General features: G+C 38.0%; 7 protein-coding genes, 1 long non-coding RNA gene and 2 pseudogenes across 14 annotated transcripts; 5 read left to right on the top strand and 5 right to left on the bottom strand.

The window, feature by feature from the left end:
* The first annotated feature begins 9,669 nt into the window (after positions 1 to 9,669).
* LOC113118127 (macrophage mannose receptor 1-like) lies at positions 9,670 to 28,014 on the top strand (annotated as a pseudogene).
* A 10,545-nt stretch (positions 28,015 to 38,559) lies between these two features.
* Positions 38,560 to 49,626, top strand: LOC113118118 (macrophage mannose receptor 1). Its single transcript, XM_026287045.1, has 31 exons — positions 38,560 to 38,970; positions 39,125 to 39,508; positions 40,318 to 40,494; positions 40,665 to 40,817; positions 40,902 to 41,015; positions 41,265 to 41,402; positions 41,763 to 41,942; positions 42,053 to 42,210; positions 42,302 to 42,418; positions 42,511 to 42,626; positions 42,859 to 43,007; positions 43,113 to 43,312; positions 43,428 to 43,549; positions 43,908 to 43,980; positions 44,078 to 44,231; positions 44,348 to 44,383; positions 44,503 to 44,669; positions 44,819 to 44,880; positions 44,971 to 45,071; positions 45,240 to 45,382; positions 45,519 to 45,621; positions 45,838 to 45,977; positions 46,095 to 46,136; positions 46,227 to 46,326; positions 46,437 to 46,666; positions 47,042 to 47,207; positions 47,674 to 47,829; positions 47,917 to 48,030; positions 48,188 to 48,376; positions 48,836 to 48,868; positions 49,026 to 49,626. The coding sequence occupies exons 1-31, from the start codon at positions 38,865 to 38,867 to the stop codon at positions 49,238 to 49,240; spliced, it is 4,338 nt and encodes a 1,445-aa protein (XP_026142830.1). The 5' UTR covers positions 38,560 to 38,864; the 3' UTR covers positions 49,241 to 49,626.
* A 2,997-nt stretch (positions 49,627 to 52,623) lies between these two features.
* On the bottom strand, positions 52,624 to 83,188 carry LOC113118097 (voltage-dependent L-type calcium channel subunit beta-3-like). Of its 4 annotated transcripts, none has more exons than XM_026287006.1 (14): positions 82,754 to 83,188; positions 65,303 to 65,380; positions 63,736 to 63,858; positions 63,472 to 63,611; positions 63,266 to 63,327; positions 63,061 to 63,083; positions 62,869 to 62,949; positions 62,471 to 62,529; positions 62,236 to 62,345; positions 61,599 to 61,607; positions 60,576 to 60,727; positions 59,174 to 59,269; positions 57,837 to 58,010; positions 52,624 to 54,077 (listed from the first exon to the last, which is right to left on the bottom strand). In XM_026287006.1, the coding sequence occupies exons 1-14, from the start codon at positions 82,799 to 82,801 to the stop codon at positions 53,385 to 53,387; spliced, it is 1,848 nt and encodes a 615-aa protein (XP_026142791.1). In that variant the 5' UTR covers positions 82,802 to 83,188; the 3' UTR covers positions 52,624 to 53,384. The 4 variants fall into 4 exon arrangements, with proteins under 4 accessions (XP_026142791.1, XP_026142810.1, XP_026142801.1 ...); XM_026287025.1 differs by lacking the exon at positions 82,754 to 83,188 and adding an exon at positions 74,081 to 74,429; XM_026287016.1 differs by lacking the exon at positions 61,599 to 61,607.
* Positions 83,189 to 85,310: 2,122 nt separating this feature from the next.
* LOC113040674 (transmembrane protein 236-like) lies at positions 85,311 to 89,077 on the bottom strand (annotated as a pseudogene).
* Positions 88,896 to 98,523, bottom strand: LOC113118089 (signal transducing adapter molecule 1-like). Its single transcript, XM_026286993.1, has 14 exons — positions 98,161 to 98,523; positions 95,743 to 95,827; positions 95,586 to 95,661; positions 95,412 to 95,507; positions 95,178 to 95,324; positions 94,366 to 94,456; positions 94,071 to 94,269; positions 93,669 to 93,763; positions 93,100 to 93,188; positions 92,781 to 92,868; positions 92,643 to 92,697; positions 92,290 to 92,443; positions 91,881 to 92,002; positions 88,896 to 90,546 (listed from the first exon to the last, which is right to left on the bottom strand). Exons 1-14 carry the CDS (start codon positions 98,198 to 98,200, stop codon positions 90,339 to 90,341), a joined length of 1,545 nt encoding a protein of 514 aa, XP_026142778.1. The 5' UTR covers positions 98,201 to 98,523; the 3' UTR covers positions 88,896 to 90,338.
* A 632-nt stretch (positions 98,524 to 99,155) lies between these two features.
* On the bottom strand, positions 99,156 to 128,401 carry LOC113118082 (collectin-12-like). Its single transcript, XM_026286984.1, has 10 exons — positions 127,919 to 128,401; positions 125,366 to 125,416; positions 108,893 to 109,015; positions 106,565 to 106,651; positions 105,051 to 106,094; positions 103,996 to 104,487; positions 102,734 to 102,870; positions 102,476 to 102,585; positions 99,898 to 100,040; positions 99,156 to 99,795 (listed from the first exon to the last, which is right to left on the bottom strand). Exons 1-10 carry the CDS (start codon positions 127,923 to 127,925, stop codon positions 99,776 to 99,778), a joined length of 2,214 nt encoding a protein of 737 aa, XP_026142769.1. The 5' UTR covers positions 127,926 to 128,401; the 3' UTR covers positions 99,156 to 99,775.
* A 2,522-nt stretch (positions 128,402 to 130,923) lies between these two features.
* On the top strand, positions 130,924 to 136,393 carry LOC113118073 (clusterin-like protein 1). Of its 2 annotated transcripts, none has more exons than XM_026286962.1 (9): positions 130,924 to 131,002; positions 132,117 to 132,245; positions 132,353 to 132,501; positions 132,646 to 132,816; positions 132,928 to 133,363; positions 134,153 to 134,275; positions 134,687 to 134,901; positions 135,068 to 135,246; positions 135,358 to 136,393. In XM_026286962.1, exons 2-9 carry the CDS (start codon positions 132,146 to 132,148, stop codon positions 135,371 to 135,373), a joined length of 1,389 nt encoding a protein of 462 aa, XP_026142747.1. In that variant the 5' UTR covers positions 130,924 to 131,002; positions 132,117 to 132,145; the 3' UTR covers positions 135,374 to 136,393. The 2 variants fall into 2 exon arrangements, with proteins under 2 accessions (XP_026142747.1, XP_026142756.1); XM_026286971.1 differs by having other exon boundaries at positions 130,942 to 130,988.
* On the bottom strand, positions 136,295 to 163,257 carry LOC113118069 (tyrosine-protein kinase yes-like). Its single transcript, XM_026286948.1, has 12 exons — positions 162,690 to 163,257; positions 151,011 to 151,301; positions 148,915 to 149,014; positions 148,412 to 148,510; positions 146,041 to 146,144; positions 145,788 to 145,937; positions 143,865 to 144,020; positions 142,649 to 142,828; positions 142,347 to 142,423; positions 141,307 to 141,460; positions 140,312 to 140,443; positions 136,295 to 138,742 (listed from the first exon to the last, which is right to left on the bottom strand). Exons 2-12 carry the CDS (start codon positions 151,291 to 151,293, stop codon positions 138,534 to 138,536), a joined length of 1,644 nt encoding a protein of 547 aa, XP_026142733.1. The 5' UTR covers positions 151,294 to 151,301; positions 162,690 to 163,257; the 3' UTR covers positions 136,295 to 138,533.
* A 3,382-nt stretch (positions 163,258 to 166,639) lies between these two features.
* LOC113118057 (glucagon family neuropeptides-like) lies at positions 166,640 to 172,391 on the top strand. 2 transcript variants are annotated; one of them, XM_026286928.1, is made up of 5 exons: positions 166,640 to 167,038; positions 167,455 to 167,559; positions 168,493 to 168,627; positions 169,052 to 169,156; positions 169,674 to 172,391. In XM_026286928.1, exons 2-5 carry the CDS (start codon positions 167,456 to 167,458, stop codon positions 169,855 to 169,857), a joined length of 528 nt encoding a protein of 175 aa, XP_026142713.1. In that variant the 5' UTR covers positions 166,640 to 167,038; position 167,455; the 3' UTR covers positions 169,858 to 172,391. The 2 variants fall into 2 exon arrangements, with proteins under 2 accessions (XP_026142713.1, XP_026142721.1); XM_026286936.1 differs by lacking the exon at positions 169,052 to 169,156 and having other exon boundaries at positions 166,667 to 167,038.
* An 83,826-nt stretch (positions 172,392 to 256,217) lies between these two features.
* On the top strand, positions 256,218 to 258,634 carry LOC113110848 (uncharacterized). Of its 2 annotated transcripts, XR_003293204.1 has the most exons (4): positions 256,218 to 256,255; positions 256,719 to 256,871; positions 257,593 to 257,706; positions 258,093 to 258,634. It is a non-coding gene; the product is annotated as an uncharacterized LOC113110848 (long non-coding RNA). The 2 variants fall into 2 exon arrangements; XR_003293203.1 differs by lacking the exon at positions 256,218 to 256,255 and having other exon boundaries at positions 256,571 to 256,871.
* The last annotated feature ends 21,154 nt before the right edge of the window (positions 258,635 to 279,788 follow it).

The raw sequence follows: 279,788 nt of genomic DNA, 5'->3' as shown, positions 1-279,788 counted from the left end.
CGATTCACTCATTTTCTCGATGCATCATCAGTTATAAACCCTGTCGATTCATATTAATCAATCTCGAAACATGATTTTGAATCGTGACTTGCCGTTGCTCAGACAGTAATTGAGTTAAAACGCTTTGAATTGAATGAATTGCGATTGCTATAGCTATAGTCCAGTAAAAAAAAAAAAAAAAAAAAAAAACCTGGATAGCAATATTACAGTCAATACTAAAGGAATTTCAGCAGCTGTTGAAAATGGGTCCTTATTGTTTCTTTTGTGTACTCACCTGGGGAGAACAATCTTAATTTATGCTATACTTATATGCTGAATTATATATAAACTTTCAGAAAGTACGATAAATCTTGCAAAGGAAACATGTTTCATTTGTTAATCTGGTAATAAAAACAGCCTCTCCAAGACTTGCATAACTTTGAAATACTTTTCGTTCTCCATTCTACTGTGGTTTATTGCGCACAAGAACCACAGGATCTGGGTGAACGCTTTCTAGTCTTCACTGAAAAAAGAAAAGAAAATAATGTATAATCGTGCTAAAAGTTTAAAGGGCTTTAAGTTATGCAAGATTAAGTAGCACAAAATAAACTAGATACAAGTAAAAAAGCTCAGAACAGGTCTATCAGAATAGGTGCAAAAATGCACCCTGGTTTGGGTTTCTTGTAAAGCACAACCATGCTTTCAACAGACACACTACAGAGGTATTGAGCAAGCAGCAGATACCTGGATCTTACCTCAGTAATGTGTCTGGAGGGAAAACTATAGTTTCAAGAAAACAATAAATTAACAGGAATATGTAAACATAACTATTTAGCAAAACTTTGACTATGCTCCTTGGCATGTTAAAGGGCATAGTTATGCTACTCCAGCTGATAGCTTTCTTTTGGTGTATACAAATCACAAAGGGTAAAAGAGGAAACCCACGACCACTAGTGTAGACCACTAAAATTGTTAGAACAGCACTAACCTCATCACTGCTAAAATCAACACAGCTGTTTTGGCAAATGTTAATGTTATTTTCTATAAGGGAATGTACTGTAAAGGCAGTTTATAAACTATGAAAGGTAGATAATGCATTATGTAAGATGATGTCCAGCTGTGAAAAAAAAAAAATATATATATATATAATATATATATATATATATATATATATATATATATATATATTATTATATATATATATATATATATATATATATATATATGTATTATGTCATTGTACTATTATAAATTAAATTGTATGACTATATCAATGGAGAGAAAATATGGAATCATTAAACTTGTAAGACAAAATGAACTAGTGAAGACAAAAACGGTGATATAAAATGCATAAAAACTGTACACATAATATACTCCCTTAATCATGCAGAACTTAGATTCTGGAATCCAATTCAGTTGCTTTTCAGAATTTTTATTTATCTTTTAAGTGTTGTAATTTTCATAAAAAATTGAGCAACCCTGAAGTTACACTATCTGTAAACACTATCCAGTCAACATTGTGCAATACACTTAACCACTACGCACAAGACCATCAATGTTAGTCAGGCAGGTTCCCCACTTCTCTTACTTACTGTCCTCTAAGTGTCCCTCCCCGTTCTGCAAACTCAGCACAGAGTGCATAAAAACAGATATGTTTGGAATCACTGTGGTGGAAAGTTAGAGACAGAAATGAATGATTATGAAACACCAGACAAAAAAGGAAGTGAAATTTGCTTTCCTCCATCAATCTTCCTTATACTTCATGAGTCAATTCCACAAATCCAAACACATGGAACCACAAAGGCTGACTATCAGTTTGATCAGTGAGGTGACTAGAAAAACTGCAAAGATGGCAAAAAAAGACAGAACAGTTATTTAGAAAACCATTTCAAGGGCATACAATTTTACACACTTGCATAAACAAAATATTTAACATTTGTATAAATAAAAACCTACATATTCTAAAACACAAAAATGACTGACAATCAGCTATTTATATGTTTACATAACTCCTTACAGTTCATATTTTCTGTATTTTCTGTTACAATGAAGATTGTAAGATTGTTGCTGGGATTTGGGATGTGCTCAGCTTCTCAAATAAGGAAAAAAAGTCTGGTAGGCTACAACTCAAAATCATCTGCCCCTCAAGAATGTATTTACAAAACTTGTATCGAGGAACTTTTGTGTAAATGTAAAATTATGGCAATGACCATGATGATAGTCATTATAATCTTCATTATATATTCATTCATTATCAAAGCACATTTGGACTGAGATTATTTAGGAAATAACACTTGCAATCACTCTTGCAATCCATGAGGCCCCAGATAATCACAACCACATTCATAGTAGTATAGGCTGAACAATAACAAGATTGTGAGTGCAATTTAGTTTTTTAAACATTTGAGCAATTTACGTAGGCTATCAGATAAAAACCAACCATACAGATATACATTTCGAGAATCCGCGTCATAATGGAGTGAGAGAAAACGAAATAGCTTTTGAATCTCGTTCATTGTTGCAAACAAAATGCACTTTTGAATGTGAGGTTGCAGTCTAAATTAAACCTATGGAATATTAAATAAATAAATAATCACTTGTACTTCAAAATTCTGATAAGAAACACCACGAACAAATACACATAGCGACAAGTGTCATGCGATCACGACCAAATGACTCTTATGAGTCGGTTCATTTAATGAATCTTTCAAAAAGATGCACGAAACACGTAGCGGTTTTGAATCAAAACAGTTGGTCCTTTCATTCAGCCTGTTAGTCATACTTTCAAATGCCAGTAAATCTTCAGGAAGCGTACTGTAACTGGTATTACACATTTCTTGCGGTTATTGACAGTAATCATATTTGGTTGGCAATGAGACGAGTTTACACAGGCTTTATTCACTGATGAGTACATCATGAGTACACAGAATTATAATGTCCTCTGCCAAAACAGAGACGAAGAACCCATGTAGACAAGAGACATGAGAAAAAAAAAATCAAAATGTTAAAAGTGTGTTTGTGCCATATTCCTTTAAATACAGTCATGCCCACAAATATTGGCACCCTTGGCAAATATGATCAAATAAGGCTGTGAAAATTAATCTGCATTGTTAATCCTTTTGATGTTTTATTTGAAAAATTCACAAAAATGTATCCTTTCATTGGATAATAAGAATTCAAAATGGGGGGGAATATCATTATGAAATAAATGTTTTTCTCTAATACACATTGGCCACAATTAAGGACACCCTTTTATTGAATTATTTTTTAAACCTCCATTTGCCAGTTTAACAGCACAAAACTGTCTCCTATAATGCCTGATGAGGTTAGAGAACACCTGACAAGAGATCAGAGACCATTCCTTCATCCAGAATCACTCCAGACCCCTTCAGATTCCCAGCTTCTCCTCTTCAGTTCACTCCTCTCGTTTTCTGTGGGGTTCAGGTCAGAGGACTGGAATGGCTATAGCAGAAGCTTGGTTTTGAGCTCAGTGACCCATTTCGGTGTTGTTTTAGAGGTTTGTGTTTGGATTATTGTACGGTTGAATGATCCAAACATGGTCCATTATAAGATTTCTAACAGAGTCAGTCACTTTTTGATTTTTTATCTGTTGGTATTTAATAGAATCCATGATGCCATGTGTCTAAACAAGATGTCCAGGACCCCCAGCAGAAATATAGGCCCACAACATCAAAAATACAGCTGTCACAAACACAACCTCTGTGGCTCCCTCCGATCACCACCAGAGGGAACCGTCACCCGAGTATTAACCTCCTTCAGAACTCCATTTCCCATAACACCCCGTACCTGGGGCTGATTACCTGCACAGGTGTCGCTCATCTCCATCCCCTATTTAATGAACTCACCCTGTTCTCTCAAACGCGAAGTCTTGTTTTGCCCATGCAGACATTACCGAGCGTTTTCCCACTGTTTGATCTCCCGTGTATGACCTGGACTGCTTATTGAACTCTGATTCTCTGCCGCCTGCCTTACCGACCTCTGCCTTGTTCTCTCGTCTCTGCCTGCCAGCCGCCAGCCCTGATTCTACGCTCTGTCAAGGTTTATGATTCTGATTTGTCTACGTGGTATCTAACGCCCCTGATTGACCTGTTTCTCTTTACTCTGTTGATTATTGAAATAAAGCTGCTTATGGATCATACCGCCCCTGACTCAGCATTACAGAAGACTTCGCCAGATATTGATCCAGCGGCTTTTTCCCAGATCACGGCAGAAGTATCCGCTCAAGCCGCGGCGCTGACAGCCCATCAGCAGCAGCTGAATCGACTCACCTCTCTCACCGAAGAAATGATCCGAACCCTCCAATCACTCCGCCTGCAAACCCCGGAGGGAAATATTCCAGCAGCACCTCAGCCGCAGCAAATGGCCGCCGCCGTGGCCACACCTCCCACTTCAGTAAGCCCGCGCTTGGCGTTCCCAGAAAAGTTCGATGGATCACCTGCCAGATGCAAGGGGTTCCTATTACAATGTTCGATGTTTGTTAACCAGCAGCCCTCGTTATATCCCACAGAGGACAGCCGAATTTCGTTTGTGTGCTCTTTGCTCACGGGGAGAGCACTAGAGTGGGCCACAGCCATCTGGAACGGTGATCGATCAGTTTTCACCACCTTTTCAGCATTTCTGCTCCGATTAAGAGAGGTTTTCGAACATCCCGCGGGAGGAAAGGAGGTTGGCGAACAGCTTATCGCACTCCGTCAAGAAGGAAGATCGGCCGCAGATTATGCCCTCTCATTCCGCACCCTAGCTGCACAAACTGGCTGGCCAGACGACCCTTTACGCCTGCGCTTCAGGAGGGGACTGGATGCTGAGCTGCAGACCGAACTAGCCTGCCGAGATGAGGGCAAAACCCTCGAACAACTCATCGATCTGTCCATCAAGGTAGACAATCTGATTCGGGCACGTCGGCCCCGATACCGAACTTCATCACTCACCCCAGTCAACAGCTCAAGCCCGGATCCAGAACCCATGCAAATCGGAGTTACCCGATTAAGCGAGGAGGAAAAGTCACGCAGGCGACAGCACAACCTGTGTTTATACTGTGGCTTGGCTGGACATCTACGGGCTTCATGCCCCACTCGACCGCCGCGACATTCAGCTGCGGTGAGTTATCCTTCTAGATCTTCTTCTATGTTAGAAGTACCAGTCATGTTATATGTTAAGGGAATTAGCATCGAGGTGAGGGCATTGATTGATTCCGGAGCTACGGGAAATTTTATTGATACCACTTTCATGGAGACTCATAACATCCCTTGTATTCCATGTACCTCTCACTTGGCAGTGGCAGCCCTAGATGGGCGACCGCTGGGCTCCGGTCGCATCCAAACCATCACTGAGGAGTTAGAACTCACCGTCGGGGCCCTCCATTCTGAAAAGATCCACCTCTACAGCTTCCAATCTCCTCATAACCCCATCATCTTGGGACTGCCCTGGCTGGAAAAACACAATCCAATCATCTCCTGGTCCAAGAAACAGATATTACAATGGTCAGATTACTGCAAACAACATTGTCTCCATTCCTGCACCCGACCCACGATCACTCATACTTCCTCATCGGCCTCTCAACTGCCTCAAGAGTATGACGATCTCCAGGAGGCTTTCAGTAAAACCAAGGCTGCGCAACTACCTCCTCATCGACCAGGCGATTGCGCCATTGAGCTGATGCCAGGCGCTCAACCACCCAAGGGCCGAGTGTTTCCGTTATCTCAACCCGAAACCACAGCCATGAAGGAGTATATCGAGGAGGAATTAGCCAAGGGATTCATTCGACCTTCAACTTCACCAGCTTCTGCAGGATTCTTCTACTCCGCCCTTGTATAGATTACCGCGGCCTCAACGACGTTACGGTGAAGTACCGATATCCCTTGCCACTCGTCCCAGGGGCTCTAGAGCAACTACGCCGAGCAAAGTACTTCACGAAGTTGGACCTCCGAAGCGCCTACAACCTGATCCGAATTCGAGAAGGGGATGAGTGGAAGACGGCCTTTTCAACCACCACTGGGCACTATGAATACCAGGTCATGCCGTTCGGCCTTTCCAACAGTCCTTCCGTGTTCCAAGCCTTTGTGAACGACGTATTCAGGGATATGTTGAATCGTTGGTTCATAGTCTACATAGACGATATCCTCATTTACTCCGAAACGTATACAGAACATGTGAAACAGGTCAAAGCCGTCCTCCAAAGCCTAATCCAGCACCAACTGTATGCTAAACTAGAGAAATGTGAATTCCACAAGCAGACCATCTCCTTCCTGGGTTATGTAATCAGCGCTGGAGGAGTAGCCATGGAGGAGGGGAAGGTTCGCGCTGTAGTCAACTGGCCCCTACCCCAGACTCTCAAAGAACTACAACGCTTCCTGGGTTTCGCTAACTTCTATAGAAGGTTCATCCGCGACTTCAGCTCCATCGCAGCACCAATGACTTCTATGGTTAAGAAGGGCTCTCAGCGTCTCCACTGGTCCTCCGCCGCCCTCAACGCCTTCCAGGCCCTCAAGGATAGATTCACCACAGCGCCCATCGTACATCATCCTGATCCAGAGCAGGAATTCATTGTGGAAGTAGACGCATGACTCCCTTCCAGTGCATCCTAGGATTTCAACCTCCTCTTTTCCCATGGTCTGGCGAACCATCCGAATTACCTGCAGTTGATGCTTGGCTGAGACGCTGTGAGGAGACCTGGGACAGCGCTCATGTTCACCTTCTCCGAGCAGTTCGTCGGACCAGAAATCAGGCCAATCGACACCGCAGAGCTCATCCGGATTACCAGCCCGGACAATGGGTCTGGCTGTCCACACGGGATCTTCGCCTCAGACTACCATCCAAGAAACTTAGTCCCAGGTACGTGGGCCCTTTCAAAATCCTCCGTCAAATCACCCCAGTATCATTTAGACTATCTCTCCCATCTCATTATCGTATCTCACCCACTTTTCATGTTTCCTTGCTCAAGCCCACTGGTGGACCGAGAGGAGCGGAGAACCTAGAGGAGGCTGGTGACCAGAGAGCGCCTCCCCTCATCATCGATGGCCAGGAGGCCTATCAGGTACACAAAATCCTGAATTCACGTCGCCGGGGCCGAGTCCTACAGTATCTGGTCGATCTGGTCATACTGGACCCCACTCTCATCACGGACTTCCATCGAGATCACCCAGACAGACCCGCTCCTAGACCCCGAGGAAGACCCCGGCGACGATCACCTCATCGCGTCAGGAGCCGCTCGCAGGGGGAGGGCTCTGTCACAAACACAACCTCTATGGCTCCCTCCGATCACCACCAGAGGGAACCGTCACCCGAGTATTAACCTCCTTCTGAACTCCATTTCCCATAACACCCTGTACCTGGGGCTGATTACCTGCACAGGTGTCGCTCATCTCCATCCCCTATTTAATGAACTCGCCCTGTTCTCTCAAACGCGAAGTCTTGTTTTGCCCATGCAGACATTACCGAGCATTTTCCCACTGTTTGATCTCCCGTGTATGACCTGGACTGCTTATTGGACTCTGATTCTCTGCCGCCTGCCTTACCGACCTCTGCCTTGTTCTCTCGTCTCTGCCTGCCAGCCGCCAGCCCTGATTCTACGCTCTGTCAAGGTTTATGATTCTGATTTGTCTACGTGGTATCTAACGCCCCTGATTGACCTGTTTCTGTTTACTCTGTTGATTATTGAAATAAAGCTGCTTATGGATCATAACGCCCCTGACTCAGCATTACAACAGCCATATATTTAATTGTACACATGGGGTACTTTTTATCCCAGTTTTCACCAAACGCATCTTGAGTGTTTGCTGCTAAAAAGCTCATTTTTAGTTTCATCTGATCATAGAAGCCAGTCCCATTTGAAGTTCCAGTCGTGTCTGATAACTGAATATGCTTTAGTTTGTTTTTGGATGAGCTAGGATATTTTTCTTGAAACCCTCCCAAACAATATGTGTTGATGTAGGTTCTGTTTTTGTAATTTTTGTAAAGGTTTTCTGAACCACAAACTCAACTATTTTCTGCAATTCTCCAGCTGTGATCCTTGGAGAGTCTTTAGCCACTCAAACTGACCTCCTCACCATGCATTAGGACGATATAGACACACGACCTCTTCCAGGCAGTTTTCTAACATTTTCTGTTGATTGGAAATTCTTAATTATTGCCCTGATGGTGGAAATTGGAATGTTTACTGCTCTAGCTCTTTTCTTAAAGCCACTTCACCAATTTGTGAAGCTCAATCATCTTTTGCTGCACATCAGAAATATATTCTTTGGTTTTTCTGATTGTGATGGATGATTTAGGGCATTTGGGCTTTGTTTTCCCTCCACTTTATATTTCTGTGAAACAGGAAGCAATGGCTGGATAATTTCATGTTTATAATCATGCTGGAGTGCTCAATTGTGAATATGTATGGGGATATTCTTCAGAGATATTTTACTCATAAGAATTTCTAGGGGTGCCAATAATTGTATCCAACGAGTATTTGAGAAAAACATTCATTTCATAATGATATTTCCCCTCCGTTTTAAATTCTTATTATCCAATGAAAGGATACATTCTTGTGAATTTTTTTAAATAAAAAATCAAAAGGATTAACAATGCAGATGAATTTTCACAGCCTTTTTTGATCATATTTGCCAAGGGTGCCAATATTTGTGGGCATGACTGTATACCATGTGATTTGATATTTTACAATAACATGCAAAAAAGTCTTTAATACATTTTATTTATAGCTTGAGTGTCCATATTTTCTCTCAATGTTTTCTTCTGTAAATTAATATATTTGTGTCTGAGATCTTTCTGTGTATGTAGCAGATCTGTGGATGTTGAGGGAATTGTTTTTTTTTTCTGCCAATTTATAAAGCATGGGATTTGAAAGGCACCAGAAGAGTGTTTTGTTCTCTGATGGGCCAGCAGTTAATCAGTGATTTGTATCTGACAACTGGTTCTCACGTGGCAGAAAGATAGATAGTGACTTCATAACAATGGGTAAATGTTTGCAGAATGAACTAAAATACATCATTGATTGGAGGCAAATATGTGAAAAATGATTTGTAATTATTTATAATTGAATTATAGCATATCATTATTTCATTATAGCATTTAATTAAGCATATTTATATAATTATATATTTTTTAATAGAACTATTATTTATAAACTAACAGGTGGGTGTCACAGTGTGTGTAAGAGTATCCAACAGTATTAGGGCTGGCTTGACTTTAACATATTTTCTAGCGTGGTAAATTGCTGTCACCACAAGTTTTCTTACAGGATGTCCAGGAACATGAGTACAAGGCATAACAGGAAATTGCTCTGAGACCATAAATTTTAACTAATTCATTCTATTGTTGTGCATGCTGACAGGACAGAACCATTGCTGGGAAGAGGCAATGTCTCAGTGATTTAAGAGGTGACAGTGACTATAGGTTCGACTTCTTCCAGATGGTCTGGCATGAGCAATCATCATGTAGTACCAAAATGATCTGTGTTACTCAAATACTCAAACCAAAAAAACAGGTACTCACACCAAAATTTACAAAACTAGCTGACTAAGACCATATTTTCAGTAATTGAGAAGACACCTCATTTCTTTCCGAAGAAGCCATGTGATGTTAGTCTTTCAACAGTTTCGAAGAAAAAGACATGTGACAGGATGTGCTTCTGATTGGAACAATCAAACCAGTTTAAAGGGCAGGTCTGCATAAGCAAAAGTGAGATTGCAGAATCTCAGCCAACGACAGAGGATGCCCCTGGAATGAACCTAGGAACAGCACAAAATATATTTTGGATCAAGATGAAAATAATAGTAACAGTAGTTATATTACTCATATTACATCTATCAAACTGCTTTGCACAGTCAGGTATGTCTTTTTCTTTAATCAAACTGAATAATGAATGAGAATAATATTCATACTTTTTGTATTATTTATTGTGAAAAAATAATTATATATAGTACTTGTGTATATGTGTGTAAATAACTGAATGCTGCATAATCTCATCAATTTTTTGTGCAGGAGGAAGCTTTCTAATATATAATGTGGATTATAACAAATGCATGTCCAGCTCCCTGGAACGGCTTTCCACCTGTGACCCACACAGTAACCCACAACAGTTTCGCTGGGTTTCAAAAAATCGCATTTTGAACACATTCACAAAGAAATGCCTTGGAGTAGGAAGTAAAACAGTGGGCAAAAAACTGCAGTGGCTGATTTGTGAAGATGACAATGATCTGCAGAAGTGGGAATGCCACAGTGATACATTACTTGGCCTGAAGAACGAGTCTCTGTTTCTGGCTGTTAATGATAACGGTGTGCCAGTGATCTCAAAAGACACTGGAACGAAGAGCAGATGGACAATTCAAGGAACACTAAACAATATTTGCTCTAAGCCTTATGAAGGTATGTGTCTATTGAACTTACAGTGAAAGTGACGATGAATTTTTTTTCTCTCTTCATGCAAATCTCTGTTATTCAGTTAGGAATTAAAAAATAACACTTATTTTAAACAATTATAAATTCAAAACTGTGTGTGAAGTCTCAAGTTGCATAAAATGACTTAGCTTGTTTGTCTAAAGTTTTCCAGTAGTTCAGAGGCTATTACGTAAACAGCTTAGGCTAGTCTTCCAAGTTAGTCATCTGTTTTTTTCTTTTCTTTTCTTAAGACTAGTCATATCTTTTTTTTTTCAAGTCAGTTGCATAAAATAATAGATTTGAATCTGCATAGTAAGACCAATTTTTCCTCAGTTTGGTAAGTCTGAATAGTGGTAATGTTTACGTGTAACTGGACCCTGGATGCAATCACAAAAAAAAAAAAAAAAAGGTTTAAAAAAAACAAAATCAAAACATTGCAAAGCACCATTGAAACCTGTGTACAGTAGCTGCAGGGGTACTGCTACACATCTCTTTATAATAGTTATAATAATCAATGGCTGCATCCATTTTTGGATATTTTCCTAATATTTCCAAATCCCTTTCTCATAATGGGACCCTCTTGTTGTTATATACCACCCTTGATACCAATCCAACTGATTTATTATATCACTTTTTGAGTAGAAAGTGATTTCCAACATTAATCAGCTTAATTCCATTTAATTCCATGGTATTTAGTATTTAACTGAATGATTAAATTAATATTTTATAATTTTATTGCAAATGTAATTGTGCATTTCATTTTATTCGAAATGTAATGCTTTTGTGCATAATCGCAAGCACTGTAAATGATGGTTCAAATAACTGATCTACAAACTCTACATTTTAATTTACAGAATTTTATACCATTGATGGAAATGCATTTGGGCGCCCATGTCAGTTTCCTTTTCTCTATGAGAAAAAATGGTATGCAGATTGTACCAAAATTGATGAACACAATCAACGTCTATGGTGTTCTGTTGAGACAGACTACAGTGTTAATCAGCTGTGGGGCTACTGCCCAACGCGTGACAGTAGGTTCATTTCTCATTTACTTTATATTTCAAATGTTGCCTGCATGATAAATATTAAATATTTAAGACTGCAATTGTTACTTGTCCATCACTGAAGGCTAAACTAATAACATATATTCCAACAATGAAAAATTGGCATGCACATACTGATGATAAGTGGTGATTTGCAGATGCATTCTGGGTCAAACATCCTCTGACAAACGTCTATTACCAAGTGAATAGTGGGTCAGCCCTGACATGGTACCAGGCTAGAAAGAGCTGCCAGCAGCAAGGAGCAGAGCTGCTGAGTGTCTCTGAACCTCACGAACACACCTTTGTAGCAGGTACAGTCCCATCAAAAAAATTCTCTGAATGAAACTGTTCATCATTACATGCACTAATGTAACATTGATAACATTATTATCTAGGAATTGTTCAGAGTACTTCAAATGCACTATGGACGGGACTGAATAAATTAGATGTCACCAGTGGATGGCAATGGAGCAATGCCCAGCCATTACGTTATCTGAAATGGCTCAGTGGTAAGAACATCTTTCAGTCAAAGGATTCAGTCTCATTGAATTAGTGTAGCTTAACTGGAAGAGCACAATACAACAACACTAGTTTGATTCCCAGGGAAAAAACAAACAGACAAAAATAAATATGTACTTCGTTTAAATGTAAATGCAGCATGACATGGGAGACCTTCATTTTTCCTTGATTCACCATATCCAAAATAATTTGACTAAATGACTAATACTTGACTGAAATGATAATTTCTGTTTATTGAAGGATACCCAACCACACAACCAGGCTACAGTTGTGGAGTCCTGAAAAATGCTTTTGGTTCTGAATGGTCAAATGAACCTTGTTCTGAAAAACATGGATATGTCTGCCAAAGAGGCCATTCTGTTCCTATTGTTCCACCAGGTAGGCTTCCCAGTCACTCTTTCTTTCATATAACAACGGTTCTCAAACTGTGGGACTAGAGTTAGTAAGTCAAGCAGTGTCCAAAAATAAAAATAAAAACATATAGCATTATTTGAGTCAGATCATTTAACTCATTCACTCTTGAATCAGTATGAGTTGTTCTCATACATTTGACTCCCTTATTGAACTGCATGTCAGTGCATTATTAACCTACTTCAATATGGGTTGTAATGATGTGTTTTTAATGGGTCTTGAGTTTGATTACACCTCTTGAAGTGGGTACTAACATTAAAACGTTTAGGAACCTCTACCATACTGTATATGATGTTGGCAATTTGTTATCTTTGTAATTTTGGACAGTGGTGGACACTGGCTTTTGCCATAGCCCCTGGATTCCATATTCAAGCAACTGTTATCTCCTTCATCGCACCAAGAAAACATGGCTGGAGGCACGAGACTCCTGTCTGCGGGAAGGAGGAGACCTGCTGAGTATTCTCAGCAGAGAAGAGCAAAGCTTTGTCATCACACAGCTCGGATACTGTACGTTTTGATGATCAGAATATTTTTTTTTACAGTGCTGTAGCAAGAAAAGGTATGGACGTCACCCCTATATGAGGTTGCTAGTTGATCATCTACATCTTTATTTTCAGCGAAAACAGACAAGCTTTGGATTGGTTTCAATGACCGTAAAACGCAGATGCTGTTTGAGTGGAGTGACCAATCTAGCGTTCCCTTTGCCTCATGGGAGGTGAGTGAGCCGAGCCACAGTGCTGTCCGTGCAGAGGACTGCGTGTTAATGAGAGGAGAGGTAAGAACTTTATATGTATATTTTGCATGTTATTTGAGAAGGAATCTTAATTCTAGTTGTCTTTCTCATTAATGACTGTTTCACATTTAGGAAGGAAAGTGGGCTGATGATATTTGTGAAAATAAGTATGGATTCATCTGTAAGAAGAAGTCCAGCTCCAGAGCCTCAAATAATGATACAGTTGTCACAAGCCCCGGATGCAAAACAGTACGTAATTGTGTGATTAGAAAAGGACCTAATGTCTCGGTCATCAAGTGGTGAAATAGGTTTACTGACAGCTCTCTTATTTTTTGAAAAGGGTTGGACCAGGTATGGGTACTATTGCTACATGGCCGGACCTGAGTCCAAGACCTTTGAAGAAGCAAAACAGATGTGTGAAAAAGCTGATTCTCAAATGGTTGATATTTCATCCAGGTCTGATCGCTTCTGTAGTTACATGTTTTCTGTCTTTTCTACCTCCTTACTACATTGGCTAAAATCTTAAAGCAATAAAAATTACAACTTTTTTAAATGTTTCCAGTGTCATTTTCTGCCTTACAAAAGGCTTAATCTCTTTGTTTATCCTCATTAGAATAGAAAATGCATTCCTCGTTAGTGTAGTTGGAGCACGACCAGAGAAGTATTTCTGGATTGGGTTGTCTAATCAGAAGGATCCGCACACTTTTGAATGGACCAACACTAAGAAAGTCTCATTTACTCATTTCAACGCTGGGATGCCAGGTACTGTACTCAATGTCAATGAAATAATTTTGTTTCTGAATTCTCATACTTGCAGTCCTATATTTTAGAAAGTCTTTTTTCTTTCAAAAAAATAAAAATCAGGAAGAAAACAAGGCTGTGTTGCCATGACGACTGGAATTGTTGCTGGGCTTTGGGATGTGATCAGCTGCTCAAATAAGGAAAAATACATCTGCAAGCAGAAAGCTGATGGACTAGTAACAACTCCAGCCCCACCAACCACACCTGCTATAAGCTGTCCCGAAGAATGGACGCCACTTGTGTCTAGAGATTTTTGTGTCAAGGTAAAATGGGCTTTTAAGACTATTTTCATGTTAAGTTTTGGGTCAATTTAAAACAAAATAAAAGAGATTGTAGAATATTTCCAAACATATTACTGATTATCTTGTCTTTCTGGTAGCATTTTAATGTACCTATGAGCGAAATGAAGACTTGGGATGAAGCTCTTGACTTCTGCCAAGAGCTTGGTGGTGATCTCCTGAGCATCCAGCATGAGGCTGATATTCCTTGGAAACAAGGAGGGTAATATCTCTCATTCCTTTTGCATAATGACAGCTGATGAATGTCCAGCTAATGGACAAACATGTTTCACTTGTATGACAATACCACATGATCAATAACATGTTTCAGTAACATGACTCTTCAGGCATTGACGATCATAATCCACAATAATTACCCACAATTAAGCCACAAACATTTTCCAAATATTTGCATATAGATGTCAATGAATGTCATATTTGGCTGAGTCTCATTGTTGTTGTGTTTTTGTATTCATTGCCATTATTTTGATAAACTGGGAAAAATACAGTGGTTGAGCAAAAAAGTCACATGACTGAAAAAGATGAATGCATAAATTACAACTAAGTGGTTTTGCTTGTAGAGTGTATCCAGCATGGATTGGTTACAGAATGTACGATCCCTCTGTGGGTTTTGTGTGGAGTGATGGTTCTTCGGTGAGTTCACAAAGAATTTGTTAAAAAAAACAATAAATACTAAATAGAATTCACAGGGGATGTCATTTAGGTTTTTCAAAATCTGCTCTGTTTTAGTCATCCTTTCAAAGCTGGGCTAGTGATGAACCAAACAATCTGAACAACATTGAAAACTGTGTTGAAATGAGAATTTCACTCTGGGACAGTGATGGAGCGTGGAATGTGTGATGACGACTGAATTGGCTGGTATGTCAGCTCCAAAAGGAATACATCTGGCAAAAGTCTCTCCAGCCCCACCAACCACACCTGCTATAAGCTGTCCCGAAGAATGGACGCCACTTGTGTCTAGAGATTTTTGTGTCAAGGTAAGATGGGCTTTTAAGACTATTTTCATGTTAAGTTTTGGGTCAATTTAAAACAAAATAAAAGAGATTGTAGAATATTTCCAAACATATTACTGATTATCTTGTCTTTCTGGTAGCATTTTAATGTACCTATGAGCGAAATGAAGACTTGGGATGAAGCTCTTGACTTCTGCCAAGAGCTTGGTGGTGATCTCCTGAGCATCCAGCATGAGGCTGATATTCCTTGGAAACAAGGAGGGTAATATCTCTCATTCCTTTTGCATAATGACAGCTGATGAATGTCCAGCTAATGGACAAACATGTTTCACTTGTATGACAAAACCACATGATCAATAACATGTTTCAGTAACATGACTCTTCAGGCATTGACCATCATAATCCACAATAATTACCCACAATTAAGCCACAAACATTTTCCAAATATTTGCATATAGATGTCAATGAATGTCATATTTGGCTGAGTCTCATTGTTGTTGTGTTTTTGTATTCCTTGCTATTATTTTGATTAACTGGAAAAATACAGTGTTTGAGCAAAAAAGTCACATGACTGAAAAAGATGAATGCATAAATCAGAACTATGTGGTTTTGCTTGTAGAGTGTATCCAGCATGGATTGGTTACAGAATGTACGATCCCTCTGTGGGTTTTGTGTGGAGTGATGGTTCTTCGGTGAGTTCACAAAGAATTTGTTAAAAAAAACAATAAATACTAAATAGAATTCACAGGGGATGCATTTAGGTTTTTCAAAATCTGCTCTGTTTTAGTCATCCTTTCAAAGCTGGGCTAGTGATGAACCAAACAATCTGAACAACATTGAAAACTGTGTTGAAATGAGAATTTCAATCTGGGACAGTGATGGAGCGTGGAATGATGTGAACTGTCAAGACAGAAAGGACTGGTACTGTCAAATCCGAAAAGGTACATATCAGTCTGGCAAAAGTCTAATTCTACCATCACTGGATCAAAAAGACAGTACTAATTTTTTTCAATTTTAATTGAATACATGACAGCTAATTGCTTCGCTTTGTTTTTAAGGAAAGATACCAAAGGAAGTAAATATTACAGGTCAAGGTAAGTCAGTTGCACAAACAATTTTTGTGTGTGTTGTGTGTATGTGTGTTTTTATCTTGTCACACTGATGGAGTAAAAGAAGAACTTGAATTAAAAACGTTTATTTATTTTTATTTAAGTTTATAATGAAACAGAGGATGGTTGGATACTATTCCGAGGTAGCCAGTACTATGTGTCCCAGTACACATCACTTTCTATGCACGATGCTCGGACATTCTGTAGGAAATCACACGCCGATCTTGTGGTTATCAATGATGAGGCTGAGCGGGTGTTCATTTGGGCATCAGGTAAGAGGGGCTGAGTTACACTTTCTAGCAGTATATTGTGGTCCATATATCACACAAAATGCATCTTTGTATCATTTGTTATTCTGAATAGGTTTTATACCACATTTAATTTACTGACTCAGTGTAGTGCTTAATTTCTGTGTGTTGCAGGCTAAGAATTCGCACAGTGAATTTATCATTGGTTTGACAGTTGATCCTGGATGGAACTTACCAGTAAGTTTAAAGAATGCAACCAGCATTCTATATTCCCTTACAAAAGGACAAATAAACAAATACATTTTTTTTTATTATATATCTATAAAGGTGGATGGATGGGTCCCCTGTAGTATTTCAAGCTTGGGAAGAAAATCAGCCTGCTTTTAAAAACAGTGAGGAAAGATGTGTGAAGATGACCACATCTCAAGGTTACATCATATCTTCTGATCTGTTAATATGGTGGATACTGTATAATTAGTGGAATGTGTTACTGACCACTGAAAAAATTTGGTGCAGAAAATGTTTCTAATGTGTGATCAAATCAGTGTTGATACATTTGATTAATTACATTAAACAAAAGCATTTTGATCGTTACAGGACTCTGGGAAACTATTAACTGTGGAGATGAATATATTTTTTTGTAAGCGAAGTGGGTCACCTACAGTAAACACCACAGTGGCCCCTACACAACAGCCTAAAGGAGGCTGTGCTCCTGAGTGGAAACACTTCAAAGGAAAAGTAATTATAAATTATATTCTAAATTATGAAGAAAAAAAAAAAATATATATATATATATATATATTCTAATTATAATAATGTGATAAATATCATAAAAATATACCTTCAAGTTTTACATGTTGATATTTTTAGAGTTTATATAGTTTTTGTCATTCTGGCATTAATTCTATAAACTCAATGAAATAAACTTGTTTTCACAGCCAAAATCAGAATCTCACTGAATAAAGCTGTGCTTAATAAAATTTATTAAATGTGTTTTTGCAATGCTGTAACTGATTTTACAATGAAACATTTGTGAAATTGTGTCATGAAGAATCATCATTTATATAACACATTTTAGTGCTACAACGTGAAGGAAGAATTGAAAACATGGACAGAAGCGAGAGGATACTGCAGAGAGCTTGGTGGAGATCTGGCATCTATTCTGAATAAACAACAACAAGGTAAAAGCTTTGTGATAGTTCAGTTAATGAATTAGACAAGAGGTTTCTTGCTCAGAACTCAAATAAATTAAAATGTGACATTAATCTAGAACTCCTGTATCTTGATTAGAAAGATTTTTAATATGTTATTATTATTATTATTATCTTTTTAGCTACATTTGCACATTGACATGATCATTATCAGACACTCTATGTTTTATTTATTACATTATATGTGCTGCAGCCTTTTTAAGCACAATAATTAGAGAGAAAACCACAGACTTATGGATTGGATTCAGCAATTTGGCAAATGGGATGTTCAAGTGGACAGATGGGAGTAATGTTCAATTCACCGAGTGGGCCAAAGGAGAACCTCAAACCTATGTATGGACATTTATAAGTGTTTAAAACATTTAAAAACATTTGTAGCTTAATAAATTTCACATTTAACCTGAAGATGTTTTGGTATGACTATGGACTGTTTATATTATTTTCACTCACAGTGGCATTCATACTATTGGACCAAAATATCACCATTCAGATGAACAGGTATTCCCTAATAAACTGAGATTATAAATAAATAGTATTGTTTTTAGTGATAAAAGTAATGGCTTTAATAGATGTTCATTTTTCAAACAGGAATGTGTTTTTATGGGCAAGGGTTCAAGCTCTGAATTTGGCAAGTGGGTGGCAACTGACTGTAATTCTACTCACGGTTTTATCTGCAGTCGTGATGTTGGTGAGTTTAGCTGAACCAAGTGACGGACTTGCAGAGAAATTGTAGATGTTTTGCAGACTTTTACCACTCTTCAAATTTTGCTTCCACTGTGTCATTTTTCACATGTTCAGATCCTGGTATTGCCCCAGTGCCGACTGGAATTCCTAAAACCTTTGTCAAGCTTGGAAATTCATCTTTCAAAGTGATTCAAGAGAACCTAACGTGGAGTGAAGCAAACCGTCGCTGTGAGGCAGAGGGGGCTCATCTGGCCAGCATTCGTGATTTGATAACACAAGCTTACCTCGAGTTGCAGGTCTATAGGGCCAAACAGCCCATGTGGATCGGTCTCAGCAGTGTACAGGTAATGCACCCGAGTGAGAAAGGGAAGGTCATGGCATTGCAATTAATAGGAATATTCAGTCACCCTTATGTGTTTCTTTGTTCTGTGGAACACAAAGTGAGATGTTTGGGAGAATGTACAGGCTGCTCATTGCCATACAGAGAAAGTCAATGATTACAAGGGCTGTCAAAATCCAAAAAAACGTCACAGGTTACGAATGTAACCATGGTTCCCTGAGAGGGAACGAGACCCTGCGTCCTCTGAAGGGACACTATGGAGAACACCTCGTCGTGACCCGTGTCTGAAGCATACTTTGAAAAACGCCAACGTGTTGGCTGGCGATAGCCTCTGACGTTTCTTATCTTCTTTGTGAAGCTTGCGTCCGAAGCATGGCAGGGAGCTAGAGGACGCAGTGTCTCGATCCCTCTCAGGGAACCATGGTTACATTCGTAACCTGAGACGTTCCCTGTCAAGGGAACTTCGAACTGCGTCCTCTGAAGGGACACTATGGGGAACAGTATACCCACCAGGCCCGGCTCCACCGGGGGGCAGGGTGGGCCTGGCCAACCCAATCAGAGGCTTGGCCCACCCTGGCCCCACACCACATAACAGCCAATCACAAAATTAGTGCGATATTCAATTCAGCTCCAGATACGTTTTTTTCTCATTTCTGCCCAATCCCCTCTTTTTTTCCCTCCGAGACAGACAGACTTAGCTCAAGCTCATTCACTTCGCAACCTTTGAGGTAAACGGACGTGCTGAATTATAAAGCAATAAATGACAGTAACAGCCAATTAATTGTATTATAACTGTTAGTGACCTCAATTAGCCAATATAGTACCCTAATAAGTGGCCTGAATATTCTGTAGATCGCGATGTAAATTACGCGGGGGACGCGTCCCCCCCACTTATAATATCATGGAAATTTGCCCCCTGCACTTTTTCAGTCAAATGTGTTCGCATAGATGTTTTAAAGAGCTGGTGTAAATAAATATAGATTTAAACTCAAAGAGACAGGATAGTCTGCGCATGACCTGATATTTTATTCGGACCCAGAAGCGCTAAACTCTCCTGCAGTGTGTGTTTCATTCGTACTCGAAGCCGGAGCGCGCTCTCGCGCAGAAAAGTCATATCAGGAAACTCCAGCTATCGCTATATGAAAACAGTTGTTTTGACAGAAGAACTGAAACTTTTGGAAACACGAAGACATTAATATACGATGGGGACAATATATGGTTTTTCAAGTAATCTCCAGCAGGTGATACATACAGTATATCAACAGAACAGTGCTAACTGACATAGATTTATTAGCCTACAGTATAGAGACTATTCTGCCTTATTATGTGATAAATAAGTGTTTGTAGTATATTTAAAAAAATCTTTATTTTTTGTTATTGTCAAGCAGTTATAGATTTCTAAGCAAATTAAAAGCTAGAAATTAGAGAATATTTAAAGTTGCCTATAGTATCCACTACCAGTCAAGTCTCTTCTGTTCACCAAGCCTGGATTTATTTGATCCAAAGTACAGAAAAACAGTAAACTGAAATATTTTTACTAGACTATTTAAAATAACTGTTTCCTATTTGAATATATTTCAAAATGTCATTTATTGAGATTTTAAAGCTTGCTAAATAAAAGTATTCATATCTATAATTTCTTTTCCAAAAAATCTATATTTTTGAATGATATACTCTAAAAATTCCAAATAGAAAATAGTTATTTTAAATAGTAAAAACTTGTAAAACTTTTACTGTACGTGGGATCAAATAAATGCAGGCTTGGTGACAGTGAGTAAGATTGCATAGCTGTGGGACTTTTTGCCAAGTTGTTTTAATACACGTTGGAAAAAGATAAATACCTGGCTGACATTACATCAGGTATCCCACAAAATGCAAAGTAAACTTCCAAAACCATCCAGAATGAAGTGATTGAAATTTTGGCATCCATGGTTCTGAACTACTAAATAGTTCCAAAATATGTACAAAACATAAAAAATGAAGAAAACAAACACAACAATAACAAACAACCCTAACAATTGCCTTAAATATATGAAATTAAAACTATATAAATAGACATGTGAGATCAAAGCATTTAAAAGAACCCCCCTAACCCCCCCCCCCCCAATCCGACCGGCCCACTTGGAATATCATTTGGCCCACCTTTCATCTCATATCTGGAGCCGGGCCTGATACCCACGCCGCCATGCTGAGAGGAGTGCAGGCCAGAATCATGGCAAACACTAAGTACCAACTCTACCATTTCACCGGGAGTCGCCCCTGGGACGGTTTGACGGCTGTCCGTGACATTATCCCTTATGGCCAAAGGCCTAAGCTACATACCCAACTTACCTGTGGGGCCTCGGCCCGGGGTAGAGCTGAAGGCTTGGAATCACGAAAGATTCCTTTAATGGGATATGGCTAGCACTGTCTATTACCAAGTCTTGCCTGTCACAAAGGAGGGGCTCTCGTGGCACTCTGATAGACCAGCTCGTAAATGGAATTGCCCGGGAGCAGAGCAATTGGAGGACGGAACGTACAGATGAAGCCTCAGCCACACCTGTACCATGGCGTCCAGCCCCAATAGAGCTGGATGAGTCAGAGGAAGCAAGAGGGGATAGTGCGATGCTCTCTCGAGCAGCAAAAACGATCCACCCAAATCTGGCCAACCTTTCCAACTCTGCTTCAACACCTTGGTGCGAAGGCGCCATTCCGAGCCTCAGCCCCTGCTTCAGCAGGATGTCTGCTCTCACAGTGCATCTCAAAACAGTATGTAGTACTGGAGCGCTCTGAAGAAAAAAATGAGAATTCAGTCTCCCATGAGAGGAGGAGTCTGAGCTCCGAGCTCCGAGCAGCATGCTCATAGGCGACCCTTTCAGAAAAGGGGAGCGCTGCTAACTACCATGAGAATAGCCCACACAGCCCCCCATGTTGAGGGGCAGTGCTTGAGGTGTATAACAAAGACACACTGGTTGAATGAAGCCCAAGGAACCTCGGGGCTAATCATCTTAAGAAAGGGAACGAAGCGGGGCGCGTAACCCTTATTGTACAGGATTTCAGAAAGTGCACAAAGCGTTAACGTGCACACTGACCACCATGTGGTTTTGAGAAAGTACACAGACTTAGCGTGTGTACTGAAAGGTTACCTGACAACCACAGTATGTGGGAGCTCACCTTTAGAGAGACCTTTGAAGCCTACTATCTGATAACCACAATATGTGGGAGTTCACCTACAGAGAGGCCTACAGAGGCCTACTACCTGTTACCAGATAACCACCTCAGTGGAAACTGAAAGTAATATGGAAGTCGACTCCAGGGATGCCTGGTGAGGCCTACTACCTGACAACCTCAAACTGTGGGAGCTCACCATCAGAGAAGCCTGGTGAAGCCTACTACCTGATAACAACAATATGTGGGAGTCCACACAGCCCCTCATGTTGAGGGAAGCGATGCTTGAGGTGTATAACAAATACACACTGGTTGAATGAAGCCCATGGACCCCAGGGCTAATCATTTTCAGAAAGGGAACGAAGCGGAGCGTGTAACCCCTACCATACAGGATTTGAGACAGTGCGCAAAGTGTTCACATGCACACTGACCACCATGTGGTTTTGAGAAAGTACACAAGCTTAATGTGTGTACAGAAAGGTTCCCAAGCATTGCAGAGGCACTGGATCGCACGGGAGAGGCGAGCTCCACCCTCAATCGAGGGGAGCATCACCTGAGGCAGTACATACAGAAGGACTCCGTAACTACCTCCCCGGATGCGCCAAGCGGCCAGGCGGCCCCTCAGGGTGACCTGGCTGGACATCCATGAAATTCCCTGCAGTGCTGTGCCAATTCTGATGATCAGCCAGGCTCTGTAAAGGAAACTCACAGAGTTTGTTAGTAGACATATAACCACCAGCAACATAACACCCATAAGCAGGTAAAGCAAGGGTTATGTATTCATCCACCTTCCTGTACTGGAGAACCCGCTTGCGGGGCGCCCCCTTCTGGTCCGGACGGTCAGTAAGGCGGTTACTATGAACATAGAACCAACCAAAACATCATAGGTCCAGGAAAAGAGACTGTTATGTGAAAAACTTTCCACCTAACCTCGATCAGGTGGAGAGCTGGTGGCTACAGGGGAATTAGGCAGGGGAGGATAAAAACAGAAGTTAAAACAGAGGTAAAAAACATCCGGAGCTACTAGGTATTGCTCTGAACTGGGCGAGGACGCTGTCTCGTCTGAATCACATCCCTCAGACCCTGCTTACCTCTCCGTGACCCGCGGTTCCTCTTGCCCCTGCCCTTAGGCGGGGGAGGAGCGCGAGCCGCAACACTAGCCTTCTGCGCCCGTCTACGATCATCAGATTGAGATGGGCCAGGACCCCTTTGTAGTTCAGGCTCGGACCTGGACCTTCGTGGAATTAAGGATTTAAGGGCCATCTCGACGGAGGTACCGAAAAGCTCAGAAGGCGAGACCGGAGCATCGAAAAGAAACCCCCTTTCTTCCCTCCCGATGTCTGCCAGGTTCACCCACTGATGTCTCTCCATTACCACCATGGCCGCCATAGACCTGCCCATGGCGGAAGTGGAGCCTGCTTGCTTGGAAGCCCAGAGAGAGAGGTCTGTGGTGCGGCGCAGCTCGGCTACCTGGTCAGGTGAAAGGCCTTCGCCTGTATCCAGGTCCTTCAGCAGGTCAGCCTGGTAAGTCTGAAGCACTGCCATTGTGTGCAACGAATCCACAGCCTGATCTGCTGCCACATATGATTTGCCATATAAGCAGGATTTATCCTGGAGGGGCTTAGATGGCAAAGAGGGAGATTTAAGAGAGGACGTTTCACCCACAGAGAGATAGCTAGCCAGCGTCTCTTCTACAGGGGGCATCCTCTCATAGCCGGGCATGCCCTCGATATTAGCATAACTCGTATGCTGAAACCACTGGATGTGAGAGGAAAACGGCCTCTTCCATTCCTTTTCAACTTCTGCATGCAAGTCAGGCAAGAATGTGATCCCCATGAGCTCATTCTCGTCCATGCCTCGGCAACGGCGGGTCCTGAGTAGCGAGATCCAGATGGCTGTCCCTCTTTCCTCTTTTATAGAAAAATGCTTGCAGGCCCCCTCAAGGACATCGCGCGCGTGCTCTTCGCCCAAACAAGAGACGCAAAGAGTGTGTGTGTCATCAGGTGTCAAATAACGCTGACACAGATGCACACACTGTCTAAACGCCTTGCTAGTGGATGCCATGATAACAATAATAGATTGCTCTTACCGTTTTGGTCGTTTCTCAGATGCACGCTTCAAACAAAACAGTCAATGAAGACGAAAAAGATAAGTGACGGGTCCTACTGGCACGTATTTATGGCGCCGGTAGCGATGTCAGAGGCTGTCACCGGCCAACACGTTGGGCTTTTTCAAAGTATGCTTCAGACACGGGTCACGACGAGGTGTTACCCATAGTGTCCCTTCAGAGGACGCAGTTCGAAGTTCCCTTGACAGGGAACTACAAATCTTAAAAATGCTGAAGAGATGCTCAAGAAAGTCATTTTATATAGAGCATTAAGTGGAAAACAAATGTAATGAAGATTTTTTCTAAATTAGTCTTTTGAAAATGAACTCTATAAATCTTTTTCTTTGTGTCTGATATATTGATGACTCCATATAATCTACAAATTGTATATTTGCATTCACCAGACAAAAGGATATTTTCTATGGGCAAATAACTGGCCAATGAATATGGAGAAATGGGCATCTTCTGAACCACGGCCCAACCGTCCTTGTGCATACATGGACACAGACGGAGAATGGAAAACAACTCTCTGCAATCAAACCTACTACAGTGTCTGTGAGCAAACAACAGGTGAGATTACTCTACCTTATCATTTGTGTGTGTGTGTGTCTCAAATTACAGCAAATAATTATGGATACCTTATAAAATTGTTCAGATTTTTAAAATGCATTAGAAATATTACTTTCATTTTAACTCCTGTATACAAATCTTTCCGTATATGACACCCACCAGAAAGTCACAACAGTATTTAAGTAGCCTATTTTCAAATAGCAATTCAATTTGTTTTAATATTGCCAGTAAATTTTTTTCCCCTCCACCAAATAAAATAGTTCCAAAAAAAGTCATAGTCGTACCGTCGGTCATGCATCTCAGTGTTATGAACAAATCAGTTAAGTGAATGATTCTGTTACTCACCCTTGAAGCCAATCAATTGTATTGTGTCTGAATGAATATGTTTTTTTTTTTTTTTTTTTTATTGAAATGCCTCGGTACTCAGTTCTTGATATTCATATTCCACACTGAATGGATAATAGTTTTTGGTACTCATCTTGGTAAACACTATTTCCATGTGACATTCTCCAACAGATATTCCCCCGACTGTTCCACCACAGCATCCTGGGCATTGCCCCCAAGAAGATGATGACAGTCCAGTAAGGTGGATACCTTACAAAGACAGTTGCTATGCTTTTATGATGGAACTGAAATCGTGGAGCAGAGCATCTAGACTCTGTATGACATGGGGTATGGATTTAAAATTGATTTAAAATACTGTTTACTTAATTAGGTGCAGAGAACAAAAGATTAACAAAGTTTGCATCTTGGTTCCAGGAGCATCTCTTGTCAGCATCAGGGATGAAGAGGAACAGAAGTTTATAGAGAACAACGTCATGCTCATGGAAAGTTTCAAAAGCTTTTGGATTGGACTTTTCCAGACCCAGAAAGGTAATGTGCTAAATATACATTCACATACAGGAAATCTCTTCTATTCAACACTTTACCAGTGTCCACGAGTTTTTACATTATTAGTGGTTGAACTCATGGGCCTAAAGGAGTTGGGTACATACTGTATGATCTCACCCTGGGTTATCTAACTACACAGGACACTGGTTATGGTCAGACAATACTGTGGTGGATTACACTAACTGGGCAACTGGGAATGATTATGATGACGACTATGGAGATCATAACTGGAATCTTGACTGCGCATTACTCTCTTCCAAAACAAAAAAATGGAGACAACAACATTGTGATTACTCTTCCTTATCATTTATCTGCAAAACTGCCAAAGGTACATATTTTTTTTGTCAGAGAAACACAGGTTTATGTCTTATTAACTAATATGCTGGTTTCAAACACCTAATTCAAACCTGTCTTGTGAATTCAGTCCTCCAAATTAAAATGACTGTTGAGTTAATTATTTGTGCAGCGACTGTTACTGTAGGTGACACAATAAAACCTTTGTTTCAGTATTTTACTATTTAAATCTACCTAAAAAATACAAGGATGTTGTGGAAGATTGTCATTTTTCCTTTGACTTGAGACATTTTATAAAATTTTGTCGTATTTTATAAAAAAAATTATTTCTTCAGGTCCACATATTGTTAGAATTTACCCTATATTTAGAAATGGATTTTAGAGAAGAAAAAAATATATATAAAGAGAGATAGGTAGAAATATTTATATACAAATGTTGCATTCTGTTTTAAAAAATTCTGTTTTTATTCCTGATTTTTTCTGCTGCAGTTATAAGTACAACGACTAAATCCACAGAAGAAGGTAATATTGTCATATTCTTAACGCCTTTACTTTTTTTTGTCAAGACATTCAAAAATCAAATTTTATGTCAAGAAAACAGCAACCTCGGTTCCTCAAAGTAGACTTATTCATGTTAAGTAATAAAAATGCAGTTTGATATAATGTGTATACCACAGTTTAACACTAATTTATCTTCTGTTATTATTTTTACCTTTTATTTCCTCACAGGTCCTGAGCCTCACAAGGTCAATAAGGGTTTGACTGTGTTCTTCACCATTGCAGTGGTCAGCATATTGGGAGCTCTAGCTTTCATGTACTACAGAAGTTCAAAAAGACAGTCATTGCCTACATTTGAAAATCCCATGTATAATAACAGAGATGCTGCTTATTCAGATAGTAAAGATGATAAAACATTGATTGCCAACATTGAGATTGCTGAATAGAACCCTGTTTTATAATGTCCCATTACTTGTAGGCTATGCAAGAGATGGTTAGCCAATTGTTATCATGAAATAGAAAAAAAATAAAATAAACAATGACAGGGCTCATCAGATTTGTTTTGCGATAATGGCTGTACATTATTCTGTTTACTACGTGGCTACTCACTAAAAAACGATTCATTTGATTAGAAAATTATTTTTTGTAAGAAGAAAATGTAAATGCCAAATATTTCAAAGAATCATCTGGAATCAGTGGTTTAATATGGCATTGCCACTATTTTTGTAAGGATTTTTCAGGCTGTCTTTGAGTTTTTAAAAAGTCTTTGAATAAGCTGAATAAGAATTGGCTCTAAAAAAAAATAACACTTCGACATATCTGTGTTTGATCAAACAACTAGTTACAGGCCAACTGTGCAGTGCAGTTTAAGCATGGAAAAATTGTGTCATTTTTTTGGAGTGCTGTGCCAAAAAACAGGATAAGATGACGTGTTTAATTTAGCTGACATTGCAGCATTTGGAGTATGGGGACAGTGTTGGAAAGCAATTTAGAGTTTCCATTTTTAGTTTCAGAAATTGTTATGCCCTCTTTGAATTCAGTGGCAGTTTCAACCATTAGGAAACACTTTACAGTATGGTTCGTATTGGTCAACAATTGTGCATTAACTAACATTAACTAACAGTAAGCGATGCATTTCTTTGAGTATTTATTAATATTCATTAATGTTAGGTAATAAAAATACAATAGTTAATTGTTAGTTCGTGTTAGCTCACTTTTACATGATTAAAATTAAAAGTTGAAATTAACATAAATTAATAATTAATAATTAGTTAATGTTGACTGATATGAACAAATTGAACTTTAAATTGTAAAGTGTTACTATAGTAAACAATGAGGTGAATGCACAATGAGAACCACATCTGGGAAATCAATGCATGAATACATCAAAAGTGTGCATTATTTGTTTCGGAGAGCATTTCAAAGACAATAAACAGCCAGACCAACTGAATACAGAGGGGCATCTATATTACAATGCAGCAGTATCTGTACTCAGTTTTATCAATCCAGTATCTACAAAGGTATTTATGAGGTATATACAAATGCATAGAAACAATTTCCAAGCTATAGTGTTGTCACAAACTAATGCATAGAGTATTCAGAAACATAAAGGTGTCAAGTGTAAATAAACATCATGGTTCCAGATGCATTAAGACTATGAACAGATTTGAGTGCTTATAATTTTATTGTCATCTTCCTCTTTTCATTTTTAACAAGACTGTAAATTTTGGAAACAAAACATTTACCATGCTATTGTAATAAAATAGGTATTTTCTAAATCATTTTACTTTTTTCTCTCTGGACATTTGTGTGTGACTTTTTACTTTATAAAAAAAAATCAATTCGATATACATACTGTAAATATTTTAAATACAATATAAAATATATTGTAAATACTTTGAGTGTTGCGGACACCACTGCCCAAAATATTTAAAACTAAAACTGTCATTAAATCCACATGTTCTGGTTATCACATTATGGTTCAAACTTATAAAATTGAAGAAACAAAAAAAATTGTAATTCACTCACATATGTCAACACCAAATTAATATTTGATTACTATAGCAACACTTTAAGTCAGTCTAGTACATCATGTCTGACAGAAACAGCCATAATCACTTGACTATCAAAATTAATACTGCTGTAACAGATATATCGTAAAGATACAAATACAGCAATGAAACAAAATTTAAAGTACAAAAGTCAAGGGTCAGGAGCCCAACTAAAGCAAACACTGATCTCCACAATGGTGGCGTCAAATGAAACAGTAACATTATCATCTAAATCTCTGTAATTCTCAATAAGATCTTTTGATATCTAGGCTGCGTTCAGCCCCGACAAAACATTGCACAACGTTTTTTAAACAGAAACGGTGATGCGTTGACCACACTGCTCTGATGACGGAGCCTGATGAAGTCGGTATAAATATGTGTTTAATGCTACAAAATATGCCCTTAATTACCATTGTTTATTTCTATACCAAATGTCATACACTTGCAATGAAGCTAAACATATAAACAACTACATCATTATGTTGATATCCTATATTTTTACAATAAAACTTATGACAAACATGTCTTCTAATATCCTCAGTTGTTGCGTATACCGAGTTGCAATGGACACATTTGTACATTATTTTCCTTGAAGCCATTGTGTGAGTTCACTTTAATACCACGTGCTTTATATACATGTTGATGCTGATTGGACTGAAGTTCTGACACACCCACCAAATGAGAGAAAACACATCTCAAACCCTGTTGCACACCGGTGCACGCCGTTTCCAGGAAACATGACGTTCAACCCGGAAACCATAGCAAAACGTTGCGCACCATTTTGAACTTGAACATGCCCCTGATCTCTGATCTGATAGAAATAAAGTCAGTCTGGTTAGTAATGAGTGAAGTTGGTAAAGCTATTTGTTGAAGCTGTGACTGAAGTCAGTTGTAGTTCTTGTGTTTGTCTTGTTTCTCTTTTCTTCAGTGATTCTGCTCGTTAACAGCAGCTGTTGATCGTCGCTGAATTCACTCATTAGTTTTCATTCTCTCTGTCAGGTGGACTTTATTAGTAAACTCATGTAGGGAATAGTGAATGAGGGTGTAGGGTGTGATTTGAAACAGAGCTGCTGAGTGTCGAATTTGAACATTGCTAATTTACGATATATAGCAGCAGGCTACCTTCTCGAAAATGATGAATATTACCCAGAATGCACTGTTTTAATGAAAAACAGTATGTTACTGTTGAAATTTGGCCGTTTTTTTACAGCGATTTTTGACAGTGTAGGCTGAACAATAACAAGATTGTGAGTGCAATTTAGTTTTTTAAACATTTGAGCAATTTACGTAGGCTATCAGATAAAATCCAACCATACAGATGCACATTTCGAGAATCTGCGTCATCATGGAGTGAGAGAAAACAAAATAGCTTTTGAAACTCGCTAATTTTTGCAGACAAAATGCACTTTTGAATGTGAGGTTGCAGTCTAAATTAAACCTATGGAATATTAAATAAATAAATAAGCACTTGTACTCTAAAATTCTGATAAGAAACACCACAAACAAATACACATAGCGACAAGTGTCATGCGATCACAATCAAATGACTCTTATGAGTCGGTTCATTTAATGAATCGTTCAAAAAGATGCACGAAACAAGTAGCTGTTTTGAATCAAAACAGTTGGTCCTTTTATTCAGCCCGTTAGCCATACTTTCAAATGCCAGTAAGTCTTCAGGAAGCGTACTGTAACTGGTATTACACATTTCTTGCGGTTATTGACAGTAATCATATTTGGTTGGCAATGAGACGAGTTTACACAGGCTTTATTCACTGATGAGTGATCATCATCACATCATGAGTACACAGAATTATAATGTCCTCTGCCAAAACAGAGACGAAGAACCCATGTAGACAAGAGACATGAGAAAAAAAAATCAAAATGTTGAAAGTGTGTTTGGGTCTGTTCTGAAGGAACTGAGCCAGTAGAGGGCGATACTGATTGTTATATATGTCACTCCGCTTCCTTTAAATGTGTCACCCCACTTCCTTTTTGAGCACATGGGCATGATGGAAGCCATTTGAATGGTAGTTGAGGCCTAAGAGCAGTGATGGCCTTTACTGGGTTTTTGATACGTGGACTGTGTGCGTGCATCTAGTGTAAGTTGATAGTTTATATATATATTGTTATTTATGTATGATGATTATGTGTATAGATTGTTTGGTGGGTACATTTTTTTTATCTTAACCATGAATAATATTGTTTGTTGTATGTATATGAATGTTGATGTAGTACATTGTTTGCAATTGGTCACTTGAGGATTTAGATCTGTTGTTTAACTATTTTAAACCTGGTGAATCCTGCTTGTTATATGCATCAATGTGTTAATGTTTGTCATACTTGTAACGGATGGCAGTGTTGTTATTCTTTTATAGTAAACACACACCTTGATCCATATGTTGAGCCATCAAATAAAAGCAACTTTAAAGGAGTTTTGTGCATTTTCATCGATGCCCCACAGTGATTATTATTTTACCAGTTCTTAACAAACTTCAAAACAATTGGTCCTTCGAGCCGGAACTGGATAATTGCTGTGGATCAAGACGTCACATGCACAAAGGGGTGGTGATCACTGACCAAGTGAGGTTCGTCCAAAGCGGCTAATTCGCCCACCAGCATGGATGAGTCAATATGAGGTGGAACTACCATCAGCAGCAAATCGGCAACTTGTTCCTGATGAGAGAATTTATCAAAGATCAATGCAGAGAGCCAGAGAGAAGGGATCTTCCTCTCATTTCTCAACATTAACTAACTGGAACATAGAATCAGAATCAGAATCAGAATGAGCTTTATTGCCACGTATGTTTACACATACAAGGAATTTGTTTTCGTGACAGAAGCTCCGCAGTACAACAGAATGACAGCGACAGAACATAAAACGCATAATAAAAGAATAAAAAATACAAATAAGTAGATAGTGAATGACAATATACAAATGACAATTGTAGGCAGGTATATTACAAAATGAAGTTATGTATGTACATCTATATTGTGTGCAAATTGGATGTATTGCCAAACCGAAGAGAAAAACTTGTTACCAGATCTAAGCGAGATCAAGAGGCCATGGATCACTTGCAAACTGGAACAGCCAGAGTAGAAGTGGATGGAGTTCTGAGATATGCTACTCCTTTACTACGTGTAAAGAACATGCCCAATCTGTTAGCACCTCCTGAAGCAGTTCTGGCTAACGTTCGTAATACTGAGAAGCGTAATACTGAGAAGCTTATGATGCAGAGATTGCCAAACTTGAGCATGCAGGATATGCCATTAAAGTTACCAGAGAAAAGGAATGCCCCAAAGAATCCTGGTTTATCCCTCATCATATGGTAACACATAATGGAAAAAACAGAATTGTGTTTAATTGTTCATTTTCATATCAGGGACACAATTTGAATGAGCTACCCTTACCAGGACCAAACCGAAGTTCATCCCTTTTGGGTATTCTGCTGCATTTTAGAGAGCACTCTTTCGCTATAAGTAGCGATATAAAGGGGATGTTTCACTAGGTGAGGCTGTTATCAGAAGATAAGCCAATCTTGAGATTCTTGTGGCGTGATCTTCTGAGGGAAACCCAACCCAGTGTATTTGAGTGGCAAGTACTTCCCTTTGGCACAACTTGTTCACCATGTTGTGCTACTTATGCACTGCAGCAGCATGTCATTGAACAAGGGCAGTCGGAAGATGTATGCAAAGCTGTCCAGCCGCACTTCTATGTTGACAATTGGTTACAGAGCTTTCCTTCAATTGAGATAGCCCGAGCTCTTGTGGACAAAATGAAGAAGCTACTTGCTGAAGGAGGATTTGAGCTAAGACAGTGGGCTAGTAATGCTGCAGTTATCATTCATCATCTGCCGAAGGAAGTATTATCTCAGAGTGGTGAACACTGGCTTAATCAGAGTGATATGGATCCTCAAGAACCAGCTTTAGGGCTTCGGTGGCTGTGTCAATCAGACACTTTGATATACAAGTCTTACACATTAAAATCATCCCCCATAACTATGATAAATATTTACACAATGATCGCCAGATTATATGACCCTCTTGGATACATCACTCCTTTTTCTACAAGGGCAAAAATAATTGTGCAGCAGTTGTGGAACAAAAAACGAGAATGGGATGACCCTCTACTCCATGGTGACCTCTTAGAGGCTTGGAAGATATGGGAAAGGGAGCTCCAACACTTGAATGAGATCAGACTTCCCCGGTGTTACGTGAGTGCTGAAATGGACAAAACTGATTGTGTGCAAGAAATTCACATATTTTGTGACGCTTCAGAATGTGCCTATGGATGTGTGGTATATTTGCGAACAGAAGATCCATTAAAACGGGCAGAGGTAGCATTCTTAACCGCACGCTCACGAGCTGCACCAAAAAAGCAGCTATCAATGCCAAGATTGGAATTATGTGCAGCACTGACAGGAGCCCAACTTGCCCACCTGTTAAAAAGAGAGCTTACTATCAACATATCTGGAATTCATTTGTGGACCGACTCTACAACTGTGTTGACTTCGATTCAGTCTGATTCATGTCATTTCAAGGTATTTGTTGGAACCGGAATTGCAGAAATTCAAGAACTGACTGACTCCCGAGATTGGCATTATGTAGATTCATTAAATAATCCAGCAGATGATGTTACAAGAGGATGGACCCTACGGGATCTTAGGGAAGACAGTAGGTGGTTCAAAGGTCCCCCTTTCTTACATTTGTTGCCAGAATACTGGCCAAGAAATCCTTCAGCTTTGAAAAATGATGACACCGAAGAACTGCGCAAACCGATCACTTGTCTGAATCTAAATGCAATCTCATGCTATTCAATTCCAGAGCCTTCACAAGCTGACAGCTTCAAGGATCTAGTTTATGCTACCGCAAAATCTCTTCATGGGGCGGCCTCCATAGAGAATCAAAGTCCTTCTGCTGAGGAGTATTAGCAGGCGGAATTAATGATTTTAAGATCTGCACAAGGAAACAGTTTCCCTGAAGAGATTCAAAGTCTTAGTAATTGAAAATCTCTTTCATCAAGTCATTTGGTAACATTAGCCCCAGAATTTGATACAGTAATGCAAGTAATTTGAGTTGGAGGCCAACTGCGCAATTGCAATCAGTTGGAAATAGAGACAGTTCATCCAATAGTTCTGGATTCAAAACATCCAGTTACCAAGCTGCTTATTCAACAATATGACAGTAACTTAAAACATCCTGGTGCAGAACGTTTGTTTGCGGAGTTGAGGAGGAAATACTGGATTCTCAGAGGAAGAGAGGCTGTGGGAAAAGAACAACGTAACTTTGCAGAGTGTCAAAAATGGAGAGCTCAACCAATACCTCCACGAATGGCAGATTTACCTCCAGCACGTTTACGTTTACATCAACCACCCTTCTTCTCTACTCGGATGGATTGTTTTGGGCCACTTATTGTCAAATTGGGCAGAGGAAACGAGAAAAGATGGGGAATATTGTTTAAGTGTCTAACCATAAGAGCTGTACATATTGAAGTTCTAACCATCCTCGATGTTGATTCTTTTCTGATGTCTTTAAGACGTTTTATCTCCCGAAGGGGAAAGCCTGCTGAATTGTTCTCTGATTAAGGAACAAAGGAGGAGAACGAGAACTTAAAGATGCATTCAATCCACCTCCACCTCATGCACCACACTTTGGAGGCTCTTGGGAGAGGGAGATTCGGTCCATTAAAACTGTTCTAAATGTTCCTGTAACGCACGCAGTTTTGACCACTGTCCTTGTTGAGATTGAGGGGATTTTAAATTCTAAACCATTGGGTTATGTATCCACTGACGTGGCCGATCCGGATCCTGTCACCCCAAACCTTCTTCTGATGGGGCGGCGTGACCCTTCACTTCCGCAGGTCATGTATCATGAGTGTGAGTTACTCAGCCGACGAAGATGGAGGTCCTGTCAAATCCTTGCTGATAGGTTTTGGTCACAGTTCATAAGAAATTATCTACCCAGTTTGCAAACCAGGGTAAAATGGCAAACTGACACTGATGCACTCCAGTTAAAGGCCGTTGTCCTAGTGGTGGACCACCAGTTGCCTAGAGCACTTTGGCCTGTAGGTCATGTTATAAAGTTGATTCATGGTAAAGATGGAAGAATACGTACGGCAGAAGTGAGAGTGAAAAACAGGACATATCTTCGACCAGTTAGTCGGCTGATACGCCTCCCTGCTGTCCCTAACAGTAATGGTTAGTTTAACGTTATTGCAAATTTGTGGGACAAATTTGGGGGCGGCTGTTCTGAAGGAACTGAGCCAGTAGAGGGCGATACTGATTATATATGTTATATATGTCACTCCGCTTCTTTTAAATATGTCACCCCACTTCCTCTTTGAGCACATGGGCATGATGGAAGCCATTTGAATGGTAGTTGAGGCCTAAGAGCAGTGATGACCTTTACTGGGTTTTTGATACGTGGACTGTGTGAGTGCATCAAGTGTAAGTTGATATATATATATATATATATATATATATATATATATATATATATATATATATATATATATATATATATATATATATATAAACTATTTTAATATTTTTATTTATGTATGATGATTATGTGTATAGATTGTTTGGTGGGTACAATTTTTTTTTTTTTTTTTTTTTTTTTTATCTTAACCATGAATAATATTGTTTGTTGTATGTATATGAATGTTGATGTAGAACATTGTTTGCAGTTGGTCACTTGAGGATTTAGATCTGTTGTTTAACTCTTTTAAACCTGGTGAATCCTGCTTTTTATATGCATCAATGTGTTAATGTTTGTCATACTTGTAACTGATGGCAGTGTTGTTATTCTTTTATAGTAACCACACACCTTGATCCACATGTTGAGCCATCAAATAAAAGCAACTAAAAAGAGTTTTGTGCATTCTCATCGATGCCTCACAGTAATTTTTTTTACCAGTTCTTAACAAACTTCAAAACAGTGCCATATTCCTTTGAATATACCATGTGATTTGATATTTTACAATAACATGCAAAAAAGTCTTTAATACATTTTACTTCTAGCTTGATTGTCCATATTTCTCTCAATGTTTTCTTCTGTAAATGAATATCTTTGTGTCTGAGATCTTTGTGTATGTAATAATAATAATAATAATAATATATTTTATTTGTAAAGCACTTTTCATAGTTAAAAACAATCCCAAAGTCCTACACACAAACAAAATTAAAAACCGGAAAGAACACTTTAAATGTTAGCAAAAAGTAAAAAATGCTTGTTTAAAAAAATGTTTTTAGTTCTTTCTTAAAAGAGTCTATGGCTTGAGGAGCCCTTAGGTTTTATGGAAGGGAATTCCCAAGACGCGGTGCGGCTGAGCAGAAGGCTCGATTTCCCCCATAGTGCGGAGCTTAGTTCTGGATGGTTAAAGAAGGGCTTTGTTTCCAGAACAGAGGTTGCGTGAAGAGTTTTGTGTTGCGAGTAGTTCCTTTAAGTAGGGGGGTGCGTTTCCGTGGATGCATTGATGGGTAAGTAAGATGATTTTATAATTAATCCTGTATGAGACAGGGAGCCAGTGGAGTGAGTGAAGGATGGGTGTGATATGGTCATATTTTCTTATCCTCATTAGGATCCTGGCAGCACTGTTCTGAATGTATTGTAATTTTTTTAGACTTTTGCTAGGAATCCCAAAAAGAAGAGCGTGCCTGGAGGATACAAAATAATGGACAAGTTTTTCAGCATCTGAAAGACCAAGTGTGGGACGGAGTTTAGCAATGTTCCTGAGAAGATCTTACACAGATGTTGTATGTGGGCGTCAAATGTGAGTTGAGCATCAAATCTTACTTCCAGGTTAGTGAGTGTCGATGAAATTGGAATGTTTTGACCAGAGAAGGTGATGTGCGTTATAGGTGATGACTGGACCTGGTGTGGTGTACCAACTAAAATAGCTTCTGTTTTGGAGCTATTTAGCTGTAGGAAGTTTGCCTTCATCCATGCCTCAATCTCCTCAGGACAGGAGCTCAGAGATGACAGAGTGGCTGTAGATGAAGTGAGGTTGGTTTTTATATATAGCTGAGTGTCATCGGCATAGCAATGAAATGATATTCCATGCCTGTTGATTATGTGGCCAAGGGGAAGAGTATAAATGGTGAACAGAATCGGGCCGAGAACTGACCCTTGCAGGACACCACAAGTAACTGTATGCGTCTGAGACTTTACACCTCCCAAGGAAACATACTCTGTTCTTCTTCCAGACAGGTAGGACTGGAACCAGCTCAAAGCAGTGTCAGAGAGTCGGATAGAATTATGGAGACGCTGAAGGAGGATATTGTGATCAACCGTGTCAAAAGCTGCAGATAAATCCAGCAGAATGAGAAGCGATGGTGTGCCGGTATCAGCCGCCATCAACAGGTCATTTGTGACTCTGATCAGGGCTGTTTCAGAACTATGAGTGAAATGGACACCGGACTGAAATTTTTCAAAAAGGGAGTTTGAATTAAGATGATCTTGAAGATGGGCAGCAACAACTTTTTCTAGAACTTTGGACAAGAATGGAAGGTTGGAAATAGGCCTGTAGTTTGCAAGAACTTCAGGGTCTGAAGTGGGGTTTCTTAGAAGGGGTTTGATGACAGCAGTTTTAAGAGCAGATGGAACATGACCAGCATGTAGACAATGGTTGATGACTTTGGTTATTAAGGGACTTAGAGAGCTGATGTGTGTTTTCACCAAAGCTGTGGGAAAAGGGTCCAGCGTACAGATGGAAGCTTTCATCCTGCTGATGATGTCCTCAACTTGTTGCTTAGAGATTTCAGGAAAACAACAGAGAGGCTGGAAGGTCCCAGGCTGTGGGTCGGCAGTGGGGACAGACAGAGCAGGAGTGCTGGAAAGGAGAGAGCGGATGGTCTCAACTTTTTTCCTGAAGAAGGTGATGAAGCTGTTGCATTTCTCTTCTGATGTGTCATTGTGTGAAGTAGTTTGTGGCTTGATGAGATGATTTATTGTGGAGAAAAGCTGCTTGGAGTTTCCCTGATTTTCACTAATGATGTTTGAGTAGAACTGTGTCCGTGCTTTTTTTAGTGACATTGAGTAGGCCTTCTGATGTTCTTGATAGGCTATTTTGTGAACAGTAAGTCCAGTTTTTGAAACACGCCGCTCAAGTACACGCCCTGCTGTTTTCATTTTCCGTAGTTCTGGAGTGAACCAGGGGGATGTACGAGAAAAAGTGACTATTCGTGTTTTTTCAGGTGCATGGAGGTCCAAAATACTGCTCAGAGTGCTATTATAAAAGTCCACTGATTCATTTACAGATGTGAAATTTGCTGATGGGATTTTCAGGAGGTCCAAAGCCAAAGTGTCTGGGTTGATATTTTTTATCTTTCTGAAATGGATTTGACGTTTTGGTTTGATGTAATGAGAAAAGTTCACCTCCATTGAGATGACTTTGTGATCGGACACTCCAAGATCATATACCAGTAGATTTTCAATGGGGGCAGAGTCAGTAATGATCAGGTCAAGTGTATGTCCTCTGTTGTGTGTTGGGACATCAACATGCTGTTTGAGATTTAGACCATCCAATAGCTGTAAACAATCAACTGCTGGATGACAGGAGGGGGTGTCAACATGAATGTTCAAATCTCCAAGTATAACAATGTTGTGGTTCTATGTAGCAGATCTGTGGCCATTGAGGGAACTGTTTTTTTTCTGCCAATTTATAAAGCATGGGAATTAAAAAGGCACCAGAAGAGTGTGTGGTTCTCTGATGGGCCAGCAGTTAATCAGTGATTTGTATCTGACAACTGGTTCTCATGTGGCAGAAAGATGGATAGTGACGTCATAACAATGGGTAAATGTTTGCAAAATGAAATAAAATACAACAGAGTGGAGGCAAATATGTGAAAAATGATTTGTAATAATTTATAATGAATTATAGCATATAATAATTTAATTATAGCATTTTATTAAGCATATTTATATAATTGTATTTTTTTCATAAAACTATTAGAAAGTAACAGGTGGGTGTCACAGTGTGTGTTACAGTATCCATCAGTATTAGGGCAGGCATGACTTTAACATATTTTCTTGTGTGGTAAATTGCTGTCACCACAAGATTTTTTTACAGGATGTTCAGGAACATGAGTACAAGGCATAACAGGAAATTGCACCGAGACCATAAATTTGAACAGTAATTCAGTTTTTTTTTTTTTTTTTTTTGCACAGCTATTGTTGTGCATGCTGACAGGACAGAACCATTGCTGGGAAGAGGCAATGTCTCAGTGATTTAAGAGGTGACAGTGACTATAGGTTCGACTTCTTCCAGATGGTCTGGCATGAGCAATCATCATGTAGTACCAAAATGATCTGTGTTACTCAAATACTCAAACAAAAAACAGGTACTCACACCAAAATTTACAAAACTAGCTGACTAAGACCATATTTTCAGTAATTGAGAAGACACCTCATTTCTTTCCGAAGAAGCCATGTGATGTTAGTCTTTCAACAGTTTCGAAGAAAAAGACATGTGACAGGATGTGCTTCTGATTGGAACAATCAAACCAGTTTAAAGGGCAGGTCTGCATAAGCAAAAGTGAGATTGCAGAATCTCAGCCAGTGACAGAGGATGCCCCTGGAATGAACCTAGGAACAGCACAAAATATATTTTGGATCAAGATGAAAATAATAGTAACAGTAGTTATATTACTCATATTACATCTATCAAACTGCTTTGCACAGTCAGGTATGTCTTTTCTTTAATCAAACTGAATAATGAATGACAATAATATTCATACTTTTTGTATTATTTATTGTGAAAAAATAATTTATGATATAGTACTTGTGTATATGTGTGTAAATAACTGAATGCTGCATAATCTCATAAATTTTTTGTGCAGGAGGAAGCTTTCTAATATATAATGTGGATTATAACAAATGCATGTCCAGCTCCCTGGAACGGCTTTCCACCTGTGACCCACACAGTAACCCACAACAGTTTCGCTGGGTTTCAAAAAATCGCATTTTGAACACATTCACAAAGAAATGCCTTGGAGTAGGAAGTAAAACAGTGGGCAAAAAACTGCAGTGGCTGATTTGTGAAGATGACAATGATCTGCAGAAGTGGGAATGCCACAGTGATACATTACTTGGCCTGAAGAACGAGTCTCTGTTTCTGGCTGTTAATGATAACGGTGTGCCAGTGATCTCAAAAGACACTGGAACGAAGAGCAGATGGACAATTCAAGGAACACTCAACAATATTTGCTCTAAGCCTTATGAAGGTATGTGTCTATTGAACTTACAGTGAAAGTGACGATGAATTTTTTTCTCTCTCCATACAAATACCTGTTATTCAGTCAGGAAGTAAAGAACTTTAAATAAGATGGCTTAGCTCGTTTGTCTAAAGTTTTCCAACAATTCAGAGGTTATTACGTAAACCGCTTAGACTAGTCTTCCATGTTATTCATCTGTTTTTTTTTTCTTTTCTTTTCTTAAGACTTTTTTTTTTTTTCCAAGTCAGTTGCATAAAATAATAGATTTGAATCTGAATAGTAAGACCAATTTTAAATTGACTTGGTAAGTCTGAATAGTGGTAATGTTTACGTGTAACTGGCCTCTGGATGCAATCACACACAAAAAAAAAAAGTTAAAAAAAAACTAAATCAAAACATTCCTAAGCACCATTGAAACCTGTGTACAGTAGCTGCAGGGGTACTGCTACACATCTCTTTATAATAGTTATAATAATCAATGGCTGTATCCATTTTTGGATATTTTCCTTATATTTCCAAATCCCTTTCTCATAATGGGACCCTCTTGTTGTTATATACCACCCTTGATACCAATGCAACTGATTTATCATATCACTTTTTGAGTAGAAAGTGATTTCCAACACTAATCAGCTTAATTCCATTTAATTCCATGGTATTTAGTATTTAACTGAATGATTAAATTAATATTTTATAATCTTATTGCAAATGTAATTGGGCATTTCATTTTATTCGAAATGTAATGCTTTTGTGCATAATCGCAAGCACTGTAAATGATGGTTCAAATAACTGATCTACAAACTCTACATTTTAATTTACAGAATTTTATACCATTGATGGAAATGCATTTGGGCGCCCATGTCAGTTTCCTTTTCTCTATGAGAAAAAATGGTATGCAGATTGTACCAAAATTGATGAACACAATCAACGTCTATGGTGTTCTGTTGAGACAGACTACAGTGTTAATCAGCTGTGGGGCTACTGCCCAACGCGTGACAGTAGGTTCATTTCTCATTTACTTTATATTTCAAATGTTGCCTGCATGATAAATATTAAATATTTAAGACTGCAATTGTTACTTGTCCATCACTGAAGGCTAAACTAATAACATATATTCCAACAATGAAAAATTGGCATGCACATACTGATGATAAGTGGTGATTTGCAGATGCATTCTGGGTCAAACATCCTCTGACAAACGTCTATTACCAAGTGAATAGTGGGTCAGCCCTGACATGGTACCAGGCTAGAAAGAGCTGCCAGCAGCAAGGAGCAGAGCTGCTGAGTGTCTCTGAACCTCACGAACACACCTTTGTAGCAGGTACAGTCCCATCAAAAAAATTATCTGAATGAAACTGTTCATCATTACATGCACTAATGTAACATTGATAACATTATTATCTAGGAATTGTTCAGAGTACTTCAAATGCACTATGGACGGGACTGAATAAATTAGATGTCACCAGTGGATGGCAATGGAGCAATGCCCAGCCATTACGTTATCTGAAATGGCTCAGTGGTAAGAACATCTTTCAGTCAAAGGATTCAGTCTCATTGAATTAGTGTAGCTTAACTGGAAGAGCACAATACAACAACACTAGTTTGATTCCCAGGGAAAAAACAAACAGACAAAAATAAATATGTACTTCGATAAATGTAAATGCAGCATGACATGGGAGACCTTCATTTTTCCTTGATTCACCATATCCAAAATAATTTGACTAAATGACTAATACTTGACTGAAATGATAATTTCTGTTTATTGAAGGATACCCAACCACACAACCAGGCTACAGTTGTGGAGTCCTGAAAAATGCTTTTGGTTCTGAATGGTCAAATGAACCTTGTTCTGAAAAACATGGATATGTCTGCCAAAGAGGCCATTCTGTTCCTATTGTTCCACCAGGTAGGCTTCCCAGTCACTCTTTCTTTCATATAACAACGGTTCTCAAACTGTGGGACTAGAGTTAGTAAGTCAAGCAGTGTCCAAAAATAAAAATAAAAACATATAGCATTATTTGAGTCAGATCATTTAACTCATTCACTCTTGAATCAGTATGAGTTGTTCTCATACATTTGACTCCGTTATTGAACTGCATGTCAGTGCATTATTAACCTACTTCAATATGGGTTGTAATGATGTGTTTTTAATGGGTCTTGAGTTTGATTACACCTCTTGAAGTGGGTACTAACATTAAAACGTTTAGGAACCTCTACCATACTGTATATGATGTTGGCAATTTGTTATCTTTGTCATTTTGGACAGTGGTGGACACTGGCTTTTGCCATAGCCCCTGGATTCCATATTCAAGCAACTGTTATCTCCTTCATCGCACCAAGAAAACATGGCTGGAGGCACGAGACTCCTGTCTGCGGGAAGGAGGAGACCTGCTGAGTATTCTCAGCAGAGAAGAGCAAAGCTTTGTCATCACACAGCTCGGATACTGTACGTTTTGATAATCAGAATATTTTTTTTTACAGTGCTGTTGCAAGAAAAGGTATGGACGTCACCCCTATATGAGGTTGCTAGTTGATCATCTACATCTTTATTTTCAGCGAAAACAGACGAGCTTTGGATTGGTTTCAATGACCGTAAAACGCAGATGCTGTTTGAGTGGAGTGACCAATCTAGCGTTCCCTTTGCCTCATGGGAGGTGAGTGAGCCGAGCCACAGTGCTGTCCGTGCAGAGGACTGCGTGTTAATGAGAGGAGAGGTAAGAACTTTATATGTATATTTTGCATGTTATTTGAGTCGGAATCTTAATTCTAGTTGTCTTTCTCATTTAATGACTGTTTCACATTTAGGAGGGAAAGTGGGCTGATGATATTTGTGAAAATAAGTATGGATTCATCTGTAAGAAGAAGTCCAGCTCCAGAGCCTCAAATAATGATACAGTTGTCACAAGCCCCGGATGCAAAACAGTACGTAATTGTGTGATTAGAAAAGGACCTAATGTCTCGGTCATCAAGTGGTGAAATAAGGTTTACTGACAGCTCTCTTATTTTTTGAAAAGGGTTGGACCAGGTATGGGTACTACTGCTACATGGCCGGACCTGAGTCCAAGACCTTTGAAGAAGCAAAACAGATGTGTGAAAAAGCTGATTCTCAAATGGTTGATATTTCATCCAGGTCCGATCGCTTCTGTAGTTACATGTTTTCTGTCTTTTCGACCTCCTTACTACATTGACTTTGACTACATTGACATTGATAACATTGAAAACCTTAAAAAGCAATTTAAATAAAATGTATGTTTTAAAATGTACAGTATGTGCAAAATATTTTATAATTAAAAGCTATGAACAGCTTTCTGTGTCATTTTCTGCCTTACAAAAGGCTTAATCTCTTTGTTTATCCTCATTAGAATAGAAAATGCATTCCTCGTTAGTGTAGTTGGAGCACGACCAGAGAAGTATTTCTGGATTGGGTTGTCTAATCAGAAGGATCCGCACACTTTTGAATGGACCAACACTAAGAAAGTCTCATTTACTCATTTCAATGCTGGGATGCCAGGTACTGTACTCAATGTCAATGAAATAATTTTGTTTCTGAATTCTCATACTTGCAGTCCTATATTTTAGAAAGTCTTTTTTTCTTTAAAAAAAAAATAAAAATCAGGAAGAAAACAAGGCTGTGTTGCCATGACGACTGGAATTGTTGCTGGGCTTTGGGATGTGATCAGCTGCTCAAACAAGGAAAAATACATCTGCAAGCAGAAAGCTGATGGACTAGTAACAACTCCAGCCCCACCAACCACACCTGCTATAAGCTGTCCCGAAGAATGGACGCCACTTGTGTCTAGAGATTTTTGTGTCAAGGTAAAATGGGCTTTTAAGACTATTTTCATGTTAAATTTTGGGTAAATTTAAAACAAAATAAAGAAATTGTAGAATATTTCCAAACATATTACTGATTATCTTGTCTTTCTGGTAGCATTTTAATGTACCTATGAGCCAGATGAAGACTTGGGATGAAGCTCTTGACTTCTGCCAAGAGCTTGGTGGTGATCTCCTGAGCATCCAGCATGAGGCTGATATTCCTTGGAAACAAGGAGGGTAATATCTCTCATTCCTTTTGCATAATGACAGCTGATGAATGTCCAGCTAATGGACAAACATGTTTCACTTGTATGACAATACCACATGATCAATAACATGTTTCAGTAACATGACTCTTCAGGCATTGACGATCATAATCCACAATAATTACCCACAATTAAGCCACAAACATTTTCCAAATATTTGCATATAGATGTCAATGAATGTCATATTTGGCTGAGTCTCATTGTTGTTGTGTTTTTGTATTCCTTGCCATTATTTTGATAAACTGGGAAAAATACAGTGGTTGAGCAAAAAAGTCACATGACTGAAAAAGATGAATGCATAAATCAGAACTATGTGGTTTTGCTTGTAGAGTGTATCCAGCATGGATTGGTTACAGAATGTACGATCCCTCTGTGGGTTTTGTGTGGAGTGATGGTTCTTCGGTGAGTTCACAAAGAATTTGTTAAAAAAAAACAATAAATACTAAATAGAATTCACAGGGGATGCCATTTAGGTTTTTCAAAATCTGCTCTGTTTTAGTCATCCTTTCAAAGCTGGGCTAGTGATGAACCAAACAATCTGAACAACATTGAAAACTGTGTTGAAATGAGAATTTCACTCTGGGACAGTGATGGAGCGTGGAATGATGTGAACTGTCAAGACAGAAAGGACTGGTACTGTCAAATCCGAAAAGGTACATATCAGTCTGGCAAAAGTCTAATTCTACCATCACTGGATCAAAAAGACAGTACTGTTTTTTTCAATTTTAATTGAATACATGACAGCTAATTGCTTCGCTTTGTTTTTAAGGAAAGATACCAAAGGAAGTAAATATTACAGGTCAAGGTAAGTCAGTTGCACAAACAATTTTTGTGTGTGTTGTGTGTATGTGTGTTTTTATCTTGTCACACTGATGGAGTAAAAGAAGAACTTGAATTAAAAACGTTTATTTATTTTTATTTAAGTTTATAATGAAACAGAGGATGGTTGGATACTATTCCGAGGTAGCCAGTACTATGTGTCCCAGTACACATCACTTTCTATGCACGATGCTCGGACATTCTGTAGGAAATCACACGCCGATCTTGTGGTTATCAATGATGAGGCTGAGCGGGTGTTCATTTGGCATCAGGTACGAGGGCTGAGTTACACTTTCTAGCAGTATATTGTGGTCCATATATCACACAAAATGCATCTTTGTATCATTTGTTATTCTGAATATGTTTTATACCACATTTAATTTACTGACTCAGTGTAGTGCTTATTTTCTGTGTGTTGCAGGCTAAGAATTCGCACAATGAATTTATCATTGGTTTGACAGTTGATCTGGATGGAACTTACCAGTAAGTTTAAAGAATGCAACCAGCATTCTATATTCCCTTACAAAAGGACAAATAAACAAATACATTTTTTTTTATTATATATCTATAAAGGTGGATGGATGGGTCCCCTGTAGTATTTCAAGCTTGGGAAGAAAATCAGCCTGCTTTTAAAAACAGTGAGGAAAGATGTGTGAAGATGACCACATCTCAAGGTACATCATATCTTCTGATCTGTTAATATGGTGGATACTGTATAATTAGTGGAATGTGTTACTGACCACTGAAAAATTTGGTGCAGAAAATGTTTCTAATGTGTGATCAAATCAGTGTTGATACATTTGATTAATTACATTAAACAAAAAGCATTTTGATCGTTACAGGACTCTGGGAAACTATTAACTGTGGAGATGAATATAATTTTTTTTGTAAGCGAAGTGGGTCACCTACAGTAAACAGCACAGTGGCCCCTACACAACAGCCTAAAGGAGGCTGTGCTCCTGAGTGGAAACACTTCAAAGGAAAAGTAATTATAATTTATATTCTAAAATTATGAAGAAAAAAAAAAATAAAAATAACTATGTAACTGATATGTAACTGATTTTACAATGCAACATTTGTGAAATTGTGTGAAGAATTGTCATTTATATAACACATTTTAGTGCTACAATGTGAAGGAAGAATTGAAAACATGGACAGAAGCAAGAGGATACTGCAGAGAGCTTGGTGGAGATCTGGCATCTATTCTGAATAAACAACAACACGGTAAAAGCTTTGTGATAGTTCAGTTAATGAATTGGACAAGAGGTTTCTTGCTCAGAACTAAAATAAATTAAAATGTGACATTAATCTAGAACTCATGTATCTTGATTAGAAAGATTTTTAATAAGTTATTATTATTATTTCTATTTTAGCTATATGCATTGACTTGATCATTATCAGACACTGTATGTTTTATTTATTACATTACATTTGCTGCAGCCTTTTTAAGCACAATAATTAAAGAGAAAACCACAGAATTATGGATTGGATTCAGCAATTTGGCAAATGGGAGGTTCAAGTGGACAGATGGGAGTAAAGTTCAATTCACCGAGTGGGCCAAAGGAGAACCTCAAAACTATGTATGGACATTTAAGTGTTTAAAACATTTAAAAACATTTGTAGCTTAATAAATTCCACATTTAACCTGAAGATGTTTTGGTATGACTATGGACTGTTTATATTATTTTCACTCACAGTGGCATTACCATTGGACAAAATATCACCATTCAGATGAACAGGTATACCCTAATAAACTGAGATTATAACTAAATAGTATTGTTTTTAGTGATAAAAGTAATGGCTTTAATAGATGTTCATTTTTCAAACAGGAATGTGTTTTTATGAGCAAGAGTTCAAGCTCTGAATTTGGCAAGTGGGTGGCAACTGACTGTAATTCTACTCATGGTTTTATCTGCAGTCGTGATGTTGGTGAGTTTAGCTGAACCAAGTGACGGACTTGCAGAGGAATTGTAGATGTTTTGCAGGCTTTTACCACTCTTCACATTTTACTTCCACTGTGTCATTTTTCACATGTTCAGATCCTGGTATTGCCCCAGTGCCGACTGAAATTCCTAAAACCTTTGTCAAGCTTGGAAATTCATCTTTCAAAGTGATTCAAGAGAACCTAACGTGGAGTGAAGCAAACCGTCGCTGTGAGGCAGAGGGGGCTCATCTGGCCAGCATTCGGGATTTGATAACACAAGCTTACCTCGAGTTGCAGGTCTATAGGGCCAAACAGCCCATGTGGATCGGTCTCAGCAGTGTACAGGTAATGCACCCGAGTGAGAAAGGGAAGGTCATGGCATTGCAATTAATAGGAATATTCAGTCACCCTTTATGTGTTTTTTGTTCTGTGGAACACAAAGTGAGATGTTTGGGAGAATGTTCTGGCTGCTCATTGCCATACAGAGAAAGTCAATGATTACAAGGGCTGTCAAAATCCAAAAAAACTACAAATCTTAAAAATGCTGAAGAGATGCTCAAGAAAGTCATTTTATGTTGAACATTAAGTAGAAAACAAATGTAATGAGTGTTTTTCTAAATTAGTCTTTTGAAAAAGAGCTATATAAAACTTACTTTTTCTTTGTGTCTGATATATTGATGACTCCATATAATCTAGAAATTGTATATTTGCATTCAACAGACAAAAGGATATTTTCTATGGGCAAATAACTGGCCAATGAATATGGAGAAATGGGCATCTTCTGAACCACGGCCCAACCGTCCTTGTGCATACATGGACACAGACGGAGGATGGAAAACAACTCTCTGCAATCAAACCTACTACAGTGTCTGTGAGCAAACAACAGGTGAGATTACTCTACCTTATCATTTGTGTGTGTGTGTGTCTCAAATTACAGCAAATAATTATAGATACCTTATAAAATTGTTCAGATTTTTAAAATGCATTAGAAATATTACTTTCAGTTTAACTCCTGTATACACATCTTTCCATATATATGACACCCACCAGGAAGTCACAACAGTATTTAAGTAGCCTATTTTCAAATAGCAATTCAATTTGACACTCCACCAAAAAAAATAGTTCCAAACAAAGTCATAGTCATGCCGTCGGTCATGCATCTCAGTTTAAGAACAAATCAGTTGAGTTTGGTCAATTGTGTCTGAATGAATGTTTTTTTTTTTTTTTTTGATTGAAAAGCCTCGGTACTCAGTTCTTGATACAACACACATCCAGTCATATTACACACTGAATGGATAATAGGTCTTGTATCATCTTGGTAAATGCTATTTCCATGGGACATTCTCCAACAGATATTCCCCCGACTGTTCCACCACAGCATCCTGGGCATTGCCCCCAAGAAGATGATGACAGTCCAGTAAGGTGGATACCTTACAAAGACAGTTGCTATGCTTTTGTGATGGAACTGAAATCGTGGAGCAGAGCATCTAGACTCTGTATGACATGGGGTATGGATCTAAAATTGATTTAAAATACTGTTTACTTAATTAGGTGCAGAGAACAAAAGATTAACAAAGTTTGCATCTTGGTTCCAGGAGCATCTCTTGTCAGCATCAGGGATGAAGAGGAACAGAAGTTTATAGAGAACAACGTCATGCTCATGGAAAGTTTCAAAAGCTTTTGGATTGGACTTTTCCAGAACCAGAAAGGTAATGCGCTAAATATACATTCACATACAGGAAATCTCTTCTATTCAACACTTTACCAGTGTCCACGAGTTTTTACATTATTAGAGGTTGAACTCATGGGCCTTAAGAAGTTGGGTACATACTGTATGATCTCACCCTGGGTTATCTAACTACACAGGACACTGGTTATGGTCAGACAATACTGTGGTGGATTACACTAACTGGGCAACTGGGAATGATTATGATGACGACCATGGATTTCATAATTGGAATCTTGAATGCGCATTACTCTCTTCCAAAACAAAAAAATGGAGACAAAAACATTGTGATTACTCTTCCTTATCATTTATCTGCAAAACTGCCAAAGGTACGTATTTATTTTTGTCAGAGAAACACAGGTTTATGTCTTATTAACTAATATGCTGGTTTCAAACACCTAATTCAAACCTGTCTTGTGAATTCAGTCCTCCAAATTAAAATGACTGTTGAGCTAATTATTTGTGCAGCGACTGTTACTGTAGGTGACACAATAAAACCTTTGTTTCAGTATTTTACTATTTAAATCTACCTAAAAAATACAAGGATGTTGTGGAAGATTGTCATTTTTCCTTTGACTTTAGACAGTCGTATTTTATAAAAATATTTTCTTCTCAAAAGACTTCAGGTCCACATATTGTTAGAATTTACCCTATACATAGAAATGGATTTTAGAGAAGAAAAAAAAAATATAGAGAGAGAGAGGTAGAAAGATTTATATACAAATGTTGCATTCTGTTTTAAAAAATGACCTGATTTGTTTTTTATTCCTGATTTTTTTCTTCTGCAGTTATAAGTACAACCACTAAGTCCACAGAAGAAGGTAATATTGTCATATTCTTAATGCCTTTACTTTTTTTTTGTCAAGACATTCAAAAATCTAATTTTATGTTAAAACAGCAGTTTGATTATAATGTGTATACCACAGTTTAACACTAATTTATCTTCTGTTATTATTTTTACCTTTTATTTCCTCACAGGTCCTGAGCCTCACAAGGTCAATAAGGGTTTGGCTGTGTTCTTCACTATTGCAGTGGTCAGCATATTGGGAGCTCTAGCTTTCATGTACTACAGAAGTTCAAAAAGAAAGTTATTGCCTACATTTGAAAATCCCATGTATAATAACATTGATGCTGCTTATTCAGATAGTAAAGATGATAAAACATTGATTGCCAACATTGAGATTGCTGAATAGAACCCTGTTTTATAATGTCCCATTACTTGTAGGCTATGCAAGAGATGGTTAGCCAATTATTATCGTGAAATAGAAAAAAAAATAAAATAAACAATGACAGGGCTCATCAGATTTATTTTGCAATAATGGCTTCACATTATTCTGTTTACTACATGGCTACTCACTAAATAACTATTAATTTGATTAGAAAAATATTTTTTGTAAGAAGAAATGTGCAGCAGCTTCAGAATGGTGCAACTGACCAATCCGAATCAAATATGTCAAAGAATCATATGGAATCAGTGGTTTAATATGGATATGCAACTATTTTTATAAGGATTTTTCAGGATGTTTTTGAGTTTTTAAAAAGTCTTTGAATAAGCTGAATAAGAATTGGCTCTAAAAAATGTGTAATTTTTTTGGAGTGCTGTGCCAAAAAACAGGATAAGATGACGTGTTTAAGTTAGCTGACATTGCAGCATTTGGAGTATGGGGACAGTGTTGGAACGCAATTTAGAGTTTCCATTTTAGTTTCAGAAAATTTTATGCCCTCTTTAAATTCAGTGGCAGTTTCAACCATTAGGAAACACTTTACAGTATGGTTAGTATTAGTCAACAATTATGCATTAACTAATAGTAAGCAACGAATTTCTTTGAGTATTTATTAATATTCATTAATGTTAGGTAATAAAAATACAATTGTTAATTGTTAGTTCGTGTTAGCTCACTTGATAAAATTAAAAGTTGAAATTAACATTAATTAATAAATTAATGTTGACTAATATGAACAAATTGAACTTAAACCATAAATTGTTACTATAGTAAACAATGAAGTGAATGCACAATGAGAGCCACATCTGGGAAATCAATGCATGAATACATCAAAAGTGTGCATTATTTGTTTCGGAGAGCATTTCAAAGACAATAAACAGTCAGACCAATTGAATACAGAGGGACATCTATATTACAATGCAGCAGTATCTGTACTCAGTTTTATCAATCCAGTATCTACAAAGGTATTTATGAGGTATATACAAATGCATAGAAACAATTTCCAAGCTATATTGTTGTCATAAACTAATGCATAGAGTATCAGAAACATAAAGGTATCAAGTGTAAATAAACATCATGGTTCCAGATGCATTAAGACTATTAACAGATTTGAGTGCTTATAATTTCATTGTCATCTTTTTCATTTTTAACAAAACTGTACATTTTGTAAACAAAACATTTACCATGCTATTGTAATAAAATAGGTATTTTCTAAATCATTTTACCTATTTCTCTCAGGACATTTGTGTGTGCCTTTTTACTTTATGAAGAAAAACAATCAATTCGATATACATACTGTATATATTTAGACATGTAACAGAATGAAATTGTTCATTAATATTAAAATTGTTCATTTGAAATAATTTTGCAAGCAAACAACACATAGTATGCCTCCAGATTTTACATGACTATGTTATCAAGCTAAGCTCTTTGTCTTGAAATGTACTGATCATTTGTATGAAATGTACTGAATAAAATCTTAAATGATTTTTGTGAATAAAAATCCAGGCCAAACTAAACACCGAACTATGTATACATTAAATCTAACATGAAAGTGAAATATGTAAATAAAAATTCTATTTTTCATCTCGCTTAATATTCGGTGTCCCTCTGAAATGTGTGAAATTATGGAAAATAGGTTGCAAACAGTAATTTACGCTGACTTAAAAGTGAAGTTTGCTCTTAGTAGTGTGGAATTATAAAACGACTACTTTTCAGACATGTATATTACAGGTGCTGTAGGGAACTTTTGTAAAAAAAATATTTTTCACATATTTACTAAACCTGTCATTATGTCCTGAAAATAGAATATGAGACAGATAATCTGTGAAAAAATCAAGCTCCTCTGGCTCCTCCCAGTGCTCCTATTGCCATTTGCAGAAACTCCATCGCTAACCAATCAGAGCAGGGGTCCGTAACTTTGTTTGTGTTCAAAATGTAGAAAAAGTTATATAATAAGCGAGTACACCATGAATCCATTTTCCAAACCGTGTTTTTGGCCTGTCCTGAATCACTAGGGTGCACCTATAATAAGTGTTTATATTCGGACTATTTTAGATTGCTTCGGGGGTACCGCGGAGGAGTAACCCAGTACCTTTGTGATTCTTCATAGACATAAACAGAGAGAAGTAGTTCCGGCTACGATGTTCTTTCCGCAAGACGCAAGCAGTTCTGTTTATTAACCGCTAGAGCGTCAAAAGTTCCCTACTGCAGCTTTAAACACTCCCCACATCTGCCATTGGTCAGACAGATATATAGTCATGCCTCCAAACCTGTCATTGGTTGAGTCACGGTTGCTGTCAGGCTGCTTGAGATGGTCAATCAAATCTTTTTTTTTTTTTTTTTTTGTGGCAAAGCTACAATGTTTATACTGTTAAAAGCAAACAACAAGTGCATCCCTGGTGTATCTACCAACCCAGGAAAATTACAAAAGATTAACTTTGATTAGGTAAGCCTTTTTCCGCAAGCGTCTGAAAAAACCGAGCGCATCAGATTGAGCTCCCTTTGTGACTTAGCAAAGGGATCTTATTTTATTATCACCGCTACTTTATCTACACATTTCCACTCACGGCACTGCAGTTCTTGTTTTCGCAAATGACAATTGTGTAACAGTTCTAGTGCCATGGCAAAAGATCTAGCAAAGCATGCTAAGTGTTCTATCATTAGCTGCACTGGGCATTTTTGGGGAAACGCAAAATTGGCTGCTGCCACATGTGGTCTATTTCCCAGCTGTTTACCTTCAAAGTCATAAAAGACTGATTTTGTAACTCGTGTTTTCAACATGAACTTTTGTGTAATTGACAATTTAAGTGCAATAAGACATGAAAGAGAACTTAAGTAACATTAAAGTCTGCGTGAACCAGAAGTTGCTGCTGACTTTATTTCAGTGTAGTGACGTATTTCCAGCAGAAACAGAATATTGAATAGAGGACATGGTTTTATTTTTTGCGCTCCTCCTCTATATCTTTCACTCATTTCAACCTAAAGGGGTATGTTGGAGGGGTATGTTTAAGGATATTCTGCCCAATTTGTCAAACTGACATCATTAGAAAAGGAATACCATTCAGAGTAGAAGAAAATTTTCAGATTTTGATTCAAGATTACCAAGACAAAAAAAAGAAAATGTCAGCAGATTAACTTGCACGGATAAATTGTTGACATCAAGACTTGCAATGTGTGCTAGTAAAGTAAAAAAGTCATTTTGATTTCATGCAGACTTTAACTTACTCTCATGCCATGTGACAGGTGCTTTCTGTGCAAATGCTTTGGATGTGTTGCGCTCAGAAAACACTCTATGAGAAGTTAAAACAAATAAGGCTTTAAAACGCAGGATTTCAGCACGATAGACATGATAATCACAACCAAACAGAAGTTTATTTTTATTTTTTTTATCAGAGTATCTGACGTATGAGCTGTAAAGGCGCAGCCCTGCTCTTAAAAAGGGGGTGTGGAGCAGCAGCTCATTTGCATTTAAAGACACATGCACGAAAACAGTGTTTTTGCTTCCTCTAAGAATAGGCATTTTTTAATTATATAATAAATAACCTGTGGAGTATTTTGAGCTGAAACTTCAGACACATTCTGGCACCTGACACTTATATTACATATTGTAGAAAGGGGCATAATAGGTCACCTTTAAAATATCTGAAGTGACTAGTCCCTTATTACAGTATATTCTTAATATTTTCATATCTAACACTGGTGTAGCAGCATGTTCCACAAAAGACTTAAATAAAAAATCAGAAAAAAACATGTGTTATCTTTCTCAAGGGCTACAAATAAAGATTGGTAAGACTAAGCGCATCGCAATATAAAACATAACCAGATTGCATATGTACATATCATGAAACAGGGACAGTAACAAACAGAGATGTATGCCAGGACCAATATGCTAAAATCATTTAAAAATGAAGTAGTCATGGCCCTGATGGTAGGAGAAGAATATAAACCCAGAGGAACACAGAATTATATGGATATAAACTCAAAATCAAGAAAATTAGACGCTGACCAGAACAGGCAATGATGCAGCAGAATGGATAAAGAAGAAGAAACCATGTTGTCCTGAGTACACGTATCCAGCATTTCACATAGCAGCATTATAACAATGACCATCTCAGCGATGAATGTACATGTCTTCCGTCCACTCCTCTGTCCCTACACACCTGTTCATCTCCCCGTCCCGCTCCCGTCCCTGGTAGTGACTGTGGTGTGAGTGAGCATAGTGGTGCGGTTGTTTGTGCGAGCGCAGCTGGCTCGACTGTCTCTGTTGCCTGTTGTGCTCATTGTGCTCCAGTTCGTAGTCCTGCTGCTCGAGATGGGAATAATCCGGTTGAACGTCTGTGGTCCCGCGGCGGTGGTGATGCCGGTGGTGATGGTGATGGTTATGGTCCTTTTGAGTTGTAGTCCTGTTGTGGTAGACCTCGGTTTGGTCTGGGTCGCCCTCAACCGGGAGCGTGCGCCTGCTCCGGGACTCTGTATATGAAATGTCTTTAGCAGGAAGCAGCTCCATGTCAGCGGGCCGTTGGTGGTGCACTTGCTGCTGGTGTTTGTTGTGGGGCTCTGTCGGTCGGCTGGTGCTGGAGCGATGGTGGTGATGATGATGATGGTGGTGATGACGATTGCTATGTCTCTTTGGCTCACTACGAAGAAGTCTCTCCTCCTCCTCGGCCTCCTCCTGCACCTCCTCTTCTTCCTCCTCCTCCTCCTCCTCCTCTCTCGTCTCATGAGCCTGGGGAAGATGCTCCTGTTGGTGCTCTTGAGATCCTTTTCTCTTGGTAGCAACCGACTTCTTGCTTTTCTGTTCATCCTGTATAAGAGATATATGACATGAATATTAGAATTTTGTGGCTTCTAGACTATGTCTCTTAGCATTGAAGATTTATTTGGAATAGAAGCAAACCAAAAATAATGTGCAGCATCTGGGCTCCAGAAGTAAAAAAAAAAAAAAACATTTGGTTTACTTGTAAACCTTTAAAGGCAGACCTCCTGTGAACTATAAGTTTGTTAATTAATAGAATATGCTTTTCTTGAAGTCATAAGCCCTGATTATTTCTTATTTTTTTTAAATAATCATAATTAACTGCAAAAATCCTGGTAAAAACTTAATTACCCATGATTCTGCAGAGGCATCTCCACCAGAAAAGAAACAAGCAAATCGTACTTTAATTATTCAGATATCACCACTGACTAGTTGATTATCGAAATATTTAGTTTAGCATATCCCTAAGTAATGTAATAATAATAAAAATAAAAGAAAGCAATTGCTTGTTTAGTCTTGTGCAAAGACATTAAACTACAAAAATGGCCCTATAATAAAGTTTACTTACGACACCTAAAATAGGCTATTACTAATACTATGGACACTAGGAAGTACAAACTAGTAGGTGCTGGCACTATAGGAATTTTACCTCAGAGACCACCATCTCACTCAGCAAAGGTCCTTAAAGCTCAAGTCTTCTTTAAATGTCCAAGAAAGTTTAGTAAGAGTTGGGGGAGAAATGGAAAATGTCACAGAATGACACAGCACTAAGCTAAATTTCAGACTTTATGGAGCCTGCAGATGTTTCAAAGCAGTCAAAGCAGACTTTTACAAAAGAACAGAACACACTAGTAAACATAAACTAATAAAATCTGTTAGAAATCGGGCTAAACTGAAGTTATAAGAGACATTAATGAGAAAATAATACAGAAAATTTAGTCTGCTTGGTTACTAATAAAACAAAATTGTCAGTGAAGCATATCTGAGATGAAATATGATATGGGAATAATGTGAGATGTGGTGGAAATGACACTTGAATGGAAATGAAATGATTTAATGATTATATGTATATCACTGTTCAAAGGTCTAAGGAGACTTTTTTGTTTTGTTTTACAAAATAAATTACTATATTTATTTTATTAAATTTATATAGTGACATTAAATACATTTACAAAAGATTTATATTTCAAATAAATGTCTACAGATGCTTCATTCATAACTACATTTGTCACTGCTAAAAGGCAAGCCATCAAAACTCAAATGGACTGAAGAAGCTCCCCAAGCTTTCACCAAACTCAAGAACAGTTTTTCCACTGCGCCGATTCTTAAGCATCCTGATCCTAACCTTCCCTTTGTGTTAGAAGTTGATGCATCTGATTGCGGGATCGGAGCCGTTCATTCCCAGCATCATGTTCAACCAGGAAACCTCTACCCTTACACATTCTTCTCAAGAAAACTAACTTCTGCTGAGTGTAACTATTATGTAGGTAACAAAGAACTTCTATCCATGAAGGCAGTCATAGAAGAGTGGAGGCATTGACTTGAGTGAATCCATTCCAATTCATCACAGATCATAAAAACCTGGAATACATCAAGAGTGCCAAACACCTGAATCCACGTCAAGCTTGTTGGTCTTTATTCTTCACCTGTTTCCAGTTTACTGTCACATACAGACCTGGCAGCAAGAACAGTAAGGCTTATGCTCTATCCAGATGTCTCGATCCTTCAACAGACAATGTCACACCTGAATCTATCCTTCCACCATCTGTTATCAATGCTCCAGTAACCTGGGACATTATGGAAGAGATTCAATGAGCCCACCAGCAAACAGTCCCCAAAACAAACATTTTGTGCCTCAAGGTTTATGTCTCCAAGTCATGCAATGGATTCATACCTTTCTGAGCTCAGGACATCCTGGAATTTCTCACAACTGCCGCCTATTACAGAACTGTGTCTGGTGGCCATTGATGACCAGAGATGTGGTAACCTATCTCAAGACCTGCCAAATTGCACTTGATCCAAGACTCCCAAGGATTCCTCAACGTCTTTGGTCACACTTGTCCATAGACTTTGTCACAGACATGCCACTCTCCAATTGTTTCACCACCATACGAGTAATTATTGATCACTTCTCTAAGCATTTCGTTTGATCCCTCTCAAAGGTCTCCCCACAGCCATGGAAACAGCACAAGCCCTATTCCACCATGTTTTCAGAGTCTATGGTTTGCCTGAGGATATTGTTTCTGACAGAGGAACCCAATTTCCACATCCACGTCCAGTCAAATGGCAAAGTGGAAAGGTTGAACCAGGAGATTGGAAGGTATCTCAGAACTTATTGTAATTGTGAATAGAACCGTGGACAGGATTACTTCCATGGGCTGAGTATGCTCAAAACTCCCTAGCTCATTCCTCCACTGGCAGGACCCCTTTCCAATGCATGTTGGGATAACAACCCCCTTGTTCCTGTAGTCAGGTGAACCCTCATCTGTACCTGCAGTCGGTGACTGGATCAGACGCAGTGAGAGGGTGTGAGACAGTGCCCATGTCCGTCTACAAAGAGCCGTCAAAACACTAGAGTTCCAGGCCAACAGACGATGTCCTCTCGCTACCAACCAGGACAATGGGTCTGGCTTTCTATGGGGGAGCTCAAGCTGTGGCTACCGAGCAGGAAGCTCAGCCCCAGGTATTCCGACTAACTACCGTATTTCTCCCTCCTTCCATGTCTCGCTCATTAAACCGGTCCACCTGGATGATGACCCCAATTCTGAGAACCAAGAGCAACCACCAACGCTGGATATAGATGGATCACCAGCATTCAAGGTGAATGAGTTGCTGGACTCAAGACAACGAGGGGGTCAGCTCCAATATCTGGTGGACTGGGAGGGCTATGGACCTAAGGAAAGATCATGGGTAGCCGCCCCTGACATCCTGGATCCATAATTTATCGAAGACTTCCATTGAGCCAGACCTGACTGTCCAGCCCCACGACCATGGGGACGTCCTGGTCGAGTGCCAGTACTAGCTTCCTTCATACTTGTTTGCTGGTTGAACTGATTACTATGATTTTGACTTCTTGGCCTGTGACCACAACTCTGATTTCTGCCCCACATTTTGAATTGTTAAACTATTTGCTCATTAAATTTCCGCAAATGGATTCTAACACAGCCTCTGCCTCACCCTCATTACAAAATGCTGTCCTTTTGAACTTTCATTTCTTTAAAATAAATTGAGGGAAAAAAATGTATTAAAATTTCCACATAAGTATTAAGCCATCCGTCTGATTTTTAATATTGATTATCATAAGAAATGTTTCTTGAGCAGCAAATCAGCATATTAGAATGACTTTTGAAGAATCATGTTGCACTGAAGACTGAAGTAATGGTTGATGAATATTCAGCTTTGCCATCAAAGGAATGCATTACATTTTAAACTATATTAAAATAGAAAACAGTTATTTAAATAGTAATAATATTTCACAACATAACTGTCTAAATACTGTAATTTTGACCAAAACAAATGTTGTCTTAGTGATTCAAAAACATTTACAAATCTTACCAACCCCAAACATATTGACTAATAGAGTGTATTTACTATTGATCTCTGTCTTTTGACAAATTAAACTGAGTGTGTGAAAAGTGTTTATTTTATACACATTCATGGGGTGAATTTTTTAGTTATGCATCCAATCAGAAAACACATTACTAAAGAGCATTTCTTGACTTGTTTAGGTTCACTCCTAAAAATCCACAGACTGTCTGCATATGTTTGAGTAATTCATCTCCTGTTTTTTCTCAGTGTGTCTAGTACCTTAGCAGGTGTGGGGCTGGTGGGGAGTGTGTTTTCTGCCAGTTTCTCCAGCATGGGGTTGGAAGGCTCCATTTCAGGAGGGTGTGTGGCTCTCCAGTAGGCCTCCAGATAATCAGCAATGTGTTCACAGGCATCTGTCAGCTGGTTCTCATCTAAGATGACATCGAACAGCTCCTATGAGAGAGACCAATAGTGATGTCACAATAAAGGGTAAGCATAAGTGACAGTGAAATGAAGCACATAACACATGATAATGCTTGGAGGCTATATGTCAACTACGGCCTTGGGTGTCTCGCAACATCATAACAGTATAAAAATAACAGTCTCTTGATAATCACACAAAAACAGTTTGTGATTAGGCCCTCCAGCTAGGCTTGAATTAGAAATAATGGTAGTGTTCAAAGGAGGCCACCAAAGAGGTCCAAAATTTCTAAAGAAACAGACTCTAAGTTTATCAGATGTTATATATCAAGTGCATAACAAGGTTACATTTTGTATCATGATTAATTGACCATTATGCCTTAAAATTTAATTAACCACTCCACATGAAAATAGAGCTTATCATAAAATGTATGATTCATTGCAATGGGATGTTCTGTAAAGATATAGGAATAGTTCACTCAGTTTTTTTTTCTAATAATTTACTTGCCCTCAGTCCTTCCAAGATGTAGTGAAATTTGATTCTTCATCAGAACAAAATTCTGAGAAATGTAGCATTACATCTCCAGTGGATTGATACGAAACGTCTATCTATAATATCACTGCCTCCAGTGAAAAATCTATCCCCTGATGTCCCCTCACATCAAAATCCACTGACATATTTGTTTAGAACTGTTTTGCATTTTTTTTTTTTGTATTATAAAATGTGCTTGATCTATACATATTGCTCTTCTTATTCAGGCGAGATGACATAAATTTGTTTTTACTGGAAAAAAGCAATATTAACGGTTAAAAAAGTCTTGATAGATTTATTTATAACAAAGAGGCAGCTTTTCAGCTCAGAAGATGTTAACTGAAGAACATAAGTTTGGTGGTTTACTTGTGTATTTTTGTGACGCTTTAATCAGCTGTTTAGACTCTGATTCTAGACATTCTGATGGCACCCATTCACTGCAGAGGATCCATTGGTGAGCAAGTGATATAGGCTAAGGCTAAATTTCTCCAAATCTGTTCTGATGAATGAACAAACTCATCTATATCTTGGATGGTCTGAGTAAATTTTCTGTACACTTTTGGGTGAACTATTCCTTTAACAGAGGCGGATTTTTAGTAAAGGGTCATCTGTAATCATACAAAAAACATTTTAATATCTTTAGTATATATTTAAGTACACTTACATTAGGACACTGGGCCAGTTTGTCGGCGGCCACCATCTGAACATTCAAATGTTTAGTCTGAGATTTGCCCCTGGTCTTTATCAGTCTTGTCAGAACCTGAACAGCAGATGAAAAGAGGAAGGAAAAGGCACAGGAAGGATGAGTGGGAGGCACATGGGGTGAAAGAACAGTGAATGTTAGGTCATGTTGGATCACAAGAGAAAGGTTAGTGTTTTTGTGCAACCAGTCTTCTCTCAAACAAGCATTTCCTATGTAAATGTAATGGCTGCACATTCAAAAGCTTCTGGGCAGTAAATGAAACCATGCTTTGTGTAGCCCAGTGACAGACAGATAGATCTTATTCATATGACAGATATATATCATTTTGAATGATGTACTGTAGTGCACTTTAAAAGATATTTGTGGTTATTAGAAAAGTTTATCAAACAAGTTTACCACATCAGATATCGTTGTGCTGACAGAATAATCTTGTTTCTGCCTCCTAGTGGCAATTTTTATACCATCTATAATATATGGTATACTTGAGCATACCAGCAAATGATTCTTTTAATATTTTTCCAAACTAGGGAATTGGCACAGAGCAGCTGGAACTGGTTAACATACTAAATGAAAGCTGAATTCATTTCCTTCTGATGACTAAATAGCTATTTAACTGATGACTAAGTGTTAAACATAATTCTCAACACTGAATAAGCCCTGTTTTGAAATGTACCTCTTACAAAACATAAAATAAATTGCTTTGAGGTTAATTTTGTAGAATGTAGATTATAAGATTTTAAATGAAAAGCTATGGTAACAAAAAACCATTTATGCAAATTAAATGAACAATGTGCATTATTAAAAACATCATTTAGATGAAAAAACAAAAACACAGATCATACTAATTGATCAAAAGTCACAGTAAATACATTTAAAATTAAAATAAAAAGATTTATATTTCGTAAAAATGCATTTACTGAACATTCAATTCATCAAAGAATCCGTAAAAATGTGTCATGGTTTCATAAGTATCATAATCGTTTTCAAAATTGATAATAATGAAAAATGTTTCTTGAGCAGAAAATCAAATATTAGAATGATTTCTGAAGGATCATGTTACACTGAAGACTGGATCAATGGCTTCTGAATATCCAGCTTTGCCATCACAGGAATATGACATTTTACAATAACTGTACCTTTTAAAATATATTAAAATAGAAAACAATTTATACCAAAAACGTATTTTCATAATATTATTGTATTTTTAAATACACATTTTTGTGAGCATAAGATTTTTTTTTTTTTTTTAAACAATTAAAAATCTTACAAGCCCAAACTTTTGAAAAGTAATGTATAATGTTTGTTTCATCAGTAAACAAATGACTATTGAAAGAATGTTTGCAAGCTGAACAGAGTTTCTGACCTTGGGTGATGAAATCTTGACATACACCAGGATCGGGGCCAAGGAGGTCTTGCTTAGTTGGAGAGGGTGGTTAATGGTGTCGGCATCAAGAACCACAAGCTGTAGACTGCGTGCTAACTCAAAAATCCTCTCAACCTCTCCTTGGATTTGAGCTGTAGGGTCAGATTAAGAAATAAATGAGACTAGTCAACCAAAAATCCTTTTAAATGACATCTTCAAAAATATGATGCTGTCAAAGTACAAATCTGCTGAAGTGTAGCCAAAAGCACTTCAAATGTAATGGGAAGCTGTTTATGTCAAACTCCTTGAGTATATGTAGGAAGATTATCAAAAAAGATAAAGATGAAACATTTCTTCCACTTTCATGATATATATATATATAAAAGGGTGTATAAAAGTGAAAGCCCCATCTTCAAAACTAAATGCATTCCATACACAGGTCATGCAATATGTCAATGAAAACAGAAATGATCAAAATATGCTGACAGAACGGTTCCTCGTCCACAGGATGCAGCAGAACAATGGTTTAAAACTTGCTCTTTAAAACTTATCTTTCACAAATCACAAGACACGGTCAAAAAAAAAAAAATTGTTTTCAGTGGTTTTACACTGTTTTCAAGTTAAAATATCAAAACACTCTTTTGTTCTCACTGCATTAGGAAATAGTTTTATTTTGTCAAGAGAAAAACTATTCTTATTATCTTACTTAATTACATATCTTATTTCTATATATATATATATAATTTTTTTTCTTTACTGATTAAGCAGCACATAACTCACTCTTACATACACACTAAATACTTTGGCTTGCATTTGTTTGACCAATAAATTGATGTATAAATTAGGAAGGTCAATGGAGATTTTGTGGTTAACACAAGCCGAAGCTTTTAGAAAGCAGTGACCTTCACTAAAAGTAGCAGGGCACTTTGACACTTATAGTGTTCTCTAAGAGGTAAAGCAGTTCTGGTGACACCAACAGGAGTGAGTTGGGGAACAGAGACAGGCTACTGCTGTAATACATACCCACGGCATCTGAGAAAAGAGAGCAATGTGTGGGACAGAGTGGAGAAAACAGATCTCCTTAACAAAGTGAGCTACACATCTCAGATCCACACTTGGTGAGAAAACACATCCACTAATGATAAACAGCCATTTAATAATTACAATCAAAATATACTTTTAGTGCTGTGAGAGATACAATTTAAAAGCAGTGGGAGTTTCTCTGTAAGTGGGATATTTTTTTCCTTTTTTTTTCCAGAAAAAAAAATGTTTTATTAATCAGTATTTATGTCTTATTTTTAAACAATTATGAAAAAATCTATCAAACCAAATAACTTGTTTATGTATTCAGTCTACCTTCTTAAGTAAATGTATTAAACAAAATTGAGACAAAAGTTCTGATTAATAATTTATTTTTGCAGTGCAGGATCAGGCTCTGTTATCCCAATGTTAAATAGGTAATTATTAATTTCCTTTATTAATACATAAGTAGCCTATATTAATATGTTTGGGTGCAACAACCAATACATTCTTTCTCTCTGATTCTGCATTAAATTGTTTATTTATTATTTCAAGCCAGTACATTTATAATATATTGTGTACTTTGTATGGAATGACATACAGACAGAAAAACATGAAGAAAACAGCAAGTAGTGATTACCTAAACTGGAACGGGTGTTGGAGCGGTCCATTATGGCGTGCTTGCTGGGGTTGTTGAGGATCGATCGCTTGGCAAGTGCAATATCTGCTGTCACCCGGGTGATAGTAATTCTAGCAAAGGATTTACATATGAAAAGTCACAATACTCTTTTTGTCTACACACAACCATTGTTATAGTAAATATTCCTTTGAAATGAGTCAACAGTCCATTAACTCCTTAATCATGTGCACCATACCTTCCTTCAAATCTGTGTTTTAAAAAATCAAAGAGAGCTTTTTGCATCATGTCTGTAACCTGTAAATTGAAATAAAAGGTAGAAAACACGCAACTCAATAATAGTACTTCATAAAAGTGTAGTTTCCGTTATGTACACTAGAGGGCAGTACATATTTGTGCATCACAAGTGTGGCATAAGAGAACAATTTAGAATTTAATCCTCAGGTTGGGCTATAAGACACATTACAAACAATGTATTAAAATAAGAATAGTACTTTTCATGTTTTATTCTAAGATTAATATATTATCATATGTATTCTGAGCCACTGGCTCCTTTGAAGCAAAGATCCTCAGAGAGTTTGGACAGTGAATGCCTAAACATTGCACTTAATGGAGACATGAGGCAATGGCCCTCACCTCATAGCCCTTGAGCGAAGGCCCCATGAGTACCACGGGACGCATGGAAGGCACAACATCATATGCAGCCAGCTGCTCTCCCTGAAGTCAAAGAAACTGGGTGAAAATATGCTTCAACAAACAGGCAATATATGAATATAAAAATAAATGTGTGTGATGTGGTCTTAATCACAGCATTATGCACTTGCTCACCGATTTCTTCTTCACTTGCTGAACTAAAGGATACAAATATTAATTTATATTTAAAATAAGAAATTTTACGCCAAATTATAACACTATTTATGTTCCACATACATACTTTTTGTCTAAAAAGGGGATAATAACAAATAAAGAATTATCAATTACAAAGGGAAACCTACATGCTAATGTAAATAATGTACATGAAGTGTCAGCGCACCTGTTGGTGGTGGAGCTGCTTTCTTTGCATTCATATCATCTTTGGCAACACTAGCCGCTTTACTGTAAGGAGAAAAAAAGCATTTTGTACACAATGAGTGTTGGCGCAATATATGCACATTTAAACAGCTGATTCATCCATGCAATAAGAACACAAAGATAACAAAATGAAGACTCCACACTGCATTTTTAATGAGATTTGTTTACTTGGCCAGTGCTTTGGCAGCCTTCCTGGCCTGCACCTCTCTTCTGATCAGAATTGTCTCCAGGTTCACCGGGCTGGGGATAAAACCAACCTCTCCCCCTTCCTTTACAGGCCGTCCAATCCACCAGTCATTGTTAAATTTCTGTAACCAACAACAAAAACAACACAATATTTTAGATATAAAAACCATCTTCATCGACTATATTGACATTCATTTGATTTACTTCAGTGTGGTAATCGTGCAGGTGATCAGGGAATACACTGACCTCTTTAATATGCAGGAAGTCTTTAGCTTCAAAAGAAACCCCGTGGCCTGGTATAGGGACGTTGTCATCATCTGCAGGAGTGTAGGTGAAGTTTGTGCGCACAGCGAAAGCAACAGGCTTAAACTGAATAATCGCAACAAAAAGGAAAGATTGAAACATAATTAAATAAAAATACACTGAATGCATCAGAATCCTTTGTGAGCAAGAACTGCAACAGTATGTTTCTAGTAACTATATGTAAACAAAATCTCCACGTGAAGTGCAGCTCTACCATTTTATTTGTAAATGTGTCCATGAGGTTGTGTATAAGTTAAAGGCAGCAGACAGACCAGCATGCTGGAACAGAAACACTGGTGATTTGAGCAATGGCACATGTGCTGCACTGCCCCAGGCAAGTTACTAATAATAGCTTTCATTCATTTACCTTCAAACCCATTGCAATGCACAAATTCATTCTAAAAGAGCTCCATATCAGCCCAGAAAAGGGTAATGCTGTCTATTGGCCTTACTAAGACTTACTGTATATTACAAAGTATCAATTATTTTCTTTTAAAAAACAATCCTCCAAGTCTCCATATTTTAAAATACTGTAATCTTTTTGTTTCTAATCAATAAGTCAAAAGTCAAATGAAAAAAATGGTTCAGAGTGGATAAGCATAATACTCCCTATAATTTTTCAACACTGGTCAATTGCAAAGTCCCTACCATAAAAAAAGTCATTTATAAAATTCTGTAAAATAATGTTTATACTGTTTTTAATCCACTCATGTAAAAACAGTTTTGATATTTGATATTACATTCATGTTTAAATGGGGCAAAATAATCACATTCCCATGCTTTTTAGTTAGATAGATTTTTAAGAAAACCATAAAAACCGCCAATAAAGGATTGCAAGAGCATTAAAACAAAGTGATACCATTATCTTTTACTGACTTAAAAAAAATCACTTTGTTTAATTAATTTATCGTATTATAATTTGGTATTTAATTAAAAGAAAGTCAAATGTCAACACTATAGCAGTCTAGCTGCTTATAGCCTGGTTTTTAAAGGTGATTCTCTGTGGGAGATAGAGATTGTGGACTAAAGCAGGACATGATCCTTTCTACCTAGTACCTTAATTATGAAAGGACCTCAGAGAGCTCACTGACGCAGTTATAAGGGTTTCATTCAGTTTTTAAAAGCTGAGCAAAACTGGACTCTGTAAAGAGCAGATGATAAAACACAAAGTGTTTGTTGTTTGTTGCTCATTCATGGTTTGCCACAGTGCTTCTTATCTGTTTTTGGACTGTATAAAAGAACAGAAGAAAAGGTAACTGTAGCTATTGTTTGTCATTTGCATATAGAGCATTGATTTTGTAGAGTACAAGATTTAACACTGATGTGCTGTTTAAACGCAGGCATTTGGTGATTATCTTTTTGACACAGCTTCCTTGTTACTTTGACAGGGGAAAAAGAGCAATGTAAAATGTATGAGCACATCTAAAGCTGTGATATATTTCGGTCCTTGTTGCCACCGTCACTGGTAGCAGGAATGGGCAGCTGAGAGAATAATGGAGTTGCAATCTACCTTGGCCTTGTCCAGCTGGACTTGGGCATTCTTCTCCTTCTCCTCAGTGGCCCCTGAGTCCTGACGGTCCGCCGAACCCTACCACAGTCATACAAGAGTAAGAACCAGCATTATTATAACAACCAGACTCATTCTCTTTCCCGAGACATTTCTGTCCATTCTGACTCATTCTGACTCACAGTAGCAACAAGCACTTGACTGTTCACATAGCGTTAAATATAACACTCCATGTCAATGTTGAAATGATTAAGCTGAAACTATGCTGTCTTTGAATCAAATAAAATAAATTAATAAATATTTTAAAGTTTAAAACAGAGATAATTTATCCTTACCAGGTACAAAGATCTTCTCATGATATGATTAAATCATTAAATGAGGCATATGCATTGATAATACACTGTTTTCAGTAGAGATTACTCCACTATATAAGGACAGTGTCATCAAAGTCACAAATGATCCCCCGCTTTCTCCTGCAGGGCTCCTTCATCAAATTTTATTACCAACTCCTCTCAAAGGGCAGTGTTCAAAGTCATGCAGAGTTTCTCAGTAATGTCAGGCAATAAGAACTAAAACTATTTAGCTGTGTCAAATTGATCTTATAAATTGATATGAGCATAACACTCCCTATCATTTTTCAACACTAATCTATGGCAAAATGCTACCACAAAACAAAGATTGCATTTATAAAATTTCATAACACAATGTCCATAATGTTTTCAACTCGGTGATGGGAAAAGCAGTTCTTATGACACAAAATCTTCTATATGAGCTGCTAATGGGTTTGATAATATATATTACATGGTATCTTACATGGCATCTTCACAGTCTTTTGATGAGAAATCAAAGCTCTAGAATATAAGGCCTACAACATTAACTCTTTTTTTCTATTTAAACAATAAAAACGGGTGAGGTTCATTCTTAAGTTAAAAAAACAAACAACAACAACAACAAAAAAAGTCTTTCTAGGGCAATAGTGAAGAACATCAGTAAAACAGTTCTGTAGTCTTTTACACTACCATTCAAAAGCTTCGGTTTAGCATGATTTTTTTGATGTTTTTGAACATTGGAATCTCTTATGCTCGCCATTTATTTAATAAAAAATACAGTAAAAAGTTATTGTGAAATATTATTATGATTTAAAATAACTGTTTTCTCAAAAATAAGATAAGTCTCAAGGCCGAGCCCTGGCTACCCTGGCCATGTGGACTTGGGGCAATAATGCCACTCAATTGGACAAAAATGCACCTGCACAATTAAAATAAATCTATTACGTCTGTTGTGAATAAAGTGAAAATGAATGAAAAGTGTAGACTGCGGCATTGAATTAAGATCAGCTCAGGTTGCCCCATATTTATTTCCATTAGTGTTTCAGCATTAAGCATTATAACCAATCATGCACAATGCAATCATTGAAAATCATCATGTGAAACCCACCTAAAAAGGGTTTAGAACCTCCCCTGAATTACACTTACATTAGGTTACTTATCCTTACCCTAAAGTTGGTTCACCCTCTCATGCTTAATAGATCACCCAATTATGCTTCTCAAGTAAATGTATCTTAATGTTAGATGGAAATATAGATATTTTACTATAAAACTGGAGAAAGTTCAACTTTACTGTTATGTTAATTGTTTATTATATACATATTTTATATATATACATATATATATATATATATATATATATATATATATATATATATTTTTTTTTTTTTTTTTTTTTTTTGTAAAACTCCAGCAACCTAGTTAACCTCACTACTTATGCATTTTAGTCATCAAATTACATTTCAGTTACTCTCATTTCTAATATTCATGATGTCATGATGTCTGGTTGTACGCAGTCTGACACCATCATACTGACTTTAATATAAGGCTGATAACCTTGCTGTCAAGACAGCCACTACTGGTCTTGTGCATATGTTGTGTTTTAGATACTGGAGTGCTGGTCACCCCACTATTTTTTGCTGGTAAACAGTACTTCACCAGCTAGACCTGCACCAAACCAGCAAGAGCCTGCCTGAACATCATCAGGGAAAAAGTTTCAATTTAGATTGCACATGAAATCATCACATCAAAGCAAAATTGTAGTTAAAGTTGTAAATGGTGTAAATGTTTCATAAAGTCATGTCAAGAATGTCAATGTGAGCTTGAATGTTATTAATAATAAATATTGTGCTCACAAGTGCTTAAAATAAACAGGCGTAATGCAGTACCCATTAGATAAACTGACTCAAGGCCATTCTGCAAACATAACATCGTTTGTGTTGAAAGAAATGAGGTTAATTAGCAGAGAAGGCGGTGAAACGAGATTGAGAAAACGAATGACAAAAACGAGGAACTAGAGGAAACCAGGATAATTGGAGGGTGGGGAGTGGAGAGGGCTTTCCCCATAGGCACAGTCATGTAGAGGTGCTCACTTTTGTTTACTCATGTCTGCCATAGACATCTGTTCACTCAGCACCACCTCTCCTGCAAGTCAATGTCATGGAGAGAGCAGTACAAAATGTTCCTGAATAAGTAACCAATGCCATGCTCACAAAAATGCTCATCCACCCATAAGAGTTTAGTGTGGATTTGGATCATTTATATTCTCATTCTTAGATCTATTAAGTTGAAGTTTAATTGTCAACAGGGGCAATGCACATTAAATTAATAAACATAACTGTAAATGTGCCAGAATTAGCCAAAAAGGCAATTTTTCATCTGTAGACTCTTGACAGAATGTGAAAAGGTCAACCTAAAAGAAAAACTAAGCATCATTGCACATACACACATCATATGAAAAAAAGCAAAAAGTTAAATACAGACAAAAATTACAGAACCATGAATGCACAGTAAAAAAAAAGGTCTGCTAAAATACAAAATATAAGTAAATTATCTAGACAAAGTAAAAATATGAGGGAAAGGGGAGAGAGAGAGAGAGAGAGAGAGAGAGAGAGAGAGAGAGAGAGAGAGAAAGAGAGACAGAGAAAGAGATGGCAACAGGGGAAGGCAACATAACCAAGAGAAAATTAGTACAAAGAAGTCTATTGTCAAGAAAAAAATACTAATGTTGACAGTGCTGAGTTGTCAGTGACCATTTTTTGAGATGAAACTGAAAAGAACCAAAAGTATGTAATCTTCTAATTGTTGATGGGATGGAGTTCCATTCCCATGCAGCCTTGATTGAAAATACAGACTGACTGAATTTACATCTTTTGAAAGGAATAATATGTCCCCTTTCCCCACCCCTTGTAGATCGGTGAGCAGTTGTTCTTATATTCACAAACTTTTTTAGTGGTGAAGTCAGACTGTGTATAGTCTTAAACAGTAGACAAATATGTACATAATTGATCAAGTTATCCCAGTTTAGCACATTATATATATTTTTAATATTAGACAATGATAAAATTGAACTGATTTCTGATCAAGAGTTTTTAGTGATTGTTTATAGACTGGTTTCAGAGCAGTAATACTAGCTTGCGACCAAGTGGTTAAACAGTAAGCAATATGATAAATAATCATGGAATGCACATACATCAAAGCGGCCTCAGACGACATATAATGTAAAACTTGATGATAATGAGTAAACTTTTGAAATTTGAGTCCAAATCTGACCCGGTTACAGACCATTTTAAAAGTTTGGAAACAGTCAGAACATCGAGGTGCTTATATTCAGATACAACTTGCAATCTTTCCCTGATACAAAAAACATCTGTCACAACACTTAAACTATTAGATTTGCTAAAGAACATACTCGCTATTTAGAGATGTTTAACTGTAAACAGCATTGTTCTTGCCAAGCTGTGACATGAACCAGGAATTGTGTAAGTTGATTTTGTGTAAGTTGAAATTGTGACACACTACTTCCGTGTATATAAATAACAGTGTCATCCGCATACATTCATTCCAAGTGTTAGGAAATATGGATGGAAAATCATTGATGTACAACATAAAAAGTAAAGGTCCCAGAATAGGTCATTGTGGAATACCAGTGGATATACTTGGGGGGGCTGACTTAAAATTCAGTATACTAACATACTGTGTGCGACCTGACAAACATGATTCAATCCATTTTAAAATATGTGGACAGAAATACAGACTTAATAATTTGGACATAAGAATTCTGTGGTTTACAGTGTCAAAGGCCTTACTGAGGTCAAGAAACACAGCCCCAACAACCACTCTTTTATCTAGTAAAGACTTTTCCAGTGAAGTAGCAATTTGCCATCTCAGTTGAATAGTTTGCTCTAAAGCCAAACTGCATTGGTTGCAATGCACAATAACTATTATTCAAATAATTAGTAATTTGCGCAGTCATCAATTACTCTGCAACCTTTGAGACTACAGGTAAAATGCTAATAGGTCTATAATTGCTAGCAGAGTGTGGATCACCACTTTTGAATATAGGCACAATAACAGATTAATTCCAAGCAGACGATAACATCCCCTGAGAAACTGAATGACTGATATTTTTAGTGATAAGATTAACTAATGACTCACTAAGCTCTTTAAGCATTACCACATCCGTACCAAATATATCCTTTGCTCTGGATTGTTTAAGAGATGTACTGTAATTGTTCTTCTGACGTCTAATTCAGAGATTGCCCTTAGAGTAAGGGCTTGTTGCACTGTATTAACTGGATAAACGTATGTATACTCAGGAGAGAAACATTGTGCAATTGTGACTACAGAGTCAACAAGGTAATAATTAAGTGCTTCGGCTACATCAGCTCGATTGTTAGTCAGCTTCCAATTTACCATCAATTCAACTGATTAACTATCTTTTCTTTTGTCTCCTTTTAAGTAGCTCAATTGATTCCAGTTTGTTTTAGAATTACCTCTTGCCTCTTCAATTATTCTCAGAAAAAAATAAGCCTTTGCTTTTCTCAGGGTCTTTACCAACTTGTTCTGTAACTTAACAAAATGTTGTCTACCATGTCTACCATGACCAACTTTTTTTTTAATTAGTTCTAAAATATCTGAATTCACCCAAGGGACAGTATGTTTTTTTATTTTTAGGATTCAATTTACGACTGAAATCTTTAAAAGTGCTCTCAATTTTTTTGGGGAGAATATTCAAATGATATTTTCCGGTAAATAAATCATCCCATTTAATCTGATGGTTCGCTCTTCTAAAGTCATCTACTGTAGTTTGTGTTTTGGAATCCAGTAAGAATCATATTTCCTTCTGAATTAATTTAATCTCTTACTAGATCATTTTCTGGACACAATATTAAACGTTTTTTAAATTCACCCTGCTCAATTACCAAAAATGAAATCAATTTGAGACCTTGTTGAATTAGTTATTCTTAAAGGGCCATTTAATCATTTTCTTCAGATCGAAGTGATCAGTTATCTGTTTGAGATTCTTTCTAACTGTTTTATCATCTCAATTAAAATAAAAATCTCCCATAATAATAACTTTGTTGTTGAAATCATGCTGTTTTAGTCATTAATTGTTTAAAGTTTTTATAGAAACTAATATTTTAAGATGGTGGATGATAAATTACAATTAATACAAAAGACATCTGTGCTGATAAAATTAGAGACAGACCAATACATTACAAATCTATGCAATTTGCCAAAGCAATTTCATTACACTGGATGCCAGTTTTCAGTTTTCAGACAAACAAAGAAAATCTAAATTAGAGTCTAATAAAAGATGATGAATTTGATCACTTTTTGATATAATACTTTGTACATTCAAATGACCACATAAGAGACCCTTTTGCTTGACTTTAGGATCCCAAATTGTTCTTGATTGATTTATTGTCTGAGAGAATTTTTGAAAATACCTTGATTTACAGATTTCCTTTTTACATTTTGTATAGACTTTGCAATCTCTTGTGAAGTACCTAAAACCGAGTTCACAGAAATGGAACTGGCCGGTTACTCGATTGATGCAAAATTTCCTTCATTCCCCAAGGGTCTCGTAATACACAATACCAAATATCGTATTAAAGAGTGAAGTCTCTCCATAGTACTCATAGTACTTCAGTGTTCCTTCATATTCAAAGGCACATTAACGCTGGGATTGACTTACTAATGCAAACCTATTTATCAAACCACAAAGTGAGCGTCATCAGATTTGACCTTCATTTTGATTCTTTTGAGCAGTTCAGATGTGGACCTGATTCTGGTTTGGATCATTGTCCCGGTCCATCACCCAATTAGGCTTCAGCTCATGCCCAGATGGTTGGACAATCTATCTAAGAAGTGGCTGGAATGTCGCAAATAGTCCAGGCTTTACAGTAGCAAACCATACCTATGTCATCAGTTTGCTGCAGTAGGATATTGTTACAGAGGAATCATGTATTCTCTTGACACCAGGAAGACCTGTAACTTCAAAAAGTTATCAATACAATAGAGAACGGTGTGTGTGTGTGTGTGTGCATTAAAAGCTGTAAGGAATTGTGGCAAGAACAGACGTTGCTATGGAAACCTCAAGAAAAAAATGTGCTGGCTATGCAGTAAATTTCACAGTATGGCTTAAAATCTAGGTTTCCCATTAAACTAAAATATAGTAGTATGATATGATATGGTATAGTATGATTTTCTAATTAAAGTTTATTTTAAAAGAAATTATTTTAAAAGAAACAACTCAGTGTATTGTGTACATTTTTAAATAATTATAGGATTAATAAGTAAGTCACAGTATTACACTAGTGGCATTTTTAGTTCAGTGCTATTATGGTTTGAGTCCTGGGCTTTACTCCAGCATCCACCTCCTGCAACCTGTGTGACTCCTGCTACCGCACCACAGAACATGTCATGAGATTTGGGTCAGATCCATTTAATGAGTCAGCACCTTTTACTTCAACACTAAGTATAGCAGGAGCCGGAAATTATGGGATTTTCTTTCTGGAAAATAACATGAATATATATATATATATATATATATATATATATATATATATATATATATATATATATATATATATATATATATATATATATAAGCTTATATAAGTTTAATACAACATTTGATCATTTATTTCATTATGTTCAGTTTGGTCTCAGGTGAATATATGGGTAACAGAGAATACTAATTTTCTGAAAGGTCAGGACATTTTCCTGAGCTCTGACTGGACAGGACAGAGGACAAATTGTGGATGGTGGAGAAGCACATTTCATTTGCAACTGCCTCCTAATCTAATTACGACTAAGATTAAGATTTCCTGACTGATGCTAAATGAGCTCTGGCAGGTATTCAACCACTCTGTATTCAAGGCTATGCCAAATGTTACTGTTTGTACAATATAATGTAATGACTGTATAGATTTGTTTTTACAACTTGTAATTTGTGAGTAAATAAGGTTATCATCTTGAAAAAAGGTAGATAACATGCAAAATAGTACACTGAACATTTTTATTTTTTTATCAGTTGTATCAATCTGTAATATTACATAGAACTTTAAATATATCATGATACAATAAACATTGTGCCAGATATAACTATGTGGTTGCTATAGGTTAAATGATAAGGATTGTTTATAACATTGATCAGTTTTTAGAGATGATTTTAGTGTTTCCCCATAAAAATAGACTGCATAGCACCAACACCAGTTATAATTTTTATATCAACCAAACATTGTGCCAGTTGAGGCAATAGGTACAGATCTGGCCCATTCTGTACTGAAACAAAACACTTTATGAGACCTATGGGAGAGACACTCATGCACATTACGTCTCTCTTTCTCGCTGTTGCCTCCTGGTCATGATTGCTTCTCTGTAAGGAGATTAAGATGGCATGCGTCAGTCCAGGATTTAGAGAGAAAGAGACGAATGCAAACTCGTCCTGTCCAATGGACAACACAGCAGATAGAGACTAGAGTTTCACACGTCCTCAACCAGCCTCAGCTACAAAACAAGGACTAAATGTTTTGTTTTCCCAGCAGACAAAAGTTACTGCTTTTCAATATCTCTGATCAAGATGTCAAGCATAACTGAATGAAACATTAGTGACTGGGTTCTGAAAAAAAAAAATCTTTAATTTAAAATAAAAATTAAAATTGTCATGCCCACTTAAGTTTTTTTTGTTTGCTTGTTAGTTTGCTTTTTGCAAATTTTGGATTTTTTAATATGAACGTGCCAACTAGGGTATGAAAAAATAAAATTTATTTAACATGTACTCTGAAAAATGCCATTTTGGAGTATGAAAAAACTAAATTATTCTAGATTTATTCAATTTTAATTTAAAAACTTTTATTGTTTTATATATATATATATATATATATATATATATATATATATATATATATATATATATATATATAAGCATAACAATAACAGTTTAATGCCCCCTTTACAGGTCATAATTTTTCCTATATTATAAGTATTTAGTAAAGCAAACTACTCATTGGGATACTGTCCCAAAAATTAAAAACACGCTCACACAAAATACAAACACAACACCTGTTCTATATTTAGAGATCATTTGAGAAACAGCTGAGTTTTGTAATCCTGACAATTGCAAAAGGATTATGTTCATAACACTGCTCAGCACAATTCCATCACTTTCAGCATCGCATTGATTGTGCAACCTGTCACGTGGAGGTTAAATTTCAGGATAATTATACTTTTGCCATAGAAAACATCCAGCATAGGCAGAGCACTCTTTACTGGTGCACACACAATGTATTGTCTATATGGTATAGAAGCAATGATGCATAGCAGCTCATGCTCACATGGATTACAGCTGAAAGCAACAGATGGCAATCTCCTCGAATGGCACTCTCATGTCTACCTCATCATCACTCCCTCACACTCACACTCGCAAACACACAACACATTTTACCTTTTTCTTGGGTGGCATGCCCACTTGCTCGCTTTTCTTTTCGTTTCTCCACGATTAACAGCTTAAGTAGAGGTCAATGTTATGCTCTCACAGCCGAGATTGACCACCGACTGAGAAATATCCATGTACTATCCCCTTTAATCTGTTCTGTCCCAGGACAGCCAGCCAACTTTTGTCAGATGAGCCCTAAGCAGGTTTTATGGCATGTTTTGTGTGGTGAAAATCATAAAGTCGTGAGCCTTGGGATTCTCTGATAGGTGTCTCAAACGATGAGGACGGAAAGTCTCTCCATGAGTGGATACATGAGCAGTGTGAGCAGCTTTCGCTGTGAGTGGAGTTTGCCACGCTACACACTCCTCCACCCTCCCCCGCTCTGAAGGGCTTTATTCCACAGCGTGGCATCTGTTGCTACAAGCACGAGCTGCAAACCTATGTGATTAGCAAAACTGGTATACAGTATATGGTATGTATCAGGACATCTCATAGTGATTATATTTTATATGGAGACAAAATTGTAAATTTACATCTAAACTTAAACTTCACAGGCCTATCAGTAGATTTAAAATGAAGCAAGATTTGAAATATACAAGCCTTTCAGATAGTGGGGAGTGGGGACTTCTTTAAATATCCTCGCAAGTTGGTTTTCAGCATATTTTACTATATTAGTGATGCCTTTTTCACAAACTAATCAACTTTTTAATTAACTAATTAGTTTTGCATCTCACTATACTGGCTTTCTTGAATGAATCATAAATCGGTTGAGTAAAATATTCATAAAGATATCGGCTGAATTCAAAATAGCATACTAGAATACTACTTTTATAAATTATGACATATAACAATATTAGAGAAATAGTAATTAAACTGACCATTCCTGAAGGAATCAGTCAAGTTTTGACAGTCACTTGGTGAAATGCCTGCAGAAACGGCCCATTGCTCTGGACTTTCAGCGCTCTCAGACTCCACTCAATCAATCAGATTTGACTGGAACTAATCTTTTATGGTACAAGAGTCACAAATTGTTCAGAAATCTTCAGATCGGATCAGACAGCATAGGCTGAATAAATGCAAATTATAAACACAGCAAAACATGAGAGAAAATTTGACATTTTAAATGCATAAACAACAGCAGGAGCATGATTCACCAGCTTCACACATGGAGCAAACCCTTGGCCAAATATTATATCAGCATTAGCCATATATCCAAGTGATAGGTGAATTTGCATCAAAATACTATAGTTTCGACTAGACAGATAGCTTTTAATATCAACAACAAAAGGAAGTGATGTCTCCTCCATTATAAAAAGTGTTATATAAATATATAAAAAAAGTCTATTTATTTTGCTATCCTAACTGCACATGTTATTTTTCATGTTGACTACAACCATATAACAGACTCAAGAACCTCTACTAAATAAGGAAATACAAGAGACTTACATTGTTAATATATACAGTCAACTATAATTACTGAAGACCAACACTGTAACCCACAAAGACCATTACATATTTCTAGATGTCCTATATATGGCACTAATCAGATGACAGAGTATTAAAGGTGTACACCTGAGAGTGAGCAATTGTGATCCTATGAGGGGGTGTTATGTATTTTAGTATGTGGATTTCTCTTCGAACTTGCTTTGGAAGTAGATGACTAATTATGAATACATACAGGCCTTGTCATTTTACATTTCACACCCTCTCAACCAGTGTAATCATTCTTAATTCTCTATCTTATTTCAGCATGTGACTATAAAGTTGCCAAATGCAGAAAGAATGTGAATTCGCTAACACAGACCTTGCTGGAAAAAAGTGAGAAAGAAACATTAATACAAGACACAAAATACTGTTCTTTTGGCATAGACAAAATATAGTTGGATCATTCTGAATAGTTCTGGATACTATCTTTAAAAATAAATGTAGTTAATTTTGCTTATTTAGTTAGCTTATTTGTCTTCTGTTTAGATGCATATTTTTTATATATTAGGCATTAAATACTTCTGTCAAAATAATTGTCTTTTGATTATGATTTGGTTAATAAAAATGTTAAATGCTTCTCAGTGGAAATGAGTAAATCATATTTCCTTTCATTTCTTTAGACTTACATTTTTATGGACTAATAAAAATTACAAAAATCCAAATTATGTAATTTTCTGAGCCAAGGATATGAACATTACAATCTTTTTTATTTATTTTTTATTTATCACTTTAAAATGTCATCAACCCACATAAACACATGCAGTCATGATCATTCCATGAGTACACAGATGCACTTACTAAATTACTAGGTGACAAATCGGCGTGAGACACTTTATGTCAGCCACATTTCCGTAGAGCATCCATTGACCATAACAATGTATGCTACATTGTCTAAGTATAGATTGCATTAGCCTAGAAATAATGCATTCCACATCACAGCTCTACATCTGTTTTAAATTATTATTTTATAGATCTGCACATTTAAATATACAAAAATGCATTAATATGCATGTGAAAGCACATGCAGTTGGATTACGCTTTTCACACACACACACACACACACAGTGAATCTATAAGCTTCTTATGGAGGGGTGTGTGCAATGTAAAGCCATGCTCAGTAATACACTACTCAGAAGGACACAACCAGCCAGACACACACTGCTGGAGTTCTGGCCTCAGCACCTCTCCTCTGGTCCATTCACACACACACACACACAGCTGGAAGACAAACATCTGTCTGACCTTACAATCACACCAGAAATGATCAGCCTTTCAGTGGGAGATTGCAAATTTAAACTCCACTGCTCCTAAGTTCTTAAAGTGACAGTTTATACAAAAATAAAAATTCATTTTGTCTTTTAAAATAATAATTTAAATGTCATTATTTACTCACCCTCACGTCATACCAAACTGTCTTCTTTCTTAACAAAAAAAAACTAAGATTGTTTTGACTGTTTTCATACAATGAAAGTCAATGGGGACTTTCCCAACCAAAATTAAAACATAAAATAAAATAAAAGTATCTCCTTTTGTGTTCCACAAACGAAAGTAAGTCATATATAACTGGGTGAATCGTGTGAACTCTCTGAGGGATTACATTTGATTTTTGCTAACTTTAATGAATTTCTGAATTCTTAGCCAATCTGAATATTTGGCTTTTTTTTTGTACATAAAATGTTGTATAGCTGATTGTTTGCTTAAATTACTCCAGGAGAGCTTAATTTGTGTTTCTGGGAGGGTTTAATTTTTCTCTCTCTGTAATCCTTGTTCTTAACAGCATTCAGGTCACTCATTACGCCTGTTTGAAATGTGTCCGGGCATGAAAGCATCTTTCCCTGCACATCTGTTTGAATATGGCATTGTAAATCAAACTTGTAAGGTCTTCAGGGACTATGGTGAAATGTTTAGTCTAGCTGAGCTGCATTTTGTGATGTTTCAAACCTCAAACCACTTTCACAAGATCACTGTGCTAATAATGTTAAACTAAATTCTATCACACATAACGGCTAAAGTTGTAGCATATGATATTCTGCAATCTTTATATGCTAATGATGACCTTTTTAAACAAGTCATATAATTCTAATCACAATCTGGCTCTCACAAACTACAAACTGTTAATAGAGGGCTTTTTGCAACCTAAGGTTCATGTAAAGCCAAACATCCAAATGAAATCCTTGTGCTTTGAATGACAAATTAGATAGACACACACATATAATGTTCCTCAGGGTTTACAGTTTTAGTTTCAGACAGTACTCACCCAAGAGACGTTTTTACTCTTAAGAGTTCTGGGCATTTCTGCAAACAGGACAAGAAGAATCAGTTACTGATGCCCTCAAGTTCCAAGTTCACCTCTGAGATCTGTGGCCCATTAGCGCTGATGTCTGGTCCCACTGAAGTTAGGCTTTGATATGATACATGGTGGCCATCAGCCACATCCTACACAATGAGTACCAAACCTGGCATGACCAGAACGTGACAAAAAAACACAAAGTTTGGTCTTCTTGTCTCAAGAATCATTTTCTTCCTTCTCAGTCCCTCTGACTGGCAATGCATTAAAATACTGCATGAATATGCAACGTAACATCTGGATGATGCTCCGCCCCAAAATGCTGGAGGCAGGAACTCGAGAGAGGCCAATCCTGCCCACTTAACAGCTGGGAAAGGAGATTTAACATGGAAGAAAGAATAACGTGGAGCACAGGGCATGTCCTGCCCAGTGTTGTTAGACAGATTGTATGTCTCTCTAAAACAGGACGAGCAATGCTCATAATCCTCCAGCACTGTTCAGACACTCTCTGTCCTGCCTCTGGAATAAGTCAAAGCACTGAACACTGCAAAACAGCATGCTTCCCATACCCATCAACACTATCCTTCTCTCTGTTACGATGACAGGTCTATAGTTAGGGTAGCACCACGTTGAATTTTTTTGACAGGAATGAAAAGGAGGCTGTGAAGGACAGAACAACAGTGTGTTCAATGGATTGCACTGTTGTATAAACAACATACCAACTGTTCAGCTAATGAAATGTATTTCCAGAAGTAAAATAAGAATCAGTAGGCAAAAATAGCATAACACAGATTTAAAAGTTGTGCGTTGTGAAAATTACGCGATCTAGGTCCACAATGTGCATTATGTGCCCCTGGATGCCATTTCTATCGAAGGGATCTCAGGACTTGATTTAGGGCCCCCAAATTGTAAACCTGCCCCTGGTAAAGTCTGTCCCACACAAACTTGTTTTCATCAGCATCAAGGTCTAGACTGTATACTAAAATGGACTGTAATACTAGACCGTATTGACCACAAGAGAAACACATCTGAACTATAATGGACAAAGTATTCTCTGTGATGTAATACTTATTCCAAGAAATCTGTTGAGCGGCGATTCATACCAAACAATCTTTCCCTTTAAAAAACGAAACACAGGGAAACTGATCTGATTTCAAACTTATTTAAACTTTTTTAGAAAGCTTTGTCAGGTGCAAATTCTAAAAGTTGTTAAAAAATACTCTCAGAGTGAGGAAAGCTGGCATATCAAACAAAATAAAATGGGTTTGCTCAACCTTTTCATTTATATAATGTGGTTTACTTGAATGCCAGAAATTGGCATTAACAGAGGCATGTCCTTCATCTGCCATCCTGTCTCCAGTATCCTGGCAGGATAATGACAGAGAGGGTGATCTGCCATTAGCCACTGCCAATAGCCAAACAAACACTCAATATAATTCAAGTTCACTCAAGTTCAATATCTGTCAAAGAAAAACAAGAGTTGAACATCGAATTGGAAGAATATTAAAGTTGAAGTTGAACCACGCCATGTTTCCAACCCCTTCCACTAATATTAAATGCTTAATACTTTATATTCTCAGGTTAAGCTGCTAAGTGATATATTTCCATTTAATGATTGCTTCATGAAACAGTTACTGATTATATATGTTTTTCCTCACAATACCATACCGATGTAAACCACATCTAAACAAAATGACATATAAAAACCTCAGTAGGTGTAACCTTTGATCAAGTTCACAGGCCCTTAAGTACCACCACTGAGTCAGAAAGTATTGTCAAGTGAAGTGATAAATTTGTCTGTAAGAAATGTCACGTAAACCTGTATGAAATCTAAATTGTGCCTTTTACACAAATACTCTAGTATAATCCATGTTAGAAGATTAGATACACAACAGAAACCAAAAGCACATGGAAGGGAATTGGAACAGGCCGCACCTCCCAAGTGTACTTCAGAGGCTTAACATGAAAGTTCAATCCATCCAACACATCAGTATCACAGAAAACTCCCACACTGCCTTGTTCTATACTGCAGACAAAAAATAGATTTTGGAATTTGTGGGAAAAGCATCTCACATAATCCCCTTTGTCTTCTTTTCTAATAAAAATCTCGAAATTGTGTAACTTGCTTGCAATAGATGCGATTGGAACAGGACATTCAATGCTAATTTTTTTTAATGCAAATACTGCATCCTACAATGCAATGGACCTGACTTCACTTTTCAGTATGATCAGTGTGTCAAGAGTTTTTATACCAAACTGGATTTAAATTAAATTTATTGTATATTTAAATAGGCTGTATAAAGTATGTATACAGTATGAATACTCAATACGCTGTTACAAGGGCTGTGCCTGCTTGGAGAACAGGGCCTCGCAAACAGGGCCTAAGAAATTTAAAAAGCAGTGCATTTTTTAAATAATTCAACACTTTGTTGTCAAACTTTACTTTGTGACTTTATATACACTTGCATATATGTAATTATTTTATTAACATTTCACTAAAATCAAGCTAAAATGGAATTACAGATTTTAACCAGCGAATGTCAGACTTATGTGTTTTGTCTGTCATTAGAGCTGTCGCATCTGAGGCATCTGATTTGAAAGACTTAATTCTAATCTATGCACAGTTTATTTAAGACTAATTAGTAGTTTAGACACACAGAATTAGACACAACAATAGATGCTTTTCCACTGTCAGGCCAGTGCAATCCAGGGCTTAAAACGGGCTGGGTAAAACTCTCAAACTTGACATGCAATACATGGTATTGCATGTCAAGTTTGAGAGTTTTACTCAGTGTATTTAAAATTGTAATTTTGGGTCAAAAGATATTACCTGAGAATTTCAAGAAAATACGCTAGAAATCCACGCTTTTTAATGCTACGCCGAAATGGATAGTCCAATCTGTCCAATCGCTACCATTGTGTTTATTTAAATGGGGAGTCATCACATTTATCACCAGTAAAATATGGAGTGCCACAAGGATCCGTCCTAGGTCACCTTCTTTTTTCAATATACATGTCAATATACATATAATATTATTAGAAAAATACGGGATTGGTTTTCACTGTTATGCTGATGATACTCAGCTATATATCTATATCCAAGACAGAGATATTAGTTATTGGACCAAAAAACAGTACAGAGAATTTTGTAGATTACAATTTGCAACTAGACGGATGCACTGCTACTTCCTCTACAGTCAAAAATCTGGGTGTTATATTAGAAAGCAACTTGTCTTTTGAAAATCATATTTCCCATGTTACAAAAACTGCATTCTTCCATCTTAGAAACATTACCAAGCTACAAAACATGTTACCTGTTTCTGATGCAGAAAAGCTAGTTTATGCATTCATGTACTCTAGACTGGACTATTAATGCACTTCTAGGAGGTTGTCCTGCATCTTCTATAAACAAGCTACAGGTAGTCCAAAATGCAGCAGCCTATTTCCTTACCAGGGTAAGAAAATATGATCATATGTGTAATGTATAATGTATCTCTTAAATTGTGACTGCAGTCGCATCTGATCAGCTGTGCATTCTTATTCTTTAGCTTGGGTTAAACTAATTAGTTTTACTTTGTTGGAACAGCAGCTATGCTAATGATGTCTCTGTTTGTTTCTATGTTTTGCCACAGGATTTACATCCCGTGGTAACTAGGATTTACACAAGCTTCAGTCTGGATACAGAACACCTGAGAAGAGATGATGCTGACTCCTCAGAGGACCTCAGATGATGCTAACCCTGAATCAACAAACAGAACTAACAAATATTGCTACAAGTGTGAGTGCATCATAATTGCCATTTATGATGTTCATCGTCTGGCTGACTTGTATTAATGTTTCAGAAAATTCTGATCATACTTGCACAAACAGACTTACTATAAGCTACTACTAAATATTGTAGAAACGTAATTTTCTGTTGTTTTGTTGCTTTTGTAATGATTTGTATTGCAAAAAGCGCTATACAACTAAACTTGAATTGAATTGAATATCTTTTAATTGGAAGTCACATGATCAGTTTGACTACTCTAAGCTTAAGACATTGATCTTGACTCCCAACTGTACCTAGAAAACTGACAGCACATTTCTGAGGATTTGGAAACATCTGACACAGCGGTTACAGAAGTGTTGGAGCTTTCATTTTAGAATTCCTTTCTTTGCACTTCTGAGTTCTGCTGCCTGACATTGCATACAGTCTGAGGCATGATAAGCCTATTTACTACCTGTTTGCTTTGACAGCTTTGGAGCTCTGTGTGCTTCTGTGTGAGTGTGATCCCCTTCCGCCTGCTCTGGGGGATTTAGGTAAAGCATTCAACATGACACGCACACAGTGACTCACGCGTATCTCATTCTCTTCTTTACAAACACTCTCATTCACTTTCTCTCCATGCGGCAGTCCAGGTAGCGGGAAGAACTTGGCTTGTATAGCAGCGAGTGTATTTTTTAGACCTTCTACCTTTTTGAGTCGAGTTCCCACTGAGAACGTTCCCGTACGTCAAATGTTATGAATGATGACGTACTCGAAGAGAAACTGTGGTGGTGGCGATTGTAGTAGTAGGTGGATTATGGGATATTTTCAGTTCTGACCTCTTCACTAAATGCTAGTGAGGGAACAGGTTGCCATGTTGAAATCATAAAGGTCCAGATGGCAAAAAAACAGTTCGGACATTATTAATGACATCAATTTCAGCCCTGTGTTTAGTATTATGAAAGGTAATGTACACAAAAACACTCAATGAAAACTTTAAGGAGGCGCAGAATGAAAACACGTACCATTATTTTACAATTTCATGTTCTACTTATAGAGTGTATTTGCTACCGTTATTCAAAACTGTATGTTTTTATGCAGTGGGTTTCTTTCCAAGAGCATTCTGACAGTGGAAAATCACGTTAAGCATTCTGCGGTTACTCACATAGGTGGACTGTTCTCTCCGCCAGTGTCCCAGACCACAGCAAAACATCAAGAGAACATCCAGGGGGGGTCGTGATGATGGTGCAGCCAAGAAGAGTCTAAATCACTCTTTCTGTGACACACAGCCTGTGGATCCCTCTCCGTAAGGGACAACCATCACATCAGTCTGATGAGAGACATAACAGCATCAGCAGCAGGTAAGAGTCTCCGTTCCACACAGCCTCAGGTCCAGCCCGTAGGTTTACAGACCGCATAAAAAGCAGACATTCCTCCACAAACAGTGAAGAATGGGATGCAGTCAGTCAAAGTGAGTGATTCACATCCTTCTGCTGTCCTGCTGATGCTCGAGACCAACAGGCTCACAGTCCATTGGCTCCAGGTGTGTGTGGGAATTATTTGTTCGGATCTTCCCTCGTTGAGTTTGTCTCCTTATTTATTTACGCCCTCCCCAGACAAACCCCCACCACCACCCTCCTCCCACCGCACCCCTTTTTTTTAAAGACAGACACAGGCTCAGAGTTTAAAATTGATACACGGTTTAAATGTCATATTCCTGCCTGACTTTCTCTGCGTCAGCTTGTCCCCGCCCACCTCGGCCAATCAGAATGCAGATGTGAGGCGCGTCTGGGTTGCCTTGTCTCCAGTCCACACAGGCAGAGGAGGCACGAGTCCACCATCTGCTGTCTTTCCTCCCCGGTTTCTGCTGTTCTCTACCTCCACAACTCTTCCCTACCTCTCTCCCCTGTGGATTCAGGCTCTTTCTGTCTCTTTTCCCCCTCTATGTCATCAGGTACACTCCTGATTACCTGTGTAACCCCCTTGTGTCCTTTCTGTTGCTGTTTTCTCTTGCTCCCTGTTGCTACACCGCATGCTAGAGCACTTAGTGGAGCTCGTAATGAAGGAGAAACACAGGCTGAATTCAAATGCACTTTCTTCTTCCTCTCATGAAATCTCAGCCCCTTTTCTGTATCACAGGCTTTATCAGTCTGTCCACTCCTCTTCTTTATCTGTGTACTCTATCTGAGTGTCTGTCCTTGCTGTCTCCTCTCCCTCTGTTGTCCCCTGCTGAGGAGGCGAGCGAGAGCTCATGCAGTTTCACTTGCAGCATCTGTTCACATGCTGACTGTCAAGTTTAAACGGAATTAATTAAAATTAAGCTCTGAAATCCATGTGAGGCAAACTGAGGCGAACAATTCAGTCACACTCAGATATGGGTTTTTAACATCTCCTTTCGAGGGAATAAATTTAGCCTCACTGGTTAGATGAGAATAATGCTGAGCTGAGAAAATAGGCTTGAAATAAGCATTAGACAGAGAAAGAGTGCTATCGAATTCAGAGGATTCTCCTTGAATACTAATATGTTTGGGGTTTCAGAAAAAAAAAATCATATGAAATTCATATAAAAGATATCATCACATATAAAGCAACACCTTGGCCATACATTTAAGATTTGTGGACATTTAATAGAAATTAAGTAAAAATCTGTTATTTGGTTAGCTGTTGGGTAATGAAAAATAAATATAAGTATAATATAAAGCTCTGTCACACCTAACACGGTTATTGCTCTCAAGGTAACAAACACATTACATAGTATCTGACAACAAGTGTGAATGAAATTATAGCAAGCAAAAACATGAGGTTTCATTTATGAGATTCGATGCAAAGGGATTTCTTAACATCGTGGAAATTCAGCTATGTCTCATAATATGCATCAGAGTTGAGTCAAAGTATTACTGGTCAGGCTTTTTATGAAAAGCAATCAGTTTTTACATGATCAGGACATATCCTGGTATAAGGTTAACTCGCATTACCTTAAGTCAATATCAACTGTAGCTGCACTCACATGCTGAGATGAAATCCAACAATAAATCTGTGCAATATCAGATGTTCTTAATAAATTGTTATATTTTACAAATTTGAAAACATACATTGCATTAATTGTGATGCAAAGAAAAACAACAAAGCATAAAGCCTTAATGCATGTAAAATATACTCAAAATATTAACACAAACAGCATTTACAATACTGGTTAAAAGTTTGGAATAATTAAGATTTTTGAATGTTTTTGAAGACAGTCTCTTATTCTCACCAAGGCTGCATTTATTTGATAAAAATACCATCAAATTAGCATATTAGAATGATTTCTCAAGAACCATGTGACATTGAAAACTGGAGTAATGAATATTCAGCTTTACCATCAAAGTAATATATTACATTTCAAATATATATTAAAATAGAAAAACAGTTATCATTTTTTGTAATAATAGGTCACAATATTACTTCTTTTACTGTAATTTTGCCTAAATAAATGCAGCCTTAGTGAGCATAAGAGACTTCTTTCAAAAGCATTATTTCCAAATTATTCCAAATGTTTGACTGGTATTATAACAATATATTTTTCAATAAATATGAATAGAATGACTAGAATTCAGATGTCTGTGTAGTGTTTTGGCCACCTGTAAAATAAAAATCAAGAAATATACACACTTTATTCTGAACCCCAAAATATATTTACAATATACAAAACTTAAATCTGTATGTGTTTCTTCTGCAGTTCTTCACACAATGCCCAATGTCATAAAGACAAAGTACACGAAAGATACTGCGATGAAAATGTTCTTTAGTATGTACAGCATGGGCGTAACAATCAAAAACAGCCACCAGGCATATACTCATCAACAGGAAGGGCAAATCTTGGGTGAGGACACTCCAGCAAAGGACTGTCTGGAGTTATAACAACACACTGGATGGACAGAAAAGCCAGTATGTCTATGGGAAACATCCACACTGAGTAATACACCAAATCAGTCAAGGCCACCCTCACCATTTGCACTGTGTCAAATCAGAACATGAAGGTAGCCACAAAGAGGTCAAAACGAACCTGAGAAAGAATGAGAGGTGTAGAATATGCTGTGCTGCTGGTGTGTGTGGTGCCTTCTTAATCTGAATCCCTCCAATGCCCCGATAGAGTCCCTTTCCTGACTGGTGACCTTGGAGACGCATCGCCGTCCCATCTGGACACTGATGTCACCTGCACTGAGTGAGTCAACACCGGACCGGCATCTCAAAATCCAACCCTAATCTGATTCCTTTTTTAAAAAGAAGAAAAAATAGAGCACAACTTAGACAGACATATAATTTAATTGGCAGAATTTATCAGATGTTATCTCTTACCCTGTCCCATCAGGCAAAGAGGGCACATTTTCTCCACTTTGTCCACACAAATGAGGGAGAACAAGACCAGAGAGACGGGGAGCTCAGCAAAGGGGTCATTCTTAACTTCAGCATCAACCTGAACCTGCACAAGCAGAAAAAGGCCAGAGGGTTGCTGAGAGAACAGTCATGGCCAAAAAGCCTTTTATCATCCTCAAGAGAAAATGGAGGTGAAAGACTGAAAATGGAAGCAGTTTTGGATGCATCACCAAAAGCAAACTGTTCATTTAAAACAGTCCAATGTGAAGATTCACATCTTCACCAGTCAAACAATTTGAGAACCTTTTTCAAAACTAACAATGAATTGACACTTATTCAGAAGACTACGGACCCTTGTGAGTACCTCAGAGAGGAAATTTCTGATGTCTTGAAAGTAAGATCACAAATGATCAGTATATGATGTACAGGTGCATCTCAAAAAATGTTAATATCACTGAAAAGTTCTTTCTTTGCACAAAAACTAAAATTAGTTTTTTATTCTGATGGTTGTGACTTACAGCATAGGAAAATTCAAAATTCAGTATCTCAAAAAACTTGAAACTTCAATTTTGAGCTTGATTAGTTTGATTAATTTTGAGTATAAATACTGGGTACCTCTTGGGCTAGTTGTAAAACATACAACCAAAATTATGGGTAATACTACTGACTTGACATTTGTCCACAAGACAATCATCAACACCCTCCACAAGGAAGTGAAGCCACAGAAGGTCATTGCTGAAGAGCTGGCTTTTCACAGAGTGCTGTATCAAAATATATCCATATATTCTCAAAAAGTGTGGTAGGGAAAGGGGCACAAGCAACAGGGATGACCAAAGTCTTTGGAAGATTGTCAGGAAAAGCCAACTTAAGAACTTGGGAGAGCTTCACAAGGAGTGGACTGAAGCCAAAGTCAGTGCATCAAGAGTCACCATGCTCAGACGTCTTCAGGAAAAGGGCTACAGCTGTCACATTTCTAGAACCAAACCACTCCTGAACCAGAAAAAAAGTCAGAAGCATTTCACCTGGGTAAGGAGAAAAAGAACTGGACTGTTGCTCAGTGGTCCAAAGTCCTCTTTTCAGATGAAAGTAAATGAAGTGTTTCATTTGAAAATCAAAGTTTGGATGAAGACTGGAGAGGCACAGAATCCAACGTCCATTGTGAAGTCAGTGATGATTTGGGGTGAGTTAATGTCTGCTGGTGTTGATCCATTGTGTTTTATCAAGTCCAAAGTCAATGCAGCCATCTACCAGGATATTTTGGAGCACTTTATGCTTCCATCTGCTGTTAAGCTTCATGGAGATGCTGATTTCCTTTTCCAGCAGGATTTTAGCACCTGCCCACAGTGCTAAAACCACTTCCAAGTGGTTTGATGACCATGCTATTACTTTACTGTGCTTAATTGGCCAGCCAACTCACCTGACCCGAACCTCACAGAGAATCTATGGGGTATTGTGAAGAGGAAGATACGTAACATCTGACAAACAATACAGAGGAGCTGAAGGCTGCTATCAAAGCAACATGGGCTCAGCAGTGCCACAGGCTGATCGCCTCCATACCACACTGCATTGAAGCAGTAATTCATACAATAGGAGCCCCAACCAAGTATTGAGTGAATAATTAAACCTGCTTTGGAGGTCTTGAACATTTCTGTTTTGTAAATCTTTTTTGATTGATGTTTGAGAAGATATTTAGATTTTTTGAGATACTGGATTTTTTATTTCCCTAAAAGTCATAACCATCATAATTAAAAAAAAAAAAAAAAAAAAAAATTATATATATATATATATATATATATATATATATATATATATATATATATATATATATATATAATTTTTTTTTTTTTAGTTTGTGTGCAATGAATCTAGAATATAAGAAAGTTTGCTTTTTTTGAATAAAATGACAAAAAAATAAAAAACTTTTCCATGATATTCAAATTTTCTAAAATGTTTTTTTTTTTTTTTTTTACATTCTGATGCTATTAAGAACCTCTTTTAAGTTCCAAATTATTCTTTAGATGTCACGGAACCCCCAATCAACTGATGCTTTAATGAACCCATTAAAATCAATATGTTGATCTTAAGAAGAAGGATTTTAATAATCATGAAATCCTCAGTCATGTGGTACTTTCTTAGTGAGATGGAATATTGCATTACCTTTGAGCTGGCCATGACGATAGCAAAGCATGGTAAAGTGCTGAGGATCACATATGTAACAGGTCTCCTGCAGAAGAAATAATGGTGTTTTCATTGTTGCACACGATTAGCATCACAAACAGTAAGAAATGTGTCAGTTCTTCTATCGTTATTCGTTTTAATGACTATTAAATGGTTACAGTCACAAGACGAGCAATTTCACTAATATGAAAATTGAAATTAGTATATTGAATAAGAGTTCATGGATCAACTACCCTTGTAAATCAGTGGCAGCACTGAAGACAGTTTAGCACTCACCAGTTGGTCACTTCGCTGCATCCTGAGGATGAAGTACACAGGAACCCACACAAACAGGTTTACAGACGCCACATAGGCCACCGAGGCAGTCACCAGCAGTCAATAGACAGTGGCACTAGACTTCACGAAACCAATGACAGAAGTGAAGCGATCTATTGCTTCAAACACAGGAATACACAAATATGCGAACTGAAGCAGCTCATAAAAGATGAGTCCGAGTCTTCCCAGATGGTATCACATGATCATTCAGAAATCAATCTAAATTTCTGATCTGATGCTCAAGAACCATTTATTTCTTTAATACGATAATACAAATATAATTATATCTAATGCAATTAACTTCAAGGAATGTTATAAACTGACTAGCTCAACAGGGTTCAAACCTGTAACTTTTCCACTACAAGAGCCTTAACCAGGAAGCCACCAACAATCCAACTAAAACACCTCGACCTGAGCCAAGAACACACTAGTGACACAGAAACATGAGACACAACATGTGCTGTACATTTGGCCTAGTTTTATTGTGAATACTAATAATTAAGATGATTAAAATAGTACATACAAACAACAGGGTACATAGAACTGATACACCAAAAACATTTTCCCTGTGGATAAGGTTGATGTAAGGAGTATTATCTCCGTGTGCAAATGCTAAGGTGTTACATTAGAACTGGCCCATGGTCCCAATTTCCCAAAATGTTCTCTATGAAATGTCAACAAATACTGTGATAATACTGGAGCTACTGGAGAGACAGAAATGTTGGGTACTGCCTTAGTTTAGAGTAGGAGATTCAAAAAATGAAGTCTGTTCTCTTTAGTGTCAGTCTCAGCCATTGGACTTAGGACTTCGAAAAATTAAAAGGTTAGTTCAATCATTCTACACGCTACAGATCATTTACACATGATCATTCATTCCCAGGGTATACAGTTAGTTTGAAAAAAATCCACTAAGTTATTTGTCGCTTATTTTTAAATAGTTATGGAAAAAAAGGGAAGGGTTCGAGTGCAGTGCTCAATGCCATTCAGAGCGGAGGAAACATAAATAAATGGACACATCTGTAACGTGGGTAATGAAAAGGGTCAATTAAAAGTGCATGATGTGGAGTAGCATTACTTAAACTTCCCATGTGCCCTTTCTACAGAAAAAGCAACTGCTTTGAACGTTACCCATTAAAGACTGAGCTCTCTTATATACACATCTGCACACAGGCAGAATATTACATCCTTCTATTAAAGTACTGTCAATTAAAACAGCAAAACAACAATCAAAATATAAATAAAATACACTAAAAGACATCTGATGTTCTTAACACTGAAAATTGAGCTTAAACAAATGGGGGTGGCTATCAAGAAAATGGTAATGTTTTGCTACATGTTTCTGGAGGAGAAGGAGAGTTAAGATGACTTCTGAGGGCCTGAACACTCTCTCTCTCTCACACACACACACACACACACACACACAAACACACACAACAAGTGTTGTGAAAGTGATGAGAAATTAAAATGATGTCGTAACCTCCCCCTCAGGACCTGTTGTGAAAAACACTGGAATATCAGAACCTACATTGATACGGAAATGTATGTACAACACAAGCATGCTTTCTTTGTGTGTTTTCCTGTAGGAAACATCCATGTTAATTATTACTTTAATGACACTGCTAAATAAACAATATAACATAGCGTTCCTCATCACCTTCAATAAAAATGTTCTCATAAAAGAAACCAAAAAAAGTATAAGATCAAACAGAACCGCTCTGTGAGAACACCAACAGTTAGTAGTCAACAATCGGCCCATCCTGTCCTGTCAGAAATAGTGTTTGTTTGTTTGTAGTGACTTAAAGAAACAGAGGAAAAGGCAATTTAGGAGATAACTTTGTGTCAGCTCAATGTTCTTTGTTCATGACCGTAAGTGTGCGTGTCTGTATGAGTCTCTAGGGGTCCTATAAGAGGGCTTTCTCAAAGTAAGGGGTCTGTTGGTTGTCTGCAGTAGCAGGGAGGCTCTGGGTGGAGGGCACGGTGTAGCCGGGGGTCTGGCTCATGGCCGATGGAGTGCAGGCTGGGTTCTGGTAGGACTGGACATCAGCTGGAGGCATGCTGCCAGGAGTCGGGCTGTAGACTGGAGGCTGGCCCATGTACATGTGGGCATCACTGAGAAAAATAAGAATTTTTTTTTTTTTATAATTCTACAAATATAATAACCATTATTATCACCCCATGGATTATAATAATGAATGCATTGACACAGCTTTTTTATATTACTGTACACTAGTGTTGCTTTTGTCAATGAAAATGAAGACTAAATATCATCGTCAACGAACCTTTACCAGGTGACGAAAAACAAGACGCAATGTAAATGCTGGTCACGTGACGATAACCATAATTAAATGTATAATGCAATGAAATGTCTTCGTTTTCATTGACCAAAATGAGACGAAACTAAATGTTTTAACGTTTTTACGTTCTTATTATTTAGCAGTATTTCTGTTTCCTGTGTCTCACTTCAGGGGCTGCATTAGATCGCACTGCGCAGACATAGGTGACTTCACTTCGGTTCAAGCCCCACTCATGGCATTATTTAGAAGACGATAACAAATAATGTTAAGTCTAACATAGAGATGTGTGTACTTCTAACATGTATGACTGGTAAAATAAATGTTGTCAATTAAAATCGGAGCATCTTCCGTGTCTGGAACGGGTGTATCCTGGAGTCTTCAAGGTAACAATAATACAATTGAAATGGGTTTGCCTAAAAGAGAATTTTGTCTATACCGTTAGGTACGTAGACTATATTCTATTGGTTAAATAGAACAGCATTACTAAACAGAGAATAAAACACAATTTTAATTGACTAAAACTAGACTAAAATGTCACCAGTTTTGGTTGGCTAACACTAGACGAAAATAGTGATGGATAATTCTGACTAAGTGCGACGACTTTTAGTTGACTGAAACTTGACTAGATCTAAACTAAATTTAAAACAGGCCACCTAAAACACCACTGCTGTACACGGAATAAGTGTTTTTATTATTAACAGCAAAAATGAATTACTACATATTTTTTTCTATTTATAAAAAATATTATTATGGCATCGATACGGTTTTATATTTATTTAATAATAACATCATCAATAATTACTATTTAATGAACTGATACAGCTTTTTTTTATGTAATCTAATTATCAAATATTTTATCTAACATACAAAATAATACATTTTATTATTATTATTACTGCATTGATACAGTTTTTTATTTTATAACAACATTAATAATGATCAAGGAATTTATATAACGTTTGTTATTGTTAATAACAATCATTTTATCATCAAAGTATTGATGCAACTTATTTTTGTTTATCTATTATTATGATTTATATCTTAAATGATCAACCTTATTATTTATGAATTAAACAAACAAATTGCTTAGAATAAATTATAATGTTTTTATTCATTCATTTATATAGCTTTTTGTTTTTTTGTGATTACCTGGGAGCCGGCTGTCCAGCCATTGAAGTTCCTGTTTGGTTCATTGCAGAGAGCTGCTCCATTGGAACGTTGTATCCCGGTTGTATTACATACTGCCCTCCAGTGGACTGGGCAGGGTACACCTGGAAATAAAATAGAATACCATTGCCCAAACAATCAACAACAAATAGACATCATAGTATTTACATTTATGCATTTAGCAGACGCTTTTATCCAAAGCGATTTACAGTGCATTCAGACATTATACATTTATTTATTTTTTTATCAGTATGTGTGATCCCTGGGATCTGAACCCATATCATTTTGCGTTTCTAATGTAATACTCTACCACTGAGCCACAGGAATAGCAACTCAAATCACACTAGCAAACTGACAACATAAACACTTTGATCACTTGACAGACTCTCACCTGTTGGGAAGCGTTTGGGGTCTGGTGCATGTAGTATTGCTGGCTCTGTATTTTGGCATACATAGCATATACTGGGTCTTCATTCATTAGCTTAGCATAGAGAGACAGCGCTTCCATGACCTTCACGTTCAGATCAGACAGCTCTGAGTGTTTTCTGAAAACAAACACAAACACAAAATATTTATTACATGTGAGATCTATGGGGAATGACGTGTGCATAAGTCTAATTGGATTACATTCACAAAAAAAAAAAAAAAAAAAAAATACCTGAGGTTTGTTCACAGGCTTTGCTAGACATATGGAAAGATGGATTTTGCATTAAATGTAGTTTTTAGATAGGACTTTTTAAGTACCTGTCAATGTCCTCCAACTTCTGATCAATGAGAGGACCCATCTGGTTGCAAGCAGCTAAGATGGAGAGGAGGAACAACTATGAATCAACAAATCAGTCTCCACAAACACAGAACCAACGGATTTGGTTTTAGACTCACCCTCCAGCTGCAGGAGTTCACAGGTGTCGGACTGGTCGTCTGTTGGGTCTGCACTCTGGATCATCTGAAGCAGCTGGTCCATTTTCTCCTGCAGAACATTGCAAACTCATTACAAACTAGACTGCATGAGAGCTGCTACAACTCATTTTAACACAGTTCTCCACTGAGAGCATCTGATGTCTTTGAAGGGAAACGGTGAATAGTGGATCATTTATTTCCCTGTGCAATTTCATGTGCTTTGTAGTAGTAAGGGGTGTGTATGAGGGAAATCAATCAAAGCAATACAGTGCCAAATACTGTGAGAAATACACAGCCTAACCTCATCAATGAAGACAGGCTCTGGCTCCGGTTCAATCGTCTCTACCTGGACGTCTTCACTGAACTGCACTGTCTTCTTCTCTGTTTTCACTAAAGAAGGAGAAATGTTAAAGATGACAATGTAATGTAATAAGTAGAGAACTGACATCTAAAAAATATATTGTTGTCACAATGCACACTGGGGCCAAAAAGAAAATAAATAATATATATTTTTTAGATGTTTTTTTTTTCTTTTTCTGAAAGTCTCTTATGCCCAACAAGGCTAATGATAATACAGTAAAAAGTAATATAGTGAAAAAATCTTTTTAAAATCTTTTTAATATATAAATCTATTGGAATATATTTTAAAGTGTAATTTATTCCTGTGATGGCAAAGCTGAACATTTTCATCAGTCATTACTCCATTCTTTAGTGTCACATGATTCTTCAGAAATCATTCCAGTGTGCTGATCTGCTGCTCAAGTAGCATTTCTTATAACCACGTTTAAAAAGAGTTGTGCTGCTAATGTATGCGTGTAAACCACTACAAACTGTTGGCTGGAAAAGAGTAGATGTGACCGCTTGACTTACTCATCTCAGGCTCTGCTGTCAGGTCTGCTGTCACAAAGTTGGAAGGAAAAAGCCCAACACCCTGATACGTCTCACCCTTCCACCAGTTAGGGTCACTGTGATAGAGAAGAGATACTTAAGCCACCTCCAACTACTTAAAAGAAGAAAAGAAACTCTTTGACTGTGTTTGGAATCATTCACTCAATCTCTGAATTCTTTCTAACCGCCTCTACTTTGAAACACTACTTCTGTTTTATATCTTTAGCTTAGCTACCAAAATGAGCTGAATTGATTAAACTGACCAAAGTGGAAAACAAGCCTTCCAAACAATAATTACCACAAAAAAAAAAAAAATGTGTAATGATTTTCATATGAAGGGAATGATTTCAAACACAGTCTGCGAGTAAACAGAACCAGATTAACCTGTCATCCAGGATGGTGATGATCTCGCCTGATTTAAAGGTGAGCTCATTGTCCTCGGCTGCCTCAAAGTCATAGATGGCCCTGACCTTTCTGCCTTCAGCCTTGTGAGATGTGAGGAGGCTGCTGGTGCTCGGGTAGAGGCCAGACAGAGAGACCTGAGGCTGCTGCTGCCGCTGCTCCTTCAGAGACAGTTCGATCGCTGAGAAAGAGAGAGAGAAACAGACAGAGAGAAAGATTACTTCTCTTTCTTCGATGTAATTCATCCCAGACTTCAGCATTATGGATTTGTGGCCACCTTTAGCGAGGTCTTCTTCTTCTTTCTTGTTTGTTGATGTTGCAGGGTCTTTAGCTACTAATGCAGGACTGGCTTTAGCTTGTTCTGCCGCCTGAACAAATACAAGTTTAACATCGCATTACTTAAATATTTCTAATCAATTTAAACTCATTTACACAAAGTCTGACATGACAAAATAACATATATATTCAACACTTAATAAATATCATACACTGTCTGCATACAATATAATGGAATAAAGGAAATAAAAAGAAAAAAGGAAAGGAAAAAAAGAATGTGAGAGTAAATAAGAATAACAGCAAAATACATTTCTAAATACAAAATTCTACAAAAACTTTTTGTAAAATTCATATGCTTACAAAGCATTTATTTAATAAAAAATACAGTAAAAACAGTAATATAAATTTCAAATGTTTTCTATTTAAACATATTTAACATTATTATTATTATTTTATTGTGTAGTTCATTCCTGTGATGACAAAGATACTTTCATGAGTAGAAAGTTCAAAAGAACAGCAACTATTTGAAATATGAATTTATACATTTTATAACATGATAAATGTCTACACTGTCACTTATGATCAATTTAATATATCTTTGCCAAATAAGTTTTAATTCGAAAAAAAAAAGTCTATATATACACATGTCTGTATATACACATTTAGATTTCCTTCATTGTTTAATTTCCTTTAATATAATGTTGTGAATATTTTATATGCTGAATACTGAGATTTGGCCCTTAAACTGAAACACATAATTCCCTACAAACTTCTTATATAAATACCAATGGTATTTCACAGCAGGGAGCTCACCTGAGAGCCCACGGCAGGGAAGATGACACCCTGTTCTCTGAGGTTCTTGATCATGGCCGAAATGAGGCTGAGCTGGGGGTCATTACGGAAATCCTCAGCCCACTCCACCATCAGAGCCTTCAGCTTCTCACACACTTTAGGATGACCCTTGAGAAGACAATAAGATATAACATCAGTCTTTTGCTGCTGGAATAAACAATTAAAGCATTTCCACAAACAAAAGGAAACACGCACCTTATTTAGTACATTGCTAACTTCACTAGCAAATTCCCTGGAGCAGACCTCTAAATGGAATATTTTTCCACAGTTTGACACACACGCACCTAGCAGCTATGGAAGAGAAAACACTCACTTTATTCTCAACAGCTCATTAAAGGCCTAGAAAGCATTAAGAAGCATTTGCCTTACCGTCAACGCTTGCATGGCAACATGCGGATCCTTGTGATTCACTCTCCTCATTATAGAGCGCAGACATTCTTTAGGCCTTCACAAGACAAGCAATAACATTTAACCTGTTAAACACCCATTCATCTAAAAGACACATCCCGCATGCTCGTTCACTAACCCAGTGCGAGACTGTCCGATCTTGTCACAAATGTCCAAAATGAGGCCCCAGTCCTCAGCTGTGTTCATCTCACTGGTCGCTTTCTCTGCAAAAGAATAGTAGATCAAAAATGTATGCCTCATAATGATAATGTTTCCTGTAATTTCCACAGATTCAACAGCATAACAATCATATGCAAATTGATGAATGCGTGTCTGGGAAAGACCACAGGCTCGGTTACGCCTCGTCACAGAAACCAGAATCAGAAATCAGCCAGTGCTTGAGAAGAAAAAAAAGATAGAAAAGAAGAAAAAAAATAAAGTTTCTGAAAGGGACACAAACAGCCCAGATATTAAAAATTTTAGGAGAACAAAAAAAAAAAAAAAAAAAAAAATCTAATATATTTGTACGATTTTTTAAATAAAAATGTCATGTCTTTTATGGTTATCAAGGCAGCATTTATCAAAATGACAGTAGAAATACACTAAAAAAAAAAAATGTTTATTTGGTGCTCAAACATTTCTTATTATGTTTAAAGTTGTGCTGTTTTTTGTGGAAATTGTGAAAAAAAAAAAAATATGGGTCCTTTTATGAAATATAGCACCATTTATTTGAAATCTAAATCTTTAGTTACATTATAGGTGTATCCATCAATGTAATACATGCTTGCAGAATAAATTAATAAAAAAAAAAAAAAAAAAAAAAAAATCTTACTGCCCCCAAAGCTTTTGAACAGTAGTACACACACCAGATATAAGAATATGCTTTTACATTACATTTAGGAATGTGGCTTTATATTACTCATATAACTGTATCATAGTATTGTGTTATGAATCACTATCTACAGCAACTTTTCTATTTTATGTCAATTTTATTTTATGATTAAAGCTGCGGTAGGGAACTTTTGACGCTCTAGCGGTTAATAAACAAAACTGCTTGCATCTTGCGGAAGAACATCGTAGCCGGAACTACTACTCTCTGTTTATGTCTATGAAGAATCACAAAGGTACTGGATTACTCCGCCACGGTACCCCCGAAGCAATCTAAAATAGTCCGAATATAAACATTTATTATAGTATTATAGTAGCACCCTAGTGATTCATGACAAGCTAAAAACGGATTGGAAAATGGATTCATGGTGTACTCGCTTATTATATAAATTTTTCTACATTTTAAACACAAACAAAGTTACGGACCGCAGCTCTGATTGGTTATTTTTTACCGGGAGCGATGGAGTTTCTGCAAATGGCAATAGGACCACTGGGAGGAGCCAGAGGAGATGATTTTTTTTCACAGATTATCTGTCTCATATTCTACTGTCAGGACATAAGTTCCCTACAGCACATTTAATAGCCATAACTGTTTAAAGTCCCATGAAAATGAATTCTGGCCTAGGCAGTAAATATTTCCTCTTAATAATAAAAAGCAATATCCCCGTTTACAGAAGATTAACCAGTGCCCTACATCTGTTGAGAGATTCTGTTAATCAATCTAGCAAGCTGTAAAAACAGAGGTTAACCAAAACAACAACACATTGGCTGTGTTCAGTGTCTATGATCGGTTACAGAAACAGCACAACATTTACAATAAACAAAATTAAGGACATGGAAAATTAGTCTTTGATATCCGACCAGGTCAAACAATGACATCTGAAGCTACTGTACATCACACCAGCAGTCACTACCAAAATCTGACAGGGATTTCATCTGCAATGTCTGACTCTGAACCGATTCAGATCAACTCATGTGTGCATGTGCATCCTAGCCTTTCAAAAGTGTGTGGATTTCTATTATAACCGCATATGGCTGGTTGCCATATTAAAGCCATTATCAGCAGGCGCATAATACAACAATAATATACACAATACGACACTGTAATCTTTATAATAGCCTATTATTATAATAGCCTACAGTAATACAGCTGGAACAACATCAGTAACGTTAGACAAAACTAAATATAAGAGGAGAAATTGGAAACATTTGCAGAGTCACTGTATGAAACGTTAGTTAGCTCTTCAGGTCGGAGATGAAGTAAACATTAAGAGCGAGACAGCTCAGATCCTCTGAAGTGAACTGCAAAGCGTCTGTTTTTACTCAGTAGTGCACTGTCAGCATCATACAAGTAGAAAAAAACGAGACCATTTGGCTCGCTACCCAACAGTCACCGCTTATTCAGCTACAAAATGGCTAGCCATCTGGCTAATAACGTTAAGCTGCCTTGCTGTAAAACTGTTGTCATTCACGATATAATAGTTAATAGTTTCTGGCTAAAACCACTGTTGGGAATTATGTAATCACTGGAATGCCATTGCAAAATTAGCACAAATACTTAGAGTGATATCGCAAAGAAACAAAAAGCCGGTGGGTTGCCTTGAACAACAATAGACACCGATGAGCTACCGTTAGCTCGCCTGCTAACTGCATGACATCTCAAACTTACCAACATCTTGATCAAAGGGATTCGACGTGAAGAGAGGCATGGCCGAGATATACACGCGACGAAATCTAAGCTCGATCCTCTTCGTCTCCCTGTCAGCACTTAGTTAAAAGTGAATTAATAAACATAATAAAATATATACTACACTCAGTTTTACTGATGGACCCCCTCCTCAGTCACTTTTTACTCGCAGCCTTATAGCGGTGCATTCTGGGTAACAGTTATTGCTGTTGTTTTTACCCAGTTAAACTGTCTGACTATACACAAAAACAGCTGGGCACATCCAAATAAAAACAGATGAGCGCGATGAAAACGAGATGTTTGTTACTCGACACAGGATTCTGTTAAAAGGATAGTGTAAATAATGACTTTTTGAAGGTTAGGGTAAATACAGCTGATGAATCATATGACTCAATCACATGGTAGACTGTCGCTGACTCAGCAGTCACGAGATGATATAAACATTCATTTTTATTTTTTTGTGTTATTGGAAGCTTAGTTATAAAACATTAGTTAAATCGGGACTTTTATGATTGGACAGACCAGGCTAGTTGTAAAGATGTATCTATAGTGTATTTCTAATATATTTCTAATATGTATTGCATTTCCTATATTTAAACTGACATTTATTACTGTGATGGCAAGCATCGTTTACTTTAGTCTTATGTGTCCTTCAGAAATAATTCTAATATGCTGATTTGTCAAGAAACTAGATTTTTTTTTCAATGTTGAAAAAAAAAAACATTCAAAATACATACTGTATACACAGACACACACACACACACATATATATATATATATATATATATATATATATATATATATATATATATATATATATATATATATATATATATATATATAAATGAATATAAACACAACGTGTATATAGATAGACGTTCTAAACAAATCAACTGAAACAGTTATTGCCTTAAAAGTAGGACATTCCTCAATAAAACCTTTTTTCAAAAGGATAATAAAAATGTCAACATAAAACATATTGAAAAATACCAACTATATTTTATTTCCGATAAAAAACATGGTCTTTGATGATGACTACATACATGTACATGTATTAAAATACACAACTATTTTATACATAGCTACTGCATAATCAAATATTTTGAAAAATTAAAAGCTTTAAAGATTTATTAATAAAATCACATCAGTGATGTCCAAGATGTAGGAGATAAAACTCTGGTGTGAACAACTTTTGGATTACAGTCATTAAAACCCATCAACATATTATTTGTAGCTTTACGGTTGGCTGTTAAAAGCTTTATTTTAATTAAAGCAGCTATGGTATTGCACTGGAGTAATGTGGCATCAGCTTTGTTAATGAAACCGGTGAAACAGGTATTTACAATCACATGATTACAATACATTACAGCTTTTTCTTAATCTAAACATTAACATGACTGGTTATCAGTGTATTGTATAGTTTGCAGTCTTGAATCATCTGTGATTGTCAATGACATTTGCTTTTGGGTCTGTCACACATGTGGATCTCCGGGCAAAGCGATCGTTCATGCTTTGTGAGAGGATACTGTGCCAGGAGTCTTCTGAACTGTCTCTGTGATTGTCTTGTCCAAAATTCTCTGTTCATTCACAACAGGTGCTATAAAACTGGAACTCTGACTGTGAATAATGGAGAAAGCACCTCAATAAATTATATGAACTTAACACTTCTCAACAAAAAGAAGGTAAAAATATATGCAAGAAACAAGAACTGTTACTTACATTCATTAGTTCGTTCACAAATGAAACCAATGCGTTCTGTGCAGAAAAAGTCATTCCAGCTGCCCTCGTGTATTAACCCTGCACAGTCCTCCCCAGCCTCGTGACCATGGCTCCAGTTATCAGGCTGTCCAGGCTTCCATTTCCTTTCAATTAAAATAAGACAAGACTAATGGGGAATGTTTCCTCACATTGCCATCTAGGGCTGTCACTTTTGTGAAAAAATCTTTTTCGATTTTTAAGACATAAGTGTTCATTGAATTGATTGTAAAATCGATTTTCCATGTCTAAAAAAAAAGGACATTGCCTTTTTCAACGTCAAATAACAGACGAACGTAAAGAGAGCACTGGAAACGCACAAGTCAGCAATATTTCTTATTTATTTGCATGAAGTTTAGTGCAGAATAACAAACAGCAACATTCTAGAAAAAATATATATGCTGAGGGGAAGGCTGCCATAACAAAAGAAAAAAAATCACTGCAGGCTTCAACCCGGCTGCATTTATGCATTATAAATTTACTGGACAGGAAAACAAGTCGATAAACATTTTCGGGGTCCAGAGCAGAGTGTTTTTTATTCACTATATGTCCAGCTGTTGAGAAGACGCGCTCCGACCGCACTGAGTTCCCAGGGACACTCAGGTACAACTGCGCCAGGTGGGGTGTATTACTGCCAATTTTCCAACACAAAAGCCGGTCGCTGTCAGCTTTCAGTGGTCCTTTGCATAACTCAGAATCTCCTGTAACTAGATGCGCGAATGAGGCGAATTCGTGTCTACCGTGCCACGAGACCTCTAGACGCGCATTGACATTGACTTAACATTGAAATCATTTGCGCCAGACGCTCTATTCGCGCTTGGTGTGAACGCAGCACAAGAGGTCGCTTTCGACGTCACTGGGTCTTATAGGCACGTAAAATTGCTGGTATTTTCTGTCTAGCTTTCGCAAGGCATACTGCACTTTCGGAATTCTTTATTTTCTTTTTCTGCTTGTTTGTGAGTTTTGTTACATCTATTTTTTTATTGTTTAATTATTTTAAAATGAATAGTGTTCATATTTGGTTAAAATCGATTCCCTATTTTGATTTGGGAAACTTTTTTGGTTGGTCCGATCGATTGTGCAATCGCTTTTCGAACTAAAAGTGACAGCCCTATTGCCATCTTCTCATTTTATTACTGAGGATCCTCAAAATAATGGGACAAATGTTAAACACACTGGATACACCATAGCCTGGTTTCACAGACAGGGTTTAGACTAAGCCAGTATTAGGCCATAGTTCAATTTAAGTAATTTTTTTAAACCTGCCTTAGAAAAAAACATTACTGATGTGCATCTTGAGACAAAACAAAGTCACTGATGTATTTTAAGATCAGTCAGTGTAAGTTTCTATTAGCTGAAACAGCTCAGACTTAAATTTTAGTTTGGGACTAGGCTTAAGCCTTGTCTGTGAAACTGAGGGATAATAAGGCCTTTTGCACTGCCGGAACCTTTTCATAGTACCAGAACTAATTGTGGAACTACCCTCTTTTGGGCGATTTTGCACCGCCGAAATTAGGTGCAATTTTATTACTAGGCTGCCTTTTTCAAGAACCAAATTAGCTCCAACTCTGGAGCAGGGTCTAACAAGCACAACTGGTACTATCCATGACGTAAGTAGACATTGATCGGCCAGACGCGTTCGTGGTAACGTGCCATGATTTAAAACAGTGTTTAACATGCTGTAAGCATTGTCAATTTATTTCGCAAGTATGGTGAACAGCGATAAATGTATGGACGCTGAAGTGCAGGCACTTGTAGCAAATGTAGCACTGCAAGTTGTTGTAGATTCTTAATCCTCCAAGTTCTTTCAGTCGCTTTACGTATACGTCTAAATTTCATGTCCATTATTGTGAAACCCGCGAGACACAACAAAAACACAGCTTTGAGCACAGCATCCTCCATCCTCCTGTTGTTAACGTTGTTCTTTGTTAATGTTGTTGAATGCAGCGAACAAATGACATCGCTGTCGTCCAGCTTACGTCATGGCTTAGTACACACTGTTGGTGCGAATGCCACCCTTTAAATGGTACTGTAAAATAGTTTGCGTAAATTAATCCCAGTACTTTAGTAATGTACATTTAGTTCTGGAACTAACGCGGCGTAAAATGCCCTAATGTAACCTATAGTGGGTATAGAATAGAATCACCCCCCCCCCCTTAAAATAATAACATTTTGTTTCTTTGCAGCCTGAAATAAAGACAGACTTCGTTTTTTTTGTTATATATATATATATATATATATAGCTGTGTTTACTCAGTGCAACGTATAACACCAAAGTGAAAGATATAACAGCAACAGGTCAGAAAAAAAAAAACTAGAATCATTCTACAGTTGGAAAAAGAATCACCCCCTTCTTAAAATGACTTGTAAACTCAATCAGGTGTAGCTAATCACCTGCTCAATGGAACACATTTCAGGCTGCAAGGCTACAAAATGTGATTATTTTAAATGGGGTGTTTATTTTCTATACCCACTGTATTATATACAAACTGGAGTATCAATAATAGAGTTCATGGGTATTTTATTTCGGTTATTTACTCACGTATAGTTGGGCAGGGTCCCGTCCACCCATCTCCAGATGTTTTCATCAATAATGTCAGTGAGACCCAGCCAGAAGTAGCCCTTTCCAGAAATCTGCCTCTTTATCCATAGCTGTGAAAGATAATAAAGTAGGCATTGTGGCAACGTATTTATAGACTAATGTTAGGTCTAAAACTCAAGAGTTCGAATGATGTAAGTTATTTTATCATAGCTAATTCTAAGACATATTACATATTCATGAGTAGTATTCAGGATTTACCTGCTCATCTTCATCATTGATTATCAGCATAGTTGAACTCTTGTTGCTGCATCTTTCCTTCGTCTCATTAAAGTCCAATTTCTCTGACGAGAAGAAGTAACATTTGTCTCTGAAGCTCTTCCACTGAGGTGGACACCCTTAGATAAAAAAGAAAGCATTACAAATATGATCGAATCTTAACTTAAAAGTAGCACTCACACAAAAGACTGGTTTTTATACAATTCAAGTCTTCAAGCTGTAAGGAAATTGGTATGAAGATGCAAAATATGCGCTATAATCTGTGAAATCATGTTTTTGTATTGTCCCTACATAATAGATTTTTAAAAAAAAGTAACACATCAGTTACATTTGAAAGTGAAAATGTGAAAGTGACATGACGTGTAGCCAAGTATGGTGTCTCATACTCTGAATATTGACAACTTTTACCAACTGTACGAACTGTTCTCAAAAATCACTTATTTGATATACAACAGCATATCCATATTACATAAAAAAATGATTTATTCTGTATAGACGGTTTCAACGGCATCAACATAAACAAACGTTAATGCGCGTGAGCGCTTTTGTGGACCTAACTTAACTTCCGGTAGACTCCAAATAGAATCAATAACAACAGTCAAGTCCCTCTAGAGTAGATATTTTTTGATAACAAACAAAATATGTTTGCTGCGTGGATCAGGCGGACTTAATGAAAATGCTAATTCATTATTTGCCAGCAGGAGATGTTTTAAAGCATAGACATAAAGCGCGAGAAATAGAGGTTTCCCCAGTAACAGCTGTAAACAAAGAAGAGCTGGTACGCTCATATGCTGCTTTATCAGGCATATAACATGCAAGTCCTCCTTCAGAAATACAGCGATATAAAAACAACTGTGCCTCGTTTTGATATTTAAACATAAATGTAAGGAATTATTATTATTATTAAACGTGCAGTACGTTACATAATGTTACTTTACTCGTGTTTATTTAACGAAGCCTTTTTGAAAATCGATCAGTTTTAAAATTGTGGCGAGTCTCCAAAAATAAATAAATGTATGGGAAACACATCCCGCAGCACATCCACCTGAACCCAACTTCAGTCTACTCATCACCTTTAACTGCGTTTGTAGAAGGCACTGCAGCCAGACCGATATAACACAGACCGGAAGTTAACTTAGGTCCAGGCGCGTGCGCCCGATGAAACCGTCTATACTCTAATATCTATAAATGGCCTGTATTAAGTATGTGTAAACAGTGACAGTGACTATGAGAAAAGCTAGTACCTGGTGTACTTGTAGGGGGTGGCGCTACCTGGCGGCTGACAAAGCCTTGTGGCTCTACCGGGGGCACAACTACTTGTGTTGTAAATCCTGGTAATCCAGGAGGTCCAGGTGGGCCAGGGGGCCCACGGGGTCCATCCAGTCCCGCAGGCCCAGTAGGCCCAGCTGGCCCTCTAAGTCCTTGCGGCCCTTGTGGCCCTTGAGGACCTGGCTGACCATCTCTTCCGGGCAGACCAGGTATACCAGGATCCCCTTTCTCTCCTGATGGCCCCGCCCTGCCCCCTGATCCTCGAGAACCCTTTGACCCAGTGCTTCCTCTTGATCCAGGTGGCCCTTTCATTCCTGGTACACCAGGAGGCCCTATCGGTCCCCTTTCTCCTTTAGGCCCAGCAACACCAGGTGCTCCTTTCTCACCATTTTCTCCTTTCTGGCCAGTTTTGCCAGGCAGCCCCTGGGACCCTTTGTCTCCCCGAGGACCTCTTGGACCAGGAGGACCTGAAATTATGTAACAAAATAATAAACTTTGACTAATTGTCCAAAAGCACAAAATGCTGGTAGTTCAAATGAGTTATTAGGTACATTCAGAGATTTGCATATGTGCAATGTGTTTACTTTTGTAAATTAAGACTTTTCAAGGAGATCACACATTGATTCAGTCAGAGATCAGCTGAGCCATGTTTTGATTGCAAATTATGCAAATTATGCATTTTAAAATATTCTAAATAATAATAAAAAAAACATAAAATAATCTTTCTAAACACTTATCATGTCTAATATTTTTTTCAAATTAATATATTATTTTATTAAGCTGCTATTATATAATTAAATTGAAACACTAAAATTACAAGCTGGAAATAAATAAAAATCAAAACCTAAATAATAACTGAAAACTGAAAATATACATATAAAAGCTAAACTAAAATAGTCTATAAATAATCCTAAAATAACACTACTTACTATAAATATGAATAAAAAATAGGAACGATTAAGTTGTGTATAACAAAACAGAATCTTTTGAAATAAGTGTCTGTATTTAAATCAATAGCCTGACATCTTACCCTGGAGGATAGTGAAATTGGTGATGAGCTGCGAGTGTTTGCTGTCGACCAGTTTCATTTCCTCCATGACTATGGAGAGGCTGCTGACTTCTTTGTCGAGCCTGGCGGCGAGTTCTTCCTGCTGGGTTTTGAGCTCTGTGTTGTCGGCTCTGGTTTCTGCCACACTGCCGTTCAGCCCCAGCAGCAGGTCCGAGTGCCGGGATAACGTCTCGGAGCAGCTGCGAAGACCACTCAGGTCCATGCTGATCACTCCAAGCAGCTGCGTAGTGAAGCTCACGTTCCCTGTTATGCGGTCCATTTCCTCCTCATTATGGTCAAGACGTGCCTCTAGTGCATCAAACTTCAGGGAGGTGGTATTGTCGTGGTCTCGCTGCTGGTCCATGAGCTCACGCAGGCTCTGGTCGTGGCTGTCGGCGATGGCCGAGGCGTTCTGCACCTGCTCTGAGATCAAGTTCAACTGAGAGTTCACATCCTCCAGAGCATCACTGTTAGAGCGAGTCAGCGCAGAATTGTTAGCAGCTAAGGCTTGAAGGTTCTGGACCTTCTCCTTCAGCCAGTCGGCATCCGCTTTGGTCTGCCTAGCCACCTGCTGAAGGCTCTGATAGTCATTCTTAAGCTTCTGGACAGCCTGGCTAGTGTCCTCCACCGACCTCTGGAGGGAGCTGATGAGGTTCCTCTGCTGGGTCTGGGTGAAGTTCAGAGTGGTGATGTTGTGAGTGTTTCGGCCCTGTTCGCTCGTCTGCACCTGAAGAGCCATCTGGAGCCGTGCTGTGTCCGTCTTTAGTGCGTCAATCAGGCCGCTGTATGAGTTTAAGGTGCGGTTTACTTTGCTAATGACATTGGCATTGCTCTCCAACAGCTCTCGCAATGACTGGTGTCCACTCTGCATGTCCTCGCCAGCTAGCCGTAGCTCACTGAGAATAGCTCTGTTGTTAGAAGCCTTCACAGCAACGTCGCTGAGCTGCTTCTGCAAGCTCTGAATTTCCAACTTGAATGAGAGCAGTTCACTGGTGGCATTCTCTGACTTCTCTCCCGTTTGATAATCTTCACATCAAAATTAGAAGTTTATTAAGTGAGAGAGAAAAAAATGATGAATATGAAGAGTGTTCATTATAAATATTTAATGATAACTTTTATTTAATGGCTCATATTTACTGTCTTGTAATCAATTAAAATGTTTTATTTTCCTTACACCTTGAATTCATATATATTATATAAAAACAGTATATTAATATATATTTATATTATTTATTCATTTATCAAAATCAATTTTTTTTGGAAAGTCATGTGAAATTCTACTACATTTATTAAAGAGTATAACAAAAAGGTCCAAAAATATGACTTTTCCAGATATAAACAATGAAGTTTTTAAATAAAGAAAGAAATAACTAAGATTATACTAAACTGCTTAAGGTTTTATTTTCAACATTTTCATTCTGTCATTAAAGATAATTAATAAAGTTAATAAAGTATTGAACTTTTTTCTTCTTTATGAAATTAGGGTCTGGACTTACCAAGTTTCTTGAGGTCCGTCTCTACAGCCATTATTTTCCCTCCATAATTCTCCATACCCTCCGTTACATTATCCATCTTTTGGACCACTGTGGGCACACATTATAAACACCAGTCAGACTTGTCTGTGTTTGTGTGGTCTAGTATGTAGTATACTATAAATCCTTACGTATTTCTATTACGTATTTCTATTTTTACAAAATCATGAGTTAAAAGGCTGCCTGGCATGTATCTCTGAGACACAATGAAATAAATTCCTTCGAAATGTTTGTTTTGAACTGTGTGGACTTGATTTCACATTTTTCACTTGTTCAGTGCACCGTGCACAAAAATACAACATACATTCCACACACACAGTCATGCAGGAAATGCATGACACTTAATTTCCTCTGGAATTTGGAATGGATCCTGAGGAGTCGCTATCAGAGCATCTCATGAACCTTTCTGGTGATTCCCAGCAGTCTTGCTGGCACCACTATAGCTATTCAAGGACAGATTTTGGTCTCATCCCTGATTTGTCTAATAATGAAACCCTAGGTTAACATGCCTAAAGGATAAAATGTTAATATATCCTGCCATTTATTTCCTTATACAATGTTGTTTTAGATTAGACCATTAGACTTAATTGTCTGGTTAATGTGCACCACTAGAGGGCACTTCCACTTTACATTCAGCTTGATTCTTTTGGTTAGTGGTATATGATTAAAATACCAACTGTCACAATTTTTTTTTTTTTTTGGAACTGTAAGATGATCTTTCAGGCTATCCTGACAAAGCCCACCTCCGGTTCCCAGTGAATATCTCACTGGCAATCAAACATGAATGAAAAAACTAAAGTCATCATCTTTGCTCTCCAGTGTTTTTGCTCTCACTGTTTTTTAACTCATGTTTCATTCAGACATGCAGCACTCTGCTATTTGCTGCCAGCAAACTCAAGCACATCAAAGATCTTGGGTGTTAGCATTCCTGACTGCGCTTGTGTAACCAAACAAAATAAATATATGCTGTAGGGGAAAAACAAAACACGGAGGTCCATTTCAAAGGCTTGTTGGTCATTTTCACACCGGGAGTCTGTCAGCGGGAGGTCAACACTGCCAGTCTCCTGCCCTCCCACTCTCCTTTCTTTCTTATTTTCCTGTAGAAGCCATGTTATTTTTGAATGGAGTTTAGTGGAATGGTTCTCTTAGCTGACAGAATGAGTGACTCAATCAATAAATATGCTCCAAAGACCATTGAGACACTCACTGGACTACATCTGAACATACAATTCAAAACTCTTGTCTATTTGATGTCACTGAGGAGACAGTTTAGAAGTGATACAGAATAAGCATAAAGTAACCAGATTCTTTCTCAGACTACTAACAAGGGAAACATTCAGAATGCCACAAAGTCCCTGTCAATCAACCTGTGGGTTTTGGGACAGCAAATTGCTGCTAAGGCATAAAATCTCCTCTGGAGCAGGTTTGCAGGGAGACTTGCTGCTTTACATGGTCTTGTCATCTGGTTGGGATTAAGGCTTTAGAGAACCAGAGGAGACATATGGACTCAATGGAGACGTGATCTGGACAATCGGATCACATTTATTTAAAGCTAAATGAGCAAGGAAACATTTTCAAGAGCAAATTTGAGTTGCTTTAAGATCTATATAATCCATCAATATAATATTGTTATCCCTTTTCTTCTCAATAAATATTTGATTGCAAAACAATTATACCTTGATCAATTAATGCACTTGAAAATCAAACCCATTAGCAGAGAAATGCTATATCACATATATGAATAAAGTTACTTAAAAAGTAAATTTCATTTGAAAACTATTAAAATACCTATAATTTACTGTGTCCTTCTGGAAGACAACAGCGTTTATTATCTTATCCTGGTTTTTGGCACCAAACAAAATAAACTGCGATGCTCCGTTTCACCGTGCTCATGGCTTTCCCAGCTAATACAGTAAACAGATTTCACTGTGATAGTCCAGTTGACAATATTTGGAAAACTGTCTTGTTTCTAAGGTACATATGGCTGCCTTATGTCAGGACAAATAAAAAAGAAAAGTGAGCCAAAGTTCAAAACTGAACAGCAGAAATTATGGTGAATGTTCATTTGTGGCACATTCTTGATACATTTTAGCTGGATAAGATATAAACCTAGTGAACCTAGATGTTTCTGGTCAAAACAGCAGACAGCAGGAATAGTCTGTAGATTTGCAGTCTTCATTAAAAAAAGCATACCAGGCTGAAAACACAAACAATGCAGAATTATGCATGTCACAAAAAATGAATGAGCGTGAGAGTGTGATCTTCAAAGACAGTATCAGGAGGACTTCCTACCTTTGTATCCAAGCACAGCCACAGCTATGGTCAGCAGTGCACAAAGTACATACAGAAGAGCAATCGCCACCCTCAGGGCCCAGTCGTTTTTACATTTAGTGCATTCACTTCCTTCCTGGATACCTGCGACAGAAAAGAACAGTGCATCCAAATATGAAAATGCTTTTCAGGATGATATAAATACATATACCTCATTCTTTAATAACTTGCTAGCTGACAGGAGAAATCATGGAAACTGGTTCCTTAAAGTGATATGGTTCCTTAAATTGGGCCCAAACAAAAACTATAAAAATTCATCAAAATATCTGCCTAAGTAAACAATGACAGAATTTCTGTGTGAATTTTTTTTTTTTTTTGACTTAGCATATTTACTTTTATTTGATATGGTCTTAATAATTAAGTTTCTTTTAATAATTATGCTGATAATAGATTAAACTGTCTAAGCTGAACTGTCCCAATTAACTAAAACATCTGAAACACCTTTAAGACAAAACAGAAACTAAGAAATAAACAACTATTTCAGCGATTTGATGCAGCTTACACCATCCGGGCTTGCTTTAAGCAGGAGACCATGTGTCATGTTTGTCTTGAATTAGTGATTTGTGTCAGTCTGGTTCAAATGACCATTTAGCGAGGGGATAAATGGTCAACCATAAATAGTGTCACACTAGTACGAATAGCAAGTCTGAATGGTACACAACAGACTATGACGTCACATTCGCCACATCCTGCATGTTCTAAGAGTAAAGTGGACCCCTGTTGGGTTTAGATTAAAGCTTAGCAAATAAACACGTCCACTATCTCCAGTAAAACTCCAGACATTCCTCAACGAGACTCACATCCTTGTTTGACTTATCAGCATATGGTCGGAGTGGCAGCTATGGCATCCAGGTCAAGCTAAAATGAAAGCCCCATGAGAGAGCCAGGGGGTGGGCAGGTCGCTGGGGTGCTTGTCCTTAAACCTAAACATCTGTGTAAACATCAAAAAAGGGCCCTCCGAGCTATGGCCCCGGATGTAAGGGGGTTTACACTGAGGGTTTGGTGAGGTGGTCTGTGCGGGGGAGATCAGGAGAGGGCTTAACCCACACCCGCCCACCATTAAACCAAACCTCACCATGTAAACAAGCAACATCACCACCTCTGGCTATGGGTCACTGGGGTGTGCAGAGGAGAGAGAGAGAGAGAAAAGAAGACAATAAACACATTACTTCTACATTGCTGTTGAGTGTTTATTGCTGGGTTTCTTTCACCTAATGAAAACTATCAACTAAAGATAGACAAATTGCTACTGACCTGCAGCACTGAAGCTACTGTAGATCAACCACACAGCTTTAAACCCTAACACCTTTAAGTAAATCAAACGCATATAGTGCAACCAGTGTCATCCCATTCCATACAAATGACTCTAATCAACTCGTTCTTTTAAGGGAATCAGAAAAGTAGAGTGCAACCAGTGTAGCTCGATACTGAAGTAACTAAAATGTCTGTGTAGACACATTTTTTGTATTTATAATCTTTAAATACAAATATTACCAGTTTTGGATTTACATTTGAAATTATACCATCAAACGTGACCATGGACCACAAAACCAGTCTTAAGAATACTCCATACAATTAGTGATGCTGTCTACACCATAGATATATACTGTATATACATATCTATGGTCTACACTGGATGCAGTGAGGCACAACACGACACAACAAATCCCAGACAGAAAACTGCTGCTGTGTTCTATTTACGACGTATTGACACTGCAAAGCTGATCCGATATTTACACGGGTCCTACTTCTTTCCTTAAGCATCCTCTTTTGTTTTTATCTGCTATGTCTATCTTTCTGTCACTTGGCTCGGCTAATGTCTGTCCTATGAACTCTTCCACATCATGAGTAGACACGCCCCTTACTGCTGATTGGCTACAAGTTTATTTTGCTACTCGGCCCGAATCAGTTTTCTTAAGTGTTTTTGAAAAATCGCTTACACCACATTTAAGTAAAGATCATGTTCCATGAAGACATGTTGTAAGTTTCCTACCATAAATAGATCAAATTTAATTTTTGATTAGTAATATGCATTGCTAAGAGCTTCATTTGGACAACTTTAATGAAAATCTTCTCAATATTTTGACCCTCAGATTCCAGATTTTCAAAAAGTTGTATCTCAGACAAATATTGTCCTATCAAATCATAAATCAATGGAAAGCTTATTTATACAGCTTTCATGTGATCGAATTCACCATTATGACTGGTTCTGTGGTCCGGGGTCAGATATGGCAATGGAATTGCATTACTTAAAAGTACAAACCCTAATAGGAACTACAATGGTTCGAATCAAATGTTTTTTTTTTTTTTAACCTACTATACAATTGCCAATTGATTAATGCAGTCTACGTGAACTATACATGACAACACTATCTATAAACATTTTGACACACATCCAAACACCCACACACTTAATGTTTGCAGCTCAAACACAAACATGGAAAAACCTAAAGGGAAAAGCAAACTGAGGCTCTGGAATGGATGACCATATCTTGCCCTTTACTACAGTGCTTTAGGGAGAGTCTGGAAAATGGCTAGAGTGTCATTTTGAACAGGCCAGCAGTGACTGGTTCTGGTCCAGGAAATTCCCAAAAGAGAAAATAACCAGTCAAACGCTCCAAATAAATTTACAGTAACACACAACAGCCCATACCTACTGTTTGATAATAATATACACTGGATGATTGCTGTTCTAGTCCACACTTCACAGTATGCACTCTACAGATCTCATGATAGATCATATTAAAAGTTGGAGGAGGAGAAGTGCTGCTTTAACTCTGTGTGAGATGAGGTTGTTAAGCTGTGGCAGGAGATTGAAAGAGGGGGAAACGCTGAGGCCCGAATCCACGCCTGTGCAACAGCTGTGTTTCATTTGGACTCAGGAAGTCGCTCAAAGAAAAAATTCCTGTACTTCTCTTTTTTCCTCTATACCTGCTATAAGACCCACTCACACTTGCCCAATGCAACAGAACACTTGTGATGGAAATTTCCATGGCAACAAAAATACATTTTTCCACACTACACACAGAAAGCGGTCCATGTTTGAGTTGATTTTTGGTTTGGAATATGTTCAAGGGTGATTCTTCAATTAGGACCTTTTTTTGTCCCCCTGAACGATTCAAAATATGCTCTTTTGCAAAAACAATTATCCTTCTTCTTGAGAAAATTAGCTTTCAGATTTCCTATCGTCTCAGTAATTACGTTTTTTAAGAGTACTGAATTGCTAAATATGCCATAATAAAAAAATTTTTTGGACCACTACCTAGACTTCTATTCAAAAAGAAAATCACTTAAGTTCTACCTTTAGCCTATCTCTCAGAGCTGGAAGAAGATCTTCCAAGGGAGTCTAATTTGATCTCAAGCAGACATTACTAATTTTTTTGAACATTTACAGTTTTTGACTGATTTATAATTGAGTTTTATTAAGCCATCCTTAATGTTCAAATGTTTAAGCTATAAGCTATACAGTTTGAAAGCTAATGAACTCTCAGACTTCAGGCATTTGAGAAAAACAATTCTTTTGCCATTTGATAATAATTATAGCTTAATCTGCATGATCTGAAAGCTAAAATTGCTGTCATAATAAAGTATTTCTTTTCATAATTCCAGTTAAGCATTACGTCAACTGATTTCACGTTGGCCATCATTATGTGACTAATACATTTGGAAAACCAGAAGTGTAAAATGATTGAACATGATGGATTGGCAGCCCTGAAACCAAAGAGTTTCACAAACATGATCAAATAGTAACAACGGACCCAGTCTCTTAAGATGAAGAGCAAGTAAACTCTTGAAGTAGATAAGTCCGGTTTACTTCAACATAAGAAAACAATGAGTTTCGTCATGTTCCAAATATGCTGCATATCTATCCGTACATGACCACTGCCAACATCTGGAATCATCCCTCACGGTTAGACTCCAATAAAATGCTATTTGCATGAAATTCTTTTCAGTTGTGTAGCATCAGAAATAGCTAATTTTGTGAATCTGGTGCCCATCTCTGGATCCAATCATTATGGCCCCATGGTCCCTCATTAAAAGCCCCCTCTCTGGAATGTTAACAAGAAAGCACTCTAAAAAGGGGGGTTTAACTATAGAGACAAATTACTACACCATTATGTTTGTAAACCTCTGAACTGTACTGCTCCACACCGCTAGCATGCAACAGTAATATTTTTTCCCCTTTTTTGACAGCAAACAGGTTTATAACACTTTAAATAGGCACAGACATCTGGAGCTTATTACACAACGGGGTAAAAAAAAATCAAAGGATGCAAGACAAAATCTGATACATCATCGCTTCATGCCAAGAACTGAAGAACAAACATCTAAAATGTCAGCTCAGTTTACAATTTGGATACAAGTAATACTTTTCATCAAAGAACCCTTTATATTATTGACTTCAACCTCATTTATAAAACACCATCATGGTATAGGATGTGCATTTTTTTATATATTTTAGTGAGATGTTAAGTTATGAATGGCTTGAACATACCACCAAACCTGGTGTATCTGTGTGGGAGAGGTCTGGACTAGTGTTGGGCGATGTGGTCATTTTCAAATGGTCAAATCATCATAGATTTCATTTAAAGACCAACAGTTTAACACTAATATTGGACATAAACGAACACTTTAAATATAAAGTAAGTTCATATATTTGGAGTAAAGTTGAGTTGAACTGATGCATCAGCGCTCCGGACAGCGCGCCTCATGACGAGACCGACACACCGCCACAGAAACAAGAATGAGATGCATTATAACATAACTGTGGCATTAAACTCAGTTAGTGAGGGCTCTTTAAAATATTGCACATATATATACCGTTCAGATTACTTGTTAAAGTGCAAAGAAATACCTTATATCTGCAGACGATATACATCTGTTTGTGGATGGGGACATTGTAAAGGCCAAAACTATGTATTGTGCATGCACCACATTATAGTGTGGAGTGCATGAAAATAATAACAAGGTGGGAGAGCGAACTTATCATCCATAGTGGTTCTCACGTAGTCCTTCTACGTCATCACCACATAGTGAGTGTTATAAGTGATCAGTCTTTAAGAGAAGGACTACGTGAGAACCACTATGGATCATAAGTTTGCTCTGCCGACTTGTTATTATTTTCTCTTTACTTTATTTGTAATGCCAAGAAAGGGTTAATCTCTCGCGTATGAGAAGAGCGCGTTGCCGTGTACCAGCCATTAAATGTGTGGGACATCAACTCCTTGCTTTCTATCTCTTTCATTTCATGGATTTAATGAATTATCCGAGTAAAAGCGTTACAACTTTTTCAGCCACACTGAAGTGAAATAGCTAGGCAGTTTGACAGCCGAATTATAACAGGCCGTCTAATAAAAATAAAAATAATAATGGTTATTATTATAATCTAATACATTAATAGGAAAATGAGCCTAATATCATCTTGATTATTCACAGAGAAATCTGTTTTTGTCGATATTTCTGACTATCGTCGATACACGAAACTATCGTCTATCGGCACAACCCTAGTCTGGACCAATTAAAACAGCACATCCTGTTACGCTGATTGAGCAAGATTGAATCTGCATGGAAAACAAAATCCATAAGATACACTGAGGAAAATCATGCCTTGAAATGACTAACAATCCGGGGCATAATTCCTTCGTATATTGTTCCACACTCATGGTTGGGCTACAACATGAAGCCTTTGTTTACATGTTTACTTGTCTCAGCTCAAATATAATCAGACACATGCAGTTTTGATCCAAACAAATCAAAATCAAGCAATTTACAGTAAGTCTTTAACATTTCTGGATCCAACAGGTTCTTTTTTTTTTCTTTTTATGACATCAGCAACAAAATAGAGGCAGAAATAGGAATAAATCCTCTCTGGAGTTCAGAGAGAGGCAATAAAGTCTTTCCTAAGACATTGGCACAGTCACTGGAACACGTGTGGGCTGTTTTCAGCTCCACTTATTTCCTTATGTGATTAAGGCCATGTGCACTTTTAGAAATCCAGAGAGACTCTGAAAGAATGAGATGACAAAGCTAGCGATTGTGGAAATAGCTGGATAAACCTACAATAGTCTTTCAAGATAAATGAAACAGATTTTGCTCTTGCTGCTTAGAATGAAAACATTGAGAAAAGAAAAGAAACACTGCGTGTACAGTAGGCATGCAGATATATGCTTATGTTCAGCCCTGTAAGTCATCTATATCGTATTACTGTAGAAATAAAGCATAAATTAAAGAGGAAATCATAAAAAGGATGTATGGAAAATGTGTGGAGACAAAAACAGAGATAATTCACGGCCAGCCAGACAGGCAGATCCCACTCAGAATCTGAGACAGGAAATCTAAATCTAAAGCCAAGGGCCTCTGGCTAATGAGATGAAAGAGAGATTCTGTTCTTGTTTTTAGTTTACTGCAGTAAATACATGCATATACCTTTGAATCCATTCCTCTCCTGCAACTTCTCCAAATGGTTTAACAGTATTAAGCCTATAACTTAACCTGAACCTCACTGTGTGTGTGTGTGTATACAGTGTTTTCATTTTCTTATGTAACATCTGTCTTGGTGACAGAATGCAGAATGTTGCAACTTTTTTCTGGCAGTGACTTGAGTGAAGTCATACAAGCCCACCTTGTTCTTACTGTAGTACATAATATGTTATCTTTATTGTTGTTGTTTTTAATTGCACAATATAAATGCGAAGCAGCTCCTACTACTTGAACAAATCTTTCTCTCCTTGAGAAGAACTAACAATAAAAAGTCCTGGTCTTTCCCCACTTGAGTGTTCTCATACTACTTAGTAACCTACATCATTTCTAGTCACTTTAGTCACAAGCATAATGCAAAAAAGCTACATTCTTAATACATGGAGACAAATTGGATTTTTATGCTTTTAAAACCCAATCTTTTAAAATGCATAAGTGATCAGTGATGAGATTGTATCTGCATGTGTTTAGGCGGTATAGTCAGTTTCTGGCATATCTACAGTAGTTGCTATAGTATTGACGTGAGTGTCAACCAATGCCAAATGAGTTTCAAATAAACAGGCCATATGGAGAGAGCTGAAAGAAAGTGAATAGTTTCACATTTATGTACACTATGGCATCTGGTTTTCTTAAAGCATACACACATGCCTCATTATTAAACATTAGGCCACAAGGGCACATGCCATTTTAATCACACATGATGCAAATGCAAAACTCATTTGAGCGGTGCAAATTTAAATAATCACATTGAGTATTGACTATATACATTACAAAAATCCCATATATATATATATATATATATATATATATATATATATATATATATAGTTAACTAAAACTAAAGATTTATAATAAATTGCAAGGACAGAATGTTATTGTTCCATAATGCATCCGATTAAATTATACATACAATCATAAATAATATCATTTTTAATTTACATTTTGTTTTTGTCTAAATCCCAATCCAGCAATTTAGAATGTCACTTTTTGCTATCGTTGTTTAAAACTGAATATATTATTAAGTAAATATGTAGTAATTAATTTTGCAAATTAAATCAGGATTCAAACAGTTAAACCTAACAGGCTCAAGGTTAAAATTTTGCTTAAAAGAGAATCCAGAGAGACTTAATGATATCATGATATCATGATGATACCAGAGGGACTTAATGATATCATACTAATCATGCAGCTATCATACTGATAGAAAACCTTCTACTACTTTTATGGTCTGGTTTCATAAGGAACTGAGAGGAGAGTACACCGCTGGGGTTAATGCACTGTTGCCTGAACCGATTTTCAATATGGCTCATTAATCTTGACAGTAATGTGATGTCATCTAGATGTATCCATGGAGATTCAAAACAGCTCCCTCATTCAGAACACTGTAATGTTCTGGAATCAGGCCCTGAACTTTATTGACAGAGAAAGAGGTGGGAAAAGACCCTCTGAACAAGTGCAGATTATTTTTGGGGCTGGATGAATGTAGTCATATAAATGTAGTACCTTAGAGACACTTGATCGAATGATAATTGAATTGTTATGTACAAGTTTCTTCAATAAAACATAACAAGCGAGCGATAAGAGGGTGACCACAGAGCTGATTGATGTCAGCTAAAAATGATGACTTTCACTGAAGAATGATTTTAATTTTCCTGTTTTCTGTGTGCATGATTACGGGGTGACATTTGTGTAATGTCTTATGTCTCAGAGGTATGATCTCATTTCATCAGGGGGTTAGCCAAAGAACATGTTTGGCAACAAAAATTCAAGAGAGACCATTGAATACAGTAAATTACGGCACTAAACAATGATCTTCCGTGAAATGAATGGCAAAGTTTAGAGCAAGTCAACAGCTCCATCATCCAACTTCAAACAGAGCAAAACATAACAGGCATTATGCAATTTAGAATTGTGAAACATTACTTTCTTCTTTCCTCTTCTTAAAGAGACCGGTCATCCAAATATGTAAATTATGTCATTATTTACTCATATTATTTACTCATAGAGAATCCAAATTCATACGCTATTATATTTTACGCATAACCCAAATGTAGAATTTTCTGAAGAATTGTTCTGCATTTTTTGTCATATAAAAACCAAAGGCTGTCAAGCTCAAACATGGACAAAAACATCATTAAAGCCCACACTGTAAAACCTGAAATGTGAAAATGAATTAAAAGTTAAATGAATTAAATAAAATGAGTTAATTTGACTGAAATGACAATGAAAGTTCTGTGAACTCAAAATTTCTTTGTAGTAAGCTGAACTTAAAATGATTTGATGGGTTTTCTAGTTCTTAGCATGCTTTGCATCAGAATGTGTAAGGGAAATTGAAATTATGTGTTATTTTGTGTCTTTTTGCACAAGATTAACATGGGGATTTTCATGTGAGGATTTACAGAGGGTTCTTTTCTAGTTATAGGGTGAAGAGTAGTGGTTAGCATGTGGTTAGGTTGAGGATGGACTGCTACATTTGAAGACTGTGTATACTGCATGTTGCTTGAATATTTACATGCAAGTGTAGTGATAGTCTTTTTGATAGTTACATTACTATGTTCTATTGCTTACTATCACTGAACTTTCAAACGCTGAGTTTTGTATGATGTTTATATAAACAAGCTGTATATAATTAACATTGTGATGAGGGGGTGGGAATGAGAGCCATGGAGGCAAGGCTGGTGTGGTGCGTGTTAATGAGAGACACCGGTGCATCACACTGGCCTGGCTTGGCTCCCATGGCTCTCAGACCTGCCCCACACATCACAAAAGTTTTTAGCTCTACTAAAGCGAGCAGAAGGCACGTTTACTTGTGAATAATGACAAATGACTTTAGAAGATTACAGATTTTCTTTTCTTTTATGGACATTATGGCTTTTCTTTTGCCTTATTAACATTACAGTATTTCATTAGAAATTAATAAAATACTTGCAACTATATGTTTTAACAAAAATGGCAATCAAGAGCCCGGGAATGTGATTCTCTACCTTTAGACTGTTCCTCACACAAAACTATCATATGCCTTCCAAAGACTTTTATATGGAATCGCATGAGCAACTTTAATGATACTTTTATTGTTTTTTTTTTTTTGTTCTTTTTGGAGCTTGACAGCTGTGGTCACTAAGGACTGTGCAAAGAGTCTTTAAAAAAATACTTGGGTGAACTGTTCCTTTAAACTCTTTACTGTGTATCAAATGTTCTAGCAGGGGTGCAGTCATCTGCACTGATGGGAGGAGTGTGGGTTGGGGGGTTTGGAGCAGGAAGGGTTCATGCTAGTGGGTGGCCCACCGCAAGGCCTGGGTCCTGACTCAGCAATCAGCGGCCGTCACAGTGGAAAGCTGTTCGTTACCGCAGCAACTAAGCTAAGCCTGACATAAGCCAGAAGAGCGCTCACAAGCTTCATCACTTTACGCAGCCAATAAAACCACTGAGGTCTTTAATAAACTTCCAAGCCAGATATGCTTGACACGTAATAGAACAAAGTGCAACAAACACCAGGATAAATGGTGCAATTCCACCCATTGTGTAAGTGACTAAGAAACAAAATATAAACACTAATTACATTTGGAGACATAAAAAAAGCAAACAACTGCTAAATGAAATGCATGTGTTTGCACCACTCAATGGAGCCATGTCCAATTAAACTACAGATGTACCATGAAGAAAAATACCTTCCATTACTTACCATTACTTGTCTAATGTCAGCTGTCAGAGGAAGAATACCTCCAGCTTTTTGTAATAATTTATTATTTATGTATTCATATCGGAGTTAAATGATACATTAAATAAGTCAAAAAGGTAACCCGATCAAGAATAATACTGTGCGTCAGATGTCTTGACAGCCAAAGTAATCCAACCCTAAGAAACAAAGGCACTGTGCCTCTGTATTGGCCAGTTCTGCAAAACGGATTGTCAGTAAGTAGGACTCTGAGTCGAGCAAAGAAAAATACACATCTTTCTTTCACTCTACCTTTTTTCAGGCCAGGAAGCACAGAGTTGATTTTGGCAGAGTTAGGAGCCAAAAGACTTTCATTAATATATCAGACACTGCGCTGCACTTGGGATTTTCTTTTATTGGTAATGCCAAAAGCAAAGAGTTGGTCTTCTCCATCAGTGACATGTATTGTTTTTGAATGAACGCCAAACCTTGTGTTGCAACGAAAGGCACGGAGTCCATCCATCATTTAGGTGTGACACCGTATCACATGACAGTATGTTAAAGCGGGTAAGAACATCTCTGAAGAGACCTTCTATAAGACTGGCCGGATGCTAACTTGACCCCTTCTCCTCACACGGTAGAGCCCAACAGATGGTTTGTTTTACAAGCTCAATTTGTATCTATTTGTCAAGAGTGAAGGAGGAGAAATTTGGTAGCATTCCTTGTTTATGTGAGGAGACCTCCCCTCCTGATCTGTTCCCTGTCATACAAAAGCCCGACTACTGAGAAGCATGAATTTAGTCAAAGTCTTCAACAACAAGTCATTCAGCATAAACAAGCAAGATTTACTCTCAATCTTTCTTTTCACTATGTAAACTACATTGTTTTAGAAAGAATTGTTCAGCTCAGATTTGTGTGGCTGCTTATCTCCCCTTTCCAAAGTGTCTCCAACAATGAGAACTCAAGCCAAGGTGCTTTTAAAGAGTCAATTCAACTGGCCTGACCCAGAGTTGACCCAAACCCTCTCCAGAATCCTTACAGCCCATGGCATGAACCTCCTGCTGGGAAGCGGTCATTTGTGCATCAAATGGAGAAAAAAAAACCCAGTTCTCAGTTGGAGAACTGTCTACCATTCTCTTGATCCAGGCTGGAGCGGGCTTGAGATAAGGATAAAACCCTCCACACCCCCGACAGCTCACCCCACAGACCCTGTGGGCTGAAGGACAGACAAATGTTCTATCTCTATCTACATCCATCTGCTGGCGCCTGCATGCATGCTGAAAACACACAAGCATGACATGATTCAAGACAGCATTATAGAACATCAATGCATGAAGAACCCTGGGGGGGGGGGGGGGCGGTGCATTAAACAAACACTCTGAAGACATTCTTCTCTAGTAATAATAAACCTGAGTCAAATGAAAAACACTTGCTCTGAGTCAAACATTCTAAATCAAATGCATCTTCACTACAATACATAAACAATAACAGTCACACACCAAATCTCTTTTCTTCATTAGTAATTTGAGAAAAGACAGATTTTCTAGAGAAACAAGCTTGGTCATGTTTTCATAACATAATTCTCATTTAAACATAAACCTCACTAAATTTAGTCTGATTTATGCCTAACCAAATACAAACAAACAAGCATTTTACCCTGAAAGTACACGAGAGGCACTGATTGTTTGGCCAGGATCGGTGACCGGCCGACCAGTCACACTTCTTTCCGATTTCTAGCCGATCCGTTTTGTTACATCAACGTTTTGTTACATCAACGTTTTGTTACATTGCGCATTCTCACTCTCTTCTCTGCGATGAACCCTTCTCTCTCACACACGTCTCCTTCGCATCAGTTAAATAGTGCTTGTATTGCAGGTTTTGCACTTACACTAAAAGCGCGGCCTACGCTCAGTCGCAAACAGCGTGTGAGCCACAAATACCAAAATGAGTGGCTAACTGTGCTAAAACATTCAAATACATACAATTACATGTCAAATACAATTATGTCAAAATGCCCGTCTTGGTGAGTATGCAGTTAAACAGTTTTAGAACGTTAAATGGTTGAGAAACAGAACATGTGTAACAGTATTGGGTCTGTGCATAAATTCTTAAAGGGACCGCAGTCCAATATTCCAGCTATTGTCTGTCATGTTAATCAAAGAACAAAAGACAAAGAAAACCACTTTCTGCTCTTGACTGAATAAGTTTTATAACTAATAAATCCCACAGCTCGGATTCATCGCGAACCAAGTTTCAGATAGCATGCTAAGACAGCAGAAAAGCGCTCTCGCTTGACACAGTGGAGTGCATCGTTCATGCAGCACATATCAGAAGATTTGCACTCCAGAGTGGTTAGCGCTCACACTCACTGATCTGATGTATAACTGAACCGTGCTCTAGCCCACCCTCTTCCAACCGAGCCAGGGACTTCTAAACGGAACAATCACACTAGTCAAACGAATCAGGCTTTGGGGGTCAAATGCACTCCAGCATGGTTAAGATTGCCTAGATTGAGCACACCCTAATTATTCTCCCACGTCCCGCACACACGAGTCTCTACCCGCCCATCAAGTGTTGTCCCGTGCCGCACTCTGCTTTGATGGTTCCCGCGATCGTGCAGGTCACTATATAGAAAGGTGCCTGTTATAATGTTATAATCAAGGCTCTGGACTCGGCCCAGTCTACCAATACACTACTTTTGAATGGATTATTAGTTTTGTCCATAACAATGCAATTAATCGCAGACAATAATGTGATTAATCACGATTAAACAATTTTATGATGGTCAAGCACTATTTTTATTTATTTTTTTTTTTTTTACATCTGATTACTTTAATTTTTCTAGTATTTCTTACCTGAATTAAAACTAGCTTAACCTGAAAAACTTAGTTTCATAGCACCCTTTATTTTTTTGCATTTATTTGTGCTGTTGTTTGCAATTTTTTATTTGTTCTTATTTTATAACTGTATTTGTACTTGTGTGGTTTTTTTTTATGAAAATAAAATATTGTGTTGAAGAACAGTATATTTTTGTTCATATATGCTGTCAATTATAGTTCATGATTCATGAGGTCAAAAGGAACTGCCTAAAGAGCTCAGAGACAGAGTTGTGGCAAGGCAAAGATCTGGCCAAGGTTAAAAAAAAATTCTGCTGCAGTTAAGGTTCCTAAGAGCACAGTTGCCTCCATAATCCTTAAATGGAAGACGTTTGGGATGACCAGAACCCTTCCTAGTGCTGGCCGTCCGGCCAAACTGAGCTATCGGGGGAGAAGAGCCTTTGTGAGAGAGGTAAAGAAGAACCCAAAGATCACTGTGGCTGAGCTCCAGAGATGCAGTCGGGAGATGGGAGAAACCATCACTGCAGCCCTCCAACAGTCGGGGCTTTATGGCAGAGTGGCCCGACGGTGGCAGCATCATGCTGTGTGGGTGTTTTTCAGCTGCAGGGACAGCACAACGGGTTGCAATCGAGGGAAAGATGAATGAGGCCAAGTACAGGGATATCCTGGACGAAAACCCTCTCCAGAGTGCTCAGGACCTCAGACTGGGCCGAATGTTCACCTTCCAACAAGACAATGACCCTAAGCACAAAGCTAAAATAACGAAGGAGTGGCTTCACAACAACTCCGTGACTGTTCTTGAATGGCCCAGCCAGAGCCCTGACCCAATCGAGCATCTCTGGAGAGACCTGAAAATGGCTCTCCACCAACGTTCACCATCCAACCTGACAGAACTGGAAAGGATCTGCAAGGAGGAATGGCAGAGGATCCCCAAATCCAGGTGTGAAAAACTTGTTGCATCTTTTCCAAAAAGACTCATGGCTGTATTAGATCAAAAGGGTGCTTCTTTCTCTTTGAAAATAGTTTCTTTCTGTATTTTCTCCTTCATTCCCCATCCAGGACTTTTTCCCAATGGCTTTGAAAACCACTGAAAAAACATATTTCCATGTCAATGGCTTACAAACCGTAAAAAGGATCTCCTCTGTTCCACTGGGATGAAGAGTAACTTTTGCCAAATATCTGGCAGTACGTTGATATTTTGAGTGAAGGGGAAAATAACCAACTTTAATAGTGAAAATGTGTTAAAATCAAACTGTATGACAGATCCAAACAGACAGCTTTAATTGTCTGATGGTTTGAAGGAGCTAGAATAGTTTCCAAGACTATGTATCTATGACCGCACTGGCTCAGTGAAAAGGGCTGTGCTGGGATGCAATGTATCTAGTGAGAGGGCACACACTCCTACATGGACCCCGCAACCCACCAGCCCTACACTCTTACGCTGACACAGGTCTTACGCTGCTGGATTCCTTCCCCACACTTCCTCACTTGTTCCCTACACCCACATTACAGCCATTAAACAAAGAAATGAGCCTGCATTAAACGAAATAGATCAGTGACTCCTCAAGTTACAACAGAAACACCAGCATTTCAATTCTGTAGATGCAGGCTGTATAATTTCTGTGTACTATCAGACTGAAGTTCTGCTCATACAAACAGATTGCAATTTTGATCCATTTGGATTTGTGAATGATAGTGAAACAATGCAACTGACACTTGTAGAACATGCTTTGTTTAATGGTTTCAAAGCCAGTTTCAAACCAAACATAGAATCTCGGATGCACCAATAGTTTTCAGTCTGGTGTGGCTAATATGTGTTCTAGACCAAATAAACATTCAACATTTCAAATGATATACTACAGCCACTACATTTCATCCATTCATTATCACCTTGTGATACAGTTTAAATAGACATTAAATAGGCATTCTGATCCTAACTTTAAAACCCTAGGTATAGAGTAAACATCTTAAATCATGTTTATTCAGTTAAATTAAACTAATACAAAATTCAACAAAATTCTTCTGCTGTGGGCTCGAGTCCAACCGTTTTTAGGAGCTATACTTTTAATGTTCATGCCCTTAATCAACTCATTCCTCTACCTCAGTGGTAGACACGTTATTACTCTGCATGAACTGAGGTCAAACTGGGAAATAACTCCCGCTGCTTTAATAAGTGCTAGTTGGATGGTGGTATGTCAGCAAGAAACCTGAAACCTCTTTCTGGACCACCAAAGACTACAGATTTACAAACGGCTTAATGCATAGGTAATAAACTATCCAATTACACAGTTAATGTGATTTGTTGTCTGATGCCTCTCTTGGAAACACACTGGTTAAATTAAACAAGTCACTGCTTAAAAAGAAGAAGGTTTGCGATTTAGGACAGATGTTAAATGGAGATACTTCTTCACACACATTCCTCCAGTAGACTATGGCTCATGATTTTTTTTAAACATCCCCTGTCACCATGAGAATGTAACTGTGGTTTTCAACACAACTAGGGATGCACTGATATTACAATTTTGGATAAAAGTTATGTAACTGATGTCTGATGCAAAATGTCTGATATAAAATGTAAATAAACAGAATCTGATGTTTTAAATGTTACAGATCAATTTATGCACCACAACACATATAATTTACAGAATGAAAATGGATATTTATTTTGAAATTAGACTTTTTCAACATTATCAATAAATTATTACTAGTTTAAGTTTAATTTATGTGACTGTCAGATGACTGCAAAGGTAATCTAAAATGTAAAAATAGAGGAAATGGGCATGAACAATTCTAAATTCACAGACTAAAGACTAAATTCACAGACACCAAGAATGTCATATATATATATATATATATATATATATATATATATATATATATATATATATATATATATATATATATGTGTGTGTGTGTGTGTGTGTGTGTGTGTGTGTGTGTGTGTGTGTGTGTGTGTGTGTGTGTGTGTGTGTGTGTGTAGCAAATTTGACAAAAATACTTGTGTATACTTCTATATATTTAAAGAAATCATTCCAAAATAAGTTTTTTGTTTGTTTGTTTGTTTGTTTCTCAAAAGCATCAAATTAATGTGATTAATATGAACGATAAAATCCTTACAGAAACCATTCAAACATATTTCAAGTTTAGTATGATCAAATTCAAAATTTTAAGAAAAAAGGCAGAGAAGGAACTGAGGCATCCAGATTTGTTCACTAAAACATACGTCTGATGGGCTAATGATAATAGCACACGTTTAGAGGGGAAAACAGCTGCAGTACACACCAGGGTTTGACCTTGTGTAACTTATAATCAGCTTTCCTGACTATAATTTAGAATCCAATTCACCTTTCGAATACTGAAAACTCATCCAAGCTGATATATGGAGGAGAATGCAGAAAACAATGAAAAACATCCATATTGATCATGAACTGACTGCAAATTCATCAGGCACTGTAATACACTTACCAAACCTTTTGTAGCCAAAAGACTGCACTTCCTCTTCATCAGTGAAGTCGTCTGCAAAAAAATAATAAAAAAATAAAAAAGACAATGATATTAGTATAGTAAGTAAGTGCTTTAGGCCTGGTAATCTAATAATGACCTAAAATAATATTCATCAATATAATTTTTATTCTATATGATTCTAGTATAAGACAGTAAATACACACACACACACACACACACACATACACACACACACACACACACACACACACACTTATGCTCACCAATGCTAAATGTATTTGATCAAATATAAAAACAGTAATATTGTGAATTATTATTATTATTATTATCATTATTACAACAGTCATTTATTCCTGTGATTGAATTTTCAGCATCATAACTCCAGTCTTCAGTATCACATGATCCTTCAGAAATCATTGTAATATGTAACTTTGGTGCTCAAGCAACATTTCTTTATTATAATAAATATTTAAAAGCTGCTTAATATTTTTGTGAAAATCATGACACATGTTATTCAGGATTCTTAGATGAATAGAATGATAATAATAAAAGTATTTGAAATATAAATATTTACATTATAAATATCCCTTTTGAGCAGTTCAATACATCCTTGCTGAATAACAATATTCCTTTTTTTTTTACTCACTGACTACAAACGTTTGAAGGAGGTGTGTGTGTGTGTGTGTGTGTATACACACACACATTCACATTATTAGGCACAAATAAGTTCTGAAATTATCTTTGGAATCGATAAAATGCACATGGTCTGCATCTGATGGCAGAAATAACATTGGTCAGGATGGTCCATTCATGAGTTAACTAAAAGATACCATCCTCTACTTCCTCTCCCTGTCCTGGAGTGCTCTCTCATGTGGCTACTATGCCCATGGGAAAGGAGAGGGGTGACTCCAGGCGGTTTTATGTGTCATTGTCCAAGGCCAGAGAAAATAAAGAAAGAACACATGTTTCTGTAGTTGGAGCCCACTCCCCCGCACTCTGATACTAAACTAGACTCAGAACCACAGGTTGACGGGGGAAAGTCTGTTAGAAACCCCACAGAGTGTGACCTCAGGTCCAACCATCCAAATGGACACACAACCCCTAGAAACCTCAGAGTGGAAAACTAGGAAACAAACATCTTGGGACAAAGAATTGTAAACTGAAGCTGACAGCTATTTCAGTCTTTTTGCTGAAAATAACAACACTCTGGGAAATGCAAAGGAACAAAGCTCCCACACACCAAAAAAAAAAAAATACTAAGCCACGGTCAGAAACATTCGTTGCAAGGGATATATTGCTTGAAATAAAACTTTTAAAGGGGTCATATGATGTGATTTCAAGTTGTCCTTTCTCTCTGGAGGGTTACAAGCTGATTGTGCATAGATAAAATCCCTGAAGATGAACAAAAAACAGTTATCTCACTTGTTTGAAGTTTTATTTTATTTTTAAGTACTTATTTTTTATTACACTTCAATAAATTCAAGTTGCATTAAACTGCACTTCCAATTAAATAAATTTTAACATGTCCGAATGACAGCCTCCATGCATATGGATTTATTGCTTTTAGTAATATAAACAATATTTACATTGAGATTTCCACTAGATGGCAGCATACTGACTAAAAAAGAAGCACCGTTAAAAGTTGCATAACTCATAAGGCACAAAAAATGTGATGTGAAGGCTTGGTGTTTGTAAAAACATCTGACCATTGGACATGCAAATTTATTTTTACTGTAAGTGGCTCTCTGAATCACACGTTTAAATTCTGGTGTGCAATTGAGATGGAAAACATCTTGGATCACAACATCCAAGTTTCAACAATCTCTGAAAATACATAGGACCTTTTCATTTTGAATGATAAGATCCTGACTCTTTATTTCCACACTACAAATGACACTTTTAAAGCTGCACTCATTATTTTTTTTATTCATTTCCAATAGTATAACACTGAGGTTAGAGTTTATACTTAAGACAACCTGGATAAAACATTTTAATTGCTGCTGCAGGTCAACGATGAAGCTATTTGTTAATTTTTTGTCTCTAATATTTCCCTAATTATAATTAATGAATAAAGTACCTGATTAAATGAAAACAGAAAAAAAAAAAAAAAAAATCAGGTTAACCAGAAAAATAAAAAATGGCACGTCATGCCAAAAAGGGTAGGTACCGACCCCTGCTTTAGAGAAACATCCTCACGCCACGCCAGATGTTTCATTTGTAACGTGGCCACGCGTTTTATTTTTTTAAGATAAACGGAGCAATGTCACTGAACATCCCACACAATAGCCGGGTCAGCAACACAAGGTTGTTTGTGTGTGTGTGTGTGTGTGTTATGGCAGTTCCGTCAAACAATCCGCCAACCTTAGACACTAGCAGCAGTTAATCGCAACCAGATGTTTCGTGCACTGGAGTAACACACATTCCTCTCAAAAGAGAAAGAAAGAAAAACTGAAAAACTAAAAGCAAAACGCGTGGATAGACTCAAGAGACTTCTCTTAAAAAGACAGTGTACTAAAAATGCGTAAACAGTGGATAATTTGAAATGCATCTTACCCTTCATTGTGGTCAAACTGCGGTACACCGTTCCAAGCCAAAAGTTCACATCAATCTCATGACAATAGAGCGGACTCCAGAATCTTCCACACTGAAGTTCCACAGATGTGATTATTCCACCTGAAACATGCGTGGAATGGTTTTCACCCCCTCAATCCCTGTGACTGATGCTAAATTTAAGAGAAAAAAGGAAAACCTCGTAAACAGCGATGTTTAAGGAGTCGTATAAACTTCTGCTCAAGAAGCAAACTCTCTCTCTCTCTCCATGAGAACGCGTTCACGATGGTGAGTAAGGATGCCTCGTCTTCTGCCTTTTGGCTGCAACCCGATAACCAGGGAGAAATTGGGACTCTGTATTGTGTCTGTTAGTCCACTTGTTTTCCTACATGTGCATCTCTTACAGGAAAACCAGGTGAAAAGCAGTAGCAGCAGCCTCCCTCTCTTCCCCGAATCTCTGAATGTGCTGCAGAGCACCGCTTCTGGAGTTAAACTACCTCTTGGCACATGGGAGGGTCTTAACACGTCGCACCAGTTAGTTATCTTTGAGCTTGGAGTGCTGTGAAATCGTAACCTGTAATCAGAAAAACATTGCTACTCAAACTACTACGTCAAAACTCAGCATTTTTAATACCTTCATATATTCTGCACTGTTTAAGCACTAATAGTAGGTCGACCTTTTAAGCTTGTGTACTATTATGCTGGAATATTGTATATAAATTGAGGACTGGAGTTGTCACAGATAAAAGTTATATAAGAGTAACTACAAAGTTTTGAGCCAAAGTTTAACAAAAATAAATAAATAATAATAATAAGTGGCTTCTCTAGCAGTGGTTTTGTGTGTTGGTTTCAAATATCTAGCTCACAATCCTGTTAAATTCAAATTACTTTGCAAATTTTATTTTCAAAATTAAAATACCAATATCATACTTCTCTATAGCTGATGGATAAACAAGTGTAGAAAATAGAATTTCACTGCAAGATGTTGTCACGTGTTTTAAAGGGACAGGGACAACCAAATAGTTGACAGTAGCCATTGAAATCCATAGTACCGGAAAAGGGAAGTACTATGGAAGTCAATGGCTGCCATCAACTGTTTGGTTACCAACATTCTTCAGAATATCTTGTTTTTTTGTTCAACAGAAGAAATAAACTCATAAAGGTTTGGAATAAGTGTAGGGTTTGTATGATGACATAATTTGATTTTGATGTGACCTATCCCTTTAAGTACTACATAATTATACAAATAATTTAGTACAATATTTGTTTCCAGAATTATGTTACAAAATTTTGACATTAAATTTAGATTGAAAAGCTTATAGGTTGAAGTTAAAAGTCCTTTGTGTGTGTTGACTGTTGCTCAAAATTGCTTGCACAAGTGTTCCGCTCCCTTCAGGTTTAAGAAGCACACAGCTCATTTTGTTCTTTCTTTGCATTTCTCTCTAAATCAATTTGCCACAGGGATCCATGATTAACTATTTGACATCCCGCTGGATTGTTCAGAATCATGTGATCCACTGCACCACAAAAGTCTAGCATCACACTGTCCAGAAATGTTTTTCCAACTTAACAAGGAAATGCGATAATGTAAAAAAAAAAAAAAAAAAAAAAAAAAAAAAAAAAAACTCCACACACAAAAAAAAAACCCCCAACTCCAGTCATATTAAAGCTGCACTGCTGAGCTCTAAACGACTTTAATTGGCCTCTCACGTATCAGAAGCTTTTGTGCCAGAGCAGGTGCCTTATCCATTTTTGTTTACCTTTGGAATGACACTTTACTTTCAAACATTACCATGGTAATCATAGTTTCTACCAAAACCCCAAAGTGCTACAGTTACAAAAATAATAAAAAAAAATAGTCTGAAAGCTTACAGCATTTGAAGGACATCCAATATTAATATACTACGGTTTTACAGAAAAATCTGGCAAATTTTTCACGATACATTTTCATAAGGAAGAGGGTCTATCATTTTATACTAAAGCAATGTTTTCATTGCATGTTCTGTTGTTACTGTTTATATGTATTCTGAGGTTTCCGTGCTCTCATATCCAGTAAATCACCCTCGGCGTGCCAACCACCAGGCCTTTGGCTCTAGATGAGCGTGACGAGTCCAGATAGGGTTATGAGAAACAGGTGTGTTTAGGCTTAGCAGAGATAGACATACCAGTGGCCCATTTTTTGCTGTTTCTCATTAGAGGTTAGAAAATACTATTTTCTGGGTCACAAGCCCTGAAGAGAGGGCACTTTTACAAGGACAAGGAGCACTAATGAGAAACGTGAGGGGAATGTTGGTCTACACCAGATCTGTGTTGACAATTTCTGCTTCATTACATAAACAATGTAATGACATGACAAAATCCTAAATTCACATAACTGCTTTTTCCTGGTAGACAGGACGATATACGCAAAGTTGACAAAGTAGCTTTTAAACCTTGAGAATTTAAGACTTTAAACGTGTCAGATTTTCCTTTGCTATATTTACCTTTACCTAAAGTTTACCTTTACCCAAGTTTACCTATGTCCTAAGTAAAAATGCCTTAGCACAATTAGCAAACACTACTGTTCAATAGTTATTTTGTACTTTTATTAAGTGAGGACTTTAAAAACGAATAATAAATTATGTTCTTTTGAACTTTCTATTTATTCAGACCGAAAAAAGGGCTGTATTAGAGTTACACAGAAATATTAATCATTTTTGTGAAACTGTTTTCAACATTGATAATAAAAAGCAGTATTACTGGGTTTAGTGTATTTAAAAAAAATAAAATAAAAAAAAAACTAAGAAGCTTCTTTCAAATAACATACAAAAACCTAACATATTAATAAATAGAAATTCCAGATAGCATCATTGTGGATGCTGCATGTATGTTTATATGTTTAACCATATACTGAGAGGCAGAACAAAAACTAGTTTTGGAGGCTGGATTATATTGTGGACGTCCATAACCTCTAAATGCTTTAATTGGATTGTCTCTGGTTCTACTTAGTATAAATAGAAGTGTTCAGGTAAAGATAAACAACACACCTTCCCTCCGCAGCAAACAGCGTTCATCACACTGCATTCAGACAACGGTAGGAATTTTCTGGTGAGTTCCTTGATATAATGTTAGATACCTCTGATTACTTAACTCTCATAATATTTAGTGAATATGAGTATGGTTAATTTATATTAATAATGGTATTATACTTTCTCATTGTAAAGATCCTGAATGTTTAACTGGAGAGTACTGTATGATTACATATGATCATAGTGTATTTTACTGTGGACGGAAATTAAATAAGCTGAACGTGAATTGCCATCAATAATGAATATAAGCAGTTAGGCAAGCACATTCCATCCATAGATCATTTTTAGGATGTCATCATAGAGCTAATTTTATACCAAATTAATGTACTTGTTAATTACTTAAGCTGTGATTTAAAGCATGTCCTGATGTTGAATAACACAGATACTATTGTGTAACAAACTGGGCCACAAATATCAATGGCAGAAAATTATTCACTGATTGTTTTATCAGCACTCAGATATACAATGTGACAGCTTTACACTTGAACTTGTCAAATGTGGCGGCTCTGTTGTGTTTAAGACAAAAGATGTCCATGAAGTAAAGCTGCTGAACTTGTCAACCTCCGGTGGTATTTCTAGAAGATTTTCTAGTATATTCTAGAATTATTTGCCTCATAGGGTTTGGGGTGGATTTTTTTAATATATAGTCACAAGACTGGTTTGGCTCTTTAATATGAAGCCACATTCTGTACTCTCTTAATCTGCCCAGTGTATCACATATTCTGCCTCCTTAATCCCAGAAAGAAGCTTCTAGAGAACTGGATTAATTCTTAGTGGAAGTATCTGGAAGCAAACATAAAAATGTATTAGATACTAAAATACTAACACAAACCAACTGCATAGACTAAAGAGTGACACAAACACGGACTACATTTCTAGAACATGATATAACACTGAATTTCTTTGAACTGTGCATTTTCAGTGAAGATGTAGTGCCACTCAGTGGTTACTCACAGCTGTTACTCCTCCAGCATTCTCATGATCAAAACATGACGGAAAGACTGAAACTGACTGGGGACAAAAAAAATGAAACAATGTCTTATCATTGTGTATTACAAATGATAAAGCCTTTCAAAAAATATCTGCAGCTATTTAATGAAAGTCTCTAAACCACCTACTTGTTTCTCAAACAGGTTTTGTTATTGCTTTGAAATTGCTGAGGATGAGAGCATTGATCCTCTCTCTGGTTTTACTGGCATCTCTGGGGGCCTTTCATTGTGCCCCTGATACTGCCCTGCCTCCGACAGCCAACACTCTCAAACGTGAGTGCATTCTCTAGCCATGACTATATGTGCTCAAATGAATACACAAAAGCCAGGGAACAAGCTTATGACTTTATGACATGACCTGCAACGTGATGGTCTTTCAGGCCTGTCTCTGGAAGGGGAGAAGCTGGTGGATCAGGAGCTCAGCAAGGCACTGTTTGGGATCAAACAAATGAAGGAGGTGATGGCCAAGAATGAACAGAAGCACGCAAACCTCATGAAGTCCCTCAGGAACAGTGGGGAGAAGAAAAAGGTCAGCAATAATTCAAGTGGCATTTTCTAAAACCAAAATAAACTGTCTTTCTATTTTTTTTAAACAACAAAATTAGAAACATAAGCTCAAGTACCATTTTGAGATACATTTTCGAAACTTGTCATTGACTTCTTGCACCATCAGGGCGCAGCAGAGATCACACAGGATATAGAAAAGAAGCTGAACGAAGCTGAACAGCAGTGTAAAGAATCTCTGAAGTCCTCCTGGGAGGAATGTCGACCTTGTCTTGAGGAAACCTGTAAGAACTTCTATACCAACACCTGCCGCAGTGGATTCGCTACCTTCACCAATAAAGTACAGCATTCTCATCCACCTCTACCATTTAAAGGCTGTGTCTCGGTGTATTTTGAAACAGCTTTGAATCAAAATAGCAAAGCTGTATTATGTGTTTTCTGTTCTCCACAGCTCCAGAACTTCTTCCAAAGACTGAGCTCTCGCTTTGGCCCTCGTGATACTCAGGATGAGGTAGTGCTGAACCAGAGCGCAGAGAATCCTGACCTGGAGGTGGTGAGGATCGAGGACTCCTTCAGCAGCCTGCTCACCAAAGTGGGAACCCTGGTCAATCGCAGTGTCACGCTGGTCTCCCACTTCCACCGTGAGCTGGACCAGGCCCTACGCAGACCTTTCAACCCCGAGCTTCAGGAAGATAAAGAGAGTGAGCTGGTGCTCAAGCCTGCCAACAAAGCTCTGGATTCCGCCTTTCTGGAAGGTGTGGGACTGGAAGATGTGCTGGAGTCCTTCTTTGATTTTGGCAGAAGTGTGTTGGAGGAGTTTGGGGCCGTTGTCACACAAGCCTTCGGTGACTTCCATGATGCTGTTGAGAAGACTGTAGAGGAGAAAGGTGCTTTATCTTGTGTTGAGGCAATTATTCTGTCATCATTTACTCACCCACATTTTTTTTTAGAAACCAATGACTTTGTTCTGTGGAAAAAAAATAGGTGCTTACATAAATAATAATCTGGCCATTTTTGCAATACAATGAAAGTTAGAATAGGGACTGTCAGTTTCCACAATGACAAAAAAAAAAAAATATTATAAAAAGTAATTAAAACAGTTAATGACATTTGTTGAGTAAATAATGACAGAATTATGGGTTAATGATTCCTTTAATGCAAGAATACCCTTGTACAAAGTTCCCAAGGCCCGTTCAGAACGATCAAATCAAGCCAAGCCAAATCAAAACCCTACTCTAAACCCTGCCCTTAAAACACATAAAACATTATCATCCGTCTTAAGTTATTGTTGTGTGTGTGTGTGTTTGTGAACAGGTCTTTAAGCTGAGAGAATAGCAGAAGCCACAATACCAACCGTGATCCAAAGAAACAATGTGGAATAACTTTCAGAGCTATTTTATCCAGATGATGAATGATAAAAGCAGTGGGACTGAGTACAGGGGGCCAAAAGTTATTGGGGGTCTCACTATGATCCCCCAGCTGATGAGTGATAAAAGCATTCACAGCCAATTTGAATTCACACAATTGGAAGGAGCTTGAGCTTTTAAAGTAGCAACATAACTGCAGTGTGCTCTTAAACAGAATGTTATGGTGAGCTGGTGTGAATGCTAATATAGTTATCGCACTCGGTGTGAACAGGCCTTAACTCTCTCTACTTGTGTCTGTATTCACTCCAGAGAAGAAACGCTTCCCTCAGTTTCTGCAGAACAAGAGACTGTGCAGAGATCTGCGCAGACAGTCCTCAGAGTGCTGGCAGCTGCAGAGCAAGTGTGAGGCCTGCCAGGGAACCCTGTTTACCGGTAAGAATGCATGCTCTCATTGATTAGCTAAATGCATAGTTCGCCCAAAAATGTAAATCCTATACTCACTATATTCCAGCTCTCCTCAGAAGTTTAAAGAATAGACCTACGTTACTGTATATTAAGACGATATTAACTGATAATCAAATAACAATTAGCTGTTAACAACTAGATGAGAGTGTATCAGATTCGTGAAATAATAATTCAGACTGGTTAGTGAAACTTGTTTGTACTTTTAGACAATCAGGTTCCATAAAAAATAAAAAAAAATAAAGTCATACAGGTTTGGAACTACGTGAGATGGAGTAAATTATGACAGATGTTTCATTTTTCTGTGTGAGCAATAGACATATCTGTCCCCTTCTTACCAGTGGTACAGATCATTTCAAGAACTCACTGTTTGATTCACAGAATGCCCAAATGTAAGAGAACTACACATCGAGTTGGATGAAGCCTCTCAGCTGTTGGAAGCATCCAAGCAGCAGTACGAGGAGGTTCTGGGCATCGTGCAACGTCATACTGATGACACCATCAGCTGGCTCGGCAACATGGCCTCGGACTTCGGTTGGGTGGCTGAGCTCGCCAATAACAACACCACTCCTGAAAGCATCTTCAGCATCGCATCGGTGAGACACTAACAAAAAATTATCATGGTATAACCTTTTTTTTTTTTGTACATGTAGCATGTAATACCGCATGAAATTACCTGAATTACCATGCTTCGTGAATATGGTAGCTATTCAAAAGGTGAGACAAAACAGGTACAAAATTAACTAATCCCCCCAAAACAAGGTGGTGGCACAGACTGAGGAGGACGACGACACCCCAGAAGCAGAGACTACAGTGGAAGTGAATATTCTCAACTCCCCCACTCTCACCCTGACCGTTCCTGTGGGTCTCAGGCTGCAGGATCCCGCCTTCATCCAGTACGTGGCACAGGAGGCTCTGGGCATGTACAAGCAGATGGTCAGGTGAGACACTTTCCAATGAATCACATCATGAAACACGTCAGAATAATTCAGATAATGGATCTAATGCTCACCTCCGACAAGCCTCTAACTTGCTGCCTTCTTGTTTTTTAGGCATGATGATGTATAATCTACAAGTCATCAGCTTTCATCCACTGGTACCATCCTATATCATATGTATTTATATTTTATGCATTGTGTTAAGTTTAAAAATCAAGTAACGGTAAGTACTGTCATTTATTTGTGGTCTCATAACGTGACAAGTTCCAGTTAGCTGCATTTGTAACTTATTCATATGTATATCTTACTCATATGTAAGTTAATGTACTTAAGGTATAATTAAAATATATATCACATTATTGTAAACAGGTATTACTTAATCACTCCTTAAAAATAATTTTCTTTTTAGTGCAAAACCATTTTTTAGTTCAGGGCTCACTAAACTCGGTCCTGGAGGGCCGGTGTCCTGCAGAGTTTAGCTCAAACCCTAATCAAACACACCTGAACCAGCTACTCAAGCTCTTACTAGGTGTACTTGAAACTTCCAGGCAGGTGTGTTGAGGCTAGTTGGAGCTTAACTTTGCAGGACCGAGCCTGGTGACCTCTGTCCTACTTTATTACATCAGTATGCCTTTATGTGTTCACATGAGGAAATCTAAAATCTATAAAGCATTATAAAGGTTTAATTGAATTCTTGAGCATGTTTCTATGGATGCCTGCTTATTGTAATTGTGAGAAACTTACTACAAGAAATAAAGCCACATTGTGAGAGATGCACCGATATTGCAAGATTCAAATTCAGATTATGCACTATAAAGTCCCCTTTTTTACTGCAAGGTGTAAAATTGCATCCAAATTTTCTGTTCAGTCCCAGTCCAAATGCGATCTACCTGCATTTTCCAGGGATGAAAGTGTTTCACAGAAGTCGGAACAACACAAACACACACGATTTACAAATAACCCACATGGAGTTAAAAGCATTACTTAAAACTTTATTTTTTACTGTACAAATTCTTCAGATTAGTAATCGTAACCATTGTTTCACAACTAATGTCCTCATCAAACTCTGCAGCGGAGACCCTCAGCTTACATTGGAGTATTTCTCTATCTCTCTCTTTTTCTTTTGACACGAAAAAAAAAAAAAAAAAAATCAATAACAGACTTTCCTGTAGCCCTTGTAAAACAGGAGGGTGGTGATGGGAGAGATGCCTAGTAGGAGACACAATCTCTAGGACAAAGGGCTGACATAAATGAAGGACAAAAGCAAGGCCTCTCTCTATATTTGAAAAGCTACACCATAAAAGGGAGAAGAAACCAACAAATTAGCAAAGATATCAAACCAATTAATCCCAAGTGCATTCAATTCCTTGTCATGGATGAAATTAACCTGTTGACAAAACATTAAGACTGAATTTGTAATGGTGCACAAACTGGACGGCTATATGGTGATATCTCATTTGCCCTCTCCATTAGACTTGTACCATTTTAACAGACCAAGGAAAACATCAATCACATACTTTTTTATGCGCTCAGGATGGAAGGCAAATTGTCCTGACTCCATCAAGCTTTGGTTGGTAGATGGTCTTAATCTGTAGTACCTGAAATTTTCACAGTGATCGATGCTTGAACAGGAAATGTAACAACTCCGCTAGCAGCAAACGTGTTACATCATGGAGTTAAAAAAGACTTTCTGTAATTCTGGTTCCTGGTCAAGACACTTGCAAAAGAGTCAGAACAGATCGGTGTGAAATAATTTGAATAAAATCACATTCTTATGTCAGGATCATGGCTCTCTTGAGAATTTAAATATGGATGTATGAAATAATCTGTGAAACATCAATAAATCTCTGTGTATCATTTATTTGAGTGTACATGTACATGGGTGGTTGGCAACACTACAAATGTGTTGGTACGAAAAAAAACACAAACCTGGCAGTGTGTGGGGCTGATATGCGCTAAAAAAAGCAACTCTGGCATTGCTGTTGGGATATTAAGACCTGCCGGGTCTCAACAGCAGCATGGGGAATACTTATTGGACAGGTCTGTAGGGTTGCCAGGTTTTCACAAGAAAACCCACCCAATCGCTACTTAAAACTAGCCCAAAACTAGCCCAATCGTGTTTCGAGGGGGCCTCAGTTAAAAATCGTGTTCTGGGGGGTTAAATATACATTTTATGGAAGGGTTCCCCCACTAAAATTTGCACTTCCAGGGGATTAATATCATGATACTGGAGTCACTTCAACCCGTGGACATGAAAAACAACCTGTGGGAACAGTGTAAAAAGCATCCCAATCCCGCTGTAAAACCGCAGATTTGGCAACACTGCTGGTCAGGTCTATTGTTTTATTAATCACAGGCATTTCTGCTTAATTAATGTTGAATATATTGAGACAAAAATACAATTTATAACAATGACTTTTTGCTTGAAAATTAGCAGCTGGCTGAAATGGCGATCAGTCGTCAGAAATGTTTTGTGAAGGCTTCCAATATGAATCATCTCCCAGGATATGATTTCAAGCTCTCATAGAGATCGATTGAAGCTGAAATGAAGGTACTTATTAAAAACCATGTGAAGTGTTTTAGAGAAAAAAAAAAAAAAAAACATTCTGCCCCTGTAATTGATGTTTTAAACTCAAGCTCCCATACATTCAGAACGGCTAATGCCCTCACGCCTCTCATTCTCGCTGTCTTTCTTCCACTTTCCCGTCCCAACAATGGCACTAACTGTCACTGGTAGCGCAAACCAATTCAACCACAGTTATTGGTCACTTTTAATAAACTACTCAAACTAGTAAATAAAAAAAAAAGGGAAAAATGAAAAAAATGAACAACTTTAAAATAATGAAGACTGATTTTACAATAAGATTTAGTGTTCAGGTAGAAAGAAAGACAAAAGGTAGAAAAAAAAAAAAAGCTGATTTTGTGCAACTGAACCAGCCATCAGCACTAAGCTCATCGCTTGTCTCACAGCTCCCTCTGTCTGCAATGCAGAGAATCACCCCAGCAGAGCTCTGGGAGTGTGATGTGGTCCCGCTCATACACACACCCTCGTCTACTCCACCACACACATCCTCAGGCAGAGAACAGCCTGTATCTGCTGCAAAAGATACGTTTTATGCACTAATCGTGTTTTTAATTTGGGTCTGGGAGGGTGAAGAAAAAACAAAAACATCTCTGTAAGGACAACTGTGCAGGGGAGCTGTAGGGAGGAGGTGCCACAACGGGTTTTGGAACTGTCCCGGTGGTTTATTAGCACGTGGTGGTGAGTCTCTGGCTCCTGCAGAAGGTCTCTACAGGTTGTCTCCGGGCTGGTACTGTGGCTCAGTGGCGGTGAAGTAGTCCTCCAGGAAGGATTGGATGTATTCGAAAGTGGGCCGCTCGTCTGGCTCCTTCTTCCAGCAGAGCCGCATCATTTCGTGCAGCGACTCCGGGCAGCCCTGAGGACACGGCATCCTGTAGCCCCGCTCCACCTGCTCCAACACCTCTCGGTTCACCATGCCTGAAAAACAGTGGAGACCGAGTCAGTTTATGCGACCGCCAACTGTTCAGCAGCCAGACGGTCTCAGACAGGATGTGAGGGGTGTGTAATTACAGCGGACACTTTGCTTGAAACCCACAGAGGACGGGAGCGTTGAGGACAGAGGGGACATGTCTACATGTACACAGTGCTACGTGAGAGAACAGGAAGTGTAAATCAGTGGGTCGACTGTATCTGAGAGCTCTCAGAGGAAGGAGAATTATTTTATGCATGTGAGAAAAACTGAGTGACATTTTTGAGCTCAGCCTACCTTCATCTACACCCGCTTACACAACAATGAGGTTTATGCGTGCTAAATTCAAATCAATAAATCTTTGTTAAGGGGGAAGTAAAAAAAAACAAAAAAAAAACGCTGGACTTCCTGTTGTGGCTTGAATGGAAATGCCTAAGACTATTAAGACAAAGCTTTGTCATATTACAGATCATAAACTTTCTCTTACACTCCATCAAACACATGAACTAATTCAAGCCTGTATAGCTGAACAGTGTACACTATCATCCAAAGGGCATCTGCTCAAGGTTAAAATGCTTGTAGTTTAAGGAACTCCATTACTGGGGTTCAAACCTACAAGCTTTTGGCAAACAGCCCAGTTCTTTAAGCATTAAGCCACACTTGCTGGCACTTGAGCGGAGCTGCTGCATTAATCCAGCATGGAAGCAGATGCCCATCAATAATGGACTGACTCTAATAGTGTACGACTGAATGACTGATGAAAGCTTAACTGGGTTTGTGATGTGCAGCATCAGTGAGAGGCTTTAGGTGAACATTACAAATGACAGACTGGGCTGTGTGAGGGACGAGTGCAGGAAGGGAACAGACAGATGGTGGTGTATAAGAACTGGTGCCCAGTCAGTCCTTCAAGCCCGCCTAAGCCAGATGGCTCCTTTGAGCAGTAATATAACACCCAGCGATCCCTCTCTGCTCCAGTAGGGGGCACAGTGGAATTGCGCCTCTCAGTTTGGGGATCTATTTACTTGCAAGTCTGTTGGATCCCAAACCTGCTTGAACTCACCTGCCTGTAATTCTCGAGCAAACCTGAAGACCTTGATTAGCTGGTTCAGGTGTGTCTGGAGAACATACACTGGTTGCGCATGACATTAAAGGGGCTTAAACGCCATAAAGGTGTTGTAAAATAAATCCATATGAATCAATTGGTTTAATCTCAGTAAATATGATTGGTTTATATGAACAGATTTAATTCAAGCATTATTCACATATAAAATTCATATGTCACACTCTTAAGGATACTTAATTTGTTCTTAGGTGTCCACCATATGTGATGTACTCTATATATGGGCGTTGAACATTGTTTAAATGTAAATAAAAACCTAAATTTATTCTGTTCATCATAAAAAGCAATCATCTCTTTTCAAAAGACCTGCTTGACAGAAACCTCTCAGATATGATTTAAATATCTTCATTCATTCAGGTTTTGAACGACATGAGGGTGTGTAAATATATGGACGGAAGTCTATCTCAAAAGCATTTTTTTTTTTTTTTTACTGCCGATCAAATGTAATCTTTCTCACCTGGATATGGCACTCTGCCCTTGGTCACCAGCTCAGTCAGCAGGATCCCGAAGGACCAGACATCAGATTTGATGGTGAATCGGCCATACAGCGCTGCTTCTGGTGCAGTCCACTTAATGGGAAACTTGGCTCCTGAAGGAACAATGGCACACATTCTCTAAATTACTGCAGGAGAGTCAATGGCTGTTACCAAAGCAAAGCAAATGTCAGCATTTTAAAACATCCTGTAGACTTTCACATTACTTAATGCAATGGCTTTACATTGTAAAAATTTAAAAACATTTTATAGTTTTTTTTTTTTTTTTTTTTCACTGTCAACCCATTGATAGTGTGTTCATGGGTTCAGGACAAGTCAGATTTGAACCCCAATATTCTGCACAAGCATTACAGCTCAAATAACATGAGAAACTGAAATGCATGGATTCATAGATCATGTGAGGTCATTAGTTAAACATCTACAAATACAGATGCACATTCAAAGCACGAGGTTGCTGTATGTGCCGTGTCATTTTCTTTACTGCGCAGAAGCCTTTGGGATCTCAAGACTCCCAGCAGGGAACTAAAACATCATTCACCATTTATGTAGGTAACACCAAGTCAACATTCTCTACACAATCACAGTGCATTCTGGGAGATGATGAATTCAGACAGTGAAGTGAGATAATTCTGTATGATTAGACGCTGATTGCCTTGTCATTTCCAGCACAACAGCTCAGTAGCAGCATTGTTACAGACAAGAGATGATGAGTTACATGTTTCACCATCCATATATTGTTCCCATTTTCAAATAAAAGCTTTGGGCTTATATTAATTATAATTATATAATAAAATACATAATTTATCTGAATGCTTCATAAAATAAAAAGCGCAGAAGTAGAATATCATTAAGAAAAAAAATATTTTGCTTCACTTTCTTTAACAGACTGCACATAATAATCCATTAATATAATTTTTATTTTTTTTTATTTTTTAATATTGCATTTAAGCCCACTTACCTTGTCTTGCAGTGTATTCATTGTCTTCAATCAGTCTAGCCAGACCAAAGTCGGCGATCTTGCAGACCAGATTGTCTCCCACCAGTATGTTAGCAGCCCTCAGGTCTCTGTGAATGTAGTTCATCCTCTCGATGAAAGCCATGCCATCTGCAATCTAGACAAGATTACAGGAAATCAAGCCTCCAGAAACACTTATAAAAGCCGACCTGTCAGATTCAGTCATGGAAATCCTACATTAAGAGTGCCCAAATGGTGAATTTATGGGTTCAGATGAGGGGGCGCAAAATCGAAGTTCCATTGCTTATAAAGCTACAGTTTAACCAACGTTCATATAGCTCAAAAAGCTTACCAAACTCTGTCCTGGAGGGCCGGTGTCCTGCAGAGTTCAGCTCAAACCCTAATCAAACTCTGTCGGACACCGGCCCTCCAGGAACGTGTTTGCTGACCCCTGATATAGCTGCTTACGGGCAAAATCTACAAAGCAGGCAAACAGGCTGCAAAATACAAGCTTGAAAGAAGAAAACAGAAAAAAGGAAGAAAATCTTAAGGGAATTTAACAAACATTCTTAGACTGCAAAAGGTTTTCATAAGCATTCTCTCAAAAGCTGAGATTTGAGAGGGAGACTGAAGACTCAGCCAAGCAATGCGGCATTGATGGGAGCCCAGGAGGCGAGAGAGAGAGAGAGCGTTCAGAAAGAGGAACGTGAGAGAGCAACAGCAAGAGTTTTAAGCGAACAGAGCAGAATTGAGTAGACACATTAAAGTGAAGTGGCCCCATAGGAGTGGCAGTTAAGTGCTCCAGGCATTAGGCGGGAAATGAGGACCACAGTGCCTGGGAGAGACAGACAGGCAGCAGGATGTCATATCAGATATTAAATAAATATGACAGCCAGATGGAGGCTGAAACAGAAACCCTGCCGCTCTGGGAGATGCCACTCGTCCAGGTTCACTGTGACATGCTTCTGCCATCGACTGGGCAGCTGTGCTTTACTACATGTGGAAAAGGAAAAGAAAGCTGGCTGGTTAGGGTTTTCTCTCACCTGGGCAGCCATGTCTACCAGCTGAGGCAGCTTGAGGTACTTGCCCTCACCCTCCTTCAAGAAGTCCAGCAAACTCCCTTAAAGACGAACGTAAAAAGTGAAGCCGTTAAAAAAAAAAATATTTTCAATAATTTAATAACTTTTTCTAATTTGGTTAATGGTATTTTGACATATCTTTGTTGTGACATAACATTGCAAAAAATGATTAGAAAAAAGAAATAAAATGCATATGCTGTTGAATTGTTTGAATTGTCTGAAGCTTATAAATAAAGAAGGAAATAAGGAACAAGAGTGCAAGCTACCTTTTCCCATGTACTCCGTGACAATGTAAATGGGTTCCTCAGACACAACAGCATACAGGGGCACCAGCTTGTCATGCCGAAGCTTCTTCATGATCTGGGCCTCCTGCAGGAAGGCTTCAGGAGACATGGTGCCCGGCTTCAGTGTCTTTATAGCTACTTTAGTCGTGCCATTCCATGTCCCTAAAAAAAGAAAGGATAAATGAGAGAGCAAAAGAAAGCATTGACTGTGTTTTTCCACAAATGAGAATTTGAAAACCTCCACTGCATTCAGCCTTTATCTTCAGAAACATTTGTTGAAATGGCTGAATGTTCAGACGATTCAAAGACTAAAACCATTGTATGCAATCTTGGAACTAATTCAGAAGAAGCAGAACTGAGGTGCTAATTCTTAAAATGTACAAAAAAAAAAAATGTCTAAGTAAACAAGGGTAAAACAAAAATCCAGAGTAATTAGCTAAAGTATTTGAGAAATATCAGAAAGGTGGGAAAAATCAGGGAACAAAAATAAAAATGGGAACACTTTAAAGATTTTAAAGTAAACAAGCTTTGTGGATTCTAGTGAGACTATCAGCTGTTTGGATTCTCTTTCTGATGGTACCCATTCACTACAGAGGATCTATTGGTGAGCAAGTGATGCAATGGTAAATTTCTCCAAACCTGTTTCGAGGAAGAAACAAACTTTGCTAAATTTTTTATGGTACATTTTCAGCAATTCTTTTTATATTTTTTGGGTGAACTTTCCCTTTAAGAAATGTTACAAAACAGGTGAAAAATGTCACTTTGCCAATACTGGACAGACCGTTTTGAGGAAACGGTTTAAACGGCAATGACAAAGATTGCCAGCTGATGACAAATCAGCTATGTGGAACTGATAATATCAGTTATTATGCATGTTGAAACAAACATACACGCACAATAAGTACAATTCCCAACATTGTTTTCTATGATGTGGCATGCTGGAGCTTGCAGCGTGACAAGATTTAAGATCAGTGATGAGTCCTATGGTGCATTTGAAAATCATGGCAGAGGAGAGTGGGGTAAGATGTGTCAGTGGGCATTTTAATAGTAATTTGTGCATAATCTTTGTCAAGTTGATTTTAATTTAGCCATAAAATATCAACTGAAGCATTTGTGACAAAATGTTGGCTGTTGGGTAAAGCATGCCAAGTGCTTTGGGGAATGAAGTTTGAGTGCATTGTATGCTCATTTGTCTTACCCATCCAGACCTCTCCGAAGCAGCCCTGACCCAGCTTGAGCTCAAGACGCAGTGACTCTCGTGGGATTTCCCATGCATCTTTAGACAGACCCTGAGTCTGGGGCTTCACCGTCGGACACACTGCGGTCAGTCGGTAGCACAGCCCATCCGCATGCTCTACACACACAAACACAAACATAAGAGTGATCTCAAAGACAGTGGTCATAAACCCCATGGGGATGGGACTAGTTTTCCCTGAGGATGTCCAGAAAATTACACCTGTAACACCCTTATGCAGACAATAGACACTCACTTAATAAAAACAACTGGATATCAGTCCTGTCTAGATCAGTACATAAAGTCCTGTGTTAATAACTGTAACTCAAACAAACGTTTAAAAAAATACAAATAAATACAAAAATAGTATAGTGAGTGGAAAAAAAGAATTTAGTAAAATGAACAGATACAGTTCTGAATTAAACAAGTTGTGTGATATTTTCACAAAATGCATTCAAAGGGGGACCATAAAAGAACAAGATTACAAAATGACCTGGGAGAGTCATTAATTCATCACTTATCCAGCTATAAAACACATTAATCACTGTCTTTCAAGCAAACGATTCAAATCTTTACGAAGCGGGTCACACAGAGAGAGCCAGACAAGGACTGATGGCCTTTCATTAAGCCTTGACATTCTTCAGATAAGATGAATCTGAACAGCAAATTTGTTACTTTAACTGGCCCTCGGGTCTGTGACAGGTTGCTTGAAATGCCTCACAGAAAACAACTAAATCCACTTATCACTGGGAATTTAAACATATAAAAAGAAAATTGGTTCTTTAGCACCAAATCAACATATTATGATTCTTGAAGGATCATGTGACCCTGAAGCCTGGATTTATGACTGCTGCAAATTCAGCTTTGCCAAGTTATATTTTTTATATTATATATTATTATTTTATTTTAATATTTCATAATATTACTATTTTACTGTAACTAATGGCTAGGCTGCGTAAAAAAAAAAAAAAAAAAAAAATTATATATATATATATATATATATATATATATATATATAAAAACTTACTATCCCCAAGTTTTGAATGAAACTAAACCATTAAAATAAAACTAAATTTTTTTTTAAATCAACTAGTTGAGTATCAGACAATCAGATTCTTTTCCTAGGTGTGTTCACAACAAATAATGTGTTTTTATGTTCAGAAACAACTGAATGGAGTGCAACAGATTTTAAGAGCAAAATGTGTTTTTAAAATCAAGTGCATTTTTTTTCAAACAACAAAAATAGCTCTTCCACATTAAACCCAGTAAACCATTTCTATATGGACCTCTCTTTGTACATGGTGCATTGTTAAGCTGGAGCGGAATAGGGACACCTTGTTCTACTGTAAATGTTTGTCTAAGGAGATTATATGGCTGTATGATTGATTTTATGAAACTGCTAGCAAGGAGTATAGCTGAAAAAGCCAAACAAACCCTTTGATTAGAACGGTCTCTGCATACTTTTTGCCATGTAGTTTATGCCAAGTAATCCTGCTTTGAGAGTTCACCCGCTGAGTTAAACATAACATTGGGTTGTCGGCTTGACAAAAACCACAATTAAAAGAATCTGATGGTTTCTCTTTGTGGGGACTGACGTCAGCTACAACAACAGCACTGTGGCAGGATGCACACGTAACGTCTCATAAGATCAAAAAGCCCTCTTAGACGTTCTCCTGTGGAAACTATGCCAAGATTAACTGACAGTCTGAGTGTACAGGGACACGTTTCTCACAGCAGATGTCAGGCACCTGTTAGTGCTAGTCACAGTGAGACCCTTAAGCTTCAAATCACCCCCCTGCCATCTCCACAGGACCTGTATTTAGGGCCTCTGTCCATTTGAACTGAAAGAAGATACAAGAAAATACTGTTTGAACTGAATGCACTAACCTGTGTAATGCTTCACCAGCTTCTGTAGAGTGTCAAACTGAGCTCTTGTGGTGATGTAATAGCCTCCGTTGTCAAGCTTTCGGATTTTGTAGTGTTTCACATTGTCTCCCTTCATCTCATCCCAGTCCCGTATTGAAAGAGAGTAAGCCCCTGCCAGGAGGAGAGGGAGGAATGGGTTCAACATTTTTCTGCTTTGGTTTGTTTTTGAGAACAAGTGCTGTGCATGTCTTAAGATGGATTGCGATTCGCTTACCTTTAGTGGTCTCACTTTCTCTGGCCAAAAAAGTGCCCCGCTGGTTTCCGGGAACCAGTAGCAGTCGCTCAGCATCTTTACGACCCATTTTGCCAAAGTACCATCTGTGAGATAAAAATAAATTAAAATAAACACTTGCCCAGCCACGTTAAAACAGAGTTTGTGGAACATACAAAAGGCAGCGTTATTACAACTCAACTAGTATTTAAAAAAAAAAAAAAAAAAAAAAAAACTGTCTGATGAAGAACTTGTTATTCTCTAAAAGAAAAATGAAAAACCTGCTTAGTTATAATAAAAAAAAAAACCCGCTTAGTTATAATAAAAAAATTATATATACACACACTGGGCACGTTTCCATTATGGATTTTTGCAAAACTTTGGCGATATTTTATAAATGTTGATAAAAAGTATTGCGAATTTAAGGCATTTTCATTAACCGATGTTATGCTACTAAACAATTTTTTTACTCTCGCTATAAGTCATGGCAATGGATTTTGGCTACACTAGTCATTATATTTAATGGAAGGAGGCATATGCGTGTACCTTGACAGAAGCAGACGTGTGCAGTGTAAATAGTCTGAGCATTAATGGCAGAGAACGCCCCTTATACTCAGGAGCAGCCACATATGAAGTGTTTATTGGAGGTTATAGTAAACTGAGGAATGATCATATGGCTTTTTAAGTACGCCATGTGACCTGTTAATGCGGAAAAACCGCTTCCATTGAAGTTTTGTGAATTATTCCTTTTTTGCATTGCCTGAAAAAGTGACGTGACATTCAGCCATGTATGGTGACACCTTTAACCCATCTGCATTTAACCCATCCCATCCGAAGTGCACACACACAGAGCAGTGAACACACACACACACTGTGAACACACACCCGGAGCAGTGGGCAGCCGTTTATGCTGCGGCGCCCGGGGAGCAGTTGGGGGTTCGATGTCTTGCTCAAGGGCACCTAAGTCATGGTATTGAAGGTGGAGAGAGAACTGTACATGCACTCCCCCCACCCACAATTCCTGCCGGCCAGGGACTCGAACTCACAACCTTTCGATTGGAAGTCAGACTCTCTAACCATTAGGCCACGACTCCCCAAAAAAAACATCTTATGCAAGCTTAAAATCTTTCCATTAGGTTTATTTTCTATTCACAATTTGCGAAATTTTAAGGGTAATGGAAATGCATCTACTGTGAGTGTGTATATATAAACCACCAACCATGGATTATTTCAGTACACACTACCATTCATAAGTTTAGGGTCGGTGCAACATTTAAGTCTCTGATGCTACATAAATTTGACCAAACATATTGTACAAACAGTAATATTGTGAAATATTACTAGATATTATTATCAGTAATATTAGATTAAAAGTTGTCTATTTTAATGTATTTTTAAATTTAAATTATTCTTGGGATGGCAAAGATGGATTTTCAGCAGTTACATCAGTCTTCAATGTCACATGATCCTTCCGAAATCATTCTAATATGCTGATTTGGTGCTCAGATACTGGTTTGGTGATGAAATAATGATTTGGTGCTCAAATATTTTTTATTATCATTAATGTTGACAACACTTGTTTTCCTTAATATTTTTGTGGAAACTAGTACATTTTCAGGATTATTTAAAATTACAATATTTTTAATTTCTGTCAAAAATAAAAATAGAAAATTGTATTACTGACTCCAAACTCTTTCACTTGTATCTTGAAGTGTATATGAAGGATTTAAAATGTGTTATCTTGAAATTTTTCCTAAAGCGGTTAAAATCATTAAGGCATACTTCCACTCATTTTTACTAAACGGATAGTGAAAAATGGTATTTAATCATGTTAATTCATTTGAATTTCTATGAACCGACAAAGATATCTTCGCTACAATATTATACATGAAAGAAGACACACAAAGACAAATACTTTTACAAACAAATCACAACTGATTCACTGAAACAGACAAGTTTAAACCAGAAAATATAATCAATAAAAATATTTCATTAATGAATATGCTGATGAAATATTGCCTACATTTTTTTCCAAGTCAAAACTGACTCAAAACTGTAAAATGAAACACTGCTATTTTTCATTCGACAAATGTTTTAACCAAAGAATAAAAGCAAATGCTTGTACAAACTAGTCTAACAAAAAAAGGAGGAAAAGAGCCAGAGTAATATGTGCGAGAAGGAGCAACACTGAAAGAGAAACAGACAAAGTTTGTATCTGAAAAAGAGAGAGGCTTTTGTCTTGCAGTCACGCGTTTGTTGGTGTTTGTCAGCACCAGCGCTCTGGGCGAACGTGTGACCGGCCATCACGCTCTCTTAATTACGGCGTGAAGCGATGAGATGATTGGATAAGCACAGGAGGAGAGGAGTTACTTACTCTTCCGCTTGGATAGAGTCCGCAGGGGCCACGTAATTGCTGGGAATGTAGCCCTTATGCCCCGTGTTGATGGAACGAGCCTCCCACCAGTCGCCCTCTCTGTGGGCCGAAGCAAAAGACACAACCGAGTTATCAGGTTCAAGTCCCTCACCGCAAACTGAAACCAATTTAGCAACAAGCGTCTGCAGGCAATGTTATCAACACATTAAAAATGCAGGGAGGCGAGGTGTATGATTTAAACTTCAGAGTCATTAAATTGGGAAAAAAATTGAGCTGTGAGCGTTTACAGAAAGCTAAACCTGGCTGGTGGATGAACAGATGGCCCATTATAGAAACGCATTAACCCAGACAGATTTCGTCCTCGATGAACACAATGATGGATTAAAAAAGGGAAATAAATAAATATATTCCAGCAAATTTCATTCTTGTAGCTGGATTATCTTACACATACACATGTCGCCCCGGGGTGGATATGGGTGAACGAGCAGAGCTGAGGAACTCACGTGTTGTTGATGATCTGAAATCTATCGCCTTTCTTGAAGGAGAGGTCATCTGATGTCCTGGCTTCATAATCATATAAGGCCACAAAGAAAGTTACACCGCCTGCAAGAAAAATCAATACAGGTTGTGTAAAGATGCAAATCACAGGCTCAGACAAGCAATGCTATAATGGCATGCTAATAGCTAATAGACATGCTGAATGACGTGTCCACTGATTCTCTTCACTACATCAACAATTGGATTTTCACCAGTATGGCTTATGGATGGCAGAGCTGAGATGGTTTTGAGTGAGGGGGGGACAAAAGGAGCAGGTTGGATTAAACCCAAGCAGGCCCCCGAGACCAGATTATCCATTATTGAAGAACAGAGGGCCGACCCGCTGATTACATCCGCTATGCCACACACAGATCTGCCAAGTCAAGAAGCCTAACGGGTATGACGTGTGCATGGGTGCTGGTGTTCCTTCGGCTTAGCTAATAAATGGGATCAGGTTTGAACCTGTTGGTAAAGTGTTAACGATGAGTAATTAGGGTTGTTGCAATAGCAAAACTTTAGTCGATACTGCTACAAGTGAAGTTTCTCTCCAGCAAAAACTTCTCTATACCAACTACAAAACATTGGAACTTGTGTTTTTTTTTTAAGGATACATATATGACATGGGGACAAAAAGAACAATTAAATAAGACTAAAGAAAGAAAAATAATAACGCGGTCAATTCTGGAACAGAACATTAAGATCTATAGTGTAAAATGTAAACGGTTTAAAATGGTTACATTAAATAAGAAAATATGTATAATTTGTTATTTTGTTTTATATAATTAGAGTAAAATGTACAAATGCATGTGTACAAATAAAGACACACACACACACACACCAAAGATTAATAATAATGTAAAAACTAAATTAGATTAAATTCAAACAAATGGAATGTGGTCTTTAAGTATCTCAGTTAAGTAAACATAACAGATTTGTGCCAAGTAATAAAGTCAATAAAGAACAAAGAAATAACAGCATCAGCAACCAGCAGTTTTGTCGTTTATTTTGTCAATCATGTTGATCGATATCAACGTAAAAGATAAGAGAGAAAATAGATTTTTCCTAATTTCCATCAGGCCAAACTGGATTGCGCATTTAAGCGAAGGCTGTCCGATCTAATGCTGCCTGAAAAAGCAGATTTGTGAACAGCATTAGCCCTGTGACAAGACATGATGTGATAATTACACTATTTATAACCCAACTAAATAAAACTGCACTCACAGAGAACACACAAAGATCTAATTATTTGGCTTTTCTACTGTAGACACATATCGCATTTATACCCAGCCTCTCGGAGTAAGACAGAAACAGACTTGGACTCAAGAGATCTCTACACAGCACTGCCTGAAGCAGAACGGAGATATTACCACTGAACAAAGAGGAAGAAATCACATTAGTTCCCCTCGCATTCATTTAGGCTTACTACAACTGCAGTTTGTAATTCTGATTTAATGAAACACACTGGATCTATTGTTTTAGTGTTCTTATTTACATAACATCTGGCTTACATGAACTCTAGCTTTTATTAAAAGTGCTTACATATGCAAACAAAACACCAAACACAACCTTTATCCTCATGATGACCCTGAGCTATTGAATCTGCTAGGAATCTATAGATGCCATATTTAATTTGATAAATAAGGCTCATGAAGGGACTGATGAACAACTATCAAAAAAACAGCTGTGGATCATTCAGGTAACAGCACAAGAATCAAAGGCATGTAAACTTTTGAACATGGTCATTTTTATCAATTTAACAATTATATTCTCTTATGAACTAAATATCTTTTAAGTGAAATATCTTATTCAGCTCAGTGCTAAATAAAAAATAACATGCATTTTGTATGTTCCATTTTATTTTAAAAAACATATATATTTATATTTATCCTTCACATATTTTGTATAGAGCTCTGAGCTCATAAAACCTGGAATGGAGTAATGTCAAGATCTATGAGGTCAGATCTGGTATCAGGCATCTGATATTGTTTCTTAGGAATTCTTGTTTCCTAAGAAAAGGTTACTTCAGAGATACAGTCAGAGCTCTTATCACTCGTCCACTCACCTGTGACGGCACCAGGGAAGGGGTTGCTCACAGCAACAGTGGAGAAGGACGAGGAGGCGGCTCCACCGAAGGGTGTGATGACAGAGGAGGAGCCACCAAACGGGGTGAGCCCAGTTGTGCGGCTGTTGTAGTTGTTGCTGGGGCCCTTCAGGGCAGGTGACTGGCCCATCTGAGTGGGGTCTGGTCCGTAGAGTCCCATGTGTGACCCAGGGGTGGGGTTGGTGGGATCTGGCCGGTACTTCTGTGTAGGACCCTTGTCCTCTTTACTCTTGACACAGCCCATAGTCAAGCCTGTGGAGAGAGGAGTTAATATTTACCAGCTCTCAAGGCATTTTTGCAAAAGGAGTGCAATCTTGACCTATCACAGCAATTGCAACACTTTATGGCTACATTCAAAACAAATGTACAACAAATCACACCAGACTGTTGAGATTCCCTGAGGGAGACTCTTCGCACACAATGGACCCTTTTTTATAGACTCTGATGTGATTTCCACATTTTTAACATTTCATTTTATCATCAATGTTGAAAGGAGTTACGACTTAAGTTTTTGTTTAAAAAAAATTAGCTAGCGGGACTCCGTAACTTCATAGTCTGCACTGAATGGGCACTGACTTAAAACATTTTGATATAATATTTCATGTTAGACATCGAACATAGATTAAAAATTCTACATGTAACACAAGTAATGTATTTTTATGAGAACAGTAACAATAAAGAGACTTAAAAGCAATTATGGATGTAAAAAATAAAGTACTATTGCGATAACTAAAGTAATACTATGTTCTTATACTTTTAATGCAATTAGTGTGTTCAGATAAGTGTGTCTTCCCTGTACCTGTTAACATTTAGTCCTTGTTTGTTTCAATTTAGTGAATTTGTAAGCAAGTAGAGTTTAATTAACATTAAACAATGCAGATTAAAAATATGTCACTTGTCAAACAAGGAAAGTTTTTTCACAATGAAGGAAACCTCAAATCAGGCCTCAGCTTAAGCATCTGCTTCCTGATACTAGCCGACTCAAAACTGCTTTCAACAGATTTGCCGTCATTCCGCAGCAATGCACACGTCAGAGTTAATCACACAGGCATCCTTTGACAGTGATCCACGTCCCTTACAACCCACACAAAAGTGTCAGGACGTGTTGAATGCTCAGTGTGGTCAATGTGATAGGAGGGCAATACCCTCGCAGGCAGAGCTTCAGAGAGATGATAGTATAATCTCCAGACGCCCCGTTCGCTGCTTGTGTTTCTGCCAGGCCTCTTTGTCTGGGCTGTACTCGGCACGACGCTGGCACACATGTGCAGGGGAATGAGGAATGAGTGTGGCCTTGAAGGAACAGGTGGCCCTGAGAGGAGGGTTTACGAGACACAGCAGGGCCACTCACAGATAGCTGGGAGAAACAGACTATGACAGACAACAAGATACATAGTGCAACAGTCATTTTGGAAGTTAAAATAACATGCATTTCCTCCATACAGGAATTTTACATTTTGAATGAAGACTTTAAAGAAAGACCTACTGGGAACTACTAAGTTGTTCATCAAAGGTATACTTCTGTTGAAGGCATCAGGAATCACTGTACTTTATACCATGTTCCTGGTGAAAAGCTACCAATCAGAGAATAAAACAAGCAACTCTCAAAAAGTACTGTTTAGAATTCGTATGCACAAATTGGTGAAAAAATAATTATCACTCCGAAATGGCAAGCAAATTTCACAAATAATTACAAAAACAAGTAAATAACACACTGAATTTAACATTACATTTTTAAGATTGAAATTATAATAATAATATTTTAGTTACAATTGATTAATTGATTGAGTAATTGGTGCATTTATTAATCTTTTTTTTTTTTTTTTTTTTACATTTGTATGGTCAGTTTTAATAATTAGTTTTTGGATTACTATTATGAATTGTTTCCATGCTGTTTTTAAATGCCAAATACTTTAACCAGAATATTTTAAACTGTTACCATTAACAACAAACTATTTAAAAATATATATAAATTATACAACTCATTACAGGGTAAGGCTGCAGTATTATGACAAAAAAATTGTATTGCTGATTGTTTAAGCTGCAAGATCCCTTACATCTTTTCTGCAATCCGTTGTTTATGATAAGAGAAGTTACGAGTGCACCGAATTCAGTCAGTGACCCTGCCTCATAACGGCCTGGTGTGGTTCATGGCCTGTAACTTGTAATTAAAAACCCCTATAGGAAAAATACTTTCATAACCAGGGCTACAGAAAAAGTGGGTAGCCTCTGTTAAACTTTATAGAAGGGAGTATTCCAGGGTTTGAAAATGGACAAATTCAAGCAAGACAAAAGTACTGAACAGTGGTTGAGCTTGTGTGTTTAGCTTGAAATGGGTCAAACATGTCCCGACACGGGAGCTGTGCCTGCCCCCTTGACCCTGTCAGGAAAAAGCTAGAAAGGTGTCACCTCTACAAGACAGGATAAGCCAATGATGGGTGCTTGCAAACACGCCAACATAGGCTTTAATCAATCCCATCTCCGAGAAGCGGAGGGCAGGAAGTAACTGGAGGAAGATCGGACCTCTGATGGAGTCACATAGAGCTCAGCACTACATCATCTGCTTCTAATACCCACAATGTAATTTCGAAGACTGGGCCCAAGGGGACTGCTGCATCCTTTCAATGAGGAGAACATTTATACGAACTCCAGACAGACGAGCTTCAGTCAATTCAACCTTGACCTCTGCTAGAATCAAGCATAAGAATCCTTTACAAATCCGATCTACAATGAGAGCAAGCGACATGAGGCCAGTGAAACTACACTGCTCCCATTATAATTGCAAAAGTGACGTCACAAGCCTGCACTGGACACTGATTTGTGGAGCGTGATGGGAGCGATTTCGTTTTGTAGCATCACTCTGTGCCACTTGCTCTCAATGTGGACACAGTGTTAAATAGTTTTGTTGGATTCAGACTTATAATGGGGAACCAAGGATCTGGTCTCTGAACACAATCTAAGCTTTGTAAGAGAGCTGCTCAGTGCTCAGTGTGTGACAAGCAGACAGAACTGATGGAGTGGCCGAGAGTGGGTTTGTCATGAGATCAAGACTTCAGTAGTCAATACCAGCAAACTTTCAATTCCCAATTTTGATAACACTCATATATTTATGTATTAAAATGCACCAGGGCTCCGGACTGCGAACAAATGGTCACATATTGAGACCATTTTTTCTGCCAGTGTAAGTCATTTTTGTGAGCAGTCTCACGACCACCACGTTATTCAACTCGTAAGCATTGCCATTTCTGCTGCATATCAGAAAGATTAAACTGCAAACAAACTAAACCATGCTACTAGTTTGAGCTGTGCTGTGCGGGCCGCAACAAAAACAAACTTTATCAGATTTCAGAATGGCTTTACTTGGACAGCACGGTGCTGTGAGATCCAATGAGAAGCATTTGAATTTGCCACCGAATAAATAAAGATTGCAGCAAGATCTAATGAAAAGCATTCAATTTCTGCAATGAAATCTGTCCTAAATGTTTCCAGCACTTTAAAAGGCATAGTTCACCCAAAAATGAAAATTTTATGTTTATCTGTTTTTATGTTTTATGTTTATGTTTACCCCTAGGGTATCCAAGATGTAGGTGACTTTGTTTGTTCAGTAGAACACAGACGAAGATTTTGAACTCAAACCGTTGCAGTATGTCAGTCTTATAATGGAGGTGAATGGGAATCATGGCTAAAACATACTATAAAAAAAATCCTTAAACTATAAAAAGCCAAATCAAACGCTTTGACTAGTAATGATACACTGATGTATAAAGACAAAAAGATCTATAAAGATCAATTTAAAAGACCTATCTCTCAAGTGGTCCATTTGAGAGATAGGTAGCGGTAATGTAGTTATAACTCTGTGATCGGTTCTCAATACACTCTAAATAGTGCTCTTTATGGCCATTTAATAGATACAGCGATAGTTTCACTTACGCACCAGTAAGGTGATATTTCAAAACATTTTTAAATCAAAAAACAGATTAAACCATCACCCTCTAAAAGCTCTTTATTTGAAAAGCAACATGAGTGACAGAGAGATTGAGAAGAGAGTATATTCCAGCAAGTGGGTAAGAGAGAGACAGAGGACTGGAAGAGAAAAGGCCGAAACAGAAAGTAGTTTGCAGATGTGAGGATTGTTGTCAAACAATGGGAGGTCTGTGCCTGTATAGAGGATTGAAAGACCATTAACAGTGTGTACACATCAGTGACATGGACAAATTGACCCTATTCTCTGTGCTCTGATGAACTCTGCACTGTACATCCATGTACATTTTCTCACACACACAGCTTGTCTGAAACCGGTGCAAGATGGGTCTTATATTCACAACCATTAACCTAAAAAATGAAGTCACTAAAACTTGCTCAGCGATCAGGAATGGACAACAAGTATTTAAGAGAAAGCTAGGAGGTTTAAGGAACTTATTAGGCCAAGTTTACACCTGGAGTTAAGACGCGATTTGATCTGCTTTCAATCACTTCCAGAGCAAAATTCAGCCGACCGGATTTCTTTCGTAGTGTGAACAAGCATGTGGTTGAGTGTTTGGACAGCCACCAAAGACATCTCCTCTCTGCCTAATGACCTAATTCTTAAACATTATGGGATGTGTTGCTGAAGCTGCTGCTCTCCATGTCATTTTCATGTGTTTTAATGCAAACTGTGCAAGATTTTTTTTGCCATAACAGATAGAGAGTTCAGAAAAGAGGGGGCTGAAAGCGGACAAAAGAGACAGATTAAAACACAAAGTGTAAATGAAAATGTGTTTCCCTGTTCTACTTGTGTATGTGATTGACCAAAATGCATTTTAATATCAGGCGTAATCAGGGCCTTATCTTCTTATTGACCTTTAGTCATTTCCACTATGTTCTCGGTCCCCAACACTAGAACAGGACAGAAGCTTAGGCTCATTATGAGCTTTAAGGGTCATTTAGTGCTGTTTAGTCTAACTGCAATGTAGAAGAATAGCCCCAGTGTGAGGGTGCGTGGGGTTCCTCATTTCAAATCCCCATCCTAGTCCTGAAGGTATTTAATCCTTCTAGTTGCACAGTCTAATCTTCTAGAGGACAGCATGGCCCCCAATGGCGCTGACACAGACCCAGACCACACCAACCACGCAAGGTCACTGATGCATGCAGACCACTCAAAATCATTCATAAAAGAATGATGGCAGCACAAGGCGGAAGAGATATCCAAGTGTCCTGTAAGATATCAAAAACATGAAAAAGGCACATGGTCGAACAAGTCTACTTAAGTGCTCTCCAATTCTCAAATCCACTCTCAAATCCACATCTGATCCTTCATGTTGTGCACAACACAAAGTGCTAACAGGGAAATCCTGGGTTTATAGAGGGATGCTTGGGTGTGTAAAACGTGTCTTCAAAAAAAAAAAAAAAAAAAAAAAAAAAAATTATAAAATAAAATACAAATTCGCTAGGTTTTAGATTGCCTGAATGAGGGAATAGCTTTCGAAACCATGCCAAAAATAAATAAAAAATAAATAAATAAACGAATTCATTCTGCTACCTGTGATTCTGGGAAAAAAATTTGAAAAAAAGATTTAAAGATTTAAAAAAGATTTAAAAATAAATAAATAAATAGGGAAACCCCTGTAAAACAATTTAAGTTTCACAGTCTAATAGTAAATGTTTTGTGAAATGTTCAGTGAATATAGATGTTTGAGAGACAGATAAATAGAGCAAGAGGATAAAATAAAAACTAAAGTAATGTTTTGTTTATTCACATTATATTCTAACAGTACAGGTAAGGCTCTCTTCACCTCTGAGTCATTATATTTCTTGAACTACAATGACAGGGTTTATTCTTTATAGTTATCCATTACAATGACTTTTTTAAGGGAAGTCAGTGAGGAAAGGCAAAGGGTCATATATCTCATTGACCATACCCAGTTGTTAAAGGTCCCATCTGTTAGGCAGTGTAAATCAACCCAAAATGGTTAGCAGGTTGGCCACTTGAACTTTAAGAACTGAACAGCTGAACAACCGAACAAGTGGCCAATATTTATTAAAGGAATATCAAATGACCCTTGTGATTACAGCAATATAAACAGCTGCTAAAACATGCGAGTAGACGGTCTGATCGATAAACTACAATAGAACATAATGAACTCTACCAGGCTAACAGGACTTGAAATCAAACTGAATCGAATTCAGTTAGATTGGATTACACAAGGTTGCTGAAACTTTCATTCATCCACCATCTGATCCGCCGGGCCTGTCAGAGGTAAGGGCATACATGCCATTTAGTGTTAAGTTTGAGGCCAGTAGGATTCTTTTATTAATAAGTATTAATACTTTTATTAAGCAAAGATGCATTAAATTAATCAAAAATGCCAATGAAGACATTTATAATGTTACAAAAGATTTCTATTTGAAATAAATGCTGTTGTTTTCAATGTTCAACATTCTTAAAAAATGTTTCTACAAAAACCAAAGGACAATGAAAACTGGAGTAATGCTGAAAATCAACATTGCCTTCACAGGAAAAAAAAATGAATTAAAACAGAAAATTATTTGTTATTTTAATTTGTAATAATATTTTACTATGTTAAACACAATCTTGGTTAGCATAAGATAATTCTAACAAAAGTAAGTAAGGAATAACTGATGACGGGTCATTGAAATATTTAAAAAGAATGCACACCCGAGGTGCTCATGTGGCCATGACATGAAGCGGAGTGGCCGTCACACCTTGGGTGTGCATTATTTTCTGATAATTTAATGGACCGGAGTCAATTATTGTGCTTATACTATGGTCACCACACCTAAAATAATTACAGACCTTATAATGTTAATCAGCCAATCAGATTCAAGCATTCAGCAGCCCTGTAAAATAAGAAATCTCACAAAACCAATCATAAGGGTAATATCTCGAAATGATGATTTATACATCAACTGAAAGCTGAATAATTACGCTTTCCTTTGATGTATGGTTTGTTAGGATAGGACAATATTTGGCTGAGATGCAACTATCTCAATATCTTGAGCCTGAATCCAAATTAAGTTCTTAGCAAGGCATATTACTAATCAAAAATTAGGGTTAGATATATTTACAGTAGGAAATGTACAATATATCTCCATGGAACATGAATCTTTACTTAATATCCTAATGATCTTTTTGGCAAAAAAAAAAAAAATCATTGAAAAAAATCATTTTGGCTATTGCTAAAAATATACCCCAGTGACTTAAGTGACTTCTTAATGACACTTTCTCAATAAATCATATTACACAGCAATCATTCGACCCGCATTCTAATCAACCAGTCAGTGATATGAACTCTCTAATTATGAGAGATCTCATTATCCCCTGAGCGCTGATGAGAGCCTCGAAAAGCACTCTGTTAGAATCATCAGCCCTGCTGCTTCAATACATGACTGAAGAGAGTGAGCTGACAGCCACGGGTCCTTGCTCATGGCGGCTGTACGATGACATGGTTAGTGATGGTCAGACACATTTGCACACAGATCTGATTAAGTCTCATCATCTGAATGCCACATGACATAAAACATGGGGCCACATGCCAGCGCTGGTCAGATCAAATGGATTAAGGGCAGAAAAGCAACAGCTCTGCAGAGATCGATCGTGTTGTTTGAATGTATGCTTACTTCATAGTCCGCAGTGGTACGTGTCCCAGGTCTTGATCACTGCATTAACAATCACTAGGATTTAATAGTGCATTACCTGAAGCATGAGTACTACTGAAGCGGATACTTTCTCCAATCTAAATGATACAAGGTACTGGGTAAGTTCACCCAAAAATGAAAACTTCTCATTCCTTATTTCTGCATCCTTGTTTCCTTTCCTTACGTCTTCGGTCCACCACTCAAAGGATGCGAGAGAAGGAGGCAAGGAAGAAAATGAGGATGGAGGAATCGAAACATTTGTATATTGGAATATTTTGATCGCTCAAGCATCGGTTCGAAGCGTCGTCAGCTGCGTTTAAGAGATCTACCCTTAAGTTGTTGAAGTTTAGTTAATATTGATTTGACAATTGTTGGTGAAATTAATAATATATCAATATATCAAGGTGCCTTGTTAAAAAAAATGCATGGTTAATGCAAATTCCAAAGGTATAACAAATTCAAATTGTTGAATGTAACAAGGAGAATTTGCAGATGCGTCAGGGTTTTCTGCATAGAACACACTTGCGTATCTTTGCTCATAGCTCCTCCAAAAGCTTCCTCACTTCTTGTTCCTCACGGTGCAATTAGAGAATTGAGATGTCTTTCAAGATAGCTAACTCTGATATCGATATCCGGGTTACAGGCTGGAAAATGGAAGAGCGAGGAAATGATGAAGCATCAATAAGAGTATTGATAAGCACCTATATCATGTCTTTGCAAACCTCTAACTCTGGATGGTGCAGGCTGATTGGTCTTTAATGCAAACTGATGATATTCACAGTGTTCAAGTACTTGCTACAAGGCTGATTGGTTCATGTTGCATGTGCAGCATACTGCTTAACATTTAAATGGCTGATTACCATTCACTAGAGCAGGGCTTCCCAAACCTGTTCTGGAGGACCCCCTGCCCTGAACATTTTGCAGGTCTCCCTAATCAGACACACCTAATTTAGTTCTTGCAGTCTACTATGAGCTGATGAGTGGAATCAGGCGTGTTAAATGAGGGAGACAAACAAAAGGTGCAGGGCGGGCTCCAAGAAAGGTTTGGTAAGCACTGCACTAGAGCACACTTTCCGAGTTCATCTGAAATCCTCCACCTTCCCCAGCTCCACCTGTATAGATCTGCTAGGGGTTAATGTATAAACTACTTGTGCAGCAGCAGTATGTCTTAAATACTCACATCACCATATAAGTGTATGCAATTACAATGCTAAAATCTTCAGAGTTGTCATAAAAGAAAAATAAATATTTTGAAAAATTTATCACCCGTTTTTGTTCACACATTGAAAGTCAGTGGGGTCCAAGCCACATTGGACCCTACTGACTTTCATTGTATTGACAGACAAAATAAATAAACTTTTTTGTGTGTGTGCGTGAACTATCACCAGCTATAAATATTGTGTCAACTAACAAATGAACACACATCACCTGTAATAACACGCCAACAAGGAAATGGGGAGGTGACTTCTCAATTTTTGGCAGAAAGCAGGCAGGTGGGTTAATCCGCCTACATGAATGAAATCTGCTCCTTCAAAGCAGGCTGTCCCAGCACCGAAGTTACATAACCAACGATACAAGTCTGATCTTGTACAGTTCTGTTGTATTCCATGTCCACCACATGCACAAACAACACACTGCAGCCAGGAATGGTCATGAATTTAAAGTTAAACCTGCAATTTTTCCATTAAACTCAAAAAAAGAAAGAAAGAAAAAAAGCAAAGCCTACAAAGTCTGCTACTTTAACCAATAAAATAACAATTCCATGGACATCCAGAAAGAAAATTATCTCGCTGCTGTTTTGAAGAACCCATAATACTTTTCTATACTTTGTTGATCATGTCGCTGCCTGCAGACATTCCTGATCCCAAACTATCTCTGAGCTCTAATCCTAATCCTAAAGTAGCACTTTCTGGTTTTCAGTGAAATCGCTGTGTTAGTAAATACAGAGCTTGGCTAAGCTGACTGCTGAACATTAAGTGTAACACTGTAGTTGATCTGGCAGACTCACAGCACTGCAGAATGGCCTAATCACCATGGCATTCTGCTGCTGCTGCCAATCAGAGCCAAACAAGGAGGGGGACAAACTTCCTTCCGAGTCCATTCATACTACAAAAGCCACCTGCTATGCCTGTCAAAGGCTGGAGTAAAGGGTGAGGAAGGACAGAAAAAGATGGACATGAAAGATGCATAGACCCATAACGGTCATAGTCAACCCCCTATTAGAATAATGAATATGTATAGTAACATCTTTGGCAAAGACGTGTGTTTGTAGTCAATGTAGTATTACTTTCAACACCTGCACTGCATATTAGTGAATAATAGTGCAGAAATAACTTCAGAATGACATCACTGATCGCTGTCATACTATGTACACAGTCTTCAGGCTAAAATCCCTCATTTTACAACATTTATGGCCTTTCCAGTGATTTATGCTTCCTCGTTGACATGTGTGTGTGAATAAAGGATCATAAAGGGACATGGAGTGTAGACAGTTCCTGAACTGAGAGTGGGAAACTTCAGAATGAATCCAATCCAACAAGCAATTCATATGTTTAGTACATTGCTTAAAACTGGGGATTTTCTGGTTTCAGGCCCTTGTTTTGGTGGAAAAATTCAACAGAATTTTTACTGTATAATCAGCGCTGTCAAAGCGAATACATACATATTCATGTTGATCTTGAGCATTAACTAAGCGTATTAGAATAATTTCTGAAGGATCATTTGACGCTGAAGACTGCAGCAATAGTTGCTGAAAATTCAGCTTTGGCAACACAAATTAAATGTTGAAACATTACAATATAAAACAATATATTACAATACAAAAGACTAAATTGTAATAATTTTTCACAGTATTACTGGTTTACATTATTAAACAATTTGTCCTGAAGACCGTTTTGCTATATTTGTCTTTTAATATTTAGATGTTTTTGTGTGTGTGTGTGTGTGTGTGTGTGTGTGTGTGTGTGTGTGTGTGTGTCTTTTTCAAGTTTTGTTGTGCCATTAAAATTGTTTTTGCAATCTTTGTAATTATTACAGGTCACTGAGGTCAAATCTTCATCCTTTCAATTAACAAGCTTGAAACCCACAAAAGGGCCAAAACCTGCATGACTCTGTGGAAATCAAAAGGAAATCAGTGGATCAAAGGGAAACAGTTCGGAGAGCTGAAGATGGTATATCATCATTCTCTTCACTCAGAATCAAGTCCGCGTCATCCAGTGGGGCAGAGGTTGTGCTCACAGAAGGATTACTGAAGGAGGATTATTCAGGCGCTTGCGCACGGACGAACTCGGCTTTTTGTTATTTCATTAATTATTCTATGTAAACAACCAAAAATGGTGTGAAATACCCGGATGTTGTGAGTGCCTAGACACTGGAGTGGATGGTTAACTGTGAAAGACCTACAACAAACTAGAAATGTCTGTTCTTAAGACTGCACAACTGATCAAGAATCCCTCTTAAACAATTAAAAGGCGAAAACTGTCGCGAAAACTTAGCCTACATAGTTTAAAGATAAAGTATTACACTATATCAAAGCGAGTCGTTAACACACTGGTCCACACGCGTCGCACCGTGTTCCTTGTGGCGCCTCTATGTAAACTACAGGCCTCCACTATGGACTTACGTCCACAAAATCCACATATACAGACAGACATGCGAGAATAGTTCACTTTTTAGTGTTCTGGTACTGGTGTTCACAATTACATCCGATTAATTTCGAACGGGACGTTTGGCGTTTTCTCGGAAAATCTACAGTTCATGTGGGAACTTTGAGGAGCCACGTTTCATTCTCGGTCTGTGTGCAAGAGAGCACGGTAGTCGGGAGCTCTTTTGAAAAACAGAACTAGTCCTGGGACAAGAAAGTGTCTGCTGCAGGGATTTAAGAGAAAACCCTGAACTAAGCGCCTACTGTTGTTTTCAAGCACCACAAATCACACTCGTTTCACACAAGGCGAGAGACTAGGCCATTTGAATACACTTTCACGAAAGGAACCAAATCAGTTTTCTCACCTTTGCCGAATCGGTTCTTCTTTTTTCTTTCTTGAGGTTACATACGCCTTCCGACCGCTTCGTCCTGAGTAAATGTTTCAGTGTAGCACTTAAAGTGGTATTGTGGTGTTCAACTTGAAAATCACAGCCTGTCCCATTCCTTTGCCATGTAACGCCTCACGAGACGTGATAAATAAACGCTGTGCCCAATAGAGGGGAAATCCGTGATAGATATTATTAATCCAGTCACGTTACTTGGTTTTGTTCTTGTGTTGCAGTAAAAGGAAAAGAGTAGCAGTGACCAATTCTTGCAAACAAAAACCTTTAAACCGGAACCGGTAGAGATTGTGTGGCTATGCTACATGACAAAAGCCAGCTCTAGGAATAGTGGATGGACTCCCGCAAATGTTCCTCCTCCCTCCGCTCTGAACTGCTTTAACTTGCGCCAACGCATCCCACAATATGGCCGCCGCAGGGATTGGGGAGCGGGAATAAATCACAGTTTCTCAGTTGAGAAGTAGACGATAGACCATGAGCCATTGATATTTTAAGTTGAATAGTATCGCAGGTCGCCTTTGTATTATCTCAACATAAGAAAAACACCAACCGGCTCATTGTGTACGGTGTTAGCTCAGTCCTATGGCGCCCCCGTCATGTGGCCTTAAATCACTGCAGCTTTCTAGGATTCGTTAACGTTTAGTAGTGGGCCTACATCCTGGACACATTTTTATTTAAAACAGTTTACATAATCGTTTTATATTAGGCAAGGACTGAGTGTAAGTATATGTGTCTAATATTATTTATTATTTTGCAGAATCTGAATATTTCTGTTTTGGTGTCAGCATTGCCTGTGCGTGGGGGAGAAGGACCAAGTTCAAGCCTTTAAGTCCACTCCAACTGCCTGTAATATCAAATTTAGTGTTTTAATGACCAGAACTTTTTAACTGTATACCATAAGAAGAATTAATAAAAAATAAAAACTTGCCATTTTAACTATTTTGGCTTTATTCAAACTAGTAAGGTTGGAGTATAGCATCTGAGTTCATAATTGTGTATATTTAGGAAATTATATTACTTCTTGGGTTTCATAATTTTTATAAATGGTTAATTTTATAGGTTATTTGCCAACTGATTATCAAGAATATCTAATAAGATTTGTGCTTCAAATGTTTTAATACATCACTAGACACCAGCGCTCTTTATCTATGAAAAAAATGAATTTATATAAATAATAAAAACATGGAAGCTCAAATGTGTGACTTTTTGAATGTCCCATATTTAATTAGCCATTACCATATTTGATGTAATTTGTTTAAACTTTCAACTTAGGTGAACTGTAAACAATATACATATTGTCTCTGTCCATGATATTGTTGCATTTCTGTATTGTAATTTACAATATTGTGACATGATATATTGTTACATCCCTAATGTATATATTAAACACAACAGCTCATGTAAATGTAATTTGATCAGAATTTTTTTTTGTAAAACCTTTCTTACACTGCAATACCATTTTACTACTGTAACCAACATATTTTAATACTGTATCATATGCTTCTTAGTTTAAAAAAACTACAGGATAGCTCCTATAGACATCACATAATAGTCAAATAATGATTTATATTTCAGTTTTATAATTTATGTATATATATATAAATTAATAATTCCCAAAAATGAAAAAAAAAAAAATCTTGTTTTTAATTTTGAAGCAGTTTTGAGTAAGGTTTCTTGTATGCTGTGTGTGTGCTTGCGTCATAGAGAGGTCATGTTCATCCACAAGGGAAACCATAAATCACCAGTTGGAAATTTAAAGTAGGCCTACCACAATACGTAGTGTCACAGGAGACGAATATGTGACGACACAACGACTTCCTCCCGCTGTAATTAGGGACATCAATACTTGCACTCTAGTTGACAAATGTACCGTGTAATCTCATTGGTTACAGCAGTGTACGCAGAGGAAGCAACTTAATAGCTTTACTGTAAATAATTCCTCCTCTTGACTTACACACACTGTCAGTAAAAGCACGTTTTCCCAGTCTTTCTCATTTACTTAATTTACAGTAGTTTGTGTTTGTCTCTTTTTACGGCAAGTATGGTTTATGACTGTGTACCGAGAATATATATTTTTAACAATTATTTTAAAATAATACTCTACATTTAGCCTAGTAATTTAGCAGACGCTTTTATCCAAAGCAACTTACAAATTAGGACAAATGGAAGCAATCAAGGACAACAAATGGGCAACGATATACAAGTGCTATAACAAGTCTCAGTTAAAAGCCAGGGCTTTTAAATAATATAATAAATAAAAAGAAAACAGAATAGAAAAATAATAGAGCAAGCTAGTGTTAAAGGTCTTTTTTATAATTGTATAATAAATGAAAAGAAAAATAGATAGAATAAAAAAAGATTAGAAAGGTATTTTTTTAAAGAATAGAATTACAATAGTGAGTGCTAAAGTTAGAGGGTCAAATAAAAATGGAAGAGATGTGTTTCTAGCTGATTCTTGAAGATGGCTAAGGACTCAGCTCGAAATGAGTTGATAAATATCTGAATCAATGAATGAACAGGGCATTCAGAGCAGAGGAATAATATTAGGACCAGATGCTTTAACTTGGGTAACCAAATAAGGTACGTGATTCATGATGTTGGGAGTTATAGGAATATTGGGGTATAACCCCCATTAAAAAAATCCAAACGGAGTAAAATGGTGACATATAAGTATGCTATTATTTCTGTATGATTATTCAAGTTTAACCATATAGCCACATTTCATTAAACTTTCAGTAACCACAACAGGTTTCAACAGGTGTTCAAAAAACGTTTTAGTATGGAGCCATTATTATGACAAAATGATTTGAATTTGAATTGTGTAAACTTGAATTATTTGCAAGTGTAATCTATTTTAGCATCACAAGACAGACTCAAAGTCTTGCGAACAGAGATTGTGTGGTAACTATAGCAACAGTACGATCCCGAGCGCTACAGGATATGCACAAGTAACATACATACTGTCGTTATTTATGATTTTATAATTTTTTAGATAAAACGCTTTAATTACAGTTTTAAGTTTGGGAAATCTGTAACGGTTTCGTGTTTCATATGTACTTTCAAATCTGAAACACATGGGGGCGGTATTGAGGTAAAAACCGACTTGAGGTGATAGGGATCCAAGGCACGGAAACATTCAGCTAAATCACTCTCTGTGCACAGAGTAAGTATGAGAATACATAAGAAGCGGTGACTTATAGTTTCGTCATATGACGTCAGAGTTCACTTATCGTCATCAATTAATTCATACCAGATCCATCGGTGGTGCACGACTCCAAACCTCGTCTTCTGTGTGCGGACAGGCCAGTAAATATTCAAGGCAGTTTGCTCATAGTACCATAACAAAATCGCGTATTTTGACAAATAACTTTTACTTTTGTGAATGTCATATAACGAAAAACCCACAAACGTGTAAACTGATTTTATAAGTAAAGCATACGGAGGTAGGCCTATCATTAAATAATAATAATAAATAAATAAAAAATCAAAATTTCGTTCACCAAAGAAAGGCCATGACGCATATGAAACTAAAATAGACTGTTTTCTTGATTAAACAAAATATACAACTAAAGATAAATAAATAAGAATAAAAAGTCTGCTCCATTTTTATTCACAATGAAATTTCAGTACCCCACCGCTGGACAGCGCCCAGCCAGTGACCCTGTGACAAATATGGCGTTTTTGAAGATGGCTCGTTTTGTTGTCGTGTCCCATCCCATCAGTGCTCAGTCCGACAGTAAGTGTCTGTATGGTGTCACTGGAGTGGTTTGGGAACTCAAGACAAACCACGGACTGGTGAGCCTAATTGGCAGTCACAATGTCATGTCAAGCTGAAAAAAAGTTGCAAATTGTCCTTTCTCCCGACATTACGTTTAGAGGAAAGTTCCACTGGAGGTGTAGCCCATGTGTGACTCGTCCACGATGAGGAAGGAACTGTACTATTATATCCCGGGAGGAAGGGTTGATGACGTCTGTGGCATGCTTAATGTGACTTCTTGAAAAAAAGGCAAGACTTCCTATTCATGGATAAAAATCCAAGGTAATCGGAGCACAGCAGAAAAAGTTTTGTAAAAGGACATGTAGACAAAAGAGGTGCTGCTGATTTCACCGAGGTTTTGTTACAAAAGTGATTTTGTTTATATTGGTTAGGTTATTGTATAAAAGTGCAGGGGTTGAACCGACGAGCACACAAGCAAAGGACGGTGGCGCTTCAGGGAAGAGGTGCTGTGAGGAAGATCTCTATCTCTCTCACACAATCACAGCCGCACCCGAGCCGCATCCTACAGCATTTCTATCTACCTACTCTGCAATAGGTAGGTTACAATCCGGCAAAGACGTTTTTATTCGGTTTAAACCAAGGAATTATGATACGAAGACGCTCAGGCAACTGGATTTTCATTTTCTAAAGATTATCTACCGATTTTATCGTTCGCCTCATCGGGAGAAGGATTCTGTTGCATGCATGGCATTCTTTAAACTTTTCAAATTTCATCTTACGAGCGGGAAATACGAGTAAAAAATAAATAAATCACTTCTGGTTTGCCTTTCTGGATTTTAGAAGCTTTCTTAACATTAAGTTATTTGCACATTACTTATATCGAATATAGGCTAATACAACCCAACCCAGGCGTTCGACGAATTTGTCAGTTTACCAGGACTGAATCGCGGCTACTTTATTGCTAAGTGTTTTGTATTGTTAAGTTATTTCAACTTTCTTGTATCTTTACAGCATGGCCAGATCTAGTAAAGCGACTTTAGCTTTGCTCATCTACGGAATCATGATGCACTACAGCGCCTACTGCACGCCCATGGGGATGACTTTTCCCAAGATGAGGTATGTATGAGACCTTGCTCAACGTTTTGGGGTTTTCTTTTATGTTTAAAAGGGAGAATATTCTGCGACAAGCTTTATTTTACAGTCTACAATCCTGTCGAGGCGCAGAAAAAATAATGGATACGATACGGTTTGATTTTGGTTTTATGGCTACTAAATTTATATTGGAAAAGGATTGGCTTTGTTGTAATATTCTGTAGACTTCAAACACTAACAGCTTAACAAGATTTTCCCCCGAGTATGCAAGGCTACAATGCAAGCGCAATGTGGGAGGGCGTTCGTATCGCTAAGAAGGAATTTCTCCATCGGGACAGGTGGATGCAGTGTAGCTTGTATGAAAATGAGAAACCAGTGATTATAACGGGTGGCCCGTAAGATGACGGTACAGTGGCGTCACTGTACAAACTGATGAAAAAACGAATGAGATGCTCAGTGCGGGACCTTTTGTTGTTAATTTACTGATAATTATAAGATTACATTGTCAGTTATATTTGGTTAATCATAGTACGTTTCACAAGTCACTATCAGTTCTCATGAATGAGCAAATATGGCCAAATATAGCAAGCTTCATCATTTTGCTTAAAAATAAACTGCGAAGAGACGCTTGGAAGTGTAGCCTAATATTAGTGTCCCATTTACCCTACAAAGATAACAATAATAGGACAGTTTATTTAAAAATCAGTTCGATCCATGAATCTGCTTCAAGCGCGAACCATTTATCATCTCAGCATGTAGGCTATTTTAATTATTATTATTATTTCGCAAGACAACTGTATAGGTTAATTTACGGTAAAATTAATTTGGCGATTTATTTAGACTTTCTTATAATTTTTAAAACGCTTTTATTAACATCATATTACAATGGTGGGTCAGTTGTGATTTATTAAATGCATCGTTTTTTTTTTTATTATTATTATTATTTTTTAATTCCAGACTAGACAACGATGTATTTGACGAAGACGGAAACTCGTTAAGCGACCTGGCTTTTGGCACTGATCAAATTGCTATAAGAAGTCCTCCATCTCTCACGGATGACCTGTACACACTATACTATCCGCCAGAGAAAAGGTAGGCTACATTATTTCACAGCACTTCGCTGTATGCCATATGAGAATCAATGTCATTATGTTTAGTTTATGTTGTTCCGCTTTGTCTGTTCCTTTTGTTTCCCAGCTTTTTTCCTTTGCTTTTTTTCCCTGTTATTGTTGCTGTTGATAGATAGATAGATAGATAGATAGATAGATAGATAGATAGATAGATAGATAGATAGATAGATAGATAGATAGATAGATAGATAGATAGATAGATAGATAGAAAGAGCGACAGATAGACGGATCGATTGACAGGTTACGAGGTGAATCGAAAGTAGCCTATAAGACTATTACGCGTTTAGCCGAGTGAAGAATACAACTAAATCAGGCTGATTACTTTGCAACCAACATGTTCTGTGGTATTTCATCACTGATATTATGTGTTTGGCGTTTTATCTCAGAACGGAAAGGCATGCAGATGGATTATTAGATAGAGCCTTGAGGGACATCCTGGTTGAGTTATCAGCACGAAAATATCTGCATTCTCTGATGGCAGTTCGCGTAGGGTAAGGGCCTTTTTTAAGCGTTTACCTGCCGTCATCTTTGTTTCCCCCCTCTTAATTTCAGTGGAGGTGGTTTTTCCGTTGTCCTGTCTTGACTTTCTCCTGTCTTTAATTTTCCCGACTTCTTGTTTCTTTGTCTGTGGGCTCGCATGGGCGTGGGATTTCATGTGGAACAATTCGAAGATGAAACCCCAATTTAAAGTGATGTTAATTGCTTGTGCCAATACGAAAATGTTATATATTGTCAGGAAAAAAAAAAACCGCTGAAAGACAATGCGTCAGAATACATTTAAATTCCAACATGCATAATTGATGAGGCTTGTCTGCTGGATCTTCCTTCGATTTCTAATATATTTCGTTGTAATGCAAACGAAAAAAAAAAAAGCTCGATCATATATTATTGAGCAATGGAATAAAAAAATATATGTTTGGATCATCAAGAGCGTCTATGCTGTACTGAAACCTGTTAACACATTTTCTGTGCCAGCCGGTAGCCTAATAATAGTTCATATATTTGCAGCGGAGGAAGCAGCGAGGAGGACGAATCGGAACCATTATCAAAGAGGCATTCGGATGGGATCTTCACCGACATTTACAGTCGCTACCGAAAACAGATGGCCGTCAAGAAGTATTTAGCAGCCGTCCTGGGAAGAAGGTACAGACAGAGAGTTAAAAACAAAGGACGTCGATTTGCTTATTTGTAGCGCTGACACAACTGCCCCCAGCTGCCCCCCCATGTGTACATTCAGTCCTAAGATCAAATTCATTCTGATATAACTGATTAATCAGTCTATCGCGCCTGTGTTCTTTAAACATGTATTTATGTATGAAGTAAAGCCATTAAAATGAATATTTTACTAATAACATTGTTTTTCTTTTTGTACAAAAGCACTTGAAATCGCACAGTTATACTTTGTGGACCAACCGTTCAGTTTCATGTATATAGCTATATGTTAAAAAACAAAAGAGAACAAATACCATCAGGAGAAAAAAAGAAAAAAAAAATGTGCACCTTGAACATTATGCGCCTGATATCTTTTCAAATTCATCATCATATGCAGAAAATAAATAGATTTTAAAAAGACAATCAAAGTTCTGAATGTTATACTTATTTTTGTAATCAAAGAATAGAGTCTTATTTTATCCAAAGTCTGCCCAGGAATGTATCGAACATATTGTGTAAAGTACAGGGCTGTTTCAACTGTTGTGACTTCCCCTTAGAAAGGGGGAGTGGGAGAGAGATATATAGTAGCTGGCACAATTCCCTCTTTCTTAGCCCACTCATTTGTAAACTGTACTTCAAATCACCTGTCTTCTCCAAATGGAATGTGTCCTGAATGTGTTTGTGTTTGGAGCCAGTTACCAGTATGCCTGACTGGTGAAAAAAAATGACACAGGAGTAACTGTAGTATTGATAAATGTTTGTTTTTTGTCTGTTTCTTGGTGGATTTTCTTTCTGTTGTTTATTTTTCTTCCTTATCCTAGTGCATGTTATACAATGTATACATGCATGCCTTTTGCACTTCTATGTTTCCCATCCATGCTCATTGTATTGGTCACTCCATCAGATATAACACTAGATCCGCCTCAGAGGAAGCTAGAGTCCAAAAAACAACATAAGAAAAAATTGAATCAAACTGAATCTAAAAGAAGAAGCCCTTATATTCAAATGCATGCTCCATTGAGCTCCTAAAACGTGTTGTGGAATTGGCGTGTCGGTCTCTCTCTCAGTTCTATGAATGTATTCAATGCATTTTTGAATGGCTTTGCATCACTTCTGACCAAATTTTATTCTTATGCCTTATTGTAATGCAGAAGCTGTGAATGCTTTGTTATGTGTTCTCTGCAGTTAGACTAAACCAGTATCGAGTAACAAGTCATGACATAATGATAATCTGATGCCACCGCTATCTTAAAATTCAGTTGAGAAATGAATGTAGTGGATGGTCCCTATGACTTAATTGTGAAACCTTCTTTAATGGTGCGTTCGCTCTTTAATTCTGCTGAGATAGGACGTAGTATGCTTAACCGTTTCATTCATCACCTAATTGTAGATCTAGAATTAAAAGATCAGTCGTGTTAATGCTTAGCTGTAATTGCTGCTGATGACTGAGGGAATGTGAGGCTGAGAGAATGAGGAGGCCAACAAAAGCGAAGGGGGAGGTCCGTGTGAACTTCAATGTGATGATTGTCATATTCATTATCCTTATTGCCAGATAATGCTAGTGCATGTTGAAGATAGCCTTTTTCTTGTATGTATAGATGAGGTACACCCATCACCCTTAGTGAGGGATGCACTGCAAAACCATCTATTGTTTGTCATTTCTTCCGCCATAAATTTTGGTTAAGCCTGTATTGAATTCAGCATATTTCTCCTGATATGGAAATCAGGTCTTATTCATCCACTAATTCAATATGTAAACCGTTGTCCCAGGCATGAAATCAATCTTTCTTCAATTTGGCATCGTCCCCCAGGCTTTATGTGAGTATGGATGCGTCTCTGAGAGTGTTATGCGAGGGGTGCGCGTGCATGTAGGAAGGGCGGGAGGTGGGTGGGCGAGTGAATGTGTGTGTGAACATAATGATGTTATGAAAGATGATATGGGTTTTGGCTTAGGTGCCTTGTGACAACTTACGATAAAAAAATCGCCACTTATCAAGGATGGCAATTTTAGTGGCCCTACAATGCTGCAAACTATTAGGTTCCATTTCACAAACTCCATCTTTAATTTTCCTCTCCTTTTCTTTTAGAAACTTGGTTTCAAACCTGATTCTTTAATTAGAGCTGAAAAGCATGGCCAGCATATATTGTGATCAAATCTATTACTGAAGTAGTGTACATGGTAAAAGTATTAATTGTCTGGATTGTTTAAGCTGATGAATGTGTGTAAATGTGGCAAGCACGTGTTTCTGTTTAGCTCTACTCATTGTAGCTCAAGGCCCATGAAGCCTAGCTAGGTTTTGTGTTGTTTCTTGTTTGCATAGCTTGAGGGTTATTTGACAGTGAGTGGAAAACCTGCTGGAACCCAGGCCACAGCACAGCCTGTTGTGTACATTTCTGAAAGCGCCAAAAGCCTTAATGTGAACGTTTTATCTATACCTGAAACATATATGTGACAAGTGAATATTAGCAAGTGACATCATCCTATATTAACACATATAACTCCTTAAGGGGGTGACATTTTTAAATGTTAAAAAAGTGTTGTAAGATTTGTATGAATAAATTTTTGTAAACAACACAATTTCTAATCCATGTCTAATCTTTGGAACCTACCACTGTAGCCTGTGTAAACGCACAGTTTGTGTGTTTCTCTACATGGCTACTTATATTCACACCAGCACACGAGGAAGGCTCACGCTGTGACACTAATGATAGACCAAAACCCACTGCTGTTCAAGATGTGTAATCAGTATAATTCAAATCTCCAAATATCACTGTGGGAGAGATCACAACAGTCAGAACATTACCATCATTTCAGTGATCCTGGGCGACTAGATCAAGAGTGACCCTCAATGAAACACCACTTCAACACTGACTGCAAGACACACACACACTCACTCACTCACTCATGCATGTATGCATGCAAAGATATTTACTCATACTGTAAACAAAGATAAAGAAGAAACATTCGCAACAATATTTATATAAATAAAAAGCTATATAACAACACATATAAATAACAATTCTACAGTTGTGGTGGAAGAACACAACAAATTCTATGTTGCCTAGCAATAAAGGTGACTCGAGATGCTGAAGATACATATAATTTGCACATGATGTGTTTCTGGACATCCCAGTCAACTACAGAGGTAAGTTAAAAGCCTCATTGCTCTGGACGTTAACTATAAAATGAAACTAAAGTAATGTCATAGTCCAGTACAATCAAGCTCTGTTGAATCTGACTTTAGAAACAAAAAAAACAACAACAAAAAAACAATGCAGTCTCAAAGTCTGACTTCAGAAAAAAAGGAAAGTAAAGTTTCAAAAGCACTATTTAAAGACGGAAAAACCTTAGATGACTTGTTTTTACCTCAAAACAGTAGTGCCAAAGGTTATAGGTTCGATTCCCAAGGATAGTATGAACTGATTTAATCTACTCTTTCAATGCAAAAGCGTACATTTAAAAGTTTATAATTTTGGTGTGCTGCACCTTCAGTCCATCCTGGAAGAAAAGCAAGTTTTTAAGACAAGATAGCTCTTTCTGAGCTGGCAGAGACCTCATGACACACTCTATACTGTAGCTCCTCACATATCTTCTTTCATGCCTTCCAGCCATCAACAAGTCATGTTTCCCTCTGGGATGAGACTTTCAGTCAATCTTATTCAGAAGCATGGTGGGCAAAGTGTCGCTTGTTGTTTATTTCATATTGTCCAAGCACTGTATAGCACTGGTAAAAAGCCATTGAATCTCCTTCTTGAAGGGAGCCAAGTGCTTATGGAATCAGCTAGATGATGATGGAAACACGATTTAAAAGCAAGTCACAAGGACCATTTTAACAATGCAGCATGCAATACAGTACAAGCCTAAAGGATCTTCAAAGTAAATCTGAACACATTCCAGTGGGTGGAACAAACAACACTCAGTAAAACTCTTCAGTGTTACAAAAGTCTTTCCAGGTACGTTTCTGCATTCAACAGTGGGAGCTTTTCCATGATCACTCTCAAGCTACCTTGTATGAAAATAGACGTCCCTATTGTATATAAGTGTTGTCCTGGTTCACATTCTCTCTGACTGAGAGACAGAAGAAGGGAATTCTGGGAAGGGAACTCGACCCGTGGGACCGGGGCTGAGGGTGTGGCTCCAGATCCATTAGTGTGATCTGATCCCGTGGTCCATGCAGAAGGCGGATCCTTGCTCCCATGTCAACTAATTTAATCAGGGAAGTGTTGCTGAGCAACAGCCCACAAAGGACTCAATATCTGTATGTTGAGCATGTGTATACACATGGTATTTGATGGCAGCTCGAAGAAAACTTTAAGGGACTTTGCTGTGGCTATACACATTTTCTGTGGAATAACATAGACCACTGGTTTTCAAAATAGGGTCTGCAAGGGGGTTAAATGAGGGCTGTGAATTTTAGAAAGAAAAAAGATTTTGATATCAAATAAATACCTTTCTTTTTGAACTTTCTATTCATCTAATAATTATATATATACATACACATACACAATACTGTTTAATATTTTATGGAACCATAATATATATCAGGTTATTAGAATTATTTCTGAATGATCATGGCACACTAGTCACTAGAGTAATATCTGCTGAATATTTAGCGCTGCCATCAAAGGAATAAATTACATTTAAAAATGTAAACATTTTTTTAAAAACAGTTATTTGAAATCATAATAATATTTCCACAATATTTATATTTTTACTGAAGACCCTGATCAAATAAATGCAGCCTTAGTGAGCATAAGACACTTCAAGAACATAAAAAAATCTTACCAACCCCAAACTTTTGAACAGGAGTTTAAATATATTGTGTTGATCTGTGTTTTCAAGTTCATAAAAGGTATATATTTTCCAAATAATATTTTGATAATTTGCATGCAGAATGCCAATATAAAAGCAAATTCATAATTTTGGAAGCACTTAATATTTTTCCTCAGATGGTAGAAATGAGTTTTATTTATGGAAATATATATTTATGATATCCATAAGAACCATAATGCTTCAGCTCAAACCAAAGAATCAAAATCTGTTTGTCAAACAAAATCGTACAGAAACATCACATTTATTTTTTCCTGGTTTAACTTCCGCTCCTCCAAGGAAACACTGTGTTCACCAAGCTGTTTGTCTAAGGGCCTTGAAGGAAGCAACAGAGCCCTCCTTTCTTCAATTAAAGCTGTGAAAACAGCAGTCAGGCAGGAATCATGCTGAGAGCCTCCATCTTAGCCGTGTACATGTTCTCCACCGCACCCCCTTTACACCATACCCCCATGCCACACTCCTGAGGTGCAGAGGATGCCGGGTAGATGGGTGTGAAGTGGGGGTTAAGGGGGTGTTTTCCAATAGGGAGACTTCACTGAGACCGGCACCCACACCCAGCTTCCAGTACTCCTTTCTATTGTGTGTCCCCCCGTTGTGAAATGTGACTTATGCATGTGTGTGTGTGTGTGTGTACATGAACATGCTCCCTTAGGGAGTAATTTGCAGCACAACAATATGTCAAAGGTAAATCTGTGGCCTTGGTGACTGGGGAGATGGGGGGCTGGAGTCTAGATGGCTTGATTTTTATAGGACTCTTGCTTTATTCTAAGCACAAATAAAGTGTTGTTATGATATAGATTCCCTGATTTGATTCTGATTCCTAAGCACTTGTATTAATTCTGAATCTTATTCATATTTTTTTCTGTTATAATGTCTGTTTTATTTAACATGAAAACTTTCTTTCCCAGTTTATGCTGTAAAATATACAGGGAGCCTCCTAACTTGGTATATTATAATAAATATGAATATTTAATATGAATTAAAAGATAATTAACAACAGGTCCCAAACTCAAAACATTTCAAACAAATTGTTTATTTGTTTATTGGTTATTATTTATTATTTAGGCACTTTATTTGTATATGCATTTTAAAATTTATTTAATTTTTAATAAATGAGTGCAATGATAACTTGATGTTATCTTAGAGATTCTGAGTTAATAAGATCATTCAGATTTTCATAAGATCAATCAGACTGATTTTGCCTATCTCATATAAATCAGATTTCAAACTCCTGGGTTTGTTTGTCTTTTTGAAAAATTCATAAAAAGGTCTCATTTGCAAATATAAAGTATATTTTGATTCTATAAAAAGGATTGACTCACAAAAGTGATTTTTACATAAATCGAACCACAATGCTTGCACTGTATGTTTTTGATTCACTATGAAGGATGAACTGATAAGGGCCATTTTTTCAAGAATCAGACCACACTACTTGCATTATATGTTTTTGATTCACTAAACAGAATCAACTCATAAGAGTAATTTGTTCATGAATCAGGCTACACTGATTTCACAGTATGTTCTGATTAATAAAAAAAAAGTGTTTTAAAAGAATAATTTATATATGAATCAGACTACTACCGGTATTGCTCTATGTTATTGCATGCAGCCTGTGAGGATAACCTAATAGAAAGATGTTTTCTTTGCATTATTTTGTGGTACTCATCTTTGTATCTCATAACTTTCAATACAGACAGCCAACTCATACAAAATGCCTCTTCTGCGAGACGCTGCTAAAAAGCAAAAGAAAAAAAGTAAAAAGGTAAAAGATCACTCTTGAAATTTTAAGAAGGGATATTGTGCTAAAATAGAGATCACGATCCATTTCAAAATCGATATTTTTCCCAGCTTCAACCCACTGTTTGAGGGTCAGATGGTAGACACTAGAAAAGTGACACCCCTGCAAGTCACTCTGTGAAACATTACCTCAAGATGATACAACCACCCCACTACTATGAATCATTCCGTAATGTCTGCTCAAAGGCCAAGGGGCCAGTCTTTCTCCACCCTGGCCTGAAGAAAACCAGCTTAGTGTTCCAATAGCCCCTCTTAGTGAGCCAGTGCGGCTGTCAAAACTGCCAAAGAGCACAAAGCTGTCTATGACACACTGCCATCCTCAAGGGAATCAAGGGCACTTACACAGAAGTGATAGCACTGAGACGTAACTCACACTGACACTGACTGGCGATCATCCCTAAACTAAATGTTTATCTTCAAATGGAAGCACTTAGTCTGGATTTCTTTCCTTTCTATCAAGCAGTACATTATGTTTATTAAGTGTAAATGACTTGCTGTGGTATTGAAAGCTTTGATGTACTGTATAGGACAGGAGGACTGCTTGTGTGTATTTGTTGATGATACCAGGAAATAGAGTGTTGCTAAGCCACGGGAGTTTGACGGATATCGTGCAAGAATCAAACAGGGAGGAACAGGGAAAACTAGTGCCTGATGGGAAGAACCAAAGACGTCACAACAGTGAGTGGCAGACGCTCCTAGTTTACCTGAAACAACAGATTGAGTTTAACAGTGTGTGGTGCTATGTTTAGAGACCACAAATGAGTCACACCTTTTACATTTGCAGTTATTTTTTGCCTTATTGTAGGTCTTATCTGCTTAATTGACTCTGCGGTGCTGTTTGAAACAAACTCCTTGTCTAAGAAGCAGTGAAAAAAAGAGAGAAAAGCATGGAGCCTGAGGCGCTGTCCATGGTGTTGAACTCTGTCACTGGTTTACTGGAGCTGAACCAAGGGGTCAAGTTTTTTTTTTCCTGCTTAGCATTTGCCCCTACTGGTAGAAGTTGGAATTACACCATCTGGCAGCAACATACATTTTCCTCATTGACAGCCATTCAAGAGCATCTCTCTCTCTCTCTCTCTCTCTCTCTCTCTCTCTTTTATTATATTGTGCTCTTTCCCAGGAAACAGTTGTGCTGGTTAGTATTCATGTGGAAACTCTGACATATACATATCTATCTATCTATCTATCTATCTATCTATCTATCTATCTATCTATCTATCTATCTATCTATCTATCTATCTATCTATCTATCTATCTATCTATATATATATCAAATTTTTCTGTTTTAGAGATAGATAGATAGATAGATAGATAGATAGATAGATAGATAGATAGATGGATGGATGGATGGATGGATGGATGGATGGATAGATGATAAGCAAAACCTCTCTTATTCATGTAAATTATCATTATTGCTTTGCTTAAACAAAAATATTTCAGATCAACATCTCTGAACTGAAAAATACTTCCCCCTTTTTTGTTCTGGTACAGCCATAAGATTCAACTCTCAGATATCATTGTATCTACTTGCAGTTTTCTATGTATATGCCAACTTTCCCATCAAGCCTCTTCCAGAGCATTAAATCCTCTGGTGCTAAAGAAGCCACCATAAATGACAAAACCCTCTGTTTCTGCAACTTAATGTTCTAGGAGATGAATCGGTGTAGTTCATCTTTTTTTCCCAGATACCACCCCAACAAAACAAAAAAGCTGAGCATTACTGCCATCTTCCTGGAGAAATGCTCCCTTTTGACAGTAATAAAGGTAGGCTGCTCTGTGGGTGGGTTGCAAAAAACAGAGACTTCCAAAAGACATCCAAAGACAGTGGGCTCATGGCGTTTCAGAAGGCTTGGAGAAGTGTCGGCAACATTACAGTCTGCATCTGTTTTTTGACGAGAGGTAAAATACGCAGGTACTTGGCACAGCCCCCACAAAGGGGGATTGGGAAGTGACTCCGCATTCCTTCAGGGAAACAGACACTGATTTCCATGTGGAGCATCTGTCCTCAATTTCTCTTATGAGTGAAATAATCCAAACTTTCATTTCTTGGCCACCCACCCACTCATCTCATCACATCTGCTTCTGTGCAGTGTAATATTGATTTTGTGCAAAGGAAATTGTGATAATGAATGAAAGTCTAAATCCACACACTGGAAATATACTCGACCTGTCATTATTTTCTCATTTACAGGAGAATGAGAAGAGAAGTCACATTAGTATTCAAGAGCACTAAAATAATCTCTTCTTGTCAAGCAAAACTGTCAACAATATGTTCAGGGCAAAGGTCAAGGTCAACCAATTTCTCAAGGAACTAGAACTAAGAGAGAATTAGATTCAGTCTTGTCGTGCTGAACTGTTTATTGCACACACAGTCACGTTTCATGAATTGAACAGATATGATATAAAGAGCGATATAATGATAGTGATTTTTATAGTGAGATATGTACAGTGCAAAAAAGAAAAAGAAAAACAGGAAACCACGGTTGTTGTTGTTTTTAATTATTATTATTTTTTTTTTACATGTGTGTTACCCCTATTTGTATTGTGTTGTAGGGTTACTTACTGGTACTTGGTGTTTTTTTTTTTTTACTATAGTGTGTATACTCTACTTTGAGGTCACAATACCAAAATATCCATTTAAATATATATATATATCATATGTGATATTATCATGAGCAGGCTCCTTTAAAATGTTAAGTCGGTTTCTTTTTCTTGAAACAATGTGAGGAAAATATGCCCATCAGCCATACCCTGTCAGAAGAACAGATGCTATTTAACTAAAGGATGGTAAGCAGATAAGTCTTTAGTTTAACAAATGAGCTAAAAAGAAGCTAGACAAAGTGAGAATTAGATGTTGAATGGGCAATGCACCATAAGGTGCCTCATTCACACCTGTGAAAGACAGCCCATATTCTCTAAGGAGGCCAGATCCAAGCAGCCCAACAGCAGGACATGATTCTGCTTGTGCTATGATGTGGCTTCTGTCATCTCTCTTCCACTCCCCCTCTGTTGTTTCTCTTTCCTTCTGTTTCTGTAGTCATGATGTACCTCGATCTCCAGTACTGAATTCTTTATAATTTATATATATAAAGATGAAGTATGCAGTTTCTGAACTATTAGTGTCACCTAGCAGAATTACAAAAATAAAGTAAATTTTCAAACATCCTTCGAAAACATTCATCACATGTATACAATTATTGTTATTCTTACAATATCTTACCATTTCAGTATCTTATGTTTTATAAAATGGATTAGTTCCAGTCCTTGATTCTGACTGGTTGAGCTGCATTCAAAGGCATTGTAAATTACTCTGCAAACACACCTTTGACCTCATTTCATCAGTATTCCTGTGCCATGGCATCCGAGTATTTCCATGGAACCATATATTATGCATTTCAGCAAAATTAACTGTTTGTTATTTATTTAATAAAGTGACCACTGTTGACATTATATTTGCTTCCATCTTTAATTTGAGATTATGTCCTTCCCATGAAAAATAAACTTTTGCAGGGGAAACGATGTGTTTGCTTGTGTGTGTAGAAGCCCACAGCTGTGTAGAGTGAAGGGGTGTGCTGCCTAACAATTCCTCCATCTTGTAAAAGCATCACCAATGTCTACCCTTGTTTCACCTCATTGTCTTCAAATTTTGTCTGTAACTAAATCTGAAATACTTTGTGATGCATCAGCCATGGTCCCTCATGAGCTAAACAGCCTCTGTCTCAACCTGCTACAGTAGCCACACCCCAAACTCTCGCTATTGGTTGAGCTGGAAAGAGACTGACAGATCAGAGCACACCACTCTAAATGTTTTGATGGTAACTGGAAGGCTCAATGTTTACACATTTGGGGGAGACAAACCCATGAATGACATACTTATATTAGTCATCAGCACATTTTGTGAAACAAAACAAAAATCACATAAAACAAAAATTGGGAAAAAACTTTCAATAAAAATAATTAAATAGGGCCTATACATAGAAACACAACACCTCCTATTAGTCATATTTTCATGCTGCATGACGTCTTTGCAGCTCTACATCAGCATATGTCTGAATTTATTTTCTAGAAAGTAAGGTAAGCCTTATTCTTTGAAAGGTTTCTGCCATGAAAAGCGCTTTACCATTGATGTCTTTGTTCACATACTGGAAAGTGTACAGCAATATTCGGTCTCATTCATTGATCACAATGGCACGTAGTTCATCTAGTTTACACTGCTGCGTATTAAATGCTTTTGCACTGGTTGAGATCTATATACTTTCTATGGACCCTAGGCATGTCTGTGCCCTGTGTGATAACTTATAAAAGATGGCACAGCCTGGACTCAAAGTCTCTTGCTAGAACAACTTTAACTTTGTAACAACTAAAGAAACAAAGTGTAGAGCAACAGCAGTCAATCATTTGATGCGAACTGACACCTGAACATGAAAGCATCTGCTGCAGAGCTAAATGTTCCTTTAAGCTATGCTTTAGCTCTGTCCATCATAACTTACAGGGGTTTGCTAATCAAAACAGACAGCTGTGGGAAAAAGAATGATGCCTGAATATACCTAAACCGAATGTTTATTTAATACTACAAATAAAGAATAATTGAAAAAAAAAAATCATGTTGGCTGTTTATTAGTACTTATAAAGCACATATTAATGCCTTATTCTGCATGACAATATTCCACATCCCTTAAAACTAAAATTAAAACTAACTATCTATAAGCACTAATTAGGAGTGTATTGAAACAAACGTTGTAGTTAATAGTTAGTTATATGTATATAAATAATATTTTTTTTGTACTGTCATAGTCTTATACAGGCATAATTAATAAATACAATTTAATATTCGAATTAATACATTTTATAATTAATAAAGCAGTTAGTGGATTTATAGTATTTTCAAAACAAAGGGCTGAATTGGTTTTCTTTGGATGACATTGAGTGAGTCATACCAGTCTCCAAGTCATTTCATAGTTAATACATTGGTGGACAGGGTTAAACAATTTGAACAACAAAGACAAATGTCCCTGGTTTAAAGAAGGGGAAGAATAATCGATCCCTTATTCGTGAACACCCTTTGTCAGCAAAGTTCTATTTTAATACATGCTGTGCCGCCGACTTTAAACAAGATGCGAGGAACCCTTGTTTCTAGTCTGTATATTATCAAATCAGGAGAGTTTGTTCATTTAGCTGGCACAGATACATAACCCTACACAGGCGCTATTTATGTTTGATTTATACATGAATGCATGAAATCCAAATTAAGCAATCGCTCAGCACGCGTCCAGCTCCAAATATGGAGGTGATTGTCATGTTGCATGGGAGGTTGCTTCATGTGAGTGGGAATAGCCCGGTCCTCAGGGACAGCCCCCACAGCAGACATGTGACAGATCACCTATACTGAGATGCTGCTCAATGACCAGCGTTTGTTCCCTCAAGTCAGCACAGGAGGTGATAAACTCAAAGTAACGCTAACAATTAATACTTTTTTTTTTGGCAAAAAGTGTAACTGATGTTCCAAGAGGCTTCATAATACTCTATACTTGAGTTAAAGGAATAGTTCATGACAAAAACAGTCCATACTTTGAAATAGTAAATACAGGTTTGAAACAACATGAGAAATACTGAAACTATTTTCATTTTTGGGTGATGCCAACTATGGATCAAGTCAAGTAACCTTTATTTATATAGCACTTCATACAACAGTGATCATTTCAAAGCAGCTTCACGTTATTTAACAGAGAAGTAATCGAATAAATGATGCAAACAAAAGTATTGCAGTTCTAACAAAACTCAGCTCCTGTTAGTTTAGTGTTTATTCAGTTCATTTCAATAAATGTGTATGGATCACCAATTATGAAACAAGTTCAATTCAGTTATAAGCGTCTTTACAGAAGACAGTAGTGTCATTATTCAACTCCAGTCAGTCCAGTGTTGATTTTATCTGGTAAAATGATCAAAACTCATAAATTATGAGCTATTTCGATTCAGCTATAAAGTAGCTGTACAGAATAGAAGTGTAATTGTTCTGCACAGTTTAATTCAAGTTTTGTTCTCATCACTTTCAAAACAATAATATTACTGAATAGTAAATGTTTTTAACCCACAACTAAGCAAGCCAAAAAACAAAACATGGGAATAGTTCTCTGTAGAAAAAAGTCAAATATTATCTTTATATTAAATCATTAAGATCACAAACTGTTATAATTTCTTAACATTTTCATTATGTCTAACCTGAATAGAGTTAGCATTTTTCTGTGAAGCTGCTTTGAAATGTCTTGTGAAAAGCGCTATACAAATAAACTCTAATTGGATTAAATTGAACTATCCTTTTCAAATGACAGCTGAAAGTGGTTCTCTGACTGATTTTGAAAACACTGGTAACACTTTAGTATAGGGATCAGTTCTCACTATTAACTATTTGCTTATTAGCATGCCTATTATTACCATATTGGCTGTTTATTACTCATAATGCACATATTCTGCATGACCATATTCTACATCCAATACCTAAACTTAACAGCTACCTTACCAGATATTAATATGCAGTGAAAGAAGTTTACAGAGGAAAAAAATGTTGTTAATGGTTTGTTATTAACGTGAATTGGACCTTAAAATAAAGTGTGACCAAAAGATTTATTATGAAAACCAAACATCTTAACTGTCAGTGTATAATTTGGCAGATATACTGTAAATGTTTAAACTACCTAGTGAACAGAATGGAAATACAAGCATAAAAACCAGAAAACCATGACTGATGATTTCAAACAATGCGTTTGTGGTACTTACATGTTAAGGTCCCAGAACATCCTCATATAAATGAGGGGTCAATCCCTCCCTAAAAGTTAATTAAATCAGGCTTTCATATTCACACCTGGGGCCCGTGCCTGTCAGAATCTGGCACACAGTCACATGATCATGCCCAGTTGCTCATGCATACATAGGAAGTCCCCCCTTCATATGTTAGGGTGCCACCCTTTGTTTGCAGAGAGCAGATGCGGCCCCTCAGTAAATCTAATAGAGATGTGGTCCAGAGCTGGGGGGCTGGGTGTGTATGTGTATAGGGGCGGTTCTGGCTGTCACCACACTTGTCTTGAGAGGAGCTTGTGCTCTTTCTATTCCTCTTATTAGTGGGCTCCATGTGTCACTGGTGTCAGTGGTTAATCCCAGTCCCCCCAGGGAATCCCACCCTCCTAAAACCAGTCGCCCCACATCGACAGATGGGACCTTCTTGTGCATACTAATGACGGACGGAAGGCTTGATTTTTCTGTAGTTCTGCCTGTAGAGGATGATGGAGGATGCAATCAGAGACAGGAAAAGAAAGGAAAGAAATCAAAAAGTAGAAATGTAAATCAAGGTTAAAGAAAAGAAAATAACTTAATTAAGTTATGTTATGTTTTATGTTTTCTTTAATATAATTTATTGTACCATTTATTATATATATATATATATATATATATATATATATATATATATATATATATATATATATATATATATATATTAGTAATTAAAATAAATCATTTTAATATGAGTAATGAGTGTCTCATTGTCTTCCCTTGTTTAGTGAAGTATTTATAGTGTTGTCTGTTCCTTTGTCTTGTGTCACTATGTGCCCTGTGTTACCCACGGTCTGGAAAATTTAAGCGTGTTACCCCAAATTTCATTCACTCCTGCTCCTACTCCTACACAGTAGCAACCATGACCTATGGATCCTCTTGCTCCCTCATGTCCCTAGTCTGTAAGGACTTGCCCCTCTTGGGGTATCCAGTTGAGTTCAGCCAGCTCACCATTCGACGATGCACTGAACTCACTGTTCTGGATTGGGGTAAATTACAATTACCCCATTGTGTTTTACTTCCCATGTGCTCCGTGACCTAGTTTTCTCCCCTTGTTGATTGTGGTCATTCGGTTCAGGTGTGTCTCGTCATCTTTCCTCATTTAGTCTAGCATTTATAGTGTTGTCCATTTCTTTATTCCTATGTCTGGTGTCGTCTATATTATGTGCCTTGTGTTACCAACGGTCTGGAAAATGTATGTACATTATCCTGAATCTCCATTGTCTCCGCATCCTTCGCTCCTATGCAGTAGCAACCATGACACACACATAGTATATATTCAAAAGCAATATTTAAAATGAATAAACTTACTATACAATATTGTACATATTAATGTATAATTAATTAAATGTTGTAGATTTAAGAGTACTAGGTCTCATTTTATGCAAATATATTTTTTATATATAATGTGTGGAAATTAACATTTAAATATGTTAATATATTTGCTAAAACAATAAATAATGATCAAAACAATGTGATAAACATTATGCTCCCCGTGAAAATACGTTCCTCCTATAAACTCAAACTTTTCATATATTCATATGAGCTCACAAGTTATTTCCATACTTTTTCTCCTCTTTATTTTGAAGGATGGAATGTCTTCAGTACTCAAGAGCATGAAGTGAGTTCTAATTATAGGGAGAAGTCTTTAGATATCCCACTCACTGCCTACATAACAAACATACCCAGGCCTGAGTCTAAAAACTGACACAGAGGAAACTGTTATCAAAGGGAATCCACTCTACTTCGGAAACATGGAGTCAGATTTACTGGCTCCTGCAGTTACTGAAAGCTAATTTTGCTTTTAGATGCAGTGTTTAGGAGCCTCAGAATTAATTGGAAAGTATATTCTTAAATGGTCAGAATAATGAGGCATAGGCAGAGATATTATTTGCAGCAAAGAATGACTCATTTAAAACTTTTGCCCCACTCATGTGAGCATTTACTTCAGTAAACAGAGTAAAAAGATTATCTACAGTGAGTCATTAAATAATAACTGACCAACTGTATCAGTGAGCACAGAAACATGGATCAAAATATGAAGGGGTTAAGTATAATCTTTAAACATCATGCTGTTTTTTCTTTGTACCCATTCTGGGTCCCTAAATAAAGGGGCATAATCACTGTATGCACACGCTCAGACCAAATTCAGACTGTTAAAGTTTTTCAATGCGTGACTTACTCTCAGTCCTGAATATGTCAATACATTGTTGGCCTTTACAGAAGTTGAGACAATTTAAAATCCTGTTGAGAAAGATTCCTGGGGTTCCATTAGTTGATACCGTCTTGTGCAGATATTGAGCGAGTACCAGCTTTACACCACACAAGCAGCAGTATTTGATTTGTGAACTTATACATATATACATACACATATATATATATATATATATATATATATATATATATATATATATATATATATATATATATATATATATATATATATATATATATATATATATATATATATATATATATATATATATATATATATATATATATATATATATGTGTGTGTGTGTGTGTGTGTGTGTGTTCATGAGTCATTCAAAAAGATTCCGAATTGAAAGATTCCAAATTTGGTAGAAAGTTAGTACCTTTGTGAGTCCCCTTGCAACTGGTTGGTTTGGTTCATGACTAATAACTTTTTAATAACTCTTGTTTAAAAAAGCATACAAACCAAAACTATTTACAAAGCGGGTTTGCACCTTTGCACTTTATTACTTTCCATATGACTAGTAATTAAAGATAAACATTAACATAGTTTTGCTGTATTATTTCACAAATGTATTTTTGAATGCATTTTTTTAATCTAATATTTTAAAAAATATATTTTGTAGAATATGAGATTTTTTTTTTATTGATTAACTGATTGCAGAGAAAACTTATTTAACTTTTTTTTTTTAATTTTGTACTTTCTTCAAAAAGGCAGAAATATAGTCTAGTCAGTTTGTCACTGAGGCAGTTAACCTTTAAAGGGACACTTTTGTAACTCCTTTACACCAAAGGGATATTAGAACCTTAATATGTACCTTTAGACAGTAATATGTTCTCTTATGGTACTGTTATGAAACCTTTAGGAGTAAAAAAGGTACAAAAGAGTCCCTTTATGGGCACTGCCCCAGTAACGAACCCTAAAGGTACAATTTTTTCATGTTTTCTAAGAGTGTATTCTAAAAACATCCCTTCACCACAGAATATAGCAGTGACATGTTAAAAGCTACCTTTATAGAACAATTCTGAAATTTTACAACTAAAAAAAGTAATTTGCCTGCAAAATTGCCTTAACATTTAGAGAAATGCAAACTGGATTTTGACACAGTGTTACTTATTTTCAGCAGCAAGACTCAAGACAATAACACAATGAGACAAGCATGGAAACAATCTTCTCAGTAGAAACATCATCAATTAGCAGACGATGAAAGGCATATTGAGAGTGGCCACAGAATCACTTTCATTAACAGCAAGTATTTGCAGAAATGCACAACATTTTCTCCGGTCTATGAGGGGACGAATGTCAAAAAAAGACATTTGTATGCATGAATATTACATTTTTTTCTTCTGCTCCAATGTAAATAATTGATCAGGATGCACTTAGGAAACCAACATCTTGGAGGCACTTTACCAACACGTGTCCTTCAAACCCACGAAGGTTCCATCTCCTGATGCAGAAGAAATTACAACCCCTTTCAACGCCCCATCAACCCTGACAAACAACACAAAGATGTTTGATCTCTGAAACAATCGCCATCATTGTCAAGGGAACTTTTGAAGCTCCTGGGTGAGGTCTTGTGCGTGGAGCTTTCATATAAGGCAGTTCATGTCTGCCGCATACAGTACCTTTCCTCATTTACCGCAGCTCACCAGCGCTATACAGGAATTCCCCCCAGCGTGATCTGAGAGGGGCTCTGACTGCACGCTCAACAGATGGCCGTGAGGAAGCGTTGCTAAGCGACTGGTCATCACTGATCCCACAGCTCGCTCTAGAGAAATCTCTCCAGCCTTATGAACTTATTTACAATCATAACACTTTTCATTTGAATAATCACTCTGCGACTGGTGCATCGGAAGACTAATACTCCAGAGCATTTTAAGTCATTCCTTTAAAAAGGTCTAGCCTAACTAGACAAGTAAAGATGCTCAAGAATAAGAAACTTATGTTATTATGAAGCAGGATCAATGATGAAACAAAATGGACATTTTTGTACACCTCTGCTGCTGATTCTGCTGTTTAATATTTACAGAACCTCCCAGAAAGCTTTAAATGCACACACAATTTTCACTATTTTCAAGTGAGAATGGGGAGGATACAAACAAACACAACTACACTACAGCAGAGGAAGCGTACGCCGATCCCGAGTCCTTATTTGATTAGACACTGTGAGAAACACTAAAAGCAGTGTGTTTATAAATGGGCAAAAGAAAAAGTCAAAACAATGCTGTGTAGTTCAGTGTGTTAATGTCTGAGAAGAGGGTGTGAGATTCTATCATCTAAAAATAAGTTTTATAAGCGCTTCTCGTCGCTTGTCCTCACCTCCCATTTTCTGGAAATGCGGTGGACAGATGATTCACTCCAAGAAGGAGGAAGAGGAGGAGGAGGTATATAGATGTTAACAGAACAAACAACACAGACAGACACATCTGTCATCTTTTTTTATTCAAACGAACACTCATACAACAAAAATAGACCATTTTATCCATGTACTGGATAAACATACTTGCGATGCAGAGAGAGACAGTAAAGCAAACGTGAACAGATGCACAGATGTACACAAAGGTCAAAGTTCAAATAATATGCAGACAGAAATCTGAACAGTACCTTGCATAAATGAGCTAGTGATGGATTGATATTATAATTCTATAACATTTTGTCAAAATATATTAAATATAAACACTAAAAAACATTATAAGGCACAAAATGAAAAATCAATTTTCATTTTGAGATTTGCTAAAGATTACAATGATTTTAGATCTGCTGAAAATGAACAGTGTTAATACGTTTTTAGTATTTTCAAAGATTAAATTTAAGTGATTTTTAGATGACAGCAAAGGTAATCTAAATGCTAAAATATGGTAAAATAGTGGTGCACTTTTAAATATGAAATATCCATGTCAATTAATAAATAAAAGTATCTAATATCAGACAATAATCAAGTTGTTATGGCTATATTGTCCAGGTATTGAACACATTTAATACAATTCTTTGCAGAAATAGATATAATATAATATAATATAATATAATATAATATAATATAATATAATATAATATAATATAATATAATATAATATAATATAATATAATATAATATAATATAATATAATATAATATATTTTCAACATTTACCTGTTCATTTTTGCAGAAAAGCTGCATGTGTCTTTACTGATAGTAACAGCAGGTTTCTATATTCAATAATACAGTCATATAACTATAATATAGATATAACTGTATCTAAAGTCAACCAACTTTATGAGCTCTTGTGCCTGCAAGCAAAGGAGAAAGTGCTTTCTTTTTTAAATGACTTTACACACCACTTAACTGCATGAAACATCAAGCACACGTATGTCAGGGGCTCCCATTTGGGACATCAAACAAGGTAACACACTAGCAACCCTATGACACATCCAATTCCCAGATAAACAACCATGACAGTGACAAATAATCCCTAACCCCTTTAATAAATATGTAATACGTTTATCTATGGGGGCATTAGAAGATAAATAAATAAGTAGATGAAAGGGGGCTCAAGTCGCAGATTCTCCGCCCTCAGATGTGAATGTGGAGGGGCCCGTGGGGACATATTCAGGCAGGGGATGAGTAAACTTGAAAGGCAGTATATATTTTTTTTCTTTTGTTCAAGTCTGTCACTGTAATCTAATCAAACCGCACAGAGAGGCAAAGAGAGAGCAGGGGCTGTTGGAATGCTTGCCTACACATTACAATAAAGTGTTTCATCAGGTAACCTATGGGGAGACAAATGAACTTAGATTTAGATTTTTATTCAAAAACACTTTATTTGACCAATTAGGTTATATTAGATAAAAATATAAAGAATTGAAAAGGTCAGATGAGGTAAAAAATAACTAGAAAACATCTCGAGTAGTGCAATTCATTTTCAATATATAATGGATTAGCATTTTGCTGATGTCAATAGAGAAAAGACAGTTTACCGTAAACTTGAAAGGGACATTCTTCAATGATTTTGAGTCAACAAAAGATATGTCAAGTCCTTTTGTGAAAATAATAGGTCATTTCTGTAGATATTTTCATTGTGTTATGCAAGAACAAAAGTCAGTGATAGTTTGGCTAAATTATATAATCTTGACCTGAACTATAGGTGGCTTTTGTTGTTGTAATCTACTGTAGTCAAACAGGCAAGTTGATTTAATCCTATAAAACATAACTTTAAAGAAACTGATTTAAATGTTTCTACATGACGCAGAATTCTTTGCTATTTGATAAAACCATATTTTGTTGTTTTAACATTATTTTATGAATGTCAGAATGTGTGTGAAGAAAAGTTAATCTCAGGAAGCAGTCATGTAACATCTAGAGGCATGCTGATTCTTTATGTTGATAACGGGAAGCTTGTTAACTGCTCTGTAACAGTGCTGAAAAATTGGATTGCTAGACGTCTGGGGGAACCATGTGAAATTAGCTTGGCCATTACCTGAGCAAGCCCACACTAATGAAAACCCTGCATTATCAGTCTAAATGTCTGAGTACAGATGTGTGGGCGGATGTGCTAAATCCCTGATTCTTATTAGTGGGATTCCCAGAGGGTCGATACGGCCTGTGCTTACCAGCGTCCTGCTGCAGTCCCACACATTGTCCTGTTCTGATGTGTAGTCAAAGCAGTAATCACTTGATCACTTAATGGGGGTGGCCAGAGAATGGGGATGAACAGCTCAGACATAAAGCAATGAAGCAACCTTCTACATGTTCTTTCTTTATATATAATTGTTGGTTTCTCTTCTCCCTCCCTTTCTCTCAATGTAATTTGTAACATGTTCATATAAGAGCCAACGGGATTTGTAATACCGCAAGGCCGAGTTCAAAAGTAAGCTACAAAAGTAGAAAAACAACAAAAAGAAGAGAAAAGTGAAAACAAGAAGGGAACAAGAAGTACCTTTTTGTCGGGTTGTGGTTTAGCTAAGTACTTGTAGACAATGTGTGGCTTCTGGGTGAAAGTTACATGTTAATTCATGTTAATGACAACAGAAAGAGTGAAGGTTCTGGAAACTTTGTGATAGAACCACTGTGTTCTGGGGAGGCTTAATAGCTACAAGATGAGCCTAGATGAGAAATGGGTTGTGACGTTCTGGTGTGATCTCAAAAACCTCAGATCACCACCTTTAACATGTATTCTTAAGTTTGAAATGTTTGAAAACAATGTGTTTCAGCAGAAGCAGTAGTGTAGTGTGTGAGAGACAGATGAAGAGAGAGTACTATTTAAATGCCACAATGACAAATCCGCCTTTTGTAGAACTTCAAATGTCAACAGTTTGCACATCTTTTGGGGGATTCAATTAATTTTGCTAATCATTCACTGTTTTGAGTTAACTAAAATGTCAAATCGCAATGAGATAAAAACCTTCTGTCATTCTAGCAAATACCTATTCCAAGGGATACTTCACTTTAAAACGGAAATTCTGTCATCATTCACTCATTATTCTCATGTCATTCCAAAACTGTATGACTCCTTCAGAACATTTAAATAGATATTTTGAGAAATGTCTCAGTGTTTGTCCACACAGAACAATGAAAATCAATGGTTATCAAAATTGCTTAGTTCCCAACATTCTTTAAAAATATATTTTCTGCAGAACAAATAAAGTCATAAAGGTTTGGAATGACGGCGAGTAAATGATGACAGAATATTCATTTTGGGGAAAACTATCCCTTTAAATATCTCATGTTTTCTCTAAACCATACAATACACATCCTGGAGAGCTACATGCGCTTGTTGTCTTAAACTATCAAGAACATCACATTAACAATCATGTGACAGAAAGTATTTACACCGGTTATTAACTTGCCACACAGACCTCAATGTTACGTTACTAGAACTGTAGGAAACAAGCGGAAAATCTATGTGCTAAATTAAGACTCTAATGAGGTGGACACACACCAGAACTGGTGTGGTGGACATGATGGCCGGAGACTCTGGCATGGCAGCCATGATTGCTGGGGGCCATGTTGTGATGAGACTTGGACCAGCATCAACAGAGGGTCTGCCACACTGGACGTCAGTCTCGTCCTCCAGTGGGCGAGATGTTGCAGGCTGATAACATTAGTGGCAGCCCAAGCCAAGCCCAAACACAACAAAAGTAATCATAACATTTGAACTTAAATGTATTTATTTAGCTCACCTGCTTTTCCTTTTGGTTCAAAAAATGTGAGTGTCAGCATCAAGATATATTACAGTACTTAACTAGAATAGTACAATAGCAGCGTTATTTACTTTATCTTAGATCCCTTGATCTAATTTTTCGCAGTTCAGGGATATGTGTTGGGGTTGGAATTTCGCCATGTCTGATATTGCACTGTGATGTGCAGTTTCATCTTATCCACCAGATTTCTGGCTCACAGTCACTGAAAAACTGCAAACACCCCATTCCAAAACATAAGTGCAGTCCTCAAAAACACAATGAAGAAGAAAAGAAAAGCATGAATTACTTAATATCAAACATGTTGCATATTATTATCCCCACAATCTCAGCATTACATTACTACCTATTTTCTAAATGCATATGATTGATCTTATTGTGAATGATTCACCTCATCATTTTTAAATGTCATAACTCATCCATTAAGATAAAACTCTTCTAGTCAATCAATTCATCAGTGATCAGGAAAAACCTTCAGAAAGGTTATAAAAAGCTAGCGTGTTGTCTTTCTGCTGCTATATTCAAAATCGTCAAGCATAAAATGAGTGCATACTAAAATGTCCTTTATGTGATCATCATGTATTCTTCTGCATATCCATAACATGTCACGCAAATGTAATTTTTTTTCTGAAATGTAAACATTAATATTGATATTTGTTTCAAGGTAAGCTAAATATTGCTAATCTAATTATTGGTAATCTAAATTAACAGTTTTTATTCAAGACAAAAACATGATTTAATATGACTTAACCTGGCTAAATTACGAAAGCAGTTTTAAGGTTCAGATCAGGTAGGAAAAACAGCTCATTAAGGCAACAACTTCAGGTTTCCACTTCCAGCACTGCAGATCATGAATGATTAATGTAAGAATCTTTGCATATTAAAATTTGAGAGGGAGAGGTTTGTAAAAAATATGATCAGCCCTCAGGAAAACGTCCTGAACATGCCAACATCACCGTCACAAATTAAATTTTAATTTCAGCTTTTATGTTGGTGATAAATATGCACTTACTTTTTTCCCACTTGTTCTCCTCCAGGACTTACCCTTCAGCAATTAAGTGACACAAACACTTAAGCGCATTTAGAGGTAATTTGTATTGTTTACATCACACAGTACACATAATAAATGCAATGAGATCCGAGATGATTAACATCTTGTGAAGTGAATATTTGTTTGTAAGAAACAAATCCATCATTAAGGTGTTTTAGCATTAAACTTTAATTTCTGGTCAAAATACCAGTCTATAATCCATTATAATACACTTCCTCCAGTTAAAAAAAAACTCCTCTATTGTCTTCTCACATCAAAATTCATTGCTTTTAAACAGTGCTTGACCTGTGCATATTCATACAACACAAATTCTCACTAGAGAAAGCGATATTAGAGAGTGCTAGACAGAAATTCTTGTTTGCACGCTCTTTTGTATATTTATTCAATCTTAAACCATTATTTTTTCTTCATGCCATCAATTAAGGCCATGGATTTGCCACAGCCCTTTTTGTTCTTACCAGAGACACTTTTCTCTGATGAATGCATCTGTCTTCTACACGACCATTGTGTCCCGTGTCTCCAGCAGGGAATCTCTCACACTCAGTGATTGTCCATTGAAACTGAAATCTGCCCACTGCTTTTTGGATTACATCATATATGCTCACAGTGGTCATCACATCCTTCACTGTCTAACATCTTACAGCTGACCTATTGATGGGGATGATCTTTACAAAGGTCTTTATAAAGGCCATACTTCCATCTTAAAAGTCCAAGTTATCACGATACTTAAGATGGTTTTCTCACTTGAAAGCATTTTCGCTCTTCTCTGTGAGATTTGATGTTTTATAGGATGCTGTACAACACCGGAGCAAACTACTTAAGAGCAGTTTGGAAAAAAGACAATGTGTTTGGCTTGATACAGGGTCAACAAGCAGTGACAGGCAGAAAAAGAATTCAAGACTGACTAAATTCACATGATTTCAGTGCTATACAACTATACTTCTGCATATTTAAGTGTATTAGGGTTTCATTCTGTACTAAATATTTGACATTTGAATAAAAAAAAAAAAAAAAAAAAAAACACTTTAAAGGTGCCATCTGTCATGACTGGCAAAAAAAAATCAAGTCATACTTCACATTCCATACCAGATGGGGGCAGTATGCCTCAATAAAGTAAATTGGTCTACTCTAGAGTAACAAACGAGAAACTGCATAGTCTCTATGCTCCGCCCCTACCTTCACAACAACCCTACAGCCATAGCCGAAGCCTAAGAGGACGTTTTGCCTCCAGAGGAACGTTGGGTGATGTCAAGTGATATTGAAACATGACATCTTCAAGCTACTCCCCTTCACCTTTACCAGTCAATATGTTCCTATTCGTTTTGTTCATATTACATTTTGAGTTGTATATACACATTATTTGAATTAAATTAATTTGACAGACAGCATTCTGTCAACATCATTGGTAAACATCAGACTGCTGATCAAAGCTAGCGCCAACCAACGTAATCAGAGCTGCCAACTCTCAAGCATTCACCGTGAGACACACGCAATTGACTCTTTTCACACGCTGTTCTTACTAGGCTACTACCTTAATGTAATGAGTCATTTCTTATGACTTCCTATGATTAGCAAGCATAATAAATCACATAATATTTAAGTTTCCATTATGTTTTATTTCAGACCTTAAATAACACATGGCTCAAACTTACAAAACATTGATTCAAACAAGTTCTCTAGCTTTACAAAAGGAATATTCAACAACTTCTGTAAAAATGAATACAAATAAAATATACACACAAATATAAAAATGCTGTTTTACAGGAATTGCAAAGTGCAATCTCTTACTGCAACGTAAATTATTTTACATACTACTAATATACTTACAACTGTAAGGTTTTGGTACTATTCTGTAACAAAAAAGTACAATCTTACAACTGTAGAGGTGCATCAACTTCTGAATGAGACTACAACAGTCCACTGTGAAAATGAAAACGAACTGTGTAGCCTTTAACACTGGCCTATAATTCGCGAATGATTTGTGTCCTTCACCCTGGTTTCACCGCGGGCTTCACTGATGATGTTCACGTCGCGCAATTACGTCACTTCATAAGGTTCCCATTGGAAAATAATGGCGATTTACTTGTGTGAAGTAAACGCAACATTTTTCAACTTTCTGCTAAGATAAATGTGACGTTCTCTTCCCTGAACTGAAATGAAGTAGTGGGCTGTACTTTCCACACGATTGTCCTCGGGTTCACGCCCACAAGCCGTGCGAGTTATTCGTGTATTGCAGTTTGGCTGGTGGTTATGTTGCCCGCATACCGCCTCCCATGGCCGAGACTGGTATTACAACACCTGTCGGACCGGGGCTAGTAATGCTAATGCTAATTAAGGTCGATATCTCTGCAGCACTATGACTTGACATTTTTTTATGACATCATCGCCCTTATTTCTTCTCATTCTTTTGATGCGTGTAGGTCATGTTATGGATATTTTTACCTCAATTTTTGCATATGGCACCTTTTAATGTCCGGATATTTAAATCCTAATGCATCATGAACAAAAAATAATGTGTTCACTATGTGCGGTCTCATGAGCAATCATTTACCAAATTAAATGTTTGTTTGTTCTTTTAATATTTAACTTATTTTTAAAAACTCACATTTTAAAAATTGATACCAATATTACCACCAATATGTTCTGGGTCGCAATAGAAATATTTAAAATGTATGGCTGTTATAAAAGAAAATATAAATGAAAAATAGTAATGTTTTTGTTACCCAAAAATCACATAATTTTCTGTGCCACTCACACAGCAGAAACACTTCCAGTGTGAAAATCCAACAGCTGCGCTTATTTTCTGCTTGCATGTGTGGTGTGAAAGAGGCTTAAGACAATGTAAAACTGAAAAACTGAATATGGGAATTTGTTATAATATTGCTTTAAGCAATCTCATAAATTTCATATGGACTGGAGCAACTCACAAGAATCAAGAACTTGATCAGTCTCACAAAGACAAACTCAAACTCATTTTTCAGGCAAGATTCACTGTCAGCTTGGATAAAATTCAAGGTGTATAAATTTTGTGGTGCCCAGAATTCAAAGTATCACAGGCAAAATAATTCATCCAATGCACTACGTAAACCAAAAGTTATGATTTGATTTACAAAACTACAATAGAAGCTGACCTGTTAGATTTTTAATTTGCTTATTTGCTGTGTTGAATTGAGCATCAATTTAAACACTTTAAATCAAACATTACTATTCAAATATTCTACCGTATTCATTTTGCGATCCACAAAGCCAGTCATCACAAAAACACAAAACCTTTTTTTTTTCAAGCTAGTTGCTCTCCTCATTAAGATGAGATTTTCCTTTATTTATTTATTTGAGCACAAAGTACAAAACACTGCCAGCTTCACTACATTCACAACTTTAAATCAAAACAACTAACTTAAGAATTAACCTTAAGAACTATAATTCATCATATAATGTTGCATCAAAGCTTTGAATTGATAATTGCTTGCATGATTTTCAACCCCCAGTTAGAATGTGTTAATTATTGGAGAACAGTGAAAGAATAAATGTAGTGTAGAAATGCGTGGATAGTACTTTATTAATGTAATCATGAACTTCTGTGTTCCTGCCCACAAAAAAAGTTTTTTGTGAAAATATCGTACAGGGATATCAGTTAATTCACACTTTGCATATGCAGCGCACATAAAAAATGAAGGCAGAAGAAAATCTGATTATTTTGCTTGCCATATCAAAGCTGCTTCTAGTTGAGGACCCCTTTGATTTCTCATGATGAATATTCGTTTTGAGGACCAAAATGGAAAAGTCTTGGATTGCATCTTCCTCTCTTGTCTGCCTCTTTTTTTTCAACCGAGATTCAGACCCAGCATTTGTCACTAGATATTAGTTATACTCATTTTAAACTTCTCTGATCATTATCCTGCACGGCTGCTTGTATTTATTAAAAAAGCTTTTTCGGAACGTCTTTCATTTAAAATCACTCTTTAATTATTGATTTAGAGCATTGAGCACAGCACTTGACATCCTGTAAATCTGATTCTGAATTGTTCTGTGACTGATGCGCACAGAAAGGATCAATGGATTAATTTCTATGAGATGGGTGTTCTTGTGGGCCGAAGACGTGCCTGCACATGCAAAGAGCAGGATTATGAAATTTTAGGGTCTCTCACGTCTGTTAGGTGGGGGAAAGCTGGCCTAAAGGGCTGAGTTGATAACAAATGGTAAGGTTTGAGGCATAGCACTCTCCCTCACAATCTCAATCACACTGAATAAACACACCACACACCACCACCCTGCCTCTATCACTGTCTTAATAGTTGTCTAACAAGACAGCTGCAAGTGTATGTGTGTGTCAGTGTAGTTCAGTTGCTATAAAGCAGGTTAAAAGTTAAGTTACTCAACCTTGTCTATACTCATGACTTTCTGGAACGATAAATTATATTATATTATATACTGTAGAGGGTAATTATAGTAAACTAAAGCTAAAACCAAAAAAAAAAAGTAAAAAAAAAAAAATTAAAAATGAACACATAAAGTAAGTTTTACTATAACTAAAACTGAAATAATAATTAATCAAAACTACAAAGACATATTAAAACAGACTAATAACAATCACAGAAACACACAACAAAATTAAACTAAAATTAAAATATAATTAAAATTAAAAAGTCATACAAAATATCAATAAAAACACAAATAGTTCCTAATTTATATATATATATATATATATATATATATATATAAATTAGGAACTATTTGTGTTTTTATTGATATTTTGTATGACTTTTTAATTTTAATTATATTTTAATTTTAGTTTAATTTTGTTGTGTGTTTCTGTGATTGTTATTAGTCTGCTGCATTTAAATATGGAAAATGATATCCATAATCCAGACATGGTAAATCATAATATATGAATGCAAGCCAGACAACTTTATTGCTAATAAGTGTATATATATATATATATATATATATATATGGATTATGGATATCATTTTCCATATTTAAATGCAGCAGTTGTAATATAAGTAATATTTCCCCTGCAAGAAGAAAATGAATCAAAGTTACCCTTCATCTCCAAAACAAAGTAAGAATTTTTCATTGGCACAGTGGGCTGTTGGGAGAACATTTATATAAAAGCAGCTGGAAAGTGTAGTGAATTGGGAATTGTAGAAGTGTCACATTTTTCTAATGTTTATCACTAAGCGCTTATTGTAGCTGCCACAGAATATATAGAGAATTTGTATTTGATATAAATAATGAAATAATCATCACCCAGCTGCTGCAAATCCCTGACAGGAAGGAAAACGCTTCTTAACTTAAGAGGTCTTTCAACTTGGCTACAGGTCCTCGGCAGCTTAAATTAGTAATATCTAACCTCCAACAACACATGACAAATTTCATGATGTCATCATTTATTTAGCAAGCCCATGGAAAAAGTCAGAAACCATATGGGAAAATTAAGTACACTCTAACTACTTCAAAAAGAATTAAGAGGGTCATTAGAATTCAGGAGCTGATAATGAAATGCACTTAATGACTTAATCATCAGGACGTGTGACCACCTCTTCAAAAGCAAATGAAGAGCATCCAGAGCCAGCTGCCTTTGCTTTTACAAATATGAACAATGGACGTTTCTCAAAAAAAAAAAAAAAAAAGTCAACACAGTTTAGGTTAAAAAGGTGATTGAATAAATAACAAAATGTCTTAAATAATGTCCGTCAAACAGACAAGTCCATTGTAAAAATGTGTGGTTATTATGCATAACACCATGTTTGGCAAGAACACACCGTGTATAGCCACAAACACTTCATACCAGCAGTCAAGTGATGGAGGCGTGATGATCTGAACTTGTTCTACAGCCACAAGACTTGAGCACTTTTTGCAGTCATGGAATAGAACATGAACTACTTCTGACGATAAATTATTCTAGAGTTAACTTGAGGCCATCTGTCCATCAACAGGACTAAAATTGAATCATATAACAAGACAATGACCTCAAGTGGACCTGCAACTGCAACCAAATGGCCAAAACTTTTACAAGGGGTTCAAACTTTTCTATTATAATAGATATATGATTTATACATGAACTATCCCTTTAAGACAACTGCTCAGAAGATTTCCTGTGATTAAAGGGATACTCCACCCCAAAATGAAAATTTTGTCATTAATCACTCACCCCCATGTCGTTCCAAACCCGTAAAATCTTCGTTCTTCTTCAGAACACATTTTAAGATATTTTGGATGAAAACCGTGAGGCTTGTGACTGTCCCATTCACTGCCAAGTAAATTACACTGTCAAGGTCCATAAAAGTATGTAAGAAATCGTCAGAATAGTCCATCTGCCATCAGTGGTTCAACCGTAACCTTATGAAGTGACAAAAATACTTTGTGTACGTGAAGAAAATTAAAATAATGAATTTATTCAACAATTCGTAAAGTTGTTATTTTTGTCTTCTTCGCATACAAAGAGTATTCTCATCACTTTATAATATTCTGATGACGTCCTTCATACTTTCCTGGACCATGACAGTGTAATTTACTTGGCAGTGAATAGGACAGTAACAAGCCTCCCTGTTTTCAACCAAAATATCATAAATTGTGTTCTGAAAACAAACAAAGCTTTTATGGGTTTGGAACGACATGGAGGTGGAGTATCCCTTTAACACCTGCCTCAGGTGTTATGTTATATCTGGCATATAGTAAACTCTGATTTGGTAATTAAGCACAGAGTGACAATCGGAAAAGGGTTCAGGCCAATAATTAGCAGCTCTACTTGACCCCCACTGCTGCAAACAGATATATCGACAAGTGTCTTGGCTTATACCTGATCCTTCACCTTTCACCTCAGCAAAGATGCAATCTTTGTTGCACACTTTACTCAATAACACAGCTGTCAGAATGGATGGAGTGACTTATGATACGCTCAAAGCAGGCAGTGTTCAAAGTCTAAAATCAATGTTTAATGGGTGAATGATTCTTGCAAGGGATCTCTCATTTACTGAATACTCAAGAAAGACAAGTTTCAATCTGAAGAAGCATTGCTTTATTATCAACAATTTATAAAATGCTTGTGAAATGGTTTCTTGCAGGTATTCTTTCACCCAATCAGACAGTTTACATCAAACACAGAGAATGAACAAGCATGTCTCAGTGACTGATTCAAGCACGAGTACATTTTCATCTCTGAAAGTTGCTATTTTAAATTCATCATCAAGTACGGTGCTATAGCTACCACCACTTAAGAATGCTCAATCAAATCAAATTACTTTATTTTTATTCAAACACATAGAAGAGCAGTCTTTGACCATTGCACAGTTTTCTTGCTATTTATTTATTTTTTTTAGTTAAAGACTTACAAGACTCATTCTTTTGTCTCTATACCATTATGTCTAGATATTTTTAAAAGTGTACGTGTCTCATATAAACACCCCCATGAAGCAGATCTGTTTAAGGTCAGGTTTAACCCAACCAGGCTAATTACACAATGTTTCCTAAAGGAAAGTTACATTTTGTAAATATGTATTTTTACGCATACATTATGTTCATGGAGTGCAGTAAGTAAATGTGCTGGCCGTCAACCAATAACTGATAATAAAACAAAAATTTACAATATCTGAAAATATAAAACGGTTATTTTAAATTGTAATGATATTTTTACTTTATTTTTTTTTTATTTTGAATTCAGGCTTGGTGAACAAAGCTTACTGACTGTAAACATTTGAATGATACTGTACATTAGTAACCAAAAAAAAAGTACAAATTCTTAAATTAATTTCATGAAACATCATGACAGAGAGTTAATTAGTGACATTTTTGGATGAACATAATATAATACTTATAAATCGAATAACCAGATACCTGGGACAAGTGTGATGTGGATTGTAGGTGGAAATAACAGACTAAAGTGATATTTAGAAGAATAGCTTGCAGAATCTGATTTTTGTTTTCTGTTGTCACTCATCTTAGAAATGGAAGCACTAAGTATCTATAACTCGTAATATAACTCTTACTGGATTCGTAAGAAAGAAAAAAATCATATAAACATATATCTTGAGGGTGAGTAAAACACAGTCTAATTTACATTTTTGGGTGAACTAACCCTTTGAGGGCAAGCACTGTTATCATGAGGTAACCACAGCAACGTTGTGGCTATGGTTACCTTAGACTTGTTTATAATTTTTTTTATTTCTTTTACAAATTCTTGAGATCATGAGATCAAACTTTTGTGGCTAAATGCTATATTAATACATTGTTGACACTTTATTTAATAAGAAAGATTCAAACTGTTACTCCCAAGTATCTGAATCTGATACTGTGTCTGGAGAAGGTGTTTACTGATAATTTATAACATTCATCTTTATGTTTTATGGTTTTTATAATTGTTATGGACTTTATCTATGGTTTCATGGGTGAGCACACAATTAGTTTTCATTTTCATTCACATATTGCAGAAGAAGTAAGTTCCCTTATAACAGAAACATCCTAACTATAGAAAATATAACACTTAAAATAGAATATGAATCATGAGTGGGTGTCTTTCTATGCAAGCATTTTTATAGGTCCATCTTAAAATAAGTGCCTCACCACCACTGGCTGCATCTGCTTCCACCTGACATGACTGTTTGAATTGGAGCAGTGTTCCTAAGCCTTCCTATAAATATGCATCGAAAAGTAGACTATAAATATAGACCAACACAACATGATGTTAAAGAGCATGAACTATCAGTAAAGGTGCTGACAACAAAACAAGCGTCATGGCAATTAGTGCACTGTAAATGATCATGGTGAGAATGCAATGGAATCATATTAATGAAGACTAATTAACGAGACTAATTATTTGAATTTATTAAAATCCCCTTCAATACTTCCCTGGAAAATGTCAGATGAATCAGTCATGGCTGATGTAAATTCATTTAGAAATGTTTTAGTCAAAAACAGTTCTTCTGAAACAACTGGTTTCTTGAAGCTCAAATTAAAAGTGACAACCCAGGTTCTTGTCTAAAGTGACATGCTTAAGCTCCTACCACTACTCCTATTTAGATTTTATAAAGATCCAGATATATTCTGATTCCTTGATTCTGATTTTGATTTTGGTCTGTTCATCACAGAAAACTATCAAATGACTTAAAAATTGTAAAATATCGCAGAGCCTCTGGTGACCACTTTTATGTTGGCCCCCCTCTATACCATCTTGGGACGTGTCTTTAGTGCTCAAAGCAATACAGCAGGGCCCATTTAAGCCTATTCAGTTAGTCGAGCTAAAGTTTTTTTCAATGAAAACTCTGCTCCTGCTTACACTGGCCTCCATTAAGTGGGTAGGGGACCTGCATGCATTTTCAGTTGACAATTTGGGCCGGTTGACTCCAAGGTAATCCTGAAGACCTGTCCCGGCTATGTTCCCAAGGTTCCTACTACCCCCTTTCAGGGATCAGGTATTGAACCTGCAAGCGATGCCCATGAAGGAGGCAGACATAGCCTTAGCTTTGTTCTATCCCGTTTGAGCCTTGAGATATTACTTAGACCAGACATAAAGCTTTAGGACCTCAGACCAGCTCATTGGTAAGGAGGCTGGCAGAAGGGGTAGGCCGTCTCTAAGCATAGGATGGCCCACTAGATTGTGGATGCCATCACACTTGCTTATCAGGAACAGGGTTTGCACTGCCCGCTCAGGTTGTGAGCTCACTTTACAAGAAGTGTTGCATCCTCCTGGGTGCTGGCTTCTGGCGTCTTGCTGACTGATGTTTGTAGAGCTGCTGGCTGGGCAACCCAACATGTTTGCTATATTCTACAGCCTTCGTGTGGAGCCAGTATCTTACTGTGCTCTCACCTCAAACAGGTAGAGGCACTGAGAGGCCCCGGTTTAGTGTCGGCTTGCTTAAACTGCTCCAGAGTGTCCACACTGTAGACCCTGTCGAGCTACTCCATCTCCTCGGCAGCCAGATGTGGTGGAACATCTGGTGCCAGGCCTTCACTTGATGAACCCATGAGAACCGGTAGTGGGCTGGGTTCCATACTGTATGTATAGACCTAAATTGATCCCATATGTGTAAAGTACAAAGTACAGCCTCAGAGCCCGTTTTTCCTCGGCAGACTTCTGCCATTTCCAAGAGGGTAATAATCACCTCTATTCTTCCATATGCATATGTGGAAGTGCTTCTGAAATCTTATTCGGGAAAGATGGGGCTTCTGCAATGCTCTTGTTCTAAGGGTACAGCTACATTTTCCCAGAGTTATCCAATCTCACTGACTGGGTAGTGCTACGTCAACAGTAACTGGTCTTCTTGTTGCGAGCCCCAGACTCAGGAGGCTCGCACAGGAAACTGGAAGGGGCAGCATCCATGGTGCTTTGGTAGGGATCCCAATTCATTGTTCACTGACGTGACATCGCAAGTGTCCAACTGAAAGGGAATGTCTCGGTTATGTATGTAACCCTCGTTCCCTGAAGAAGGGGAATGGAGATGTCACACCCTGTTGCCACAGCTGCTGTGGTTACCACCACTGAGCGGCTGGGTCACTGGCTTGGCTCTTAAGCGAATACCTGGTATGCATTTGCACAGACTTCCTTTTTATGCTCACACTGTGATTTGCAGCAGCTGGATGCAGCCATCGCATGCCAATGTGCATTGGCTTGTTTAGTTTACACTCGAAGTGGATTGGTCTCTCTAAGCGAGATCCCATTTTGTCGGTCTCTTTGATTGACAGCTTTGAAACAGAATAAATGATTCATACCCCTATTGACAAAGTTTTGTCTTAATGAAAGCTTAGAAAATGTTTATTGTCTCTCATGAAATATTGCATAGGTTGAAATAACTGATGAAAACATGCACATAATGAAGATAAAGTTTGCATTACTCAGTCTTCATTAATGTATGCTCATTTACTGTCAGACCACAAACAAAAAAATTAGCGGTTCTGGAATCAGTAAACCAAAGGTGCAAACATCAAGACAAAGCAAGATTTGTCTTTTTTCCACAGCTTGCTGTCAGGCAGTAAATAAGGATGTCTGCATCATTTGGAGAAGCATAGTGAGCTAATCACCCATATATTACCAGCAGGCCGGGTGTTACAACAGTGAGGCAAAACAAATCAGTTGCAAGAAGCTAAATTTACATTGTGTTATGCAAAACATTTATCACCTGTCCAATTTTGTGTATAAAATTTGCTCAGTTTCATTTAAAGGTTTTAAATCATATTGCACAAGTCAATGTTTTCATAAGGGTGCTGGCTGGATACTGATGCAGTTTGAGGGATCTCTTGAGCCCCTTGAGACATGCATTGATTTGTGACAGTCATTGTATCTGATGCCATCATGCCGCTTCCTTATGCTTTGCGATATGACACATTATAAGGATTATTATAATATCATAATTTATAATTTTATATATATATATATATATATATATATATATATATATATATATATATATGTAATGTGCATAATCTGTTTTAATCTAGTTAAAACACATATCGAATTATTTCTTAAAAAGACTGATTTCAATTGACATATATGAAAATACACCAGACTAGTTTAATTCTTAAATGATTTTTATGACAGGAGCATTTTAATGAATGGTACTTCGTGAAACAGCAAATGTTCATTAGTAACACAGAGTGAGCTAAGTGGTCTACAAATTTGATTTATGAAAAAAATATCAACACTTTGGATTAATAAAGTCTCCAACAGTAATGTATGCTCTTAATTGTGGATGTGAGCCCGATGCAATAGGATCACTATATTTAATGAATGAGATGGCAGCAGACATTGAATAAGATAAACCTTTAATAATCTGGATTGATGATGACATGGTCAACATGGAAAATTAAATTTATGGGTCCTCTGATAGTTTAGATTAGCCACACACCTCAACTGATTTCCCACTTCTTACACATTGCAGATTGGGGAGATGAGGTACACCAAAGAAAACGACAAGAAAAAAGCTAATAACACAAAATACATTTTTGTGTCAACCTCAACCGCACCCTCTCGCTACATACACAAAGCCAAGGCTCAAAACAACTAAATAAGATCCATCCTCCAGACAGAAAGGTTAACTTAATAGACAATTCAGACTATTAGTTTTGGATTACATCATAGCTATAGTGAGCAATAAATGTGAAGGTACCGGTAACCCCGGAAGGGCAGCCTGGTTTACTTTGCTGAACGTGAGGTTTATTCCGTGTAGCATTTGGGTCGTGACATATACTGTGATTTTGATCAAGAGCCCTCACCTACAACCAATTCCTTTTCTCCCTTTCAGACTCGATGTTCACCTCTGTGTTTATTGGTCCGTTAAATAATTCATCACCACAGCTCTTAGAAAGTGTGGGAGTGTATCTGCGCGTGGGGCATATTGCACTTGATCAGAATCACGAATCCCCGAGGACAAAGTCTTGTTTGGAATTTCAAGGGGACATTCATCAGACCAAAACAAGACATTTCCCGCCAACTCAAGTCCTGCATACAAAATGTGGGTTAAACCTAATGAAGTCAGAAGAACAATCCCTATAGCCGAGGGCTTGGGTTTAGTACACTATGTTTGCCAGGAATTATCTGCAGGGGTCTGAGTCTCAATGAATGAATTTTATGATTCTGCCAAGGTACCTGAGCCGGAGACTGTGCGGATCAAATGTCAATCATTGCTTGGCAGATACAACTTGCTCAAGGCTATTAGCACAAAAACTCACACATTTGAGATTTGTGTTGAATTTTCTACTAGTCAAAAAACAAAACCACCAGTTACATCAAAGAACTGGGTCAATTGTTTACTAAAGACTTATTTTAATAAATGATACATACACACAATGAAAGTCAATGGGCACCAAAATTATTATTTAACAACATCCGTCAAAATATATTTCATGTTACACATCAGAAATTAAGTCATGTAGGTTTGGGACGGCATGAGGGTGAGTAAATGATGACACATATTTAATTTTGTGGTAATCTCTTTAATGTTCAAATTAGGACATTCAGCCAAGCAATATTATTTAAAAACATGTTTATTCTTAACAACTACATTCAATTGGTTCCAGAGAGCCAGTGTTTCTAATCCAAATATGCATGTAAAATTAAGAAATGTGACATAGTGGAGATAGTGTCCAACTCTCAATATCACATCTCATAAAATATGCATAAGCAAATGTGACTCCAAACTAATTAAGAAAGAACATTTCCCCCCCCAAAAAAAAAAAAAAAATTCCCTACATTTCTTTCAGATATCTATGTTGCAGGATAATAGCTGTGAATGTTTCCTTCTGGAAAGAGAATAAAAAAAAAATGAATAAAATGTATATTGTTTTTATTGTCACTGCTTCTGAAAATATTGATTAGTTTTCCTTTGATACTGCATATCTTAAACCACCAGTCAAAGTCAATGAAGTTGATTTGTTTGACCTAACAACAGATCATTAAAGAAATGTATGCATTTGACAAAACACATTCATTACAGAGATTGTAATGAATATTATCTGGTGTGCATAAGGATCATAAAACCATTCACAGGTGATTATGGAAGTCATTTTCTCTAACAGATTCCCAAGGTAGCCCCTGTGGCCCCTGTTTGTAATCCATAAACATGTAGGATCTGACATCTTTACTACGCATTGTGTCATTTTCCCATTGCATCAACTGCATGGCAATATTTATATATTTCCTGCAAATGGCTTTTAAATAATTCATTATCAGTGTTATTTGGGGGCCAAATGCACCTTCTTGTATTATGCATGATAAGTCATATATAGCAGCTGATGTCCCAGGACATGTGTGAAATGACAGTGCCACTCCCACCAACAGCTCACGACACCAGGCCATCTTGGGTCTGTGTGTTACATCCATGTCACGCAGGGCAGCCACCCTTCTGGTAACTAGATTCAAATCAGGATCCTGAAAACCACAACTGAATCTCCAGGAGAATCATGTGTCCATACTGGTCTACATTATTTGGGGCCTTTGCTGCAGGAACCATCCATTGTGCTAAAGAAAGTGAGAAAAAAAAAATACAATTGCTGGGTAAAAAAATCTAAATTTCAGCACAAGATTTCAACTAGATGAAGCATAACCCCTCATACACATCAAATTCAGTTGATAGTAGTCAGTAGCTCTCAACAGAAACTCTTTCGACATGACTGTCAAGAAAGGCTCCTTTCATCTTTCAGCTGTTTTTAGGACATAAATTACGGCTCTATCTCTTTGCCTACAACAACCTGGTATCAGCTGTTGCAATCAATTATTAACTTAGATTGCTGGCAGGGGCGGACTGGGACAAAAATACTGCCCTGACACTATAGCCACACTGACCCACCCACATTACCACACCCTCACAACCCACGGACATGTGCATTCACTACTTACATTTGTGTATAGATAGTGAAATAATATGAGCACTACTGTATCATGTATGTAACAGATATTTAAACATTTAATGTATGTGTCTGGCAAACAATGCTTACTACTTTTGAAAGAGCACAGATTTATATTAAATTTACACATACAGTAAAAACAAAAGAAAAAATAATCTGATGATGTTGTAGAGTCAGCGTGCTGTCTGGTTATGCCATTTGTCTGCTGTTACTGTCATTCTCTAAAGCAGTGGTGCCCAACCCTGTTCCTGGAGATCAACCTCCTGCAAAGTTTAGCTCCAATCCTGATCAAACACGGCTTAACCAGCTAATGAAGATCTTCAGGAGCACTTGATAATTACAGGCAGGTGTGGAACTGAACTCTGCAGGTAGTTAGATCTCCAGGAACAGGGTTGGGCATCACTGGTCTACAATGAGTTGTTCTTTGTTGTCACTGTCTGTCTGTTCAATTTTTCCTACCTCTATCCCACTCCTCCCTGTCTCTTCTAGGCTTACCATAGCATCCTTTCTCACAGCACTGGTATTGGAAGACCAGGTGTCCTAATTACCGAACACAGTATAGGACGTAAACATTACAGCAAAATATTTTTTGACTGACTGATCTCAACATTGGAATACACATGAATACAAACCAGTTATAGTAGTACAAAAGGGAATAGAATATATATAAAAATCTATAAATAGTAGCAGGATAGTTGTGTGTACCACAATAGTTGTGTGTGTATGTGTACCAACATATTTTTTTTTACAGTTTTAAATCCTTCTTATATTGAATTATTTGTGAATTAAAGTATGCTGGAGTGTTGCTAGTATGCTCTGCATGTGCATAGCATTTGTGTGTGTGACATCCATGCACATGTTCTTTCTATCCTAAGGGTTAATTTGTAGTTAATTAGAGCCACATTATTAAGAAACTGGCAGTATCTGTGTAAGGGTGTGTCTCTCTCATTATCTTCCTACCTCCTACCAGCAACATTCTAGTTTTGAATTGATGAACACAGAAAAGGGAGAACATACGCAAGCCAATGGCTTATAATACATCATCTAACTATTGCATATGAGTGCCTGTAATAGAAGCTTATTTCCACCCTACCTAAGGATTAATTGCATAAACGTATGTAGCTACTGAATGCATATATTAAATATTTTATTTTAACACATGACAATCTAGATATTCAAAGTAAAGTTCACTACAAATGTCTAGCCTACTATAGCTATTGCTATAGGTTTTTGAAGTGTTAGACTATATTGCAAGTAGCCTATATCAGTGGTTCCCCTAAATCCCACCTTAACTGCTGATATTTCAATCATGCAATTCAGTAACAGGCTAGCTAACACGTGTAACCAATTATCATGAGGCAAAACACTGAAGCTAACTAGCAGACGTAGTGTGAAAATGACTTGTGCTAGCTGCATTTTCTCTTTTCTTCTTACCCCTGTGGCCCTACTGTCCTCCGCCGCAGCAGCCGAATATATCCCTTGTGGGTTTTTGGGGACGTTTTCGTCCACTAGGGGGTAAAGTTGAGTCTTATTTTGGCCACAACTTTCTCTGTGTTTGAGCTAATGGAATGATTTTTGGTGACAAATCTTATTTTGACCCATATTTTGGGAAATATTTTTCAAAAACTCAATGGTACACTGTGGGCAAATTCACTACCCTTTTCGATTTGTTCGTGGATGAAACATCCACTAAATTAAACTGCAGTAAAAATGTTCCTGATCAATACTTTTTTCAATTTTTTTGCATAACTCTATTAATCAACCTCAGTCCTGATCAAAACTACCAAATGTTTAAAAAAATTCCAAGATTTTTACTATTTAATTACCAAGTTCATAAATGAATGAAAACCACACAGAAAATTACATATTTTCAATATAAAAAGTGATTGTGGATTGGATATTTTTTTACCTTTTATCACAGTCTTGGGCATGTCAAAGATTAGTAACAAAATTCGATTTGATGCATTGTAAGTTTTTGTGCAGCATTAGATTTAAATTTTTTCTCCCTAATTAGTTGTTGGTGGCTGTTTTTGCCCCATTGACTTCCATTATAATGACAGACCTGCCAACACATACGCAGAAAGCAGTCTGTTTTCTTTCGTGTTCTGTTCAACCCTCTTGAGTCGGTTAACGCGTATACGCGTTATGAGTCATTTTCTCCTGATAACCCCGAAAAGAACTTAAATTACGCTTTCAGTTTTGATCGTACAGATAAGAGCAAAATCGAAGCTGTAAAGCGTCTACTTTTATTTGTATACAGACATAATAACAACAAAACTTTGTGCATATAAAATAAAGATAACAAACAAGGTGTGCTGTCTGCAGCCTTTGTCTGCTGTGATATTCATTTACAAACACGTCATTAAAATGAACTGTAACTCAGTGAATACTCAATGAAGAGACATGAGAGATATATCTATAGAAAGATTGACATGTCTACTTTTAAACTAAACAAGAACATATATTCTGTGATAAAGTAATCCATATGAAAACAACGCAATGTCTTGTCCGTTTTTCACATCTCCCTTCATTATTTTCTAATTCGACCACACCCCCGCGCTGAACGCTCTATTCGGATTCTAATGTAAATAAAGTTTTTATTTTTATTTTACTGTTTGCTTCGCGATGAAAGGAATAAGATATAAGTCACCCCAAAATGTGATGTGGTTGAGTTTTTGAGATTTGGAATTTGGAAAAAAAGAATGGAGCACTTTATTCAGCAGAGATAATAAACATGAGTAAGTCTCTTATTATTTATTTATATACTTGTACTAGTTTTCATATAACGTATAAACATTTTACTAGTTAGACTTTTTCCAAACTATAATTCCTGACCAAATGTATAATCAAGTGAAACATTATGAAGTTTCAATAACAATATGCAATACTATACCATTCAAAAGCTTGATGTAAATAATATAAATGTAACAAATAAATGTAACTGTAACAAATGTAACAAACAATGCTGTTCTTTCAATTAATTCCCCTGAAAAAACCTGAAAAAAAAAATATTCTCAGCTCTTTTCAACATTAATAATAATCTATTAATATGAGCACAGAGATGTTTAGTTCTCTGGTGACAAGAAAAGTCATGATTGCCTCCAAAGGCAGCATTTGTTACAAAGAGACTTTCACTGATGCACTACTTAAAAAAGCCAAATCTGCAACCTTTAACAAGTTAAACAATGCAAAAGTTTAAACACTTTGCATGGAAAATTATAAAAAAAAATGTTGTTTGTTTTTAGCAAACTGATTTTGATATTGATAACTGCTGGTTTTGCACATTTATTTAATGTTTTGATTTATTTATTTAGAAAGAATGTCCTCAGTTTACTTTTATTTCTGACAAGATTTTCAGGTGGAAGAAGTTTCCATGGGCTATGTCTCCAGTACAAAATGTTTGGAGTGATTGCAGAAATTGTATAACATTTATGGTCTACTTGTATATGTTATGGAGTAACTAATAAATCTTAATTGGTGAAAGGATATTATGTGTATAATATGTATTATAGTGTTAGGTATCTCATAGGTTTCTCACAGATGTGTGTGCAACGGTGGAGCATACATTGGCGGTGGGCTGTAAGGTTCGCGCACGCGTGTGTGTGTGTGTGTGTGGGGGGGGGGGGGGGGGTGTAGTACTCATAAAATTTCTTCAAGGTTGGCAGGTATGGAATTAGCAGTGTCGGACTTATTCTCCATGTTGTATTGCTGCCGCAGCTGCCACGTTGTAGAGACACTGTGTGTTTCATTGTGAAAGCGAAACTCTTTTGCCCTCTAACTTCCAAAAGAGGGCACAACTAGAAATCAGTTGTTAAGTTGTATTAACAACACTTTTCTAGAACAGTTCAAACCAAATATTTGTGTGTGTGCAGCACATTTAATGGAGGACTGCTTCCTGAACCTACAATGCTGGCTGTTTTGACTCACAACCTGTAAGTATGATTTAAAATTTAAAGAATTTGCCAATGATGGTTAGCTGGCCAATCAGCATACACCTCGCTTTTCAGAACAATGAGCTTTGTAAAAATCGATGCGTTTCAGAAAGGCGGGTATTGATTCTTTGATGAATAGAAAGTTAAAGAGATTCAAATTTATTTAAAATAAACCATTAACTCCTTCCTTAATAAATAAATCTTATTGTCCACAAATGTATGAAAACATGTGAAATCCTATTACAAAATGTCAAATTTTGAAAATTGTTCCTCTATATTTAAATCCGAATATTAACCATTTTTGGTTTTAAGGAAAAAACTTTTTGTGTTTTAATTATAAAAAAAACAACATTTTTTTAAATATCTTTATTAGTAAATAAATCTAATACATATAGTAATGACTCAACTCGCCTCTTGACGCAACAGATCACAGATCACCCCTAATGTGAGACGAACTGTGTCGCAGGCCAATATGCTTTCTTCTAATTTCATTTTATAGCTGTATTCAATCAGATTCAATAAAAAAAAATTACATCTTTCCTAATGACAGATTGCTTTTAAAAATGTTTCTAGCTGTACTATTTTAATATACAGGATCAATACTGAGTGACAGAGTGATGTGGTGGAGGTTGCACCCTAGAAGAACGGTGCGTTTGTGTTCCCACGCCTCTGTGCTACATGCGTCAGCTCCTCTGTATGGGATCCCATCTCGTCGAATGTTCAGGGCCCCTCAGGGTCTCTTGCTTTCCTCACAACTCTGAGTGCAACTGTGCTTTACCATGATCACAGGTTTAGGCAGATACTCTCTCTCTCTTTTCCCCTCCCTCCAAAGTTCTATGTAATGGAAAGAAAATGAGTCATTGGGTTGTACAATGCAGCGTAAATGCAGAAGGCGAAGCTTTTTCAGAATTAAACTCCTACTTTAACCAGATCGAACAAGTTCAAAAAGCATGCAGAATGGCATTGAGCAACCCTGTAACAAGTTGTGATTGCAGATGGCTTCTATCTACTACTTAGATATAGTGAGAAGAGGAACCAAAAGTGCATGTCTGTGTCTCTCACTAAAGGTGTTAAGGGATCACAGAGCCATTGACACTTTGTACTGACACCAGAAAAAGATAGCTGTGGAGGGAGAAAAGAGCTCTGAGCCAAAATCACGCATGTAATTTTAATGAATGCAAGAAAATACACATCAAATCTAAAATAGCTCCTTTAACAAAAGTTTGGAGTCAGGTGAAAGATCAAATTTGAAATGGCGAACCATAACAGCCAAGGAGAAACACAGACAGAGCCTAATGACCATTATATCATCAACAGAAAAACATACAGTATCACGGGAATTTCACACACAAAATCTGTGGTGAGAGCTTTCAACAACATTATCCATTCTCACTTTTAAGTAATTCATCCTTGGCGGTACTTCGGGAAATGAGTCTTTTAATATATTCCTAATGGCTCACTGAAAGGTTATGACTATCTGGTTGTTTTAAAAAACACACATTTGATACTAATCTTAAAGAATGAGGAAATCCTTTCCTTTTTTGTTCTGAATAAATTGGATATTATCTAATATCTGTTTTCTGAGTGCTTAATTAAAAATGCTCTTTGTATTCATGTTGGTTTCAAATGGTTTTGAAAAACTTTTTAAAGTCTTTTTGTATATATATATATATATATATATATATATATATATATATATACATATATATATATATATATATATATATATATATATATATATATATATATATATATATATATATATTAATAAGCAGTGAAGTAGTTTGTTTTTCTAAGAAATAGTTATGCGTTACGCCAAACTACACTGAAAAGAAATTGTGTTAAAACAATTTATAACATTTTGAATAAATTGCTAGTAAATTTTACGATTACAAATAAACTGCAAGCAACAAAACTTTTAAGTAGAAATACATACTGCATTAATATTTGCTTTATTTGCAACTTAATATATATATATATATATATATATATATGTATATATATATATATATATATATATATATATATATATATGTGTGTGTGTGTGTGTGTGCGTGTGTGTGTGTGTGTGTGTGTGTGTAATATCCTCCAAAAAGTGTCTCAGTAAATAAAATAAAAAACATACTGTATGTATACATTTCATTTTTAATGTATTTTTAAATAAATTGATCAAGATAGAACAAAATAAATGTCATGTCATTGACCCACACGTCCAAATAGAACAGCACACATTCAATCTCACAATCTCATATGACTGTTCTTTGTCCAAAAGCCAAAAGTCAAAAGACCACATTAATGGATAATGGCCACGGCACCCACAGCCGCTGATAATATCAGTCCTTTGATGGTCGGTTTACACAGAGATAAGAGGGACGAATGAAACAGCAACTCTAAAAATGTATGAGGGCATGTAGAAGATGAAGCACTTGCTAAAGAAAGCTTTTCAAGTAAAATATGACACCTGCTCCTGTTGGCATCCATAAAGACTGTGAAATATTATAATTTCCAAATGCATCCCCCGCGGATGCTTCCTTTGTGGTGCCCAGAGACGATGTGTCTATAGCCGTGGCAGAGGTTAGCCGCTCAAATGAGTGTGTTACTTTTGACAGGTTTGACATAAAGTACTGCAGCAACAAAGGTCACTAACACATAGAGTTGAATTGATTTTGTGTAATGTCACAAATCTACAATGTCTGTATCATTCTCAGCTTGCTGTATGGGATCAATTTAATGCACAAAATTCTCCAACTGAAGGCAAGATGCAATAATCAAACAAAGTCCAGTTTTGTAGGTAAAGGAACAAAAGGCATAGTTATCAATAACTCTGGCCCTCTCCACGTGGTCACTTCCATGGCTTCATAACGTCACGTCTGGCTCTGATCCACCTCTCACTTCATGACTAATCTAACGGGAATCCTTCGCCGAGAGTTTGCGTGTGACACTTTACATCAGAGAAAACGTCTTGGTTACGTATGTAACCCTCGTTCCCTGAAGGAGGGAACGGAGACGTTACGAATGGGATCTCGCCCGAGAGCCCAATCACCTTCGAGTGGTACAAAACGAGCCAATGGTACACAAAGTACCTTGGTCTGCGGAATTTGCATCGCGAGCTCCGCCCCGCAGAGCGGGTATATAAGGAGCAACGCGAGCAACTCGCATTCAAGTCTTCGCTGAGGAGCCGAGCCAGTGACCCGGCCGTTCAGCGGAACAGCGATGTGGCAAGGGGACGTAACGTCTCCGTTCCCTCCTTCAGGGAACGAGGGTTACATACGTAACCAAGACGTTCCCTTTCAGTCGGTCACGTTCGACGTTACGAATGGGGTCCCTTACAAAACGCCACATGGCTGTCTTCCAGCGACCCGTGTGAGTGATAGCACCCTGTCGTGAGGCCAGCACGAGTGAGGGCCTACAGCTCGCACAGAATACGCTGGGTAGCACATTCCAGCTGGACATATGCTAGCAGGCTGCCTGCCCGTGGGAGGACTTACAGAAGTAGGTATCTACCAAGGTGGTGATACATAAGAACTCTGAGGTACCCAGCCCGCAGGGTGGAATTTTCAACGACAGAGCTGGCAAGGGCTTGCCAAGGGAAAGACACATGCTGCGGAGAGACTTACTGTGGACATACACACGTGGGATTACCCAGAAGGGGAATCACGACACATGGAGGCACCTAGTCCCACACATGGCTGACCAAGGGCATGTACGCAAGTGTTGGACATCAACAGTGCTGGAGGAACCCAGGGTTCTGACTGAGGAACTCACCTGAGGGGAATAGCGCACGCATCCAGTCCGCGGAGTGGAATGGCGCAGCAAGCGGATTGACACCGAGCAGGTCCTTACTGGCCCGAAGGGGCGAGTATCTGGGAGGACACGGGCTCTACACGGAGATTATAAAATCTTGCGAATGTGTTAGGTGTCGCCCAGCCCGCAGCTCTACAGATGTCTGCTAGCGAGGCGCCATGCGCCAACGCCCAGGAGGAAGCTACGCTCCTAGTTGAGTGAGCTCTCACCCCTAGGGGGCATGGCAGGTCTCGAGCCTGATAAGCCAGGACAATAGCATCCACTATCCAGTGGGATAACCTCTGCTTGGAGACAGCCTTTCCCTTCTGCTGGCCTCCGTAACAGACAAAGAGCTGGTCTGAGGTCCTAAGGCACCGAGTTCTGTCCACGTAGGTGCGGAGCGCACGTACTGGACAGAGCAGCGCCAGGGCTGGGTCTGCCTCCTCCAGGGGCAGCGCTTGCAAGTTCACCACCTGATCCCTAAAAGGAGTGGTGGGAACTTTGGGCACGTACCCAGGCCGGGGTCTCAAGATAACGTGAGAGTTAGCCGGCCCGAATTCCAGGCACGCTTCGTCAACTGAAAATGCCTGCAGGTCCCCGACCCTCTTCACCGAAGCCAAAGCTGTCAGGAGCGCAGTTTTCAAAGATAAAAACTTTAGCTCTACTGAGAGCAAGGGTTCGAAGGGAGCTCTCTGCAGTGCTGATAGAACCACTGCGAGGTCCCAAGAGGGGACTTGCTGAGGGCGAGGCGGATTGAGCCTCCTTGCTCCTCTCAGGAACCTGATGATCAGATCGTGCCTTCCAAGAGACTTACCTTCAACAGGGTCATGGTGAGCCGAAATGGCAGCCACATAGACCTTGAGGGTGGAAGGAGACAGCCTACGCTCCAACCCCTCCTGAAGAAAGGAAAGCACTGACCCAATCGGGCACTTCCAGGGGTCCTCACGCCGTGAAGAACACCAAGTGACGAAGAGGTTCCACTTCAAGGCATAGGCATGTCTGGTGGACATGGCTCTAGCTGAAGTGATGGTAGCTACCACCTGTGGTGGCAAGGTACCTAAACCTTCCGTGACCCGTCCAGAACCCACACATGTAGGTTCCATAGATCGGGACGTGGGTGCCAGAGGGTGCCCCGTCTCTGAGAAAGAAGGTCCCTCCTCAGAGGAATTGGCCAGGGAGGGGCTGTCGCGAGGAGTACAAGTTCGGGGAACCAGGTCCGGCCGGGCCAAAAAGGCGCAACCATGAGGACCTGCTCCTCGTCCTCCCTGATCTTGCACAACGTCTGTGCAAGAAGGCTCACTGGGGGAAACGCATACTTGCGCAGGCCCAGCGGCCAGCTGTGTGCCAGGGCGTCCGTGCCGAGGGTGCCCTCGGTCAGGGAGTAAAACAACTGGCAGTGGGAATTTTCTGGAGAGGCAAACAGGTCTACCTGGGCGTCTCCGAAGTGTTCCCAAATCAGCTGAACCGACTGGGGGTGGAGTCTCCATTCCCCGGGGCGAGACTGCTGTCGTGAGAGCTCGTCGGCTGCACGATTGAGCCTGCCTGGAATGTGAATGGCACGAAGCGACCTCAGATGCTTGTGACTCCACAGGAGGAGATGGCGAGCGAGTTGCGACATGCGGCGGGAGCGTAGACCACCCTGACGGTTGATGTACGCTACGGTCGCAGTGTTGTCCGTACGAACCAGAACGTGCTTGTCCTTCAGCAGGGCCCTGAAGCGGTGCAGAGCAAGACGTACTGCTAGCAACTCGAGGCAATTGACATGCCACTGAAGTCGGGGTCCTGGCCAGGAGCCTGACGCAGCATGCCCATTGCACATGGCACCCCAGCCCGTGGCAGAGGCATCTGTTGACACAACAACATGTCTGGACACCGGTTCTAGGGGCACGCCGGCCCGTAGAAACGAGGGGTCCAACCACGGGGTAAAGTATCGACGGCAGGCCGGAGTGATGGTCACTCGGAGCGTGCCCTGTTGCCATGCCCATCTCGGGACTCGGTCGTGAAGCCAGTGCTGAAGCGGTCTCATATGGAGTAGCCCGAGCGGTATGACTGCCGCCGCGGACGCCATATGCCCCAGGAGCCTCTGAAACAGTTTCAGTGGAACCGCTCTCTTGCCCTCGAATTGTCTCAGGCAACTCAGCAGTGACTGCGCGCGCTCGTTTGTAAGCTGCGCGAACATGGCGACCGAGTCTATTTCCATACCGAGAAAAGAGATCCTCTGCACAGGGGAGAGTTTGCTCTTTTCCCAGTTGACCTGAAGACCCAGTCGGGCGAGGTGTCTGAGCACCAGATCCCTGTGCTCGCACAACCGCTCTCGAGAGTGAGCTAGGATCAGCCAGTCGTCGAGGTAGTTGAGGATACGGACACCCTGTTCCCTGAGAGGAGCCAGGGCCCCCTCCGCAACCTTCGTAAAGACGCGGGGAGAGAGGGCCAACCCGAATGGGAGAACCTTGTACTGATATGCCTGCCCCTCGAAAGCAAACCGAAGAAACGGTCTGTGTCGAGGAAGAATGGAGACATGAAAGTACGCGTCCTTCAGGTCGATCGCTGCAAACCAATCCATCGGACGAATGCATTCGAAAATGCGCTTGGGCGTTAGCATCTTGAACGGGAGTCTGTGTAGAGCTCGGTTCAAGGCACGCAGGTCCAGGATTGGCCGTAACCCACCTGTCTTCTTGGGTACTATGAAGTAAGGGCTGTAAAAGCCGGACTTCATGTCGGCTGGAGGGACCGGCTCTATCGCGCCCTTTGCCAGCAGGGTCGCGACCTCCGCGCGCATGACAGGGGCATCTTTGCCCACCATCGTCGCGTGGACACCCCGAAACCTGGGGGGACGCCGGGCGAACTGAATCGCGTAGCCGAGCCTGAGCGTCCGGATGAGCCAGCGGGAAGGCCTGGGGAGCTCTAGCCAGGCTCCCAGGAACCGAACCAGCGGGGTCAAGGGGACTACAGGCGTACCCACAGTGGGGCAGCGTGGTGGAGCAGACAGCCCCGGCATGGGAGGCATAGCGTCCCTTAGCGGGGGCGGAGTGCGGGCACTCGTCTGACTCCAAGTGGCAAAGAGGGCATGAGAAGGCGAAGCGTTCTTGAGCCGTCTTTGCATGGAAATTGGCAAGGGGAGAGGGGAACGAGAGCGGCGAGGAAGCACGTCGCCAGCTGTCATTCGTGGCCTCTTGGGACCCGGAGGTAGAGGAAACAGCTCTTTTAGTGAAGATATGGGTACCACTGGCCGCAGGGCCAGTGGCGGAACAAAAGGAAAACGAGAACAAAGGATTCTCCCCCGGCCCTCCTCCGGGGGAAGGAGTGGTCCTGCTACCATCTCCTGATGAGCTGACGTCTCCAACTCCAGGTCGCCCGTCTCAGGAACGCCGCTTGGCCTGGCGTTTGGCAGGTTTAGGGGCAGAGACGGGTTGCGCCGCCCTTCTGCGGCCGTCTCCTCGCTGCGGCCGGGGTGAAGGCTGCTGCTGTGGCCGAGCGGGAGTGGAGGAGGCCGCAGGGGGGCGCCCTCGGCGACGAGCAGGCTGAGGTTGCGCCGGCGGCGGGGTGGAAGCAGCAGAGGGCCGCCGGGGCAGGATGTGTCTGAAGGCCTCAGACTGCTTCTGGGCGGCAGAGAACTGCTGGGCAAAGCTCTCTACCGCGTCGCCGAAGAGGCCATCCTGGGAGACCGGGGAGTTGAGGAGCTGAGCCCGATCAGACTCCCTCATGTCTGCCAGGTTCAGCCATAGGTGGCGCTCCTGGACCACCAAAGTGGACATCACCTGACCCAAGGAGCGCGCAGTGACCTTCGTCGCCCGGAGAGCGAGGTCGGTTGCAGTGCGCGCCTCCTGCAAAACCCCTGGGTCAGCACTGCCCTCGTGCAGCTGCCGGAGCAGCTTGGCCTGATAGACCTGCAGAGAGGCCATGGCATGCAGGGCAGAAGCGGCCTGGCCCGCAGCTCTGTAAGCCTTGGCCACAAGCGTGGATGAGAACTTACAGGCTTTGGAGGGCAGCTTGGGACCACCACGCCAAGCGGAGGCGCTCTGTGGACACAGTTGCATCGCAACAGAGCGCTCCACCGGGGGAATCCCAACATACCCCTTGGCCGCCCCGCCATCGAGGGCAGTGAAGGCGGAGGAAGAACCAGAACGGTTTCGGGCAGTTAAAGGTGCCCTCCATGAACTAGTTACTTCCTGGTGCACTTCCGGGAAGAAAGGAACCAGAGGGGGGTGCTGGCGATCCGCCCGAGCAGCCCCCAGGAACCAATCATCCAGCCTCGAGCGCTCAGGACAGGGCGGAGGATTCCACTCAAGCCCGATGCTCTCCGCTGCCCGGGAAAGCACGGCCGTCAGCTCGGGATCAGACTCGGACAACGCTGGCACTCCCGAGGGAGGCAACGCAGCCGAACCCTCATCTCCCGAGGACTCAAGCCCGCCTTGTGATGCGGCGATCGACATACGGTCCTCTTCGCGAGCCCCGAATGAGATGTCAGGAGCCTGAGAGGGTCCAGCAAACTCATCCGGGAACTCAACCGGCTGCGGCGTATGTGAGGGGGGTGTGGCCCGAGGAGGTTCGCTCGTCGGGGAAGCCCACACGGTAACCCTCAGATCACCCTGGCCACCAGCCGAAGTAGCTCTCTTACGAGAAGAAGAGCTAGAACGGGGTGTGGCAGAGGGGACTCTATACCTTTTAAGGTAATCGAGTCTCGATCTCAACGCCGAGATGGTCATGTCCCCGCAATGAGAACATGAGCCATCCACGAACGCAGTCTCAGCGTGCTGGAAGCCCAGACACGTGACACAGCGATCGTGACCGTCACGAGGAGCGATATATCGACCGCACCCAGAAACACACGGGCGAAATGACATCTTTAAAAAGACGCAAATCGGCCCGTAACTCTTTTGTGAGAGAAATTTGTCTCTTTTAGAGGTGTTGAAGCGCTCAGGGGAACGCGGGAGCTGTCGCAGGAAACCCAGACGAACCGCTGAATCGCGCCGTCACACCAACACCAGCTCTTGTTTGTAAACACTCCGGTGATTGCAGCAAGCGATGTGCTCGGCTCCGAAGCGAAAGCTTGAATGCGAGTTGCTCGCGTTGCTCCTTATATACCCGCTCTGCGGGGCGGAGCTCGCGATGCAAATTCCGCAGACCAAGGTACTTTGTGTACCATTGGCTCGTTTTGTACCACTCGAAGGTGATTGGGCTCTCGGGCGAGATCCCATTCGTAACGTCGAACGTGACCGACTGAAAGGGAACTGAACACCCCCCACCCCACCTGCACTCAGGCTCTCTCTCTCCTTCTCTCACACCCACTCATCCCAGCACAAAAATCACGACTCGTAATATTTGGAGTAAAGCTAGACTTGTGGTTTTGAAGTAAAAAAAAAGTGCAGGTTCTACACTGACTGGGTTCAAACAAACCTGTTGCATTTATGGGCATAAAAAAAAAACCTCTAATACTTCCATCCATTATACACTGATGAAACTGCTACAATCATAAATAAACTAAGCACAAGGGCCAGGTTTAGCTACAATTGCACCTTCTGTTAGTCCAATCATGTTGTAGGCTTAAACCTCTTCACAACTGCCTGCAAGCTTGCATTCAGTTTTAAATCCAACACCCACTTCTCAAAATCCAATCAACAATGATGGATAAAATCAAGTTTCCACTCTGAACATTTGATTTGTTTTTTCAATAACCTGTTACACTTCACAATACAGAAGATAAATCTGTTGCTACTGTACTTCTGTTTTATTACAATTTTAAAACTGTAGATTGCCAAGCTAAACATACTTTTAAAGTAGTTAAACTTCCCTTTAAAAAAAAAAAAAAAAAAAACTAACATGTACACCAAAGCTATTTTGAGTGAAAAAAATGTGCCCTTGGAATTATAAGGTTCTATCTGCATTCTGAGTAGTTTAGAGATATGCAGCTTCAAAATTTTTGTGTTCCATTCGACTGTGTGATAGAACCTTATTGTCTTTCAAATAAAAATCCCATAATGTACACAACATTAAAAAATCTATCACATAATATAAATGCGTTGACACATAATAAGAATTTGTGAATAACTCAAATTTGACAAAAATGTCAGGTATAACCTTATAATTCCAAAGGGACGAAATATAATTAATCAAATTTTTTTTAATTATTATTTAATTCTGTAATCAGGGCAGTATTTATCCAGCACAAACACAAGCTCAACTATCTTAACAGCACAGCAGATGAATTTAAAATAAATTTTCAATCACTATGTAACTGCATATGTTCTGTATGCTAAATAGCATATATAATATACACATATACGTATATATATATATATAAAAAGACAAAATGCTGCACAGTGATGTTTGTGCAAATTGTTTAATGAATTTCATTTTCATTTACACTGCAAGAAACAGAATTTTCTCATTACAATAAACTTTTTAGTATAATTACACATCTTCCTTGTATGAAACATTATGTGCACACATGTTTTTTTCAACAAAAAAAAAAATAAAAAAAAAAATCTGACATTTCAAAAATCAATAAAGAAGCAAGTTCTTGTTTTATATGAAATCATCCGTGTAGTCCAGACACGCAGCCCAGACAGAACCCTACAATGCACAAATCACTCCTCATGTTAACACAAGCCGGATGATAAAGCTGTCGAACAGACTGAAATTACTCTGAGCCAAGCGATGAGAACCACAGTCAGAGCCGACAAACTGCTCACCTCATGCTGAGCAAGTACAGCACCTGGGACTGCAGAGAGAAATTCAGAAATAAACATATTGACTTGTTTTTTTCCCCCAGTTAATTTTAATCTTGCTATTTGCAAGAACACACATTTATTAAATGTTATAGCAATTCATGTTATAGTAATGGTCAAAAACTGTTATTATACAGTACAATTCTCCAGAATTACATTTAATGGACATCTCTGCTAATTTGCAAATCTAGTAGCACAAACCAACTGACAAGAAATGACACCAGGCAATGAAAAGGATCTGAGGTGTAGAAAACGGTGCAGGTGCAACCATATGACCATTATCTTCGGGCAAAGGGGCAATAAATGTGCTTTAGACAAAATGACTCCATTAATCTTTTCTTTTCTCTTTCTGGTGAGGTCTTGACAAGAAGTGGAGGCATGAAACCAGTTGAAGTCCTTGCATTTGCCCTTGGAGAGTATCTTTGTTTCTGGTAGCAATAACTTGTTTCCAGGGAAACCGCACAACACAAGCTGGGTGATGGAACTGGATTGGTGTGATGGTTATTATTCCCGTGGAACATTCCAGAGCGCACACATTCATCAAAGTATTACACCTATGCATGGATGTAATGCCTCGGCTTGTTAAGCTCATCTAATATACTGTACTAGATAGTTCAATATTAGAATCGAGAGATACAATATTGAAAACTTTCGTCAAGTGTCACATTGCAATATTGTCGGAATATCACTTCATAATAAAATGTCAGTGAAGTGAATCCAGAATAGGATATGTAGCATAAAACTTGACTATTTTGTCATTATTGATTTCGTTACTTTTTCTTCTTTTTTTTTTTTTTTTTTTTTTTTTTTGCTATATTGCACTGTATTTTCTGGCACATTGGGCTTTAAACTTTGATTGCACAGGACTCTCACATATGAAAATGATTCTAATGTATGAAAACATGTTAATGTCTACAGAAACCTACTATTTGAGAACGATACTAAGCACGATTTTAAAAAAGCAACACATTGCTTACAAAATTCAATAATTGTTGTTTCATATTGTCATTGTTCTAAAGCCAAAGCAGATTATTAAAATAGCATCTATACATTATTTCCTATTTCTATGCTAAATAATTCCTGTTAATAATTTCAAATAAAAATAATAATCAACGTGTCTTTTAATGACTAATTAATAATCTTCAACAAACCCATATGCAGAATTAAACTGCACAATAACAGACTTTGTTATAAAATATTTTAATATCAAGTCAAGAGTTTTTACTGTAATAAAAAAAATCACATTTTTAATCTGAAAAAGCCCTTAAAATCTGAACCAAAAAATAATAAAAATAATAATTATTAAAGACATGGTGAAAGAATAACACTTTTTAAACAAGTATAAGTTTTGCACATTTTTTTATGAGCAAAAACATAAAAAATATGTTTTAAATGAACATCTCTGCCAATTTGTAGAGTTCATTAAAATATTGTTTTAATGAAAATTTGTGTCTTTAACATTTTTATTAAGATGCTGCTGTTTCTGAAATTAATAAGGTACTCAAAGCCATGCTGTATTGTGAATATATAAAACTAGTGTTATATGGTAGTTATATAACAAAGACAATCGGAAGTTCATGTACATCAAACTTTTGGTATAAAAATTTAAGTATATGGATATTGTTAGTGTAATAAATAACTCACAAATTAGAATTCACAAACTGTAGAACTGTCGTCCAATTCATAGATGAACAGATGGACAAATTGCCTGGAAACTCTCTCCTCCTCCTCCCAATTTTTATCTTGAGAGTAATTAAAAGACAGACAATAATGTTTCTCTTCATTTTGGTCCAGACCGTTCACCTTGCAGTACGGGCCTGCTGTCACAGTGGAGCGCAGGGAGATGACTGTTTGCTGGGGTATTGTGACTCACTCTTCTGAAGCTTGGAGCCAGAGCTCAGGGCCATTGGCAGCATTGTGCCAGAGAAAGAAGTCATTGAAATGTACAGAGAATCTGCGTGCATCTGCCTGACTTGGCAGGAAGTCATTCCCATGGCTGATCCTGCACATATGCTAATGATGCATATTAGTCCCACTTCTCCAAGGTGAAATTTAATGTGCTAATACCCGTTATTGCCACCACAAACACTGAAGGATATTTATTTCATGACTTACTGCACACAAATCTGAGTTGTTTTAAATGCCAAAAGATCTGTACCCATCACTTACAACATCAAAACTAAAATCATCATGAAATCAAAATGAACTGTAGTCAGTAGTTACTGTCTTATTGCACATTCTAGGTGTTACTTTGTACAATTAGTGTATGCTATTCCAGTAAATAAATAAATATTCCGAAAAGAGAAGTTGGCAGACAAAATTTGTGGGATCTCAATGGAGGATAAATAAATAAATAAATAAAATATTCTGAAAAAAAATAATAATAAGTTGGCTGACAAAATTGGTGGGATCTCAACGGAGATATGATACATTGTTACCATTGAGCTAAACAATAATTAGCCTGTTGTGTGAGCATAGAGTGATGTACGGGGAACAATTACTTTTGATGTGGGGTGGCATGCACATTGTTGGAAGCGTGTGCAGTCAACTATTTTAATTAGTACTAAAACAGGAGTTTCTTCTGCCTTTGAGATCCGTGATGTCAGTGAGCCCATTAACAAACACCTCTATGTACAAACACTGTCTGAGTTAAGATGCAAAACAAAATATTCCTCAAAAGAGTACATTTCTTGAGCACAGCCTGAGGTTATGAAATGAATTAAAACACCACAGTTTGCCTCACATGCTTATACTTTAACACAACTGCAAAATAATAAATACTACAACAAAAGCAAACAATTAGCACTCATGTGTGCAATATATATATATATATATATATATATATATATATATATATATATATATATATATATATAAATTGAATTTTGATAATCTAGTGACTTCAATGTCTTGCAGTTTCCCCATTGGTGTAGAATTATGTAAATTTATTCTAAATATATTCTCTGCTGCCGCAACATTTTTATTAAATCTTGCAGACAAAGAACAGACCAGACATTATACTATGCTTTCTAGTTGACATGTTTTTCACTCTCTCTTACTCATTTTCATTTCACTGTTGGTCATGAATTTTAGATTCAGTTATAACTGACCTCGTCCGTATTTGTGCTTTGGGACACAGAATGCACGTATAGAGCCAAGGTGAACTTCCCTCTCTGAAGAATTTTTTTTTTCTCCTCTGTTCTTTGGTTCTTTCATGTCTGAGTGCTTCTTATTGTGCTGGAGTCATGTTGATGGTTCAAGTGAGGCTTTGTTTTTACTTTAAAAACAGTAGGTGGATATCTTTTTTATTGGACTCCTCTGACGCTATAAGCAGGTCTTGCATTTCTTTTCTTTTTTTTTTCTTCTTTTTTTATCTCTGCAAGGCGATTCAATAGTGTCTCTACTTTGAGATGATAAGATTTTCAGTTGCAATATGTAATATAACTGCAGGGATAGAGTGTGACCGAAAACAGCTGGCCCATCTGCAAATTTTTATAAGCCACCAATAATGACTGCATCACAATTTCTAGTTACCGTGAATCTCCATGAAGAGCAGGATGACTACAGCATGACAAATGTTCGAGTGTGTTGAGAATTCTCACTGTGGTGTCCAGTTTGGCACAGGCCATTCTGGCTGACCTTGTCAGGATGTCAGTGAGTAATGTCTGATCTCATTGCAAGCCCATAGTAATCTGGCACAGCACTGGTGGATCTCCACAAAGCAGCAGTGTCATCACAGGTTTCCAGCAAAGACCAGGCACAGCCTGGTGACATAAAGGCCATCCAAACTGCCCTGACCATGTGATGCCCAGATTCACTATTCCAAACCAGTATTTCACAATGTGCAGGTGAGTAACCACACATCACAAACCTCACAGAGAAATGTGACATTTAAGACAGCTATTGATAAAGGTAATTTAGTTTGAATAATTTAGGTGTCACTTTAACTGTTTTATTGTATCTCTTGATTCAGATAAAATCAAATCTAACTATTTTTCCCCCTTTAAATCATGCACAAATATAAATCACAGACTAATTTTACTTTCCAGTTGCCTGCTTGTTAATAAAGATATATTTAAACTGAAATTGACAATATATTTTTAGATTTGCACTTATATATTCAGGATTTATAAATGTATATTCCAATGTACAATTTTATAGTCAGAACTATATATAGAACAGAACTATTCAATCATTATATTCATTTATATAATATAATATATTATATATATATATATATATATATATATATATAAACAATTTCCTATTTTGCAATCCATATGTAAAATATAATTGTATATATGCCATCTCCTATATATATACATATATATATATGTGTGTGTGTGTGTGTGTGAGTGTGTGTGTGTGTGTGTGTGTACATATATTTATAGTTTTTTATTTTATTATATTTAATATAATTATATATTAAATAATATAATATATAATTCACTCAAATTATTAATTACATATACTGTAAGTATGTACAGATCACACATATGCACACACACACATACCCTGTACACATACATAAATATAAATAAACATGTTTATATTTAAACGCATATATAATTGCAATTTACCTGGACAATTTCCATCTCGTAACTCACTGTGTAATGTACAGTCTGATGGGAAGGCACACAGGCACTGAGGGAACTGTCCGTGGTACTGACAGTCTCTGGGCTCACATGGTCTTTTCCCTGCACAAGACTTGGCACAGAATTGTTACGATGTGAAGACAGACACTGAAGCACTGGTATAAACAGTGTGACAGAACCAGACCCCTGATACTCTGAGTGACTCCCCGTGCCGGGGCTAAGACCCACACTGCTGCCCCACTGGTGTGAAGATATCAAAGCAGACATTTCATCCTGTTTTAAATGCCAGTAATTAGCTATCAAACTCTACCGCAGACCCCTCCCTTAAACCACCAATTCAGGATGAAAGAGCCATGACACTTTAAAACCTGAATGCTTTGTTGGCAAACATTTCAAACTAATTAACAGCATATTTAATTAAAAAGTACATGTAAAGCATTTAAGCTTTTGGGGTTTTTTTTCTGCCTTTTTTTTTATTGTAATACTCCAGCAGAGAAGGGTGATTAAAGTCCGGCTTTCCTAAAATTTACCAAAAGTCACCTTGTACTTATTTATGGTGTTTTAGCAACATACAAATGAGGTCTGAGTTAGGATATCATTGCTATTCCGCATGGGTGCATGTACCAGCGTCTCAGTGGCTCGCTCAACGTGTCCGGCCTCCTGACCTGAGAATGAAGAAGCCTTCATTTGCACAGTCTAATGAGGCAAGGCCTCTAGTTATAGGCACGAATTGTGTTTACACTCACATTCATGCCACATTTCCAGCTCCATTGTCCGCAGTACTGATGAGTGCATACGGCCAAATCAGCCCACAAATATCCAGATACCCCACGCACAGCCTGGGCCAGTAAATAACACTCAGTCCTTTACATCTAGAAAGAACTCGAGAGCCCTGGTAGGAAGAAAGTCAGACTGGCTTGTGGTAGACATTTTTCACAATCTGGCCTGTCACTAAGCTGAACGCCTTAAAGCAAGATTAATTCAAGGAGGACAAGCCATCTGACTTTAGTGGCACCAGTCATGGTAGGGCAGGAAGCGAGCAAAAATCTCTGACAGACATGCAATTTGTGTTTGGCTGAAGGAGAACCACTATACACTATACACTATTGGACAATTTGATATCTTCAACGGTTAAACATTTTCAATATTTCTGCTGCAAAATGAATTTCTTTCTCCATGGAGTTTGTGTGTGTGTGTGTTTGTGTGAAGACACAGAACATACACAATATATATATATATATATATATATATATATATATATATATATATATATATATATATATATATATATATATATATATATATATATATATATATATATATATAACGTAAACACATAAATGTACACAATATATATATATATATATATATATATATATATATATATATATATATATATATATACAGTATATATATATATATATATATATATATATATATATATATATATATATACTGTGTACATTTATATATACATCTTATCTCTGACCACGAACACTGTCAGCACATATTCATACACAAAGCATTCACATAATAAACAGTTTAATGCCTGCAACTGTACATATTTACTTTACCTCATTAAGCCGAACACATTTTTCCAAGGTTCTATCTGCATTCCGAGTAGGTTTGAGATTTTTGAGCTTCAAAGTTTTTGCATTCCATTCGACTGTAAAGATAAAACTTTTTTGTTTATTTAAATAAAAAGTCCCAAAATGTACACAACATTAAAAAATCTGTCACATAATATAAATAAGTTGTCACAGAATATGTGAATAACTAGGTTTTGACAAAAATGTCTGATAGAACCTTATAATTCCAAGGGGACAAAATGGTCAATACAACACCCAAATCAGTTTATTACAATTTTTACTTTGATTTAAAACAGTAGCTGATGTTAAATGACTCCTATGGTTGTGTGTAAGACAGCTCAGCTGAGATGGACTGCATTTCAGATTGATCCTTCACCCTGTGTGTGCAGTCAGCAAAGACTAATGTATAAAACATTCTGCTCACACCAGAGTTAAATAAATAATAGATTCCCTTTCAGGCGAACACAAGCAAGACAAAGAAATAACAGTGTGGGGAAAATGCTGAGAGTTCTGTGAAAGGTCAGTGGTTACGAGTGGCCCCAGCCTCCACTGAGATCCTTTGCAAGCTGAAGGCTGCTCAAGGCATACTAAACAAACCTGGGACACATGCAGTGTGGCTTATTTGCCTTACAACAAATATAGGGATTGGGTCATAGTGTGATCGTACTCACAGTGCAGGGAGTGCTACATGGGACTGACCTTGTAATACAAGAGAATTAAAGTAGTTCCGAAATATATATCAAAAGACACATTTTAAGGTGGAAAAAAATTGTTTCATCACTTAAAAAAAAGCTGTATTGGCTATATTTCAATTAATTGTGGACAGTAGTTGCACACTGGAAATGAGATTTTATTGAACATTCTTTGAACTCTATTAAAATCCTTTTTGTATGGAATAACCCTCAAAAAAGATTCAACTCAAAATAATAAATTAATATTTGCTGAAAATGTACTCACTTTCAGGCCATCTAAGATGTAGATGAGTTTGTTTCTCCATTGTAACAGATTTGGAAAATGTTGCATTATGTCACTTGCTCAGTAATGGATCCTCTGCAGTGAATGGGTGCCATCAGATTTCAAAATGCTGATAAAGGAAAGACTCCAGTCTACCAATAACTGTTTTGAAGCAAAAAGCTGTGTTTATAATAGACAAATCTATCATCATGACATTTTTAGACTTCAAATTGTTGATTCTGGGTAAAATATGAGTCCTTTATCTGTAATGCCTTATCCAGTGAAAATTTGTCTTGTCCAAATCTGGAGAGAAATATGGACAAATCAAGCACAGTTTACAAAGAAAAACAGAATATGTTTCTTATAAACAAGCCATTTTAAGTTAATTTTTATTTCATTAAAAAAAATCATGTTTTTAATTTATTCCAAATTCTTTGGCAACATTTAATCAGAACTACATGCTAAGGGGCCATGAACATATATATATATATTTTTTTGCACACATATAAGTTATAATGGTAATTATGTTATATTAATGAGGCAATTAAATGTGTGGCATGCAAAATTACCAAACATACCTTGTACTGTACATATCAGTATATATATTGTATAATGGTTATTGTTACTGGAAATGAAAGCTCCAAACATTTCATATACATTACTAGTAAAAAAAAAATGCATCAAAAACTGTAACACTGTCAGGGAGCAAGCTAAGCTAAGCACCCACACCTGTTCCTTATCAGCAACCTCATCAAATGGAAATATAAAGCAGTCACCACAGCCCCAGTTCTAGGTCGAGCCTCCAACAGGAACAGACCATACGCTGTTGTCTCCTGATCCTCTGATGAATCACGAACGACCAGACGTAAAGTATACTCACCTTTGAAACACTAACCTGTGTCCTTGTTCTACTCCCCCCAGGACTCCTGAGCATTCTCTTGCTGCCTGTGATCCAACGATCCCTCTAGTCTCCTGTGTTTACCCCAAATTGGCAATAACTTCGGCATCTGTAAGAAAAGGGAAAGAGTATGAGCAATCTGTGACTGTGGCTGTGACATTCCTGCAATGAAAGTACTCACCTGTCTGCGATCCAGTACCCTGGATCATCACATAGTCCGCACTTGAAAACCCTAGTATTCACTGTGCACTTGAATTACAAATAAACACTGTTCTTTGAAATCACCTACCTTCGTCTCCTGTGAATATCCTGACACAAGGCTCGAATGCAAACCGCTATAAATTCAGCACGGCTGGGAGGAGGACTGCATTGGATTCCTATCGCAATGCTTGCTCATCCTGGAACAACACGCACATCAATACCCTACAGAAAGGTCAAAAATCTTGTTCATTATCCTGCAATTATCCGGGGCTGCGTTGAGATGGGCCGAATCGTTGTGGTTTCAGGAGACTGCTGTCACCTCGTCCCTACAGAATTTCATTTGCCATTTTAGAGAAGTGTTTGGGGAACCTATAGATGACTCGGACAGTGACCAACAAATGTGTCAAGAGCCTCTGATCCTATCGACAGATCTTCGCCCGATAGATTCCCAGTTAAGCCAAGGATGGGCTCCCGATTCCCAGTTAAACCCAGGATGGGTTCCCGATCCCCCGTTAAGCCTAGAAGTGGCTCCTGAACCCCATTTGGACCCAGAAGTGGTTCCTGATCCCCAGTTAAGCCCCTAAGAGGTTCCCGATCTCCCGTCAGGCCCCGAAGAGGCTCCCGATATCCTATCAGGCTCCGAAGAGGTTCCCGATCTCCTTTCAAGTCCCAAAGAGGCTCCTGATCTCCCGTTAGGCTCCTAAGAGGCTTCCGATGTCCCATCAGGCCCCGAAGAGGTTTCCCTTTCACCAGCTCAGGATTGCGCGGAGTCCCCTGCTGCACTTTGGCCCTCCAGACCCATGTCTCCACCTCGTCCATCCAGATAAAGAGGCTCCCTCGTCCATCCAGATAAACCTCGGTCGGTCATCACTCAGCTTCCGCCATGGACTTCCGGGTCTCCGGCTTTACTTTGACCCTCCACCCCTTTGGCTTAACCTGGCTCCTCCCTTCCTTGGATTTCCCTGTCATCCTCACTCGTCCCATCGTTGTCCTGGTCAGCCGAGTCTTCGGCTGCGCCTCAGGCACACGAGCCAGCCGCTCCGCCTTGGGCTTCCAGACCGGCGATGTCGACCTGGTCCGTCGAGCACTCTGCTCCACTAGTTCCGTCATGCACCGCTGTCACGGACCCTGGAGGGGTCAGGAACCTGCTAAAATGAGCACCCACACCTTTTCCTTATCAGCGACCTCATCAAATGGAACTATAAAGTAGTCCCCTCAGCCCCAGTTCTACCAGAAAGACTATTAATTATATTAGATATTGTAACAATTCATCCATTTATTTATAACCCAGCAAGCTGTATGTTTGTATTTGGCGTAGGCCCCATCCATAAATAGCTGTCCGAGGGTACGGATTCAGTATTTCCTGCCTGAAGATGAAGGCAGGGGCGCAGCCGACCCCCGTGACGTTTTAGGAGGGACCATCCTGGTGGTGGTGGGATGGTTGGAGGGGAAGAACATCCTGTGGTGGTAAGGGAGATGGAGAGAAGATGCTTGTTATTGGTGAGGGAGGAGCCCATCTTGGTGATGGAGGGGTGGGTGGTGGTGAGTGAAGCGTTCAGCATCTGCAAACTCAGGTTCTTTTATACTTCTATTATTAGAACGTGATTGGACAATTGAAAAGGTAATAGGTGACGCTAACAATTGAGTCTTCCTGGCAGAACTTATGCGAAAGCTTCCATTTCTAGGTCGAGCCTCCAACAAGAACAGACCATACACTGTTGTCTCCTGATCCTCTGATGAATCACAAATGACTAGACATAAAGTATACTCCCCTTTGAAATATTAACCTGTGACCTTGTTCTACTCCCTCCAGGAAACCTGAGCACTCTCTTGCTGCCTGTGATCCAACGATCCCTCTAGTCTCCTGTGTTTACCCGAGTTGGCAATTTTGGCATCTGTAAGAAAAGGGAAAGAGTATGAGAAATCTGTGTCTGTGACATTCCTGCAACGAAAGTACTCACCTGTCTACGATCCAGTACCCTGGAATCATCACATAGCCCGCACTTGAAAACCCTAGTATTCACCGTGCACTTGAATTACAAATAAACACTGTGCTTTGAATTTACCTACCTTTGTCTCCTGTGAATATCCTGACAAACACTGTGAAATAACGGTTTACTATTTTAAAACATTTTAAAATGTATCTTATTCCTGTGATTGCAAGGCTGAATTTTCTGCAGACATTACACTAGTCTCCAATGTCACATGATCCTTCAGGAATTAAGCTAATGTGATTTGGTGTTCAATAAACATTAGAATTTGCTGATTAGAATTGTTTATTACAGTTGTGTATTACATACCCTGCCTATTTTATTTTTCATAATGCTGTGAATGAACTACTATAAAAATAAAAGGCACTTTAATTTCAGTACTGCAGCCACAATATGTATATATATAATTTAATAGTGCTGCCTAAAATCCTTATAATGGATCTGAATTGAGAATTTAATCTATCCAGAGTTTTAACAACAATTAGCTTGAGAACTGATGCTACATATTTTTGCTCAGACATTTTGCTCAATCTTATTAAATTTCACCTGGGAAGTATTACACCGCGAGTTGAAAAAGTACCACAGCAGGACATGCTAAATGTCCCCGCTCCCTTCAGTACACCATTTTAAAGTGAAGTCAATTGTCAGAGTTCCTAATTAGGCCCCAGGATCATTCTATTGTGTTAATTGGTGGAAAGACTTCTGACAGCTGATCCAGTTCAACAGGGCATTGGTACCAGGGCGGTGAGGGTCTCAACAGTCATAAGCAGCCTTATCTGTAACAGTAGAGGGTCTCATTTAGCTTATGAACCAGCATGAATCATTGCCTAATGAGCCAGAAAATATCGGAGAGCGAACTGTGACAGCAGCAAACAAACAATTCAACAATACATTTTTCATCAAACTATTAGAGAGATATTTGTATTGTCTAGGTATCTGATGGCAATAAGAACAATTAAGATAGTGGCGAATGATCAATACATTTGCAGTTCGATTCAGCTGGAGTTGAATGCATCTTTTGAGTGCATTATAAATGTGTGAGGGTCAGAAGCATGTCTAGGGTGCAACAGCAGGGCGGGATTTCATCCAACATACTGCCTCTGCTTCCTCTAGACAACTGGGCTGCAAAATGGGATGTTTATTTTGTTTTCGTTAACCCCATTCGCAGCATGCATTACAGAGCAGTCATGAGTTTCAGTCTGACACCCCTGCCAATTATATGTGTTGGATGACTTCAATATCATCGTTTTATTAGAGGGATGTAATTTGTGCTATGGATTTACAGTCAACGTAATACAAGTCCTGCCTTCCAGGTCTGTTCTGTGCTATAATATAAAGCAGCTGTATAAATCTTGCTTAGCTGATTTGGGTGAGTGGGGGGACTAAGGTAGATTTATTTATTTATTTATTTATTTTGGTTGCTAATTTATTTTGGTTTTGCTGCAAGCCTGGTATCATTAACCATATCAGAAAATTAGCCACATAAGTAGCTTGTCTGTTCTATTTCCTTACCTCCTGAATCTCCTCTTGAATTTTGTATTAAAATGTCTCAAATACGGAAATGATCTTTAGAAATATTTCAGAAGGGTTACTTCCGATTTCCACACACTTTCTGTACCTTAAAAGCCATTTCACTCTGACAAGCCTTCAAAAATGAAACTGTCACTTTTATTGGTGAGTCACAGTGTCCGGAAGCACATGGCCCATCCTGACAATTATCTCTCCAAATAACGGATCTAAATGACAAACACTAATACAGAGATACATTTCAGACTGGGAAGAGAATGTTTTTGTGTGGGCTGGAAAATATATCTTCTGTATATCGTCTGTATAAGATTGGCATCCTCACTTTAAAGGGTATTCAAGTTGCAAGATTGAAGAAAAGTCAATATTGATCTAGACTCAGTGTGCATTTTGTTGGACAGATGCTAATTTGTAGGCCCTTTCTACTCTGTTCAGGTCAGGAAGAAAGGCTGGTCTTAGAATAGCACGCTGAGGATCGAGTGCAAAATGCACACTGCCTATTTTAATGCTTAGCATGAAGCCGGTAGAAGACCATGGGGGTTTGGACTGAAGATGCTGTAATCAATACTGCTGTTTTTTTTTTTTCCTGAAGACTCTGGGCATCTGTGTTGGGATAGAATAGTAGAAAATTACAGTTTTGTATTAGATAATCCTGACCACCTTGATGTTGGCCATGTGACTGACTGATGAGTAATGAATGTGCACATAGAGTTACGCCGTCACTAAAATATTGCACACATCTGTCTCAGACATATGGCTGAATAAAATATCTGCTTTCAAATTTGCATTTGCCAATAAGATGCATTCATGCTTGTGGTGAACATGAAATAAATGAGATATGAGACATATTCAGGTAAGGAACCAGTTGTGTTTGTGAAAAATGTAAAGTAGAATATTCAAAGGATATGTTAACACTATAGTTTGGGGGCAAATATGTCCCCTAAAGAGGCTGGCTTTGATGGAAAACTGATTCATAAATTTATGAAATATACTACAACAATTTTTTTTTTAACAGTGTAGAGTATGTGTAGTAAATAGAAAATGTGATTTAAATCACCTTATTAGTTTTATATAATGGATATATCAGTGCAGTTACATTCTTGTTATATATAGATATACAGTATAACCACTGTACAACAATATAACAAAGCATCTGATTTATTTACTCAAAAATAAGGCGTACCACAAGGCTCAATATTGGGTCCTCTTCCTTTTTCTATTTTTATTAATTTAAATAATTAATCAATTATTTTTATTTAATTATTATTTTTATTTTTTTATTTGTCAGGAGAATTCACATCAATAATACATCAGTTACAATGTGCCAGAAATAGCCCAAAGTCTATTTTGCATCTGCAGTCCCTGCACTCATGGTAAAATTTTCACCCTAAATATATGCTCTTACACATGCTCCAAAAGCCATATGAAATTTGCGCTATATATAATACATATAGTTCTATCCCAATACAATAAAAAAACATACAAACAAATACGTTCATACACACACAATCCGACTGTCAGACAATATGACAAGCAATGTATAAATAATATTGATATAAAGGCAAGTATAAAGTTAGCATACAAACTAGTAGCAGTAGTTTATAGCCTTAATCATTTAATCAGTGCTACACCAAACAACCTCATAAACTTAAAAAGAAATCTCAAACTGGTGGAGCAGAAAAGATAAAATGGCAGTAAAAATAATGTTGACAATGTTGATTCTCTATTACCCACTAATTTAAGTTAAACTTAAAAGACGCATAAGCATTAAAATGTGTAATGTAAATTGGGATGGAGTTCCACTCATGAGCAGCCCTAACTGAAAAAGCTGTTTGACTGAATGCACGTGTTCTTAATGGGACTATGCAATCACCTCTTACTGCTTTTTTTTTTTTTTGTTAATCTGTGACCAGTTGGTGCTATTTACAAACTGGCTCAATGCAATAGGAGCCAGTACATGTTTGAATATTCCATGCCAGTTCCTTAGTTCTTTGCACTCTTCTGTTCATCTTCATGCAGATGATACCATAATTTATTCCAAATCCCCACCTAACTCAATTCAAAATATGCAAGATTTTAATGTTTAGCAAGATAGGCTCCATTCCAATAATTTACTAATTAATAAAGATAAATCTCATGCCATGGTCTTTGGTACAAAGCATATCTTTAAATTAAAATAGAATAATCTAACAATAATGTGCAATGATGGCACGTAATTGGACAGAGTGGATCTAATTACAGTTTTTCTCAGTCACTTTGGTGCATTTTTCAAAACAGAAATGAAATTCTCAAAACTACTTGTACAACCTCCACATCATCTAGCCATTTATACACATCATAAAACCAGTTTCTCATTCTTTTGAACAAGTTGCGATTGCTTTTGTACATTCATACAATTGATTATGCATGTTTATCGGCAGTTTCCTACATTATCAGTTGCTCATGTCATGTTGCTCAAAATGTATTGCATAGTTTTCTGTGCAACAGTCTTACCCTTCAAAACATCTAGTCTTTAGTTCATCATATAAGTCATTAAATGCAAAATGGTTAATCTAGTTGTCAAAAACTGCCTAGCACACTTTTTATATTTATTTTTACACATTATTATTAGACTTTTTGTACATTTGGCATGAATTGTCCAAGTGAATCTTGACTTATGAAGAGAATGTATATGATAAACCAATGATAAACCCTTTCTCTGAAATAGCTCAAAGGTTCATCTCATGAATCTTCAGTTGAAAAGCTTATACTGTATAGACAGAGGACAACACAAGAGTTACACATTCTGAAAATGGACTTATTTTCATATTTGTGTCCATATTTGTTTTTCCTTTTCTATATCACAATGACATTGTAAAGGTTTTTTTTTTTTGGTCAGACTTTGTAAAAGTGTAACTGGGAATTCTATCCAGTCTCTTTCAGTCAATATCCCACATACAGTAATGTGTAAATGTGTACGTTTGAAATGGATATGGCATACATAAGCATATGGCATATTTTTCAATACAGAGGTTTACATCAGATCATCCCTCCAGAGTAAACTGTTATATTGACAACATGACTAAGCAATTTGACTGTCTTATCCGTACACTATGACACAAGGACTTGTCATTCTGATGGCACTGATATGTTCATTGACACAGATATTTACTTTTGAGAGATGAACTAAGGATTTTGAGCAGGAGACTGGCTTTTGCAGGTAATCCATGGTGTTTTGCTATTTGTACGGGTTGTTTTGAGAAATGCACTTTATGTTTTGCAAATTGTGAGTTTGATTCAAGAAATGTACCAAAGCGACTGAGAAAAACTGTAAATATCTGAGCTCATGACTGGATCCTGCACTTTCTTTTAAACCTCCCAACTGACTAATTTCTGAATCATTGTATTGTATAAATTAAAACTGTTTTACTTTTAATGTTGAAAAACAAAATTGCTTTGCAACTTATATTACTGTATTTTTTTTCTATCTTGATGTAGTTTATCAGAATACAACTAAAACTAATATTTTGCCTCTTACTACACCCTTAAATAAATTGTGTAGATTTGTTATTGGATGTTCATTTATATAATACACACCATTATATTATATATGATTTAACAATATTAGAAGGCATCTTCACTGGTTGCAATTTATTTTCAAATCTATAAATTTTAATTATTCTAAATATTTGTGGCAGTATTGGATGTTATATTCTTCTTCATATCAATTAAGACATTCTGCACATTAGTTTTCTTTTCTTACTCCTTTAGTTAAGAAAGTATTTGGGGTGGGGGGGCTTTTTGGTATACAAGGCTCCTGCTGATTGAAACCATCTACATTTATTTGCATGATCTCTGACTTCATATTATATAATATTATGTGTTTATATCTACAAATGCTAGGTAAATATTAATATTTCATGTGTTAAAGTTGAAGCGGGGTGACAGCTGTTTTGTTGTTCTGAATGATGTGTTTGGTGTTTTGATTCTTGAGGCCACACTCTTTGAATGTTGATCAGAGATTTGGCAGAAAGGAAGATGCACAAATATTACACATAAAATCTTTTTTTCTCTCTTTTTTTTTTCTTTTTGCCAAAACATGTGTGTGTCACGATTCGATGGAGCAAGGGAATGAGCAGATACAGAGATTTCACAGAACAAGAGTCTTTAATAATCCAACAAGGAGACACAGAACACAAGGAAGACATTCAACAGCCTTTCTTTAATACTTGAATCACAGAGGAAAATCCACAACAGGAAACACACGACATCCAACAAGTAGACCTGAACGAGACAGACAAGTGCACACACACACACACACACACAAGTACACTCAAGATAATTAATGAAACACTCTTGGACCAAACAATACATTCAAGCATGAGGGAAACACATATGGGCGAGACAGTATGCCATTCAACAGAGTCAGTAAGATGTTTTATTTTTGTATGTGTGTGTGTGTGTGTGAGTGTTTGTGTGTGTGTGTGTTTGTTTGTTTGTTTGTTTAGGGATAATATATACGTTTATTCAGCAAGGATGCATTATATCCTTTGATTTGGGTGAGTGGGGGTCTAGAAAGCTTAATAAAAAATAAAAAAACAATCCCAAACTTTCAAACCCTAGTGTATACAGGATGTGTGTGATTCTGCATTCTTATCTAACACAGAGCCCCTCTCTCAGGTATATCAAAGGCTGTATATAGCGATTAGACCTGTTGTTAAAATTTGTTGTGGTTTCTATGCTGCACCCTCAGAGGACACAGTGATGGATGTAATACAAATATCCCTGTCCTGGTGAGATTATCTCTTCATCTTTTGACAGAGGAGGAGGAAGTGACTAGAAAGAATTCGAGAAAGAAAGAGTGGGCATTTAATAGCCTAGTTGTGTAAACGAATATGTGCTTTGAGTTCTGAATGGGGCAGAGGAGCAGTATTCATGGGTTGCGATGGAGGAGGGAGAGATTTGTGATGGAGTGAGAAACTCTGGTGAAGGGCACAGAACAGTTTGAGATACATTAGCCACACCTCCTACCCCGTACTTCCAGCCTTGTTTCTAATGTACCTAAGTTACCTCTCGTAATAGAAAGTTTGGTTCTTCATGTGGGGAACAGCATATGTCTCATTTTACACAAGAGAATAGAATGGCTATAAATGGTACAGACAAAAGCAAGGCAGCAAAATGTGATGACGATTCTTCCCGTCTGCAAAACAAAAAAAAGCACTTGCAGACTTTTTTAAAGCTGACCTTCATCACCGCACATAATCATAACCACTAAATCAGCAAATATATACTGGAAACAGCGCTAAAATGTTGCATATCTAATGCTGGCTGCTGAATAATCATCTTTTAACACTTTTGGACAGTTCCGACCTGGATTTTGATCTGCACTACGGAGTAAACAAAGTTCAAGGGCGCAGTCTCTGCTCTGTGCAGTCTGTTGCATGCTGGGAGGGCTTGTGGTGTATGTCGTCCTATCAGTCTTGCACATCAAAGAGTAAACAGTGTCTTCTCATTAGCAGGTCCTAAGTAATGATTCCTTTAATGATTAGGTATGCAGAGATGTTAAAGCGTTAGGGCTGAATGTCACAAATGTGTTTTGTAGTCCACAATGTTCAGTAGTCTCTCTGCAGTAGCTGCACTGAAAAAATTGTGAAAAAAAATTTCTTCATCCAGAAATTGCTAGTAAATTTCACAAATTCCAAACAGACTGCAGATAGCACACTGAGTAGAAAAACTAAAATCGCATTTTATATTTTATAAAATAATATTCTTACAAGACATACTTTGTTTTATTTACGACTTATTTTTCAGTGTGCTTTGCTTTATTTGGTAAGTTTGAATTAGTGTTTTAAAAATGTTTCTGTTTGGATATTAACTTAAAATAAATCTTTTTTTGATAAGCAAGTTCTATATAACATAACTTTATTATTATTATTGATAAATTAAAGCAATTTAAAGGCATAAAGTCAAAAATATCAGGGTAATACTAATCTATTGATATCATAAAGAAAAAAAAGTTGAATTTAAAAGAACAAAAATTATTTAAATAAAACATGGCATATTTTCTTAGAAATAATATTTCCACAAATGCTTCAGTGCTTATTAATATTTGAGAAAAAAAAAACTTTAATCTGCCAAATCAAAACTGTGTGGTGCAGCCAATATTAAGAAAATAAAAATACAATAAAACAGGTAAATACTATAAAACAATATAAAGTCGACCCCTGCAGACCCTCGTGACTGTGTCAAAGTCAACTAATTTTTAAAAACACCATATCATTTTACACTTTTAAAGACAAGGCATGGTTCTCAAATGTCTTCTCAAAAAATTGTATTTCTGATTTAAACATGCTTTATTTTTGACTATACTAAAGCATAAAAATGCCATAATATATTTGCAGATATTAAAGAAACATGCTAAGTTAACGTCTCTAGGTTACGTATGTAACCCTAGTTCCTTGAGGGAACGAGACGCTGCGTCAAAAGCGCTTTGGGGAACGCGCCCAGCGTGCGCGACTCTGAATATCGTGTGAAATCAGACCAATGGAAGAGCGTGACGTCACCGGCGGAGTGACGTAAGCGACCAGGAAGCTATAAAAGCACGTGCCACGCAGCTGGCGTCAGCTTCGAGTACCAGCAAGCGCCGGCAGGGGTGCCGGGGGGTATGGCTCCGAGACGCAGCGTCTCGTTCCCTCAAGGAACTAGGGTTACATACGTAACCTCTTCAGGAACTCGAGCTGCGTCAAAAGCGCTTTGGGGAACGAGTACCAACGCCGCCAGACTACCAAACCCCTGCCTAGTATGTATCCGAAGAGCACAGCTTAGGTCAGGAGGACTGAAGCGCCTGGAGTGACTGGCATGTCTAGGCCATAGAATCTGACAAACGTGGAGGGCGTGGACCATCCCGCAGCGTTGCAGATGTCCAGCATGGATACACCTGCTAAGAAGGCCTTGGAGGCCGCCATACCCCGGGTAGAGTGAGCCTTGGCTCCCGAAAGCGGGGGACGACCAGAGGACTCATAGGAAGCGTTGATAGCATCGACTATCCAACGACTGATAGTCTGCTTAGAAGCAGGAAAACCCCTCTTGGGGGGACCGTAGCATACAAGCAATTGATCGGTCTTTCTCCACAGGGCAGCTCTGTGGACGTATGCGTCCAGCGCTCTAACTGGACACATACAATTTAGCTTCGCCTGGTCGGGCTCCCGAAAGGGAGGAGGACAGAAGGCCTGCAGTACGACAGGTTGTGGTGTAACAGAGGGAACCTTAGGAACATATCCCGCTCGAGGTTATATGAACGCTTTAGTCATGCCTGGTGCAAATTCAAGATAAGTAGGGGCCACAGAGAGGGCCTGAAGGTCTCCTACTCTCCGCAGAGAGGTGATAGCCAACAGAAAGGAGGTTTTAAGTGTAAGATGTCTGTCTGAGATATCTTGAATAGGTTCAAATGGGGGTCTGCACATTGCCTCTAACACCACCACCAGGTCCCACGGGGGAATACGGGACCGTACTGGAGGTTTCAGCCTCAGCGCACCGCGGAGGAAACGTGTAACTAAGGGGTGTCTTCCCAAAGACTGGCCATCGAGAAGGGCGTGGTAGGCCGCAATAGCCGCCACGTAAACCTTCAGCGTGGAGTGGGTCAACCCTGCAGAGAGCCTAGCCTGTAGAAACTCCAGAACTGTACCAATCGGGCAGTTTGCTGGGTCTAGCTGGCGGTCTCTGCACCATGAGGTGAAGAGTTTCCACCTCAGGGCGTACAGTTTCCTCGTTGAGGGAGCTCTGGATTGGAGAAGGGTCTCAACAACCTCGGTTGAGAGACCGGCTGCTAAAAGTTGTGCCCCCTCAGGGGCCACACCCACAGCTTCCACAACTCCGGGCGAGGGTGAATTATCGTACCCTGCGCCTGCGAGAGGAGGTCTGTCCTGATCGGTATCTCCCACGGAGAGCCGTCGAGGAGCGAGACTAGATCTGAGAACCATACTCGGCCCGGCCAGAACGGGGCTACTAACAACAGACGGACCCCGTCCCGGCGCACTCTCGCCAGAACTCCCGGGAGCAGAGCAATAGGGGGAAATGCGTACAGACGAAGCCTCGGCCAGGTCTGTACCATAGCGTCCAGTCCCAGAGGAGCTGGATGAACTAGAGAGAACCAAAGGGGGCATTGAGACGTCTCTTGAGATGCAAATAGGTCTACTTGAGCCCTGCCAAATATTCTCCATATCTGCTTCACTACTTGTGGGTGAAGTTTCCACTCCCCGGGCCTCGGCCCCTGCCTCGACAGTATGTCTGCTCCCACATTTTGTTTCCCAGGAATATATACTGATCTTAGTGAGAGGAGTTTGCTCTGGGACCACACCAGGATCTGGTGCGCCAGCTTGTACAAAGGGCGCGAACGCAGACCTCCCTGGTGGTTGATATAGGAGACCACCGATGTGTTGTCGGTGCGCACCAACACATGGTGACCCCTTAGGTCTGGGAGGAAGTGCTTCAGTGCACGAAAAACTGCTAGCATTTCTAGACAATTGATATGCCATGTTCGATGGCGATCGCTCCACAGACCACGGGCAGGGTGGCCACTCATGACTGCACCCCAACCAGTGAGGGATGCATCTGTCGCTAGCGTTACACGGCGACAAAGAGCTCCCAGCACCGGGCCCTGTTTCAAGAACCAAGGTTTCTTCCATACATCTAAGGCACGTAGGCAGCGCCGCGTGACCTTGATAGTGCGAAGTAGATTGCCCCTCGGGGAAAATCCCTTGGTCTTGAGCCACCACTGCAGGGGCCTCATGTACAGCAGGCCAAGAGGTATCACGTTGGACGCAGCTGCCATCAGACCCAACAATCTCTGAAATTGTTTGACAGTGAGTGACTGGCCTTGTTTGACTCTCTCGACTGAGATGCGGATCGACTCGATACGAGCAGGGGACAATCGTGCCTGCATCGTGGTCGAATCCCATACTACGCCTAGATAGGTGGTTCTCTGAACCGGAGAAAGTACACTCTTCTTGGCGTTCAGTCTCAAACCCAGTTCCCCCATATGTGCGAGGACGACATCTCGATGCCGAACCGCAGCCTGCTCTGACTGAGCTAAGATCAACCAATCGTCGATATAGTTGAGAATGCGGATGCCCTGCATGCGCAGGGGGACCAGAGCCGCGTCTACACATTTTGTGAACGTGCGGGGTGAGAGTGCAAGGCCGAAGGGAAGTACTCGATATTGGTAAGCTTCGCCCCCGAAAGCGAACCTCAGAAACTTCCTGTGATGTGGAAGGATGGATATATGAAAATATGCGTCTTTGAGATCTATCGTGACAAACCAGTCCTGGGACCTGATCTGCGCTACAACTTGCTTGATTGTGAGCATTCTGAATTTTAGTCTCATAACTGAACGATTTAAGACCCTCAAGTCTATAATCGGATGCAGCCCCCCATCCTTCTTGGGAACTATGAAATACCGGCTGTAAAATCCGGACTCCCTGTCTTGAGGAGGGACCACCTCGATGGCCTCCTTCTCTAATAGGGTTTTCACCTCCTGTTCCATAACCAGACCCTGCCTGAGGCCGACTACTGTCTGAACGACCCCGTTGAATACTGGCGGCACGGAGCCGAACTGAATGCGGTAGCCTTTTTCTACTGTGTGCAGGACCCATCGAGATACATTTGGCAGTAGTTTCCACGCTGCTAAATAATCTACTAAGGGAATCAGTCTCTCGAGACTGATCTCTGGTGTAAGAGGCCCCCGCAGGGGCGGCGAGCGTCTCAGCCCCGCTACGCGCACGGGCGGAAGATACTGAGAGCGATGCTCGCTGGGACCTGCTGCGCCCTGGATCACTGGCAGGGTTAGCAGACCGGCCCCCAGAGGGCGCTGAGGGGAGACGGGCACCGTGTACTGCGGTGTGTACCGCTCTACCCCAGCAGAGGCTGCCCTCTGAAACCCTGGGTTGTTGGCGTCAGGGTTTCTTGGCCGAGGACTTCTTAGCTTCAATAACCGCCCTGAGATCTTGTTTGGGCTGGGAAGTCCTCGGCCGAGAGCGTCGTCGAGACTCTCGTTCCCGACGCGGAGGAGCACGAGAGGCGACGCTCTGCTTCTGGGCCTCGCGGTACGAGGAGCTAGGGAGCGGCTGGGGCATCTCCCGCCCAGATGCCCCGAGGGAGCGACGAGGGAGGAACTTATGGAACGCCGCCGCTTGCTTGCGGGCCTCCTGAAACCTGTCGACGACAGAATTGACTGCGTCGCCGAACAGGCCAGTCGGCTGGATCGGGGCGTCCATGAGGCAGACCCTGTCCCGCTCTTTCATATCGGACAGGGTCAACCATAAGTGCCTCTCCGCGGCCACCATAGCTGCCATGGACCGCCCAATCGCTCGAGCGGTCTCCTTGGTGGCGCGGAGGGAGAGATCAGCGGTCCTTCTTAGCTCTGAGATATCATGGGACTTGATCTCCTCTCCCTCATCTAGCTCCTTGAGCAGATCGGCTTGGTACGCCTGTAACACCGCCATGGTGTGCAGACACGCACCAGCCTGACCTGCTGCCGCATACCCTTTGCCCACCAAAGCCGAAGTTGTTCTTAGTGGCTTTGAGGGCAATGCCGGGGCCTTTAGAGACGACGCCGCACCGGGGGACAGATAGCTCGCGAGCGTCTGTTCCACCCGGGGCATCGCTCTATAACCGCGCTCTCCCATCCCCACTACGTTCCCATAGTAGTCTGACGAGGGGATGTAGAGGCGGGCCGAGAATGGGCGTTTCCATGACCTGGAGATCTCATCGTGCAGGTCGGGAAAGAATGGCAGGCCCCGGCTGGGAGGTGGCTGACTCGCGCGCAGGAAGCGTTCATCAAGCTTGCTTCTCTGCGGTTCAGCTGCTTTCTCGGTGGGCCAATCGATATTTAACTTGGCCACCGCGCGAGTAACCACCTCCAAGAGCTCCTCATACTGCGGCGAGTGGGGTGGCGAATCCCTGTCGAGCGACTCCACATCAACTTCCTCCTCGGAGGAAGAGAGGCGAAGCGTCGACCCCTCTCCCTGAGTGGAAGGAACCGCTGAGCGTGCTTCCGACTCTAGGGATTGGGTGCCGAATCTGGCAGAAGTGGAAGGAGATAGGGACTGGCCCGTCTCCATTCCCTCCACCAGATCCACTTGCGAACCCCACGAGTGCAGCCGCCGTTCTGCCTCAGCAGAAGCGGGACCAGCACCGCGGGGAACGCTGGCGAAGGCCCCCTCCTCGAAGAGGGCCCTCCGGGAACGAAGCATCCGCACCGACATCCGCACACAGTGCGGGCAGTCGGCCCCCTCGAGAGCCGACTCAGCGTGCTTCGAACCCAGGCAAACCACGCAAAGGTTGTGTGTATCCCCACCCGTTATATATCTCGGGCAGGGAGGAACACACAGCCTAAAACGCGATTTGGAATCGCCAGAATGTTTAACTTTCGCCTTGCTTTTGGGCATTGTCTAGGAGCTCTTAAACTGGACAGACAACAGTAAATAAGACTCACAGACAAACAGTTTGACAATCACACACAGAGCGCTTGCTGAGAGACGCGAAGCTGACGCCAGCTGCGTGGCACGTGCTTTTATAGCTTCCTGGTCGCTTACGTCACTCCGCCGGTGACGTCACGCTCTTCCATTGGTCTGATTTCACACGATATTCAGAGTCGCGCACGCTGGGCGCGTTCCCCAAAGCGCTTTTGACGCAGCTCGAGTTCCTGAAGAGGAACATACATGTTTATCTGAAAAACTGAAAAAAATCTGAAAAAAGCTGTGCATCAAGTCTGAGGAGGAGGGACCGGATGAAAAAACTCCTCTCCAATATTAGTTCAATGACTAGGTGTCAATCACAGCACCTTTAAATAATGATACTTGTAAAGTAAACACGTTGAAAAGCACATTTAAAAACCTTTTTGTTAAATAATGATAAATATGTATTCAAGAAAAATGTTATTCACTTTTATTTGTCATTGACCCCAATAACAATTGGACATCAAAGGAATAGTTAAAAATGTCCTGATGGATTTATTTCTTAAAAACACAGCTTTTTGCTTTGCTTCACTGCAGATGATACATTGGTTAGCAAATGCTCTAATGCCAAATTTCTACAAATCTGTTCTGGTGAAGAAACAAACTTGGATGGCCTGATGGTGAGTACATTTTTTGTGTGAACTATTCCTATATATACATATGAGGTAAGCTGCTATGTGTCCATTCCAGCTTCAAATGAAGGAGGAATGAAGGAGGAATTTTAAATGAAGGAGGATCAAATGGATCATGAGGCCCTTCCCTAGGCACTCACAGGGATACATTTTTATGAAGTGCACATTTCAGTGCATTTTGACACATCATCAAATGCATTTCAACATCACTTGTATGAGCACAGCCTCCAAGTTAGCACTCTTGCAAAGCTATGAGGGATCGATCAGACTATTCACTAAGCAGTCATCTGTTCAGTACAGATGTCTCTTATGTGCAGCAGAGATAGAAAAACTGGAGCTCTGCAAGAGTAAAAACATTCGATCAAAATGCAATAATAATAATAATAATAATAATAATAATAATAATAATAGAAATTCTGAAAGTAAATTTTTGTTACAAGAAAAAAAATTCAGTATGTAAAGGATATTGTTCCTAAAAGACAATCTATAGAAGGCCATGCTAACACCACACACACACACACACACACACACACACACACACACACACACACACACACGCACACACACAACATTTAGTAATTTATGGGCCACATTATACAAACTGCATTTATGTAAAAACAAAATTTCTATTATTTTTGTGCAAAACAACTCCACCAAACAGGTTAAATTGTTGGCAGTCTTGCAATGGTTACCATAACTTCAATTATCGTATTCATTTCAGAACTGCATCATGTATTCTGTATTCACTCATAAGGATAATGGATATAGGGTTCAAAGTTAAGCTCAGTCAACAGCATTTGTCACATAATGTAAAAATAACTGACTTGAAAATCTAAGTTACTTTAAAACTCTGAAAAAATGATTCATGAGTGGCAAATGTAGTAAAATTTTTGTTTATCAACATCGTCACAATTTTTTTTTAGTTTAACTTCTTAACCTAAGATAGTCTTGTACACAAATATTCTTATAAAACAAAAACTTTGCATATCAAATTTGTAGATTTAGAGTTTGAATATTCATTTACAAGATATAGAATATTTGAATATTCATTTATAAATGCCATCATCTCAGCATGAAACCAATTAAATAATTCAATAATTAAAACAAGGTTCTATAATCATTATAACAAACATTTAGAACACTAATAAAAAAAGTATGCCCATTCCTGTGACGTTACACACAGTGAGTCACTAACACAGCATGACATTGAGTACATTTAAAATGAATAGCTTTTGACAAATCTGTTTTTTTTTTTTTAGCCCAAAAAGAGGCTGTTAAATTGCTTTCAAAGAGAAAACAGATCACAAGTGTTTGTAGCAGAGCAAGTCTTGTGATGATGGAACAAACACTTGAGAAACACAAACTACTTATTTAAAGCAGATGCAGACAACAACATGTGACGCACAAAAATTTAATTACTGTATGTATAACCTTTGAAATACAATACACTTTCATAACGTAGGCTATGCAACAGATGTGCCGTGTCATCCCTCAAACAAACAAATTATTAGTTTGTGTAATCTAATTCTTACAATGACAGTCTGAATTGTATATGTAATTTATCTGGCAGAAATGTGGGGCTTCGGCACAATCAGCGAGGAAGAATTTTTCAGCTAAGTCTGCTTGCAGATTCATGTCTCCATCAGACTGACCATGAAAATCTCAAAGGCCAGCGTCTGTTGTAGTCTGCCCACCAAGAACAGGTATTCAAATTTTAATCATAGAGCTCACAATGTGAAAGCCATCTGTACAGAGCTAGCCTTGGACAATCTGCGGCCTTGATTTGTGTTGCATCTCATCTGTAGAATAATGCAAAAACAGCTTCGATGATAAAAAGTAACCTTTCAAAAGTATTCAGTTTTTTTAGCCGTTGCCTGAAAAGCAAATACTTCACTTGCTTTGAGAGTCGGCTCTCAAACAACCTTTGCCTTACTCAGACTAAGACTGAAGAATGAACAGGAATTTCAGCTATTTTAATTGTCTTGAGGACTAAACTCAAAAGCCCTGAACATTTCTTCTCTAAAAGTGGTCAGTTTGGGAGAAGAACATTTGCATTTCCGAAAAATGCGAGATAGGAATTTTCCATCTGCAATTAACTGGATTGTGAAAATTATAGGTGTTACACCAAAATTAAGACCTGAATGAGATTTTACTTAAATTGTGTCCATTAGAAATCATTATTATTACATTATCAAATAGTTATTTTAGACTAGTTACCGAACATTTCGATAAACCTAAAGTGATGCATTAACAATCAAAAATAGCAAACAGTAAATTGAATTTAATGTTGTGCATGTGTTCTATAACGGTTCTTTGTACTGTATACATACACAAGAGGTCAAAATGTTTGGGGTTATTACGATTTTCCTTTTTCTTTCTTAATTTTTATTTTTATTTTTAAGAAATGAGTACTAATCATTTAGCAATGACATATTACAACTACGACAATAAACACATATATAATGTTATGAAAGATTTCTGTTTCAAATTATTCATTTTTGGTTATTTTACATTTTTCACAGCAATTCACAATGATTTAAATGTAATTTAAATGATTAATAATTTCTTAATTTAAATAAATGCAGCCTTGCTTATCATTCTTTTTTCTTTCAAAAATATCAAATCTTATAGACCCAAAACTTTTGAACAGTAGCGTACATAACTTCTATGCACATTAAATAATTAAATTCCACGTAAAGGCAGATTCATATTCAGGGAACTGTTTCTAAAATGTTAGAAATGTATTGCTGAAATGTAAAGACTGTGAACTATTGTGGATGCATTGTGGATTTTGACAGTTAAACAGTTTATCACCATTTTTGTGTTCAGGATTTTTTGGGCAGGACTGAAATCATGTATTGATGATGCACTGGAACAACTGAGCATTACCATTACCATCATTACTGTTACAGTAGTTTCTACAGCCTACAGTTTGCTAGCTAGCTATGCCATCAATACATAAATGCACATACCTGTGATATGGCTGTGTAAATCCAATTAAGCTGCTAGAGGGAGCATCCATTCAGGTTGAGGCAGCAGTTTTCCCGTGAGTGGGCATGGTCTCTGCGCAGAAAGCAGACATGCCCCCAGCATTTGAAAGCAGAGAATACTGCTTATTTTTTTTTCAAAATTGTGATTATTTATTTTATTTACTAGCCTTTTTTTATCATTCAAATTTGGCTTTGTTGTTAACAAATTATTCTGTGGTGGGACAAACTCAGCACATATATTTAATATTGCTTTACACAGACTTTAAAATTATGCTGGATGGGGTCCAGAGTCTTTTCCTGTTTTAAGTCAAATTTAAAGTCTCTGTCATTGGGTTTCAACCTTGTTTAGCCAGCCTCTAAGCTCTAGAATCATTTCATCAAAACTCAGCCAACCCTTCCCACACAGTCACACAAATAGATAAGCCAACCATCACTAGAACTGTCAAGGTCACCCACCATTTTCCCCTTCTTTTCAATTAATAATAGCAAAGTTCCCTCTCAACACATACATAGAAATTTCCCTCAGCACGAAAAGCTCTGTGTCAACATTTTAATTTAACAGGGGTATATGGTTTAAAATGAATCATTCATTTAGTCCCACAGTGCTTGGCAGGTCTACAATACCTTGAGAAACCTACAGTACTCATTAGCATTCCCATTCATCTCAATGGCAGTTGCTCAGTTGCCACAGGACCCCCGGAAGTATGTGGTTTCTTTGCTTATGGGCAGCAGGTTTTCTGAGCTTTTAATACTCTGTGACAAATTAAGGAACAGCAAGAAAATAACATTGTGACAACATTTAATAGACCTCAACAAAAAGTTAAAACATCTATACAGTGTTGTTATCATTTTCATTAATTAAAAAAAAAAAGTTAAATTCAAGCAGAGATAAAAAAAATAATAATAATAAATGTTGCCTTGGCAGCTAACTAAAATAAACTAAGTTAACACTGACATACTAAAATGACTAAAAATAAAACTGAATTAAAAAAATAGTGCAATAGAAATATAAAAAACTAATAAAGATAACAAAAGCATTTGACAAGATAACAAAAACTACATTTAAAATGAATACTGAGATTAGAAAACAAAAGTAAAAATATTAATAATATTTATTATTTAATGTATTTAATGAATAATATACTATAATATAACTTCTGCTAAATATACTGTATACAGCACTGTCAATGGAGAAATACTTTTTTTAGCCCAATGTTGTAGTAACGTGGTTAACTGGGCTTAGCAGGGGTTAACTGGACTAAGCTAACCAGCCATCAAACTATTAATGAAAACATCTTTTTCTATAACTTATTTCACATACCCTTACAGTAAAACAAAGAAATGGGGTGAGAGAACATTGAAAATGCTCCATCTTGAAAGATTGTCATTCTTGACAAGAGGCTCAGCTTTTGCTATTAAAAACCACATTCATTCAAAGTCTGAGAGGAGGATGGTCCGGCTAAGATGCCGATAGTGCTTAAAATAAATAGAAAAGCACCAGGAGGATGACTCACACTCACTGACTGACCCCTCCTGAGCTCTTTGCTTTGCTGTGTTATATTAGCTCAGCGCTTCCAGACAGCGAAGTCTCTCATCTCCACCGCTCACTTTGTCTGCGGTTTCATTCTGATCTGCCTGCTGTTTCATTTGTGCTTCACCAATGCTTTGTAACAAAACAGACAGTGGTTTAAAAATAAAAAATTCATGGGGAGGTGGATGAAGTTGTGAAGTGACATGAATAGTAGGACTGGTGAAAGATAGCGTTCTTGCTCCCAGGCAGCTGAAACTCTCTTCCAGAAAATGTTCTGGAAATTATCTAATATATTGCACACACAGGGAGTCCTGGTGGTCAGGAGTATATTTTCATAATCTCATATCAATTCTAAAACAGGGCCAATTGATATTCAGTGTGATAACTAATTAATGATGACTATTAGTTGCTTTTATTCATATTAGTGTCCCAAATTTAAAATGAATGGGATTCATGTTCAAAGGCAGACGATGGGAGTATATCTTGCCTATTAAATAAAGATCTCTAGGGGAAGGAAGAATCAGATGGAATTTAGAGTATTCCTGGAGTGTAACTAGATACATTTAACTTCAAAAGGCAAGCACAGCTCTAGCAGTTGGAAACTAATTACTTTGAAATAAGACACAAGGTCAGACAACAGCATGCAAGGGTACATACTGGGTCAAATTTTGGGAGTTGTACAAGATTTCCAACTTTGGCAGTCTTTGGTCGCTTAGTATGACATGATCACAACTGACTGTGTGGTGAATCTTTGGCCAGAAATGTAAGTAGTTGTACGCCAGCATGACTGCATGCAAAAACAACTAGTGTACTCTGACTCTCGAAAGAACTGACTCTTAAGAAGCAGCTTACTTTAGTGAATAAAAACCATACAAGTGTATTCCGATTGACAGGGTTCCTATGCAGATGTCACTGCTCTCTTTTCCCTATTCGTTGAAGTGGACTTCGCTGACAATAATTGCTCATTTGAAATGCCCTTGAACATGGGAATGACGGGGTCATGCAGATTATTATATGACATAAATAAGTAATGTAATTTATTTTACTTTCACATTTAAATACATATAAAATACATATACAATTATGTATCTAATAAATATAGTCAAAATGTATGTTTAGATTGTTAACAGATTTTAGTGGTCTCATCTTGTGCTCTTTTATTCCCATACACAGCCTCACAGTTAACTCTCTTGAGGTAAATAAAATAAAAAAAATGACAGAGCTGTTTCTCAATGTTTGTACTTAGTTTCACCTATTCATACAATACAATATGAAAATAGAACATTCATCGCCATAACATTCATAAATACTCTAATTTGTATAATAACAACATAATTTATTGCAACCCTTCCACTGCAGAGCCTCATTGTTACCAACTCTGGCTCTGCTCCATCGTTAGTTCTGACTGGTGACGCGGTCCACCATGAAAGTTTAAGGATTTTCCCTCTCCACTTCCTGTGAAGTGATGTATCGATGTTCCCTTATTCTCTATCCCGTTCGAAGTTCCCTTCAAACTAAATGCTCCCTGTTCGCTCCCTTCAGATTGAACTCTCACTTAAGATGGCTGAATACCCTGTGAAGTCCACTTCAAAGTCCACTTATGGTCAAGTGGAACCATACGAATTCTGAGTATGGTTCACCATACTTGGCTGAATGTCACGTCACTTTCACGTTCACTTTCAATGCATTTAGGGGTGTGGTCCTGGTCAAGACAATCTCCCGAACTCCAAACTGAACGTCAGAATGGGAAAGAAAGGTGTTTCAAGCAATTTTGAGCGTGGCATGTTTGTTGGTGCCAGATGGGCTGGTCTGAGTATTTCACAATCTGCTCAGTGACTGGGATTTTCAAGCAAAGAATGGTGTGAACAGGGAAAAACATCCAGTATGCTGCAGTCCTGTGGGCGAAAATCCCTTGTTGATGCTAGAGGTCCGAGGAGAATGGCCTGACTGATTCAAGCTGATAGAAGAGCAACTTTGACTGAAATAACCACTCGTTACAATCGAGGTATGCTGCAAAGCATTTGTGAAGCCACAACACGCACAACCTTGAAGCGGTTGGGCTACAACAGAAGAAGACCCCACCGGGTACCACTCATCTCCACTACAAATAGGAAAAAAGCCACAATTTGCACGAGCTCACCAAAATTGGACAGTTGAAGACTGGAAAAATGTTGCCTGGTCTGATGAGTCTCGAATTCTGTTGAGACATTCAGATGGTAGAGTCAGAATTTGGCGTAAGCAGAATGAGAACATGGATCCATCATGTCTTGTTACCACTGTGCAGGCTGGTGGATGTGTAATGGTGTGGGGGAGGCCCCTTAGTGCCAATTGGGCATTGTTTAAATGCCACGGCCTACCTGAGCATCGTTTCTGACCATGTCCATCCCTTTATGACCACCATGTACCCATCCTCTGATGGCTACTTCCAGGAGGATAATGCACCATGTCACAAAGTTTGAATCATTTCAAATTGGTTTCTTGAACATGACAATGAGTTCACTGTACTAAAATGGCCCCCACAGTCACCAGATCTCAACCCAATAAAGCATCTTTGGGATGTGGTGGAACGGGAGCTTCGTGCCCTGGATGTGCATCCCACAAATCTCCATCAACTGCAAGATGCTATCCTATCAATATGGGCCAACATTTCTAAAGAATGCTTTCAGCACCTTGTTGAATCAATGCCATGTATAATTAAGGCAGTTCTAAAGCCAAAAGCGGGTCAAACACAGTATTAGTATGGTGTTCCTAATAATCCTTTAGGTGAGTGTAGCATGACCAGTGTAGCCTGATTTTCAAAACAAATGACTTTTATGTGCTTGTTCATTTTAGTTAATCAAAAACATACCACTGCAGCCCAGTTTTTGAAACAAATGAGGTGTTTTCTTTTGTGTGTGAATCAAAAACAGTGTCCAAAATCACACACTCTCAAAGTTGGTACAACTTTTGAATAAGTAATAACTTCTAAAAGTATGTTCTATGCATGTAATCCAGACGTACATTCCCCAAAAAGTACTTTGCATGAATATATGGCGGCCTTTACACATGACAGCATTTTTGTTTGCAGATTTGTAAAACTTTCCCACACTCTACTGGTTTGACTTAATTTGCTGTGAAGCAAGCGAAAAGTGATGTGTCTGCTATTGGATTGTATGCCTAACTGTGTTATCAATAGATAACTGTGTTATCTATTTACTGTGTAAATCTAAGACATAAACTAATCTAACACACACTCACACAAGTTGCAGAAAGAGAGAATATGAAAAAAATAATGAGTGGAAATGTGAAATCCCCAGTCTATCGCAACATATGCAATTACTTAGACAACCATCAATCATTTAATCAACCATTAAATTGAGTTTCTAGATGAGGCTATTAAACTTTATATTAAATGCATCAGTTCAGATGGAGTCTTGAGGTTTACTTGAGTGTCCTGTGTTAGGGATTCCCTTTGTTTTCGCATCTTTGCAAAAAGGGGGTTTCCCGAGGTTGTTTATTTGCTGGAAGTCTAGTAGCACTGAAGTGGCATCTTGGGAGCCAATCATTGGGTGTTTTCTGAAGAATAGTGCAGAGTTGTAGGCCGGTTGGAGTTTTGGTGGTGGGCACAGATGAGGTCGAACTCAGAGACAAGGCTTTGCAAGACTACATGGCTTATCTCCTCATGAGGGTAGAGGAGCAGCTGGCATGCAAGCCAGAGCGCACTAAAAAAAAACTTTCAACGAACACAAAGCTTAAAAGCAAAAGCAGCAGCAGAAAGGCAAAAACCATTTAGATATTGTCTTAACACGGGGTGTTACTACATTTATCTTTCCAATACATAAATCTCTGTTTTCTTATTAGTCCGAATTTTTCCACTCTTGCAGAGTATAAATTACACAATGCTTTCTATAACAAAAATCGTATTACCTTTACAAGAATCATTTTACAAAGAACTGACTGATAGAAACTTTTCAAGCAGGACTTTTCAATACCTGACACATGAATATGAATTTAAAAACTATTCAAAAGGACATACACTATGAGTAATTAAAACATGTTAGTCAAATTTGTGGGTTACATACATGATGTGGAGTAATGCAATGGAATGATATTTGTTCATAAGTCCTTTTAGCGTCATTTTGATGCATATACAGTATATGTTAAAGACAGTTTCTGTGCTGTTCTGTGAGTATGAGAATGTGTTCTGTGTGGAACAAAAGGTCAAAAGGTTTAGAAATAGCCTGGTCTCTCTCCTGGGTGGAGGAAAACAAATCCAAGGTATTCTTAACTCATGATTTTCTCACAGTTTTACTCTGTGATCATGATGTGTTGTCTCTTCGACCATTTATCCTGGGCTGCTTGCTCCAAAACTGACAATCTCTTTCCTGAGTTGGAATTATCATTTAGTGTTCTTTTTTTTTTTTCAATGTTACAAGCTGTTTCTGATTTATGGCCATCCACATGGTTATCTTGGGCCTCTTTGTGTTTCAACACTGTTCTGATTGAATCTTAAATTGTGTGATTCGCTCTGATATCCTACACTCTTTTGGGATGGTTCTTTCAGTGAATCAGTAACAAAATGAAAAAAAAAAAAAAATCAATAAATTCTTGAAACAAATGACTCCTGTGGGCTGGTTCTTCTTAGTGAATCATAAAGATAAAACTCAACCAATGGAGTGCGATTCAAATTCACTTAAATAAACCCCTGCTGAACTAAACTGAATTGAAATACTTATGACTCAGAATCAAATCAAAACAGGAAATCTGTATCAGTTCCCCTCACTAACCAGATGGAAGGAGTTTTTAATAATTTTAGTAACATTTGCTCTCACCTTTCATACCTCTAGACCAAAAATCTTGCCTAGGTTTGACAATTGACACAACCACTAACAGAAGCCATAATAAAGACCACTGCAATGTGCTCAGCACTTCCTGTCCATTTCCTCTTTTTGGGGGTGTCCATTACAGGTGAGGAAATAAAGGTGTGAAAATCTGGAGGGAAGTGTGACTCCTCCTGTCTCCTGTTCTAGATCTCAGAGGCCATCCAGCACTGCTGTGACACTAAAGTCACACCACTTATCCCCCCTATGCCACCTTGGCACCAGTGGGCTGGTCCTGCAGCGTTAATGCTCCATAACAGTCTGCTAGCTGTCATTAAGAAACTGTACCGTGCCATGTTGGGCACTGCTACATAGGTACATAGCAAGGAGCAAATTATAATTTTGAGACTATTTTGTTGTTGAATGATCAAATATGATCTGTTTTAACTTAATGACACAGCAGGAAGAGAATAATAAAGGGATAGGAAGAAAGCATCATGCAACTTTTGTTCATTGAATAAGCCCATTTCCTAAAACACCTGTGTGAGACAGTTATTTTTAGTGAATCAAAAACAGCACAATTGGCACAGCCCGATTCACAAAACAATTGGATCTTATGAATCAGTTCTTAGTTATACAAAAACATACAGTGCAAATGGTGTAGCCTGATTACTGAAAGAACAGGTTCTTATGAGTCAGTTCTTTTTAGTGAATAAAGAACATACTTCACCTACACTGTAAGAAATGATTCTGTGGTCATGTAGATTTGAATGAATGTTTTTGATTAAAATGTATTCAATATAATTGTGTTTTTGATTTTGAGGCAAATATTTAATTAAATTTCAAATAAAAATGGTTGGAATAAAATCTACCCATTGTAGTTAAATAAAATTTAAGCATTATATTTATCTAATCCCAAATGGAGAGAATATTGAGTTAATTCAAATTAATGTAATCGGGCTAATTTTAATTGAAAAGCACTTCCTGTCGAAGTGAGCCTTTTTATTTAAAAAATGCAGCAGGCCTACAAGGCATTTGAAGAGAGTAGGCTACAGACAGTGAATGTTCGTTTTCTTCCACATTGCTCATCTTGCAAAATTTGACTGGTTGACTTAGGTAAGAAAACTTATTTTGTTATCACTGGGCTACTAAGAAAAACGCATGTAGTAGTATATTACAATATAAAATGAGTTATCACAGAAAAAGAGACTCAGCAGCAACACAAAGTTGGCTTCTGTTGGAAGGCTATGTGATGTTATTGCGCTATAATACTGACACAGCATCATACATTTTGGAAGAATTCTTATGTATCGAAGTCAAATGTTTATTTTGAAGGATGTGGGTTACCTTTTTCTCTATCATGGTTCCTAGGTCTTTTGTGTGTTAATATCATATCCTAAGTATGTTTTGTATGAAATTGCGTAAATAAGTACATCGCGTTTAATTTTAAGGTTCCATAAAGTTCAATATTTGGGGTTTTCGCTGGATGAGGATCTTATATTTCAGACGGCACTTGACACAGTTCCGTTGGCTTTACTTCTCGTGTGTGGAGCTCGTCTTCCAGAGGCAGGTAACTTAACTTCTCTCTTTGTTTCACTGTTTTGTAAGTTAACTTAGCTAAATCCACGTGAAGTCAGTCTATTAACAGTGTTATGTTTAAGAGCCACAATTTTATTTATTTTCATGCATAAATCTGTTAATTTTAATGTGGTAATCTTACATTGGCACAAACTCTATAATTTTACAGCTAAACCGTACACTAAAAATTGAAAAAAAATATTCATACTTTGATTAATAATTAGTCTAACACGTTTTTTTTCTCCCACAAAGTTTCAATAATGTCATTAAAATCTTTATAATTACATTAACTCTTCCTCATTTACAATTCCAGAATGATTAAATTGGCAAATATTGTGGAGGAGGACTTCAGTACTCTGACAGTGGCAAAAAGTATTGAATGTTAGACAGTTTATATGAAAGAGGTTTAAAAGGCTAAGAACTGATGTGATATCTTTGTCGCCTTTGTGTTTCAGATCAATGCAGAATTTCAAAGAACAACTACTGTACTTCTGGTACCGAAATTTATGTCTGTGTTTGACTGTCACACTCCCAAGCTACTGACGCCATTTTGTGCCAAAGATGGAGCACTTGGAAGAAAACTGGAGATCATAATGGAAATGCTGCAGGTACAGTAGTTTTCTAAATTAGAAGTAGCTTTGTTCCATAAGATTTCCAAATTATATCAATAAGGACATCAAACTGAATGATAGACAATTGTCCTCCAGAGATGCTGTACTATTTTAGAAAAGGAAAAACTAATAATAGCTCATGCCTTTAAGATTCTGTTTTTTGCCTTACAAATTGATCAGAGACAAGGTTATTTTATATGTATAGCCCATTTTACAAACATTTTGTCTCAAAGGGCTTTGCATAGCATCATGACAACAGCCTCTGCCTTTAGACCCTCACACTGACCGAGGAAAAACTCCCAAGAAAACCCTTTTTTACAGGGTTAACCCTTTTTAATACCTTCAATTGCTCACTGTGAATCCTTCGGATAATTCCCTGTTGTATTCACACATGGGGTAATTCAGAAATGACACAGACTTTGTACTATAGAGCTGACCGGGTTAAATCCATTTAATATCAGATTCGAACATTCTCCTTCAGGTGATGTCTTTGTAATTTCAGGCTTGCAGTGCATGTGTGGAAGGGGCTAATGGATTATCATGAAATTATAAACAGTATTTTCTACTTTAAAGCATTATGAAGCTCTGCCTTATGGTCTGACGAAGCTTTATACATTAAGTAAAGCAGACATGTAAAGTATGATCAGAATTGATAGGTGTCATGTGTTTACTTTTCTAAATTACAGACACATCCAGTTTTTTGTTTTTTTGTTTTTAGTGATTGACTTCCTCCCCAGCACTCTTCGATTGAGAGGACCAGAGAGATTGTTCCTCGGTATCTTACAAAAAATACCTTGGAGAACAAGGGGGACATCTTATCAAAGAATTCAACGTAGGTGAACTTAATATAAATTTAACTTAATTCCTCAATTTGTTGATTAATCTAGAAATGTGACCTTTATATGTAAATTAAATTAATGATTTTTTTTTCTTCAGAATTTCTTTGATTTGAAATTTTTTTGGTAATGCATCGTGTAGGTCTTAAGGTCTAAAATTTGACTTATTGTAACCTACATGAACACTGTACAAAAACATCAAAATAGAGAAGAAAACACAACAAATAACAATTTGACACCAAGGCCTGCAAGAAAATAATATCTACTAAAATAGATTCATAAGCTATGAAAACAATAATGAATGTATTTTCTAGTAATTTGATATTCTTGCAAAATATTTCTGACAGTTTTATACTAAGACAATGACAATTTCATGTTGCAGGACACTGAGAACTTGGAGGAACTTGAACAGCTCATAATGGCCATTAATGTGACCCCAAAGCGTGGAGCTTCTACAAGCAACTGCCCAAAGAACATTGGGATCCTCATTAAGGGCGTGGAAGTCATCACAGGACTTGGAGATATTGCAAGGGCTTGCATTGTCCTCTTTGGCTTGACCTACGTGCTGAATCTTGATTATCCCAGACTACTGAAGTACACCTTTGAGGTGTTCCAATTTTTTTTCTTGGAACTGGATGATTCAAAGCTTTCTAACAAAGTCCAGTCCCTCAAGAACAAACTTCAGGCTTGAAATGGGACTGTATTGCAGTGCAGACTTTTGTGCTACACAATGTTCATCTTCTACAGAGCTTGGGAATTGCACATTTGAAAGTGCTATGTTTGTAAGTTGGCACTGTTTTGTCCAAAAAATGTCGTACATTTCAATTGTTGTAAATTCAAAGTACAAATGTATTTTACTCAGTACAATTTGCACTTTTATTATTTATGTTTTGGCACATGCCATTATGGAGTATTTTTCTTTAAGATCTTTACTGCTCCTTTTTTTTAAGTTGAAGTCAGCATTTTGTCCTTTTAAAAGTTCTGAAAAAGTTTGAAATGCTTGAGCAAACTTCTGGCTTGAAATAAGAGACAGTAGTAGTTGCAGTGTACATGATTTGCTACACAATGTTTAGCTTCTACAGAGCTTGGGAATTACACATCTGAAAGTGTTATGTTTGTAAGTTAGCACTGATTTGGACTCTTATCCCACGAATGTCAGTGATATTTCTAGTTCAAAGTACGAAATGTTTATTACTCTGTACAAATTACACTGTTCTGCTTTTTTTTGGTACATGCACCTCTGGAGGATTTTCCTTTAAGATCAGTATTGACCCAATTTAGTGGGATGTGAGATGAGAAAGCATGGAAACAGGTTTATAGACACATCACCATTCTGTATGTAATTTATTTTTGTTTTTACAAAATAGTTTAAAGTCAGCATTCTGTCCTTTTCAAACTTCTGGCTTGAAATGAGACTGTGGTTGCAGTGTACAATGATTTGCTACAATGTGTCTAAAGCACAAAAGTGAATTGTTAATAAAATTCTTATTTGAGTATTTAACTTCTGTACTTTCTGGGCCATATTATTCATAAGAAAGAAATATTTCGATTTAATTAATTGCATTGATTAAATTCAAATCAATGTGCAGATTGATGTAGATGATGATTACTCAATTATGATATGTAAAATCTAATTAATATTTATTAGTACTATTTACACATTAGGGAGTTTATCTTTTTCAAAACAACTCAATATTTTTATTTGGGTTATACTTAATTCTGTACTGTTTTCTATTCAAATCTACTCATATTAAATGAATAACTATTAAGGGTCTCATTTAATTAATATTTACTCAATATTAAACCTTGTGAAATTTAATTAATAATATTGCTTGTAATCTGTTGCCTCATTTTTATTGAGTAGATATGGTGTATTTTTTCTTACAGTGTACTGTAGAACCAAATTCAAATATAATATAAAATAATAGTTTCCTGTTTTTATCAAATAGGATCTGTTTTAATTCAATGACACAGCAGGAAGAGAATAAGAAATGAATGGGAAGGAAGTGAAATGTGAGTCTTGTTCATTGAATAATGAATGCAAATCTGTCACAGCATTCTCCGGTAATGATGGCAAAACTGTTGCTTTAACAATGCTGACCAAGTTGTGACTTGCACTAGGATTACTGACATATATTTCTGCTGAAATAGTCCTAGGCTGGTGTTTCCGGAGCTCTGAGAGAGCTTGTAAATGGGATCTCATTTGGAGGGCAAGGTGGGCGACCGCAGCGGGGATGTCACTTGCACCGCAACAACAACAACCAACAAAGAAATACTGTGAATAGTTTAGGAGCAAGTCTACAGGAGTCTAAGCTATTAGGATGCTGAAATGAAAGACTAAGTGCTTAGATCTCCAGCCGCCCAACTAATAAGGGAATATTTTGCCCTCAGTTCAAACCTCTGTGGAGGTGTGAGCAAGGAAGTCCCATTTAAGCACACGCCATTATGCTAGTTGCTGATTGGCCCATACGTTACACAACTTTCTGGCTTTGATGTCACAGAGTTTCTATTAAAGATTTAGTCATTTCCCCTCTAGCACTACACACAGGATCCTGAAGCTGATTTCCTTAAGGTTTACTCTGAATAACAAATCTGCCCGGCAGAGATTCATGTTTTATGTTGGGCTTTAAAAATGCAAAAATTTGATGGCACATCGCAGTATAAGAGGGCTTTCCTCTATCATCACCCTTTTCGCTTTGAAGTTTGATAAATATTTAATGCATTTATTATTGAATTGATTTTAACATGGTACATAATAGAAACAAGTTAACTGACTATTTTCGAAGCATGAAAACCCGTGGACGCCCTTTAATAACTAGTCAAATGCTTCCCTCAAGTACTTGCTCTCTTTAGAACTTAGTGCTAGTTTTTGATTATTTTACTTGTGGGTCAATAACAAGCAAGGCTGTCCCAGATATATAGTTTTTTTTAATGTACTTAAAATACACCATTTTCAACTAAAGTTTAAATGTAATTAATTCAAAATAATGTCATGCGGTGTAAAAAGTAATAAAATATTTTCTTTAGACTTAAATATGAGTGTATATATTTTAATCATCTTCCAGTAAAAATATTATGCAAACTCGCACTTGCTTCCAGCTCCTCCTTCACCCAGTCGTCACAGAATGCTCTCACCATCATGGAAGCAGCGAGCACCGCTTCACTATCAAACTTTATTCATCACAATGTCAACCGCATGGATCAGCAGCAGGAGAGCATCGTAAACATTGGACGCGCGATCCAAGCGCTGGTGACACAGGTGTCCGATCTCACCCAGCAGATTCATCAACTCACCTCTCCCAATGCGCCCATCACACCGCCTGCGCCGCCCTTCGCTCGAGAGACCTCCCAGGGCAACTTCCGGCCAGAGCCGTGACTTCCGGCGCCAGAGAGTTATTCCGGTGATGAGCCAAACTTTTGCAAGACTTTGCTTAACAAGTGTTCCATGCACTTTGCATTACAGCCCCGCACCTTCGCGACAGAGGAGTCCAAGGTTGCATTTACACTTACCTTACTGTCTGGCTGAGCCGCCTTATGGGGTATAGCGGTTTGGGAGAATAAACATCCTCGTTCCACACCCTCTCCGACGAGATGAAACGGGTCTTCGATCGAGCCGCGGCTGACAGGGAAGCCGCCCTTCGAGTAGATGCCCGGATTAACTGCCTGGGCAGACACGTTAGTCCTACACGCCATCCCTTCTCTCCGGAAAGGGGCCGCTCGAGTCGAGAGCACAGGGTCTGTCCCGTCGCCGACTACGAACCCATGCAGGTGGGTAGAGCTCGGCTGTCCCGGAGGGAGAGAGAGCAGCGGATGTCCCAAGGACTGTGTTTATACTGCGGTGGCTCGGAGCACTCCATCTATTCCTGCCCGGTTAAAAGAGCCAGCCCTGTAGTAAAGATGAGGCTACTATCGGGTGGGATCTCCGCCGGGAAGTCCTCAACAACATCATTGACTCTCCTTCCAGTGAAACTGCGGTGGGAGAATCACACTCACGACTGTCACGCCCTTCTGGACTCTTGAGCTGAAGGTAATTTCATTGACTCATTTCATCATTTCACGTCACTTGAACATTCCTGTCCTTCCTGTGTCTCAGCCCATCCATGTCACCGCACTCAACGGCCAGGAACGGCCACACGTCACCCACTATACTGAACCCATCACTCTGCTCATCTCAGGCAACCACAGCGAAACCATATCCTTTTACCATTGTTTTAGGTCACCCCTGGTTTATCAAACATAATCCAAGAGTGGATTGGGGTTCCAACACCGTCACATTGTGGAGTTAAAGTTGTCATGAGTCTTGTTTGGTATCTGCTTGTCCTGTGGTGCCTGTTTCTGTCTTTCAGAAAGAGAACATGGTGTTATCAAGTGTGCCTGCAGAGTGCTTGGACCTGAAGGAGGTGTTCAGTAAGTCCTGTGCTGCTTCTCTTCCTCTGCATCATCCCTATGACTGTCGATAGACTTAGTGCCAGGTAAGTCTCCGCCTAAAGGCAAACTATACTCTCTTTCTATTACGGAGAGGGAGGCCATGGAGAAACACATTTCTGATTCCTTGGCATCGAGGTTCATCCACCCTTCCTCTTCTCCAGCGGGGGCGGGATTCTTTTTTGTGGGTAAGAAGGATGGTTCTCTGTGACCTTGTATTGACTACCGAGAGCTGAACAACATCACAATAAAGAACACCTATCCTTTGCCGTTGATGTCTTCAGCTTTCGAGAGGTTACAGGGAGCATCCGTATTCACAAAATTGGATTTACGCAACGTTTATAATTTATCCACATCAGGAAGGAGGATGAATGGAAAACCGCCTTTAACACCCCTAGAGGGCACTATGAATACTTGATGATGCCGTTCGGGCTCTCCAACTCGCCAGGGGTTTTCCAAGTACTCGTTAATGACATGTTGAGAAACATGGTAGATCAGTTTATATATGTTTACCTGGATGACATACTGATTTTTCTTCATCTCTCCAGGAACACGACAGACGAGTGCTCCAGAGATTACTTGAGAATGGGCTTTTTTTCAAGGTGGAGAAATGCGTATTCCATGCACAGTCAGTTCCCTTCCTAGGGTATATTGTCTTGTCCGAGGGAATACGTATGGACTCTGAAAAAGTTAAGGCTGTGATAGATTGGCCATCTCCAGATTCCCATAAGGCCCTACTTCGGTTTCTGGGGTTTGCCAATTTCTATCGGCGTTTCATTCGCAATTTCAGCCACCTCGCCTCTGACGGCCTTGACCTCCCCCAGTACTCCGTTCAGGTTGTCGGATGCAGCCGAGACTGCATTCACCAACCTCAAGAGCCGCTTTGTTTCGGCTCCCATCCTTGTGGCCCCTGATCCCACATGGCAGTTCGTGGTGGAGGTCGACGCATCAGAGGTGGGGGTAGGAGCAGTGCTGTCCCAACATGCTGTCTTGGACGATAAGATGCATCCATGCGCATTTTTCTCCCATCGGTTATCTCCTGCTGAACACAATTATGACATTGGTAACAGAGAATTATTGGCCTTCAAATTAGCTTTAGAGGAGTGGTGTCACTGGTTGTAAGGTTCAGGGGTACCTTTCATTGTTTGGACTGACCATAAGAATTTAGAATATATTAGAACTGCCAAAAGACTCAATTCCATGCAGGCTCGGTGGGCACTTTTTTTCCGGTTGTTTTGATTTTACTCTTTCGTACCGTCCGTGTTCCAAAAATGTCAAACCCGATTCTTTGTCACGTCTTTTTGATCCTTCTGCCTGCCCGGTGACTCCCGAGTGTATTTTACCCAATAAAATTGTCGTCTCAGCACTCATATGGGAGGTCGAGTCGAAGGTCAAGACGGCCTTAGAAGGGGTAACACCTCCGCCCGGTTGCCCACCGAATCGTTTATTTGTGCCGGAGGAGTCACGGTCCGAAGTCATTCAGTGGGGTCACTGCTCTAACGTTGCTTGTCATCCAGGGATAAGCCGAACCAATGGGTTAGTTAAACAACGATTCTGGTGGCCACTTATGGCTCGTGACGTCCACGATTTTGTTTTGGCTTGCTCAGTTTGCGCCGGTGGTGAGTCATCTAATGGGCCTCCTGATGGGCTCCTTCAACCGCTGTCTGTCCCTTCGAGACCCTGGTCCCACATCACACTAGAGTTTGTTACCACCCTCCCGCCCTCTAAAGGCATGATGGTCATTTTGACCACAGTGGACCGGTTCTCGAAGACGGCACCTTTTTTCCCCTTACCCAAATTACCAACAGCCAAGGAGACAGCAGTCACTGTCTTAGATCACATCTTTCGGCTACATGGCCTCCCGTTAGACGTAATTTCTGATAGGGGAACCCAATTTATATCCAAATTTTGGAAATAATTTTGTAAGTTGTTAGGAGCGTCGGTTAGCCTGTCTTCGGGTTATCATCCCCAGAGTAATGGGCAGTCTGAGCGAGCCAACCAAGATTTGGAGAGGACGTTGCAATGTTTGGTCTCCAATAATCCTTCTTCCTGGAGCCAACAACTCTCTATTTGTTACCAGTGTCAGCCATGGGCCTTTCTCCATTTCAGTGCATAGGTTACCAGCCACCAGTTTTTCCTAGTCTGGAATCTGAAGTCGCGGTCCCCTCCACTCATGCGTTTGTCCAGAGGTGCCACTTCACCTGGACCAGAGCCCGCGAGACTCTGCTCCGGGTGAGGGAGCGTACTAAGGCCAAGGCCGATCGCCACCGGTCAAAGCCTGCCGTTAACATCGTGGGTCAAAAAGTGTTGCTTTCTACCAACAACATTCCTCTGCGTTCCTTCTTTAACAAATTAGCTCCCAAATTTATTGGCCCGTTTAGTATCACCAAGATCATTAGTCCGGTGACAGTCCCCCTCAAACGCCTTTCATGTGTCCAATATTAAACCCGAGTTTTATTCACGTATTAATCCGCCTACTCTGGTTCCCTCATCGCCGCGTCTCGTAGATGGGGAACCGACCTATTCGGTTAATTATATTCTGTACTCGAGACGGAGGGGGCGAGGATTCCAGTACCTGGTGGACTGGGAAGGTTACGGTCCGGAGGAGAGGAGTTGGTACCTACTAGGGTCATACTGGATCACTCCCTTATTGATGATTACAATCAGCAGGTAGGCCCTCCTGGGTAGTTCTTGGGGTGGGGGGGGGGGGGGGGTTAGCTTGTGATTAGCTTGTGGACGTCTCTGTTAATTGTCATCAGAAGCAGCTGTCACTCATTACTCATCCCTATATAATGGCTTGTCTAACGTCTTGTGTTTGTGAGAGCGTTGTTTCATGTTTGTTAACCGTGTCTTGATTTTGGGTGTTCTGCATTTGGATGTCTGTGTCTTCCCCCGGAACCCCGTCCACTCTTCGCAACCACCATCAAGCAACACGTCTTACCTTCGGCTCACTTCCCTGCAGTTCCTGTGCCACCCTCTCCTGCTGCCAGCTCACCACCACCTTCCGGACTCATCACTTCCCTTGGACAGTATCTTCATCCCAGCGTTGTTTGAATTCCAGTTTTGTATTTGTCTGCAGTATCTCATTAAACATTGAGATAATGATAAACATTGAGAATCTCATGGCTGATCTTAATGTGTGCAAATGTAGAGGGGCCCATTCCTATATTTTGCCTGTGGCCCCCAAATCACAAAATCCACCCCTGTATGTATAGGTACATTATTTGGGTTTCAAAAAAATGTAGGTGGAGGCAGGTAGATGAACCTAGGTTGATATTTTGAATCATTAATGCCTAAATATTATGTTTTTTGAAAGCCTGTACCATATGAAATATTCAACTTTACTTTGTAAAATTTTGTACAATTACACTATTAGAGGAATTGCTAAATTTTTATTGTTGTTTGACAGGTCTAATTAGTGCACATCCAATTATGTCCATACCCACAACTGGCATGAAATATACACACTCCTGCATAGTGAAGACATCGAAATGAGTAGAAATAAACATTTAAAAAATAAATATGGAAATAAATGTATGAAATAAACGTGGTCATGTCTAGAAATAACTCATTAGGTTCTCAGCATCTATTACCAACAAGGGAAATATAGATCTGAAGAGAAAGAATCCAGATGTCATGGAAACACATGAACCGATCAAATGGCAGTGCCACAAGGCAGCATAAAGCTGCAGAACACCATTTAGACAATTCCACATGAGCTTCCTGATACCATGGAAACAAATCCACACAAAGCTAGCAAATGCCATACAAGAAAATCCACAAAAGTCAAAGGGAAATAGAGACGGATCTGCTGAAACAGTTTGAAATGGCAAAAATACCACAAGTTAATATAAAGCCACAGGCCGTTATTGTATCTTAATGTGTCCTAATGGACGTTAAATATGTTTTTCTTCGACAATCTGATTAGCTGAGCTAAAGTCAGCATGGAAAACACTCTTTCTACATCTCAATCCATGCCAGGATAAACATATTGCTGAATCTGGTCACCACTGGAGCTACTTTCCCGTCAATTAACAAGAGAACAGCAGGTGCCATTGACCCAACACCCACTGATGCTTTTAGTGTTGCTTATATTTTTAGTAGTACAATGGCCAAAGGGCACAAGGAGATGTTATTTGCATAAGTCAAGTAAAAATATAATTGAAAGAGTGTCCCCCTATGACCCCAGCTATGATCACAGTCTCCTCAAGATTAATTTATTAATGAGGTTCTCCATGTGTCACATTCTTTGGGGAAAACAATTTTGATTAACCCAGAAATATCGTTATGAATGCTTTTTAGCAAAAGCTAAATATTTTTAAATGTAATACATTTCTGGTCCTCCATTTCCGGACACCTACACAGAGGGAGAAAAAAAAAGTGTACTTGTCTATTTTTGGATGCAGTATCTGAACTTTATTGATTTTCCCAGAATCCATTTTAAGACTCTAGTCCAGTATTTGTAATAAGATCTATTATAGCAAGTTGGTGCTATCCATCCAAGCCCAATGGTGCAAAAGTCTCTCGACTTAGATGCACATTGTCCAGATAATTTATCTTCTCCTGATACTAGCCTGGGCACTTAGGGCCTTAAAATGCCAGAAAGTAAAAATACCTGTACTTTTACTGTGTCCTGATTCTGGTGAGAAGGGACCTCTCATTATATTCTGTGCCAAGCCATCTCATGTTGATCACGCACAGCTTTGCCATATGTCAGTGAAAATGTGCCTAGCCACAAGTTAATTGAAAGCACAATGATCGGTGTGACAAACAAGCCCACAATGGGTGTCTTCATTGCAGCAGATCTTAAAGGAAATCACAGAAAGGGAGTCCATTAAATATTTTTTATTTGATTCCAATTACTATTCAACAGTTTGAGAAGAAAAAAAAGCCACAACATTGCCATTTACCTTGTCTATTTTTAACCCACCAACAAAAATATTTCGAAACGAAGTCAAAGAAGAATCAATCATTGCATTTGTGAGCAACACACAGTAGTGCCATTCCTAAATGATTAAGTGTTCTGAACAAACGGTTGAGTGAATGATTCACTCCTAAAGACCATGACAGCATTCCGAAACTTTATACTCTGAGTAGGTACATAATTTCAAGAAGAACTCACTTAACAAGTGCTTAAAGCGTAAGTACTCTATAGCCTGAATGCAATCAGGACATCATCCACCATGTTGACATTATCATGTAACCTATGACGTAATAACATACGCAACAATTTAAAAGCAATTTATACGTTCTTGAACTTATTTGTAACCCTGCTAATGTGACCACATATTTGCCTTTAAATATGTCATTGTTTTATTTCCCAAATAAACACAAATCGTCATCTCTTGAATATGCTAATTTCTTTATTTTATTTGCAAATTGTTTTATCCAGAAGCAAAAGTGCCTTAAATCTCCATTGTTTTCCGTTTTTTTTTTTTTTTCTTGCTGAATATCACTCTAGTTACATCCTTCAGGATAATAATTATGTAATAATTATGATGCATTATATCACATTTAACCTTGTAACTGTTTTTTTTTCTGTGTATATATTCTCATGCTGTAATGTGCAACAACAACAACAACAAGCAACAACAAGCAACCGGTGCACTAACACATCATATCATCAGTAGTTCGACAACCCTACCTAGTAGCCTTTGCAATGTTTGCAACGTCTACACAAAGGAGATGTCAGGCAGCTGCTCGAAGTTCTCATCTTTGAAGAAGACTGTTGATTTTATAGAAAAAAGTAAGTATTAACTACTTAAACTTTAAGATTACCCCTGAATGAATTGCAAGCTATCCCAACCCAACCCTTATCCACAATAATAATGATAAATGCTGACCAATACTTAATTATATTATATATTTTCTTACCGAAAAACAGATATTTTAGTAAAACAAGCAAAATTATATTTAACAGTTGTCATATGACATAACAATGCAAGAATACACACGAGACAAATGCAGGCGGTTTGCATTCATCAATTTTCAGTCAGTGAATAAATGCATGAATTATTGTGATAATTATATTTTATGTACTGACAACAAAGGGAAACATTAATAAAAACGAGTAAATTAATTTATAAAAGTAACCATCATAATAAATAATTAATTTTCAAGTGAACAAAACATTAAACAAAACATTATTCAAAGGTATTGTTCTAACAAACTATCATACTGTATATTTACAGGCGGTAAATCCCACATCCTACTATACTGTCTAGTGTCTTAACACGTTCAACAAGTAACTCACTTTTAACACAAGGAACCCCGTTTTTGATTTATAATAGTTACATTTGAAGACATCCTTGTCGCTGTTCTCTGCCCTGTTCTATTATGACGTATCCTCTCCCATGGCCTCCTGGGATTGAAATTATCCATCGGTTGAGCACTTCAGATTCTGGGATGAAGCAGTAGGACATCCGGGGATTTCTCGCCTACTCTTTTATGAATATTGAGGTTTCAGACATACTACTCTCCTCATGTTTTCTTTTCTCCTACTAAATAGTAGCCAAGTAGGCAAATTCACAATTTAAGTATATGCACATCCAAATCTCGCAAGAATTGTGCATCATGCACGTAATTCTTGCCTACTCTTTTATGAATACTAAGGATTCGGACATACTTATTCATTCACTTACTGCTTTTGCCTATTGTATAATATGTAAGTATGCCATTTTTGGATGCAGACAATCAACTGTTTATCTCCTGAATCATTGTTTTGAAACAATTAGGCTGAAAGAAGGATTCAGTAATAAAGACAGTCGCCACCTTCCTTAATGATCTGTGCAATAAGAGTCATTGAATAATCTCTATAATTAATGCACAAGTAATCTATAAATGTGCAAAACACAGAAACACGAGTGACACAAAGGGTGAAAAGTGGACTACTGTATATGCACAGTCACTGCGCGCCATTCAACCAATCAAATTAAAGAACTGGAAGTAACAGTAATATAATATTTGTTAATAAAAATGTTAATAATGAAACATCATACTAATCTATGACTTCAATGTAAGTGGGTTTAGCTGCAAGTCTGGAGGGTGAGAAAAGATTGATAACCTCAGGGTTATATTAAAGAAAGCATATATAGTATTTAAGCACATCTAGCAAGAGGGAATGTTAATAGGAAATGTGAAGTTGATGACTTGCTACTCTTATTACTTATGGCAGCGTTCATATTGCTTATTGGATTGAAGAACTGTCACAGAGAGCTAATCCAATATTAAAATGTCAGCTGCTTGATATAATGTACTGCTACTGTTTCCATGCAGAGTTATGCATTTATGAGAAAAATGTTTCCCAACACGTCCAGACTTGATTGGTTGAGATGTCTTTACACCTTATGCTCATCCAATCGTGCCAGTTTATTTATGTCAAATACACCAAGTGTGAACTCCCCCTCTAGATCTGAACAGACACCGAGGCAAACACACTCCTGCTCTCTCTCGAGTAAAAATGCAGTCAGCGAGTCAGTGTCTAGATCACAGACAAGCAATGATCCCTTTGCATTTTAGATTGGCAAGCTGTGAATACAAAACAGGGCACATTGTCTCCAAGGAAAACTGAATGATACAGCTCATTCTTTAGCATTAGTTTATAGATGCCAGACCATCAATACTTTTCCAGATCAACCGTTTTATTACTTTTAAACTCAACATTCGTAATATAATGTACTTTCAAATGAAACCGGTCATTGACAAAAAAAAAAAAAAAAAAAAAAAAAAAACTTGCATAGGACTTGATTTTGTCCTTTGCAAACTCATTAGAGGGTAAAAAATAGGCTTGATATACAATAGTGAAGCCAGAGTCTATGTGAGTTTGCTCAAACAATGCTTAAATAACTATTTGGCTACTGCTTAACATTATTTCAATAACCTACATGACCAGTGACGTCAGTGGCAATTAAAAGTTATTTCAAGTTCTTATTAGAGATCAATAAAACAAAATGTTTTTCTTTGGAATAACATAGGCTGATGAATCATTCACGATAAGACCATAAATGTTTATTTAGAAAGTAAAAGGGTCCATTTTGATTTTGTAAAGCAAACATGACTTTTCTACAATAATCTTAACATATCAAAATTATGACTCTCATGATGTAGAATTATGAGTCAGCTGACGATTTGGTGGCATTATATGTGACATCGCCGGTCATAGCGTGAGTGCTGTACTGAGAGTCAATGAAAAGAAACATCTTTATTGCTGAAGTTATATCAGGGTCTGAAATATGAAAAATAAGTTATCAGTTTCAACAAATCACAAAAGACAGGGTCTGGTATAAACTGGATAACCTTGACAGAGGCAAGCGTCACTCTCATGTTTTGTTTTCACCTAGTCAAAGAAGTGCAGCACTTTTAATAATGTCTAAGGGCTAATATGTCTGAAATAGATGAAATTCAATTAGTGCAAGCCACATCTCCACCTCCTCTGACAGGAACCTGGTTGTTAGGCAACACCAAGGACATTCCATTCTCTCAGCCAGCACAGCTATTTCCAAACGATTCAGCAAATAAAAAATGTAAAAAAAAAAAAAAAAAAAAAAAAAAAAAGTATCTATACGATGGTAACAGCCAGTCTCCTCCCAGACAAAAGAAGAGGCATTCAGATGCTGCATGACTTCTCCTGCTGTGTAGCCTTGCTTGTTCAATCTAAGAAGTCCACAAAGTCTTTAAAAACTAAGTCTTTCAGAGAGAAATCGATTCAGCCATGAGTGAAAATCCAGTAGAATAAAAAAATCCAGAAGCCCGTTCTTCATATGTCGCTTACTCCGTTAGCGGGAATTTGATTGTTCATGATTTGGCATGATCTTGGATTATTTGGTTCTTCGATGCTCATCCTAGACTTGCTGTCATAGCAACAGGTCCATAAGCTTAAACTTGCTCGGGAGCAGGCTTATTTCATGAGAACAGGATTAGATTGCTTGATCTTTTTAAGCAGAATTGATATTTAAAATCTGTCTCAGACACTGCTACCTTATTAGAAGAGCACCCTACTACTCCGGGGACAATTATTTTTAAAATATGAATAATTTAAAAATCTATTTGAAAATATTATAATGTTGGGTAATCTATAATACTACAGTTTAGACACAGCCAGTTAATGCTGTCACATAACAAATCTACTTCAAAGATAAAATTACATGGATTGCTAATTACAACATTGAAATAATAGAGCCTGTACAAATATTAATCATGAATATATGTAATTGCAAATAATAATAATAACTGAAAACGGTGCACATTTCATTATAGCATTTCTATTATAACATTTATATAGTTTTGTTTACTTGGCTGTTTCCTTATAAAGATCCAGAAGTTTGTCAAGTTTTTTTGCCAGGTGTCTTTTTCAGTTATATGTCATTACGTTGCTGATCGATCGTGTTTTTTTTAAATATCGATACATCTTCCCTTTTATAGGGAACATGAGAACGCAGTAATCTTAGACAATTTAATCCAGATATTTTATTACAATCCACAAATTTGTTTGAAGGATCTAATTAGCCATATATCAGTTATCAGATGAAATAAGCGAGGTACGAAGAATGGGCCCAGATATGTAAAGCAGGGAATATGGTGCTACTAGATGAGACAAATAAGTGCAATTATGCTGCATTAAAGGTTTGTATACACCGCTATTCAAAAGTTATATATATATATATATATATATTATATATATATATATATATATATATATATATATATATATTAATATATTTTTTTTAATCTATTAAAATAGAAAACAATTTAATTGTAATAATATTATTTCCTAATAAATCTATCTATCTATCTATTAAAATTTATTTATTTTTCTAGCTTTGAAACGTATGCTGGAATGCAGTCTATGCAAATCATGTGTAATCTTTTCTGCATCTAAAGGGCACTAGGATTCAGCTTTAATTTCCTGCCAGTGCAATGACAGCGTTCCACATGTTAATGGACTGTCTGCTTCAGCATTACCAAGAATTCATAATCACCATAGTGTTGTGACTGTTTAGGGCCGAGTATGTTTTTCTTATTAATTATGCCAATGTGTGACAAGCCTCCTTTCTAATTACATCACCGTTGGAGGAGTGGGCCTAAGCAGTGAGTCAGGGGGATAAGGAGGCTGGGCTGTGGGCGGGTATACAAAGAGATTGTTTTGATCATGCCAATTTAGGCATCTTCACTGCTCATGGACTCATGGCTTAAATCGCTGAAAAAAATATGTTGGACTAAAGCTGTCAATCAAATAAAAACTATGCAAATGAATTACATGATATGTGGATTAATGATAGTATGTGTAACAGCTGGACTGTGATGACGTGTCACAAAAACATGAAAATGCAACTTCTACATCACAATGAAGAGGGGATAGGAAAGAAAGGAAAGGGAGTCAGCGCATGAAACTGGCCAGAACTGAATCCGCATCACTGTGAGAAAAACAGCTCATGTGTCACCAGCATGCCTCAACGCCAACAGTGAAAACAAAAGGTGACGGACACAATTGACTTAACCTACAACATAATTAGTTCTGTTGTGCTGTGGACTAATTCTCTCGTGTTATGAGCTCTTGTTTGCCTTGCAAATGGTGCCTCCCAGGGCATCCATACAAAATTTTTCAGTCACAATTTAAAAACAGAAACTTGAAATAAAGCCTGAAAGCCATAAATTGGGCTGAAAATCAATCTGAAAATTGGGCTGGATAATCTATCCATGTTAAATACCAAAGCAGCTCCTTCCATGCAGACTCCCTTGCATAGTGTTCTGAATTACTGCGCTGGTAGAACACCAAACCTATTATACTATTATATAATGCCTTTATACATTGTTTTAAATAAATTTTTTAAAGCCACATAAGGGTATGTAAATTATTTCATCAGCTATCTATGTAACACCAACATATCAAATCAACTCTTTTCCATTTTTATTGCATGGAAAAGAGTTGATTTGATATGCTGGTGTTACAATTAAATCAAATAAAAAATACTCCCTTTCATATTATGTAAAACTACTGCACTGATAGAATACCAAGTCCAGTGTATTCTATTATACTACTATATAATCTCTTTATACATTTATCAAATTGGCGAAAACTGAAGGATAGAAAAACAATACAAAATATTCCCAGTTATAAAAAATAATAATAAATATAGCTGCAAGCAGCGATGTCGGGCTCAAGCCATCAGTGCAACGCCATCCCGGTGGCATCGGGAAAACTGTGCCCAGCGGGCATAAGCATTTACAGTAACCCTCTGACAATCAAGTTTTAAGGAATGCGGCAGTTAAAGGGTTAATCCGACCAATCTAGACTTTGAAATCACATACACAGAACAATATATATAACTTTAGTAACACATTATTTTTATATTTATAAAAAATGTATAAGGTGTGCATTATAGCTGACACCTATATGAACACATTACAATTGTTTTGTGACTGCAAGTCTTTCTTCTCAAATGCTATTGAGCTTCAAATTTGCATTTGAGCCCATGTGAAAAAGTAGCAAATTTACATATGACTTACAGTTTGTTGTAATAAATATCAAACATTCAAATTAATTGTGCATTATAGCTGTCACCTAGATGAACAATTACAGTTGTTTTTGTAAGTAATTCTCTTCAAATGCTACTGACGTTAGAAAAGTGTATAACAATATCACATGTAACTTTAGAGACCGTCCCTAAATTTGAGACTCTTGAATGTCCAATGTCAAGACAGCTTTATGCCTTTTTTTTTTTTTTCTTTAGTTTTCTTTTCTCTGTGTCGGATTGCTGATGTCCTATACCCAGGCATAGATGTCCATCCATCAATTACGAACATTCAGCCGCAAACATGAGGTGTGAGCGGTCGCGAGCGCGGATGGGAGAATGGCGCATGTTTTTTTTTTTTTTTTTTTTTTTTTTTTTTGAGCAACTGGGATGGTGCCCCCTCTGGGAGTTGGTGCCCTACGAAGACTGCATACTCTGCATATAGGGAGTGGTGGTACTATCTGGAAGATATATTCCTCAAACCATCGTACAAGAGGAGGTGATGCTAATCCTTGAAGAATCGCTCAAAAGCTATTTAAGTGTACAGTTTCCTTTTATTGCATCTTGAAATAAATATTTCTGAATTCTGAATCAAACTGGGTTGGGTTTATTTATTTATTTTATGAGACAACTGAGACTTTAATCTCCTTTGTAATATATGTGCTTTTAATTAAACCAAGAACAATTTATTTATAGATGTATTACTGCTTAATAATGACTATTATTAAGGGAAAAGGCTTTATAATCATGAAATATTTACTAATGCTTAGCTAATGAGTGCAGTTATTATAAAGTGTTACCAATGCATTTACTAATGTTAACAAATTAGACATTATTTTACAGTGTTACCAAATCCTTAAATAATTTATTAGTGTTTTGTAATGATTTTAATTACCTATAAGCATTTGTGAAATAGTTTTGCTTGCATTGCAGCTTTATCTGTCAGTTGAAGAGTTTTACTGTTACATCCATGAGATTAATACATGTCATGTCACAGAATGTCATAGGTCAGTATCAAATGAGTTTGAAATTATTATTTGCAGCACAAATAAGGATTATTAGGATGTTTTTAAATCCCTAAAACTGTCAGAAAAGGATAAGGCCTAAGAGATTTCTTAACCTGTAATGAAAGGAAAAAAAACGCCACCATTAGCAACAACAAAAACAGTAACAATTTAAAATACAGATTTTTTTTTCCTGATTATTAAAGGGATGATTAGGTCTCTCTCTCTCTCTCTCTCTCGCTCTCTCTCTCTCTCTGCCAGACAGCCCCTCCCTACAATCCACACACACTGTCAATCACCAAAAATTCACAGTCACCAACCCCCTCACACTCACACTCCCCCTCCCTCTCCCCCTCCCTTTCCTCACACAGACAGAGTGGCCAGAGTGAGATCATGTCAGTTGAGAAGTCTGATAGTTTTCACATTTTCTTTTATCAATACAGTGTTGTAAAGTCATGAAACTATGCATATTTCCTCAGAATGATTTGATCTCTGTATGAACAAATGCTTTGAAGTGTTTGGAAGCTGCAATTTAAACATACAAGACAATTAATGTTTCCCTTTTTACTGTCATTTCAAAAAATCACCACGACAAAACAGTTCAAGCTAACAAAAATCTGTTCGCAATTTAAGTTCCACAATGTTTTTTCTTCATGTAGACAAAGTTTGGTGTGTATAGTGTACTTCCCCTGTGAGGAGTATTCATTAATTCACAAAATAATCTTCCCAAAAATCCATATTCAAATCAAAATAGCGGACTTCCTGTTGGTTGTAGCTTATGACTGTGAATTAGAAAGTTGTCCGTCTTGATAAGAACAATTTATGTACCAAGTTTGGTGTCTGTAGCTAAAACTAAATAAAATGCATTATTATTATTACTATTATTAGCTGTACACTTGATAAAAAATGTTCAATATAAACTTATGCAATTGTGTGTGTGTGTATATATATATATATATATATATATATATATATATATATATATATATATATATATATATATATATATATATATTAGGGGTGTAACGATACGCGTATTCGTATTGAACCGTTCGGTACGACGCTTTCGGTTCGGTATGCGGTACACATTATGTATACCGAACGGTTCGTTGGACTAATTCATTATATATAAAAAAAAAAAAAAAAAAAAAAAAAAAAAGAGAAATATAATGATATGCGTTCAACAAGGTAGCCCAATAACCCAAACGACGTAACAGGCAACGCCCCTGACACTCCCGAAGAAGAAAAAAACACCAACTTATATGTTTATGTTGGGCGACTCAGTCAGGCGCTCGCTCACTCAGTACGCGCTGAAGGCTCGTTGCAAAACGGCCAATGCGTTTAACAGACCAGAAAAAAGAAGATCCTCCAGTAACCAACAGGTCTGGTGTTTGGGTGCACTTTGGATTCCCTTTAAGCTATAATGGTGATGGCAAGAGAGTGGTGGATAAAAAAACAACGGTATGTCGCATCTGCAACATGACAGGGTACACCAGCGGGAAAAAAAAAAAAAAAAAAAAAAAAAAACACCAGCGGGAATACTTGAAACATGTCAACTCATTTACGCTGACATCACCTTATTGTGTCAGTATCTGGGAAAAGACGAAAAGAAGGAGAAACAAGCACGCAACAAACTATCCCTGCAGCATTTAGACACCGGTATTATAGCTTACAGGGAATCCAAAGTGCACCCACACCAGACCTGTTGGTTATTTTAGGATCTTATATTTCTGGTCTGTTAAATGCATTAGACATTTTGCAACGAGCCTTCAGCGCGTGCTGAGTGAGCGAGCGCCTTAGAGGCCGTTCACATATCGCGCCTAAAAACGCATGGAAAACGCTAAGCGCATCTTTCTCCTCCTTTCCAAAGCGCTCGGGCAGAAGCGCTCATGAGGCGTCTGTCTTTGCTAAGCAACAATGACGTGCTCTCTCCATGAGACGCGGAAATTTCAGCGAATGATAAATGGATTTGCAGCTCTAAAAATCGCTTGCAGTAGCTCTGCTACTAAATTTATTTCAAAATTGCAATCCATATACAACTGTGAACAGCTGTTCCTTCATCTTGGCTGAGTTTTCAACGTTGTTACGGGAAAGGATGAAGCTGATTGGTTAGTTCTTGTCACATGACCCGCGGTGCGCTTGCGGCATTCTGAAAAGTTGAGATGTTTTTACATTTTGCTGTATCTAAAACGTACCGAACCGAACCGAACCGTGACATCAGTGTATCGTATCGAACTGAACCGTGAATTTTGTGAACCGTTACACCCCTAATATATATATATATATATAAAAATTCAAGTGTACAGTTTTCTTTTATTGCATCTTGAAATAAATATTTATGAGTTCTGTGTTTGTTTATTTTATTTTTTATTTTACATTTTTTTAGGAAGATTACAGCCTTTAATCTCCTCAAAATAAATGTGCATATAAACCATGAACAATTTAATTATAGCTGTATTTATAAAATGCTTACTAAAATATAAATTTTGGGAGAAGGCTATATAAAGCATGAACTGACTATTTACTAATGCTTAGCTAAGAATTGCAGCTATTATGAAGTGTTACCAATGCATTTACTAATGTTAACAATTGAGACATTATTTTAAAGTGTTACCAAATCCTTAAATAATTTAAAAGTGTTTTGTTATGATTTCATTAACCTATAAGCATTTGTGAAATAGTTCTGCTTGCATTACAGCTTAGTCTTCATCTGTGAGCTGAACAGTTTTACTGTTACATCCTTGAGATTATGTAAATTCAAATAAATGTCATGTTACAGGGTGTCAGAGGTCAGTATCAAATGAGTTTGAAATTATTATTTGCAGCACAAATAAGGTTTTTTAGGATTTTTTTTAATCCCTGAAACTGTCAGAAAAGGATAAGGCCTAAGATATTTCTTAAGCTGTAATGAAAACAGCACAATTAACAACAACAACAAAAAAATAACAATTTAAAAAACAGTTTTTTTTTCTGGTGATTAAAGAGATGTTTAAGTCTCTCTCTCTCTCTCTCTCTCTCTCTCTCTCTCTCTGTCTGTCTGTCTGCCACTCAGCTCACACCCCTCCCCCACTCACACTCACACACACACACAGTCAGCACTCATACATTCCTCAAACAGAGTGACAGAGTGAGATCAGATGTCTGACAGTTTTTTAATTTTCTTTTAATCATACAGTGCTGTAAAGTCATGAAACTATGCATATTTCCTCAGAATCACTGGTTTTCTAAATGAAAAATGTTTTTTAAAGGTTTGGAAGCTGCAATTTAAAAATAGAAGACGATTAATGTTTCACTTTTTACTGTCATTTCAAAAAATCACCACGACAAAACCGTTCAAGCTAACCAAAATCTGTTCGCAATTTAAGTTCCTCGATGTTTTTTCTTCATGTAGACAAAGTTTTGTGTGTATAGTGTACTTCCCCTGTGAGGAGTATTCATTAATTTTACAACTGTAAAATCTCAAAAATACACATTCAAATCAAAATAGCCGACTTCCTGTTGATCGTAGCTTATGACTGTGAATTAGAAAGTTGTCCGTCTTGATAAGAACAATTTATGTACCAAGTTTGGTGTCTGTAGCTAAAACTAACCCCCCCACTTTTGACAAAAGGTGGCGCTATAGAGTGCCTCTTCCACGCCCTTTTCAAAGCTTTTGCCATGGTTTAGCTATCTTTAATACTGATATCTGTTTCGAGTTTCATGTAAATCTGAGCTTGTTGTCTGCCTAAAAATCACCAGAACAGAACATTCAAGTTTGACACGTTGCCATGGCAACACTATATTAGATATCAATATCCCCACAACAGATTTTCTTCGGCCGTGTTTTGTCATTATTCTGATGAAGTTTGAAGCAAATCAAGTAAAAATAAGATGCTGAATTCAAAGCGTTTTGAAAATGATTCACTTCCTGCTGCCAGTTGGTGGCGCTATAACTTTGACTCCTAATAGTCACATATATACAATCGGTATCATACAACGAACAAACAAATTAAGTTTGATCAAATTCAGGAAATGTATGTGGATGTTATTAGACATTTCCTGTTTCTCATTTCTCGCCATAATTTCAACGCCTCGCCACGGGCAAACCGTTCGAGATATCAAAAATCTCTTCGCAATTTAGCATCCCCAATGTCTTGAGATCGTGTTCACCGAGTTTTGTGGTGAACGGGTGGAGTTCCTCAGAGGAGTATATCAAATTCCAGAGCATGTGTTTTTCATAAAACCCTAAATAGCCAACTTCCTGTTGGGCGGAGCTTATGACATGCAGTGTGAAAGTTGTTTGGTTTGATGAGTTATATATATGTACCAAGTTTCATATGTATACGTGCAAGTATGCATGATATATGGCCCTCAGTACTACAGGGGGCGCTGTAGAGCCCCTGTGCCACGCCCGTGTATCAGACTCTGCCCGGCCCTAATGGCCGCAGGTTCCAAGGTGTGTGCCAATTTTCAAGAGTTTTTGAGTATGTTAAGGACCCCAAAAGCCCCCGAAACCTTGGAAAAAAATTAGAAGAATAAAGAAAAAAAAAAAAATAATAATAATCCTAAGGAAAACAATAGGGCTCTCGCCCTCCAGGCTTGAGCCCTAATAATTCCCCCGGTGGAGTGGTGGCCTTAGTCCACAACGGATGACACAGTCCTGTCACTATATCCTGCATGCATTATGTCATATGTCTGTTTGTCAATCTGGCTATGTGCATGCATAATGAGCAACTGTATGTCGTTCTTATTTTACGCCTCATGGTACCAAAACATGAATCAGCGTGGCAGATGGACAAATAATCCATTTACTGGAGAATGGCGAGTATCAGACAACCTCATCGAGGGAGATTACTGAACAAACCAATGAATTTTCTTCCATGAAAACAATTCACCACAGTGTAAATTAAAATATAAAAGTGCAACTATAAAACAACATAAATTCATCAGCCCTAATTACAAATACGCGGTGCTTTAATATTATGGATATAAGGCACTCCAGTACTGTTAATCCAAACAGTGGACAAACCCATGCACAAGCAAAACTCCATTTGTGCTTAAATAAATACCTTTGCAGCTTGATATAAATTCTCAGCATCAGGAGAAACGGTCATACATAATGCATTAAATATAAAGTTAAATGGGGAGGCTATTAAATTA

This window comes from Carassius auratus, chromosome 2 (assembly GCF_003368295.1).
Source record: "Carassius auratus strain Wakin chromosome 2, ASM336829v1, whole genome shotgun sequence".
Taxonomy (NCBI): Eukaryota; Metazoa; Chordata; class Actinopteri; order Cypriniformes; family Cyprinidae; genus Carassius; species Carassius auratus.
This window is presented reverse-complemented; position numbering and strand designations above follow the sequence as displayed.

Bases quoted from the DNA above. Each gene is read 5' to 3' on its own strand.
- LOC113118118 (XM_026287045.1), top strand. From the start codon at position 38,865: ATGAACCTAGGAACAGCACAAAATATATTTTGGATCAAGATGAAAATA. The intron at 43,981-44,077 runs GTGAGTTCACAA...GCTCTGTTTTAG, and splicing joins TGTGGAGTGATGGTTCTTCG to TCATCCTTTCAAAGCTGGGC. The intron at 45,072-45,239 runs GTACATCATATC...TGATCGTTACAG, and splicing joins GAAGATGACCACATCTCAAG to GACTCTGGGAAACTATTAAC.
- LOC113118097 (XM_026287006.1), bottom strand. From the start codon at position 82,801: ATGTTTTGCTGTGGTCTGGGACACTGGCGGAGAGAACAGTCCACCTAT. The intron at 65,381-82,753 runs GTGAGTAACCGC...TGACTGTGGTAG, and splicing joins GGAGAGAACAGTCCACCTAT to GGTTCGGCGGACCGTCAGGA. The intron at 62,346-62,470 runs GTATGGTGCACA...ATCCTTTGCTAG, and splicing joins AAACACAGATTTGAAGGAAG to AATTACTATCACCCGGGTGA.
- LOC113118089 (XM_026286993.1), bottom strand. From the start codon at position 98,200: ATGCCTCTCTTCACGTCGAATCCCTTTGATCAAGATGTTG. The intron at 95,325-95,411 runs GTGCGTGTTTCC...TGTCTTCTCAAG, and splicing joins TTAGCAATGTACTAAATAAG to GGTCATCCTAAAGTGTGTGA. The intron at 93,189-93,668 runs GTAAGTCAAGCG...CTCCTTCTTTAG, and splicing joins GACAGCAGAGCCTGAGATGA to TGAAAACAGAGAAGAAGACA.
- LOC113118082 (XM_026286984.1), bottom strand. The intron at 106,652-108,892 runs GTAGGAAGTCCT...GTGTGCCCACAG, and splicing joins GGCTGTGCTTGGATACAAAG to TGGTCCAAAAGATGGATAAT. The intron at 100,041-102,475 runs GTGAGTAAATAA...TTTAATTGAAAG, and splicing joins GGGACCCTGCCCAACTATAC to GAAATGGAAGCCTGGACAGC.
- LOC113118073 (XM_026286962.1), top strand. From the start codon at position 132,146: ATGAGAGCATTGATCCTCTCTCTGGTTTTACTGGCATCTCTGGGGGCC. The intron at 132,246-132,352 runs GTGAGTGCATTC...ATGGTCTTTCAG, and splicing joins GACAGCCAACACTCTCAAAC to GCCTGTCTCTGGAAGGGGAG. The intron at 132,502-132,645 runs GTCAGCAATAAT...TTGCACCATCAG, and splicing joins ACAGTGGGGAGAAGAAAAAG to GGCGCAGCAGAGATCACACA.
- LOC113118069 (XM_026286948.1), bottom strand. From the start codon at position 151,293: ATGGGCTGTGTCAAGAGTAAAGAGGACAAGGGTCCTACACAGAAGTAC. The intron at 146,145-148,411 runs GTAAGTAACTCC...TTTATCTCACAG, and splicing joins GACTCTATCCAAGCGGAAGA to ATGGTACTTTGGCAAAATGG. The intron at 142,829-143,864 runs GTAAGACAAATG...TTCTTTTTTTAG, and splicing joins CTTCGGAGAGGTCTGGATGG to GGACATGGAATGGCACGACT.
- LOC113118057 (XM_026286928.1), top strand. From the start codon at position 167,456: ATGGCCAGATCTAGTAAAGCGACTTTAGCTTTGCTCATCTACGGAATC. The intron at 168,628-169,051 runs GTAGGCTACATT...GTTTTATCTCAG, and splicing joins TACTATCCGCCAGAGAAAAG to AACGGAAAGGCATGCAGATG. The intron at 169,157-169,673 runs GTAAGGGCCTTT...ATATATTTGCAG, and splicing joins CTGATGGCAGTTCGCGTAGG to CGGAGGAAGCAGCGAGGAGG.